Source organism: Motacilla alba, chromosome 3 (genome assembly GCF_015832195.1).
Source record: "Motacilla alba alba isolate MOTALB_02 chromosome 3, Motacilla_alba_V1.0_pri, whole genome shotgun sequence".
In the NCBI taxonomy this organism is placed as follows: domain Eukaryota; kingdom Metazoa; phylum Chordata; class Aves; order Passeriformes; family Motacillidae; genus Motacilla; species Motacilla alba.
This window is the reverse complement of record NC_052018.1, coordinates 61,546,949-61,777,128: the sequence shown is the minus strand read 5'-3', so window position 1 is coordinate 61,777,128 and position 230,180 is coordinate 61,546,949. Positions and strand designations below refer to the sequence as shown.

The 230,180-nt window shown below is 41.4% G+C and overlaps 5 protein-coding genes across 8 annotated transcripts; 3 read left to right on the top strand and 2 right to left on the bottom strand.

Moving 5' to 3' along the window:
* Positions 1–27,419: 27,419 nt before the first annotated feature.
* ADAT2 (adenosine deaminase tRNA specific 2) lies at positions 27,420–37,276 on the bottom strand. The gene is made up of 6 exons (XM_038131905.1): positions 37,105–37,276; positions 36,828–36,932; positions 31,201–31,351; positions 30,577–30,683; positions 28,861–28,933; positions 27,420–28,745 (listed from the first exon to the last, which is right to left on the bottom strand). Exons 1-6 carry the CDS (start codon positions 37,159–37,161, stop codon positions 28,705–28,707), a joined length of 534 nt encoding a protein of 177 aa, XP_037987833.1. The 5' UTR covers positions 37,162–37,276; the 3' UTR covers positions 27,420–28,704.
* PEX3 (peroxisomal biogenesis factor 3) lies at positions 37,200–57,524 on the top strand. The gene is made up of 12 exons (XM_038131904.1): positions 37,200–37,356; positions 45,410–45,541; positions 46,856–46,937; positions 49,554–49,597; positions 50,939–51,063; positions 52,394–52,460; positions 52,559–52,613; positions 52,879–53,035; positions 53,915–53,985; positions 54,763–54,885; positions 56,043–56,139; positions 56,523–57,524. The coding sequence occupies exons 1-12, from the start codon at positions 37,284–37,286 to the stop codon at positions 56,604–56,606; spliced, it is 1,110 nt and encodes a 369-aa protein (XP_037987832.1). The 5' UTR covers positions 37,200–37,283; the 3' UTR covers positions 56,607–57,524.
* Positions 57,525–57,771: 247 nt separating this feature from the next.
* On the bottom strand, positions 57,772–70,433 carry FUCA2 (alpha-L-fucosidase 2). The gene is made up of 7 exons (XM_038131903.1): positions 67,712–70,433; positions 65,025–65,212; positions 62,961–63,300; positions 62,155–62,365; positions 60,604–60,794; positions 59,371–59,479; positions 57,772–58,028 (listed from the first exon to the last, which is right to left on the bottom strand). The coding sequence occupies exons 1-7, from the start codon at positions 67,909–67,911 to the stop codon at positions 57,888–57,890; spliced, it is 1,380 nt and encodes a 459-aa protein (XP_037987831.1). The 5' UTR covers positions 67,912–70,433; the 3' UTR covers positions 57,772–57,887.
* A 467-nt stretch (positions 70,434–70,900) lies between these two features.
* PHACTR2 (phosphatase and actin regulator 2) lies at positions 70,901–199,317 on the top strand. Of its 4 annotated transcripts, none has more exons than XM_038130859.1 (13): positions 70,901–71,215; positions 154,191–154,358; positions 161,350–161,430; positions 164,249–164,407; positions 174,425–174,658; positions 178,265–178,814; positions 180,008–180,213; positions 182,094–182,250; positions 184,338–184,393; positions 190,655–190,716; positions 191,700–191,837; positions 194,157–194,233; positions 197,749–199,317. In XM_038130859.1, the coding sequence occupies exons 1-13, from the start codon at positions 71,071–71,073 to the stop codon at positions 197,762–197,764; spliced, it is 2,049 nt and encodes a 682-aa protein (XP_037986787.1). In that variant the 5' UTR covers positions 70,901–71,070; the 3' UTR covers positions 197,765–199,317. The 4 variants fall into 4 exon arrangements, with proteins under 4 accessions (XP_037986787.1, XP_037986790.1, XP_037986789.1 ...); XM_038130861.1 differs by lacking the exon at positions 70,901–71,215 and adding an exon at positions 97,429–97,857; XM_038130860.1 differs by lacking the exon at positions 70,901–71,215 and adding an exon at positions 126,795–127,032.
* Positions 199,318–207,713: 8,396 nt separating this feature from the next.
* Positions 207,714–217,011, top strand: LTV1 (LTV1 ribosome biogenesis factor). The gene is made up of 11 exons (XM_038133710.1): positions 207,714–207,996; positions 208,664–208,795; positions 209,306–209,494; positions 210,538–210,625; positions 211,517–211,637; positions 212,307–212,556; positions 213,234–213,361; positions 213,845–213,984; positions 214,190–214,242; positions 214,967–215,167; positions 215,777–217,011. Exons 1-11 carry the CDS (start codon positions 207,994–207,996, stop codon positions 215,888–215,890), a joined length of 1,419 nt encoding a protein of 472 aa, XP_037989638.1. The 5' UTR covers positions 207,714–207,993; the 3' UTR covers positions 215,891–217,011.
* The last annotated feature ends 13,169 nt before the right edge of the window (positions 217,012–230,180 follow it).

The following is a 230,180-nucleotide window of genomic DNA, read 5'->3' as shown; positions in this document are numbered from 1 at the left end:
CAAGGATTGGTCAGTCTGCTCTGATTTGCACTTCAGTAGCCTTTGAAGACTCAGATACCATTAGACTGAGCACTGAGAAGATTCATCATCTAAAACGTGAGCTGATGTATAGTCCTGAAGAGACCGTCAGCCTGAGACGAGCATCACCAAGGCAGGTTTGGTGTTCCTGCCCTGGGAGGAAAGGAGCAAGCAATAGCAGAGGTGTAGGTGAGATCACCTCTGAATGCAGACTTAGAGAAGTGCTACTAATCCTCTCTTTTAATGCCCTCTGTTGTCATGTGAGTAGGGTCAAACGCTGGTGACAGGTGTCTTCTGTCTGCAGCAGCATAGAAAAGCTCCTGATCAAAGCCTGGTGCATTCTAGTAGAGGAGGTAATCTTCTCTGTGGTACCCCAGTGCTCTGCTCCTGTGGTTCAGAGCTTCACCTGCTGCTGTGGCCAGCTGGTTAAACTGGGGTCACAGGTGTTGCTGGGAAGGACAGAAACCTGGGAGTTTGCCTACTGCCAAAGTCACAGGGAAGAAAAGAACTGGAAGTTTGGCTGGTCAGCTCTCTACAGTAGCAATGATCTCTCCTCTTTTTAAAGCAAGAACAAAGGGAGAATGAAACTAAACTAGAAAGTAAAAGGATGTGGCTGTTGAGGTCTGTTTAGAAAAGTTCTTGGGCTCATCCTGACCTCACAGCACATGCACTGGTGCTTTTGATTGCAGGGGCTTTGCTGAATGAGGGGGCAAGTGGACTGGCAGGTGGGGCATTTTGTGTAGTGCTTCTAATGATGTAATGACAGGGGTTTGGGCTTAGAGTGAAAATATGCATTTTGAGCATAGCTACTTCCTCTTGCTTGTATTATTTAAGTAACTAGGAAGAACAGAACTGCCCAATTTGCAGACCACAAACGTGAAATATATTTAGCGTACATTCTCCAAAATGAGCAATTTTATTTTTATCAAAATGCACTCTGTTTTGTTCAAGTAACAGATGGAAATCAATGGGTTTTAATGTAACCCAGAAGAGCAAGTTGTAGTCTTATTTCCTTAAGTACCCCTTTGTTGTTCAGACCACAGCTGTAAAGGGATTTGAACCTCATTGCAATAAATGCCAGTACAGAAATTTGAAAGGTAGGCCACAGACTTTGTGGCCCACTGGAGAAGGTATCTACTGTTCCTCAGAGTTGTGTAAAATGAGACAGAAATGAAATAGCATCTTTTTCGTGTTATTAATGTCATAACTAGCCATGGTGTTCAAATTCAGCATTTTATTTATAGCTTGTGTATTAAAAAATAAACATCTACCATTAGGCTGGAGAAGTAGCTCTGCAGTGTGCATTCTGAATGTAGAGATTGCTAGAGTGTAGTCAGTTCTAGGGCTGAAATTCTCTTTGCTTTCTGTTATGCAGATAGGCCCATCTGTATGTGTATTTTGTAGATAGAAGTTCAACACACGCATGGACACATATATATACACACATGTATACACGCAGGATCTTCTGCAGAAACAAATGGTGACAGTTGGATGTTAAATGGCAGTTACTTTAAAGTTACTTACTTTACATGGGAAGAAGTCAGGCACTGTGGAAGGCATCATTCTTGACAGGGGCAGTAATGCCACCATAACTCCAAACTGACAGCCCCTTGTCCTCCTACTTTTCTCCTGGGAATAAGGCTGGTCAGCTGCTAGCCATCCTGCCCGAAGCAACAGGAACAGTCTGTGGCTGCAGGACTCAACAGATCCTGCATTTCTGCAGGCAGAACAGTGCCTGGCTAGCTGGCTTTATATAATTGTCTTAGCTTATTTACCATGTACAATAAAATAAGTTGTTCTTATATGTTAATGGTTCTCAGTTTGGCTCTGAAGTTTACACCTGACAGCTGAAATAGGATAAAAGAGAGGGAGGTCACCCCTCTTCTGTGACTGGTATTAAGCTGAAAAACCATTCTCTAGAGAATGGAGTGGCTTAACAGGAATGCTATTAGTCACAGAGTAGGAAGAGGCAGTTAGTCACACAATACTTAGTGAGGCAGCAAAATTACGATAATGGAGGACCTCAACTACCTGTGCATATTCTGGCCAAGAGTTACCATGGAACAAGTTATGAAGAGGGAATGTCTTGAATCTTCATATCTTGGAATGGAGTACACCAAGGCAAGGGAGGGCTTTCAAACATGGGTGAAGCTCAGGAGATGGCTCACTGGAGATGTAATCCTAGCTGAGCCACTAAGCAATACTGACCACAACATAGTTGCATTCACCCTGCCTGGGGTGTCATGAGGTCTTGGCTCCTTTGGTACCATGTAAGGTACCAAGCTTTGTACAGTAACCCTAAACATTGGGGAAGAATGGTGGAGAGGACAGGAGTGTAGGTGGGGGAAAGATGGAAGAAGCTGTTACCATCCAAAGGTTACCTGCCTCCAGCAGACAGTTGTACAAAGGAGCCCCCTTGGCACAAACAATGGGAGCTTTTGCCATCCAATGGGGATGTTTCGCAGTGAATGCTTATTGGGCAGCTCTGGAGAGTTGTGTAAGAGGACAGCCAAGAGAGGATAAAACAACCTGGTTAGAAAAATTACCTCGCTCAGGTGTAGCCCACAGCAAGGTGCATACAGTCCAGAGAGAGCACTCAGTCAAAATGGGTTTTGGTCTCTTTCTGCCGAGGCCCTAGAGTTATGCAGGATTTTGAGCCCATTCCTTGGAGAAGGAGTGTACTGAGGCCAACCTGTATGCAGAAATGGTGCAATAGGCATCCTGCCAAGGAAGCACAGTGCGTAAAATCCCAGGTCTGAGGAGAAAGTATGCAGGCACATGACAGTATATTGTGGTACTTTTAATGTCAGAACCACTGGTGGGATAGCTGTAGTTAGAGACACACATAAATACAGTGGTTTAATTATATTCCAACTCTTTCTAGCATTACAGAGGTTTTGAAAGGAGCCACAATCCTGACTAGTCAGTAAGCTTAGGAAGAGATCCACTGGAGGGACCTATCATACAATTAAACCAAGAGCACTTTTAAAGTCAAGCACCTGGCTGTCCCTGCTGTCGGGGTTACAGACATGGGTGTCACTGCACAGTGTTGCAGCACCCTGTTTGTAGTGGGCCGCAGCTCAGCCCTCTGTGATGTGTAGTGCTTTTCCTACAGTGGGAAGTCCAAACAGCCAAAGCCATCCCAGAGGTTAGCCCAGACCCTGCCTGCAAACAAGTATTCTGCTCTGCTTGTGAACTCAGCTCCCACACAGGGTGGCATATATACTGGCATGTGCCATAGGAATGGTTGATGTGTGTGTCTGGAGATTTCAGGCTAACTCAAAGCAAAAAAAAAATAAATAAAAAAACAGAAGAAAAGAGATGTAAGGCTTTGCTTAATAGAGCATTAATTATGCAGGTACTGAAAGAATTCTAGTCCCTTTCAGCACTCAGAATTTAGATTCTGCTGGATATACTTAATTTTTTAAAGCCCTCTACATTTTGCAGTTTACACATTTGCATAGCGTAGGACTACTGTCAGGAACATATATCTACAGATCTGGGGCAGGAGCTGTTCTCATCATTTCAGTGGGATGGAAAAGAGAAAACAGTTCAAAGGAGGAGGATGGGGGAAGGGAAGCATTTCCATATATTTTTTAAGGAATCATAAAGACACACAGGCAAGTGTGTCAATCATGAGACACAGTTCTCTCTTTAATATTGTCAGGAACACAAAAGTTCACAGAGCACATGTGTGAGAGGGTGCTGCGCTGCCTTGACTACATGATCTGCATGATACATGTCAGAAGATGGGAATGTTGCTATGGCAATTCTTCTCTCTCCTGAATACTAAGTTGTTGAAGAAGCCAGTTCACAGTCAGGCAGGCTCACTTCTGAACTTGCCTGCTTGAAGATGCTAAATACTATTTATAGCTTCTCTTGCAAGGAGACAACATTGTTTTCTGCCCTGGCCTCTTAAGGCCCTGTGCCCCAGCCCTCCAATATTCCTGATGTTTATGGGATTTGGAAGTTGCTGAGGGCAGAGATTTAACTGAATTTTGTGCTGGAGAATGTTGGAGTTTTCCCTCAGGTTATACAGTGTCCTTCAATTTTAATCTGGCTAAGAAGGCAACAGACAGATGGGTCTTTCTGCATTTCCAAAAGTCATCTTGTTGTTTTTATGAAGTTCTGGACTGGGTAATTCATTTATCTTCACTTTCGGTCTGCAGAGGAGTAGCCTGTTCTCTCTAATGCTTCCCCCTGGCAGGACAGCAGGAGAGGGACTGGCAGCCTGTTGGTGCCCCCTAACAAGTTTTTTACTGGGTGACCCTTAGAGCCATCCTGTCCCTGCTTCTGTTATCAAACCATTCCCACTGTGCTGTGATGGGAAAGGGATGCCTGCACCGACAGCTCTCCTGCTACACCTGTGATTTCCCTAAGAAATAATGCTCTGTTCTGCTTCCTTCCCTAAAAACCTGTATAGCACTGCTTCATGGAAGCAAAGCAGCTTTGTTGTAGAGGTGCCAAACTTCAGTAGATGCAGGGATCCCTGTATTACAGTGTCTCCCAATGTCCATGTTGTATCATACTTTCTGGTAGCAGTCTCTGTTTTCATCTATTTTCCTTTAACCTAAGTTTCTTTTTGTAGGTTGAAATATTCCTCACTAGGAAATTCTGCATGTCTGATTCAGGCTAATTTTTTTAAGATGGCTCAGGCACTCCAAAACTGAAGATAACTGTATTGTTCATACTTAAAAAAAAATCCTTCAAATTAATTGATCATACTGGTTTTATCTTGGGCTTTTTTCTTTTTTTTTCTTCCTTTTTTTTTTATCGGGATGGATACTGCTGTAGGAAACCCTGCAGGGAGGCAGAATGTAAAATCCTAATCTGATGTGCTGTAAATTAATCAGGACATCAGGACAACATAGGAAGAGAAAAACAGTTGCTCTGCTTACGTGGTGTAATGCTGCGTATTTTACTTAGTCTTACCACCTCACAGTTGGGCAGTAACTTCATTTGTAGTTTGAAGTGTTTATTTACCACCTCCCATGGGCTCTAAAAGTACTAAAACAAATGAGCTCTGCAAGAGCAAATGGTCAAGGCAAAGGTGCCATTGAAAACTATGACAATCTGTATACCAAAGTACTCCAATACCCGCCTCAAGCAGGGATTGTACCCAGCACCTGGCTTTGATCCTTCAGTGATCAATTAAAGAATAGCAAAGCCAACAGAAAATACAATAATCTGTTGATTATTGAGACAGAGAGAAATGTGACCAAAAGAACAATAAAAGGTCATTTTAATGTCCAATTCCAATAAGACAACAAAACTCTCAGACAAGTCACAGGTTCATGTACAAGAAAAGACATTTGCAAATACAGGACATCTTTGGAAACTGCAGGAGCAGATGCTCTCCAGAGAAATGTGTCTTCTTGATATAGCATTCATTTGCACCTGTAAGAACAAGAATAAGTGGAAGAATTTCAAATCAAGCCTTGCCTCTGTAACACATATGCAGGCATAATTCAGATTGCCCAAAAATGTCAATGACTTAATGATTTATTTTATGTCTTGTTTCTGCTGTGGTCATCAAGAGAACATTACGTAGTCCAGATGGTCTGAGGATTTTGATACCCATGTGACTCAGAGGCAGGGATTCAAACCACATTGGCCAGTACAGATATGTCAAAAAGTTTCCATAGTGCTAGGGACACAGAAATGAAAAGTATTTGCTGGTTTAGAGGGATTAACACAGAGAGGTTGATTAGCAGCTTGCAGCTACCCAGACCTAGGATTCTTAAACTATGCTCTCTCTTCTTTCTTTTCCATCTGAGCTCATTTTCTTTCCAGAGACTGAAGGAACAAACTTGAGAAGCCACTCCTGCTGCAGGTACTTTCCGTGTTTCTAAGCGAGCAGGCCAAGAAAAACAACAGACCAAGATAATTTTCCTACAGAGTTCCACACCAGCGAGAGAAGGATGATGAAGTGCAGATTTGCTGACAGCACAGCTCTCTCTGTTGAGGGGGACCAGCATGTGCTGCTTTCTTACAGGCAGGATTGCCCCCAGGTCAGAGCGCTGTGCTGCTGCAGCTTGCCCAGAGCAGCTGTAGTTGTCATGTCTGAAAGACTGAAAAGCTTAAAATTCCCTGCTCAAAGAGCAGCTTTTACCTCGTGCTGCCAGAAGCTGTCCATGACCACAAAGCCTCATCTGGGATTCACCATGAGAGCTTCCTAAAACAGCCAATGCTGCTTGCAGGCTGCCTGCCTCTAGTGACCACACTGTGATCCCTTTGCTTTCCCCACTGAAGCCGAGAATCACTTGCCCATCCCTGGAACAGCTCCTCTGCATTCACAGCCATGAAAAACCACAGGAGCTGGAGTAAACCAAGATTTACTCAGAAAGAGGGTCTGAATCCAATTAGAGCAAAATAAACAGTCAACATGACATATTTCCTTCTCACCTCTGCAGAAGCTAATCTAGCTGATCCCTTTGTGTTGTAACAGGAAAATCCCTGATACCTTTTAGCTCCACAGCCAGCACTGGAGGACACAGCACAGGCAGCAAACACCAGCTGGGCCTCCAGCCCACCCAGCTCTGCCTTTGGTACTGCAAGCCAGCAGCTGCCTCTGGTGCCTCCTCAAACTTTCTGCTACGCAGCCTACAGGCAAGTGCTGACTTGGGGCCACATCTCTTTTTTTTTTTCCCAAATAAGCATTCTGCTTTGCTGCTGTGATGCAAGTTTCCTAAATAAGATATTCTGGGAAAGAGATCTTCCTGTGTGTTTTTGAGAGGAGACAGTCCTTTCTTTCAGGAGGCATGGCATTCTCACAGGCTGCACTGACATCCTGTGGCATGACTTCCCCTCCTGGGAAGAGCGTCAAGGGACAGCTTTGTCCTGCCGTGTCCCCTTTCTGCTCACTCTAAGTCACTCTTGCCTCATCCAAACCCTGTGGGAGGGGAAGGGGCACCTTCCCTTGCTGGGTCCAGCACCAGCTCCTGCCCACTGTGCCTGGCACGCACAACTCCTGATGTCACCTCAGCTGCCACTCATCCAGCCACCACCAGCCTGGGAGTGAGGGACTGGCCCCCCTCCCCTTTTTGGCCTCTGAATCACTGCCCACAGCATCAGGGCTGTGCAAGGATGAGCTGTAGTGACACAGCACTGGGTGGGGTGTTGCTGGAAGGGTGGGAGCTTTTTTAAGGGAAAAAATTATGAAAATCCCTCACCCCCATCCCCCCCCCCCCCCCCCCCCCCCCCCCCCACTCCCAACCTCTGCCCACAGGGCACTGAGCCCTGCCATGGGGTGGCCAGGGTCTGCAGCAAGCTGCATCCCTCAGCCCAGGCTAAGGCACTGTGCAAAATAGCACCCAGCCCTTCAGAAGGCGAGTTTAATTTTACTTCCCCTTGGAGAATAGCGTTAATCCGGAACTTTTTAGGCATCACTCGATCAGCTGAATTACAGCTATTAGCTTTGGACTCTAGGCATTTTTATGAGATATTAGTTCCAGGGCTTGTGGTTTGGCATCGAAAGCATATTATTCACACACAAAACAACTGCATTAAAATAACATTAGGAATCTGGCTTAAACTGACAAAACCTAGGAAACTTAGAATTAAGGCTGAAAGTATGTCCTTAACTCACCCGCTGCGTGCCCGTGTGGCCGCTTGGGCGGTGTGTTTGGCCCTACTGCCTCCAGCTGAGCCATACTCCCATCACTGTTCCGGGGAGGAAACAGGCTGCACCTCGACTGAGGTCCCACCACCCCTGAGAGCAACAATCCCACCTTGTGCCTTGGAGCCCTCGTCCAGTCAGACAAGTCTTAGGACTTACGTGTAATGCGACTTTTTTTCTGCGCATCTCTACCTAGAGCCAGGTTTCCTCCCCTGTCACCAGCACCAGTGTGGTCAGAGCAAAAGCTGCACACAGCTGTGGAGGCTGGATGGAGGCAACACCAGCCCCGAGAGAGGCAGATGGGCTTTTCTGCAAGCTGCTGGGGAAAAACCCTTGGCTCAGAAAATGCCTTCTGATGTTCACTTTGTGGATCACCTTACTATGAGGGAGCTGAGGCCAAGAAGGAGTGTGAAGACACAGGTTGCTGTCCCTGGAGCTGGGGAGGGGTGGGGGGAAACGTGAAGGAGTTGTCCCAAATGGCTCCCCTTTTTTGCAGGGTCATGGGAAGCAACACTACGCGCACAGAAATCTGCGTCTTAGTATCCAGTAGCTGAAAAACAAAGGAGCGTCCCTAAAAGGGTCACACAGCAGGTCAAAAAGGAGCAGTGCTGTGTGCACTCCTGGTCTGAACATCTGCTGTGTTCCAGTTTTTCTCCCAGAGCCCTGTCCTTGATCACGGGAAACAAATATCAAAATTCTCGACTGTGCCCTGGCTTTCCAGAGGGTGCCTCTGAGCTGTGGAAAGGGCGATCTCAACTGCAGCATGTTCCCTGCTAGAGCAAACAAACAAAGCAGCAGCCTCAGCGGAATCACAGCTCGCATCATCCAAGAAATGAATTTCCACGGGCCTCCAGGAAGGACTGATCTGCTCGCTCCTGGAGCACAGCTCATTTTTAAGATGTTCTTCCTCCGTGGCCAAATGTTTGCCTCCACATGGCAGCAAAATCAGCTCCTCTAAAGCCCTGTTTGAAATAAGCTTCACTTCTGCCCTACCCATTCCTTTTATTTTGGAGCTCTGCTCTTCTGTAGGAAACAATCCAAGATGCTCATGCATGAGGGATCTTTCAAAAATAAACCACATTAAAAAGAAAAAAATCCAGAAGGCAGCAGCTAAAGAAAAAAATATTGTGTTGAAGTTGCAAGATTGTCACATTGCTCTGTAAAAGGGGGTGCACCTTAACCATATTGGGTGTGATTTTTTTCCTCTCAGTGAGGTGAGAAATACATTTACTCTTCCCATCTTGGAAGCAAAATAAATAGAATAATTATTTCCTTTCCCAGCAAAGGAAAATGAAGCTGAGTTTTAAAGGCTGTGCTTTTTACTTGTGTGCCTTAAACCAACATATTCCCTGGCTGGCTGGCATTTGCAACAGACCACAAACACATTGCTACACGTGGCACCAAATTTGTATTTCAGGTCAGAATTGAGATGTTCTGGTGATAAATGAGAGATGCTTGTTCTATGAACATCTTGTCCCAGAAACACTGTAGCTAAATTTACCATACAGCACTACCAGTTTAATTCTCCCTTACGATGTCTTTTAATAAAATATATTAAAAAAAAAAAAAAGAAAAAAGAAAAAAAAAGTTTTGATTGTTCTGGAACCATTCTCTAAACATAATTTGGGACCATAGTTTGAGGCCACCCCAGTCTTCTTTAAAAGTTGCCAAGTGTCTCCCTGTCTCTCAGAGTACAGACAGCGCCACAGATGTTCACCACTTCTGGAAGATGAGTCTGAAATGAGCAGGTGTTGCACAACATAGAGGTTGAGACAGACCCTCAGAGCTGGGCCAGTGTGCATATATGCAAAACATTTCCAGAAAATGATGGAATATAGGCCAGGATGGGTTTTCAGGTGTCACGGGGAAGGGTCTCTTATCTTGCCCAGGCACATCTGCAATCCCCACAAAAAAAAATTATCAGAAAATAAAAAGTTGAGACTGCAGGTGTGTGCATTTTATTAAGCCCACTGTGTCCCTTGCAGAAAATGGTTGAAATGGGAGGTGATTGTTCCTATATTAAGGAAGCCTTAAGAATGACTGACAAGATCCACTTTTGCAGTTTTTATTTCTGCCAATCAAATCACTGAGGACAAGAGTGAATAGTGCATATTTAGAAAATGTATTTTTAAAGTTGGGCTTTGACTGAACAGTCTCTACTTCATGAGAAACTGAAGCCTTCCCTTCCCAACAAGCTGTGACTTAAAAGTAGCAAGTGAAAGAGGAAAAAAAACCCAAAGGTATAATGAAGAAATAAAACTACAAAAAAAAAGGTGGTCTTGCCAAATGGGCACCAGCACCCTACACCCTCTTTTCAGGCTAGGAGCAAACTAGATGCTTATATATGAGGACACAGATCAAAAGCAATAGGCAAGGAAGAGGAGACAGTGTGTTCACCCTGTATGTTAGGGAGTGTTTTGATTTTCTGAAGCTACTGATGGTGACCATAAGATTGAGTGTTTATGGATAAGAATCTGTGTGAAGGCCAACAAGGCACTGGGTTTTTGAAAGGCAGACATTGACCTGTCTAGGAGACTGGTTGACAGAGTCCCATGGCAGTCAGTCCTCAAGGGCAAAGGGGTCCAGGAAGGCTGGACATTCTTCAAGAAGGAAATCCCAAGGGCATGGGGATAGGCTGAAAAATGAGCCAGTGGGAAAGAAGAGCAGCTTGGCTGAACAGAGAGCTTTGGCTGGAATTTGGGGATGAAAATAGCATTTATAACCTTTAGAAGAAGAGGCAGGCAACTCAGGAGGACTGCAAAGATGTTGTGAGGTTATGCAGGGAGAAAATTAGGACCAAAGCCTAACTAGAACTTAATCTGGCTACTGCAGTAAAAGACAATAAAAAAAAATGTTTCTATAAATATATCATCAACAACAGGAGGGCTAAGGAGAATCTGCATCTTTTATTAGATGTGAGGGGAAGTGACAAAGGGTGAGGAGAAGACTGCGGTGCTTAATGCCTTCTTTGTCTTAGTCTTTAATAAGACAGTGGTTGTTGGGGCACCCAGTGCCCTGAGCTGGAAGGCAGGGGTGGGGAACAGAATGAAGCCCCCATGATCTAAGGGATATTGGTCAGTGATCTGCAACACAATTTAGATACACACAAGTTTATAGGGCTGGATGGGATCCACCCAAGGGTACTGAGGGAGCTGGCAGAAGTGCTCACCAATCCACTTTGCATCATTGACCAGCAGTCCTGGCTAACTGAGGAGGTGCCAGTTACCAAATGTGAAACCCATCTGCAAGAATGGAAGGGATGGGGATCCAGAGAACAGCAGGCCTGTAAGTCTTGGTCCTAGAGAAGGTTATAGAGCAGATCATCATGAGTGCCATCACAGGGTACATATAGGAAAACTGGGAAATCAGGCCCAGCCAGGGTGGGTTTATGAAAGATGGGTCCTGCTTGACCAACCTGATTTAAGTTTACGATAAGGTGACCCCACTTAGTGGATGAGGGGAAAGCCATGAATATAGTCTACCTGGGCTTTAGTAAATCTTTAGACACCATTTCCTACAGCATTCCCCTGGAGAAACTGGCTGCTCATGCCTTGATCGTGTGCACTGGTCACTGGGTTAAAAGCTGGCTGGATGGCAGGGCTCAGGGAGCAGTGGTGAATGGTGCTGCATCCAGCTGGCCATCTATCACTTGTGGTGTTCTCCAGGGATCAGTGTTGGGGCCAGTTTAGTATGTGCATTGATGATCTGGATGAGGGGATTGAGACACCAAGTTGGGTGGGAGTGTTGATCTGCTGGAAGGCAGGAAGGCTCTGCAGAGGGATATGGACAGGCTGGACCAGTGGGCTGAGGCCAGTGGTACGAGGTTCAATAAGGCCAAGGGCCAGGTCCTGTCCTTGGGTCACAACAGCCCCAGGCAGGGCTACAGGCTGGGGGAACAGAAGCTGGAAAGTGGCCTGGCAGAAAAGGACCTGGGGGTGCTGGTCAGCAGCTGAACATGAGCCAGCTGTGCCCAGGTGGCCAAGAAGGCCGATGGCATCCTGGCCTGGATCAGCAATGGTGTGGCCAGCAGGACCAGGGCAGGGATTGTCCCCCTGTACTCGGCACTGGTGAGGCTGCACCTCGAGTGCTGTGATCAGTTCTGGGCCCCTCACTGCAGGAAGGACACTGAGGGGCTGGAGCATGTCCAGGAAAGGGCAGCAGAGCTGGGGAAGGGTCTGGAGCACAAGTCCTGTGAGGAGCAGGTGAGGGAGCTGGGAGTGTTTAGTCTGGAGAAAAGGAGGCTCAGGGGAGACCTTATCACTCTCCGCAACAATGTAAAGGAGGTTGCAGCCAGGTAGGGGTCAGCCTCTTCTCCCAAGTAACAAGAGACAGGATGAGAGGAAATGGCCTCAAATGGCACTAGGAGAGGTTTAGATTAGATAGTAGGAAAAAAATTTCTTCGCTAAAAGGCTTGTTAAGCATTGGAACAGGCTGTCCAGGGAAGCAATTGAGTCCCCTCTCTGGAGGTAATTAAAGAACATGTAGATGTGGTGCTTGTGAGCGTGGCTAGTGGTGGACTTAGCAGTGAACAGCTGAACTTGATAATTTCAGACAACCCTTCTGATAAACAATTCTCTAATTCTAACCCTTTCCTCCAACCTGACTACCACCCACATCTCAACTTCATCAGTCCCCTCCCTTTTCATCTGCTCCTGCTGCCAGGTGGTCTGGCATTCCCTTATCGCAGCCTCAAAGGACTCTGCAGTGCGGGGGATTGGAAAGACAAACCAAATTCTTCTCCTGAGATAGGCAGGTAGGTCCCCAGGTGCCTGTCCTCATTACAGATTGTGCTTTGGGAACTGGATCCAGCTGGCAGAAGTTTCTCATTAAGATGGCAAGGCTGAAAACATGAACCTGGAGGGAAACTATGTAGCTGTGGAGCAGAGGTGGCCTTGAGGTTAGGGTTAAAGAGGCGGTGATAAGACTATTCTATTTTTATTTTAGCTTAGTATTGTGGGATTCTGTTAGTTATGGAAGTGGCAGCATGTTTTGGGTGTGTTCAGGCTTATTTGGATTTCCCACCCTTACCTCCTCTGCTCTAAAAATGTTATGATCTTGCAAGTGTTAAATTTTGATTAGTTTTAGCATAGGCTTGGGACAGGAAAAAGCTTGTTTTAGGACTGCTAAAGTCTGGATCTTGTACAGTGAGTGGGAGTTATGCTCCAGCTATTTTTCTGGTACGTATTTGAGGAAAAGCAGGAAGAGTAGGCAGAGCTCAGGCTCTGCTTATTTTTGTGCTAGCAAACAGCATAGCTGGCAGAGGAAAAAGGGTTTAAAGTGTTGATCTGACATGCTAAAGCCATGGGCAGCTCCTGACAGCATCTTCAGACATGTGAGGTGATCAAGGGCATGTGCTGCTACTGCCCTTTTTTTACTGGAAAGAGTAAATACAAATAGAATATAAACAGGAGAAAGAAATCAGACACAGGGCAACTGTGGAAGCTTTAAGAGTCTCAGGTTTTTGAGGTTTGCCAGCCCTGCAGATTCTCTGTCTCTTTTAGCCAGTCCCCTATATGACAGCTCACCTGCGTGGCTTCTAAGGAGCTTTTACAAAAAGCTTCTAAGGAGCTTTTACAAAAAGCACTTTCCGTGGCCAGCTCTGAGCTCTGCAGTGCTGTGCCAGCAGTGCAGCCCTTGCTGGCTGGAAGTGTTGGGCAGCTGGACCATGGTGTGTACGGCCACACGCCTTCCCAGCAGTGGGTGAGCCGTGTGTTTGCACATCCAAGGAAGCTTTACTTGGAGCACAGCTCCACTGTGATTATTTCAGTGGCTTTTCTCCCCCCGATTTTGTGTGCAGAAGGAGAGGTGTTCTGAACAACTCTGCCAAAATTCGCCAAACTCTGCTCCACACATGTTTCAAAGGATCAGTGGGTCTCACTGCTGCACTTTTTTAGTGATAAATGGTGATAAACACTAGCTGAGGTAGCTATTCTTTGTTAGGAAAACATCCCTGTGCCTGTTGACTCCTGTTGTCTCTTATTCTGCTCTCTGCACTGATGGCATCTGCCACATCCAGTGTTGTCTGGGTGCCAGCTGACCACAGGATCCAGCCCTCCGATTGCTTTTCAGTGATGAATGGCTACAGCTGCTGCTGGCTGCACATGGCAGCTCAGTGGCATTGCCTGGTTACACGTGGGGAATCTGCACTGCAGCTACTGCTTGCTGAAGAATGTACCTGAGGAGAGCTCAGAAAAAAGAGGGGAGGGGGACTGAAAAACATGTGAAATAATATTGGGGAAATCTAGAGAAGTCTTTCAGTCCTTAGCTCTGTAGCCTAGCTCAGCTGAGGGCATAGGAAAGCTGGGCAAACACAAATGGACTGCCAAACTTCAAAATTAGCCCACCTTATCTGTCCCTATTTCCTTCCATTGCAAGGAGGTTCAAAATCTCCATGCAGAAAAATTACAATCATTGAGTCACTGCAATAGCAGTGATCTGGCTGCCTGCCCCTGCCAGCCTGCTACACAACTTGTGTGCTAATGTTTGGATTTTAGTGGTGGGAAACTAATGTCAGGCTGTACTCCCTGCATGCACCATTGGGCTGTGCTTATGGTCGCTCTTGGCAGCACCAAATGATGAAACAGATAAAACCATCAGTCTTGTTATTTCCAAACATTAACCTAAGTGCTAATAAAGCACAGCCCGTGTCTTCCTTATGGACTCTGCAGAGCTGAGTCACACTAAAAACACAAGCTGAATGCTGGAGAAAGCCTCATACTTCTTTCCTGTGCTGAGAGGCAATACCTCTCTGTGAGCAGAGCTTGCCTTGGAGAGCTTTGCTGGGAGAAGAGTGATGGAGCTGGGCTGCCAAGGAAAGCTAGGAGGCTGTGACCCCCACCTTTCAATGTGATAACAGGGTGTGCTGTGATGGATGGATGGATGGATGGATAGGCATGTTCCTGCCCTTCCTCCTCCCTTCCAGTGCTCAACAATGATTTCCTCTCAGCCCCTAGGCTGGGTGGGGAATGTTTCTCAGGCCCCAAGGCAGAGGAAATAAAGTGATTCTCCTTCTCAGTGGACTTTGCCCTCGGTGGCTGAAGATATTTTTCCCAAAACATCCCCAGCAAAACCGGAGGGCTTTGTAAATTCATTATGTCACTGAGGAATCTGTTTAATCAGCTGCCTTTCCCTGGAGGTGCTTTACACTTAATGAGAGACATGATGGAGGGAATCAAAACTGGTTTACAAGAGTTTAGCCTCAAACCCCTCAGATGATGTGTAACTGACTGTGCTGTAATTCAGAGGAGCAAATGAAGACGCTGAGTGTCTCTCACCCTGTCTGAGAGGGATTGTGGCAGAGGCAATGCATGAAAGCCTCAAGCCCTGCATTGCATCATTCCTTTCCTAGGTGTCATCACAATGAATAGCCAAAGTCTCCCTGTTGCCAGGAGCCTGATCTATGCTCCTGGTACTACTTGGCAAGCATGCTTATTACCCAGTTCACTGTGCCAGTTACATGATAAGGCATATCCTAATTTAGCTTATTTATATATGAAGGTACTAATTTAAAATGCAGCCAAATGAGAAACATTGCAAATATGTGAGAAGGAGCTTTGTCAACTAGACAAACAGTGGGACCACAGAGATGGAATATGGAATAGTTTTCAACTTCAGGTTCAAAACTCATTTTGTATGTAATCTTAACATGAAAACAAAAGGCACATACTCGTTTTCTCTGCCTGCTTGCTTTCCCCAGTTGCACATGCTGTGTCTAGTCCTTTCAATTTACTTGTACCCTGCCTTCTTTCTGTGATGGGACACAGATCATGGACCAGCATCTTTCCCACTATAAAGTTATGTGAACACATACAAATCCTCAGGAAATCTTGCTGTGAAGGACTCTCTCAGGACCTGTGTATGATGTTGTGTCCATAGAAACATGCAAGTATTTTGTTCCTGTAAAATAATTCCCCTACTGGTATTTCATCAGCCTTTACCTTCTAGCTTTTTAGTTTTTTCTTCTGAGTAAATAAAGACTAAATTAGTTGGAACAGGATTTTCCTGCAGTATAATTGTGCTGGCAGCAGCCGAGGATATTCCACAGATGAAGAGAGCAGCACTCTCTGCCAGGAGGGAACGGTGATTTCGCACAATCATAGAATGGTTTGGGTTGCAAGGGACCTTTAAAGATCATCTAGTTCTAACCTCCTGCCATGGACAGGGACACGTTTCACTAGACCAGGTTGCTCAGAGCCCCATCCAGCCTGGGATGGGGCATCCACAATTTCTCTGGACAACATGTTCCAGTACTTCACCACTCTCACAGTAAAGAATTGCTTCCTAATAGCTGATCTAAACCTACCCTAAGCCATTCTCTATTGTCCTGTCACTACATGCCCTTGTAAAAAGTCCCTCTCCAGTTGTTGTGTAGCTCCCTTTAGATACTGGAAAAGTGCTCTAAGGTCTCCTCAGAGCCTTCTCTTTTTTCTCTAGGCTGAACAATTTCAGCTTTCTCACCCTGTTTTCACAGGAGAGATGCCTGGCTCTCTGATGACCCTCCTCTTTGTGACCCTCCTCCAGACTTGCTCCAACAGGTCTCATGTCCTTCTTATGCTGGGGGGCCCAGGTGTTGTCTCACCAGACCAGAGGGGCACAATCCCCTCCCTCACCCCGCTGGCCACACAGCTTTTGATGTAGCCCAGGTCAAGGTTGGCTCTCTGGGCTGCAAGTGCACATTGCTGGGTCATGTTGAACATCTCTGTCAACACCCCCAAGTCCTCCTCAGGGCTGCTCTCAATGCATTCTCTGCCCAGGCTGTATCTGTTGGGATTGCCCTGACCCAGGCTGACCTTACTGAACTTCATGAGGCTCACACAGTCCCACCTCTGAAGCCTGCCCAGGTCCATCTGCATGCCATCCCTTCCCTCTGTGTGTCAGCTGCACTGCACGGCTTTGTGTCATCGGCAAACTCGCTGGGGTGCACTCGATCCCACTGTCCATGTCACCTACAAGACGTTACACAGATGTTTGCTCGGTTCTGTCAAGCAGTGGCTGCCAGAGCCAGTGCTGGCTGCAGAGATGGGCTCCTTGTGATTCCACCCTGGGAGCTGGGAAGGACCAGCACCCTTTGGCCCTCATGCACTTATTGAAAAGAGAGCCACAAGTGCGAACCTTTGAACTCTCTGGCTTTTTACCCACTCGGGGTTCCAGTGGTCTTAATGTTGAACTGCCCTAGATTATAAATATACTATCCAAAATCACACCCCAGAGACTCATCTCTATTGAAAGAAGTGCAATTTAGTGTGGATGAATCTATTAATTTATCTGGATAAATCTATTAATTTATCTTAATTTATTATTTTATTAATTAATTTTAATTTATTTAAACATGATAAATAGAATTACACTGAGGAAAGGCCTAAAACTAATGGGTTTTATTAATTTATATATATATAAATAAGCTGTTATGTAATTGTGCATGTTTTGGATGTAGGTATTTAGATTTTGATATTGCTGCTGTGTACAGTTTGTTTGTGATAACTTTATGAGGTATACAGCTTGGAATAACAATACCATTTTCTCAAGATGAGATGTAGTGCGTAGTAAAGTAGATGTACGGTCATGACATTTATTTTACTTTCTGCTGTTATAATTGATGGTCTAAATAATGTACACATATGAGGTTTTTTAATATAAATATGGGTTTGTGAGAGTGCCACTTACCATCAGTCTGTAACAAATTATTTAGAGATTGTCTATGGGCTGTTGGTATCTTTCCCATTTTTTAAAATTAATTTAAAAGGATCAAAGAGGAAAACACAATTTAGCATGGAATTGATTTTTGCATCAGCTGGTTTTACATTAAATAATAATACAGTATTAAAAAATTGCATTGTCATCTCCGCCTGTGAAGTTGCATTATGTTCTGTAGCCTTGGCTCACTTATTAATCCTTCAGTAGCACGCACTTAATTGTTCAGCAAATGACACAACATGTGAAGAAATAATACCAACACCGTGATTTATATCTCTCCAGGCAAAACCACTGAGGACTGGATCATCTGCCTTCGCTTATTATACTGCAACACAGGAACAGCCTGATCTGAAAACTGTGGCCAGGTAGGACACACTGAAAATATGTACCCTGGAAACAAAAGGTATGTCTGTTAGATGAGTCAAGCACAAGTCTGAATTGCCCTTAAAACTAAACACATGCATGCTGGCCAGAACCTTTGAGGCTCTGGGCTGGTCTGTGCAGAGCAAAACAAGCACAGTGGGACCATCAAAGCCCAGCCTGGCTGCTGGACACTCCCTGGAGGGAGCTGGGGATGGAACCGAAGAAATATGTCTGACTCCAGTGGGATATAGATACATTGAGCCTGCAGGACTTCTAGGGGGAGATAGAAGGGAAGGGTGGGGAGAGAAAAGGGATTTTTATAGCTGGTGGGGCTTCCCACTATGAATCCACTTGGAGTAGTGAAGCCACTTTGCCAACACAGGCACCAGCTCACCAGCTTCTAGACAGGGGCTATGAGTGGTGGAGAGCAGAGCCTGCTGGACGTAGTTTTCAACAGCTAGCTCTGCCACAGCAGAAAGATTGCCTCCAGTCCAACCCCAAGCTTTGGCATGCCAGGTTTCAAGTCTTCCAAATGCAGCATGTTTTAAAGATGAAGTAAAAAACCTGGCGTGTGTAGATTGTGTGGCTCATTATGTTTACATCTCCTTGTGTCTTGCTCTGTACTTTGGAGGATAAAGGGTGCAGATCTTCTGGTGCAACCAGCTATGAAGGGAAGAACCAGTTCAGCCCATTTGTTCTCCTTCAGCCTACAGAAATATCTGGAGAGCAGAAACCTGGTGTCCACCGTGTTCTGTAGGTGCGCAGTTCATTTTTTCCAATTGGAATTTATTTTTCCTCCAAATCCCCTGCTCCCATTTCTCTTGCCTTTTCCCAATGTAATTAATTTAAAAACAAATACATTTTAGCAAGAGGAAGTTAGAAAATGAATGTATTGAAAACAAGACTGTTTTATTTCCTTGTGAGTAAAGCAGGCTCCCATGGGTATCCTACACATTCCACAGGATCAAGGCTTCAGGGATATTGCATATTAGCATTTTGCATTGTGACACTCTGACTTGCCCTATCTTTTGCATTTATTTGAATTTTTCTATTGTGTCATTTTTCCTATTCACTTCTATTTCTGATCTTTTTGTTTTGTCAGACAGAAGACAAACACACTCTACAGGCCAAAAAGAAACATCACAGATATTTCGTGGGTTGCATGAAATGCTATCCCTGGAGAGCAGGAACTGAAAAGAGTTAAGGCAATGGTAGCCCAGTTCAGCCACATTGCTAAGAGGCAGAGGTGTCTGTAAGGGGGGGTCTCAAGCTGATTCCTGTTCAAACTCCATGCGCCACCTGCACAGCTCAGGGCACCTGCGCTGCACAGCCGCAGGCTGCGCCCTGGGGATCTCTGAAGGGAGAAGCCCAGGCACACTTGCCAGCTCAGTGTGTGTCCCAGATTGTCTGGATCAGCCAGGCATGACCAGGACAAAGCCCACTAGGAGGGGCAGCAAGGCCTGCTCTTCATCTGTAGAGTGTGGATGGCCCAAAGCACCCAGAAGTTGCACAGTGGAGTTGGAAGATGGTGGTATAGAAGGAAGGTTGGAGGGGTGCGTCACAGGACTTGCTGTGCTTTTCACCTCATGGTGCTTTTGGACTTCATAACACTTAAAAACCTTTCCGGCTTCTTGCTTCCAATTGGGAGACCCTCTGAACCCAACTGAGAATCCCTTATACTGCCAGTTTTGCTGTTCAATCTGCTCAGGTCCTAAATGTTTCTGTTCTGATTTTTCAAACTGTGTGGTTATGCAGAAGCAATAGAGGGAGGGTCTCTTGCTTATTGGGGCTCAAATCATAATTCCAATTCTATAGGAATTAAAAGTGGAGAATTCTTTGCTTAGAAAATAATGGAAAAACAGAAAATAAGAGCCATGAGGAAAGGTCTGTGAACTGATGGCCATACAGTTCAGGAAGGCAAGCAAACACAGGGTGTTATGTGATTTCTGTGATGCTCATCTGTTGTACAAGCTACAAACACTGTGGACCTTAAAGATATCTTTCTTGAATTCTAAAATCCTCTGACTAGTCTGAGTCATTTGTACAGCTGTACAGACTCAAGGTCTCTGAAGTAAATTAGAAATACCTGTAATTCTGCAGAAAATTAGGGAAGAGTTATGTGGTCCCAAAGCAGAGGAAGAAATAAAAAGGAGTCATAAAACCTCTGGTCTCTGGGAAAGCTCTGGGTGAAGATGACTTTCTAATAGAATTTTCTAAACTCTCTCAGTCCCACTTGGCTTCTGACATATGGAAAAATTTTTGAAAGGCCAAAGCATAAAGGGTTCCATTTCAGCATTAATTGCAGTGTTGGGTTTTCTTAACTCTCTCTCCTAGGAAATAATTCACCAATGCACCATTCTCAATAATTAAATTACAGGCCTATTCTTCTGACTAATGTGACTCAGAAGACGCAGGTTAAAACAGCATCTAGAAAATGTCTGAGCAGAGTACCTTATGGACAAGAACTCAGCATATAGCTTGAGGTTGACATTAATCAGAAAGCTGCTAGAGAGGCTTATAGGCCTGTTATTATAATTTGCTATTTTTAAAATTCTCTGAAGTAATCAGAAAATCAACCAGCTCAACATCCCTAAAGAGAGCTGCTTCCCACCCACCAGCAGTGGCTGACTTCACTGTTGACACAAAAACCATGAAGATCTCAGTCTAGTATTCTGCCATGTAATTGTATCCTTAATTTTGGCCTTGTTGAAAGTCTGCTGGAAAACTGATCTTGTGTGTCCTCATTAGAAGCAATTCATATGTAAATCATTTAAGATTTTTTTTAACTAAAAGAAAGAAAACATTCCTGTGACTCAAACATTCTGCAGGCTCTTGCTCCTCTTGTGGCTCCTGTGTGGCTGTGACTCCTAGGAAATCTGTGCCTCCTGGCAAATCAGAGTGAGAAGGTTGCTGGCTAGGCTCTCACCTTCTCTTGCCTTAGCTGCTGGAGAAAGCACCTGTCAAGGGACTTTATCTTTTCCCAGCCTTGCCTCAGTCATTGAAGGGATGTGAGGTGAAGATTTGCTCTCTTCTACACTCTTCTGCCTGGCATACACCCATGGAAGGTGTTTCACTCCCTTCAGCCAATACTAGCCATGTAATTACCAGCTTTTCTGCATATTGGAAGGCTTATTTTTTGCTCTTTTATGTGCAAAAATAAGTTGAAGTGGTATTAGTGGAATGACATGCTAGTGTTAAAATGGAATGACATTGAAAAGACATTAAATAAACATGCCGGATGAATTCTCTGGGCCTTTATCAATAAAACTGATGAAGCAGCATATGAGGTAACAGCCAAGTTCTTGTCTAAAAGTACAACTTTGATAAAGTTTGGGCACCTATTTCTTCCGAGTATTTCTGGAGCTGGAAATGGAAGTCATCATGAAAGTGTTGACAGCAATTTGAAGGTGTAAAGGAATACTGCATCTTTACCATGATTTCTATGTTTTCGAATTGGATGAGCTGAGCCCTTCACACTCTTAACTGTTCCTAAAATACAATGTCTGAGGTATTTGTCTCTAAGAAAGCTGAGTTTTTGTTGCTTAAGAATAAATGGTAAGAATAAGTGTTTGGAATTTCTCTTTGGCACCTTGTTATTATAGGCACATAAAAATGTAGACGAGTGGGACTAGGTAGCAGATGATGAAATTGAAGTTGATTAAAATCTGTTTGTCAAAACCCTGTTTTTCCCTTGTAGAAGGAATTCTACATTAAAAGGTAGGAAGGGAAAAATAAAGGTAGAGCTTGAGGTAATTTGGGGGTATCTTGTTCATGATTTGTCCAGTTCAATACAAAAGAAATCTTACAGCTGCTAGGAATCTGACCTGGTGCCCAGAAATGTGTAAAAGCACAGCTGGCCCTGTCTGGGCTGCAAATCAGCTTTAACACTAATGGCAACGACTTTATTTCAAGAGAGTATTTAGCTTCAAAAAATGAATAGGGGCTGCATGTTCCAAATGTCATCTGTCAATTTAACAAATGGCAACTATATACACATCTTAATGCCAGATTGCTGTTTCATTAGGCTCCTTGTGAGTTATTCCTTCTTGGTAGCTGGCATTATTCTAGCTGGAGCAGCAGAAAGGCAGGAGGAAAGAAGCTCCTCGCCACTGCGATGCAGAGCAGCTCCTGGCTGCTTTTCAGAGGGGTGCAGGAGAGAGATGAGGGCACAAAATGGAAATATGCCAGGGGAGAACAACAGGGGGGCGTGTTCCGCGGTGCAGCCGAGTAAAGCTCATCACAGGAGCAGACACAGAGGTATCTTGGAGTTCAATCTGTGACTGCAGCCTCGGCACACTGGCAAGTGCTGGTGGCTGTGAGCAGCACTGCCCGAGGGTGGTCTGAAAGCAGAAGGGAGCAGGCAGGTGGTTCCAAACGGGAGCACTCTGTAGCTCTGTCCAGAGTATAAAGGCAGATCAAAGGCTTGCTTGAAGGAGCAGATAAACTCCTGGGACAATATTCTGAAGGGAATGAGTGCTGAGGGAACAGCCGTGGCACAGGGTGAAGGTAAAGACGGGCAGGAGTCTGAGCTGTCCCACTTTGCCCAGCTCCAACGCACTGCAGTGCCATTTCTGAACTGTCCTCTGTGGCACAGCAGCACTGCAAGGACTCTGCATCTACAGGTCAATCCATAGGTTGACTCTCCCTGAGCTGCAGTTGCCCACACCAAAGTTGTCAGATTTCCCGTACAGTGGAAATGCTTCTAAAGTGTCCTACCTTGTAAGTAATCAAAGTTTTGTGGCTACCATGGCTGAGAGCCTTCAGCTCTGCCCCTTATTACTGGTAGCTCAAGCATCCTTATGGAGCACCCTAACAGGATAAACCCATTGAAATATTTAAAAATGCACTAAACTTGTATAGTTTTGAATGACTCATTCAAGCTGCTGCCAGTGCGAGTGCTGCACAGCATGACTGGAAAGAGGTTGCAGAGGGCAAGAAAGGACTTATTTTCTGTCTTCAGGGCCAGGTAATAACAGGCTGGTCAATACAGGAACAGCAGGCTCCCTTGCCAAGCAGCTCTGAATGCACAGGTGAGGCAGAGCACAGAAGGGCAGCTAGGTAACTTTATTCACAGGATAAACTGACTTTGTTTGCTCATACCTCAGCATTCAGGGCACTTCATGCTGAGATTCATAAACCATGGGTAATGTGAACCACTCTCCCCCTGTCCCACAACATTCCCACTAGGAACCTGCTTCTCCTCAGAAGAGCCTCACTTGCTCAAGGGTGAGTGGCTCAGCAAATGAGCTGTTGCATTCAGCATCTTGCTGGGAAGCTTTTGAGAAGGGAAAATTGTGTTGGATCCTCACAAAGCGCTGGCACAAGTGCTGACACATCTGTGCATAGGCAGTGGAGGGTTCTGCCGGAGAGTTAGGAAGTTTATCAGGAGTCCAGCCTCTAACCAAACCTCTGCTGCTGGAACTCGCTAATAATCAAATTGTCCCTTTTTTTTTTTCCCTTTCAAGAAAAGCAGGTTTTGCAGGGAGCTGGAACACAGTTACTTGTCTTCATTTCACTTTATATGTGTGGAAAAAGTTGGCAAGCTTTTGAACTCGGTGTCCCTATGGCTGGATGTTGAAAATCTTGCCTGTTTTTTCCGACTGTCATTTGGCTTAATAGAAGATGTTGCCCCTCCCTACAAACCTTGTTTCTCTTTTGCAATGTGACTGCACAGATAATGGCTGTTGTTTATATCCTCCCAAACTAATGTGGCTGTGATGGCTACCTCTAAGCTTGAAAGGAGAGAGCAGGAATCGAGTAATGGGAAGTGTTAATTTTTACTGCACTGCCTCCTTGCGAGCAGAGAAAGCTCTCAGGGTTAAAGTGCCATGGCAAACCTTGCCCCACAGGTAAATGTGAAATGCTGACACCAGAAAAATCAGTGCCCCTCCAGGAACGCTACAATCTCAGTCATAATTTCAGAAGCTGCTCCTGCTTTATCCAGCAAGACAGCACACACAGGCTCCACAGCAACTGAGGACAGTGCATCACTGCTCAGGCAGAAATCAGAGATGAGCCCAAGTTTCTGCCCCTGGCAGAGCCCTTCATTTTATTTTACCCTCCACCCCTCCCCTACCCCCACGTCCCCTGTTTCTTTTTTTAAATCACTTAGATTTTTAAAAGACAAAAGGAAGGCACCATGTGAAAAACATCACTATGGAAACATCACAGGCTCGCTTGCACTTGCCTGCCAAGCAACTACCTAACTGAAGTTTTACATCCTATTGGATCACTGTTGGCCATCTGCTCTCCTTCAAACTTCTCTGAATTCCATATTTTCCTGAAAAGTTCATTTTTAGAAAGGAGGAAGGAGGAGGCAAAGGGAGAATCCAGTATTCTTGGCTAGTGCAGAGCTATTGTGAAAAAGGAAGATAAACTCCCTTTGGAGCAGCCCCTTAAAAAGACAAAAATCCATGTTTTGTGAAGTAATTTCATAGAAAATACCTTGTTTCTAGATGCACTTTAATGATAAGAGTATCTATTGGCACCCACAAGGCAAAACACACCAACAGCTGCTTCTAGTACTCTTGCACTAATCATTGTCCTCTCCCTTTCTCTCATTTAGCCTCAAATGTATTTTCTTCTAAAATGTAACAGTTACTGCCTACACTGGAGTTGTTGGCTGCAGGCTCCACAGCCTTGCTCCAAATAAAACACAGAAACAGATTTCCTGCCAAGCACTGAGGAAGTTTGAAGACTTTAGTTTTTAAAAATATAATCTTTTTATCGGTGCCCTAAGCCTGCCAAAGGTAATTATGGGCCATGGCGCATTTACATTAATGCATAGGACCTACAGACATTTCAAAAGCCTAATGGAGAAACTCCATAAATGTACGTATCGAAAAACAAATTAATTAAATTAAACTGTCATGTAAAGATATCACTTAATTTTGCAGAGCGGAAGGCACTCTTAATGGGAATGGAATGGATCAGTGAGCATTTCAAAACCCAAAGCTATAATTTAAATTCAGGCTCTCCTCTAGTGTGCAAGTCACAAGACATATTTATTATAGCCTTGGATTGTCAATTGTAATCGGTTTAGCAGAGACAAAGCTGTATTGTTTTGCTTCCTGCCCTCCTAGCTGGTTCAATATATTTTGATGTCAGACTATCGACAAGCAAACCAAAGGCTGAAATAAAATCATGTTTACCTGTAATGAACTGGCAAAAATGCAGTCCAAGGTAAATGTAACCCTGAAGCACAAACGCTTATTTATCAAGCAGCAAGGGGAAAATGGTGAAACATTTAAACTTCTTTAAATAAACCAGCTGAATATATTTGCTGCTGCTCTTGAGTCCTGCTATGTGGCAACCTAGAAACAAATAGATAAAAATAAATAAAAGAACTGTGAAAATGAATAGCGCCATTTATATGCTGCTGTTCTTGAGTTTTCCAGGTGTCAGTAACAATTAAAGTTGTTGCTCTTGACACTGCTCTAAAGCTAGAGCCAAAGCCTGACACCAGGTTCCCAGCAAACAGACAGCAATACTTCTTCCAGGATGTGCAACCCAGTTTGCTGCAGGATTTCACCTGGTAGCAGCAGTTCCAAACCTGGCCTATGCTTCTGTAGCCATGAGCAAGCATCTTCTCATTGAATAAGCCTCCAAGAATGGTTTGATTGTTTTCCTAACATTCTTTCTGTATTCTCTAATTCTCTTGTTCACTTTCTGATGTAGAGCACTGAAACCAGCCAGCTTATCAGATTATAATTGTCATGGCTTCCTCTTGCCTTTTTTCCAGCCCCTGTGTTGAGCTTAGTCATGGAGAGGTTTCTTGAGCCTGAACTTCGAACCTTCTACCCAGGATCTCTGTAATTTTTTGTGGCTCTCTCAGGTTTGCCATTCTGACTCTAAAACACGCTGACAAGCTCAGAAGTCGTGGTTAGGAAGAGCTGTGGCACAGCAGGCTGGGACACCTGCTTGAGGCGCACCTCTGAGGGCAGTGGCACAGGACCAGGACCAGCCTTCTGGGCTCCTGCTGCGTGGTGGCACGGCCATTCACAGGGAGGGAGGAGAGCACTGCCTGGGGGAGCAGGGAGGAGCCAGCTGCATGGCTCTGAGGAGCAGCTTGCGTTCACACAGGAGCTGATTTGTTTATTTTATAAAAATATCTACGTATCTGCATTTGTTCTTACTTGACTAAGTAGTAGGATTTTCAGGTGAATGGGTTCCATTTTTGCTTCCAGTGTAATCTTTCAGCAGTTTGTTCCCCAAGCTAATTATTATGCTAAAATAACTCAAACCCAACCAACCAACAAAAAAAAAAGAGCCAAAACAAACCCCTCCTTGTCACTGTCCTATTTTATGAAAATCCCTTTGCCAGGATTTTTCTCCTGAGAAGCTGAGAAGCCTCAGAAAAGAAATGTAAACAATCACCTTTGGATGGCTTTGGAATGTGGTCTGGAGATGTTTACCAACAGGTGCATCTTTGACTGGTCTCATATGAATTGTTTTCACTTAATGACCAGTCACAGCCAGCTGTGTCAGACTCTCTGGTCTGTCATGAGTTTTTATTATTCATTTCCTTTCTAGCTTTCTGATGTATCCTTTCTCTATTTCTTTTAGCATCGTTTTAGTATAGATTTTTTAATATAATATAATATAATAAAATAATAAATCAGCCTTCTGAAACATGGGAGTCAAGTTCCTCAATCTCTTTCCTCGTCCTGGGACCCGCAAACACTGCCACACCTCCCCCCATCCAAATTCACCTCAATACTAGACCATTTTTCTTTTGAGTACACATTACATTAAACAGACGTATCTTTAATAACTTTTCTGAAAAATGACAGTTTTTATCATGCTACACTATTTTTCTTCCATGCCTGTGTTCCAAGATGCACATTGCATGCGTTGCTCACTCTCAAAAGAAATTCTTATTTTTCTTATCCTCTTCAGCCTCTTTTGGCTTTGCACAAGACTTGAACTGTTTACTAAGTGACAGGTTACCACTGACAAAAAAATTATGTTCTAACTTAAGGGTTGAAAAATTGGACAAAGCTTTTAAAATGTGTTTTGTCCTACTACCAGTAATCGTTCTGCTTATTTACATGGCTCCTACTGTCACACATGTTCCAACAACAACATCCTTCTTTGAAAAAAGGCATTGGGAAAGAAAAATGTTCATAGCCCCTCTGAAAAAGAAATGATATTGAGAGATTTAGGTTCTGGTTCAAAACAGTATGAAGGCTCCAATTCCCACTGTCACTGATAAGCCAGATGTCCAACGTCTTTAATTTGGACTTCAGTGATTTCTTCAAGGTGTAGGAAAATTATGGTCCAGCTGAGATGTGAATATATCTATAGTGATAAATTGCCATCTTCTATCACCAGCCAAATACCATAAACACAGGCATGCCTGTTTCTTTCCAATAAAGCCATCCCAGTCATTAAAAATGGTCTTTTCCTGAATAGCTTTTCCAGCTTAGCTGTCTGGTTCACAAGCCCTTCAAGCTCTGAGGCAGATTAAATCTACAAACACAGTCATAACTTTTGTTTATGGAATGGGAAAGACTCAAAGATAGCTCTAAGTAATGGTCAGGAGAATAGGATAGGCAACTGACATCATTTAAAAGCCTTAAGGCAAAGAAATATTATTTCTAAATTCTGAAAATAGCTATTGTGGTAAAAAGGCTTCTTTCCCATGTCATTGTGTAAACATTAAGTAAAAACATAAAATACAAATTCTAAGTTATTAAGAACAATAGTGACAAAGTAATGCTTTTAATATTCTTCTTGAAAACACTTTTGAAAGTATTTATTTGAAATATATAAAAAATTATACTGTATTCAGTTTTTATAGTTATAAAAATTTGAACACTCTTCTGCATAAAATAAAAAGACCTACAGCATTTCTCAAATTTCTGAGTAACAGCCAAATAAACTACCAACAATTTCATCCTTAATGTAAGTATCCACTAAGTGGTATACAATCAAAATTGAACCATACTCGTATTCTTAATTCATTAGTGGAACTTGAAGGCCCTCTTCTGGATTATAAATTACTGCATGGCCAAGCAAAGTACATGGAAATGACAAAGCCAACCAACACTATGAAAGGTAAGTATCTTAAATATATTCTATTCATGTTATTATCAACTTCATTTTTGGGTTTTGACTTGTATCTGCCCATTTTGGTTACTATAATTTAGTATATAATTATATTTATATATACTAATATACATATACATATATATATACATATACATATATATATATATATATATATATATATATAGTATATAATTTTTAATTAGGAGCTCAGAACAACCTCTTAGTGGATTCTTAATAATAAAGTATTTCTTATACTGATATTCACAAGAAGACTGAATTCACAGTCTAAAGAGAGTTGTGGAGAGTTTCTCCACAACTTTGTATGAAGGTGCTGTGCAGCCAAGTGATATTTGCTTATCCTTATTAAGCAACTGCACACACAAATGGACATGTGACTGTGTGTATATCCCTATCTACACAGGTATGTGACTTTCAGAAATTACCTCTGAAAATCTGGCTTGTGCTAAGATAGAACAAAATGAGGAAACATTTGGAATGGTCCTAAGTCTTCAAGGACTGTACAATTCCTTTATATGCCTTTTGAATAAATATACACACACATGACTTAGAAATATAACCTTCCAAGAGAACTACTTGCTTGCCTAAGCAAACATTTGCTATTGAAAAGTGAGATGCTTCTCCACACACAGAAGGAAAAAAATATTCTAGAATGTGCTGTACAAAAGCACCATTTTAATGGATCTGTCTGTAAACAAGTGGACTTGAACCACCAACTTTCCTCTTTCTAAAAACAGCCATTTACTCTTTTGTTTTGTCAGGATAACAAGAAATCATAAATATAGAAATGCAGGAACAGGTACTAAGTATCCCATTAGTAAAACCTCTGTAGAGAAAAGAAAACATAGTTTGATGGAACTGCACATTTTAAAAAAACAGCATGCTGAAGAAACCTTCACACATCATTTTTTGGTAAGTTTCTATGTACCACCAGTGTAGGGCTACTGACGACGATCCTTTTTCCGTACTTTGGATTTTGGTGCTGCCAAGAAACAGGAAAGGAGAAGAATCATCAGAAGTGAATTACAGTAATTCCAGTGCCAACATTCTTTTAAATTAGGTTGAGATCAAAATGGATGCATTAATGTAAAACCTACCATTGGGATTTTCTTGTCTGTAAAAAGCTTTTAACAATTCCACTGCTTCTTCAGCACGATAGCCAGAAGAGCACTGTTCAAATTAGAATGATGTTAGTGAGCACATGTGAGAATAAAGTATTCCATGTTCACAATAATGCCTTGAGTAAAGAATAATTTTAAACTACTGTACTGTCAACTTAGGGGTCAAAAAAATCTCCTTTTCAGGTATAATACCTAATACATTTTAAAAGCACTGTGTCGAGGCTTAATAGAATAAGTAATTTCTCTAATAATATTAGGTAAAACAAACTTTCTTAGTAAATTATGTAAAATTTTTATGCAATCTACATTCTTATTAATGTGTTTCTAACCTCCCATACTCCTCAAGCACATGGAAACATAAAAGACATACACCTAGGTATTTGCAGATAAGATTCCTGACAGAAAACACTCATCCACATATCTATTCTTTATTCCTAACAGTGACCTTTCAGATCTTTTTGGTCCTTCTAAAATACTCTTCTATGCCATGAACACTAATGACAAAGCATTTAAATGTCACTCACACTAAATAAATCTCCACCCATGCTGGAAAATAAGTTTTTACTCCTATACATTTCCACAGAAACAAAGGATTCATAGTATCAAGAACCTTCTCCTTTCTGTCTTCTGAATGCACAAAAAAATGAAATACCACATGCCAATGTTAGCAAATGAACACTCTTCAGTCCCAACTACACCAATTAATTTAGAGGTTAGTCTCACTGACACACTGACAGAAAGATGCCTAATATGTTTACACTCGAGTGCCAAACAGTATTGTTTTCCTGACTGAAATTCTTTGAGCCTTGAGCCTTTAGTGCTTATTTACAATGCTGAAATACATGACTTGTTTTCTACATTCATTAAATCATTAATGTGAAACGTGGAAAAGAACTCCAGGAGTCAGTATCACTGTATAAGACAAGATCATGTACAACTGTGAACAATGTAATAAATAAAATGCTATAAATACTCTCTACAGAATGTATGTTTGGGTACACAGGTAGTATCATGCTATAAAGCACCTAGATTTATTTATACTCTACCTCTCTTGAATGTTTATCCAGCCTTTCTCACATGACAAAGATGCCTAAATCACCCCAGACACTGTTCAGTTCTTCAGTATCCATACTATTCAGGAAGTTTCTTGATACCTAAGCTGAACTTCCTCTGCTACTGTTGCAGGTCAGATTTATTTTGGGATTTGAACTACAAAAAGTCTAAGCCAATACATTTTACCTCATAAACACAGAGACTGAAAACAAAAATACAATCATTTCCAGTGGCTAAGCTAAAACCCAATAATTTTGTAAGTTGCTGTTACTTGATATTTATTGATTATGTGTTTGTACATTCTGCAGGCTTAAAATAATTTTCCCTCATCTCTTCCTGCAGCATACACTTACTGTTCTAGGTATTACACATATTTTAGATATATTTAATTCTTACCTTGTTTCCCTTACCGTTTGATACATCCTTTTAAATAATTTAAGACTGCCATCAGGGTTTTCCTCAGTTTTCTTTTAGGACCTATTTTTTTTACATTATTTTCTGATTAGGCCAAATTTACTTGACTTAGATCATTTTCCATTTGTGTCCTCTTAAAGTGATGCATAAGATTCTAAAAGCCTGGTAGCAAAGCCAGGCACAGTACCCTAGCTGGAAAACAAAGGAAAACATTTTACAGCCTACTTCAAATGGGTCTCCTGAGTCCACCATATCCTCAGATGAGATGCTTAAAACGGAGCCACAGCCTCCAAATCGCTCATTTCGACAGCCGTACACGACCCGTGGAATTTATGGGAGTGAGTCAAGGTATTAGGTGAAAAACAAGCAGGAAGCACAGAGGCCTGACCTAGGCAGTCATCAAATTTCCTAAGATGTGCTAGTACTCTTCAAACTAAATTAGCTTGAGCTACAATTCCTCCCTCATAAAATCAGAACTTATTTTTGAATGATGGAAAATGTATTGCTGAAAAGGGGAAGCACGAGTCCCCAGAGCAGGGGCATACAGAGTCATGGTTTACTGATTGATACAACATTCAAAACTGAACACTGAACTGCACTTAGCTCATTTTACATCCTAACAAACACCTCTACAATGTATTTTTAATCTCTAACAGTTGTTTGTCATAACTGCACCATCTCTCTTTCACTCTTGAGCCCCTCGCTATCCATCATGGAGGTAGGTGCAGACCCTCAAACCACTCCTCACGGCTTTCCCTGACACTGTCCAGCCTTTCTTTGTGGGCTCACTGTGGAAGGAGTACTGGTTTGCCACAGAGTTTCCCAGTGTGAGTCAGCATGGAAGGATACTCATCAAGCGCAGAGCAGCTGCACACATGATACAGGGCTCTACGGTTACGTACAGCACCAGCTGCGGAAACACTTCCCTATAATCCCTCTTGTGTTGCTTGCACCACTCAAGGACCTGGTCGATTGCCACCATTTCTGCATGTCGAGTAGCCTAGAAGATAAAAATAAGTATTTTCTTTAAAGTTTGCATTTATTCACTTTTGTTATAGAAGCAATATAATGCTCTTTGCTGGTTCAAGTTGCAAAAGACATTTTATAGCACCCAGACTGCAGAAAAAATACTCAATCCAAGAAAGAAAATATTCAGCCCTAACCTCTTGTGCGTAGCACACAAGATCTACAAGTGATAGTTTTTTCTTCTACTTTTTCCAAGGCAGAGGAGCATGCTCAGAAGTTCTCCTCTCTCAGTCATGCCAGCACAGTGATGCAAGACATGAAAGCTCTGCTTGAGGCTTAAGGGACACACAAAACTCACTGGCACAACGGATGTAGCCCATAGCCCACTCTACTTCCAAAAGCAAGAAGAGAGGCTGGATTACTTTCTCTGGAAATATTAACAAAGTGCTCCTCGCTGGTACCTTTTCCTCCCTCTGACAATATTCCTGTGCTCACAAGGAATGAATACACTATGAACATGCAACAATTTCAACATGCTTCTACAACTGTCTGGTGTGCTCTATACACACAACATTTCCAGTTTGCCTCAGGTTTAATGCTGCCTGGAAATACATGTACAGTAAGTCCCTCAAGTAATAGGCAGGGATTTCAGAATATGACTGATTACAAAAAGGCAAAGGAGTATTAATTTCTCTTTTTTCATCCAAGATAACTGAATGATTAGTATTTCAGTATCTGTGGCACAAAAACCTGAACAGAAGTGTTGACTTTAATAGCAGAGGGATCAAAATGATCAGTAATGTCCCAGTAGCATTCTGAAACGTCTGCAGCACTGTGTTACGCCAATGAAATGTCACAGCAAAAATTTCAGGAAGTACTAGTTTTGAAAGGACTCTTCAGTTAGAGCCTGATGCTTATTTGAATTAAGACTATTAGTATTTTCCTTCCTTTTCTATCTATTCTGAAAAAAAGGATGCTTTTGACAGAAGCATTAGAGTAAGACTTAATCAATCCATATTATACTTGTACATCTGCTTCGTATGTCCTTATATGACCCCTGAGAGCTTCCTCTCAAAACATGAACTTGGGTTAATGTTTTAGCACTGTGAAGATCTGTGGTGACAACACTGAGATGCTCTGCAATACATGGCAAAGGACTCATAACTTACTGCTATGTTTAATACTGTTCAAAAACATTTAAAAACTCCTAGAAAGGCCATGCAGCTGCTGCAGGAACTACCAGCTTCTGCAGTAATAGAAGACAGCTACACAAAGGAGATTACACTAATATGGAACATTACTACACACCAGTGTACCCATATCTTAAGTAAAACACGCTGTTTTGGTCACGTCATGTCTTGAAGACACAAGAACATCAGGAAAAATTCACCTCAGGGTGAGAAAGGATTATCCAAGTTACAGAACAGTCTCCATTTAGAGACTAATTAGACTGTGGCTCTTAACAGATATAGTCAATAGTTCTCCAAGTTAAGAGGACTACAGTAGAGGTTTCTAAAATAATCAAGAAAAATGTAGAAAAATCACAGTTATAACTGTGATTTATTATTTCTCATAACAAGTGAGCACCCAATGAAATTATCAGGCAGCAGATATAAAACAAAAAAAAGGAAGTACTCTTTCACAAATGACATAATTATATTGTGAAACTCATTGCCACAGGATGCTATAGAAGCCAAAAACATAAATGAGTTCAAAAAAGGTTTAGACAAATTCGTGGAGGATATGTGCACAGATAGCTATCAGAAACAATGATCCAGACATAGTCTTGGACTCTGGCAGTCCCTAAGCTATTCACTTTCAGAAGTGGAAAGGCTGCGCAAGGAGAAGGCTTACACTTGTTTCTTGAGCTCTCTCCTTACACAACCTATTAAAGGTCCATCCTAAAGACAAGATATAAGGGAAAAACTTACATTCTAGGTCTGTCTTAAGATTTTATTTTGTATTAAGCTATGACTAGATAGCCTTTTTTTGACTTGCTGTGTATAAAGTAACATACAAGAGGGATTATTTAAATTTTGGATCACCAACTCAATTTGTAAGCTTAACTTGCCAAATACTACACACTATTTTAAAGCCAAGAAAGCAAAAGCAGGTTAAGAGTAGCAAGGGAAAATGAGAATTGTTACAGAGTGGCAAATGGTGTACCAAGGGAAAAAAGCTGACTCAGTGGGGTAAAAGCCTTGACAGTGCCCCAAACTGTGGCAAATGTTTCACAGACAATAAAGGTATCACCACTTCCCTAAAACGCTTACTTTCTAAATTTTAGACCATAATTAACAAGCAAGAGTAAACAGCTCCAAAGCTCAAATTTCTTGTTTTATTTTGTGGCATCACTACACAATACTTCATTTTCAATTATCCCCTACTGCGCCTGCAACACACTTGCTACAATGACCCAAGAGGACAGAGCAAAGAGGAAATGTCTGGGTGTATCAACAATGCACCTAAGACAGAGAGCATTTTACTGGGAAGTGAATAATTTGATCACATGTTGGAATAAAGATGCCAAAAAAACATTTCTAGATGGGAAGGGTCACATATGCTGTAAGGGAGAAAATTTTCAGGTTGGTCGGAGGCAAGACTGTGAACAAGCAAGTGTGGGAGCTGCAAGAGGGAACATGGCACTGGCACACGCTTGTGAATGAATCACCAGGCTGTCTAAACCCCATATCTTACACAGACATTTGCTGCACTGTTGCCCAAGGAAGACAAGTAGTGTCATGTCTATTTTGAAATGCTGATGCCACAGCCATGCTCCTAAAAAATGAAATAAACCAAACACAGATACACAAACTCCCTTCTCCCAAAAGCAACTTCTCCCAGAAAAATGCAATGATCAGAAATTTTGCAAATAACTTCCACAGAGTAAGCAGCAGTATTTCTGACATTAATGTGTTCTGCTGTGGATATAGCAGGCAAAAAAAAAAAAAAAGCAGAGTGACCAGAGACTGCCTGAAAACACTGGAGTTTTTGGCAACTTATTTTTTTTTTTGCCAAAATGAGCAGATTAGGAACATAATGAAAGAGGGCATAAAGAAGACACTACCTGCTCCCAACTCTGGCCATTACATCAGAGGCTGCAGGGACCTGCTTAAGGAAAAGACAGAATTTATTTGACAAAAGGCTCAGAGGCAAGCTGATTCCTGACCAAAGGCAGAATTGCAGGGAAGGACCGAAGATCCAATTGGATAAATGATCACTTCTTCAAAGTAGGAACAAAGTTTTCACGAAGCTAAAATAGTCAGTATGTTAAAAAGATGCATTTTTGAGGCCAGAAAGCTGCCAGTCTCATAACAATGCTTTAATCCATCAAGGCAGAGTGTTACATGAGTGAAACCTTCAGAGCAAACAGAGTCACTGTAATAAAAACCAGGAAGGATAGGTGTCATACAATCCTGACACCTGTATATCCAGGAGGGTCTCAATAGTAAAGCAGGCAAGATAACAAACCTTTAAAAGTAGTGTTATAAGGGTCCTTATAAAAGGTAAATTAAACAAAAAGCCATTAAGATAGCTGAGACTAAATTAACCTAGTAATTTTCTTTGACAAATGTTTTTTCTAGGCAAGAGAAACATCAGTCTCTCTGGACATATCCAGTGCATCTGGCACAGCACAACCTGTGAAATTACTGTGAGTGGGGAAAACAGCCTAATGCAAGCAATTTAAGGTGAGCAAGAAAAGAAGAGACATTGCATTGACAGGGGAAATATTTGTCCAGAGGGAACTCATTACCACAGACACTCAAAGATCATTTGGCTTAAATGTTTTCAGTTGTATCACTGGCATTAACTGGAAAAACCCCTACAGCTGATGATGCGATATCTTTTGTATGATGAAAGACATCATGAGAAGTGACAGGGTCAGAGTCTCATTCAGGAGGTGGATGGCCTTCAAGATGGGAGTAAAAAAAATTTCAAAATAACAAATTAAGAATAACAAAACAGCATAAAAGACCAAGGAAGCTCTAGAAAACATGGGTGGACTTTCTTACAGGGAGAATGCGAAGTACTATTGTTATCAAACAAAGCACAAGTCCATCTGGAATAAAATTCCAGTTAAGCGTTCTTAAGAGTTCTGGTTAAGTGAGTACAAGAAAAAATGAATCAAAGCTGGAATGGCTATGTAAAAGAATTATTCTAATGAACACAGAAAGTCAGCCTGTCTTCTGAGAGGAAATTAAACAGCTGGCTTGAGAAAAACAAAAGCTGAAGAGGAATAAGACTTTAAATACATTCAAGCTGTGTAAAATAATGGATGGTGCTGGCACAAGAATGGGGAGATATAAACAGAACATAAAAAGTTTGAAACTGGAAATCAGACATTTTTTAGCCATCTGAGGAATGATGTTCTGGAGAAGTCCTTCAGTATAAGGTGGGAAAATAAATTAGTTTTAAAACAGACCTTGACATTTATGACGTCTGCTGGAACTGCCTCAATGGTTCAAGAGGATTGTTTTTTTTCTCCAGGATGGTCCCTAAATAATGCCAGAAATTGTTAGGAGAAAACTGAAAACAATTTCCTACGATCACATTTCATAACAAGTACTGCTTTCAAGATTAGATTTTTTTAGACTACATGGAGCAATTACATTTCTGATAAAAAATTTAGAAGCACTAAGTACCCAGCATTTCCAATCACTGTAATATAAACATGAAAACTGAGCCACAAAAGAACTGAAACTTGAGCTGAGCAGCAATTCAAAAAAACTTGGCTTTCAGAGATATTAACAGATTACTGTTTCCCAAATGCAGCTGATTTTTTTTTTTAAATCAGGCTACTTGCATTTTAGTATGTACCTTCAGACAGCCCTGACACCAAAAATGCCTAAAAACTTCCTTGACATTTTAAAGTTGATTTTGATTTTGTTATCCGTCTTGTTAGTTATGTTCCGTCTATTAACATGTGATTTCTACACAATATTACTATCTCTGGCATGATTTTCTCAAGAAGTGTCTGCTTCCCCACAGTGCTTACAATGGTGTAACATGGGACATCTAACTGCTCTGTCACCTGGCTTTCTTAAAGCTGTATTAGAATCCCCTTAATACATTACAGATTGTCCTGCAGAACAATTTACTATTATGATTCATCTTTACTGTTACATTTTTCAGCTAAGAAGACTAATTTTAACTTTTTATTATGTTTTCAGATTTGACTCATCTGATATAAATTACAGCCAGATTCCGCAGTCAGATTAATTTATACACAACTTCCAGCTGTACAAAATCCCTGTTGGCACCAATGGGTCTCTCACCACCAGACCTTACAGCCATTTGATGGTTAAAGCTGCAACAGGTCTAAAATGTACAGGAAACAGCTCTTTGTTCTAGCCTGCGGACAGAACTTCATCAGGAGAGGCTGCACGGTCATTCCTCACTCCTAACCCCCGCGTGACTTGAGGAGAGCACGTTTGAGACCCAGCAAGGGGACAAGCGCGGCGCAGGGCAGGGGCGGCAAGGTCGCGGCGTCCCCGGGCCGTGCGACTCACGTTCTTCGTCTCGTTGACCTCGTTCCTGCCCCTGCCTATGACCTCGCCGTCGTAGACCAGCAGGCAGCCCACGGGAACCTCGCCTTTCTCCAGCGCCTCCTTAGCCTGCGGGACGGACAGACAGACAGACAGACAGACTCGCGAGAGGCACAGGACAGCGCTACAGCAGCGGGAGGAGCTTCCACCGGCTCCCATTCCCCCGCCCCGCTGCCGTGAGGGGCCCGGAGTTCCCCGAGGTTTCCCCCGCGGGACAGCGGGAGCCCCGGCCCGCACTGACCACGTCGAGCGCCTGGTCCATCCAGGCCAGCACGGCCGCCTCCCCCGCCTCCGCCATCCCGGGCCCGGGCGCTGTTTCCGGGGCACCGCGGGCGGTGCCGGCGCCGCCGCCGCCTCCGCCCCTTCCGCCGCCGCGGGGAGCCGAGGGGCGGCCGGGCCGGGGCGGGCTGGGCTCGCAGGATGCTCCGGTCGCTCTGGAGTTTCCTTAAGCGGCATAAGAAGAAATGCCTCGTCCTTGGCACCTTCCTTGGCGGTGAGTGCCCGGTCGAGGGGCGGGGGCGATGACACGGGGGAAACGCGGCGCTGGCCGCGGGGCCTCCCCGCGGAGCCTCCCCGCGGAGCTCCCGCCGGAGAGGCCCCTCGGAGCCGGCGCTGGGCCCCACGAGCCCCCGCGGCCAGGCGGGCCCACGCGGGCCGGAGAGGCTCTGTGCCCGCCTGCGGACACCGAAGTGCTCCCGCCGGGAGAGCCCGGGCGTGCGGACAGGACTTTCCCCCGAGGCAGAGAGGGAACCTACGCGCCGTCCCTTAAGCCCTGAAAGACAGGAACTCGGGTTGCCCAGGTGCTCTTACGGCGGGTGATGGCGTTACTTTGAAACAACATTGAAGCGCGCATAGCGTGGGTGACACTGTTGTTGTTTTTGGGATGGAGGCTGAAAACCTCCACTTTTCACGTGTGACTTGTGCGTTGAGGTGAATTGTCAAATATCACAGAATCAGTTAGGTTGGAAAAAAGATCAAGGAGTCCAACTTTTGACTGAGCACCACCTTGTCAGTTAGACCATGGCACTCAGTGCCACATCCAGTCTTTCCTTAAACACCTCCAGGGACGGCGACTCCACCACCTCCCTGGGCAGCCCATTCCAATGTCTAGTCCCTAATGACATACCTGAACCTCCCCTGGCACACGTTAAGACTATGTGCTCTTGTTCTGTCACTTGTTACCTGGCAGAAGAGACCGACCCCTCCTGGCTACAATTTCCTTTCAGGTATTTGTACAGAGTGATAAGGCTCCCCCTGAGCCTACTTTTCTCCAGGCTAAACACCCCCAACCAGACACTCTTTATAGGACATGAGCTCCAGACCCTTTTCCAGCTTTGTTGCCCTTCTCTGGACAAATATAGATCAGTTGCAGACACAAAACTTTCACAGAGAGGATTTGCATTAATTATTCAAGCAATTTCTCCCTTAAGGCTCTTGTTGAACCTGTAGGGTGGTTATGGTCTAGTAATCTCCACCTTCCCTTGAAGTTATTTTTCGTTTGTTTTTAGTTGGAAATGGATTTAAAAGAGCACGTTGGATCTGTCTCTCTGTTTAATGATGAAGTGCATAGCTGTGCAGCTGGAGATGAGATACTCCTCAAAAGGCACAGCCATGTCTTTGTGCACTCAGTCTTCAAATATTCTTATATCTGGTATAAATGAACAGAACTGGAACTTGCCCGAAGAGTTGAATGTTCTGAGGGCTACAGGGCTTTTGCAGTATATTTTGTCATATTTTCAGGTGAAGTCCCCAGTGAAGGTGAATTGTACTTACTTCTACCTTGCCGTGGTTCTTGTGTCATCTGCATTCTTTCGTCATTAATTCCTTCTGGGGTTTTTCAAAGAGTGCCAATTAATGCATGATAACAGGCTGGGTGATGGTTGCTGCCATACTGGTCAGACTGCTCCTCCAGTTCACCCTCTCACCTGCAGGTTTTGTGGCTCTGAGTGCAGAGCTGGCATGTTTACTACCACACTTGCAGCCCACCACGTTAAGCAAACAGATTTGCTTTCACACACCTGGAAGATGTTCTCCCTCCCCTTCAACTGTCTGTGTGAGTGGTGGAATAGTGAAAAATAACTTCATCCAGTTTCAACGAGTAAACACGGATCAATTCCCAAATGGGAAAGCAGGTATCTGGGAACTTGTGGCTCTCAAAGCCTGAAATCTTAAATTCCTCACGCATGAACAGCCTGCAAACCAACCTAGCATAACTGAGTTTAGAGTTTTTTCCTTATGATTGGTATTGTTTATATACAGCTCATTGTCCCTTTCACTAAAATGCTGCTGACTGGTGTGCTTAAACTAATAATTATAGACTAAAATAATGTCATTTAAGGAATTATGAAACAAACAAAAAAAACCAAACAAACCCAAAACCAACCAACGAAACAAACAAAACCCCCCCAAAAAACCAACCCAAGATGCTCTTCCTCTAATAAGCATGTCAACTTCTGACTGAAAATATTAAACTATGCTATCATTTTCTGCAGCATGGAGCAATTATGTATTTCTTCAGGCCATGTAGTATTTGAGGACTGTAGAGAATTGCTTTTTATGCATTTGAGACTGAAGTAAATCTGGGCTTCCACAAGCAGGTGAACATCATTAGCTGCCACCAGCAGCAACTTTGCACTGTGGTATTTTAAGGGAGGCAGGGAAATGGAATGAATTACTGCGGAGTGCTGCTTTATAGTTGTTCAGCAGCTGAATCTTGAGTGCTTTGGTCATCTACATAGGTATGGATCAGATCTTAAAAAACCCCATGAGCTACAGTAATGCCACCACCAGTGAATCAGAGCTCTGAGATCCGTGGTGGACTCTCCAAAAAATACTGCTGAATCTTGAAAGGTGGAATGCAACTTTACACACTGCTTTTAAATGAAGACAGAATATTTGGAAGTGGCTGAAGGATTTAAGGGAAGTATCCAAATCTGCTGACTTAGTAGCAGAACCTGGAATCTACATTTCTGTGGTGTTTTTTTAAGAGCTACAGGTGCATATTTCGGGAAGGAGGGTGTAACAAGGAAAATGGGATGTCACAAAATTTAGAGATTTTAAGTCCTTAATTGGCATGTGGTCAGAGATTAATGTGAATATTTAATGATTCATTAGACAGTACAGAGGAGTTTCTACATTATTACTGATGCAGTATTGTATCAGTGTTGTGTTACTGAATTACTGCACCAAAATCAGAGTTGGTTGGTAGCTTTTCCTTTCTTTACTGAAGTGGATTCCATGTGTATTATCAGTGACTGTCATTCTTCGTGCAATTTCTTTCAATTCCAACACTACAACAGATTTTACTGCCTATGAAGATACAAATCTCATTAAGTAAGAGCTCAAATTGAGGGAAAAAGCAACTGAAGAATATGTGTTACTCCTCCTTAACCACAGAGCGTGGTTGAGAAGGCCTTACCTTAGCAAAGACCCTGTACAAACCCTTTCTTAAGAAGTTCTTTCTTTAACAGTATAAAATACATTGCATACTGAAAAGACTTAAATCTCTTCTAGCAAACAAAATCTAGAGGTCTGGGATCAAACCCACTAGAAATATGAAAAGTAGAGAAAGAGAGAGCAGGATGGAGCTGCAGGGACACATGAGGTTCAGGTGCTTATTGGATAGTTTGATTAAAGTAGTTTTTATCTTGGTGCTCAGTATTCAAGGTAGATTTCAGTAGATATTACAAAATGATTCTCCATTGAAATTCTGTTGTTGCAGTGGAAGAACCAGCTCAGGGTGTGTCTGGAATGTATGGTTCTGATTTCAGTGGTGCATTAATTATTGCTGAATTTAGTCTGTTGTAACCTTTGGCCTGCAGAAAAAGCATTTCAGTTTAGAAATCTCTCTGCTTAGCGGAGAAAGTTGGCTTGGTTTGTGAGTAAGCACAGGGGCATTAAAAATGTTCTGGTGAGACTCAGTGTTGCCAAGAGAATAAGGCTTTAGTGCCTGCATGTTTTAAAGATGCTTTTCAACCATAACAGGACAATTGTATGTCCTTTGATGTATGGCTTGCTTGAACATAAGGACAAACCACAACTTATGGAGCTGTTGTGGTTTTGTGTCCAGGAAGGATGCAGGCTTCTGTGTGTCAGCACAATTTCTGCATAATAAAATTCTTAAAACTGAGCTTTTTTTTTTTCCCTGAGGTAAGTATGGCAGTGAGGGCAAAGGTTACTTAGGGTTGTAAAAGAGGTTTCCTGAAAACTTGATGCCTCCTAATTACCTCTCCCATTCTTCTGCTCAGCCCTCCATTCCACCTGTGAAGAAAGGAAAGGGCTGAGGGAGAGGGAAGCCATAACTTACGTGATGTGAGAAATACCCTACCTCTTGGAGGCCACTAGAGTGAACACGGAAGAGCCTGCAGACTTTGTAAACTTCTTGCATTACTTACATTTAGCTGGGAAGAGACTATACAGTGCTACAGATGCTATATATCTATAGCACTATACAGTGCTACAGCTAAAGAAGGATATGGAGACAAATCAGAGCATATTTATCTCAAATCAAAGTGTTGCTTCCACAGGATATGGGTGCTGTAGACCCCAGGGTGCTTCCCAGCTGGCAACTAGAACACCACAGAGCCACGCACACACACACACCCACCTGTTCTCCAGTGGGATGAGGGAGAGAATCAGGCCTGACCAATGCTCAGCTGTCCCTGAACATGCTCCCCTCTCCTCCTGTACTCCCCCCTAATTTTACTGCTCAGATGACATCCTGTGATGTGGCATGTCCCTTTGACCTTCTGGGATCAGCTGTCCTGGCTGTGTCTTCTCCCAACTCCTTCTGATCCCCATCCTCCTTGCTGGTGGGGTGGTGTGATAGGCAGCAAGGGCCTTGTGTTTGTGTAAGCCCTGTTCAGCAACTACAAAGAAATTTCTCTACTACCCACAGTGTTCCCAGCTATTGTGAAGAAAACTAACTGTATCCCAAATCCAAATCCAGCACAGACAGCCAGTGCATATGAAAATATGTTTCACTTTCTAGATCAGTTTTAAAGCAGTATCAATTGCAGTTTGAGATCCTTACTGAGGCTCCTGTTCTTGAAGGATCTGACATCAAGTGATGGGGGTTTTTTCATCACTCATCTGTTTCTGAACCTTCCAAACAGATGTGTTGGGACTATTTTCTATAGTTCATATTTTGATGAAGATAGAAAAAAGTTTCCATAGGAAGTATCTCCTGCACAGCCTCACTATTTCTGAATTTTCTTAATTCCTGTTTTTGTGTAAAACATATGGGAAGATTCAGCATGAAGTTCCATCTATACAACAGTTTAGCTCATTAGATATGAATAAGTCTTGCTGCTGCAACTATTTGCAGACCTCCTATCCTATACTGAGTAGTAAAACTAAGTTATATTAGTTATTATAAAAAGCTTACATTGGCTTTGCATGTTTATAACAAGAGACTTTCAAAATATCAGCTTAGTTTTTTACAGGTTTGTTAGCTGACTTGACATCATGGCAGTTTTTTGGATGTGGCTTTCTCTGGTCCTGCTTCCAACTCCACATGATGATTTTATGTGGTGTATTCATTCCGTACTTCTAAGTCCAGAATTAGTCTGGACTTAGATACTGTATTATTGTCAAGTTCTCTGAATTAATGCAACATATATAGATACACATGGTTGTCCTGAAGAAAAATGCAAACACCCCTGCAAGCCGATCCCCTGGCTGACAGCTCCTTGAAATGTCTCATAAGCCAGAGACTTGCAGAGGTTCCCCTGCTGTTCTCAGGAATGAGTGCAGTGGGCAGAAGTTCACTGTCACAGCTGAGACTTGAGTTTCACAAGTGACTGCCGTGTCCTCCAGGCGACTTAGAGGCACTTACAAGCTGTGTAGTTGGTAACAGAGAGTCTGCTGCTGGCAACCACACCTCCAGCTTACTGCTGTTTGCTGGGTTTGCTTAAGGTGGGCAGGTGGGTGGTGCCCAGCAGCTTTTCCTTTGGTTAACTTCTAATGCATCACATTCCAGAGAAGAGGATAATCCTGGATCAAGCAACATCTGTTAACAGTGGGTCAAAGTTAATACTTTAGTACAGGGAAGGGAGGGAGAAACGATGTTGTATTTTATTGTTGTGTTGTATTGTGTAAACGATGTGTTGCATTGTTTTGGACAAGTGTTTTTATCTGAAGACTTCTGGTTAAACCTGGGTGACAGCTGCTGCAACTTGGTACCCTCCCAGGCCACAGCAGCTCTTAGTACAGAATAGGCACGCAGCCCTAACAAGCAGGTGTTGAGCAATCAGCTGTCTCAGTCTCAAAGTGCTGCTCCTGTGCATCCCTCCAGGGCACACACATAATTCTTCTTGAACTGTTTGCATGTCTGCTATGACATTCATGTCTGTCTACATTCAGGAAGGGTCTTATTTATACTTATGATTTTTCTGCTACAAAACCTAGAGTTAAAAAGATTTGTTTTGGGCTGCAGGGAAAGTAAACAAAAATAGTAATTTGGACAAATGACTGTGTGTTAATGTAATGTGAAAAATGTAGTGGGGTAAAATGATTGGGAAAATCTTGTGTTGAAGAATTGATCAGTAATGCTAAAAAATTGTTTCTATTTCAGTATGTTAGCTGAAAAAAAATTAGTAACCTGACAGTTGTATTCTAAATAGATATCTTTGGCAGGAATCGGTAACATTTTAGATGAAAATAGTCTTGATTGTGAAGTCTCATTTTTGATTAACAATCAGTTGGTGGAATTGCATTTTTTGTATATGGACCCATAATATTAAAGTTTGCATCTAATGAAGTGAATATTTCATATGGCAGATGGGCAGTCTGCCCAAAGGTTGAATTGAGGGAGAGACTTACCCATTTCTATTTTATGAGGCTTTTGGGAAATGGAAGTGGCTGTGGTTGTTCCAGACTGGTCTGGCTTGTAGTTGCCTGTGAGCAAACATAATGCCAGTATAAATAGCTGGATTTTTTTACAGCTATGGACATTGGAGCACAAAGTTGACGAGGCTTTTCAAACACTGATTATAGTTTTGGGGAATATTTTGGAAGGTTTTAATAACCTAAAAAATGTAGCTGAATTCAAAATCTTGGGAAATTTGGGGTTTTTAATAGGGTTTGTGTGTTTGGTTTTGGTTGTTGGTTTTTGTTTTTTTTTTGGCAGGGGGAGGAGATTTTTTGGGGTTTTTTTCCTAGTTTTTTTAGATTTGGTTTATAAAATTAGTTTTGAAACTTTCAGCTTTCAGCAACGGTTAGATGCCTCATTTGTTCCAATATTAGCTTCTAAATTGCACTTTGAAGAAAACTTTGTGCTTACAACTGTAGAAAGTACTTTGAGGAAAAAAAATTTAAAATACTTGATTTGTTACTCACATTTCTTCTGTGTGCTGTTACTGACCTGGCAGATTTGGAGCTGGCTCTCTGTGGAGGAGCTTCAAGTAATCAAAGTATTAGTCCACACAGACAGCAGATGATTAACTTGTACTATAGCCTTTTTTTTGCATGGGTTTGTTCCTCCCTTATCTCTGTGCCCCCTCCAAATCTTTCATGAGAGAACATGGGAAGCACTGGTTACACACCTGAGTAGGAAACTGCTGCTGCCAGTGCATACAGGAGGCAGCAGATGAGCCTGACACGTGGTAGGTGCTGTAAGAAGCCCCGGTGGAGGGGGAGCAATTAATGGAAAGCAGCTTACAGTGGGCAAAGGTGCTGAGGATAAGCCTAGAAGGTGTAGTGGCATCTTGAGGAATGGCTTAGGAAAGGGGGCAGAGATGGGGAAAGATGGGAAGAGGGCTGTGGGCAGCCTGGATTAATATCTGAACCCCTGGTGTGTGGGACAAACAGTTGGGGAAAACTTCAGAGGGGTGGATATTGGAAGAGATGACAATGCAAAACAAAGATTTTTGATATGTCTTAATGGAAATGAAGATTCATAGTGAGAGTGATGAGGGATGGTCAGACCCTCGAGAGAAGAGTGTGGCTGGAAAGTAGGAGCCAGGTGTGGTAAAAATAGAACAGGCACAGTCAAGCCTCATTGAAACTAAGGTTCTTCCTACAGAAGTTTCAGGACCAAATGAAGGAAATGTTGATCTGTAACATTTTTCTTATAGGTGATCTTTAGTACTTGAATTTTATTTCTAACTTCTACTAATTTCAGAAATATATCTTTTTAAAAATTTAAATTTTCATCCGTCTCTAGACCTATGCATTTCTGTTTGTTTTCTCTCCTCTTTTTTTTTTTTTCTTACCCTACATTGCTTCTCTTTTTTGATTCAGTCTCTTCAGTACTAGTTGTTCACATTGCGGTTGTACCAAAAATGTCTTCTATGAATGGGAAGATACCTCTTCTCAGGAAAGTTTCTTCTTCTGGTTCAAGTCATAATCCTTGACATTTTAATTAATTTTGAAAACATTATTTCTGCGTATTGCTTTGCCAATAATTATTAAAATACTCAAGACCCCCATATAAAAAAAAAAAAAGCGCAACACTATGCACCCGTATGCTTTAAAATCAAATAAAGGGCTTAAAGGACCTTTCTCACTTTTTAAAAGCATCTTCTAATGTGGCTATTTCTCTGTAGGAGTCTATTTACTGGGAAAATATGGGCAGAAGAAAATCAGAGAAATCCAGGAGCGAGAAGCAGCTGAGTACATTGCCCAGGCACGAAGGCAGTACCATTTTGAGAGTAATCAGAGGACGTGCAATATGACAGGTAAGATAAGGAAATAGCTACTGCTTCAGATAAGGGGGAGGTATTTGGGGATTTATGCTACATATTGTCAGGATGGAAGAGGAATAAGAAATGTAGGTAAATTCAAAATCTTAATTAAATACTGGTACATAAATAGAGTTGTTTTGCAAATAAAGAGAATCTGAAGAGTAGAGGACTAAAGGGAATTTAGGGGGCATCTGAACCCTTACCATCAATAAATCTACAAGTATACATGCAGGTTACAATTTTTTGTCACTCCAGGCCCCTTTTGCCTCAAACTGCATGTAGTATTGAGGTGTGAAACAGCATTTAGATTCAAACAGTACTGAATTTACAGCAGGATTATTTTATTCATTATATCGTATTATTAGTAAGCTGCATGGAGAACTTCATGGGCAATTTTTAATAAGAAGCACATCAGCCATGTACAGTGTGAAGGTACCTGAGTAGCTGGAGAGCAAAAAGTGAAAGTACTTTTTCTTACAGCACAGTCTTAGGATTTTTGGAAAGGCGATGACAAAGAATTTTAACCAATTCCTTGCCATTGTAAATACAGGCCATTCAAAACTATTTTTATTAAACAAATTGTTTAATAAAAATTTATTTTAAATTTGTAATGACTTCTTGGATGGCTGTAAGTCTAACCTGTTTACCCTAACTAATTGGTATTTTATTTTCATCTTCTCCATTTTGTACTGCTGGGAGTGATCTTACTGCAAGGATTAGGTTTTTCTTTGCCCTTCTTTGTGCAAAGTACCTAATGTTTGGCAACATGCATTCCTGACAAGATTTTTCATACTTTGTTCTTAGTATTTATCATGTTTTCCATTTCCTGTTCCTGTCAAGTAACAGCAGATCAGACATTGTTCTGAAAGTAAAGGAATTTTTCCCACTAGCTTTCTCTCATTTATAACATACCTTTCTCCAGTTCTCTTGCTTGGAAAAACAAACCTCAGATCTTTTTCTTCTCACTGGGAGAAAAGCAGAAGTGTAGGTTTTTGCCAGATTTTCTTCTGGGGAGTTGGAGGCATGCATATGCAGGATGTGAATACACATCTGCAGCTGGAGCCAGTAAAACCACATGGTCATGTAAGGGCAGCATTGTGCCCCAGCTCCTGAGGGGCACACAGGTTATTGCCCTTCTGAGTACTCCCTAGGTTTCCTATTTTGCTTGTCCTCCAGCTTTGCCTGTTGAGCAATGGGATGTACATCCTATAGCAGCTATTGAGTGTGAGCTGAGGATGGGTTTATAATGGGAGTTTTTTTGTTGATGTTAACAGGTTTTGTTGTTTGTTTTTTTCCTTTTAATAACAGTACTGTCGATGCTTCCAACACTGAGGGATGCCTTAATGCATCAGTTAAACTCTGAGAGTCTCACATCTCTTCTTAAAAATAGGTAAGAGTGTCTTAAATGTGTTGAACTCCACTTGTTTTGATGACAAGTTTTTTTCAAATTATATAATGTAGAGAGTATACAGAATTTTGGTTTAGTGTCCCATGGAATCATTAGTCTAAAGGTATTTTGAAATCACTATGTAAATATTTTATCATGTTACATATATTTTTATAGGTATGGCATTTTCCAAAAATTACAGGAAATAATACTTCCATTAAGGTGCTGCAATCAGAGCCATGTTTTTTGTTGAAATGGTTATAAAACAGGTAGATAAAAGTACTTGGAGGACATAATTCTCTCTTAAACAGAACAGAATATTATGACTGAGTGTGACTGAGATGTTGATGTTGTGTTTGTAAAAATGTTTATGTAATCTCACTAAGTTCAGATGTGAGTAGTAGTGGAAAGTATCCAAGATGAGATTGCAAATGCATGTAACTGATGAGAAGTAATTTTTTTAATTTTATTTTTGAAGTAGAATAGGGACATGTCATACTTTAACAGAAATGCTTCCCTGACAGAAAACACCTTGGAATTCCTTACAACTGCAGGGACAAATAGCCTGTTTTTAAATACATAAAGTGCATAATAGCATACCTTAAACCTACATTGCTTGGCATACGGCACAGAGTAAAAGTGATATGTAGGCAATTAACCACAGGATTTCTGACTCACTCTAGACTGGCTTTCTAGTTTACCTCCAGCTAGTTTATTTATACAGCTATAATTTCAGCTGTCCAGCATTTAATAGGTTACTTATTCAGTCACTGCTTTTTTTCAGTCCAAAAACTTCCACAACAGAGCAGCCTGATTTAACGGGGGAATTGCAGCCTGAATTATGTTTTTATAATAAACTCTTTGAGTATTTGCAACTTTTATTGCATATTATTTACCCCAAACAGCAAGAAATTGAATAAAGTTAATTTTAATGAAATAAATGTATTTATCATAATACAAGACCTATTCAATGAAAAAATTAAACTGAATGAACAAAAGTTTGTAGACCACCAGACACATCATCAGAACTGTGCAGCAAATAGCCTGCAACACTTTGTAATCCTTTGTTCAGTGATGAAGACAAATAATACCTTAGTTTGTTCTCTGTAGCAAGCATTCTTTTATCAAGATACACCTGCTGTCTCTAAATTGCTTGACCAGTTGAAACAGTGTAGGGGTACATTGATGCACCTCTGAGTTCCAACAATCCTACTGAAAAAGAGGTGGGCTTTTTTGTTGTTATTGTTATGCACTTAGGAAAAAAAATTTTTTAGTGCTTGCTACATGCAACATTCTGTAAGCATGGATGGCCATTTAGAATGTATCTTACAGTGGAATTCATGTCATAATACTTCTTATTTTACTAACACTGAGGAAGTTTTAACTGGATGCTTGAAAGTTTTGAACTGAAATGTAGGGAAGGGGTTGTGAAGGCACAGATAATGGAATCAGCCATCAAAGCTCACTCCACTTTGAAGTGATTCTTTGAAGAAGCTCTGATATGCGTGGAGGTATAGATTTCTTTGCTTTCCACTTCCATTTGAGAAGATCAACCAAATAGCTCCATACCCTTGAGTGCTGTTGTTGACTATACAAAAGAGCAGATGTGGAGATTTACCTTTCTTTCGTGTCCCTGAAGATGTGTTAGTTTTCTCACATAATCTGTGTTGTGGTTTAACATGTTATGGATCTGTGTTATCACATGTTACACATCATATTATGCCTTAGGTAATCTCCTTTAACTTAAAATCCACCCACTTCCTTAAATTTGAGGTGGCTAGTGGTACACTGGGGGTGTAAGGAGGTTGAAGCCTTCAGACCTCCCGAGAAATTTTTGAAGAGGAAACAGCACCCAAGACCATAGATGTTCTTGCTTGATCTGTCCTCCTCTTTTTAAAGCCCAGTGATTGGATGATATAAGGTGAAGTCCCTGCTTCTGCAAGGATAAATATGCAGTGTACTTCAGGCAGTTCAGGTGTATCTATGCAATCTACAGTCTTGCTTTGTTGACTGCAGAATACAAACTTCTAGGAACTGGTCAGGTCAAAAAAGTAGACATGCCTCAACAAAAGAAAAAAGATCAACATGTATTGGTGTGGATGGTGCAAGACTTCTTTTCCATGGATGGCTGTGATCTCTTTGATTTTGATGATCAAATATGAACTTGAAACACATCAGGCAATGGTAAATCTTGCAAGAAAGTAGGACAATGAAATTCTTATCCTGCATTTATTACACCCAGAAAGTCCTGCTGAACTGAGTCAACGTTTAATATAGAGAGTCAAGGCCCCAGAAAAGACCATTTTTTACCATCAGTGGCTTTTTCTGACTGCATACTGTAGTAACTCAAAACTGATTATGTAAGCATGTAATTGACATCACTAAATGCTACATTTATACATTAATGTTTGAATATCTTTTCTATGCCTTTATAGTGTACTGTTTATATACTGCTTTCTTGAATGAGGCCTTTCTTGAATGAGATATAGACCTGGGTATGATTTGAGTAATTATGGTAGCTAAATAAGTTTGCCTTAGAGCACTACTATGTCATTTAACATACTTATTAATTTCAAAGTAAAATACAATTCTTAATATTTCCATTTATTTTTCCCACAGGCCAGCAAACAAGTTAGAAATCTGGGAGGATTTAAAGATAATAAGTAAGTGGAAAGATTACATCTGCACAATTATTTACTGTAGATTGATGTCTTTCACACCATTTAAAACAAACTTTACACTGGGTTGTTTCAGTAGATATGAAGATAGTGTAACAGACATGGCAAACCTCCTCCCTGTCCCTACAACCCCAAAGGCTTTTCATGAAGGAACTTTTCTTAGTCCCATGGGAAGTTAGAAGCTCAGAGACCAAGATGAAGAATTATGTTGGCCTTCCTGTTACTCTACTCAATAAAACTTTGTGGGACCTTTCTGTGTCATTGCAATGAAATGAAACTAGTTTCAAAAACTGTGTGCTGGATGTAATGGAAATCCAATCAGAAATGTAGATCAGCCTTTACATGGCCAGCAGTTCCCTCTTTTTTGAGCCTATTGGAGAGAACCACTATAGCAGTGGTCATGAAGCCTTTGGATCATCTTATTTATTGGCTGATGGAAGCAATGGAAGGGAAGAAAAATATAAGCTCACATAATTATGTAGTGAAATTCTACCATTACTTCTTTGCTTCCTTTTGGTTTTTTCTCCTTTTCATAACACCTTTACAGATCCTACTTTTGGTCTCTTTCTTCCCTTCTGTATCTATTAATGATGCTTCTTCTACACACCCTCATTTCCTGCTGGCTGGTAGCTGATGCTCATTTTAATTTTTCTTCTTTAGATCTGTCATGGTTTGGCGCTGGCCCAATGCCAGTGCCCCCATGAAAACCTATCTTCCCTGACCTCTCCATCCACCGGAACCAAGAGAGAGCGTTCCCCTGGGAGTTCCTTGCTTTTAACCCCTGTGTTCTCAGAGGCGTATCCATATCCTCAATGGCCAAACCAGGTGCCAATATTCACATCTGAGCACCTATTGGTTTGACCACCACCACCTCCTAAAAACTCACTTCCTCTCAAACCACGACAAGATCTTAGCTGCTTCTGTCTTACGTAACTCTTTTGACAAGCTGCAGTTGTGTCTGAATTGCGTGATGAGGGCTAATATATAAACTGTGTATTTCCTGCCTAATGAAGAAAGATGATTTGACACTAAACATTTTCCTTCTGGAACAACTTGTATGATTTTTATTTTCTCAGAAATAACTTGTGTAATGTGTAAAATGATATTAATACAGGACTTTAAATGGGACGCTTAAAATGTATCCAGCACGTTAGATTCATGACCATCTTGTGTATGTGTTGTGAAAACATGTTATGACAACGAGTGAGAGAAATGTGACTGCATATTTAAAAGTAATCAGCACTTCAGAGTCTTGGAGAGCACTCTCTCTCCTTGCCTCACCCTTATTTCCCAGACTTGGCAGTCCCTCTGTTCTGTCTTCCCAAGGTTTCACACGCAGCATTGTCGCTGTGTACAGCACCTGCATGCTGGTGGTTCTCTTGCGAGTTCAGCTGAACATCATCGGCGGCTACATCTACCTGGATAACGCCGCGCTCGGCAAGAACGGCACAGTAAGTGTCCTGCTTGGTTTCAAAGGTAGCACTTGCACTTCCTGGGAAGGGAAAGGATTATTTGGCGAAATGAGAAGGGCATAGCTTAGGACTATTGGAATGAAACCAAGGGTCCTTATAAGAGTGGGGTACGTGGGAGCATTACTAGCAGTGCAATATATTGATGTCCTTTAATAGCATCTAAATTTGGATGATGTGGTGATACTGTTGCTTACCTGAATGCCAGCAGTATTGGAGAATGCCTTTTATCTGCATTTGTCTTGCCTAAAGAAGACTGCTTTCTATCTAAACACCAATATATTTCTTTGCTTTGATTTTTGGTGAAATGGTAATACCATGTGAATGATTCAAGATATGTAAGCAAACGTATATATAATATTAGGTCTTCCTAGTACATACGTTAATTTCTCCACTTAATTTTTTCTGAGATTAAAGAAAAAAAATGTTGTCTTTGAAATTTTGACTGTTTGGTTTCACTCCGAAAGACCATCTACCTAAATGTCTGTTGGTGGGTTAAAGCAAGGTAGAAGAGCTGGTTTTTGTTGATACAGTGTATCACTGCTCAGTAAAAATAGATCACTCCCACAGTAAGCAAGTACCCATTATAGAGAGTGGGACCTGCAAATTGCTGGGTGGCTCATCTAAAAATAATGGATTCAAGCTGATTAGTTCTCATCTGCCCCCCTGTGATAGCTCCTGCTGAGAGTCAAGGAACAGCATGTCAATGCAGGATGGAGAAGAGCTTTCAATAGGAAGGCCAGAGTTGACTGAGGTAGTGCTTCATTTTGTAAAACCTGAAAAAGCTGTTTTAGAAGGGAAGAATGAGTTTGAACTAGAAAAGTTTCCTCTCTGTTAGTTTCTTATAGAGAAGTGGGTTGACAGGGCCAACTCTGAAGTATTCCATTGGGACTAACTGGAATCTTGTCTTGGTTTCTGAAAGCTTCTTTTCTCTCAGATAAGCTTTTAATAGATTTCAGCATAAATAACTTACTCCAGTAGATCTAATTTCTGGGGTGATGGAGAGTCTAATTTCACCTGCAGTGCAGGCTTTTAAGAGAGTTTCCTCTAGGTGAATGAAAAGTGAAATATTTTTCTGTGCCACTGAAGATGGAAGAGAAATCTGTGTAGGTTTGAAGAAAAGAATGCCAGACGACTTATAATGGATACAGGGGTTGATGGGCAGGAAGAGTCAGTACAAAGTTGAAGAGAGTGAGGCAATCTGTTTGCTGAAGAGTATTACAAAGATTAAGGAAATTATTTTTGAAATTATTTTTGCATTGTTCTCTACTGTTGACATGTTACAGAACTGTTGGATTTTTTTCCCCCACAGACACCACTAGCACCCCCTGAAGTCCAGCAGCAATATTTATCAAGCATTCAGCACCTTTTAGGAGATGGTATGGTGCTTATTAAGAGCTAACTACACTTATAAAATTCTGCTTTTTTTGGGGACTTGCACAAATCATTAGAATAATTTTTACTTTCTTCCTTTTAGGTCTGACTGAGTTAATAACTATTGTTAAACAAGCTGTGCATAAAGTTTTTGGAAGGTAAGAGCCTGTATTTCTCTGTGGTTAGCTTTTAAGTTTTATTGTGATGACTGTTCCCAAAATAAAGAGTTTTATGCGAATTAGGGGGAAACAAAAGCAGGCATATTGACTTTCAATACAATGCTTTTATTATAGCAGGCTGTGTCTGCCAGTGCAAACCCAAGTAGCTGATTGGAATTTTGCTACTTGTAAACATGTTCTTGGTAGAAAGAGAAAGCAGCATTACTCATTTTGCAATCAAAACTGTAGTCTTTTTTCTTTCCAGTATTTCCCTTAAGCAGACCCTGTCTCTTCTGGAACTGGAACAGAAACTTAAAGATATCAGGGAAGTAGTGGAACATAAAGATTCGGATCAGATTGCATCTTGTTCTCCCTTATGTCATTATCTGATGCCAGATGAAGAAAACCCTTTGGCTAGCCAGGTACTTGATTCACTTCCTTTCACCTCTTTTCATTCTACTTTTTTTTTTGGGTTATTTTGGAGAAGGAAGGATGCATAACAGTCCCTTAGTGTACCATGGCATCTGTGTCTTTAATAAATGGCGAAGCCTCTTCCACCATAAATCAAATGTCCTTATCTCTTTAATCTAGGCACAGTTGTATTTTCTTCAGACTTGATAGAAATCAAGTGTCACTGTCAGAATGTCGGCTTTGTGCTCAAAAATGCAGCCCAGTTACTGCCTTTAGCCTGTGAAACAAGCTGTGACACAGCACAGCTTAACTCAGCCCTAAGATAAATTTGTCGTCCGCACTTGTGTACTGGCAATATTCATGGAGTGTTGGAGCATCTTGGCTGGTGCACAAGAGAATGGTGTGCTGGAGTCATTTGTGTTGAAAAATGAACAGGAGTCAAGAGAAAAGTGTATCTAATCTCAGTTGCAACATTAATTTCTTGAATTTTGTGAAGGTGTTTGTTTCCATCCACACCACAGGCTGCAGAAAACTCATTCTTCACTTGGTGTTACACTGGTATTGAGGAAACCTGGGCTTCAGCATGTGGCTACATGCACTTATTGCTTTAACGTTATCTGATACGCTGGTATAATTTCGGTATTGAAGGTCAGAATTGGAAAAATTACTGCCTCAAACAGTCTGGTATTTCCTACTAGTATTGTTTTTAGTTAAAAATCCTACAGTGACCATTTAAAACACAAATTATAAAGAATCTTATTTATAACAATATTTTCTTTTGTATTTGACTTGTACATCTTGACTTAATTCCATGATACTCAACTTTCCTATTTCTGCTCTTACGGTTGCTGATGGCACTTGCTAATGGTGTCTGTCTTTGGTTTTTCTAGGCCTGTGGACTCACAGAAAGAGACATTGCTACAATTAAATTACTAAATGAAACTAGAGATATGCTAGAAAGGTATAGAGAAATATGCTGTATTCACATTAAACTCCTCCTCAAAACTATTGTTTATGCAAGACAATTACTTCCATACAAAAAGCTGACAACTTTGCATTTGAGAAATGTGACCATTCTGCATTGAATTTTTCTATTTATCAGTTGTAGGCTGGGATTTTCAAAATTTGTGAGCTCTGAAACTTTTAAAGAAATAATGCTGCCTTTATGAGCTATCCAGGATGTCCTTGGCAATCAAACCTATTATCTCTTCCTTACCCTCTCTGTAGTAATGTAGGAACAGAGCAGTACTTCTTTTCTGCTAAAGCAGGGTAAATTGAGAGTAATTTTATTGGATTTACTTGCTTTGAGAAAGTGAACACCAATTTTGGCTTATTGGAATTTATTTTTAATGCCTGGTTTTGAGGGTGGTTGTATGTGTCCTTTTACCAGAGAGCTGGTAAAAGTGAGGCTCCTATAATAAGCATAAAATATGAGGGAATTGAGAAATGTCAAATTATTCTTACAGTTTAGCTGCTAGGGATGTGGGGCACTTCAAAGTTAAGACCCTTCTGTGTTATTACTTAGTAAGAAATAGAAGTGAAGAATGCTAAAACCCAGATTTATATGGGTTTTAGTAGTCTTAGGGCAGAGTTCAGGCAATGCTAGTGGCATTTGTCTGGCTCACACATCACCTGTGAGAGGAGGCACACCTGTAGCACTGAACACTTGCAGGGCTTTTTTTTGAAAAAAATTAAACCCAGGAATAAAACCTGTTTTCCTATTATTCTTTCTTTTCAGTCCAGACTTCAGTACAGTTTTGAGCACATGTTTAAATAGAGGATTCAGTCGACTGCTGGACAATATGGCAGAATTTTTTAGACCTACTGAAAAGGACCTTTCTCAAAACAGTTCTGTAAATAGGTAAATGTTTTCTTTTGTTGTGGTTCTCATGTCAGTGATGCTTTGGGTTCATAGTGAATTCCAAAAAGGCTCTTGATTCTCCTTCTTTCTTGGAGTTCTTGTGCTGGAAATATTTTTCTGCATCTTGCTGTTCAAAGATCACTGGGTTCTCCTCACTTTGGCCAAGCAGGCAGCTAGGAGGAGTCATGTTTCCTTCTGCCCATGAAGTCACTAGAATTAGGTGACATTCTTTCCCACCATTACTTGCAGACCTAGAAGTAGAGATCAGATGACCTGTACCCACTTCTTGCCTGGACACTGTACAGGCAGGCTGCCTTTTGGGCTGGGGAGGGTTCACCTCCTGGTGGTGACTCCTGACAGATGTGCCCATGAGGCTGTGAGAAGGAGAGCCCTCCCTTCCCTGCAGCCCATGAGCTCAAAGCAGCCCAGCCTCCATCAGTTCCTGTGGCTCTCAAGGAAGGGGGTGGGCATTGCCCTGATCCTCCAGTGACAGAGAGCCAAAGCTGCCATGGAGCTTTAGGTTTCACTGGTATGCAGATAGAACGCAGTAACATGTAGGATTTTCTACATCCTCCTAGAAGAATGTTTAAAAATAGCTTTTAATTTGAAGTTAACTTGGGTTTTAAGCAGTGTGGTGAGAGCATTACAAATCCATAAGGTGAGTTCAAATCCTTGAAATAATCTTTCTCAAATATTAAAATTAAAACCTGGAATGGTAACTGGGTTTATGTGTGTTTGGCTTTCAGAGAGTTATGTTTTAATTTAAATATATACTATTTACATCACTTAAAATACCCCAAAGTCTGTAGTTTGGCTATCAGCCTAAGTCTGGTTTAGTTTGAAATAGCATGAAATTGTAGACAGACACTTCCATGGCCTGTCTACTTACATACACATGCAATGACTCTGACTAAACCATAGTACTCTTGCATGAGAAACAAATGTGAAACTGCAATAGGAACATGGACTGAAATTGAATTGGTACTTTTCTATATTAGAGGAAAACCTTGATATGGGGAAAAAACCCTGCATCCATACATTTTAGTTTGCAGTCTTTCATTCTTACTTTTTAAGTGGTAATTACTTAGAATTATATAATCACAGTTTAATGGCTTCTTCTGTGTCTGAGCAGGTCAGTATTTTTTGTTCTTTCCTAGTCTTTCCAGTGTCAGTCTTCCTTTAGCCAAGATAATTCCAATAATAAATGGACAGATCCATTCAGTATGCAGTGAAACACCCAGTCACTTTGTTCAGGTAAGAATCTGCCTTATTTACAGTGTCCCATGTAAAATCTTGAAATTAATGTTGTGTATTTATTTTTAATAATTTCAGTTCAATTTCAGTGGCTTTAAAAAAATAAATTGAAAACAGTTGCCATAACAAACTTTTTGTCAATTGGTATCTTCCAAAAAAACCACAGTTTTTCTAAAACTTTCTTCTGCTGAACTGTGCAGAAGCACAAACTTCTGGCCTTGGTTCTGCTTGCAGGTCTGCTCCTAAACCTTTCTAAAGCAAGAAGTTTGAGTTATGGCTGTGGGAGTGCCAGGTGCTTTTCTTAGGAATTCTGTACTGCAGTACAGGCAGAATAGTGGGGAACGTGTTTGGTTAAGGAAGTTTATTTTATACATTTCTTCCAGGACCTTTTGATGATGGAACAAGTGAAAGATTTTGCTGCTAATGTTTATGAAGCTTTTAGTACCCCTCAGCAACTAGAGAAATGACCTGCACATTTTTACAAATGGATGGTGTATTTATAACAAATCCCTGGTGACTACTGATGAGACTTGGGTTAATTTTATAATGGTGTAGGAGTGGCAGACCAGCAGAAAGAGCACTCTGGGGAAAGTGGGAGTGAGCCCATATTTTCTTCTAACGGAATTATACTTCACCCATTAAAAATATTCTTGTTGAAAGAAACACTGTAAGTGAAGACTTTTCTATTTAAAAAGTGGTTAAACTCTTCTGTAATTCATTGGATTATTTTTTATTGCATCTAAAAGGCATCTGGGGGCAGTATTACAGCAAGTTACTAAAAAACCCATTTTTTTGCCTGGGGTGTGTAAGTTTGGGGAAGAACTAATGATAGTGATCTAAGAACAGCGCAGAGTAGCAGAATGAAGTAATGCTTTTTTCTTATTCTTCCCCCAGATTTTTCTTTCTATAAAGTAAATATTTTTCCCCTTAGCTTTACAAATCTCGTTCCAAAGTCTCTCATTCTTCAGAAAGCCTTTGCCAATGGATCCATGTTCCCCTTGCCCAAGCTGGGGGTCTGCTCTCTCTGTTACTTAATACTAAAGGAATGTGGTTTTTTTAGACATACTCTTGTTTATGCTGTTCAAACAGCTACACTGTACACATTACCTTGTAAATATTTTATCTTAATTTGTATTAATTTTGAGCCCAATTGTCTGTATTGTAATAAAATATTTTAATGTACAATTTGTGTGTGTATTAACATGACTAGAGAAGAGAATAACCTGACCTGGCCAATCAACTCAAACTGAGTTCAGCTGAAACTGCCAGCTTCCACTGGCTAAACACACCTGGAAAAAGTATATTCTTTTCTCTAAAACTGTCAGGTTTTACTGTGCAGTTTTGAGGAAGGTAAATTTCTTGCAATAAAGAGGGTGTACAACTGACTTATGTGCATTTGAACATCAGCTTAAGCTTTATTCTTTCTTTTGTCTCTGAAAGTCTAGTGCCTGTTTCCCCCCACCTCATTCTTCACATAACTTGGCCAGAAACTGACTAAACCAGGTGTGGAGGTCAAGGTAGCTGCTCTATTTTTCACACAAGTTAAGAGAACAAACTGTGTCCAGAGGATCAATTATCTAGTGTTAGACTTTGTGATGTTTGTTCCACTCCATCCTTTAATAACAGCCCACCTCTCATAGAAAAAGTGAATTTATTGGTCTTTCTCAGTCAAAACAAGTTTAAAACCAGTGATAAGAAAGAGCAAAGCATCAGCACTCCCTCTAGCCAGGGCTTCAGTAGAATATGGCTCAGTCTACACCAGTCAGTTGTAAGGTCCAGCCCCACTGACATGGCATTTGCTGAGGAGTCAATTGAGGTAGAGCAATAACCATTCCCTTTTCTCCCAGGGCAACCCATTTCAGCAGTTCCCTGTATCCAGCCAGCTTCACCTAAAATAGAAACACACACTAGAGTTAGAACAGCGCCTTTTCAAATTACATGTAAGTGCAATATTGACAAAGTAATTATTGATCCATTGCTCCCTTACTCACCAAGTATCCTAAAAATGCCACTTACTAACCAAATGAGTGATTATTATTAAAGGAAATGGGAAAACATTTGCAAGTAGATATGCAAGTAAAAAAATCTACTCATGTTGGGTCTTGAGAATGACTTAGGGCTGTAGAAAGTGAATGCTTTTGGAAGCATTTGGAGTAGGATTTAGGTCTAAGCAGAGATCTACCAGCCACAGTACAGAGCTTTGCATGCCCTTTTTCCAAACTGCCTGCTTCCCATGGTGAAACTTGTAGTCTTGAATGCGCATGACTGTTTCTTACTGAGGGCAGCCAGGTATCTCAGAGAAAGCTGATTTGAAGAACTAAAAACCACAAATAGGTTGATGCTGTCACTTACACCAGCTGGTGACCTGCTGGAGTGGCTGCAGACCAGTCTCTGCTGCTGAGGAACAGTACTTTCTAGTGCACATAGAATCTACCTACCCCCCAAAAACTTCAGAGACATCTCCATCACTTCTGAAATGACTGTTTCTCCCCTATCAGAGCTGTCTTGGCACCAGTCAGACTACTTCCATATGGAAGTAGACCAGAAAGGGCAGTCCAGAAATAATCCTAATGCATTTCAGAAGCTAATGCACATGCAGTGCATGGGACCAGAGCAGAGCTAAGCCAAAGTGAATCTCCTTAAATGCACAGAGTTGATACCAACTTCGGCTTTCACTGGGTTACTTGCTACTTGCCAGTGTAGGTGTGGCATCACTGTCCTCATCTTCTGACCTCCACTTGGTATAAGATGTACATCTAGGGTGCAACACTGATAGCTTTTCAGCCGCCCTGGGCAACAAAAACCTCTGTGTACATTCCCTTCCTGCAAGGCTCAAACAGCTGCACCACCACAGCAACTCCAGTATCACCAAAGTCATGAGGACAGCTGCTTCTAAAGAAAAATCATGCTGAGTTAGGAGACTACACAGGAAACAGGGGGGGTGGCACAGTTTTTGCCCCTGCTCCTTGGCCTCTTTGTGATTCTTAGTTTGCAAGCTAAAACATAACCCAGCAACATCTCAGTCTAACTTTGTTGGATAAGAAACATCCCACTGAGAGGACTACGATAAGGAGGTCCCAGAAAGAAAACAAACATTTTGCTGAGTCTCTTCCAAAGTACTCTGTCCTAAGAGCTATGCATTCCCAAAGATGCCAAAAATTTAAATAAACAAAATGGAACATGACACATCCTAGAAGGAGGGGAGGGGGGTGTGTGTGCACTCTCTTTTACCTGTGTTTCTCCAAGCTTAGCCCGTGGCTCACCAAGTTCCAGAATCCCAGAGACTGGCCAGTTAAGGAAGATAGCATTGACTTTCCCTTCTTTAGGGGTGAAAGTGTACCTGGTTGGAAATGGGGACCAAAAAGGCATGTCAGCTTTTCCTTGTAAATCTTTAGAAGTGATACATAACAGTGCTTTCAAGACTGGAAAAACTGATTAGAAAAGTCAGGATTAATTACATTTTCACATACATAACCACCTGGTCAGATGAATTATGCCCTTTAATAATGTACTGTTCCTTGAAAATTTGTTTCAACAAACTAGAGGTAATGAAAACTATTAAAGAACTGAATTCAGAGGTAAACATCTGTTGTAACTTTAGCACACTGTATCAACTCAGCCATATAGGAAGGAGATACTTGCATGATGGGGAGTCATTAACAGATAATTGTAGGTTATATTCAGAAAAATATGGTAACTCCCATCTATACACTAAGATGCAGACTAAAAGAATTTAAAAATAGTATGAGCGACAGAGTTTCCACCTTGCATAGCTACTTTTGAAAAATACTATTTTCATCACTATGCCATTGGAAATCTTGTGGCATACCCCTGAAACTTTCCTCCCTCCTTCCTATTTAGTTACAGTCTTTTATTGCTCTTGAAAGGGAGTTTACTCAACAGTCAACAGTTCAGCATCTCCAGGCTAAAGCCAGATGGCCAAATCTTACTGGGAATGGGAGTAAAAACATAAAAACACCCAGTGAGACAAGAGAGCCAAGACCAAAACCCTGATGGATCATGAAGGTGTTAGAGAAGCTTCAAGTAACAAGGGCAGAGGGGAGGCCACAGACTTTAGCAACCAAATAATTGCTGTTATCTTCCCACTTTCTTTCTAATCAAGTGACATTAAGTATTCCTTTGTATTCCCAGATTTTTTTTCATTTCTGTTGCCCACTAGAAGCAAACGGAATTACCTAACAGATTAGCCTACACCAAGAAGCAAAAGATGACCATAGAAATACTTGCAGCTTTCCTTTCAGCCTCAGCATCACCCCAAAACTAGTCTCTACCTACAGCTTTATACACATTTTAGGTGCAGTTACACTAACAAAGGCATTAATTCCTTCACCACATACAAACTAAGACCGTGATTTCTGTAGTATCAAGTCCTTAGGGATTTCAAAGCTTCACATAACATTGGTGCTGCTTTCCAGAGCCTGCATTTTGGCTCAGTAGACTTACCAGACTCCAGGTGTGACTGTGTCGTTCTGGGCTCTCCATGGTTTTGTTCCATAGATGGCCTGTCCATTGACCTTCAGCCAAGAGCCCACCTGCCTCAGGCGCTCCTCAAACACAACAGCGATGCGACCGTCATGGGTGGGCCCGATATTCATCAGGAGATTTCCTCCACAAGACACTGTTTCTACAAGTTGCTGAAGTTTTTGTAAACACACAGAGCACACGGTTATGAGTAGTGAAATCACATATTTGCAGTGCTTTCTAAAGTCTGCTGTACTGCTTCAGAATGATGAACCACATGAGTTATCCTACTGCTGCGTGCTGAGACTTTGGGGTTCATCCCAAAAGTTAATACAAAATTTAAGCTCCCATAAAACTAAGTTCTGCTGTCAATTTTTACATCCAAAACCAGCCCCAAATACCTTCTTGCACCGATATGTCTGCCTGAATCTACATTAGAATCAGATCCTGCAACTCTTTATCATTTCAACCTCTGCAAGAATGTATTGAGGATTTTACCAATAGGACAGATGACTTCTCTGCACCAGAGTAGAATAAGGCAAATAGTTGCTACTTCATCTTTATTGAATCTTAGAAAAGCAACTTCCTCCTTCCTCCTGTTTGATACTTTTTCTATTTTATAGAAACATCTGTAAAACACAAAGAAGCCTCCTACAAAGCCTACAAAATTTGTGTTCACATCCACACTGCCCTCCAGAGATCATGGACTGAGATGCGTAAGTCTGAGAAACAGAGAGCTGCAGACATGCTGCTGAATTAATTCAAACCTTCTGCCTCTGAAAAGAGGTTACTTCAATTTCAAATTGTCTTCTGTGAGGACAGCACTAGAAACAGCAACAATATTAAGCAACAGTAACAATCTTTCCCTTACTAGCTGAATTTTGCAACAGAATGCATTATTCTGGAAGACTGATCAGTCTTCCTTTCATTCAGCTTTCCTAAACTTCAGATCTTTTTTCATACCTCAGCCTAGTAAGAGAATCAATGTTCTAACAACACCAGCTGTCTGCTTCTGGTAGTGTTTACCTGTATGTCTGTAAGGAAAGTTTCTCGCTACAAAGTAAAACTACTGCTGAGTCATAAACTGTTTCTATCTGTAGAAAGGGGAAAAGATGTAGCCTTCCAGCAGGAGTTCCTAAACAGGAGCTGTGAAACTGCAACTGTTTGATTCTCATCGGCTTGCATATGCAGTTACCCGAGAAACTTAGTCGAAAAAGTAATGACGAGACTGTCCAGATCAGTCCTTGGCCAGTTACTCACAAGAAAAACAGCTTCTAAGAAACTGACTGAATTTTTACCGGAAATTCATTCTACAGAAACAACTAGGAGAAAGATAAAGAATTATATGGATTTTCTATCCTGCCAGAATTACGGCTGGAAATTAACAAAATTATTTATTATTTCATGGATTCACTATTGAATTAAAATCATCTTATTCATAAAAATAGATACATAATCAATACGTTAAACAGCACAATATAACAATCAGGAGCGAGAAGGGGGAGTGGCAGCAGCTGCTGTGGCCCGCGGTACCTTCACCAAGTCCTCGATGGGGAGGTAGTCCCGGAGCTGCGCGTCCCGGCGGTAGCCCCAGGAGCTGCTGTCGATGGTCATGCAGTTCTCCCACTTGTGGGGCAGCAGGTGCCCGGGGTTGTAGCGGTCGCTGCACGTGTAGAAGCCACCGTGGGCACAGATGCTGCCAGCTCCCCAGCGGTCATTGGTCACTACTGTGTCCCGGACCGGGCTGGGAACAGAGGAGTTTTATTATTTTTATTCTGTGAAACGAGGTCACAGCCAGCGTAATCCCTTCCCACACACATCCCTCCCAGGAACTAACATTTTGGATGACTTCTCTACTATTAATTTATTACAATAAGATTAAGTGCAATGTCAGGAATTCTATTCTCATGCTTTTCTAATAAAAGGTCCAGATCAGAATTTCTTAGGGAAATAAGCTCCAGACTTTTACATGAGCTCTGCCAGAAATCACTCTGCACTTCATATCCACAGCCAGATGTTCAGACAACAATGTATCCATATTCTCAAACCGTCCTGCTATCCTGTGTTTCTGTGCAACAGCAAATACAAAGGGAAGACTGTGATTAAGAACAATAGTCAATACCATCTTAAATGATTAATTTGCAAATGTGTTTCAAAAATACAAAATAATTCTTTTTCTAAAACCAGCTTTGATAGTTCTAGGAAAGATCTGGATTCTGTATTTCAGGAGAATTAATATTTTGTAAAGTCCTCTTAAGCAGAAGTAGCAGGCCCCAAAAAACCAAACTAGACACAGAGCAGAATTTCAGATAAGGAGCTAAACCAGCATCATTATGTACCTGTCATTATACAGCCAAGCCAAGAAACCAGTGCTGTTCCAGTAAGTATCTGGAGCATTTCCATCCCCATCAGACCAAATTATTTCTGGCTGGTACTTTGTCACAATTTCATAGAGTTCTGGTAATGATTTGCTGGTTGGAAACTTGCTTGTGTTAAAGGCATTGGTGGCATCCTCAAGGAAGAGAGGATTGAACCATTCAAACAGGGAATGGTATAACCCAAAATGCAAGTCAGTCCTGTTTCTAACAGATGTTGCTAGTTCAGCAACAAGATCTCGCTTTGGTCCCACATCAACAGCATTCCAGTTCCAAGAATATTTGGACCCCCACAAAGTAAAGCCTAAAAAGAGAAAAATCAGAGGATAAGAAAGAAAAGAAGAAGAGAGGGCATTACAGTTCTTTCTGGGAAGTGGAAGTGTTGCAAAAAATAAAATAATAAAAATTATATATGTAATTATATTATTGTCATGGTATAATGTGTGCCCATATCCTGTTTATGCACAATGGTAGTAGTTTTAATATCAGAACACCATGTATTTTTTTATACGTATGCATATACATTTATATTTTCCAGTTCTGTACTGCTTAGGATAATTATTCATTCTCTTTAATTATTCAGTCTATTCATATGTGCCAATTAAATTAACTAGATGTCTTTTAAGGCCCCTTCCAACACAAGGCATTCTCTAACTCTACAACTCTGAAATTAACCAAAAACACAGCAGCTTTTGAGGCATCTACATCAAATGTGAACTGTAAATACACAATCAGCAAGTGAAAGATAGAATTGTTTCTCAGCTGCAGAAAGCCCAAGCTATAATTTGCATTCAAGACTGTTCTCTTTTCTGTTTCCATCTTATGCAAATGTTCACTTTTTGTTTGCCTTGATATTTATAACAACTCAATCAACTACTCTGTACATGTATGGGGAGAGAGCAAAACCTCCTGAAACAGCTGTTAAAACATCAAGACAAAATACCAGAAGGTATTTGACCTTTCAGACATCCATCAGTCCAGCACAACCACTTACAAATACTACTGCACTGCAGACTTGGATCACTGCCAGAGGAGCTCCACTCTCACCTTCTAACCCCCTTTTACTCACAGTCTAATTGATCTTGTGCTATTTCTGTGAACTGGATACATGCAATTGTATGGACTAAACAACCTAAAAATTCATGCATAAGGCTATTGGACAGACTAAATGAATCCTGGTTCTTTTGAAGGCACTGGGAATTTCACCACAAGTGAAATTCAAGATCAAGAATTATGTGTGTCAGAGCTGAGATTAAAATTGACACATCACAAGTTGCCAGCAGCCTTGAACCCACATCTCACAAAGACCAACAACATTCATTAGATCTATTGCAGAATATGTTAATATTTTATACTTTTAAAGTATAAATACTTTATACTTTTTCCTCCCAGAAGCTTTCTTTTTCTTTATTTTTCTCTGCAAAGTACCTTACAATTACAGTGCTAAAAAAAAAAAAAAAAAAAAAAAAAGTGCCTGTAAAACTACAGATCTGGTTCAAGGTTTTGGCTTCTGTTCACTACATCAGGAAGAGCTATACCTTCCTAAATCTGAAATTGACTCCTGGAACATGTTCCTAAATTCCTTGGAGAAACCAAGGGAGTTTGTTAACTGCCTGCTCACAGCAGCTCTCCAAACGTTAAACAGTGCAGAATTCACTTTTATGGTTCCTTCAGCAATAAATTGCACAGAAATAAAAAATAAACTGTGGCCACTGCAGGAAGCTCAGAAATAAAAAATAAACTGTGGCCACGGCCACCACCAGTTCAGGCTGTCTTACCTACAGCAAGAGAACAGTGGCACAATCTACTGTTCCTCCTATGCAAACCCCATGGTCACAGCTTTTGTGTAAGAGTCAGGAAAACACCTGCACATTTCTTGGGTGGTTTTTGTTTCCTCTTTGGCTGTGGTGGGGCAGGTAAGCCTGCCTGGCTTTCTCTATGTCTCTTAGAAGGCAGAAAAGTCACATGCTTTCTACATCTGTTGACAGAAATGCAGCAATTACTAACATTCACAAAGCTTCCACTTACCCTCATGATGTTTTGAAGTTAAGACAACATATTTTGCACCCGAAGCCTTCAGAATATCTGCCCACTGGTTGGGATCAAAGAATTCTGCTGTAAACAGAGGACCAAAATCTTCATAGCTGAAGCCAGGTGGGTAATTTGCATCCATAAATTTCACATAGGGCTCTCTCTTTTCCTTCTGCCAGTACCACCTACAAAATGCAGAACAAAGCATGTCTGCTGATGTATTTTTTGACAAAGAAAAGAGAATTGAAGTGATCAGCTCCTATTTAACACTGAGAGCTAGAGTCATTGGAGGTACATGACACTGGCAATAAGACAAAATTGCTCCAGAAGAGTATTGATTAGCAAGATGTAATTTTTTTCTATCTTATTTGTCCATGTTCTACATCTTTGTACTCCACTTTGGAAAGGTCTTAGGATTTCATTTAAAGCAATGAAAAAAGCAGCTACACTTTGAGAATGGAAAAAGTTTTGGTCAATACCCAAATCTCAAAACTGTATTAGAGACCACAGACAGTCTGTGTAAGCAGCTCAGGTGGCAAGAGAAATGCATTTTTCCTGGACTTGCATGTCTCACCTCCTCAAGTCTCACACCTCAGCCATCAGACTCTGCTCCCAACATTGCAATCCCTGCCACCCACAAATATGGGGATCATCAGCTTTACCTCTCTGACAGCCCCAAGCCCTCTACACAACTGCAGCTGAGTGACCCAATGTCCACAGCCCCAGGGCCAGAGACAGCTGTGACCAGGTCGCTGCAGACTCTGCACCCCTGAGGCTTGCAGGCAAAGACACCCTGCTAGAAGAAGGCAGGTCCTCCAACCAAAACCTGCCCCTGCAAGAACACCACACACTTACAAATGCACCTCTGTCACCTTCCTATTAATGAAACCAAGCAGCACAAATCCTCTTGACAAATTTAGACTTATATGAAAATAGATTATAAGTGAAGGAATAAAACAGGCCAGAATTTGAATGTTTGAAATTAATTTCTCTCTCCTGTCCTGAGCTGGACTCTGACCTCAGTTCTCTAAGACCATAGTGGGAACATTGTTGTAACCTTCCCAAAAACACCTCAGCATAAACCAACACAATTTCTGGCAGCCAACAGGGAAAAAAAAACTTAGAAAAAAGAGGCTGAGACAGCTTTCCTCATTGAAAGAGCCAGGGGCAGAGGAAATAACAACAATAAAGCAAAACAAACAAGTTTTAAAAAAATAAAAACAAACAAAACCCCCCTCTGATTTCAAAGTATGTAACTTCTTAAATTAAAAAATAACAACCTTGCTTCTCTCCCATAGTCGCATGGTTTGCTAACATGAACACTTCCATGCTGACAGGATTAGATTCTAGAAACATCCTTACCAAGGCTGTGGAGCTCTGAGGGAAGGCACACAGGATGGGTGATAACAGTTTGTGACCTTCCAATTGATGCTGCTAATACAGGGCCTCAGTCATCTGACTGCACAAGCTGTCAGAAGGCCCTGAAGCAGCTCTAGACCCACATCTGCCATGAAACAGGAGAATACAGGAATATAAAAAGCAATTAGAGTTTTGGGGTCAAAAACCAAATGTTCTATCCTGAGCCTGCGCACCACTACCAGAGTACAGCACTTTGAGTGAGGCTTGAACTCAAACCTAGTTCTGTCCCACCTCTCTAACAGTAATTTATTAGTAAATGTAGTCTGCATTAAAACCTGCTGAAATGCTTGAACTTAATCCTGAAAAGAACAGGTGTCAGAAAACATTGGTTTGACATGTTGGCTTGTTTTGCAAATGTTGTAATCAAGGTTCACCATAGCTCTGCCACAGAGCTATCCTTATCTTCATATTGTAAATAATAATGTGTCTCACTTGAAGTCTCACAACTAGGAAGTACTTGGTAGAGCATGGAAAGGTGACAGCAAAAACATGCTTACAGACAAAGGGCCTGAACCAGTGAACACTCACAGAACAAAGACTTCATTGAGCCTCTGAACTAAACTTATCTGAAGGATCAGAGTTTTAGGTTCTCTTAAGTGCAAAGCACTCTTAAATAATAGTAATAACGGTAAAAAAAAAAAAAAAAAAAAAAAAAAGAAGAAAACCATCAGCAGCACAAAATGTGCACAAGGAAACAGCAAGGCTGCTTGCCAAGTACGGGTAGCGATGGGCTCCTGCGCTCCCCACAGTGCTCCAGCAGGGGCACAAGGCTGCTGCAGAGGCTGGGACATCCCAAACGCCTGTCCCCACAAGGGAGATCCCCTTCACCCACCCCTTCATGGTGGTCCTGGAGAGGTCTCTTTCGGACACTCCACTAAACACCTCTCACCAACACTGTTGTGCTGCAAGGTTCTTCTCTCAGCTCTACCAGCTCTCTGCTTAATGTAGTCACTTCAGCCTAGGTTTTCAGCAGTTTTGGGGCTGGGCAGACAGGTGCTCAGACACACCAGAAGCACTTCAAACTCCACCTCCTCTGCTAACTGCGCCATGGAGTCCTGGGGTGGACACAGAGCTCTTCCCACACACCCGAGCTCCACGGTCAGCCTGCAGAGGGGCTCCAACCCTACCCACCGCTGTACGGGGGGACACCGCCCCATCCCTGCCTGCCCCGAGCGCTGCCTCCCACGCAGAGCCCGGGGGCGGCCGGCACGGCCCGTCCGCCGCAGCAGTTCCGGGGCGACCAGAACGCTCTGGCCGCAGCTCACCAGAACCACTCGCTGCCGAAGCTGGGCACCGAGAACACGCCCCAGTGGATGAAGACGCCGAACTTCGCCTCGTCAAACCAGGCGGGCAGCGGCCGGGCGTCCAGCGAGCCCCAGGTGGGCTCGTAGCGGGGCCGGGCCTGCGGCAGCCCGGCCAGCCCCAGCAGCAGCGCCAGCGCGGCGCGCCCGCCCGGGCCCGACATGGCGGCGGGGCCGGACGTGGCTCCTTGGAACAGGGCTCACGGCGCTGCTCGGCCGGGCTGGGCTGGGCTGGGCTGGGCTGGGCCGGAGAAGGGAAGGGGAAAGAAGCGGGGCACGGGCAGGGCGGGCCCCGCGGCGCCCAGCCGGCACCGCTGCCCCTTCGCTCCTCCCCCGCCCCGCCCGCCTCTCAGGGGCTCTTCCCCATCGGAACCGCTCCGTCTGGCTGCTCGACCACAAACTGCCCCCTGGATTTTAAGAAATTGAAGTAATTGGCTGATGCCTCGGCCGACATCCCGCCGTGCTTTCCCCCGCCCCGCCGGCTCCTCCCCCGGCCGCCCGAGAGCGGCCGGACGGAGTCTGCTGCCTCTGCAGCCGGACCCGCGTCCGAGCCCCGCATCTGCAGCCGCTCCGCTCCAGAGGCGGCCTCAGCAGCCTGCTGCGTTTGCCCTTCCCGCCTGCTTCCGACCACAGGCTCAGCTTCCCTCGCCCTCCCAAGAAGGACAGGGTGTAACATGGCTCTGCAGCTCCTTCCAGCCGACTTGTACGTGGAGGCTTCCCGGGCAGAGAGGCGGCTCAAAGCCTGTCGAGGAAATATTTCTCTCTTCGATCATTAGCATGGCCTGTGCCGAAGCTGCCTCAGTTCACTAGATGACACTTGGCGTTTGTGCTGCGGATCATGGGTGGCAGCACATACTTTAAAAGATACATCTTCCAGCAGTTTGTTGCCAGCGCTGATGCTTCTCCAGTCTTTCCTGATGCCCAAATTTTGTGTTTTTACTCCAGCCCCCAGCTGCCATGGGACAGACTGTGAAATAATTTGGTTTAATCAGCAAATACTAACTTTTCATAGTCAGCACCACAAATAGAAATTTCTTTGGCAATCTCATCAGAACAGTCAAAAATGAATGAGCAGGCAATGGAATTAATCTCTCTCCAACTGGGAAGGACGTATACTTTACTGCTGTTCTATGGAAATAGAGCTTCAGTTTCTAGAGCCATTAACCACAGCTGTTACATCTAATTCAAAAAATATTTAAAGGGCTGTGGAAACAAGATGTACATGCTTTTGTAATTTTTTTTAATTTCTATACCTTGATTAATATAATAAGTTACAGGCAGATTTAAAAAAAAAAAAAAAGTGATTTCCAGCACATTGTTCTTTCTGACTGTTCTCATTACTCTGATTTACCAAAGCACTGTGATATTACAACAGGAGCCTCTTCATATCTCTTTTACATTCACCATTGGCCTACTTTATGTCTTTTTTTTGCTTCAGCCCTTTAGGTGTCACTTTGCTTCTCAAAAGGAATCTTTAGATGCCCTTGACCTCTTGTACGGTATCCTTTCCAGTTTATCTTTCAATTTCTTCATGTTCTCCTTCTTCATCGCACCAAAGGATTTCAGACACTGAGCAGCTCCTTAATGTGGGAACTATGAAGCATACATTCTGTACTGTATGACAAAGTTACAATTGCTCTGTAGCTCGAAATGTTTGGAAAAAAAATGTTAAAAAAAGTCAGGGTCTGACCCAAAGCTCGCTGACCTGCCATAAACCTTGGTGAGGTTTGGAGCAGGGACTGTGTATTTCAATACTGAACTTGAATACACCTCTTAAAGAAAAAGAGGAAGGGGAAAGAAAACTGGCAAACATTTCAGTAAACAGCAGTGATGAGTACACTTCTGATTAAGGCCTAAACAGGTCCAGAAAATGTCACCAGCCCACACACGCCCAGGTACAGAAATCCCTGTTGGGGAAAAAGGTCTTTGGTGTAGAATCACATTAGTAATGATGCAAGCTGCAAAGGGCAAATAATAAAAATAGCACATTGTCAGATTTTGTAAATAACACAGGACTGGTGTGCACAGATGCAAAAAGCCCTCCAAGCATGGGTGCTACGTTTCTGCCTGTTCCTCTTGACCATGGAGCCTCTTGGCCCCCTGAGAGGGGCTGTAAGCATGGAGCTCACTGCCCTGCGAGAAACCCGTGCCTCTCTCTCTCTCAGCGCAGTCCTGCTGGGAAAGCTCTGTGGCTGGGGAAGGAGCAGGCTGGTCTGTCAGCAGAGGGAAGGAGGAGAGGAAATAATGAAGGCAATCCCCTGAGGGAAGCTGAGCAGAAAAGACCTTTCGACCTGACTAATGGCTGACATACGAGACTCCTGTGCCGGATCAATTGCTTCGACAAATGCGGAGGGTGTCTGCTGGGAAGATCGCAAAACCCCTGCGCATGGGGAGCTGCACGGGCTCGGCATTGAGATGAAGGCACTCACTTGCCTGGGTGGAAGCAGAAACTGAACTTCACGTGGACAAATTTCAGACTTGATAGGTTTTGATTCAGACCTGGAGAGCCGTAGTTGTTAAAATGCAGCCTGAATGGAACTTTCACATTGGATAACTAGATAATGCAACTCTGGATGAATTAAAAATACAGGGTGCAATCTTTTCTGTGTTTCTCATTGTGGCTGCATGGCAGCAAGGATTTTATTCGAGGTAGAATGTAATATGACTTGCCTGTAAGAAGCAGTGTGAACATAAAATTTCCTTTTAAAGGTGCATCTTGTTGTTAAAGGGTTTCCGTAAAACACCAGGAAACGAAACCATGAAGCTTGATTTTGCTTCTGCCTTTGTCTGTGTGACTGATCTGAAAGGCAGTACCTTCCTGCCGAAGTTAGTTAAGTCTCTTACATGCAACCCAATCCTTAAGAAAGATGGGGAGGGAGGTGATGGGTTGGGGAGGATATTTGACTCGTCTCTCTCGCGGCTCTTCTGCAGGGATGCGGTGCCTTGTGCAACCTTCCGGCTTTGCGGGGGAGAGGGCACCCTGTTACACAAACCAGAAGTGGCGGTGTGGGTTACTCGGCTCTTTTTAACTGTTTCTCTTTTCCTTTTTTTCCGTTTTTTCCCCCGAGAGACGGCAATGGCGAGAGCATGAAGACACCCTGGGGGATGGGTGCATCCGCGCACTCAACCCCCCCCCCCTTTGCTTTGCTCCTGTGCAAACACAAAATTTATGTTCCCAGAGACCCAAAATCGCCGCCGGCGTCCCGGCGGGGCGGTCGGAGGAGAGGGGCGGCTCTTCCTCTGCAAACTTTCCCTGTCCCCTCCCTCGCCGCCTCTCTCCGTCCTCTTTTCTCCTCCCTGCCCTTCTCGGCTGCCCGTCGACGATGGCTGAGAGGCCAGGGAGCAGCGGGACAGCACCGCTGCCCGTCTGGTCCTTGCCCGGTCCCCGCGGCCGCTCCCAAAGCGACATCTCCTCCTTCTCCTCCTCCCGGAGGACCTGCCTGCTGCGGTCCAACGTGGGCGGCTCAGGTAAGGGGGAGGGAGGGAAGGATCCTTGTGTCCAAGACCTCGGAGCCGAGCTGAATTTGGGAATTTAGGGAAAGACGTCCTCGCCGATACCCTGTCCTGCTCTCCCAGACGTAGGACTTGTCTTCTCTCGGTGGCCAGTGGTGTGGATTTCTGGGGTACATGGTGCTTGATCTTCTCCTTGATAAGATGTTTGGAGAGTTCCAGGCTTTTTACACCCATGTTCACACAAATGAATGAATGAATCCTGGTAGCATCATGGCTGCACATCTGTTTGCCAAAGCATCTCTGAGTGCAAGGGCAGAAAATTCCCACAAAAGCTTCAGTGTGTATTGCCAGGACATCAAAACCCCTCACCTTGCTGCTTCAAACATTACACTTCAACTGCATGTCAGAATTTTACCTCGTGTCCTTGTATCTCCTTCGGGATTTTAATAGGTGAGAAAAGCGAATGTGTCAGTCAGAATCCCACCATCTTCCTTCAGGAATCAATCCCTGCTAGTGCACACAGGATGACGGGGGGTGGAAGCTGGCCCTTTGGGACAGAGTAGGCTTCCTGCAGGATTTGGAGAAGCTTTGCTGTATAAAATGAGAGGAAGTGAGGGTCCTAGTTTACTGTGCAGAGACTTGAAAGTTGCCAAAGTGGCTGGACTGTGCTTTGCACAGTCTATTTCCTGGGGTAGGGCACTAAGGAAAATGAAATTCTGGTCTCTGTAGGGCTGAGCACATTTTGAAAATGTGTGCTTGCCCATTTGCGAATCAGCCCTGCTCTGTTGACTAGAAGAAGTCTGTAGGCACACACACTCTGGTAATGTTGGTATTTTGGATGCACTCACACACTGCTGCACAGAGGTATCCATGAAACACCATTAGGGAAGCTCCAGAGTGCACTGAGGGACCTCCTCTGCTGCAGCACAGGACAGTGAATTGTGTGGTTTGGCCTGCAATGGACCACAATGTTCTCTTATGTTTGTTCCTCAGGGAATCTTAAGATGAAGCAGAACATTTGCTTGGGGAAGATCAAGTATACAGCTATGCCTGCCTGATGAGGAGAGAAGGAATGAAAACTTGCTTAGCCACATAGGAGCAAGTAGATTCAGCTTATGGGGCCAGAGGCTGCTAGCAAAAACAACTCTGTGCCATTTTCTGTATAATTTTCTGTTTTACCTTTTTCTGTGCCTGTTTAAAATTTATGGTGAAGGACATTTGGGACAGGGAGGAGGGAGGAGGTTCTAGTGCTTCAGAAAGGACTACTTTTAGGTGTATTTCAGCACTGCCTGGAGAGTGCTGCATGAACAATGCCCTGTGACTGGATGTGTACACCCCTGGATCTAGAGGGATCACCACAGAGGCATTGCCACAGAGGCTGAAAAGATTGAGACCATGTCAATGTAGACTGTGTTGGTTGGTGGCTTAAGTACAAAGACTACTGACAGCAAGCTGGGTTCATTATGAGAGACTGGCAAATCTAGTGGAGGTAAAATGACAGTGTTTTCAAAGATATGTTATTATTTGTAGTTTCTTACACATGACATTGCAACATCCTTGTTGCCTGACTTGATTTTTTTTATTTTAATTTTGAGGATGTGCTTCCTGCCAGTAAGGAACAAGTGTTGATTTCTTTGTTTTTAATTTTTTTTGGTTATATTTTCTTTAATTGTGTATTTTCTCCCTTGCTGCTTCCTGTATCTTTTTTCCCAGTTGCTCATTGGACACAACAACACTTACATATGGCCACACAACTGTTGATTCTCACTTCAAAAAGAAAAGTATGCATTAAAGATGCAAAGATGTTTAATTTTTAATATGGTGGTTAGAGAATTGGTTTTATATTGAGGTGCCATTAAAATAACCTGCTTTTTCATTCCCCTACTAACCTGGAGAACAACTGTAATGGGGACAGAAATGTGAAGAAACAATATGAGTCATTATTTTTGCTTCTACCTTTTTCTCTAGCCATATCATTTGGTTAAAGTAGGTGCCTCATTTACATCAGATGCTACCTGTGCTCCGACAGCTGTGTGTATAGAAGAACAATTTGCATTTTAAATAACCTGCAAAATGTTTGCTTTATGCCTCTTCCAAGACTGAGTCACTTGCAAATGTTGGCAGCTTCTGTTGCATGCTTGTTTCCATTTTCTAGAACCTGGCATGAGTTGTGCTGTGAAGATGTGGTCTCCTCACACTCCTTCAGTGATGGGCTGGTACCCCTGTAGAGGTTCACACTGTCATTTATATTACCATCTCCTGATCCATGCAGGATCTATTAAAAGGCAATATTTTTAGAGACCCTTCTAGCTAGGGGAAATATAATGGCTTTTTATAAAGCAGCTTTGGCAGTGGTTCATAAAATGCATCTGTTTGTTATTCTAGGTCAGTACTGTATGTATCTTGATAGTGCAGTGAGGCTGGTTGGGTGGTCCCCATGTTTATGCTTGTCTGTGTTCTCTTAGCCCCATCCTCCTCCTGCTGCTCTTACACACTGACAGAAGCAGCCTCCTGGTATCACTTCACAGCATCTCACTTCATTAGCTGCCATCCAGTATGTGAGGACAATATATTTTCAGGATTTTCTTCTTAAAGCTGACCTTTCTTTTAGTGCTAGTGGTAGAAGATGATTTAATTTCTCTTTCTGGGGTATTACCTCCATCCACTGTTTTGTCAGGCCTTTTTATTTGTGGTAAGCTCCTAGGAGGAATAAAGTGATACTCATCACAAGTATGGGTAGCATGATCTAGAATTTTGATTTAGACCCTGAAAAAGTGTAATGTTAGCAAAGTTCAAAACCTCTGTGGCAGGCATAGCTTGTGCATCACTTCAACATTGTGGTATGCCCCAGCTGACAGCTGGCTGGTTTGTCAGAGCATCTGAAGGAGATGAGGGAAGCAAAACATACTCTTCTAAAATTTCAGGCCAACACCAGAGCCACTTGCAGAAAGCTGCTTGAATTACATACCTTTAAGCAGTCTTCCATGCTTAGTGACTAGATTTAAGCCCACCTTAAAGGTGGATCAATTTAGTCGAGTTTCATAAAGTGTCCAACACAGATGGGGACGGAGCTGCAATTGGAATAAAAAGACCCTGTTCAAATGCTTTCCCAGAACTCATCCAAAACCTAGATTTGGTGGTTGTGGGGCTGAAGGTAGCTCTCAGCACAAGCTGTGGGTTCTGGGTTGCAGGGTGGAAGAGGTGCTGTTTCACATCACATCCGACAGCAAAGCAGTGGCAGTGGCTCTCTTTGTGACAGCCCTCAGGCACCAATCTCCTCTGCTACGGAGCCTGCTCTTTATCTGCATTGATCTGCATGTCCGTGCAGTTTCCAGTTTGCTCTCCTTTTAGTGTTGTGGCTTTTATTGTACAGCCTTGCACTTTGTTCCGAAGGTGGTGAGGTCTGTGGTGAGGTACATCTTGGTGAAAAGGGAACCTTACTGCTCAGATCAGAAGTCAGAAAACCACCCATCTCTCTGCTCTGGGATTGATGCTCTCAAAATGTTGCAGTTCCTCTTGAGGTCTCGCTCTTTGGCAGCAAGAAGTTTCAGATAATTTGTTCCATTAGTGAGAAATGCACCTTTCAGGTGGAGGGGTGAGCTCCTCACGCATCTTTCCATTTCTTTCATGAGGTTCTTTGAGCCCTTCTGGCAACAGACAAAAAAAAAAAAAAACCCTAAGAATTCAGACAGCAATTCATTAGTACCTCAGGCTCTAGCCCAGATGTTGGGTTGAAGAAGAAAATGAAAGCCTGAATGCAAATGGCCGTCCTGTATCAAAACTTGTACATCCCAGGATGATTTTGGCTATTTTTCTGGGTTAATTTATTCAAAATGATAATGAGTGACATCTATGATGCCATCTGCTGCTGACTCCAAAGCAGGGTGGGTGAAAAGATTGCTTAAAATCCCCCAGTTAAGTGAAGATCTGGGGAAGCTTTCTTGTAGTGATCAGAGCATCAAAGTGGCTGATGCTATATGAGAAGAAAATTCATGATTTTTGGACTTAAGCTTTTCATGATTAGAGTAACCTACTTTGTTGCAAACCTACATTTTTGACAGCTGAAGGTATCTGAGAATCTAGAAAGGGTGAAACCCAGAATATGCTCTAGACATTGACCTGATTATCTGGGAGTGTGGAATCTAGGGGAAATGGTAAATTTTGGGTGGGTAGATAGGTAGCTGTTAATGTGTGCCTGTATTTCCTTCTGCACTTGTATTTCCCAAAAAAACCTACAGATTCCAGTCCCAAAGAGCCCTACCAAGCTGTCTGGGAGCTAGGAGAATGTTGGTTTTCCGTCCTAAGATGGGGTTGATGAGGGAGAATATTCATGCTGTGGGAGAACATGATAAATAAAGCAGCTGATTTTGATACATTTTATGAAAATACGGGAGTTGTGGGAAAACGTGATTCTTCATCATATTAAACAGGGCTTGTTTACAACATAAATTGAAGTACAGAATTTTGCAAGAAGCCCAAGGCAGACAATTTTTGGTAGAAATCAATAGTACAAGCTAAGACAAATAATAATTTGGAGGGATTTAGAAACTCAACTCAGCATGACTAGGTCATTACCAAGAGTTAGTGTATCCTGTCCTAAGTTCACATTAATATTTTTGCATCAATTTTAAAATTCAAATTATCAGGAAAAGGCAACAAGCATAACCAAATGAAATTTGACTTATGCTTATAGAACTGAAGCAGCTACATTGTAATAATCTATTTAGGCCATCATGTGATAATGTTAAATCCCATCCTGGTCAACCTTACATGTAACTTTTAATTTCAGAATGATGCTGAGGAAAAATTTAGGAAATGTTTGTACTGCATACACTGACAAAGTTCAGGTCTGCCTGAAAAACAGTTCAGTTTATAAAATAGATGGGCATATAGAGAAGAAGCACGTGTCAGAATATAGTCAGCCATTTCTAATGTGAGTTTATACCAAAATATACACAAAATAAGAACCTGCTTGTTTGATATTGGACTAAAAGATTATTCCCCACCAACTCTTGCAGAATAACTGGAGTAGGTTCTTATTATTAGCTCAGCCTGATGAAGCACGAAAGGGGAAACCCTGGGAATACCATGGTTTACAAATATAAACCATGTGTTTTACATGTCATTTACACATGGCATAGTTTCTGAGACAAAAGTTTTATAATAATATATTCACACTTGAGCTCAGGCTTTAAAAAAATTACATGTGATGATAATCTTAATGGTTGACTAAGTAGAAATTTAACTCCAAACACCTGCAGCATAGTATTTAATGCATGTTTTGCAGCAGCTAGACCAGTAGCTGATGGCAAGATCTGCTCCGTGGTTTGCTGCTGCGTATTTTAGTTTCTCAAGGCCTTTTGGCATTTAGCACTTCCTGCTACTCTGTAGCTCCTAGCAAGTAACCACTTAATATCAGACCACATGTCAAGTATGAAGGCTGAAGAAGTGATTCAAAGAGTAGCTGAAGAAAAATTGTTCTTCTTCTCTTACTGAATTTAAGCAACTTGTTCTAAAGAAGCTTTTGTTTTAGTTTTAAAACCTAAATGTTTCATTAGCCAAATCTATCGTAAGCATAAACAGTTTATCTTTCTTTCCCACCCCATTCCTGCATGCCCTTCTCTTTTAGCCATTGTTTCCTGAAAAAGCAGGTACAATTTAGGGTCAAAAGGCTGGGGAGAATTAGCAGGTTTTTTAAAGGTTCGTGAAGAATTTTTTTTTTAATTTATTTAGGCTTTTTGAAATCAGAATTTTTCCTGTGTTAGAAATCCTGTAAGATTTCAGCTTTCACTAACACCAAAACTAGTTATGTTTCTGAATTTTTACTAACTCTCATTGAATATGCTTTATTAAAAAGCAAACATATTTTTAGTGATAATCTTCTATTTTTCTTCCTTTTCCCCTAGCATTTTACCTAGCATATTGCTACTTTTAACAAATGTAGAAATTGGTTTTTCTCAGGTACAAACTGAGTGGCACAAAAGAAAAAATATACAGAAGAAAATAGAAAATCCTGACTTCAGTGTTCTGAGTTCATTCACTTCTCACTTTATCTTTGAAATTGTCAGTTTTAAACCCCACCACAACAAGGGGTACTCTTGCTCTTCATTCACGTGGAAAGCACTGTGATCTTCCTGAAATGCAGGCAGAGTTTGTAGGCATTCAACATTTCCCTTGGTAGTGAGCTGAGAAAACTTGTTCCCCATCGTGAGGTTTTTGCAGAACTGGACTTCTAAGATGGTGTGTCGTACAAAGTCTGTTTGTGCCTTAGATGTTGTCACGATTTTTGGGTTTTGAAACAGTGAAATATTAGTAAAGTTTATCAGTATCAAGGATTATGGGCTTGGAAGTGTTGGCTCGGCTTTAATTCAGCCTGAAGCTGCAAAGCTGCCGTGCTTCGCAAGCCGAGCTCTCAGGTGGAGGGAGCGCTCCACAGAGGAGCTAAAGAGCAGCTTAAACCACTGCATCCTTTGCTGATGAGACACTTTGCTACCCTCTCCCATTTATCTCACATTTCATACACATTTCTGACACGTCCTGCGTTGCCCTTCACATTTCTCACACTTGGCTCTGTTCAGAGAAATACAGGACCTAACAGAGTGGGGCTGGGAGGGAAATGTGGAAGAGGAAGCATTCAACCACAGATGGCAGCGTGGTGACATTTCACATGAGATAAAATATTTTTTAAAATCTTTTCAAAATAATTATAACATTTTTACAATATTTTTTTCAGAAAATGTAGCATTAAACAGTTATTTTGAATTAAATAGGTGCTTTGTATCTTGGCCCACAGTTTCTAACATTTGCACAATTTACAGTATCCAAAAGAAAATTTGTTTAGAGAGAGTGGACTTCCATTAAAAGTAGTTGCTTTTTGTTTCCCTTTAACTTCAGGCATGACTTCAGTCTCACAGTCTCACACACAAATTGTGGTGGCTCCCACTTGGGGAATTTGTCCAGTTGCACAGCACCACACACTATTTCCCCTAGATGGATTCATCAGTCAGCAGCTCAGTTTTGGCACCTTTACCAGGTTGCTCCTATCCAAACTATACTGGAAGTAAGTCTTTCTTCCTTTCTTGCTTTCATCTTTCTTGCTTTCATCTCTTTCTTGCTTTCACCTTCTGCCCTGTCTTTCACTCCCCTCTTCCCCACTAAATTCTTTTCTGCATTTTCCATAGCTTCCAGTTAATGTCATTTATATTGTGTTGATAGCCTACATATCACTTTTGGTGATCTTCTTGGTGATGTTGGGTACATGTGAGGCTGCTGTATCCTGCCCATCTGAGTCTAATGCACTGAGATGTGAAGGGACTAGGAACCTCCAATTAATGACATCAAGTTTATAAAATAATAATGCAATCGCCTGCAATTAATAACAACAAGTAAATGAACAGTAAGTTTGTTTTCTGTCTGTCACAGAGAGATAAAGGTCAGAATTTGTACAGGTCAAGTGGAGATTTCTTCAGTGTTAAGAACTCATTGGGAAAGGTTAGAAGATCTCCTAAAAATTCTAAAAGAAAGGTTGCTGAGTATTAGGAAAGAAGGAGAAGTGCTTCAGAGCCTTTCCAAGATAAAGCTTGGCACAATGGCAAGGATCAGAAAACCTGGACTCAAATCCTTACTTTATTTAAAATTATTACGTTAACTTCAGTTTCTTTGAATACAGTTTTTTCCTGATAAAATAAGAGTTTTGTGAAAATCAACTTTTCCTTTCTTCTGTACAAACAATCCTGATTTCAGGCATATTTCTTAATTTTCAGGAGAAATATCTGACAAAAAAATTGAAAGTGGTAAATTGTCACTTCAAAAAATTAACTGAGGTTTCTGTAACTTTTCATCATATAGATTTTTAGTGTAGGGATTTTTTTTTTTCTTCTGGTTTGGGGATCAGGAAGGGGAATTAAGGCAGCAGAGAAGTGCTAGAATTTCCCCACCACAGAAATGTGATTATCCTGAGGGATCCTGTCCATCAAGTGCACACCCTTCCAAGGCAAGGGTAACCACTGCCAGATTCATTTACAAATTATTGGATATCCAAAGGTGCAAATGCCTTCTTGACAGAGTAAGGATGTTGAATATATCAGAGAACCAGACCGTAAAGAGCATGTTGAGCAAAGCTCTCTCTCCAGAGCATGTGTGTTTGCTTTCCTTGTTTGGGGGGTAGAATCACAGCTTTTAACATATATCTATGACTAATACACACATTACTGAAGAAAATTACAGCCACTAAGTAGAATTGGTATTGAGGTATTGTTTTGCATCCTCTACAAGCACAGTAAAGAGGGGTTGTGGTGCATTTGCAATTGAATGTGCCCTAATTGCAGGCCTTCTTTGTGTTGAAACACAGGCAGCTATATTTAAACTTTATGAGTGAAAGGATAATTAGCAGTCATCTGCTTGCCACTTTTTAATTTAAGTCCTCTCTTGCCCAGTGTCAGGGCTGCCAGTAAATGTTAGTGGTTTAAACCACCAATGAAACTGTGACTTTTTATCTGAAAAAAGATTAGTGATACCAAGGCGCAGCACAAAAAGGCAGAGTCTGCAAGACATAATTCTGATTTTTATTCTGATTTAAAGCAGTTTTGGCAAGCTCAGAAGGGTTGGATTTGAAATATGTTATTTTGCTTACGCAGCCAGAGCCAGAGTAATTGATTGGGGACTAGTGGCCATCCCAAAGCAGGATAAGAACTGCTCCAGTTCCAAGGATGAAGCATGGCAACACTGCCTTTGTTACTTAGGTTTATAGGTACCTCTGCCTGTGTTTCTGACTCTCAACTCTATCTCCTTAGGAGTTACACCTCCCCAGGAGCATGGCATCTTTCTTCCCGCTGTCTGACTTTTGACACCTTAACATTTTTTAAAATATCATGATGCCTTCCTGCAAACAAAACTGAGTGGCAAATTTCACATCATGTTTATTTTCGTGAATAGCAAATTAAAAAAAAATGTCTGCCACCTAGCTATTTAAGTATTTGGAGACAAATCTGCTATGAATTTTGCCTGTCTTTAGAAGTTGAGATAAACAATGGCTTTTGATCTACAAATACCAAAAATTGTTTTGGGAAAAGATTTCCAAAAAGTTGATGCAGTAATTTTCAGAGCTTTCTCATATTTAGCTGGTCATCTTGGGCTTTGCCTGATGGGATCTTCCTGAAGCAAACTGGTGAATGTGTGTGCAATTTTGTAGGCGATTTCAGCTCTCAAGCCACAAGCCTCTCTTGTGGTGCAGATGTTTCTCACTGGCCACATGGTAAATGAGAGCATTGTACACACTCCTGCATTTAGTGGTCTACCTGAAATAAGCTGTGAAAGCTACACCCTTGCGGTGCAGCACTTGCCAGGCCTGGAGGGAATGAGCAGAGTGAATGACTTCCTTTCAGCTACAGGAGTGAAAGACTTCAGGACTTCAGATGCCCTGCCTGCCCCCTTTTTTTGGCTCTGTATCAAATAGCTGTCCTGATGATCACCAGACCCTGGAAGAAAGTTTCCCCCCTTGAAATTTCCATGGGGATTTTTTTTCTTTTTTGCCCTTCACTCAGTGTGTGCCGTGGAGGCAGTGCCAGGCAGCTCCACAGGTTTGCCTATCCTTGGGTGAGGGAAGATGGCACACCATCTCAAATAGCAATTGCCTAACAGCAGCTAAGGCATTACTTTGAAATCACTTCTAATTCAAGCTGGGTTAAGTAAAAAGCAACCGAAGCACTGCTTTTTATAATTTCTAAAATAACTTAGTTGCTGGTCTTTTAAAAAGAGAAAGAAAACGTCACAGACAAAGTAAGTGCTGGCAAGATATCTGTGACTAGTCTGCTGAATACAGAGGGAGAGCAACCCATTAGACTTTACCTTGGTGTCAGCAAAGATTTTCCATGCTTCTTTTCCTACATCTTCTATGAGGTTTGTAATAATATTGTCTGTTTAGAATGGCTCTGCGTTTCAGTAGAAATTTGTAATTTATTGAAATTTTAAATTATGTCTTGCTGGCAACACAGAAGTTGTTATCCCATAAATTTCTGGTGAGTGGAAGTAACTCAGTGGAGTTACACAGCTTTTACAACTTTATCGCATTATTATATAAACTCTGTGGGGAAAAATATATTTGTTCCACTCATGATAGGCCAAGATTGGAAATGTGCTGTAAGCACAGGAGGGGATGTGTGAAATTTCTTGGGAGTGAGATTTATTGGGCTGGGGAATGGCCTCCCAGGAGGAACAGTGAAAGTTGCTCTCCCTTAAGTTCTGGAAGCACTTAAAACCAGAGCTGGAATCATACTAAAAAGTACGTGAAAATAAACTTTTTGCAGCAATGAGGAGGGTCTTTTGCAGTCGTGAGTGTTTCGTTTGGGTTTTTTTGGTTTGATTTTTTATTGCTGTGTTTAGGCCAAGTCAGGAATGACAGCAGAGGGACAGAGGATGCCACCCAGGCTAAGGCAGAGAGGTCCAGCCAAGCCATCACTGTGACTGCATCCCACCCAAGTTTCACCATCAGGTGCTGTGCAGCCCCCTCTGAAATGCAGGAGTGCACTGCCAGTGAGGGCTACTGCCATGGGTCTGGCCTTGTGACTTCATTGTGACTTTCCAGTGCTTAACATTGTTTTGGTTTGGCTCTTACAGTCACATTCTCAGTTGTGGGTTTTTTTCCCTTCAGCGGCTGCTGGACTTCTTTGGTGTTGAAAACTTCTGAAAACAGGCATTCAGAAGTCTGGAGAAAGAGACAGAAAAACTCCTGGTTTTTTTTTTATTCCAAGAGAAGTTATAATATGCTTACTACTGCATCTCCATGTTCCTGGAGGCTTGATTCATGATGTTGGTGTACTTGTGGTTGGCAGTACAGCTATTGACTTTGAAGGATCAAAGAAAAGGTTTGGGATGGAATAGATTGCTGCAGCTTTTATCCCAGGAAGGATTCTTTGCAACACTTTACAAAGATGAGGTGACCTGAAGTTAAATATCACAGTCCTGTAGAAGGCAAAAGTCACTTTGGGAGCAGACTGGCTTTTTTCAGTTCCAGCCTCGTAAGAAAATCCTGATGTAAGCAGGGATGAGATGCATTAACAGCGATGAGATGCATTAACAGGTTTTGTGATTGGCCAGGGTCAATAAGGATCAAAATAAATGTGAGATTGTTTTCCAAAGGAAATTAGACAAAGAGCAAGTACAAAGCATCTACAGCAATTCCACAGTAGGTAAAAATACACAGCAGCCTCTACCTTTATCCTGTGAAAGGGTCCTGTGGACCCTATGAAGGTCCACTTGGTGATGTGGGAGTCTGCAGGCAGCCAGCCTTCAGAAAATAGGATCTCCTCATGGGAGGAGAGCCCTGCTTCGGCTCCTTGTTACTCAGGTAAGGACAGAAAGAGGATGGGATTGCCCATGATTATCTGTGACTCACTTCTTCTGCAGCATGTGAGTGGGAGAGAGGAGTGTACTAGCTCTTCTTCTCTGGTGTGAGCAGTATTAAATCTCTCCACACAACTAGGCCTTTTTTTATAGTACCAAGAGGAGTAGGAAGGGCCAGGAGAAATCAAGATGAAAAAGTACTGACTCATATAGCAAAGAAAATTTGAAATGGTTTAAAATGTAAAAGATCCCTATCAGAAACAGAAGAAATTACTTCACTGAAAATTTTGATACCTTTTTTATGTTTGTCTGCCCTTACATCCACAAACAGAGCAAATGATTTCTTTATCTAGAAAAATCCATTGATTCTGCTCTGCTTCTTTCATTTTATCTCCAACAAATGACCTTTTGGCTCAGCATCTCTGATTCCTGTTCAGTGGAAAATAATTCTTCTCCAGGTCTTTTGTATTATGATGTCCACCAAGTGTGGGAAAAGTAGGGATGCTCTCCATCTAGCAACAGTTACTGTAGGAGTCCATCTGCCTGTGGTAGCCAGCAGAGATGACGTGCTGGACCCTTACCAGCTCCAGTTCTGCTCTGCTATAGATATGAGAATTGTCCATAGATTGAGATTTTCCCACAGGTCTGTGGAGGAATCTGAAAATATTGACAGAAAACAGCAAATGACGAGGTTGGTGGCTTTAAACAATTTTTTCGCATTACAGTAATTGCCTGAAGAAAGCATCACTTACATGAGCAACCTTTTTCATTTTTTCCCTGTGTAACGAAGGTGTAAGGTAATGGAGCTTTCTTTTGCTATTGTTGGTGCTATTTCCTGCCCTACAAGGCCAAACAGCTTCAGTGACCTTCCTGCAGGGGGAGGGAAATGGGAAAAATTTGGAAAAGCCAAGCTTTTTGGGTTTTGTGACTAGGCTTATGTTCATCAATATATGGTCAAAACAGAATATATTGCCCAACAATAAGTTAGAATTAACCCCCTTATGCCTCCTATTTTGTTACATTCCTTACATTCCGTACATTTTGTTACATTCCTACATTGTTGCTTCCTTACTCTAGTCATTTTTGATAGAACTTCGGGGCTAAGAGCACCCCTAATGTAATTACTGCAGCATCTTGCCTTGTCACCACCCAAAGAGCTTCCCCAGAGCCCAGCCACGCACGCTGAACGCCTCACACCGTGTGCTCCCAAACTCAGCCCCGTTTGCTGTGTCTCCCATCGTGTCTCACCTGCACAGCCTGGTTCGGTGCCTTCGCCTCCAGGGGCTGCTGGGGAGCGCTGGGCCGGGAGAGGAGCTGGCTGCCGGGGAGGGCTGCTGTGCGAGGCTGCTGCGCTAGATGGAGCGGTTGTGATGCTGAGCGCAGCCCCTGCCTCTCTGCGCTGGGTTTTTGCCCGGCTCAGGCACCTGCCCGCGGACTGGACCTGAAATATAGGCTTGTTTATAGCGAGTGATCAGCAGCAGATTGCCCTGAGCTGGTTTTTGCCTGGTTTCTGCTCCTTCCCAGAGGAAGTCACAGCAGGGTCTTCATTAGTTTCGGTGCCTTAAGGGTCTTTAAGGGCACAAAGCTGGAGTGAGATGGGATGGCGATGGTGTGTCAGCATTTAAAATATCCTCATGCTCCCTTATCCCCCCCCCCCCTTTTTTTTGTTTTGTTGTGTTTTTTTTTTTTTTTTAAATCCATAAAATGTCTATTTAAACAACACAAAATGTCATTATCAGCCATTGCTCTTCCCTCAGCCAAAGTAATGCTGCAAGCTTGGCATTATCAGTTGTGCCGGTGAAATTGGATCTCCCTGTTGTATTGATTCTGATGTACTCTGGTCAGGGCTTGTGGGTTCTCTATTGATCTGTCAAAGAAACTGCTGAGGGGTGGGGGAGCATGGTCTGTTGTGTGTGTTGTTTGGAAACTAACAGAAGCTCTTATTTTTTGCCAGCAGCCTGTTGCACACTTGGATATTGATTCATTATGAGGGAATCTGGCTTTAATTAGCACCAGGTTTTCCAGTATTTGTGCAGAGTGCTTTGACCCCAGTCCACAGCCAGTTTGCAAAGGCAGACTCTCAGGCTGAGTTGCACCTTTATTACATAGTCTTCTGAGAAAGAAATCATTAAAATAATTGGACTAAAATTTCTGTGTGTGCTGAACATGAAGTACTATTTTCTAAATCAAAATTCAGTTGGAGCTATATAAAACATGTTCAGAAATACATCTAGACCTTGATTACTATTGTGCACTTAAGTACCCTGATGTCTTCCTGGCCTGGTACACATTTAGATTTGGTGCATGCAGATCCAAGGGCAGATGCAGAATCCCTTGACTAGACTGAATGAGGATGAAAATAGTAATTCCTTCTCCCAGCCTGGAAATTCCAACATTGGAAAGATTTTCCTCAGAAGCCTAAAAGAGAGACATCATTCATTCATTCCAACCTCAAAAGAGTTTTATGGCAGGAAAAATCTTTTGTTTTTCTTTTTCCTTGTTTCAATTTCATTTCTTTTATTCTTGGAGGAGGAGGGCTTGGTAGATTTTTGCTTTTAGACTGCATTTAATGAAGAATAACCCCACAGTAAAGTGGTTCATATACAATTGATAAGTATCAAAGATATCATCAAAGTTTTCATGTATACCAGTCCATCTGCAACAGAAATTTTTTTCTATATGAAATAATAAAGATTATAGATAATAGATACAGGACTAAAAGTAAGCTAAAGCAGTTTTTCCATGACATATCACCAAATGAAACATGAAAAGAGCACTCTAACTCACTTACCAAAACATTTCTCTGTTATTTATTCAATACTGCCTGAAATGATCATAAAAAGTGACTCAGTGAAAAATGACTGTGTCATTTGATAGAATGTAATCCATGTCGAGAAAATTACATCTGTAAGTCCTGGCCATCTTCCACATATCTGTGCAGATGAATAAGGAGAAAGAAGGAGAAACTTAAAAAAAAAAAAAAAAAGACCTTAAATGGGTCTTCTTAGCCAGGTCCCAGGTGAGTACAAGTCTTGAGCTGCCACACTCCTCCTGCCATATCTCAGTAACCATTGCAGCATCTGCAAGACTAAGGAGCCAATGCTCCTTCACTCCACAGCATCCATAAGAAATTCTTGGTGTGTTTCGGCTCCAGTGGCTCAAGAATATCTGGGATTGCTGCAGGTTTTCTGAAAGCTTTGGGGCAGGCTCTGTTGCTAGAGCAGAGTGGTAAAAATTCTTCATTCCTGGGCTCTGGGGGAGATAGCATCGTGTAATTCCATGTAAGCCTTGAAATGTGTAATTGATCATATTCTTATGTCAGGATGAAAACCACAGGGGTTTTTTTTATTGGTTTTTTTTTGGGGTTTTTTGTTTGTTTTTTGTTGTTGTTGTTGTTGTTTTTTAAAATTTGTTTTATAATTTTGTGGGGGGTTTTTTGTTGTTGTTTTGTTGTGGGTTTTTTGTTTGTTTGTTTTGCTTAGGCTTTTTTGTTGGTTGGTTGGTTGATTGCTTGATCTGGGTTTTTTAATTAATTTTAAAATTATGCACTAATCTGGTTTGGATTCAGATAAAACATTGACCTAAAGATACAATTAATAGGGTGGTCTACTACATTGCTTGTTGCAGCCTTAGAACAACCTAATACCCAAATTCTTCCTTTTGGATTAACTGTTTGACCTACTTCCAAAGAGATTTCATTGCTGATTTGGGCTTAAAAAACCTGTGGGAGATATATAGCAGAGAATATTCATGGCCTGTCTAAGCACATTAATGTTTATATATTTCAATTGACATTTCCTTTATAAAATAGAAATGTAATTATTAAACTTGTCCTGTATTTGTGGACAGGTCTAGTTCAGAAATCAATGTCATGGAAACATGGCCTAGATGTTACCTTCATGAAGTGTACAACAGTTTGATAAATTGCTCTCAAAAATCTGTATCCGTAGTTTTCTGTCAGTCCAAAAGGGCATCTCCAGCTGGATCTTTCATGGGGCAGTCCCCGGCCCAGCTCTTACTTCAGTTCTGATTTGAATGTAGGATTGCAGAATATCTTTGCGAATTTTGTAGCTATTGTCAAGCCAGGAAAGTTGCGAGCCCTGGAGAGGTTAGCACTGGGAGCCAAAATGTGCTGACAAATTCAAGCAAAGAGGTAAAACAGCTTTCTGTCAATTGATACACTCCTCCTTTAGTTTGATTTTCATACAACTAGGGAGCACAAAGAAAGCATTATCAAAATCCAGGTAAAATTCCAAGCCACTTGAGAGGTTAATCACTGTCAAGTAATTTATGTCCAATACTAAGTTTTTGCAAGGACTTAAAGCTATTTGAAAAACTGCTTTAGAGAAATGCTGAAACTACCACAAGAAATGTACCATTTCAAGGCTTCATCAAAATATAGTTGGAGGGCTTGTCAGACTTGAAGGCTGCAACCTGAGAGAACAAGTAGAGAACAGAAGAGCTGTGAGACCAAGACTACATATGATTGTGCCATTTACTCACACTGCTAAACTGAATGCAAATCGGAGGAAGGATATTGTTGAAAGACAGCACACCTGTGCTTTAAAACCACAATAGAAAATGGGGGCTCAAAGAGGAAACAATCTTCATTGCAATCCCATTGTCCAGGCTGACCTCAGTAACAAAAGAGAAATACAATAGTAGTAAAATAATTAGCTATTTCAGATTCATTACATTTTAATAATTAAACCACTATTAATAAGGTAAATTAAAATATTTCAAATATTTTTTTTTGTCAGCATCCTTCTATAATATTCTCTTTCTTATTGAAGGAAAGAAGCTTAAACTTCTCACCACCCTGCAATGCAAAGAGAAGGGCAACATGGCTCTGAAATACTCAACCACCAGCTTAAGTGAGCTTTTTCTTCTTGCTCTCAAGAGGGCACCTTTCCCTGCAGTATCTAAATATGTTCTCCAGGCAAATTCAAGCATCATGCTCTTGATGAAATGTTGTTATTTTTAGAAATAAATTAGGCAGGATACATAATTTCCCTTCCTACCCCTTTGTTGATGCTTTTATGGAAAGACCTGTGTTTAGAAGTTAATTGCAGCATCCCAGATTGTGCACAAAATAGGCACTGCAACTGCCAGTGGGTGCTATTGTAAGGGGAAAAGAAAAGGAACAATGCCATACAAATGTCACTTTGGAGTTCTTTTTACATCTTATTACCACTCCAGGAGAAGAGTGCTGACTTGCTTGCCATGAAAGGGATTAAATGGCCTTGCATGACACCCTGGGAAGGGATGCCTAGGTGAGAGGCAAGTTACAGTAAACAGGGTGTTTTGGGTAACAGCTAAGGAAGGAGAGAAATTGCAAAAAACAATTTGCCATGTGGATTTGACCCCTTTTTGAACTTTCACACAACTTTATGTGCTGTTTCGCTTAGGATGAAAAACTGATAATAGAAACAGAAAGGTCTTCAATTTCTTCATCAGTCAATACACCAAGTCTGTTTCCCAAAAACAGCAGGAGTCAAACAAAAGGGCATCATTTCACTGTTAGCAGCACAGTCTTTTTCAGCTGGTGTTTGGTCATAGCTTTTCCTCTGGGTGCATGTCCAGAGTTCCCCTGGCTTCCTTGTTGCCTCTTTGGTGAAGTTCTCTGGTCTTTCTGCCTTTCTTCCCCACATATGCACACTTCTGGTGCAAAGCAGCCAAGCAGTCTGAACCAGATTCACAACATGTTGTTAATTTCATTGTAGCGCACCTTTCAGCACTGGAAGTTTTTATGTTGTTATAAAAACAATAGTTTATCCCCTGGCTCCATGCAGCAGTGGAGTACAGTTGGAGTTTTGACGCAGAATAAAAAGGCCTGGGATGCTGAATTACCAGCATTATTACCTGAAACCACTCCAGGGCTTCACTTCTGCTATACTGGCTAGTTGTGGCCTAACAAAAGCACAGCCTATGGTGACACAGTAACATCCTGAAATGGAAAATATTTACCTTGTCTATTCATTCAGCAGAAGCAAACTCTTTCTGATGCATGTTTCCCCAACACCTGCATGTGGCACGTCTCCAGCTTGCCAATTTGCCTGAAGTACTTCGCTGATATCAGCCAGGCTCTGTGTTTGTCACACACGTTTTACAGTAAGTTCTGGCAAGCACATTAGCTACCAAGCAAGATTAAAAAAACTGGTGTTGTTAATGAGCTTCTGCAGGTAAAATATGTGTTTTATAACAACTAAAATATACCCATCCTTTCAGTACCTTTGAGGTGCATCTGGCATCTGTTTCGTTGCTGCTATTAGAATATCATCCAGCTGCACAAGCTAAAGTGGTCCTCCATGTGTCACCTAAAGCAGTTCAGGACAGGAGCTGACCAGAAGTCAAATCGATCAGATATTCCTGTAACTGACCAGAGTGCTGAGAGTTAAATTTCACATACACCAGCAATCAATCCACCACACTTTCTGCACTTGAATAGGTGAAGTCAATCTCTGACTGTTAGTCATTTAAAAGAAATATCCTTTGGTGCAAGTGTGAGGCACCTTGTACAGTATCTGGAGCCGTGATCCAGCTGTGATCCAGCTGGATCCCTTGAGGAGGTTGATCATGCAGACAAACTTCTCAATCATAAATCTGTCCCTTTGAGTTAGGAAAGAGCAGGAGAGATAGATATGGGGGGAAAAGGTGTTTTGTTTCAGGGGACTCTACTGGCAGAACACAGACAGACCCCATTCAGGCATGCTGGGCACTCTTTACAGTTACACAGCCCATTCAGCTTGAGCTCCTGCCAGTGAAGGAGAAAAGCAATCATTGCAACTCCATGGAAACCCAAGGACTGAAGTAACAGTAACCCTGGGCTTGAAGAGATGAGACATAATTCCATCAGACCTTGTACAGGTACCCATTGCTCATGTGCATAACATAGCTTGGGTTATGGGTAGGTAAAGCAAGTCCCTTCTACGTGGAACAAAAGTTGTGATTAATTAGGTGAGAATGCAGTCCCAATATGGCAAAATATAGAGGAAATTAATAGATAAATATAGAAAAAAAGATATTTTTTAAGTCATTGAAGAAAACACGCTCAGGCAGTGTTTTTCACTCTGCTTTAGTTAGGCTCTTCTGCCATTAGTTAGGCTCTTCTGCCATTATCCTTTCCAGCTATTGCAGAATATCTGGCAGCACCTAATACTGGTCCTTTATTTGATGGTCACTTCTGGATGATGGATTTTACTTCAATAATGTGCACGATGGAGTTCAAAAGCAATACAGGTTAGTGGCAAGATTTATATGATAACTAGCAGTACCAGCAGGGAAGAGACAGCAAAGTAACAAGCTGAAGTTATACCACTCTGTAGTGCATCTTGTCAAGTGTGTCCTCTGTTTCCTGTTTCCAGTTTATGTCTGCTTGGATTTGTGTCTCAAAAATCAAGTTACAAAACATAAACCTCCAAAGAGACAGTCAAGTTTGTCTGGCTAAATGTACAGTGTATCATGTACAGCACATGACTGCACACCAGAAGTTGTTTGTCAGCCTTTGGAGTTTGAAAAGCTTTTTCATTCTTGGTATTTATTTGTTCATTTTCCTAAGGGTGGCATTTGACATTTAAGTGATCATTATCTAGCTCTTCCTTGCCTGAATTTTAGTTCAGCTGGGAGACAGGGTTAAGACAAATGCCAATAAATACCTTAAATGCAGTCTTCTATTCCATTGCCTAAAACTTTATTGATGTATTTTCACTCACACTACTTAAAACAAACTGAAACACCTAGAACCTTCCCTCTGCTTAACATAAATGTGGCCACAAGTTTTATGACCAAAGTCCTGGCCTGACTAAGTGGAAGTTTTGCTGTTGGCTTCACTGTAAGTTGGTATCGCTTCAGATCCTCAGACCAGGATATATTGTCTTTCCTTGTTTTTTCTTTGCTGGATTATCTGTTAGCAGATTTTAAGGGAAAATAAAAATAGAGTTATGTTTATCCCTCTCAGTGAGGTTAAATTCCCTCTCTTTTTATTGTACATAAGATTGCAAGAGAAAAATCTGCAGAAGACATAAGAGGAAAAGTGGGGGGCAGAAGGTAAGAATGAGGTCCCGAGATAAGGAGCAGGGTAAAATGTTCTATAAATCTATTGTATGCAGTCATTAAGGCATGATAAAGGTCTGACATTTCACTTCAGCAAGGATAACGAAGACTGACCTTTTTACATGGATTCATGGCACTAATGCCAGAGGGGTTATTAGGTCTGACTTGTGTGATACAAGTCCTTAAATTATGCCCATTAAAACTTTTGTTGAGCTCAGTGATTTGTGTTTCATCCAGAAAGACATCTAGTCCTGATGTGATGACCTCCAGAGAGAGAAAATCCTCTGATAGCCTTGGTAACTTAATCACATTTGCTGTTGCAATAGATACATGTTTTTTCTTGAACACGCTTAGTCCCAGTTTTTGACCAGTTTTTTATTGCAACTTCCACTGACAGAGTCAAAGGCATTTTGTTTCTTCTTGGTGCCCTGGCCCCAATGACTCAAAAGTATGTTCACTTTTCACACTGCAGCAGAAGGCTGAAGTATTTTTGCTTGTGTTACCATCCTGATGAAGCCAAATGCTGAGATGGAGGTGTTGCCACAGCAGCCTCAGCGTGACCAAGACAGAGCCAAAGTGGGACCCAAAAACTGGCTGTCCCTGTGCGCAGAGCTTCAGCTTTGCCTCTTTGTAGCAAATCTGTTCTAAAACAAACAATTGATCTGGTCAAATATCGTAATGGTTTCAGAACATGTAAAGATGTTATTGGATTTCCAACATCAGAACATTTTGTAACAGGCTCTGTAACTGTCTGGCTCAGGTGTGAAAAGCCTCCAGCTCATAAAATGGAGTTTGAGTGTGGAACTATTTCTGTGGACATGTGGAAGCAAATTTTTTATTCCTTGTTATAATCATTTAATACTGAGGATTATAGGAGCCTGACACCTTAAAATTAGACTTAAAAATTCTTATTTTGAATAGATTTTCCCTATTTTCTGTACCTGATTTAGCTTAGCACTCTGGGTAGCAAAGGCCATGCCATGAGGTAAGGTTTTGATTGGAGCTCATCTCTGTTTCCATAGGAATAGTGACTTGTTTCAAAGCATTTGTTTGTGATATTTAAAGAGAAAGGGAGAGAGGTTATTTCAGTTTGCTTGACAGAATTCATTTATGTGAGCAATATGTTATATTAATGCAAGATCACCCACGCCAAGTACTGTAAATGGCTGCCCAGGTCTTGTAGCCTTTCACCTGGAACACTTACCCAGTTTTCTGACAGAGTGGAAAATACATCTTCTGGACCTTCCCAAATCATAGCCCCAACTCCTTTGGTAGCCATTTGCTTTTCAAAGTAATTTCCAATTTTGGGAGACTTTAAAAAGCAAACAGAAGGGCATATTTTGATTCTGACAGCAAATGCTTGGCAGTTCGGTGGGAGACGTGTGGCGGTTTCAGATGTACAGAACTTCCCTCTGTAGCAGCCACCCTTTGCTCTGTACAAGCTGGTACATGGCACAGCCTGAGAGTCTGACTTACAGTAAGGGCAGAACACAGAGGAATAACCACAGCCCAGGTTGTGTGTGGACGTGTGCTCATGAGAGGGCAAGACGAGGGAAGAAGGGCAAGTGATGCAGAAGTAATGGCTGGCTACGAGGAGGATGGAGCGCAGACAAGTCTGAGACTTGAGGCATTTTTACCAGCATGTCAATTGGACCTGACTCTGAGTAGATGAAATTGTTTTCTGAAGACAGACAGCCTGCCAATAATTCTGAGCCGGTTTAATAGTAGTGAAAATGCTTGAAGCCATTAGACATCTTGTTTGTGAGGCCCCCATCACCAGCTATGCAGCCGTGCTCATGGTGACACCAGCACATAGTTAATATATATTTACTTTTGGCCATGCCAGGCACAATTCATTCAAGCATATCCAAATTCAAGAAATCCTCTTAAGATTTCCAGGGCTGGGTAGGTAGCTAGGCACATGCAAAGCTTCCATAAAGGAATCAGTGACAAAGCTATAGAGGAAAAACTTGTGTTTATTTTCCCAGGTATTTCAAACTGAAACACATACCATGCTGCTTTGTAGACATGAATTCACTAAAATCCAGGATTCAGAAAAAAGTTACCATTTTCTTAAATAATGAAGTATTTTGAGATGTTTTTCTTGTCTGTGCTTTTATCTCCTGCTGAGCTCCCCTCTTTACGATATGCTGAAACTAATTTCTTGACCTGTCCCCATGTCCCTGTTTTCCCCTCCTACTTCCTCTGTCTCTCCTCTCACTCAGCTCTGCCACCCTCTCTGCACCGAGCTCAACATACTCCCAGCCCCTTCCTGCTCCCTCTGAAAACCCATCTGTGCTGTGAAACTCCCCACCTACAACGACCCCATATTGCTGTCTGGATCCCACTCTCTACTTGTTTTCTCAGTTTAAATCTGTTGACTTCAGAGGTGTTGCTTCTCCCCTTGCAGCTTTCAGCAAGAGTCAGAACCACTGCATCTGCCCAGGCTGTTCAAGGATAAAGTCTTCCTGGGGAACAAGAGGCTCCTGCTGTTTCCTCAGCAAAACAAAGCACTCTGCACCTACTGCTGGTATTAACAACATTTCCAGGTTGAACTGGAGCTTCTTCCCAGGAAAAGAGCATCCTTGTAAATGTCCTGCTCTCAAACTCGTCTGCCTCTGTAAGGTGGGGAAAAGGCATTTGGCAAAACCTTTTCCCAACAATGCTCAGAAATGTTAGTGAGGCTTAGGGAAGGCTTCTGCTAGAGGTTGCTTCTGCACTTTGCCAAATCCTCAGCCCTTACCCAGGGAAGCCTATTCCATGCATGCTGCCCAGCATATCCTCAAGAGCTTTTCCCTTTTGCCTAGCAATTTTCAAGAACGTGCCAGAGACGGTTTTCATACACATAAAGCCTGAAGAATGTGTATCTAGCAACTTTGTATTTATAGATGTTACTAATTCTGGATTTTGGTGTGGTTCATGAGGACCAAAGCCACTTTATGACAAGCGTCAATCTCGGCTGCTGACTGAAATACTGGGATATGTCTGTAGCAGAGTGCAGATCTTTTGCTGTCATTCCCTTACTTTCTCAAAGTGTCCTTCCTTCTTTCCCAGTGAGACCACCTCACCATTGGTGGATGGACAGGCACTTCAGAGAAGGAAGTACCTTCAGGAGAGCTACAGACCCATTGTACTCAGCACAGCTGTTGCCCTGGGCTTTGGTGGATACTTAGAAGAATTGCATGAAGTTGTCTATTTAGAGTATTGACGAGGACTATTCAAACCCACAGCATCTAAAAACAAGTATAGCTTATCCCAGAGACACCTGCCTGATGATTTCTGTGTGGGAAGAAACAGACACAGTGAAAGGGAAGTGAAACATTTTGCCCGAAATGGCATCTCACAGAATCAGATCTTCGCAGTGACAAATGTGCACTGAACAGAGCCAGATTTCACATTTTCTAAATGTGTTCTTAGGCATCTCTGTCATCATTGGAAATACCACAGCTGAAGCTGTCCATCGATTCTGCAGGTTTGTCAACTCTAAGTGTTTTTGATGGCTGGGCACTGAGGTCTCTGTTTACCCTGATTTCTCTATTTGCTGCTTACCTGGGCAGATTTCTGTGCCTCCATGAATCCTCATTGATTTTTGTGGGAGTGAAATGTCATTGCTGCAGCAGGCTGTGTACATCATGTGTATTGGAGAGCAGGATCGTTAGGGTTCTGTGTAATTAGCAGTGCTACTAATGTACCCTGTAATGCTTTCTTCTCCAGGGGTTGGCCCTAATTATCTGTGTTAGTGACTTCATCGTCTCCTAGCTCTGCACTGGGGTCTCACACAACCTCCAGTGTGTTTATCCTCACACAGCTGAGGTGTGGGAAGCGAGCACAGTACCAGCTGTTCCTAGGTCAGATGTTGGAGGAGCCTGCACAAAGTCAGGATGAACAAGGAATTGAGCCCAGGTCTGCAGGGCCTATGGCTGAAATGGATTGCTAGACAGGAACACCTCACAGGTGAAGAAAGCCAGGATACAGTCTGGTGGAGTATGAGATTTTTGCAAGAAAAGCAGAGAACTTTACACCTGTGCAGATCTGATCTTCTTAGCCCTTACCTAAAATTGTCCTTAAAAAGACTGAGTCATTTGGGTGTCATGCAGCTCTGTATTGTGATGGGATTGCTCTGTACCCACGAATTAGTAAATGTATGCCTGGGATATATGTATATTTTACTTCTAAATAGGAATCACATTCTCCTTGTTGAATTCCTTCTATTATCTGTATCTTTCTTTTCTCCCATGTTCAGTCAGGCCAACATTGCTTTAATCCTGTAACAATGGCATCTGATCATACACATCTGTTGATTTCTATGCAATAATCTAATTACCTATAATTTTTTTAAAATCCACCCCAATTCACATAAAGCTTTCTCTTTTTTGTAGTTTCTCTTTTTTGAAGTTTCCTGGTGAGATACTTTCAGTTCAAATGGAATAGATTTACATCAGGTCATATGAAATTTCCATTTATAGTTAGCTTTCAAGAGTTAGTAAATTCCAATAACAGTTAATTTCATTATCAGTTCTGTCACACAGCCATGATGAAGCACCCAAACTCAGTGATTATCAAGCTGTTGCAGTTGGGACTTCCCATACTCTAGCTAGCACCTTACAATCCTGATCCTCAGCTGACTTGACGCTGTGAATCTGAATTCCATGTCAGGCAGGGACCTGGGTACACATTCTGCTCTTCCAGGGCATCCTTTGAAGGAAACCTGTGCATGTGGGCAGGAAGGGAGCTGTGGTGTGCTCCTGGAGGTCTTCTCATCTGTGTGACTGGGGGACCAGGCCCCTGAAGGACACCATGAAGCCCACCTGCCCTGCAGTTGAGGTTCAGCCAAGGCACCCACACTAGGAGTGCTCTGCACATAGAAATAGTCACTGTCTGGAACTCTTCACTTCCTTGAGGTCCATGTGGGTGCAGCTTTGCATCCTCCTTTGGGGTCTCTGGCAGGGGGAGTTACCCACCTGTATTCCCCAGCCACAAGGGTCAGGACTGGTTTCCTATTGCTGCACCATTGCCTGGTGGCCTCTCAAGTGCAGAGCTCCCCATTTCCAGCTTCCAGTGAAACTCAAAGCAAACTAGTTGGATTCAAAACCAACCTCTCCTAGTTTCAGTCAGCACAAGATATTTGCATACTTGGTGGGATTTAAGATATCTGTCCTTCTGCCCTGCAGTGGCTTTGTCACCATCCCACAGTGCTGTTAGAGCTCAGGCACCTGTAGGAGCTACAGTTCTGCAGAGCTCCATCTCAAAACCAAGCCATCTCCTCTTTTCACACAGGCAGCTTGCCATTCCCTGGGTTGGCTCCATAGTAGAGCAGTAGCACCCTAGCACAAAGGCACAATCCTCTGCCCTTCTCCCCTGAGCAGTCTGCCAGCTCTGCAGTACATCCCCTAGCTCTCTCCAGGACCCATGGGGCTTTGAAGACACACCAAGTGCCTGTGCTTTTTCTTTTTTTCTGCAGGAGCCCAGCACTCTACAGGCAGCTCTTTCCCAGAGAGGAACTGGAGAAAAGTGATTGCCTTTATCAGATGGTCATCACACAGCCTCCAGTTTAGTGCTCATCTGCGACTAGATTTCACCAAATGCACATTAACCAATTACCCAAATTGGCTCATTAATCAATTGTCATTAACTGATACAGGATCTAGCAAATGAATAAGCTCCATCTTTAACCCTTTGTAGTAGTGTGATTGTAGCTATCTGTGACATGTACTAATGCAACATGCTTATGCTAACTTCTATTTTTTTATAAGCTCTTCATAAGCCACTTATAAATAGAAGCTTAATATGAAGTGTGACAGATCTCTAATCTTTAGTCTCTCCTTAGCCCTCCAAGTGTTTCCTTTCTGGAAATACGAAATATATCCAGTATGCCCTAGATAGTCTCCATTCTTGCTGATGACTTTAGCTCTCAGCCATTGATTCTTTCCACTTCTTAATCAGTGCAAATAGATCAAGGCTGCAACAGTCTTTCTATTTAAAATTTTTAAAAGACAGATTACATCAAAGGGACATTTAAGGGGTGATGAATTAAAAATATATTTTGTTGCTCATGTGATGCTGTGAGGCAGAGGGTCAATGTAATGGAGACATAAAAAACCTGTATTTCTTCTCCATTGCAAAAATGAAGATTGAAGTGGATTATCTAATGGAAGGTACAAATACTGAGAAAATATTGTGAAGCATTTATGAAGTGTCAGTACTTTGTGGCATTCTCTTTCACTAAAGGCCATGTGTGTGATGGTGCCCCTGTCACCACTGAGCAAACACTGTGGCACAAAATGCCTGGTTTAGGGTTACACAGCAAATCAGTTCCAAACCAGGAAGCCTAATATCCTGGTACAAGAAAATTTTTATGAGTCTATACTGAGCTTGATTGTTTGTTTGTTTGTTTACTTCTGTGGGGGAAAAGCCTGTTCCTCAGAGTCTCAGGTAATATGGAAAATTTAGAATTCATACTTCTTCATTTCAGCACGTCTCTCAGATTTTGTTGAGCCCAATCCCTCCAGCATCCAATGTTTTTTACTTTGACTTTAAAAGAAGTAAAACCCTGTAGTTACTTTTCAGCCTTTCCTTACTTTCAGCTATGATCACTATAATAATGAATGTTTCCAGGCAATTCATATATTGATAGGCATTCAAAGATAAGCATATCTACAGTGTTTCTCACAAAAAGGAGAAGACCTGATGTAGAGAACATCAGGTGCAGAACTTGCAGGATTTAAAGCACAGACAAAGCTAATGGCTCAGATTGTAGCCTAACCTAACACTTTCTCAGCCACAGATTCCTCCCCCTTTTTTTTTCTCCTTAAAACTTTTGCTGTTGCGTCACTGATAAATAACAGCCCTTTGCTCGGTAATAAATCCCTTTTGTATTTAAGGTTTTGCCTTCCTACCCATTAAACCTCTCCTCGTCAGCATTACTTTTACTTTTCAGAAACAAATATTCAGTATTATAGCCTAGGAGTTCTTTTGTTTTCCCCCCCATGGATGTAAAACCCTGGGGGATTTACGTATCTACTTGATAGGCTCGCACAATCTTAATCAGCCTATAATGGAGCTAATGGCTGTTTGTCATCCTTGGAGATATAAATTTCCTGGTGATGTCTACTGCAGTCAGTACATGAAGTATGCTCTGACTGCCAGCAAGGTCTAATAACCAGGAGAAGGGCAGCCAGCTTCATTAGGGAGCCTGAGACCGTGCCGGCTGCTTTTGTGGGGAACTGTGCTTTTTGAATGCCGAGAGGGAATAATGGACAATACCGGTAAGTGGAATAAAACAGATCTTCATTCTTAGTGGAGCTCCGGGGTTCGTTTGTATCCTCTCTCACTTGCTGCAGGAGATGTGTTTCTTTAGCCTCTGTGGCTTCTTCCTTTTAAATGTCATTTATTAAAGCAAATTTTTATGTCTAAAATGTGACACACTTAAGTTGTTAACCCCTTAACAGTCTGATTTTTTCTGCTCTGTTTCCTGGAAATGTGAACTTAAACTGTAATGTAGGATCTGCCTTTTTAAGGTTATTTTGGAAGCTATATGCAGGGAATGTGGCAGAAAGGGAAAATGCATGTACTTCAGAAAGAAATATCTCTCACAGTTTGAAATAGGTGTGGATAGGTAACTAATACAGCTAACAAAAAGTAGATAATGTTCAGCTCCCATCTGTCTTATTTTAAGCTGGCTCTGTTTTCTCTGAATAATGCCTTACTCTCTTTCATATTTGGTACGTAAAATACTGAATATATTTGCACTTTTTATTTTCTTTGATGTTCCAACTTTAGATCATGCATTTTCATCCCAAATAATGCACTCACGGTTTCTAAGGAGGGGCACACTTCATTACATCGGTGATGAAATGCATTATTTGCATTCCCTTTTTGCATTACCTTGAATCATGAGGCAGAGAAAAAAGAGAGCTTTTTGGGACAGGTATTTTGCATGCTGCTTTGACTGCTGTGAAACTTGAACATGTCAAGATCTCACAGATTTATTGGTACTAGTGCAGTACATATTAGGAGACACAATCTGCAGTAGATTCAGTGCCCTTTGAAACCTGCTCAGCTCATCAGATTTGTCTAATGTTGACCTTAAAAGTGACAATCACCTCTGCAGTGTGTGTCAAAGATTATTCTATGGTAGGTTTCGGTGATTTTTGGGAGGTTGTGGGTGGTTCGGTTTGATCTTTTTTTAATAGTAGAAGCAAAACTCTTGCTTGTGTCTGCTAAGCTGTCCAGGTCATTCTCATCTCACACATATCATTATAAACTTCTGTGACAAACAGATAAGAGGGTCTTGCTGCCTTAATTTCTATAAAGTCCAGGACAAAAAAAAAAATCTAAATTTAAATTTAGAATTTAAAATGCAACATCATGGAAAATTACATTGCCAGCATATAAAAAACCTGGCATGTAAAATGTTCATTTTTGGAAATAAATAAGATTAGCAATACTCTTTGCACTTGGTGCTTTGGCTAGCTTTTAAGAAGTCTTAATATAATAAATGATAATGACTTGTGTTTGATATTGCATGACGAGGCAGAATTTTGTGCTGGAGGAGAAGGATTCCTGCTCTCTGACACAGAATGTCTGTGAGCAAGAGATACCCTGGCAGGCAGAGCTGCTAATTCCCCCAGGTTTTTACACTCTTCAGCATCAACAACTAACACTACTGAACACTTGATGGAGATACCACTTCAATCCAGCTATAAGAATCTGTTCTGGAATGAGTCATATTTATTTAAAGGCCAGTTTTGGGGGGGATGAAGAAGGAAGCTAGTGTCTGAAAACCATAGAAACAGATTTTCCTCTGTGCGGGTTTTTTTGTGAGGTTGTTGGGGTTTTTTGGTTGGTTGGGGTTTTTTGTTTGGTTTTCTGTTGTTTTGGGGGTTTTGTCCTAAGGAAGAATCCAGTTTGGTTACTATCTGCAAAAAAAGTTAAAATAAGTACGATTTGATGTCTGGGCAACTTACCAGCTATTCTCAACATCTTATAACATTGGTTTACTGAATAACCCAAATTTTTTTTTTTTTTCATGTGGAAACAGTGACTGATGCTTTCCACTTTTAGAAAACAACCTATATACCATCGAAATTGGTTAAAATAACCCTTTCAGACAATAACTAAAATCTAGTTCTTAAAAAAAAAAAAAGCCCTAAACCAACCCAACAACAGATGAAACTAAGCCATATTGAAGACATCATGGCAGAGGGTAAGGCTATGATCCAGTTCATTTCATGGTTACCAGTGATCTTCCTGCTGCCTGTGGTCAGCTTGCTCCAAACCCCCAGGGGGCTTCAGCCCCACGTGGGGTATAGACACGCTCCCTTCTCCAGGCAGCTCTTCTAAGAGTCCAGCCCCTTCCATACTTTGAGTGGTATTAGGAATACACCATTTCCAAAGAGCCTGCAGGGTGCTGGGTAAACACAGCTGAGTCTGTAGAGGAATGTTTAGGGCTCATGATCCCTAATTGGGATGCCAGTGTGGGGACTGTGCAGCTGAATACCTCTATATATCTGGCCTGTCCCTCAGACATCTGGAGGGATGGGAGAGCACCTTTGAAAACCCTTGTGGTGTCATGTGGGCACTTAGGAGATCAGAGAGCAGCAGGATTATTTGCATCCCTAAGCCCAACTGCCTGATTAATTTGTTCTTCAGCAGTCTGCCAACTAAAATGTAAACACACTGATGTATATAAACTGGATACCTGCCCGAATTCTTCCTGGAGAGATGCTATTTCTGGCAATACAGAACTGCAGAATATTAGCAAAGCTGCGTGTTTTAGCTACTGAGTGTTAGAAATAACAATTTAGTATCAGTGTCAGTGAATCAGGCCTCTGTTATTAAACTCATCATGCTGCTAAAGAGACTTTCAAAGTCAGACCATGGATAATTGTTGGGCAAAACTCCATCTTCTGCTCCTCATAACAGAACTATCTCTGTAATTCATCACTCTTCTCCTCTGCCATCATCAAAATTATTTTCTGGCCAAAACTGTCATTTAAAAAGATCAGTGTTGGTAATAGGTCACCTGCATACACTTTTAGCTGTTATGGTTGATGCTATTTTGTGGGGTTTAGAAACAATGTTTTGATTTTAAAAGTCCTTTCCTTTAAGTATTAGATTGCTCTTTTTTTTTTTATTCTGTGTACCGAGACAACTCCACATAATTGTTGTCTCGTGTATTCTTTTAAAAGCCTTTCCTGGAATAACAATAAAATATTCATCCATCTGTGTGGGGCACAACAGGACAGTTCCAGTTGTATTTTTTGCCTATTTTGGCATCAGCTGTTTGTGACAGGCTGTCTGCAGGTATTCAGCTGCAAGGCTGCCTGCTGCTCTGGGCAGGGGAGGGCAGCCAGCAGCCCCCACTGGCAGGTCCTGGGCTCCAGCTTTGCTGCACTCATCGACTTTGGGCCAAACACATCCAGCCTGGAGACAGCAGTGATGTAACAAAACTCATTTTTAAAAAATAGGGAGGTTTGGAAATAACTTGTGGGGTGGACCGGGGGGGAGGGGAAGCAAGTATAAAAACAGCAAGAAACTTGGAGTAGCAGGAGGAAAGAAGCTGTGGAAAAAGAAGCGCTCCCTAATGATGCATTTTGGGGGGGATTTCCTTTAGGGAGTGAGATCAGCAACATCCCTTCCCCCAGAGCTCCTAGTCAGCTGTGTCCTGGCATCTCACCTTAAAACAGACAAGTCTTGTACACTCATTCTTACCAAGAAGAATGCCAGTGTGATGTGCCAAAGGCCTGGGGGAAAAAATCTCATGGGGGTGAATGGCACCATAGTGAGGTCCTGTGTCATGCATACCATACCAGTAGTGAACAAAACCAGGAGGCCTTGTTTCATGTTTCTTGGGGATTTATATGACTTCTTTGCACTTGAAATATTATTTTAGCAGTAATGAGCTTGCTGTGGTTAATTGTTACCCTGAATTATGTAGGTTCTGCAGCTGTGGCTGCAGGCTATACCTTCAAGTAAAAAATGTGTTTTAAGGGGACTGGAGGTCTTGTCTGTTGTATAGCCTGTCTCTGAGGAATATCCAGTAGCAACATCAAACTTTATATTTGACCTATAGTGAAACTTAGAGCTTTCCATTGGGGTGAGACTTTAACTTGAAGCCTGAAATGCTGTGGGATGGGGAGGATAGCAAGTGATCAGTTTAGCCTTCTGCACAGCATCATGTGTTCACAGGAAGGGTAGGAGACACAGGAAACCATTTGTGGATGGAAATTCCCTTGCTTTTGAAGTAAGTGGTCATTTTTGTCTTTCCTTAAGTCAATAGGACTTATTTAGCACTCTTTAAATGTAAGACTGCTGGGATTGAACGCTGGATGAGGATTTGACCTTAGAGACACTTTGTTATGTCTTACCTGTTATTTCGAGGCAAACAGGATGCATCTTTCTAAAACACAGAGGAGAAAAAGAATCAGGCAGAAGAACAAAACTGGGAGGAGGATTTCAGTTTATGATCCTGATTTCTCATCAATTCATAGTGTTCAAAAACCTCTGATGTAGCTGAGCTGATCTGTGCACAGAATTAGGCTAGATAACAATCTCAGTGAGTTGTAAAGTTCATTTGTTACCCATAAAGGGCTCTGAAATCCTTTGGCCATCTAAGGCTTAAGCTGTCTGAATTGTCCCTGTGAATTAGGAAACCCATTAACACAAAACCACTTGCAATGGAGAGGCAGCAGTGTCACCACAGGTTTGTGAGCCCTTGAGACAAATCCCAACTCCAGCTGCAAAATCAGTCACATCCTTTGGCAGCTCCTGTTTTGATCTTTGATGGTACTTTGTCCATGTTCTCCCTAAGTGTGAAAGTGTTTTTGGAGGGGACAACAGCAGGTCCTTTCCCTGTCCAACTCTTATGTAAATGGGGATATCCATGCCATGTTTCTTTTATTGGGTCCATTTGGCATGTTCTATAGATCACAAAATTGTTTGCTCATGAACAATAAAATAAAAAGCAATAAGCAACTCCTTTATACTACATTGTGTATCCTAACTTGCCTCCTATTTTCACCCATGCCCCCGGCTGAAATGAGCACTCTAGTGTATCACAGTTCAGTGTCAGCTAGAAAGTTGAATTTCTTCTTGTAATTTTAGAATACTATTCATGGCTTATTGCCCCTTTACCCAGGAGTTGGCACAGTGTGCTTATAAATCCATGACCTTGGAAAACATTTCTGTGAGGACTGAACTTCCTTGTGATGCTGCTGCTCCCTGTGTTATTTTCAAGTCTCTATACACACAGCACATAGAATGGCTATGTAGGAACTTGCACTAGAGGTAACCAAACACCATGTAGCACTAAAATGATGGAGCATCTTCTAATGTGGAGATAGTCCACCCACCCTCCTCCAAATGGCTCTCTTTAGCTAGAAATGCTGTGGTTCCACTGTGCTGACACACACTCATGATATTTAAAGCAATGATTCCAGTTGCTGCTGTGCTTCTTATGGAGAAGCAGCATGAACTCCAGCTGGTTTGGAGAGATGGTAAAACACTGATTTTACTTGCAAATAATTTATGATTCTTTTTTCTGGTAAAAGCTGGCAAGCATCAAACCATCTGGTTCTGAGTTCATGCCTCATGTTTACATCTGCTGGTTGTGTGGCATTTTTGGCCTGCTGCCTTCAGACCTCTGTTCTGCACTCTGGATCATCACTGCCACCTATGGTGAAGAAGCAAGTGCTGTGCTACAGAAGTAGTAATCCATGATTGAGAGGCAACACTTCTCCATATGTTTCTAGCAAGCATGAAACCAAAATTGCAGGAGCCAATTATTTTCACAGCACAAGAAATCAGTCCAGACAAGGAAAGGTTGTGTTAAGACGTGCTGGCACAAATCGTTCCAAGAAAACCAGCCTTTGTTCCAGGGACTTTGAACCCCAAAACTGAGGGCTGGAAGTGAGTGACAAGGGGGAAAGCAAGATTGCATGACCAAAGAGCTGGTGGCTAATAATAAGGATCTAGTCTGCTGCTGTTTCACCATCATTCATTGTCTCTAACAGTGAGTCTTTTATGAAATGTGGTACTTAATTGTGGGGTGACTTGCAGGGGTATTTCTCTGGGCTCAAAAAGTAGACTAGATGGAATTTTACCAAAAAAATCCTCACTTTCTCTATTTTTTCCCCCTTTGTCTCACTCTTTAAGCCTTTTTTATATTTTCACATAAAACGTTTACGAGGCTTCTTCCTGAAGTGTAATTGGAAAATGTAAGTAGCTTAGGACTATAAGAATACTTAGCAACCTTCTCCCAGCAGACAGGAGCAAATCCTGAATAAAACTGCTGAGTTTGTGTCCAATCATTCTTGCTGGCAAGTGGGGCCCAGCCATGAAGGTCCCCAGGCCAAAGTGAGTGTCCCTAGCCGGTGCCCCATGGAGAGGCAGGGTGCTGGAGAAGACTGGGCAACTGGAATTGTTATCCTACAAGCTATGTGTGCCTGACTCTGGGCACAGCTCCACACCAGAAGGGATGTCTCATTTGTTGCTGGAGATGCAGGAAGAAGGAAGTAGCCACATCCATTTGAACAGATCTATCACCTTGACTGCAGATACTGGGAGACTGAGGCTGCTGGGGTTTGCATTGATACATGTACAGAAGCATCCTCTCCAAGCACCCTGGGGGCCAGTGGTACCAGCATAAGAACTTCCTGCAAAGAATACAAGAAGGGGTGATTTGTCTGCCTTCCTCCCAGAGGAGACAAACTTAACCCAGGCTTGTCAGCAATGAGGTATTGAGTTGCTGGAAATATATGAGTCAAATAGTGGACTTGAGTGAAGAATAAGTTCCCTCTTAACATCCAGTTTTCAAAGAAAGCAAAAGTCTTGGAGAAAATGAATTGGCCAGGGCCAAATATTTGCTTAATCTTAGCTTTCTCTGCAGTACCTTTCTTGTAATGTAACTACCAGGAATTGCTTATTTTACAATTTATTGTATGGGAATTCCCCTTTAAATATACTTCTGAAAAGCAGCAGAATATTTCATGACAATGATAAAGGCAACCCCTACATCTCTGTAGAGAGGCAGGCATAGTGGGAGACAATCCCAGAAGCAATTTTTTCACCCATGGCTTGACCATTGCTAGAAGGCATGCACAATGTAGTTCCAACACAAATATGACAGCAGCTGGTATTTCCACAGGAGACAAAGTTGTGATCAATTCCTCCTAGCTCCAGCTCCTGCTGACTCACAAGTCCCTTCTGTCTTTCTCACTGGGACTTGAGTCAGTCCAAAAAACAAGGGGTATTTCATTATGGAGGCTCGCCTGGAAACCATGTGGAGAGATGAACTGAAAATATGGCGATCTCAGACATACAATTTGTGCTGCTGGGAGCTGTTTATTGACATTTAAATCATCGTTCAGCAAGACTTTGTTATAGCCTTACTGTCAGGGAAAATGGTTTGTTGATGGAAGAAGCCTATGGAGTTCATGATTGTGATTTTATCACAGAAACAGGCAATATATTTTAGCTGCTTTTTTTGCAGCTGCAGTTGTTGTATGTCTCCTTTTTCTTATCTTTTCTGTTTCTGTTTTTATTGTTTAATATTATTAAAATAACTAACATGACTCATTATTCTGGTTTAATTTCAAGTGAAATTTGGCAACTTCTACTGGTGAGATTAGGTTTAATTGCTCTTGGCATTTTAAAAAGAAATGCAAATGACAAAGATATTAAACTGACAAATTATGACAGCTCACATAACAATTTTTACAATGGTTTTTTTCCATGCATTTTTAATACCCAGAATAGTCACCCTTAATACCACCATATTTACAATAAATCATTATTCTAATGGACACATTTTGCTTTGTCAGGCAATACACAATCAGCAGTTTTCAATAAAGAATCTGAAAACTGTTCAACATTAATTCTGTGACACAAACTCATAAAAGCCAGACAATTTATAAATGGGGCCAATATGCTGCCCTTAAATTGGGATATTAAGGAATAATTAGAGCACAGTAAGGGCAGGTTGCCAAATGTAACTTTAAAATCCCCCAGTTTGTATCACTTAGCACAGTGATTGTAATGTATTATATGCCTTCTGTAGGGCATAAACATGCATTTCCTACAAAACAGCTTAAGGCGCCCGCAAGAGGTTGAAGTAGCTGTTTACTTTGGCATGAGTGGCTTCAAGAGGCATAAAGCACCACAGAATTTAGGAACAACGATGGCTTTGGGGTTAGAAAGGGAAATGGGAAGCCATGGTAGAGTCTGCTTTTCTCAGTGTTTCTGCAAAACTCAGCAATGGAGTGTTTTGTTTGTTTGTTCTCTCCTTTGGTAACCCGTGAAGGCCATGTCTGCTGGGGGTGACCGGAGCTCCTTGAGGCAGCTCTGAGCACGTTGGTATGGTGTGGTGCCTTTTGCCCAGCAGACATTAATCTGAGCCCCTAAACAGCACAGTCACATCAGCCCTGGGGGCTGGACCCCAACTGGCAATCCAGCTGGGGTGAGATGGGATGCAGGGTCTTACACCTGCACAGCATCCTGCTCAGGACACAGCTGCTCTACTTCCAGTTCTAGTTCTAATTCTAGTTCTAGTTCTAGTTCTAGTGGAGGATCTTTCACCACTGTGCTGTTAACTGATGCAGACCGTCCTCAGAGCCTACCCCTGCCCATGATTTTGGAGGTGCTATCCACCCTGATGAATTACCTGTCTTATTTAGAAGCTGAGGAAGGTTACACAGTGCCATGTGAGGGCATCTTGGCAACTCCTAACGTTAGATAGTCTAGGTACTGGGGAATAAAATAAATTTTTTACCTGAAACTGGGAAGTTCTAGGGCAAAAGTAAAGGTGATGAAGCCTTGAGCAAGATTTTGAGGTCCCTGAAGATGAACAATTTACTTTGCAATATCTAAGGGTGACAAGCAGTACATTATATTATTATATTGTCCCCAAAATAATGTAATGTCTATCAATGTTCCTTGTTTTAGCTGTGGGTGTTGTCACCCCAAGACAATTCTTTAACTCAAACACTAGAGGAGATGCAGTAGCTCTACACAAAGCTCTTCATTTTCACACAAGTTTCTGTCATGTTTGTAAACCCTCAAGTTCTCTAAGTGTTGTGTAGATTCTCTTATACTATATCTCAGGAAGCCTGACTGCAAAGAAGAGCAAGGAGGTATAAAACTGGCAAAGTAGAGGTACTGCTCAGCACCATTAGAGTCTTATTTTGAGCTGCTGGAGGAGAAAGAGTAGAGCCAGTGTTATTTCCCGGGATGTTATCTTCTCCCAGGGAGGAATAAGAAGGATGATTGTGGGATCCCCTTCCTCTCTCAGGTGGTGGCCTGCCTACTGCTTTACTCTGCACTGCAGGTGAAGAAGCCAGTGATATGCCACTTAAGCCAAGGGGGCAGTTTGTGCAGCTATGGTTTAAGAACACTTTTCTGAGGGTAGTGTTTTTGCACTGCACCAGTAATGCTGTGTGTGCATCAGAGAAGTCTTGAAGTCTGCTTCTCCCTACAGTCCCACTGCAGTCCCACTGCCTGTTGTGATAGAAATGTTGTTAGCTGCTTTTTGGAGTGGCTTGCAAATGTGGGGACAAGACTGCCCTAAGTTCCCTCATCACTGCTTGCAACTGCAGCTAGACTCTTTGGGATTTTAAGCAAAATTTTAAATTCTGAAGGCAAATTCCGCTTTTTTTCCCCCTGGTAGAGCAGATGGCTCCCAAGTGTTAGAGTTTGTGTATATCTTTCAGGTGCAGATAGGATGTGCATCAATTTCAAAGGAGCACTCTCAGGGTGAGCAAGGTGAAGGCAGAAGTCAAAATCCTTCCCAGATCAGCATTTAACTACACTTTAGTGTCATTGTTGCCTCTTGCCACGATCTCCTTTACCTCTGCTCTGCCTTTAAGCTTTTCCCCCAGAGCAATAAGTGCAACCTCATGCAGTTGATCAGACTGCTAATGGAGAAGGGGGTTTGCCACCATGACAGCTGATAAGTGCTTGCCTGAAAAAGCACCAAAAATAAACTTCTCAGCACAGGGGGGATGGAGTTGTGTGACCTCAGGCTTTCCTTTTCTCTACTTTGGCACACCACACCAGTCTTTTACACCTTTGCCTTTTACACCTTTGCCTTTTACAGCTTCTCAAGAAAGCACCCAAGTGTCCACAGATGCAAAAGTGGTGCTTCCCACAGCAAAGAACCCATTGCCTGCTACTGTGTTGGATTGGTCCCCATAGCTACTGTGGTCCCCTTCACTTTCACATTTTCATGCTGGCCTGCATGGTCTGTGTGAATCTACATGACTGGGGATTTTATTTTATTTTATTTTATTTTATTTTATTGTATTGTATTGTATTGTATTGTATTTTACTGTATTTTATTTTAACTTCAAAAAATTTTTTTTCCTTCTCCCCATTTTCACAGTCATAGTGTATTACCGGCAGGATGAAAAAGGAAAGAAAGCATTTTGACAATATTAGTAGCTTGGCAACCAGAAAGCTTTCCCGTGGCTTTGCAGAGGAATTTGGAGTGCTTATGTTCTGTACTTCCCTTTATCTTGCTATGCACTGTGCACCAGAGCTCCAGTTCTGCAGCTGATGCCATGAAAGTAGGTTGCTGTGCTCAAATCCAGGGTTTTTCTGAGTCTTCTGAGTCAGTTCAGTGTATGCATTGCTGATTTAGATTGCTTCCAACAGGGATCACCCATTGGCTGTCTCATGCTATTTGGAAGGGGGAGTAGGGGAGATATTACCTTGGTTTCTAGGAACAGAAACAAAATTATAAAAAAACACTTACCTGTATCAAACTGGGCTTCTTCTCAGCTAAGGAAAAAGGCAAAGAAAATTTTCACATGCTCCATGATTTGTCTGCTTGCCAACTCCCTGGTCACATTGGCTCGACCCAAATGTGAGAAATTAGAGATCCTTTACACAGGTATGGAAGGACTTCCCATAGCTGAGAAGTGGCCCTTAACCCGTTTCAGCTTTTGCTCTGTCAAAAGTGACTAGTCCAAGATATTTACCATTCTTAAGCATATGAACATTTCCACTTTGCTCCCAATATTTTTCTCCTATTTCATGATACTAAATCAAATTCCATTATGTGTTCATTTATAGAACAAGCTGTGTTCTCATGATATTTATGGATGGCTGCATCACGTGCTTTATGCAGGTCAAGAGACATTGCAAACACAAAGGAACAAAGATGATTCCCAAGCACACCAATGCACTCCTCAGCACGTGGAGGACTGACTTGCATAGCTGAAGCCTCTGCATGGACCCTGTAGAGAGTTTGCAGTGCTTAGAGACCCTCAGAAATGAAATGCTGGGCTAGGTGAACCTTTTCTGTGTGTATAGGAGGGATGAAGTATGGTGGGGAGGCAGGGAGGTCCCAGCCTGCTGCAATATGTGTTAGTCTGTAGTAGTGGTAAGTAGGGAGAGTACTGCAAAAGAGCTGCAAACAGCTGGCCACACGAAGGCACAGAGCTGACATTTACTTTGTAGCCTAGAGATGGAGCTGACACAGCTTTCTGGCATTGTGTTTGTGGTCTGGGAAGCCAATGAGCTGTCTGGGCCCAGGAACAATCTGAAGTCAACCAGGTAAGGTTCACACTGTATCCCCTTGGTCTCCCTGTGAGAGAACTGCATGTTCTTGAAGAAATGATAATTAATTTGCCTTACAACAATTTTTAAGGAGAGTAAATGAGGTAGACTCATAAGCATTAGCTAGTGAGTTTGACATCAGTCCCAGGCAAAAATGCGAAACAGATGATGCAGAGACTGAGCCAGAAAGAATTAAGAGATTGAATACAAATAATTTCAATTAACACGGGTTGGGGGAACCTAAAATGCAAAACCTATACACTATGTATCAAATGGGTTCTTCTGTGCCCAAATGCCAGGTTTCAAAATACAAGTGCATTTTGGGAACTGTTTTCACTCATCAGGTGTGATTCAGGAGGTATCCAGCAAGAGCTGGTCCTTTGCTCCAGCTGTGTGGTGCTACTGGCACCGACTGGCAAGAAAATACAAACTTATATTTAGGTAAGAAATGAATGCATTCATTATGGGCAAAGGAAAGGCCATATAATCAGGGACAAGACTAATTAGATCATAGTTACATATTGGGAGGCTCAATGTTGAGAGGCAGTGGTTTTCAAAAATACTTGCATAATAGCATTATGCTGGAGGCACATGTCAACTGATGAGCTCTGTCTCAGAGAGCTGAGACACTCCTCGCATGTATTTGCAACCTTGCAAGGAGCTGTCTTGCTCTGGTTGGAGCACTGGAGTGGCTGCTTCTGGGATACTAAGTAAACTTTGGTGTCCCATGTCTTCCTTGAAACACAATAATCTGAGGAGGGTTCAGGAAGCCTTGCAACAATGCAATCTGAGCTACTGTGAAAGAAATTTTTAAAATTCTGAATCTCCTTTGCACCTAGTGCTAAAATCCCTTTGCAGCTTTCTAACTGTAATAATCCAACACATTGTTCCCTGAGTACTTACTGGACAATACTAATTTGGACCTCTTAGCTCCCATTTATGAATACAGACCACAAAGATCTCTCTGTAGAGGTATATTGTTGGCAACAACAATAAATTGCTACTTTAACATGTCTGTGTGTATCTATATAAGATTAAAATAGTGGTCACTGGTGATGCTGAATCTATTTCAAATTTGAAAAAGGAAGGTGACTAATAAGTAGCACAAGTAAAAAACAATACTGCACAACTTACATCAGACAGACTGCTAAGAAGGCTGGAAATGAGGGGTCCCAGGTGTTAAAAAGCCTCCAGCAGGATGCTTCCTAATCAACACTCAGAATTTCTCCTTTCAGTTTTAATAAAGGCTTTGTTTCCCCTGGATCTTGCTGCTTCTGCCTTAATTGCCACCTGTCAGACACAACAGAATGGCATCTCTGGCACACCCGAGCCTTGGCTATCCTGCCTTCTCAGCACCAGAAAAGCTTGCTGAAATGATCCCCTCATACTGCTTTTCAGTGCACAGGTAGTTAAATGAAAGAAGTTTAATTCTTTCCCATCACCCCAGAGTCAGCACCAGCCAGAGATCCTGTACAAAGCATTCACTCATGCTCCTTTCAGGTGGTAACTGCTCGCGAGAGGGGCAGGTGGGGGTAAGCCAGAACCAATTAAGGCCTTTATATCCACTCACACCAATGCAGGGGCAGTTTCTGGCATTATTCCAGCATCTCTGAAATCAGGCACCGTCCTTGTTTCTCAGTGTTGCTGTCAGCCTGGCAATGGAGCTGGAACTCTTACACAGTTGCAGAGAAACCATGGTTAAACACTGCCTGGGTGTTACAACTAGCAGGAAGGTTTCACTGGCTAAATCTGACTTCTAGGTTACTGGTGCTGCTCTTCAAACTGCAAGGCAACACTTTCCAGTCAATACCATTGCTTTGTGCAAGAGCTGTGGCTCTCTTCTGTGTACTCCAGAGACAGATTGTTTTCTTAATTTTTTTTTTTTAAATCAAGTAATTTAAATCCTCAGTTTTTGATGTCATTCTTTGTGTGGCAGCTAAGAATCCTACACCACAGGGCACCCCTGCCAGAAGAGGCCTCCTGGGACAAAAGAGCTGGAAGCAGTAGAGTGGGTTGTGGCGAGGGTGAACGCTGTCGTTGAAGCATGCAGACAGTGTCTCCAAACTGCACAGTGCCTAAAATAACAAGCAGTTCATTTTGCCTTAAATAGACTATGTATATGATAATCCAGCCTGCTGATGAGGGCCCTCTGTCCTTCTCTGCACTTACTTAAAATGCAGAAGTTTTGTCGTCATTGTTGGTGTTTTGTTGGGGTTTTTTTGTTTTGGTTTTTTGTTGTTGTTTTTTGTTTTGGTTTGTTTTGGTGGTTTTTTTTCTGTTTTGTTGGTTTTTTGGTGGTTTGTTGGTGTTTTTTTTTTTTTTTTTTTTTTTTGGAAGAAGAACTAGAAACAAGAGCCTAGCCTATGCCACTATGCTAACAGTACTTTATTCTCCCTGCAGAAACACGACCAGCATTTCCCCCTAATCCCAGCTGGGAGGATAAAAGTCCTGAAACATTGGTACTATACCAGCAAAAAGATCAGGTTATTTCTGTCACTGGAAAGTCAGAGAAGAAGGAATTAATCCCTTCAAGCAGAAAACAGTATTGAGTCAAGAACCACCCCCTTAACTGTTCTGTGTCCTGCCCAATCTATTGCATGGATAGTCAGAAAGGGTCTTTCCATCTAAATGCTGGTGTTGTGTGGGATTTAGGCTGGGAATAGAGTCCCTGTAACACAGATGACAGACAGCCTCTATGATATCTAAGCTCATCTCTTGGGAATGGGGACCCTAGGAGAGAGGAAAAGCTTTTCCCCAAAACATGCCTTCTTTGGACAGACCCATGTCACTTGAAAAGGCTCCTCAACAAGCAGAGTCTTCAGGATTCTCTGGGGCTCCTCAAAAGGGACTGGGCACTATTTCTCCACCAGTGTGAGTGCTAGCAGGGCACTGCTGTGGTGGTACTCCCAGGGGGATGTTTAGCTACCAAGGAGGAAAGCTCCAGTGTACATTCTGGTGCCTGTGTGGCCGAGCAGAAATGAAGGAGGGGCTTGAGGACTGTGGAACTGAGAGATACATGCAAATTTCAGTTAAAGGAAATAATTCCTCACAAAGCTGTGCCTATATTATGCCTGTTGCAGATCTATTTGCTGGGTACTGTGGGGTACTCAAATATTGCAGTGAGGAGGAGCCTGAGGTTTGCTTTATGCCACAGTCACCTCTCACTGAGCACACTGGTCCAGCTACTCTGTGCTTTCAGGATAAATGTGCTCTTGCTGGACCTTCTTCTTTCCTGGGATGCAGAAGAGACTGACCATGACAGAGACAGCCACCACACACATCATGTGCATTCTTCATGGCAAAGGGGATGGGAGTCAAGGAGTCAGCCCTGGGTGCAGGCTTTCCTCGTAACCTTTTGCTTACATTCACAAACAATGCCCTATTGTGGTGTTTCCTGCAGATTACTCTAATAACCACTGAGCAGTGAAGCATGAGCATGTGTTCAGATTTCTTACATTGAATTCTAATGTGATAAAACATGCCAGCTTTCTGATAAAAAAGGGTTGATAAAAATGCACAAGAAAGAGAATTGGATAAAATGGAGCACATGGAACTTTGCTATAACTCTCGAAACTTGGAAACTTTCTGTAAGAAATTGATTTTACACCTAAGGGCACACAATGTTGGCTTTCCTTTCTGCTATTTTATAACTTGTCAGTTATAAAGACACATCTCTTCTCTGAAAACGCATAGCCTGGTTTAGGTAGTAGAGTTTTCATAAAGGCTTGATTGCAGTTATACTGGGGGTAGGGGTTTTCGTGTGTGTGAAAAATACATAACCCTTGCCTTGCATGGTATTTGAGGCTGCAAATGTTGATTGAGTGCCTTGCCAGGGAAAAACAAGGAGTTCCAGAGCTCCTATGTGGCTGCTGCACTGCACATGTGCTTGAGCATTAGAAGTCTTTACTGAACCAGCAAATTTGTAGTATATCAGGTATAAAACTTATTGTCAGTGAAATACATTGTAGGCAGCTGAGCGAAACAGCACCAAAGAGGAGCAGAATGGTGACTGTGTTTGGCAGTTCAGTACCAGGCTATTGGCAGCAGGCTCCTGACATGTGCACAGAAATGTTCTGTCCATGGAGAAGGTCACCCTCCCCCATATTCTGGGTTGTCTTTTGTCCTTTAGACTGACTCAGCTTCTAGCAAGCAATAACCTGAGAGCTATGTAATGTCATGTCGTTTGGAACAATTTGCAGTCAGACAAATTATGTTCAGTGTAAAAATTAACACACAAGCCCAAAAAAACTTCAGAAAATGTAGGGATTTTTCTTATTAAGGTGTTATGGTCCATCTGTTAACCAATGTTGCTAGACAACTTATACAAACAAAAAATGCCTTGCACGAATTGTGAATCAATTTGTCTCATATTAGTTAATTTGATGGGCCAAATTATTTATAAAACACCTAATACTTATCATTTCATAAGGAAATACCATATTTGAATAGGTTACTAGCACCATACTACTTTAATAACACTACTAGTTTTATTAAAGTTTTTCATCTACTAGTTTAATAATGAAACACCTTAAAAAGCAGATTTTTTTTCTATTAGACTGATAAATAGACATCTTTAATATGTCTTCCTTTCTATACTTCTTACAGTTCATAAATTTGAACTGCAGTAAGTCTCGCTGCTGGAACTCCTATTCAGACTTCTAAGAATTTTGTAGGATTAATGGGATGGTTTAACACAAATGTTTATGCACTGAGAAGGTTTTCAGTGATGCTGGCCACACAGGAAAATTTGCAGTTTTTTACCTGAGAGTGCATGCAACTGACTTGCATTCGTTTCACATATCTGAACATGGATATATTTGTAATTACATAACTGTAAATACATTCACTTAATGAATTATTTTACTAAAACACAACCTGTCTTGTGAGGCCAGGAGTGCTGAACAAGGGTTAAGTCCCTGTACCTTTAAAAAAAAAATTGACTTTTATTAGCTTGAACTGCAAGGATTTGACCCCTGACAATGTAATGTTATTTTAACCACACTTTGTCTTGAATTGAATGGGTGCCTGCCTGTATCCCCATACCGGGACATTGAGCTTTTGTGAAATTCAACTGCACAAAATGAAGGTGGCCCTATTTTGTCCCTTAACCAAAAGGTGATCTCTCTTAAGTGCTACTCTAGAAAGGAAGATGTTTTTTCTCTGTATACAATATATAAAAAAACTAAAAAGTGCTCTGTGCTTTCCTCAAATGTTAGTCTGCATACTGCACTCTGATTTATGTTCAACATGTCAGGATAATGGGGATGGAAAGCACAGGGCACCCTTCTTGGTCGCATAAAAACATTGTAAAACATTCTGAAAGTCCTCAGTCTGTCTCCAGCAATGGACCATTAAATAAGAGGAATAAACACAGAAGGGACCATTGACCTGAGCTCTGCATAATTTACTTTATGACTGCCAGCTACATTCACAGATTTACAGGCACTGTGTTTTATCACCATGTGTGAGTCAAGGTTGTGGTTCATAATTACTGTGCAGTTCATGGGAAAACCCTAAAGACATCTTGTGTTGTATTTTAGTAATTTAAGTGAGTGGGATCTGTGCTTGAGAATGCTTTGGGTGCCCCTTGTCCTGCTCCATCACCTATGTAGGTGAGACTCTATATAGAATCCTGCTTAATGATTTTGGGCAAAACAACTATTTACTGTGCCACACAGCTAATATACAAGGAAATGCCTCAGGTATTCTGGAAAGGGTAACTGTTTAAAAAGAGAAGTGGAGTGCTTGTGAGCGTCTTATGTAGGGTACCTTTTCTTTTGTCACCAGCTAGCACAGTTCTCCAAGTGACTTTACAGAAAATAATGCCAAGCTGGATTTTGTGGGTCATACCCCACAACCAAAGGCATTTGTCTTCCATCCAGAGAGCCAAGTACAAGCTACCTGCAGTGCATATGAAGGCATTTTTGCATGGTGTGGGGCTGCACCTTGCACCCACATGAGGTTCTAGAGGGAGTTTGGCATTGCCACCTGGTTCCCAGTGCTACCAGGGACTGTGGAAGGGGCCACAAGAGCTCCCCAAGTAGGTGATGTTTTCAGAAATGTGTGTTTTCTTCCTTTCACAAGGGGTCTTCTTGGGTTAATGTTTTCTGCAGTTAAATACTTGCAAAAAGCAAGTATTGTGAAATTAAGTCCTTTTTCTCCCAGGAGGTGACATTCCAGTGAAGGTCTTATTACTGGCTCTCCCACATCAGCTTTGCTGTATCTATACTGGAATGTAATTCAGTGAGCCATAGCACCATGAAAACATCTGATGTACTATTTTTTTAAATGGAATTTCCTCACAGAGAAGCTATCTTCCTGGGTATTTCTTCTATCAGCCCAATTTAATTGGATTGTAGCTGAAAACAATAATATTACATTTACATTAGCTTTAAAAGCCTCCTCATTTTTGCCCCTGCAGCTCATCTGGCTCCGATGTTTCTGCATTTCAATTTAAAGAATTTTTTTCATTTGAACTGACTAAATGCGCTGCATTAACAATCTGCTGTATTAAAAAGTAGTGAGAAAAAAAAAAGTGTAATATTGATGTTTAGTCTTGCTAAAAGCACTTTTCCCAAGAACCACTCCTGGCTTATTTGATACAATTGTTTCTGTTTCCTTATGTGTGGGTTTGGAACTGAATGAACCCAAAATAAATCAGGACAAAAAAGACCCCCAGGACTAACGTGGTTAAAGCATGCTGGTTCCTCTGGCCACCAGCAGGTCAATGAATGACACACAAGGATTATTTAAATAGCAAAATGAGACTCACAGATTGACACTCAATTTATACAATCACCATGTAAAGACCAAATGCCACGCATATAGGAAGAGCTGGAGACAAAGCTCACCAGGCTTTCTGCCCTGTTAAAAGCAGCCCTCAGCAGGGGGATGCTAGCAGGTTACCAGATCAGAATTCTGCTACATCACACTGGCAAGGGTGCAAAACCCGACCCTTTTGAGCCCTCCCTGTGCATAGCCATGCACACTTGGCCATACAGAAGTTAAAAAGGGATGATATGCTTCCCAACATCAAGGCTGGCTTTAGAAACAAGTGGTGTGTAAAACCTACTGCAAAGGCAGCTACCTCCAGCTAGGAGAAGGAAAGTGGCTGATTCTGAAGGTTCAAAACAGCACCCCAAACAAGTGCTTGGGAGGGGAGAGAGGTGCATGGTGTGCATGCTAGCATGACATTGGATCTGATGGTATCTTTGAGCCAGTCACACCTTTCTGACATTGCTGCTCAAAGTACAGGGCCCAGCCAGCAAGGCCAATGCCCCCAGAACACATTCCTGCTCCGGAGGTGCTGTGAATCCCTGGCAGAGCAGGCTGTGAGCTTTGCCAGCCCCACCTGCTTGCCTCTGACTGCTCTTTGTGAACCCTGTGGATCCTGTTAATGAAGAGCCTTGTGGGGAGCTGGGGCCAGACAGGCAGAGGAGAAACAGCCCCAGTCAGTGCTCTGCTAGTGCTGGTGTGCCTCTGCAGCCATCCAGACCATGACAGAGTCAGCAGGGAGGGAACATCACTTCCCTGTTAAACCTCTGGGGAATACAAGTGGAAAGGGGGATGCTCCACCAGCCCTACTCCTGGGAAAAATAACAATTGGTGTTTGCATTTCATTGAGAGGCAAGAATTGAGAGCAAAAGCCTCAAATTTGCAGGAAAGACAGTCTGCACAAAAGCAGGAGATTCATTTTACGCCTTTGTTTTGGACATTTGTAACTGGTTGTGGGCTTTCTTACAGATCAGCAAAGATGTAGACCAAGCACCACAGCTGCAATCATGGTAGGTGCAAAAATAACCATGGAATGGGTTGAACTGGAAAGGACCTCTGAAAAGTAATTTAGTCCAACACCCCTGCAATGAGCAGGGCCATCTTCAGCTAGATCAGGTCGCTCAGAGCTCTGTCCAGCCTTAAATATTTCCAGGGATGGGACATGGACCAGCTCTCCAGGCTATCTGTTCCAGTGACTCACCACCCTTACAGTGAAGGATTTCTTCCCAATATGGAATCAAAACCTACTACCTTTCACATTCAAGCCATTCCTCCCTTGTCCCATCTCCACATACTCTTGTGAAAAGTCCCTCTCAGCTCTTTTGTAGGCCCCCTTTAATGTACTGGAAGGTGCTATAAGGTGTCCCTGAACTTTCTCTTTTCCAAGTTGAATAACCCCAACTTTCTCAGACTGTATTCATAGGAGGGGGCTCCATTCCTCTAATCTTCTGCATGGCCCTCCTCTGGACTTATTTGAACAGGTTCATGTCTTCCATGTATTGAGTGAGTCACAGTAATCCAGGTGGGGTCTCACCAGAGCAGACAAAGAGGATTTTCCATGATAGAAAACTGTCCAGGGCCAGGACAACTGCTTTATAGCATCTGAAAGAAGCAGACAAAAGACAGGAGAGAGAGTCTGCCAATGAGGAGTGCAGCTGAGCAGGATGCCCTCACACCTTTTGTAGTGAACTCACTCCTGCCATCACCCCAAATGAAACATGGTAATGGTACCTTGGGGACAATAACACTTCCCAAGGACCAGCAAGAGTTGCTCACATGCTATAATAATAGATGCTGTGTAAGTGCTGCAGATGGAAAGAGGATATTGGCTCAATATTTGCAAAATGGGAATAATAGGCCCAAGTCTTCCAGAAGACTGTTCGGCAAGTGTGGTGCAGGAAAGAATGTCCACCACCAGCTCTTTATTCTGCTGCTCTGCAGCCACTGATGAATTAAGTGCACGGTGTCTTGCTGTGAAGAATAAGTGGAACAGACACAGGGAGATGTCTGACATATATTTTGAGGTGTATTTAATATTGTAGTGTTTCCGGATTCCACAAGCATGCTAGGGGTTTTGGCTTCAAACCAATGTTTGCATCAGTACCATGTGTCTCTGGAACAGCAGTGCTTACTTTAGAGCTGGCTATGAAAATAGTTTCCACTATAACCCCTTGTTTTCACATGCTTCTTTTATTTTATTTTGAAAATCCTCTTTTGAGTCAAAAATTTCCATCTGTATCTTTGCCAAAAGGTGAAGTTTTTCCCCCTTCTTTTTCTTCAGCTTGGAGGGAGAATCTTTCAGATGTTTTTGAGTCATGGGAGAGTGGAAAAAATGCATTTTCCCAGTAGGATAAAAAAAAAGTCCACATTTTCACAGTAGTAGAAACACACAGGGAAAGGAAACTGAAGGCTGAAACTTGCATTTTGGTCCAGACATTTATGTAGTAAACCAGCTTCATAGGGAAGGACTTTGATTTGCCAAAGGCAGAGATGATTCTGATTTTTGGCAGTTAATCAGGCAGGGGTCCAGGTTTGAAACTTTGCTGACATTCAGGATATTGTTCAAGCTATTGTCTTTACAGCTGGCCATTTAAAAAGAAAAGAACCAGTCCCCAGTGGACTTCTGCCCTTCAGAGCTAATTATAGTCTAGCAATACATTTGCATTCATTCTAAAATCTAATTGAATGGAGTGGAACTAGAAGAACACTGGTGCCAAACAGTTTCAAAACTTTTTCTCAATTCTCACACAAGTCAGCAAGAGCAAATGAATGTTGTTGAAATCATGGGCAGGCTGATGCAGTTCAAAAGGGCCAAAGTACACGACCAGGTGCGTACACACGACTGGCTTGAGCAAATGAGAAACTTCATTCAGTACGGCTGCCAATTTTTTTTGTTGGATGTCTTTTCCCCTTCACATAGGATAGGAGGCATCAGTGCAAAACTCTGCTGTGCTGTGTGTAGTTACACTGAATCAGTTAAAAAGCAAAAAAAGAAAAATGGAAAGGGGAAGGGAAATGGAAAGAGGTAGGCATCTAACCATCATGCTGATGAGGGATCCTGCACCCCTGTGCTGCTTTCTATTACTGTTTTCTCCCATTGAGAGTTGTAGTGGATACATTACTAGTAAGTCCCCTCCATGGGTTCCAGAAAATCCACAAGATCTAAACAACTCGGGGGCTGATGATACTGTTGTGACCCTCAGTTTCATATTTTCTGGCTCTTTTGAAACTTTAACTACGCAGCCTGCACATTTCATTAAACCTTTTGCTTTCTATCATTCCAAACCTGCTCCAAGTGTACATACGTTTGGCAAAGGCATCCAAAACGATGTGTTTATTTTGCTTCAGTGCCAAAAAGCAGTGATTCATTAAGGAGCTTGGAAACACAGAGGAAAAGCCACAGCCAGCAACCGCCACACTTGCCCTGAAGAGCAGAAAGCTGTGTTTTTCCAAGGAAAATGGTTAGTGCAGCTGAATCAGTATCATGGCCGCTTCTCTCTCAGCTGGACAGGCTGGAGAGCACAGGAATACTCCTGGATAGCTGGGCTTTGCTGCAGCAGCCGCAGCCAGAAGGCAGCCAGAAGCTGCTGTTAGGCCCAGAGGGGAGAGAGAAAAAATGCAAAATGGCCAAGGGGAGTTGGTCCAGCTGGTAGGAGACTTTCCTTGAATGATGAATTAGGGACCTCCAGTACCATGCCACTGCTATGGTGAACACAATGAAAAGTGCAACAGGCCTTGAGAGAAGAGGTGGAAGAGGAAAGGTGGTGACCTGGAGAAAGAATAGGCCTCCAGCTGCCTTTAGCTGCCCTACTTCATTTTCTCAGCTGGGGACATGCCAGCTTGTATCAGTAAAGGGGCCTGTTCATTCTGTTTATTGTAGCTACTGATATAAACTTTATCAGCAGCTCAAGCCTTTGAAAATCTGGCAGAAACCCGACTATTGAGGAACTCTACACTCCAACGTGTCATTGTTACACCACTGTTTTCTTCTTCCCCAGTGGCTTGAACTAGGACAGGCAGAATGCTATTTATAATTTCTAATGTAGTCCTTTTTTGTCTTTCATCATAAATCTGGAACCCTGAACAAAATTGAAATCTGGTGACAAACACACTGTTGATTAGAAAATGTCTGATGGTTATTTTCTGCCTGGAAAGGAAATTCTGTCCTGTGCTGTCACAGTGCTGCCACACAACAGGAGGCACTGGGATCCAGGAGCCAGAATGAGGCATAAAGGAAATGATCATGTATGAAGTACATTAATATCAAGAGTTCTTGCAACTAACAGTCAACAACATGTAGAAGAGTTTTGGAAAATTCAAGGTTTAAAATTTAAACCAGGACTGTGGCACTGACATTATTAAGTATTAGGATGTGACCTTACAGACTTTGGGTAATATGTCATATCACCTACTGGGGGGTTCCTCACCTGTTTTTCAGGAATATCTGATTTAGGCTTAGGGACATCACATGATCCAGTATGCCAGTTCCCCTTGATGCTTTAAACAAAGACAGAAGGTAGCTTTTTCCAGCATCAAGTGAACACTACTTAGCCCTTCTTAAAAGAAGGCAAGAGTCTTATCCTGAAGAGCACACAATTCTTATAACATATTAGTTTTCAGTAAATTCAAATTTAACAACTCCAGATGGGTCTGATTAATCTCTCATTTTTTCACTTTCATAATATTACACAAGTAGTTCTCCAAAATCTGCATGACACCACTTCTGCTACTCATATCAGAAATCTTTAGGCTGCTGATAATTTTTAAAAGAATAGATGTGAATGTAATAGTACTCCAAACAATTGGTGCAATACCCTGAGTCTGTGAGAAAATGAAGGTTCCTGCATAGGCCAGGCTTAATGAAGTGAAGCAAGGGAACTGACTCCAGATCATCACAAGCACAGTAAACAAACATTAGCAACAAGTGTGGGATGGAGGGAGAGGTCTAAAATCTCAGAGGGATTTAAAGTTTTAGAATATTCCTTTAAAGAACATTAGGGAAAGAAAGCACCATTGAAAGATATTGTGGAACAGAACTGGCTGGGGATGAAGCATGTAGAAATGGAAACGTAGGAAGAAAGCACAGCGGGGGTGTAGGGCAGTTTCTGAAGCTGAGGAATATGCACAGGAGAGGAGTAGGTCTGCTCTTCACAACTCACTGAATATTTGTGTTGGGATCATTTTCTTTCTATTTTCTGCCTTTCAACCACACACCGTATGTAAATTACTTTAAAAGTCCAGTGTGTACAATACTGCAATCTGTTATTAACATAACAATAGAGATTTTTCAACATACTTGCATTCTTCAAGTCTGTAGAAGTCATTCCTAGAACAACTTGCTAAGCAGCTACTTAATATGGGAAAGAGCAAAGTTAAGTTAAAGGGAGCAACATAAGAAAGCCACAGATCAGATGATAAAACCGCACAAGTAGATCCATAAACATTCATCACTAACAATTTAAAACCATATTGATGTGTTTTTTATGCAAGTTTCCTCCAGGCACAGGTAAAACCCCTGAGTCAGAGAGCACAAAGAGATGCCCATGGCTGAGGGTACCTAGCACACAGCCTGGGTGATAAATTATTGAACTCCTGTTGCCATGAATTGTTTACCTGTTTCCCAGTATTCAAAACTGGCTTGCAAACCATTATGGTGAATAATTTAGAGTAGCAAACAGGTTTGCAAGCACAGAACCTATTTGGAGATAATTTGTGAGCAGAAAGAAAACCTGTCTGTGCCAAATCACCAGGAATGGGTTTGCCCAGCTGTGCTATTTTTCCTGCCTCTGATGGCAAAGATCTAGTAAGGATAAATAAGAACAGACATTGAAACAGGAGCTGAGATCATCTGAATACTAAACAAGTCTGAGCCCCTCAGATCTTCCATAGGTGACGGCCTTGCTACCCATCACCCAGTGCAATCTTAATGTGAACAGGCAAATCTCAGCCAAAAACTTCTGCTGTATGTTTTGATCAGAATAACCCATATTTGCATAATAACCCCTGTGATCTAAAGTTCTGAACCCTTAGCTTCCAAATTTAGAGAGTGAACTACAGAAGCTCCTCTCAGCTCTGTATAGCTGCCTTCCATTCTACTATGTGGACAGTATGCAACGGGGATTTTTGTGGGAGGAAGACTAGTGATGATCACTCACAAATACAACAGCCTCTTTTCTAAGGAAGACTTCAAGTTCTTTTTTTTTCCTTACACTTGGGCACTGAAAATGGTAGGTGACACTGGTGAAGGCACAGCATTGCTAAGACATTAAAAGTAAAAAAAGGACACATAAAATTATCTTAAAATATTTTCAAAAGAGAGAACATTTTGGGGTTGTTGAAAAAGTCTCTGGTTATTACAAGGAAATGGCCTAAACGCCCAATACACTGCCTGTATAATCCATGAATATGGCCTGTGACTTTGTTTTGATGGTGCCTGTTTAAGAACTGCATTTGGTTTCACAGAAAACAGAACTAGCTTTTTGCTCAACCACAGCTGACATTTCAGTCTCAAGCAAAGAGACTGTGGTGGTATCCTCCCCAAATTCTTCCCCTAATGACTGCAGGTCCTCTACAGACAGGTACAAATTCAATGCCATTGTTACAAACCTTACTGCGACCATGGCTAAAAAAGTGACCTAGCTTCTTGCTTGTGTTTGCTCCATGCCATGACCTTTGCTTTGTTTGTTGTATCATTCAGCTCTGCAGCCTGCCAGACACTGTGCTGATCATCTTCCAGCAGTTCTGCACACTGGCAGGAGTTGTGAGTGGGTGGAACACATAAGAAATTACCTGTTCGGATAATTTCTGCTCTGGACTCAGTGCCATCCTCTTGGTTTTTCTTAATAAGCACATGGAAAATAGTCTTTTCCTGTTACATTTGCCAGTCCTGCATCACAAATCCTGGGATGAAATGTGATAGACCCTCCTCAATAGATTCTGTTAGATTTAGGGCCATACCTTAATCTTGGTAACTGAGAGAATAGTAATACAATTTCACCTTTCTAAAATGCCTCTTTACATGAGCCTACAGAACTGCAAAGACCAGCCAACAACATACTACAAGTTGTAAGTCATCTATTGCCATCCATCATCCCAGTACAGTAAACACACTGAAATAGACCTGGTTTGATGTTTTATTGAGGGGAAAGAATTTACCCTTTCATACATGAGATAGATTATATGTGTATTATCTCACTCTGACTTTGGAAAAAATTGGAAGTTTTACATCATCTTCCACGAAGAGATCTCATGCCAGCCATTTCAACAAGTGAGACATTCTAGTTTTACAAACAAACACTTCTGAAATTCGGGGAGAAGTTAATAACCTATTTTTTTCCCTTTTGGTGGAATATTTCCCTTCCTGAGGGTCAGCAGAGTGTCTCTTTAAGAGTACTCTCCATAGTACTTAATGCAGTAACTTTGAGCAAGAAGAGAAGAGCTGTGTGTGTAGCATGAAGCAATCAGACATTATTACTCACACTGGAATCCCGAATCTAACTGGGACACAGGTTCCAGGAACCCCATTGATGCTGCTGTGTCAGAACAGTCTGGCATGACTTACTGGCATCTCTTGTACCCATCAGAATTTCCTTCAGTACAAGACTAATCCTGGATAAAATGGAGATGCAAATTTTAATCCCGAAATTCTCACTTTAATTTTCCCCTGCCCGTTTTTGCTTTGCTTGCAATTGTGGATTTCCAGAAACCTCAGAAGACTAAAATACTGCAAAATGCTTAGAAGTCCATTTGTGCGTCTTATCCTCTTAGATGTTTAGGTGCAAAGTGGAATATACAGCTTAAGATATCATAGGATCATCTACACCCTAAAAAAACAAGTATACCAAATAAAAGTGTATTTTATCTACATAATTGTAATCTTAAATTTCTGCTAGAATAATTTGTTATATCCTTAAACTTTCAACGGTTCTACATGCCAGCTATCAACTCGGCAAGAAACCTAATGCACAGATGAGAGCACCTCTATCATGCTGCAGAATTAAAGTCTACAGACAAGCAAATATTAAATCTGTGTATTTTGTGTGGATGCTCACATGTGAATGTCAGTAGGACATTAGAATCCCTTCTGTATGGAGGCAATTACATAAATATAGCTGTGCATATGAGAAATGTAATATATCTTTCAACAGCCCAGTTTCCCTTACCATTCATAGAAAAGAAAGTCGTCACCATCAGTTAACTCAGGAAGAAAAAAACAGAAACAAACACAACAACTAAACCAAAATAAATTGGCAACTACTTCAATTACATGAAGGATGTGGTAACTAAATTTCATTTATTTAGCTCACAAATTGACTTTGAGGGCTTTATGACGTCACGTGAATCATTGCAGACAGATGGTATACACTTTTGCATTGTAAACTGGGCTTTTACGCAGGAGGGGAACACAATTTCCTTTGATAAAATTAATGAGATTCACCAGAGGCAGACAGGAAAACTTTTATGTTCCTGTTTACAAGTGACTCCAAAGAGGTAACTCGAGTTTCTCAAAACAAACCTTTTAAAAATAACTTTTCAAGGTAAGAAAAATGAATGTGCCAAATTGCATGCAAAAAAAATCCTGAGAAATTAGTGACAGAAGTCATCTAATACAATAAGCTGCCCTTCTGGAAGCCTTTCCTTGGGTTGACAAAGGGACCATTAGGCCATCTACCTTGCCTTTGACTCCCATTGCACAATTCAGCCTGGCTCTCTGCATAAGCCCCACTCAGCTGTCTTCAACACCGTGCTTTGTATGGAACCTGGATTTGGGAGTGTCAGACAAAGAGTCCTTCCTTCAGTGCTTGAACATCCAGGAGTGTTGCAATGCTGTTATTTCCTTGCAAGGGCACTCTTAAGATGCAACACGTCTGTCTTTCCAAAGTGCATTGGCTTTTTCCTCACCTTTTGTTGGAGACCGCTTTCTGTGATTTCCATCTTATCTTGTGGATCTCTTTCCAGCTCTCTCACGCCACACAGCATCTTTTTAAAGGAGAGACAACAACGCTAGATATGGGACAGTACTTTTTGACTGATAAAAAGCACAATGATGCAATGGCATTTTTACCTACCCTTTTCTACTTGCACAGCTGTATGTACACAGCAATCCCTTTTCCATCAGCACTAGCTCACAAGGAGCTCATGTTGAATTTCTCCTAGCTCCTGTATGGAGTGACTTTCAAAGATACATTCCTTGGCCATGTAGGTTGTGTTGTTCCATCCTCCAAGTCTGACTTTTTTCTCATTTTGACCCTATTAAAACTTGTTTGAAAGACCTGAGTTTGTTAAATAATCCAGATAACTCTGTGACTGCCTTGTTCTCATTGTCATTCCATTAATATTTACTGTCTAAAATTGCTGCCAGTGGTAATCTATTTAGGCTTTTTAAAGCTATTTTAAAAAATATTTCTCTAGATTCCTGATCAAAACTCTGAAGAGCCTCTCTGCAGCTCACCAACATCTTCCTTAAATGCTAGTGCTGCTTGGACAATTGATCTGCTTTTCATTTAGCTCTTCATCTGTTTGTGCTTTATTAATTTTGTGCTGTACTCACTTTTTTCCTCTTACTAAATCAAGTACCTAGCAGAAGTGTATTACACTCAAGCCTCTGGCAATTTAATGCATAATCATATAAAATGAGGAAATCAAAGAGCTGTTTACCAGGACCTATTTTCTGTAAAAAACCATGAAGACTAGCATTAGTTGTATTCTCCATGTATTAGCTGACAATCATAATTCTTCTGCCTACCACACAGGCAGCAGAAACTTCTTGAGCTCCTTTTGTGTCCTTGGCATGTACACAAACACACTAACACACTTCTCCATCCTTGAAACACCACCACAGTGCCAACACATGCAAAGATCAGCTAGCCAGACATCACTTCAACCCTTCTAGGATTTTCCTCTAGGATTTCCAGACCACTAGGAAATTGTAATTTCACCATGTCTTGCTAATAGATGTTCTTTAGGTGAGCCTTAAGGGTCCTCCTGTGATATATATGCATCTCCCTGCTTATTTCTAGATGCCGCATAGTAACAGCTATTAGGCGCTCAAGTTTTTGGGGGCTTTTATTTTTATTTTATTTTTGGTTAACAGTTACTTGTTTACTCAAGCATTGAGCTTGTATCACTGCTTGGGTGACGTTTATGCTTGAAGGAAGACAAATTAATAATTTGTTCGTTTTGCCCTAGAGCTATATGCACAATGTCTGTTTCCCCCCATCTTCCTCATAAGTTTATCCCTTTGATTCTGTCCCTTCTCGTCACCTGTTACGGCAGAGAGCTGTCTGGATGCAGCTGTCTTTGACTATCTTCTTTCTCCCAAAACTAAAAGTAGTCCTGTCTTCGATTGTGTACCTGTGCGTGTGGCGAGCGCCGGGCACTTTTCCAGACCTCAGCCACAGCCAAACGAGCCTGGTCAGGATGCCGTGCCCTGCCCGGGCGCTCCTTTTCCACTCGTGACGGCAGCGCAGCCTGAAAACTGCTCCCAACAGCAAAGCACCTCAGGCAGGGCTGTGGGATCGCTCCCTGAGGCTGTCTCAAGTTTCCCCTGTACCTTCAGGGAGGGATGAGAAGAGGAGGGAATAACTCTGTGCCTGGAGTAAGGCTTTGGAGAGGGCAGGGGTAGGCAGGGACAGGGACGCCAGCAGCGCGGGAAGCCCCGCCAGCTGCGCACCGTCCTTCCCAAACTCCGTGTAGCTAAAGGGAGGGTTTCTGTCTTTGATTTCTTTTTTATTATTATTATTTTTTAGTTTTAAATTTTTTAAGACCTCTGCGATCGCGGCGCTGCCCCGCTCGGGGCCGGTGCGGGAGCGGCGCGCAGCCCCCGGGCCGGGCGGGGCCGAGGCGGTGCCGGGGCGGAGCGGGGCGGGGGCGAGGGGCCGGGGCCGCGGCGGTGGCCGGGCAGCTCGGCGGGATGACGGGCAGCAGCCGCCGGCCCGCAGCCGGAGCGGCCGCCCCCCGCCAGCCGGCGGGGAGCGCGGGCCCGGCCAGCACCGGGATGTCCCCTCGGGAGCAGCCGCGGCGGAGGCTGCGCGCCCCGCGGGCGGCGTGAGCGCCTCCCGGCCGAGCCATGGGCCAGACCTCGGTCTCCACGCTGCCCGAGCCTGCCGGCGGTGAGTAGCGGAGGCGGCGCGGCCGGGGCGGGGCGGGGGGCTCCCGCCGGGGGTCGGTGGTGGCGGCGGGGGAGCCGCGGTGCCCGGGCGGGCGGAGCGGTGCCCGCTGTCCCGGGGCCGCCGCCGCCGCCGCTGCCCCGCTCCTGCGGAGCGCAGGGCGGCCGCTGCCGGCGCTGCGCTGCCCGGATCGGCCGCCCCCGGGGGGCGAGGGCTCCGCCGTGCCTCCCGCCTTCCCCGGGGCTCGGGGCTCCTTCTTTCCCCGTTATTAAACAAATAAGTACGAAGGCTTCCCCTTCGTAGGGAAAGGGAAGGAGCTCTGGCACCTCGCCCAGGAGCGCGGCTAGTAACCCGCCCAGCTGGTTGCTTTTAGCTCCAGGACATTTTATGTGTAAGCAGACTGTTGAAAATAAATAAATAGCGTGTGAGTGGAACTGTTTCGGGTCGTTTTCCCCGCCACCTCCATCCCCCCACTCCCATCCCCCCAGTAAAGCAGTCCTGGCTGTTCGAAACCTTTTGAAGGTAGTACGAGCTTCTTGGGAATGTTGTTCAGATAACCCGGTGTGTTTTAGTTACTGAAAACCAGAGTGGGTCTCTTCCCACAATAATAGGATGTAGAATCTAAATTAACTTCAGCGAGATTTGAAGTTTCCTGCGAAATTCCTGCATGCCTGTTTTTCCTCAACGCCTGTTTCCTTTACATCCACTAAAAAAACCCCAAAAAACAACAAAACAATAAAAAAAAACCCAACCAACAAAATCCTGTTGTAGACTTTAATGCTGAAGACTGAACTTTATCCATACTTTACTTGCTGTTAATGTGGGAATGTTTTGTCAAATAGGAGACAGTGCAACAAACTTTCTCTTTTCCCCTTTTATTTTTTCTTCATTGCTGTTTCAGAGAATAGTTTTAGTATTAACACATAATTTTCAGACAAACTTGGTTATATTCCTAGTCACACCATCCCAGTCAAAACCTTGGATGATTTTCTCACCTGTCAAACGTTGCATGAAAGAAAAATTGGACCATTTCCAATAAATGTTACCATCCCGTTGAAGGTTTCACCCAGCAGCCAGTGTGTTAGGATTGTTTCAAGGTAGTCATCGGAAAGCAGCTGTAAGGAAACAGATGGACCGGTTAAAAATTTTTGTTAAGCTTCCTGTACAAAAGAAGTGTAAAACTTTTTTTGAACAACTCTTAAGTGCAAAAGTCTATTGTGAGAACATTTTGCCTGGGGGGGGGGGGGGGGGAGCTATATCTTGACTAAGGGTAACTGTGGTGCCTATGTTTGCTTGGCTGGATGATAATGGACAATAATTGGGCTGAATTCTTAGCTTTATCTCAAAGAAAAAAAATTCACTGTTGAATTCTTTCCTGATTGAAAGCAAAATTTTCGATCAGGAGTGTTGAGAGACAAGTATCTGAACATGTAAGTTACAATGATGCTGCCTCAATATTGCCAAGTAAACTTTAGTTATCTTCATTTTAAGAGCCCTGCAGTTTGTGATGAGACAGTGGTAGATCCTCTGGGAGGTTTCTGGAAGAGCAATTCCACTGCACTTTTATCAGTGTTAAAATTGTTGGGAGGGTATATCCTCAACAAGGAACGATAGGGGCAAGTGGGTTTCTGGGTGGCATGGATTCTTGGGGGTGCCCTCATTTGTTTTCTCTAGTCTGTTTTACTGACATCATGTGGACACTTAATCCATTGTGAAGTTTGGGAGGCCCTATCCATCTGTGATGAGGGCGGGAGAATGACTTTCCCTGATTCCTGTTCCATGGGTTGCCCTTTAGGCAAGCAAGCCTAAAATCTTCGTTGGTTGTGGCGTACCAGGCAGCTCCAAGCCATTTAAGTCATTGACAGCTGCTAGAGATTAGAGTTGAAGGAGATATCTGTCTTGCACACGCAGGGGCTACAAATCTGTTTTAGTGCTAGGGAATCAATAGTGCATTCAGATCCCCAGTGAGCCACACAAAAGCAGCTGTGAGGAGTTGCTTGCCTCTTTGCTTCCTTTTCCTCCAGCTCTGCAAGCTTGGAGGGCTCAGACTCTACCCTACGAGCCCTGCTGTGCTCCTGCAGGGCTCAGAGGGGCTGTTGGCTCTGTGCAGGGAAGGTACCACTAGTAAATCACCATGAGGCCTTTGGGTAGACTGGTAAAGTGGACATGGTTTGGTGTAGCAAAATAAAGTAAAAGATTTTTCCTGAAATTCACAGAGTGACCTGGAAGAGATAGAATAAATACATAATGCAATACTCAGGATGGACCTCAGCCAGTGTCCTGAAGGGTTGGGTTTTTAAGATTTGCTTTAAGTTAAAGGTTTTACTCTCAGAATATGTTGAAGTACTTAAACAGATCAAGGTCCTAGTGTCACTTTCCCATTAAGGGCAGGACTGAGGCTTAATCATAAAATTCAAAGTCCTTCTCGACTGGGCAGATGTAGACTCATACCAGATGGATTAGCATGCCCATAAAGAGAGGAAGAACTTCAATTTTCATATGCCATTGGAACTTTCTTTAGCAATACCGTTGTGCTAGAGTTTGCCATCAGCTGCATGTGAGTGGGTGTTGAAGTGTTGTGGACAGGAGGATCTGGACTTTAATCATCTCTCATAACTATGAGTGGTAGATGGGCAGCAAAGCAGGTCTTGGATTGCCTGGTTGGTGTCCATCGGCAGCTTTTGCTCCTTCTCCCAGGTTACAACTTTCCAGTCCTTTAGATAGTTTTTTAAAACTTTGTTATTTGCCATGGCTAGAAAATGTGAACAAACATCAGTCACAACAGGAGCTTGGGAAGACAGTATGGACAGTATAGATATGTGGATAACGAGGAGCACATATCCTTGTTCATTTTCTTTCCTCTTCTCTGATTTTCCCACGCCTAGGAGGACTTGATTAGTATGATCTCTCCCCATTTACTGGCTGGAGCTGAGTGCTTTTGGGGTTATCAGCCACTGTGTGCAAAAGCTATCTCTTCTACTTTCTGATCTACAGCTTATCAAAGGGCAGCAGAGCTGTGCACTTTTTTCAGTTAGTTTTTTTTTCTCCCTTTTGGATTTCTTCTTTGGTAGTTCAGTACCAGCCACAGCACAGAGAAACAGACAGTGGAGACATGATCAGTATATTGGGAAGGAGCATTTCAAAGCAGAGCTAGTTAGGTGGGAAAAGATTTTTGTTCTTTCTTGAGTAGCAATGCCTTTTCAATAATGAAATTTCCAGTAAAAACAGACCTTGTTAGTGTTCCTAGGAATAGGTCAGGCAGCTCAGCATGGAATGTGGAGCACGAGCAGAGGGTATGGGAAGGGGTAGGACAAGTTGCAAAGGGTAGGTCCCGGGAAACTCTTGCCCCACTGGTCAGGGTGCTCATTGGGGCCAGCTGAAGATCGGGGTCAGAGCCCTGTGCTGACCTGCTGTGCCAAGGATGAGGTCTGCAGGGCTGTTTACTCTGGGCTGGGGGGGAGTTCCTCTCCTCGCATGCGTTTTGCAGAAACCGAGCACAAACTGTCTGGCTTGCATTTCATCCTTTTACAGACACACAGGTTTTTTTTTTTCAAGGGCATGAAAATGTACTTCAACAGCACAGGAAAACCATTTCCCACCCAGCTCCCCCCATGAGATGAAAGCAGTCACTGGTAGGATCCTGTTGTTTGTTGACCTTGGCACTCGGTGAAATGATTGTCATAGGTCAGAAGTGAACATGTTTCTCAGACTGCTGCTTTTCATCTCTCTTGGCTTTCTGGGATTTCCTGTTCATGGATGAGGAAACATCAGCTTCACCTGTGTCTGTGCAGAGGAATTGTAATTGTGTTAACTGTCATAATCCTGAAATGAAATGGAAAACTAATATTTGCTTCAGCACTTCTAGGTGCCGGTAAACAACCTAATTGGTTATCCATGGAGAAATTCCAAGACTTGTCTAGTAGAAGTTGTTACTCCATTAGTGCTCTGCATTAGTAGCTGCTTGTGAGCCTTACTGAGGGCACTGTTGTGGAGCAAGCCCTCCTGTTCCTGAGGAACTGGACATGGAGATGCTCAGCCGTAGACCTAAATTCTCATCCTGACTCAGTCCACTATGACTCTGAATGTGCAGAAAAGACCTCAGAGTAATAATTCTTACAGGGTTTAAAAAGGAAATTGGTTTTTCTGCTCTGGCTGTTTTTCCTTTCTAAAGTGGAAGAACTTTGAAACTCCTTGCACTTTACAGGAAGGCATTTCAAAGCACTTACAGGTGCAGTGAGCTACTCCCAGCACACCTGTCAGCTGGTCATTTCAGGTTTTGCTGCACTTGAAAGAGTTGAAAGTAGAGCTATTGAGATGAAATGGTAAGTTTCATTTGATGTGAAGCCCCAAATGACTTGTCCACAGCCATAAATGACATTAGCAGAGAGCCTCATCTTCCTTATTTTTTTCCTGAGATTTAAATTGGTTGGGGACTTTGAGGCTGAACTCTCATAAGACTACGTTGGGAATCCTATTCATTTCTCCCTGTTTTTTTATGCTTTTTTGAGTTATGCAAGAGTTTTAAATATAATGTAAAGGTGTACTGTTTTCATTTGCTGCTGAATTTCTACCAAAGCTATTCAGCTATTTTTGGGAAACTCTTCACCCTGCTAGTGTTGTCAGATGGGACTACAGTTGTGACAGCTTCAGAATTTGGGTTAATTAAGTATGTAATCTGCCTTGGACTTTGGGCTGATTGAGTGGATATTTTGGATGCCTGGTCAAAGGTATAAAAAGCCCATGTTTTCAGACAGAATGGGTAGCCATGAAGTTGCCTGCTACTAATGAGAATTGCAGGAGCTCTTTTTAAAAGTTGATGCTTGTGTTTATTGAGCTGAAATATGAAAAGCAATGGCAGCTGCTGGAAGCATAGGTCTCATCATGCTCCCAACACCATGATTCTGATTTGTGCTGTTGGTGAGGGTCTGAATGTAAGTGTGTGGAATGAATCACTATTTATAGAGAAAAAATTGTGCACCCTATTAAGTGCAGTATGTTTATGGAATATGAAGTGTACGTGCTGCTGCGTGCTTTGGGATCCGCCCGAGCAGAGCGGTGCCCCCGCGGCTCCTCAGCTGCAGCAGCTCCTCACTGCAGAGGAGCCTGCAACCTGAGCCTGCACCCTGGGGCACGGCCCAGAACACGGGTCTCATAAGGACACGGGGCACCAGCCACACCACGGGGACCACATGTGTGTGAAAACAAAGGGGTAGTGCTCAACAGGTTGGTGTCTCACCTCTTCTCCCTCTGAGGCTGCTTCAGGGATGACCAGAATTTCTCCTCGTTTAGCTGCCAGGGTACGTGACCTTTCGTGTCAGGCATGCTGGCTGAGATATCTTCATGTGCTGATGTTTGGTAGCCACTAATCACCTGTTCGCAGCGTTAATCATCAGCTTCCTCATCTGCCATGAGGAGAACCAGAGTTCCCAGGCAGGGGCAGAGCCTTTGCTGGCTGCCTGTGTTTGTGTGGGGGTTGTCTTCTCAGATGACCACCCTGATACTTCCCCCAGATGAAAAGCTCCTGGAAGATCTTGTTTCCTGCTGAGCCCCCTGTGCTAAGCCCCACTGACAACTGATCCCACGCCGCTGGATCCCAGCCACCCCTTGGATCAGTTGTCCTTCCTTCCTAGATCCTCCTCCTTGGCTTTCTGACTCCTGAGGAATTTCTCCTGAGTAATATGGCCTCATCCTTAGGTGGTGTTTTCTGTTATAGATTTCAAAATGCTTTCCAGTCCTTTTTATTTAATTCCTTTGTTTAAATGGGAAAACTTACCAGAAGTAAGCCGGACGGCACCTAAGATAGCCAGGAGGACAGCAAAGAGCTCTCAAATCCTCATCAGTGTTTGCACCATATCAAATAGTCCAGCCTATTAAAAACAGAAAGGACTTACATCTTTATATCTTTCTTGGTATGTTTTTTCCTTAAAGTTGTCCTTTATTCATTTTTTGGATGCTGATGCTTTTTTGAGGTTTAAAAAAACGTAATGTTGCAGAAAAATACTTCTGAATTGATGCTGGTATGATTTTGTTTTTCTCTGAATTAATTGTTTTAAAACACAATGCTGAGTGCTCTTAGTGCCTTGGGTCAATCACTGATGGATTTTCAAAAATTCTTCAGCAAACAGCCTACTCCCAGAATTTATTTCTACCTATTGTATTAAAATTGTAACAGTGGCTAGATAAATATTTCTGATATGCAGAAATACCCCAACTAGTTGCCACTCAGTCCCATGTGGAAAAATAATTTCTGAGCCGTCCATGCATTGTCTTCTCTAGCTGGCAAAAAGCAGGTTCCTGATCCTGTTCTTTTTCTGATAAGAAAGGATTGACTTTTGAGTAGGGCCAGTTCTAGGCATAGGAAAAAGAAAGGAGATGATTAGCTGGTGATGATAAAATTAATAACAGGCAGTGGTAGCTCTGGTCTGTTTTGCCCCCAGCAGATCCCAGAGAGTGAGGCTGGTTGCTGGTACCCCTTCTGAGCCAGGAGAAACTGTGACTTGACTACAAGCCATGGGCAGGGAAAGTAGGCAAATAATGAGGAGTGCTTTTTGTTAGTTTTTTCATGCCCCAAAGCCAAATCAAAGAGTGACACTGAGTAATTTGTATCCCCCGCTCTGTACATGAACTCTACAAGCCCTACACTCTCAAGTGTAGTTTTGGACAAATGTAAAATTACAGTGGGGTCTGGAGTGTGCCATTTCCTGTAGCGTCTTATGAAATGGTTCAGTAGGAACTAGGTAGGATGATCACCATGGATATCCAGGTGGTGCAGGGTATTAAGATGAACTGTTTCTTCTTCTCACTCTGTTTGACCAGAGTCACATGGGTAACAGCGCTGGGGTGTCCTCTCTTCTGGGTTTGGAGGTTTTTTCCTGGGTTTAAATATTACAATATGTGAATCAATTTAACCTTGCCTTTTTGTAGTCCATATAGTGGTTTGGACTAGCAATCAGCAGAGACCTTGAAATCACCTCTGTTAATCTTATGACTGCTCATTATTACGAAATTTGATTTAAGACTTGAGTTTCTTGCAAGGCTTGATACAAGGTCGCTGCAAAGGAATATGAATTTCTTCTGTCCCTGACTTGGTTTATGGGAAGTCCAGAAAAGTCTCTGTCCAGAGGGAAAGTTTTATTTAACTTTTTGTTCTCTCACTGCTTTGTACAGCTGTGATAATCAGTATAAATGGGAAGGATCTATGGATCCATCAGGATCTATGTCTGCTCCATCATTCTATGGAGGTATAGGGTATGCTGTCAGGTTGCATGTCAGTAGAATGAGAATGACAGATCATCATAGGGTTAATACCAAATCTGTGACAATGATAGCTTTATGAAAATGAAGTTTCATATGAAAAGATAAGGGCTGTGTTGCTTTTTTCTTCTCTGATTCCTTCATTGATTTCACATGTATTAGAATGATGTTTTGCCTAGCAGAGTTAGGCTGTGATGCAGCTGTCCTAACATTTGAAACTGCATGACCAAAGCCTGTTCTATTCCCAAAGATCAGCCTGCATTCCTCACCCCTGAGAATGTGCTTTTTTTTATTAGTGTTTTAAGATGTCTTCATTCTGACCATCTGCCCAAACTGTTAGCAAATCCTCATCAGGTAGATGCATCATAGTCATTTCAGTGTTATTTAATCCTTTTTGTATTTTCTAAATCTGAACATTTTAATGTGTTGCCCAGTAAAAGCCCAAGAATGGTGCAGAGGCCTTAGATACTGGTTGGGCTTTAGAGCCTGGGCTATTGCATGATCTATGAAAACAGATCATGTAGTTTATGATCTAGAGATAATTTGCAAAAAATACAGACAATCTCTAATATTTATTGATTTTAGCCAATGTAGTGATTTGCACAGTTAGAATAACTGTGATATATGATGAAATTTGATGTTTTCACTGCTATTGTAATTTACACATTCACCTTAAAACATTGCTGACAAGACGTAGAGACACACACAGGGACTCTTTTTCAAGCTTAAGAGCTTTTCTTTATTACTGGAAGCTTCAGCTCAGAAAGTGAAACTCTTGACTGAGGATTTGTCACCGCTGGTTTTATTTCTGGGGTTTGGAGCACTGTTGATGCACACTTAAATGATTGTTGTTTCACGTGATCCTTTCTGCTGAGGAGGAAGACGGGGCTGGCTCTTTGTGCCCTCTGCCTGCATGGCCGTGGAGCAAGTGTAGAGCAAGGCAACAGAAGGGAAGTGATTTGGATCCCAATTTCTGTTTGGTAGTCAGATCAGCTAAGTAAAATAGCATTTGTTATGAGTGAAATTTGGTATGAATGCCCAGGAAAACTCAGCCTGTCAGGGAAGAGGATGGTGTGTTGAAGAAACAAACTACCGCAATGGGAGCCTGGAAGCCAGGATGTGGAAGGCTCCCTGCCCGTGGTAGAGGAGCTTGAACTATATAATCTCTAAGGTCCCTTCCAGCCCCAAACATTCTGTGATTCTAGGAGCCAGGCTTTGTGTTCAGCTCAGCCTGCTGCAGTCAGGTGCAGCAGCGATCCTCCCTCTCCAAACAGGAGCTGCGAAGCCAGCGCTGTGTGCCAGTGTCCATGTCTGCCCCCTCAGCAGACTGCAGCCTCTGCTGCATAGCCCAGTGTAAATACTGTTGGGAGGATGTCTGGAGCAGTAGGAGCTCATGGAGGAGCCCCAGCTGCAATTCCTGTCGGGAGTGAGTTGCCCAGGATCCATGTTCCTAGGCAGTGTTTGCCCCTGAGGCTGTGGAAAGCCGCAGCGTGGCTTGTACATCTTTCACCTCTACTGTCGAAGGAATTTCAGTGCTTGGGCACCAAACAAGTGAATTCCACTCAGCAGCAGCATCCTGAGTTAAAAACATGGTGTGATGTGGGTAGTGAGAGAGGGTACAGTTTGTGACTCTTCTCCCAATTGCTCTCCTTGTTTATCTCCCAGAGATCAACTTACCTGAAACATTTATGTCATAACAAGCAATGTAAAGTCACCCAGGCTGAAAGCTAATCTCTGTGGGCTTCTTTTCCCTCCCTTTTGCCCCCCAAGATCCTGGATGAATCAACAAAGAAATGACACTTCCATTGCATGCTTATGAAAGAGATTTAGTAGGATACAGTCAAGTAATTTGAATCACGTTACAACCTAAAGTCCCCCTAAGCTGGTGGTAAATGATTCTTAGATGCTATCTGTCTTTATAGGGAGGAAAAAACCCAAACAGATCATTGCCAAGAAATTAGATGTATTTAAATTATGCATTTATAATGTGTTATAATTTATTTCATTGTTAATAATTCAGAACTGGCTGTGCATTTCCTTCCCTGTAAATTCATTCAATGTGTCTGAAGATTACTGGTTTCTTTCTTGGAGTTTTATAGATTTATTGCGTTTCAGAGTGGAAGGAAGTGTTGTTTTTGGCACAGATGCTAAGAATATTCTTGTTCTGAAAATGTGAAGCAGTGTTCTAGTGCACTGCAAATCTGGCCTCCTTTTTGTTGATACAAGGGAGGGTGTAGTGGTTTTCCTGCCTTACACATTTTACCACCATGCTTGATTCTCCTGTTCTCATGAATTGTTCAAGTGATTGATAAAAAAGGAGACTATTAGTATTAATAATTAGAGCTAAAAATCCCTACAAGGTTTAAAACAATTGCAGTAATTGCAGGGTAGTTCCTGTGCTTAAATTCCTGAAGGAAAGTTTTGGAAAGCTGGTCTGACTCTTATGAGAGCACACTAGATTTGATTTCTTTGAAAAACAATGCTGTTGTTTATTCTTTCTTGAATAATGCTGCTTTTGACACACAGAAGTAGTGTATGGAAGAAATAAATGAGACGTAATAGAGTCTGTGTCTGTGCAAGGGAATGAACAACTAAGACTGGGGATAAAGCCAGTTTGTGGAGAGCTGGACAAAGACCAAGCAGAAATAGTATATACTTTAGTTGGAGGAGAAAGTAATAAGAGAATAGCAAAACATGAGCCAGCAAGGAAAAGAAAGAGATATTAACTACAAAGCGTTGCAGAAATTACCTGACTGTCACTCTGCTTTAAAAGCTTTTTGTTGGGCAGCATTGTCATGTAACTGTGTCATGTTACAGAGAGAACACGATTCTGAAAAGAGGAAGAAAGTTTGTGTTGGAAAAGCCTAGGGGAATGCTCAGAAACCTGAAACTGTAAAAAAAAAAAAAAAAAAAAAGTATCTTGGACACTTACAACAACACCTCTCTCTTAACTCCCCCCTGCACTTCTCCTCTGGCTGATTTAATTTTCCCATTGCTACCGGAGGCAAGGGTGGGAGAAGAGGAGGAGAGCATGTTTTAGCCAGTTCCAGCAAGATGAATAGGGTGTTTCTGAAACGTTTAATGCACCTGGAAACTCTGTAGCTTAGTTTGAAGTGCGTAGCAAAAAACGCGTTGAAGGAAAAAAAGCATTTAATGTCACTATTAGATCTCAAGGATTATGTATTTTTAAAGAGAAAAAGAGGGAAAAGAATTTACCTTTCTAGCTGACACCCATGAATGATGAAAACCCTTGAGAAGACAAGTTTAGGCCACTAGAAAGTATACAAAAGCTAAGCATTATTTTCAATACATTTTAAACCATTAATAAAAGGCTGGGACTTTGCAGGTTTCTCTAGTTAGTAGGAGAAGCTGAACACAAAATTTGATGTCTGTCATTGCACACTGTCTCTGTTGCACAGACCAGTTTTTACTTTGGCAATGGCTGCAGCTCAGCCCTGTTCAGGTACAAGCCTTTCCCAGTTGCTTCAGTGCAAAATCAGCAAGATCTGATAGCATGAAAGAATAAAGGCCACAGAAAATTATCCTGGCATGATCTGGAAGGGTTCACGTCGCCCAGCTCTGAAATCTTCCATGACTATTAATCAGTCCTGAAGATGGGTTTTGTGTAATAATTAAATGTTGTTCCCCCCCCCCCCCCCCCCCCCCCCCCTTAGCTACAGATGGATCATGTGGATCATGTCAGGCCTGAAAGTCATAGACCGTGGATGTAAGTGATTCAACAAATGGTTGAAGTCATGCCATGGATCTTGGTGGTTTTACCTTTCCACCAGCTGTCCTTAGGGATCTGCTTGTAGAGAAAACATCTCTCTCTGTCTGTAGCTCATCCTACGCTCCAGAGTTTCCTCAACCACAGAAGAGAAACACTGCAAGAAACATCACCCGAAGGTGAGATGAACAAAACACCATTGCTATATGAAATCCTTTGTTAGGTGAGTTCACCATGATGAAGAAATCAGCTGAAGACAGCTAGTGAATTATCCCACTGCTGTGGTTAATTCTTTCTTTAGCTTTTGCAGGGGAACAGGCTCCTCAGCCCCTGCCTGCCTGTGGTTTAGCAGATAACATCATTATACCCTGACAGTCCCTGGATGGGAATGCTACTGGTTAGCATATTTGGCAACCTGTTTTTTTTCCCTGAGGGCCTGTAAAGAGCAGCAGGGCAGGAGTGAGACCAGTGTCCTTATGTCAGCAAGGAGGTGTCTCCTGGCACAGACAAGTTTTTCTTAATCCCCTAAGAATTGATACATCCTCTGTCTATAAGGGCCCAGAGGTTTCTTTCTTTCAGTTTAGATTTTTTCTTGTTTGTGCAGTAAATTACATGTAAGACTGAGTGGAGAGTAAAGGAAGAACAGATGCTGCTAATTAAATTAACTATTTCCTAAAAACAAATAGCAGGCATTTCAATCTCATTAAAAAAAAATACCAGCATGAAGCCCATTCTTTCTGGTTTAAGTGATTACTTACATGTCCAGATGCCAATTCAGGGAGAACTTGCAAATGTAGAGAGGTTTATTTTGTCTTACTGTGTATATTTCCTTATAATTCGGTCTTTGCACCTACCATATTTGGTGCCTTTTTCGGTTTTTTTTAATGCATTTTTTTAATGTATGAAGTGGTTGCAAAAGTTTTGAGACAAAAAATGTCCTTCTTGTGGGGTAAAAAAACCCCAAGGACTGTGTTTGAGGTGAGAGAGAAGGGAGGGAAACTGGGATAATGCTGAGGTGGTGCAAGAGATGACACTTCAAGGAGATGGGTAGGAAGTCTTTTATGAGGGCTTCCAGAAGTGCAACAGGGCATCTTAGTGCAACAGTTAGGTGAGAAAGACAGCCATTAGTTTATCTCAATGCATTTATTGTTGGTACCATATTGATGGCTCTTCTTCTGACACATTGGCAGGAACATTTTTCTTCTAACCCGAGAGTTGGGAGTGAAGTCTCACTGAGTGATGCACATGTGTGGAGTCACATATACTCACTGAAGTTTTTGCCATCAGACTAGGATTGATGTTATATTTTGCTGTAAATGTCTGTAGCACAATTTTCAAGAGAACTGACAATTTTTCAAAATAGTCGTCGTGTCCATGAAAATAGAGATGCCAGAGGTCTGGTGGTAGCAATTGTTTGTGGCTGTAGGAAGGGTACCTGAGAGAAGGTGAGAGAGAGAGCAGTGCTCCCCAGAGCTCCCCAGTAGTAGAATAAGGCAGATTTAGGACATGTGGTAGGTTAGGAGTCCCTTCAATAACAGAGATTTGCTCTGGGCCTCCCCGGTTCTGAGTAGGTGCCATAAGAAGTAAATTGGATTCCTCAGTTTTATGGATACAGCCCTGCATTTCCTTCACTCTGTCTGTATTTGCCTGGAAAAAGAGCCCCTTGCATTAAACTGCATGTCAGTGAAAATAGTGATGAGAACTTTTCCTTGCACAAAAACCTACATGTTTTTAAATTATAGTCCTTGCAGTATTTTCACCAATTACTCGCCTGTTCCTACCAGCAGAGTTTTGTACTTATAAAAACAACATCCAGATGCACCCCAGACAAGTACTATGACTTCATATAAAATTGAGATTACATTCAACAGCTTGACCAAAGCACATCAAGGGCAGTATTCTAGCACATTTAGCCCTGGCTTTACACTCTGGCTTGTTTTAGTTGTGAAATTGGTGGGTTTATTAAAATATTATATAAAATATATGGAGTCAAATGTCCTTTCTGAAAGCCAGCATGCAGGGCCATGGATTCCAGAGTGTTTAGAAATGAGGCACTTCCCTCTGTGTGAATAACAAGAGTCACTTCATATTTTGTGTTTTTCTGTGCTCAGTTGCCTCCCTGGGGAGCAGGTGCTGAGCCTGGAGTGCTGCCACTGCTGGGGAAGGGAACTGTGCATCCCTGTGAGCTCCACACTCCAGCCAGGGAGCATTCCCAGCCTGTATGCTGCCCCTTTTATTGCATGAAATTGTGCAGTAGCAGATAAACCTATGGTATTCCTAGCACATGAGCAAATTGGGCAGATAGTGTTTTGTCTTGCTCTGAGTGTGAAGAAAATGTGTGTGCTGTAGTAATCTTTCTGGTTTTGTTTTTTTTTTTTTGTCTTGTTATTCTTTTTTTTTTCTCCTTAACTTTTCTCAAAGCTAAACTTCCCACAAAATTCAATTATACTCTGAAAGTCTGTGTTGGCATAAAAGATAATTAAAAGTCCACTCAAACCTTTTATTCCCACGTGGTTTAGAAGACAGAAGTTTAAAGTTAGCAGAGAAGCTGACTGAAGTGGGAAGGCAATGTTTGTGATAGTGCTGTTTGCATTGGAAGCTTTGAGGACACATCTGAAGGTTTTTCATCCTCCTCAGAGAAGGTGTTATCCAAAACAGGTTCATGTTTTCCCTGGTATCTTGACACAATCCATGGATCCTTGCCATTAGTTGGCTGCTCCAGCATTGCTGAGCTGATTTGGCGAGGGCTGCTTTACGTGGGTCACTGGCTGGATGCTTGGCCAGGCTGCTCCTCCTGTGCTGACATCTGACCAAAAACTAAAGGCAGCCTTTCAAATGCAAGGCTGTGCACAGCCCTGTTGTATGGGCCATGCACATGTTCACAAACATGAAACTAAAGTGTTCTGGTTTAAGTGAAACTTAAATATCCTTTATTTATTATTTATTTATGCACTGAATACTTATGGACCTGGTTCTCAGTGACCACTATTCACAAATGAATGAAATGTCATAACGTTTGTCAAAAAGCTTCTGAGTGGGACACATCTTGCATTTCTGTGCTTTCCAGTTTGGCATGTTATTCATGATCCTATACAGGAATAAAATTAAAAAAAAAAAGAGGAAAAGAGCCAGTTAACACTTGATTTAGTTTAATTGCATTCCTTCTACTGCAAGAAAATATTCCCTGAAGGTTAGTGGTGCTTTTCTAGCACTTTTTTTAAACCTGAGTCAGGTGCTGCTGTGCTTACCTATATTCCTTCATTTGTATTGATATACAGAAAATTTCCTACTAGATACAGAAATCTTGTGGTTTGCTTATCGTGACTTATAAATGTTTCATCACAATTCCACGTTTTTCTCTGATTTACCGTAGCTCTTGTGAGCACGGCATGTGAAAGAAATGCTTGCCCACAGCAAGGAGTTGCATGGTGTAATGCACCAGTCCCTTTTTGGGTCTCTCCTGGCGTTAAAATTACCACTCTCTCCCAAAGTTCAGTATCCAGCTAGGGTGAAAAGTGAGTACAGGTTCTAAAAATGTTGAATATGTGTGTGAATATGTGCCAAGTACTTGAATGTTAGCAAGAGTGGGAGGGAGGTTTAAGGGTAATTGTAAACCTTTTTCAAGGCAAGCAAAATGACTGAACTCTTTATCACTTCTGTTCATTTCCAAAATGTCACAGCTTCTTGCTAAGCTCAACAGAGTTGCCATCATTTATTTGTAAGCTGCTTGAAGGTGCTCTTTTAAAGAATAGTTATTAACCTTTCTATTTCAAAACCTGTTCTTATATAAAGCATTTTTCACTGGAGATGGAGTTACAAGGCAGTTTTTTTCAGTATGGCATAGAATTTTTTGGGGAGTTATTTCCCGAGGGAGGTAAATTTCCAGGGCTTGCTCCTTCAGTTGAGGTTGGAGCTCAAAAGGTTCCAAACCACACAGTGCAAGTAACGCTGGGGAGTGGCTGTGAAGACATTGTGCCTTGCAGAGGGGCTCAGGGACTGGGTTTGACTCCTGCTTGCCATTCCAGGGCTCTCCAGCGTTCCCTCTGTGCCCCTTGAGCATGGAGAGAAGATCATCTATCTGTGGGACCTCTGCTTTCCTTTCCCTCCTTGGATCCCTGCAGTGATGTTATTTTGGGGTCTGCTGGCTGGGAAGAACAGAAACCCAAGCAAGCCCTGCTTGCCAGGACGGGCTGCTCACCTCTGGGCAAAGCCTGGAAGTACCACCAGTGGAAACAGTGATTGCTCCTTCCTTTGTGAGACACTTTGTCCATGTGTTCATTCATTGTTAACCAAGCTGATAATTAACCCTTTCTCTCCCATGTTGGGTCCATCAGCTGCTGGATGAGTTGCAGAAAGCCCGGGATGAGAAACAGTCGGGTCAGGCAGAAATTGCAAGCAGGAATTTCTGAAGTATTCCTGTGGGCTTTCCTAAGAAACGGCTCGCTTTCCCAGGGACCGATGGAAACAGGCGAGCACTCTGTCACACGCTGTTCCCTCTCTAGGAAAACATTTGGTAGGGGTTTAAAAAAGAAAGCTTTATAGAGCTTAAATAATGCCAAAGATGAATTTGGTGAAGACTGATGCTGTACATACTTTATTTGCAAGTATTTGGAATTTCCAGTGCTGCTGGGAGTTGCCAGCAGTAGGTCCAGGGCTTGCTAGTCATATTCGGGTTTTTTTGCACCACCTCTTTTATTTTAATCAAGCTCTTATTATGGCACTCATAAGCACATGGCTAAATAGTAAAGCTTTTGTGCTCAATTCATCTGTATCAACAAGGTCATGGCACTCGTAATCATCAAACTAAAGAAACTTGGTAATTGTGAGAACAACTTCTGTTTCATTTGGGTTTTTAAGTAATTCATGTCAGTGTTTTGTATTCTGGCTTGTAATTACTCAAGGGTCATGTAGCCTGGTTTACCTCTAAATAAATAAGGAATATTTTAAAAATTTTTAATGAAAGCTGATTTTTTTAAAGGCTTAAGGACAGTCTTAAAGAAAATACAAAATACAGTGAAGTGTGTCATTCCATACTGTTTGGAGTGACCTTTGTCAACCTAATTCTCGCTAAAATAGGCTGAATTATTCTTCTTGTCTGTATTGAGTTTTGTACAAAGTAAAAAAATCAATATATTATCAGAGTCACAATCAGCCTGAATGCATCTTAATGGTAATTGGAAGGCTTAAAATGTTTCTTTGGGCTATGGTGACTGCTAACTCCTAATTCCACTTAGAAAAATGAATGGTTTTCTTGCGCAGCAACGTATTGACACATGGTGGAGTAGCTGGGTGGGCTCAGGTGCCCCTGACAGACAAACAGGCATTTCCTCTGGTGCCCTTTGAAGCTCTGTGTGCTGAAGTTAAGTACTGAATGAATATATTAGGCCATAGGGTAGTATTGTGCTGGAAGGCACTGGTGGGGAGGAGATGGGGTCTGGTATTTTTTCTGTTGGTCCTTGCTTTCCAGCTCAGGGGATGCTCATCCAACTCCAGCTAAAGCAGTTCAGTTCAAGCTGGCATATAAAAGTTGAAGTTGGCGTTCTGTTTTAGCCTACAGACAGCAAAGATGTATTTTATGATTGCTTAAAATGCCAGTGTCTGAATGAGAAAGTTACAGAGGGACATGCTGGCAAACAAACTCATAGGGGCTTGTGGATAGCTATTTTTTTATTTAAATGCAACAGCTGAGCAGGTGTCAATGAAAATCAGAAATCTGTTGTTCAAGCTATTGTCTCTCATGTTATATTTGGAGCTGAAACAAGAATGGTCTTTCAGGTGTTTGTCCATACCGCTCTTTAAACAAAGAGGTTCTGATCTATGGCCAGCCCTCTTTAAGCACTGCGATAATGCAGTCATTCATTATTAACAGAGAGCAGAGGAGAAGCGGAGGCCCCAAATACATCAGGAACAGCCAAGTGAGGAAATGAAGGTATCAATTATGTATCTGCCATGTTGATGATGCTCTTACAGAGTAGTTGTTTTCCCCTAAGGGAAGAATCCGCTGGGAGAGCAAAGCATGTTCTCAATGCCTTCTCTGACAACAAGATGACATCTCCCCAACTGAAGCTTCAACAAGCCCCTTTCTTTAGCCCCTTTCCCTCCCAGGAGTACTTGATGCTCTGCTTAGCCCTGGACTGGTGCCTGGATCTAAAAGGAGAGTGCTGCTGGCTCTCCCACAGGGAAGTGGGATCCTGTTTTCCAGCCCTACCTCCACAAGTGACAGGCACCTGTGCCCCCAGGGTGAGCTGTGAGCAGGGCAGGCTCCAGCCCAGCATCCCAGTGCAATGAGCTGGAGGGTAGCAGCTTTCTCATTTGTAATTTTTTCCAACTAAAGGTTTTTTATTGCCAGCACCTCACTTCCATAAACACTGATTCCATTGAAAAACTGAAGTAAAAAAATATGTATGAATGCAGCCTCAAACCTTCATGAAGATGGTACTACAATTCCACTGGGTTTTACTACAGTGATTTACAGTGCCATCACCTTGCTTGATGGAATTATTGTTTCTTGATTGTGTAGGAAAGGAAGCATAATGGTTCTTAAAGTAAAACTGAATCCCATCACAGTTGCACAGTCTTGTCCTGTGACAAGGACATGAACATGCCCTGCTGAGAAGGGCAGCTGAGCTGACAAATATATCAGCTTGTGCCTGATTTTCCCCACCTTGGCCCTAGTAAAGAAAGTTACAGGGAATAAAACAGCTGTTTGCTGTGTGGCTAGGGATGAAGAGGGTAATGAAACATGACGCAGAATAAAAGTCAGCTGCAACTTGGCAACTCCCTTTTCCTCATAGCAAAGAAGAGATCTTGGACTGTATTAAGAATTATGATATTATACATACAGAATTATATGAATGATTTTTACAGGCTGTGGTTTTAGAGTTGGCAAATTAGTATTTTGACTAAGAAGGCTGTGTTTCATTATTAATAGGTTGTTCTGAGTATTTTGAAGTTTCACTATTATTGTTTATTCAAGCTAGTATCTAGCAACAAATACAAGCATTTTAAAGGCAGCTAAAAACTGAACTTAAAAATAAACACAGTACTTTCTACAAAGACAGCAGAGCTAAAAGCCTGTACAAATATTTGCAATGACAGCAACAATCAGAAATTTGTTGGTTGGATTTAAAAGTGTTCTTGACCTCCCTGGCAGGGTTCTGAAGCCAGCAAGGTCACGTAAAGAGACTATTTGCTTTGAGGTTGACTTGCACACATTTGGACAAGTGCAGTATGCTGTTTCCTGTACTAGAAAAAAAGGTGTTGAAGTGGTGCCAGTATAGAAGAAAATGGTGCTCTTGAAAGGCAGCACCTTTCAAGAATGAGCTCTGGGCTGTCCTGTCCCAGGACATGACTAATTACATGACTGATCAAATTGCTCCTGAGGTTTTGGGTATGTTAATGTTCTGTTATTCGTAGATCAGGAACTCCTTGTCACAGTACTTAGGAGTGGGGAAGCATTGGGATGGGAGCCCACAAAACCAAACCTGCTTTCGGATATATAAACATGTTAATTGTGAATGATTTGGTTAAAGGTAGTAATAATAAAGGGAAAACCACATGTAATATTCATACATAATTGTGTTTGGCAAGGGCACTGGATGGTCTGGAATGAGTTGGAGTGGGTTCCCCACCTTTTTCATGCTGAAGAGGAAAACAGCTGATGATGTGAGCACTTCAGGTGGTCATTGCTTCAGCACTGGATGTGCTGAAGGCATCAGAGCATCTCTCGCACCTGTTGGCAATGAGCTCAGGTGATCACTTCCTGGCAGAAGTCTTCCCTCTCTTCACAAACTTCCCTTCACTCCTGTTTTGTTCCTGTCCCAGCTCAATGGTACATTCTCCAGCTCAGAAGTAGGAGCTGACTCTGTTTTAGAAGCCCAGACAAAAGGCTGTTTTGTCTCAGTGCAGCAATAATGTGCAGCTTTACAAATGGTCACCAGCAGGGCTGGTGGTTCATCCAAGGTTTCTGTTGTGCTGGTGCAAAAACACAGGCTGAAATGTGACTGGAAGCCCACTTGTGTGGGCAGCATCTCTGTAAAGCTGTACCTGCATGCTGCCCCTGCCTGCAGTGGTGATGCCTTCTGGGGACACAGCCAGAGATGTGCAGGAAAATGCCTCTATCTTTCCAGGTGTATCTGAGGCATGGCTGAAAGGCATAGGAGAGGGATCAGTCCTTTAGCCAGTGATGCAGAGTGGGGGAGTTAGCAGAATAATCTCCTAACATCCTGCATCATCTCCTTTGGGATGATATACACCTCTAGAGGAGCCAGCCAGCTGAGACCTGTGACAGCCTCAGGCTTGCTTAAGGAGAGGAGAGGAGAGATAGACAGCCCAGAGTAACTTTAGCTATGCTTTTACTCTTTTGCTACGTTTTTGACCTGGCCTGTTTGGGGCAGATGGAGAGTAATTTGCTGCTAACTGGGGTGGTGGAAACCAGGGCCAAAGGCTGTGACTCTCCTCACCCAATTTTATCTCAGCATTGGTATAATGCACCTATTAACTACTGCAAAGGTGGTTGCTTTTAATTCCTCTTTATCACCACACGGGAGAGGGGCCACAGGTGCTTCAGTTTATTTTCACACTTCTAGCCAGTATCTGCTGGGGAGATTTACCACTTGCCTGCAGCTAAAAAGATTCATTGTGGATTTATTACAGTTATATTTCTCCCCCATAATAAGGCTATGCCAAGAAAAGTCAGTAAAGAAGTATTTCCAGTTTTGCAGTTCTGGTTTGCAGATGTGATGTTTGAAAATATCAATACAGAATTTAATAAGATGAGTACATGCAGCTTACTTTTAGGTGAAATTACAAAATCATTCAAAAAATATTTGAACTATAAATAGAACTATATACCATTATGCTCCAAAGAGATTTATTCCTTAATATTCAGACACAAGAAGCATTAATTTTCAATTAGCAGCTCAGTTGTTAGGTTGTTAGGTTGCTCTTTTATGTACAATGCTTTTAGTTGTTGTTTTTTTCTGTACCCCCACATGTCTGTTATTGTGCCTGGATTTTTTTTCCCCCCCTGTTTTTGTGGAGGAGTTGCTTTGACCTTTGATATGATGTTTCATATATCTGGAAAATGTAACTGTCTGGAAACTTTCCATTTGCTGATTTTTTTCAAGTATTAGGATTGAAGAAAAAAGAGTAAGCAGCCTGCATTAAACCTATGATCGCTCTCCTTCTGGTTGGAGCCAGCTGTGTCCAGGGTGAGAAAGGAGGTAGCAAGATTTTTGGCCAGATTGCTTTCAAACCTGTATAACAGGATGGCTGAGCATTTGCTTTTTCCTTCTTCAGGAATCTGGAAGTGTGGAGGTTAAGCATTTTATTGAAGGGGAGGAAGAATTTGTGTAGCTCTTCCAATAAGGACTGCATGTTGCCAAAATGTCAATAATTTATTTACAAACACATGTTTGTGGGCATATTGCAAACATAGGTCAGATTTCTTTTTTTTTTCAGACCTTAAGAGAATCCCTGATGTGTTTTGACATAAGAAACAGTTAAGAAGAGAGGTTGTGTGATTGTAGAGGTCTGACTGCAGTGCTCAATGCGCTGTAGAGCACGCTCAGCTCAGATGCCAGTGTAGATAGAGCATATGAGCTCTGAACCATGAAGTTCCTGCATGAGAAGGGTAATCAAGTGAGGCTGGGTAGCCCTGACTGGCTGTGATGCCTTTGATATTTTTAGTGTCTCTACAGAGTGTCCTACAGTCATAACTTTGCTTTTTTGTCCTGTAGAATTAACCCCGTGGGAGTAAAAGCTATACTGTGAAGTAACACTGAAGCTGAAGGTTACAAGTGTGTTATCTGCATTTGGGATGCACTAGCAAGACACAATTTGTGGTAGTGATAGTCTGTAACCTGACAAACCAACCAACAGCACTTTAGTTGAGGTGGTTATTGTGACCAGGAAAGAGAAGAAGCAACATTTTTTGCACTGTACCCCAGTGATGCAGCAAGCATGTCAAGCCCTAAAGTTAACCCTGATTTATGTCCTGTTTCCTGTGTAATTAGTAGGAAGCCCAGGTCAGGTCTCCTGCTTGCTTGCTGGGGATCATAGTCTTGTAGGACTAGGGCTTCCAGGCTTTCAGCCAGTTAATCCCAGGTCTACAGCTAAGAAAGTGAGAACTAGAATAAATACATCATTGTTTGTTACTCTGATCGTATTTCTTCTCTGCACACCGCAGAAGAGAACAGTGTGGCTGAGCATCCCTCTGAGCCACGCAGCTCTTTGAAACGTGGAGCCCTGAGCACCCGTGCTTTGACTTTCAGGGAAGCACAGGCTTCCCTCTTTTCCTGTGATGTACCTGTGTAGCAGTACCTGAGCTTTTTGCAGAGCTTAGCTAGGGGGCTCATCGCAGGCAGAGCAGATTGTGGTCTTTTGAGCTGAACTTTCCACTCTTGCCAGGTTTGGCTTTCTGCAGCACGGTAACATTTTGCCTGTGGAAGCAGTGGGAGTTGCAAGGTTCGGACTTGAAGCCGTTTCTGGACTTTGGCACTGCTGATCCAATTGTGATTCCAACAACCCCAGGGGCATTTGTGTGTGTATCCGTGTAGAAACCTGGAGGTGTTCAGGCCATCGTCTTCTCTGTGGTTATCCTAGGAGGATTCCCTCTGGCTCTTCCAGGGCAGCAGCCAGCCTCCCTATGAAGTAGCCGCTACCCAGCCTGTTCAGCTGATTGCCAGCGGGAGGTTCAATTAACAATTGGCAACATTGGCAGTTCCATGTGGAAACTACCACTCTGCCTCCCACATTTGAACTTCAGCTTTTTCCTTTCATTTAATTAAAACACAATCAAGTCAATTAACTCATAACAGAGTTTCTCCGAAGCTAAACTCTAGATGTATGGTGAGGCAAAAGCATGCAGATGCCGATTCATTGTGCTGCCTGTTTGAATTAGATTATATCTCTCCCATTTACCACCATGGATTAGCTGTTTTTTTTTCCCCTCCAAGTAGGTTTAAAAAAAAACAACAGCAGCAAAAAACAAAACAAAATAAAAACCCCCACAAAACAAAAATGTGAGAAAGAAAAAATTTCCATCTGGTTCAGGTCAGGAAAAATAATAATTTAAGATACTTATTAAAAATGACATTTATAATGTCAGAATGACTTCATATTTTTAATGACTACGTCAAACCTTTTATCATGCAGTGTCTTGAAGTTTGCCAGTAAGCTCAAGGAATAAGCAGCTTATATTCTATAGTAAGTTGATGACTTACTGCTAATTGGGGATAATGGGCAGCTGCAAAAAACATGTTCATTTTGCTTTCATAAAAACCATGATTTTCAACTGTGTGCCCTCTGGCAAGGCAGTATAGAAAATATATTGTTGTCAGAAGAGGTTTTGAAGTCTCAATAAACCAAGATGACTTTTGCAGCATATCCTTGCGAGGCAGCAGGGTGCAGTGGGAGGAAGAGAAAAAAAAATAACTGTGATAGTTAACTGATAGTTAATAAGCACAGAAATTGTATCCAAATCCACATGTTAGGTAACTCTGAACTGGGGCCAAGACATCTTCTGCCGTATTTCTCAATTCATTCATGGTTAGATGAGGCAATACCCTGAGTCAGGGTGTTCTGACAGGATGAAAAGGTTTTCCTCACATGCTTTAAGAGTGATGTGGTGATACCACGGCAATACTGCAAGAGAACTATTGCTAGTGAAAGTATTAGGCACCAGTGCCGCCTCAGTGCCTTGATTTCAGTGGGGCACTTGATTCTGTGCCTTTTTCCCTCTTGGTTATGTTGTCCAGCTATAGGAGGAGGAGTTTTCCTTCATCTTGCCACTCTTGGCCTTGCTGTATGACAAGGATCCAGAGCAGTCTTGCAGTACAGGTGGGTATGCCTTGGTTGATGTGGGTAAGAGAAGGGATTGAAGCATGGAAGATGCAGCATGGTGGGGAAAAGGAGAGAACTTCATGTTCTGCTGGCATCTTCTTGTACTTAACAGCCCTGATGTGAGAAAGAATCCCTTAAATATATACCAGTACTCCAGCAGGATTGGATTAGATCAGTTGTGTAGAAAGGTGCTGGTGAGGGGAATGCAGGTTAGGTTCTTCTGCTGGCTTTTCATTTGCACTGCCAAGAGAAAAAATATACAGAAGCAAAAAATTCAGAACATCTAAAGTCATAAATATAGTACTCTTTTGATTGTGAATTTCTTTAAGTTAAAGTTTTTTTAAAAGTGGTCTTGCTGCATTCTGATCACAAGGCCTGGAACCAGCAGGAACACACTGTTTAGTTCACAATAATTGATATTAGACTTGCTTGAAATGATCTGGTGGGTCATTTTTCTGTTGCATTTTGCTCTCATAAAGTAAGTTGTAAGTACTTATCTGAAAAAAGTGTTAACCTGTGCCGGTGCTGACATCTTAGTGTTGAAGTTTACCATGCCCCGGGAAAGCTGTGACGGTTTCACACACCTGTCTCAGCCACACAGCATCTCTGCAGATCAGTCAGAGCAGTAAAATGTTTCCTCAGCAGCTACAGAGATCAGCGCTGCTTCTTGCAAGTTGCCTTCCTGGGATCAGACATGTTCAGTCATCTCTCAGCATTTGTAGGAAAGTCAGGGTCATCCACAGGCTGATCTAATCTTCTCTGGCTGCCCACAAGCTTGAGGAGAGGCTGTCCTTTTTGTACATTTCATCTGATTGGCAGCCCATGTGGCACGATTCAGCTTTGCGGTGTAGCCTTGTTGTTGGCCTTTTTCAGCAAGATCTCCTCATCGTGGGACATCAACATGCAGGATTCATATCGTCACTTCTTGTCCTTCTTGTGCACCCAGCTGATCCTGCAGCTGGAAAATCTTCACCTAGGGCAAAGGACTGGAATATGGTCATGTAAACTATGCAGGTACTATAGCCAGAAGTCCTAGTGTCAAACTTATTAATAATGTTAATTGAAGGCAATGAAGTGACTTACTGGCTTTTTGAAGAAGGCAGGACTTCAAGATGCTATAAATACAAATAATAGAGTGACACAAGTCAGCAAGCTCCTCTAAACCTCAGAGAGCTAAGATGTTTCTTTTCCCCTCAGTGAATATGTATCATGTTTATAATGATTAATAGAAGGTAGATAAGTTCTCTGAGGTGAAAAAGACGCTGCTTTATTCATAAGTAGTACATGGCCTATAAAGCAAATTGTGTGCTACTGAACCATCAGTTTCCTGTGGAGTGTTTCAAACAAGAGGAGTAATAGCTTTTGTTAAGATCTTTCTATAAATGCTCTGAAATGTCTTTGCTGAAATTGTGGGGTTTTTCTAAATAGTTTATTAATTGATAAAATGTGCTAGCTTGTGAATATGTATGTATACACATAATATATGCACTTTTGAATATAAATAAGTTCCTTTTTCTAGACGTATTACTTTAGCTTAGATTATTTCTTAAGTTAGTCTGTGAATCTGGCTATGCTTATTCCTTCTTTTCAAATATGTATTTCAAATGAGGGAATTGGTACAAGGTCCATGGATTAGTAAATTCCCAATTTTGAACACTTGTTGAACTCACTAGATAAATCAACTCTTTGCCTTTTATTGTCAGAAGGAATTAATGTTGACATCTGTTTTCAAAAGTTTCAATCTCCCTGAACAGAATTATTTTCCATGAATTTCATGTATTTGCTCAGTTTGAAGCAGACAGATTTCTGTAGCTAGGATGAATATGATTATTTTGGAGTTACCAGTTTTCAGCAGAGGGCAGAACAGGGACCAATGCAAATCTGTACTTCTCTGTGAGAAGCTATTGGAACCCTATTCTCCTCCATTTCTGCTGCTAGGCACAGGGCAAAAAAATCTAGATGAGGTTTTTGTGAAAGGGGTCTCCTACAATGGGCTGTACTCCATGACTCAGGAGCATTTGAAAAGATCAGCGTTCCAGTGCTTACAAGCCCATGCTGTCTGTCAGCAGGATGCAGGCCCTTCACACCAGTAGCACAGCCTTTCTGAGCCACTGGAGAGAAGAACATGGGTTTTGTCCTGCTGCCTCAAGGGTGGGTAGCCTCTCACTCCACTGAGCTGATATCTCCCCGCTTCTGCCAGTGAGATACTGCCTGGCTCCTGCCCCAGGACAGCACTCTACAGCCAACAGATCCTGGTCTCTTTTCTTCACGGCTTCACTTCTGAGTATTTGAATTTACTAGTGCTGATTTCACAGAGAAACCGTGTGTTTCTGCATCCCATAGCACCATGGGAATCTTGACTGAGAGGGACTCAGGAGGTTACTTGGAGCAGGACTGTTCCTTCACAGTAGGTGAGGTCAGCCCCAGAAGGAGCTTTGGAGGTTTGCCTGGCTGAGCCTCCACACCCTCCCAAGACCTGTTCCAGGGCTGCACTACCCAACTCCTGGTGGTGTTTTCCTTACCTCTTACATGGCTTTTCCTGGCTGCAAACTGTGGCACTCATTTCTTCTTATGTCAGCTGGAATTGCAAAGATAAATTTTGCTCTCTTGTCTTTGTACATACACTCCAAATAACTGCAATTCTCCCTTAGAGCCACAGTTTCCAGCAAAGGCTTCTGCATTCCATAGGGGGCTGCTCTCCACAGGGAATGCCTGTAAGCCTGGACAAAAGTGCAATCCCTAATTTCAGGCCAGGCACCCCTGCAGGGCTCCTTGTGCTGCCCTGTGCCTCTCTGCAGGGCTGCTCACTGCATTTGGTGATCTTGCCATCTCTCACCTGGCTTCTCAGGGTGTGTTGGGGTGTGTGAATAACTGCTTCATTTTAAGGCAGTCTCATTTTAAATCGCTCTAAGGTTCACCTTGTTCTCCAGGGCACACAGGTGAGGAAGTTTATCACTAGTTTTAACTTCACAGACTTCAATGAAGTTAAACAATGAATCTTTCTTGCCAGTACTTCATTTCAAAACATTGGAAATAAGGTTTCTTGGACTCTGTTTGCATTACATCAGCTTTCTCACAGAAAAGATTTTTTTTTAGCATCCTGGATCAATCTGAAGCCTAGGACAAATATAGGATTCATTACATGTCATTTGTCTGACAAACAGAATAATAAGATTGCACCATGATATTATGTGGCTGAATATGTATCTTTTTAGCAGCTAGGTCACAAGACCAGGATTCAGGAAGCTATTTGGCAAACATAAAATTAAGCACTTTACAATTCTGTGCCTCATATTTTCCATCTGTAAAATGGAGACCTTGGCATTTCTTTCTTTGAATAGCATTTCTGATTCAATGATCTATGATTATCATTACTATTGTTCAGAGTGGCATCAACTCGGTTCCGAATTGCTTATAATTAGAATTTTTAGATGAATGAAAGCAATTATAGAGTCTATATGCCACAAACAGTTAAGCCCATGATTAATTTTGTGTCTCTAAGTAATGGCAGTTACTTCGTTGCTCATAGGAGTAAAATTCAACATATTGGAAGTGTTTGCAGGACTGGAAGGCTTTAAAAAATTTTGCCTTTAAAAAGGCAAATGGAAGGCTTTAAAAAATGTTAATTCTTCAATAGAAATAAATACTAGTAGATTTCTCAGGGTAGTTTATTTTAACTGTATGCTACAGGATGTTGTGTGATGAGTCTTAATTGGTTCATGAAACTCAAAGTTTGCTAAGTATTGGCTTTTCTATCATTCAATATGTTCTTGCAGTAAAGAAATCCTTCTTTAAGTTTTGGCTCCAGTTCAAAAGCTTATTGTTAAATACGATTTGTTAGTAAGAAGTCTGACTCATGGCAGGCTGTGCTGGGAAGGACTGATTACCAGGGATATCAAAGAGACCTGTTCCCATTCCACTGCCAGAACAGTTATCTTTAGAGTTTGTTTAAGAAAGGATTAATTTTACCCAAAAGAAACAGTTTATGTTTTCACATTGCAAGGGTTTTGTGTTCTATGTGATGATAGCTAGTTATTCAGCTTCACCAAGGATTGGGAAAAACTCACCCAAATATATGTTGGAAGAAATTCTCCTGTAGTGACAGAAAACCACTGGACTGTGCAAATAGACCAGATGAGCATCATGAGATGCAAGTTCTGGACAGCTGCAGTTGCAGTGCTGAGAAGCACTGAAGCCCAGGGCTGCCTTCTGGAACAGGAAAAATCCATGTTGATGCACACACAGCCTGTTGCATTCTGGTAGTGGAGGAGTTTAGCTATTGGATATAATTTAGTTTTCCATCCTTCAGTCATTTTTATTTCTTTTCTTTGTGCAGTTGATGGTTTGGACAAGGCTTCAATTGCTAACTCAGATGGACCAGCCCCAGGATCCCAGACTCCCCCCTTCAAGAGGAAGGGCAAACTCTCCAACATTGGCAAAATCTTTAAACCTTGGAAATGGCGGAAGAAGAAGACCAGTGACAAATTCAGAGAAACATCAGCAGGTATGTCTGTGGTCCTTTGGTGAAAAATAGTAGAAAACACTGTGATAGTTTTGCAGGGTAACATTTGAAAAGCTCTTTGAACTTATTACATGGCAAGGATTATTTAGGCATTGTATTTGACATAGAGAAAAACAGTTTGATCCTTGGCAAGGAAAAACTGAAGCTTGTTCAGCTTCTGTCTTGAACTATCCCCAAAAATACACAGCTGATTTGTTTACTATACATGTCCTCAAATATATTGGAAAATCTCTCTGTCCTCCTGGTAGTCAGTGAGTTGAATTATGAAACAAGCCTTGCCTTCGTGGGGACAGAAGTCTGGGGGAGAAGCAGATGTAACCATGCCGAGCAGAAGAACAAGGATCAGCTCTGCAGCCCCTGCCTTCATAGAGGCTGCTGTGGCCCTGCACTTCCCCACTGACAAGGCTGGAGGATGGTCTGAAATCAAATGCTGTGATTGAATTATATTCAGTCTGAAAAAGAGGGGTATTAAAGGCTGGGATTTAGTTAGCCAAATACAGTTGTTTGGGGCCACCTGAGATGCTCTGGGGTGTCCTGGCTGCTCTCCCAGAAGGTTTGACATCCTATTTGTCATCCCAGTGCAGACAGCTCTGAAAGCCTGGGGCATCTGAAGTGGCTGTAGATATCCATGTTTAGAAAACTGAATACCACCCTGCATATATGTGTGTGTGTGTCTGTGTCACTGCTCTAGCCAAACTTTCTCTACAAAAATCCCAAACTTCTGGTTTGGGATTCAAACATTTGATGTTGTGGTTTCCTAAACTTGAATCTAATTAGAGTCCAGTGAGCTTCTGTGAGCTCTTTAGCTTCACTGTCACAGTGCATGCCCTCTGTCTACTGTCTTCCAAGGCTGTAGGCAATAAAAACCAACACAAGTCTCCTGAAGTGTTTTCAGTAGGCTCCCCTGAACTCTTAAAGGTACGCTGCTTGACATTTTAAACCTGACAGGTTTAAAACCCTGACAACCCCTCACAGTTACAGCAAGGAGCTCTATGGTTTGACAGTGAAACTTCTAAAACAAACTTTTTTTTTACACAAGAAGGAAAAATAAACCATTTTCTCTGGTGTCTTCATAACTCCAGATGCAGCTGATGTTTTGAATAGATTTCTGTGATCTTCAAATCCTTCTTTCTCTCCTTTCCCCCCCTTTTTTTTTCTTTTTCCCACATACCCTGCAACAAACCCCCCCCCAATTTCTTCTGCTACTGCAATCAAAGAAAAAAAATTCTCCTCACTCTGATATCTCCTCATTTCTTCCCGTTTCCTTCAGCTTTCCCAGTACTTTTATCATATTGCTAAAGCAAACTTATTTCTGGTTAATGACTCCTGAATGTTCTGCAGCTTCTCCTGGACAGGTATGTGATTTCATATGCAACGAGTTCTTCAGTTCTTCTTCTTTATATGCAACTCAGTTCTTCAGAGTAATGACCATTCATAAGCTGTGTATACAGAGATTCCCTAAACTTTCACAACGTATTACCATGTGTTAAGCTGTTATGCCATTAAATACTAACGCATGTATCATTTTTCAATGATTTTATTAAAAAACTAGTATCTGGTAAGTTAGTGTTAAAGGTTATATTTCTTATGTTGTACTGTCTTTCTTCGGAGGACCTGAATCCAGTCTTGTAAGCCTGACACTTATAATACCAAGGCAAAGCACGTCTTCTTATTTCTTTTACAAAAGCAGGAAATGAAGCAGAAAGAAATTAAGGCCAACAATTTCAAAAGCGCCTCCTTAGATACTCACTTCTACTTAATTTGCTGGTCTTGTTCATGATGTTGAGGTCCCTCAAGACACTTATTTGCTTTTAAACTGTTCGTGGATCGCTTGTGTTTGTGTATGTGCTTCATGTGAGGCTGAAACTTGAATTGAGAAGTAGTTTGAATTGCATTTATCCTGCCTTAGATGGTAATTTCAGGATGAATAAAAATAGTATTCCCTGTATTTCTTGAGGAAATAGACCCAGAACCAGTGGAGACTGGGAAGAGGCATTGACGTGGTAAGCTGCCCCTTGTTGCTTGCTTAGTGACACGGCAGAAGAAACTTGCTTATCTAACTTGAGAAGGAAATGGGAAGAGGTCCATTCAAAATAAAAATCCTACAGGATATCCTCTTCCTCACACTACTCAATCAGAGGTGTATTTTCATTACCAAGTGGGGGCTGTCTGTGTGCCTGCCTGTTACATGCAGGAAGCCCATTTCCTGGCCTGGGACCATGGGAGAGAGCACGATGATCCTCATTTATTGCCAATTCCCTTAGCAGGGCTTCAGCATGGTAAATCCACATGCAGCTGAAGAAAGGGTTTCTTCTAAGACAGAATGGGAACTATTGGAAGAAACTCTCACTACTTTCTCTGGTTTTTCAATAGGCTTTTTAAAATAGGTTCTTGCTATGGCCTTGCCCAGGACACGTTCCATGGAGCTCTTTTTTGTCTTAGGAGAAACTGGAAGATGTTTGTAAACAGCAAATACCACAAGCATCAAAAAAGGAGGGATGTTTAGATGTTAGATGTTAGTATCTATGCCAGTGTGGGAATGATGGTTGGAATTTTTCCCTTTAGCAATGTGTTTTCCACGCTCAATCTCAGAAAGTCTGTTCTTTGGGCAGTGGCTGTATGCTTTTTGCCTAGAGGGCTTTCAGAATCAAGGAAAAACAAACATAAAATGCCATCATCTCAAGGGTTTCTCTCCTCTGCAATGTTTTGCTGCAAAGGAAAAGACAGCAGTTTGTGTCTTGGCACAAAGTAGATGCCACTTCAAAGCTTCACTGCAAAAGTATATACAGAGAGGGATCAGAAGGCAATTTTAGTTCTTACTAGGTCAGAGAAAAATTAATAATTGGAATGCTCTCAAGCTTCTCTTAGAAGAACAAAACTAAGTACTGGAGAATATCCAGAATCTCACAGCAGTCTTGGAGTCAAAGAATAGGTTTTAAGACTGCCTGAGATTTGCAGCTGCTGACCATCACTAAGCAGTCTTTTTTGTGAGGATGAAGAAGGAGAGAGAGAGAAGCTGCTTTTTGAGGTAAACTGTTCCCATTGCGAGTGTTAACATTATTTGTGCAAAAAAGCAGATATTTGTGAAGGGGAGTAAGATTTACTGGAGTAAATAAGGGCTGCATACAATACAGTAAATTTACATCCTTACTGATGGTTTCACCTGAGGTCAGGGCAAATTCTGTTTCTGACTGCAGCAGGGGAAGGATGGATTTTTACCTGGAATTTTCTGATTCTTCTGAATCCTGAGACTGGAGACTGCCTACCTGCCTCACCTCAGCCTTCTTCAGTAGGCAAGGACTCAAAACCAGTTACTCTCACAGTCAGGACTGATCTCTTTGTAAAAAAATCTCAATACATACATATACACAGACAGTGAAATTGTTCTTTACATTTTATTATTGCCTAAAGTTAGAAACAGTATATTGGTGTTTATGTTGAAATTTTATATCTTTTTTGATACCTTTATATATACACATATATGTATCTACATATCATATATATGACAGACATGTTGAGATATATATTCACATGGATAGATAAATATACATTCTTATATACACATATTGCAGAAAAGATTTGTGCTGATAGCATCAGCTGGTCACTCAGCCTAATTGCACAGAGTTTTAAGAATCTCAAACCAGTCTGCTCAGCTAATTAGTTTTGACTACTGTTACGTTTCAGTAAGCTCTCCTAAAATGATGGAGTTACAAAGTCAAGCTTTCAGAAGTCAGGAAATGTTTGAATGATGGTGCTGGGTGACAGGATGGAACAGAATACTTTTGGTATTTTAAATTACACATTTACTGTGTAAATGTGAAATACATTGCATAATCTAAAATAAACCAAATATATTGCATAATCTGCAGTAAACTATAAATTATTATGATGAGTCCAGGCTAACTAAATAATGCCCAGCATAAGTTCCTAAATTGACAGGCTAATCATTCCTCTTATACAAGGGGACATATTTTTGCCACTTTGATTCAAATTAAGATTCTGCCTTTTTCTTTGTATGAATTGAAATTATGGTACTAGTAGTGAACACTAGCTTGATTTTTTATGTTCTTTCTATGGGCCAAATAATGTTTAAAATAAATTAGCTTTTCAAGCAGAATTAATTGAGCTTAATCAGTTTAAATAAAACCACCAATCATGGCCAGCATTTTAGAAGATGGAGGACTGGGACTTAAGCTTCTTATCTGTTCACAAATTTTCTAATATGTAAAATGGAGATAGTTATGTCTCAGGGTTGTTATGAAACTGGTGTAATTTATGAAATGCTTTGAGGTTTTTAAGTTGAATGTGAGAGGTTCATGCCTTTTAATGACAATTGGCATTTCCCATGATAATTAATTCAGTACAGTTGTTAATTCAGTATTGTAGAACTGAAAAAAAATATCATCCTGAAAACTAGAGAGACACTGTTGGGGGAAGATCTGATTCGATGTTCTTAACTTCATGGAAAAAGCATTGTTGTTTTCAGGTGGCATTGAATTATCCCACAGATATGTAAGAGATCATCTCATTTCCCTGTCCCCAAGAAAAGAGATGTAAAAAAAGGCAGAGAGAAAAAAAGAGTGGGAATTAAATAATATTTGTAATGCTGAAATACTAATAAAATAATATTTAGAGTGCCAGCAATGAAACAAGTATAAAGTGCATGTGTATGGTGCTCATCCTTCAGGGCTGTGCCAAAGGAGATTTCACCCTGCTTTTGAATGCACCTGCTCTCTAGAAAGACAAGACACAAGACATCCATGCCTGTCCACATAGTCCTCTGTCTTCATGACCCCCCATCTCTTTTAAAACAATCTTTGTGGGACTGCTCCCCTGCATGAAAAACTCCTTTGCAAGCCTAGGGTGTGTTCCTCTGACAATGCTTTAAAAAATGCTGGGGAGAAACTGGAAGAGCTTGTGAGTAATTTTTGTGTGGGACCCAAGGCAGCCTAACTCGATCAGAGTTCAGGCTACCACGCTCTCCCTGAGGAGGCTGGCTGGTACTGAGAGTCTGCAGCCACACTCATGGGCTCCTTTATGCTGTCACATGTGACTTGAATGCTGCAGAGGTCTGACCTTTAATGGACAGATCCCTCAAAGTACCAGAGTATATAGACACAGACTTAATGCCAGCTTACATTCTTGAGCCAGTAATGCTTGCATTTGTGAGCTCTTGATCTCACAGGCATGAGTAGCTGGAGCTGGACTGGTTAAAATGTTTACTCCCTCCAGCTCTTCTGCCAGGAGTTGGTGCTATTCTGATGGGAAAATGCATCCTATGTTGAGGAGTTGCTGAATCCCTGCACTTTGCAGTGTGAGAAATAAACCTGGTACTGTAACTTTGGGGAGCACAGAATCTGGGGACTTTTTGCATGAGCGTGTAACGATAGAATAAGGGAAATGGCTTTAAACTGTAAAAGGATGGGTTTAGATTAGATGTTAGGAAGAAATTCTTTACTTTGAGGATGGTAAGGCACTGAACAGGTGGCCCAGAGTTGTTGTGGATGTCCCATTGCTGTAGGCATTCAAGACCAGGTTGGATGTGTCTTTAAGCAACCTGGGTTAGTGGAAGGTGTCCCTGCCCATTGCAGAGGGGTTGGAATGAGATGATTTAAGTTCCCTTCCAGCTGAAACCCAAATTCTAGCATTCTTTCAACCATCCCCTTCACTGATGGAGAAGGGGAGTGGAAAGCTGTAAGCAGTGATGCCTTCAGGCACCTGAGGTCAGCCAGTCTGGCTGTGCCAGCAGCTGAGTACCTGCTGCTGGGAAAGGTGTTTTGCTAGGCATGAAGGGCAGCTTTTTCCAAAGAGTCAAACTGCCTTTCTCCATGCCTTCACTGGAGCCTGTTACTCCACTGTACGGCTGAGTCACTGCAGCTGGGCTGGCACAAGTGAGATTAAACACTGCACAAGGTATTATCACTGCATACAGCAATTGGACTGACCCTAGAGAGTGTTTGAATTGGTTAATGAGACGAATAGCCCTATCCCATAGCATTAATAGGATGAAGTCCAGCACAGCTGAAGCTTCACCACATGCCCTCAGCTTGAGGTCCAAATGTCACATGGATTTTGATGTCTGTATGTAAACAGAATCAGGATGGGAGACTGTGAGACTACCTTTTCCTAACAGGGCAGTCAGGACAAAAGGGATGCTCACATTTTGTGAACATTATGCACCATGGTCCCATGATCATTACAATAATCTCCCAGATCACTGCATCAGTTTGGGGATGGGATGCAATGTGGAACTATTCTATTCTAGCATCTATAAATGCTTTTCCCTATAAAACTATTCAGCATTTTTTCCATGGGAAATAAACATAATAATTAGAATGCTTCATGCCACAGTCTTGGGGTTTTTCTGTGTGAGGTTTTGTTGGTTTTTTTTTGATCTGAAAACAGGATGGTGTATTTTTTTCCATCGAAAGCATCGATCGATGAGGATGTTATTTCCTTTTAGAACACAACTTTCTGGCTTCTGGTAAAGGTTGTTTTTGTTGCTTTTTTTTCCTTTAAACAGCTTGCATGTCACAAGGGCTACTCTGTGAGTTGCTTTCTCTGAGCAGGATTTGTGTCTCGCTACTCAAAACCTATACAAACCAGGTGAAGGTATCTCCAGCTGAGCTACTCAGTCTAGTCAGTGGGAAAAATGTACTTTTACATGTTAAATGCCTATGCTAGGATGAGTTCAATTTCACCCTGAAAGTAACTTTTTCCATTGACCATAAAAGAAGCCTCAAGGAGACTTGCTGAGCTGAAGATATTGGATCATGAGGGTTCCCACTTTCTGTGCCGGAAATTGCACGGCAATATTTTCAGAGGCTGTCCAAGAAAACCCAGACCTCTTCTTCTGCAGAACCAAAGGAAACAAGAGTTCTCTTTCTGTAAAATAAAAATAGTTCTCTACATTTTTTTCACAATCATCAGCAGTATGAGAATAAATCTGTTCTTAACTGTGCTTTTTCTTTAGTGTTGGAAAGGAAGATTTCGACAAGACAAAGCAGAGAGGAGCTGATAAGAAGGGGAGTGCTGAAGGAAATGCCTGAGCAAGGTGATAACACATTAACTAGAATTTAGCTACTAAGCACTAAACGTGGATGATAAAGCTAGTGTTGCATTGTTTCCATGTAGTATAAATAGGTATGAGGAGACCAGCTGAGAAGTGTGAGAGGTAATTTGGGCCAGCTGACAACTGAATTCAAGTCAAGGGATTTGTGTTCTGTAACTGCTTCTGCCATAGGTGCCCCAGCTGACTTCTGGTCATATTCTGAATTTAATGCTCCCTGTAAATAATGTGACATCTGTGGCTCCTGCCTATTGTTTGCCAGAATTTTTTCTAATTTGTGATAAATCTATTTTTGAGTCAAGGTCTGCTGTCTAGAGCCACTAGAGTAAAAATGAGAAATTTTGGCTGAAAAACTAGAGGCTTTGGAACCCAGAAAAACCAATATAATGCATTTCAGGTATCAAAAAGTACCAGTGCCAGGATCATATGGATCCAGCCACTATCACACAGGCCACAATCACAAATGGCACCAGCATAAAACAGTGGGCAAGAAATCACATGTTTCAAAATGTTCTAAGGTTTAGTAACTGGCATTAGCCAGAATCTACATTTTGAAAAGCATGAGTAAGCCAAGGAAGATACCTCCATGCTATGTTCAATTATGTTTCTAGTGGTATTCTCTCTAATATTCTTCATCTTTTATAAATATAGATCAAATAAAAGTCAAGTGAATAAAATAGTTTTCTGTAGCTTAAATTAAACCATTTGTCGTTTTATCAAGGAGTCTAAGAACTCCACATTTTTTTAAAAATCATTTTCTCCTAGAAATTGTATTTTTCTGTGTGATCTGAAGAGTCAGTAAAGTATCAGTGTGTATGGGTTGTATCATACCCATAGATACTTAGAAGTGAAGGGTCTGTTTGTTGATGTGTGACACCCCTTGTCCGTACAGAGTTTGGCTAATTATCAGACTATGACGTTCAGCATAGCTGGCTTCTGCACTTGTCTCTGCTACTGTCATTGTCTTAAAACAGACTTGTAAATTGTCCATACCTCAGTTTGTCCATCTGTGGATTTGTTGTGGGTTTTGCCATGTGCTTTACTGGGGACCTGTGTGACCTTGTCCTTTGAAGGTTGTAAATTGTATTTACAGTTGGGACAGTTAATGAAATGTGGTAACTTCTCTGGTTGGTTACAGTCTGAACATAAATACTATCATTTGTGATAAAATTATGAATACTTTGGTCATCAGTGCCCTTGACTCTCTCTTCCATCCTTAAAAGGGGATGGGACCTTGGATTCCTTACAGGGATTGAGCAAAGTGAGAAGAGGATATAAATATGAACAATTTTCTCTTCTTCTTCCCGTATCAATCTGGTCTGTGTTATGTTCATCACATTGTGCTTCATGTTTGATGAAAATCGTAATTTTAAGGACATTTTGAAAGAATATGGGGTTGGTTTGAAGGTGCTAAAAATGGAGAGGTAGGAAAGACAGTTGAGGAGTGTGAAGGTAGTTAGAAGGAGTGACTATGGGGATGAAAGCTAAAAGAGGAAACTACACAGAGACTTGGAATGTGAGAGGTAAGAAATGTGAAGAAGTGAGCGTTTCACATGGAGTGAAGAAGAATGAAATGGAAAGTGGCAAGTGCCACTTGGAGGCAGGAGGTGTTTGCAGAAGCAAGACGTGAATAAGAGGTGGCAGTGTCATATATGTGGAGGCGGAGAGGAGAGAGTGGATTTGAGAAGCTGAAGAAACTGAATGTTGCAGTTGAGGTAAGTGCAAGTGTCAGCTGTAGTAAATTAGACAAGGTTAGGAAGGCAGAACTCATTTTCTGCAAATCAAGTTGATGTTAGTGTGCAGAAGGTGATGAAACAATCACCTGAGTGGGAGCACCCAAGGTGGTAGGACAGAGGCTGCATAATTGTGTTGAAATAGGGGAAGTGCCAAACATCCAGGTCTGATAACACACAGCAAGGAAGAGAAGTGGAATTGCCACAGTTAGTGAAGAAGCAATGGGAGGAATCAGAAGAGAAGCCATGTAGATTTGCTTACTTTTTGGATTGACAGCAAGAGAATCATGCAGAAAGAAATTACCAGAGAAGAAAATCAGCAGCATCTCTAAAGCGCATGGAGCAGAGAAAGATGTAAGCCACCAAGAGTAGCACTTTTCATCAATATAGAGACAAATAAGGAAATAAGTTTTTTTCAGAATCAGAAGAACTCTGAAGTTGAGCTAGTCTGGGTAAGTGAGTAAAGTATCATCAAAGCTGAGAAAGAATTTGACTTGCAGAATTTAATTGTGATATGATGTATGATACAGGAAGACTTCACCTTGGTTCTTAAGACTGGATTATGTCTTTGTGGCATATTTTTATGAAGTAAATGTGCACATACATTCTGAGAACTTCTGTCAGAATTCCTGACTCATTTACATGCTGGGAGTGCACCACAGTAACTCTGCAACTCTGTACCCCTGTTCTGCAACTCTGCCCCCCTGCAACTTGCCCATTTTTGGAACATGTTACAGCTTTGTTGTGGTCCATGCACACATTTCTTTGCTGTGTAAACCAAGCTGCAGTGATAAGAGAACAGGATGCTCATGAACAGACATGAAGAAGGAAACCAGCATGAACTTCCAAGCCTACTACTGCAGAGGTGTCTACCCAAAGAACATGAAAGCCTGTAGAGTTTCTTTACTGAATTACTTTCCAGAGCAGATCTACAGCCTGATGTTTCACATTTCAGTAAGTCTTTCTGCTTTTCTTCCACAGAAGCTTGAAAGCAGAGGGATGTTGTGTGTTGTAAGTAGGCGCTAAGTAAGTAGTTAAACTAGGCAAAGACTTTTTGATTTTCATTTCAGATGGTGATGTAACAGTAAATTTTGAAACTTCAAATGGACACACCGTAGCCATTGGTGAAGAAACTATACAGGAAGAAAATATGGTAAAAGCCAGTGGAAATAATGGCACTTTATCAGAGAAAGCATCAGCGTCAGAAGGAAAAAAAGAAGATCAGAAAGGTAAATGAACGTATTCTTCACAGATTGTTTTTTGCCTACTTTAAATATTAACATGTTCTTCCACTAGCACCTATACATGCTGTGAGTTCTGTCCTGCCACAAGGATGCCAGCAGAAGCTGCTGAGAAGATAAGACTTGTGAAACACCAGTATTCCCTCACTGGTAGGCATGCCTTTTCCCGTGCATGTGGTAAGGCAGTAAAGAGAAGCATGATCTGAACATCACAGTGCATGCAGGGAGGTTCAGTTTCTCAATTCACTGTGAGCCTTTCCTTGTAGCCATGGCCAAGGTTTGATGTCAGGTTTTCCACTTATGAAAGAACACACTGAGTACATATGCATCACCTTGCAGCATCATTGTAGAAGTGGCTTGTGGGTTGAATGTTCAAAAGTGTTTAAGTCACTTGAAAACCATCTGTCATTTTGAAAGTAAGTTCAGTTACTTGTTCCAATTGGTTTTCATGGAATCTTAAACACTTGCAGTCCAGCACTTCACACACATTCAAGGGGCTGTGTCACTTGTGCAAACAGAAATGAGGCCATTTATGGAAAATGCACTTTATAGGGTTTTCTATAGATGAATTGTAGTAAATACTGGTAAATATTTAGGAGTCCCAGCATCCATCTTAATTTTGCTACCTTTACTCAGATCTACCTGAGTTTGACTCATAAATGAAATGTAAATATTAGTGTGATGTCCCAGGATTTGAATCAGTTTTATTTTCCTTCTCTACCATCTTGAATAATGCACCGCTTCTTTCCCCTGTCTAAAAGCGTTCTTAAATAGTATTTCATTTATTGGATTTTCCTAGCAGAAAGAGCAAAGATACAAAAGATCAAGACCTTCATGGCTGGCTGAAGCCATGGAGGCAAGACAGAACAGCCTTTCCAATGTCTTCTATTAAACTCTACCTAGTGATGAATGATCCTCTGGAGGTTGAGAGGGTCAGTTCAGCTAACAGAAAAATTTGAATTCTTCTCAGAGCTACGTAAATCACTTGACTATTTAAAAAGTGGATCGATGTCCAAGGAGAATCTTATGAGATTTCTAGTACTTCCTGTCTCCCAACAAGGCAGAAATACAAGATTAGCCTTTGTCATGACATTTAAATACATCCTTCTTTTGGTGCCAACTAGAACCAGATGTGTATTGGTCAGGGGAAAAGAGTTATAAAAGCCATGGAAAACTCCTTTAAAATGGTTCAGTTTAACTTTGGGGTTAGATCAGACCACTTATTATTTTGTACATCACTGAATACAGCGTTTTGGAACCGTCAGGACTTGGAAGTTTTCCTAAGATACAGTTTATTATTTTAGAAATACACATTTCTAACTGTGTTGAAATCCCCTCTAGCTGACTTTGCAGAACATAGAACTCCAGTGAAGCAGGAGAGGTTCAATATCTATTTCAACATCTTATTAGACTCTGCACTCTCTATATATTGTTTTGACCTTATGGGGAGAAATTAAAAGTGATTGCTGTACAGGAGTAGACTCAGTACAAAAGAAAGTATAGCTATCACTCCAGTGCCTTTTAGAAAATTAAGACTATATGGAGGAAGGAGAAGAAAAACAAAAAATGAGCAAAATTGGTATTCTAGGCTTCACTGAATCTCAATATGAGCATCCAGAAGATGCAAACCCCTGGAAGTATACTTTCCTCTTGCACTTAAACATGAAGTTCTCCTACAAGTTAACATCTTGAGTCCCCTGAAACAAAAGGAGAGGGATTTATTGCAGAGCATGCTCTCCCCACAAAAGGTGTTAGGGATCAATTCCATGCATCAGAAAGTGTTATGCTGTAAACCCAGTACAGGCCACCCCACAGTCATTGTGAACACACTTCAGTTATTCTTCATTTATAGCGCACTAAGCAGAAGGTGAGCCAGCCTTCTGAGCTCAGTGGAAGAGTAAGGCCCACAGCATCTCACCTGACAGATTAATCCTGGGTGATTTTTTCTATGGCAGATGCAGTAGGTCTGCATTACACCCACACCCACTGGCAGAGCGAGAAATCCACAGCTGCAGAGTGGAGGTTTGCTATTGCTCACAGAGCATCAAAATCAGAGCTGAAGCAGGAATACTCAGCTCACTGTCTTCTGCTAAGACCAAAAAATGTGTTGGTGCTTCAGATCACACCCCTCCATCATGAGAACTGATCCACTAGGTGGATTGAACACTAGCTGACAGTCAGGAGTAGTGGCTGCAAGAAGTTCATCTTCAGCAAGGCTAATGTGAGGCTTCTAAGGCCATGAACTCTTAGGGGCAAATATTGAAGGAAGATATGTACACCTGCCATGTTTGTAAGACCCAAAGACAGGATTAATTCCTGCTGCTTAGTAGCATGGTGGTGTGCTGCATTTCAAACTCCCACCGAATCAAAGTTTGCCAAAAAATGCATCTCAGTAAAGTTGTAAGGTTATTTTTCTTAAGAAATGGTGGTGGTCTTAATTTGCTCTCTTGTTCAACTGGGTCTTGAAAGTGGCCTTCTCATATAATTGTGATGACGGCAGGAGCCAGAAGCTTAAAAAGAGCACATGGTGCAGGCACATTGTGATAGTATGGTGAGAACTGGCAGCAGCAGGTTGTGGAATGTGGAATATATTAGGAGTTAAAACAAGTTAAAGGAGGAGAGCTTTTTCAGTATGAGTTATGGAAATACAGTATCCACAGGGCAAACAATAGGCTCAGCCATGCATATTAAAATGAGTAAAGCAGAAGCAAGTGAAGAAGACAGCCCCTGAATGCTGCTCCCCTTGCTGCCAGGCAGTTCCATAAGCTGTGTACCCATTTGCTGCCTATCAGCTCTCACAGGTGCCTTTTATATGTGGTGAAAAGTTCTCTTGAGCAATTAAATAGTATAACTGTTACTCTTTGTAGTAGTGATGACAGTCATACAAGCAGGGTGTTTAAAAGAAAATTTCTCCTTTATGGCAGGATGATAAGAAACAAGTGACAGTTTAACATAAAGCAGCTAATTGATGGATAAAATTTTTCTGCTATTGAAAAATCAGATAAATCTTTTGCTGAGATCATTTATTCATGTTGTGCTTGCGCTGGGTTGACTTCTGAATTCTATTGTTTTGACTAAGGAAAGTCACTAGCATCTTTTGCATAAAATAAAGAGCTAAACTATAGCTATTTTATCTGTGAGCCTTGCAAGGGATACAGAGCAGCAAGTGGACAGGCAGCAATGTCAACGAATACCCTGGGTGTCTGGGCAGCAGACTGAAATCTCCTGCTGTGCCTGGGTCCTGAGCCATTGCACTGGGCTGCAGGATCCCCAGCAGTGCCCAGAGCTCCATGTTCCTGGTGGGGTCTGAGCATTGCAAAGGGGTTCCAACGAGGGGGATCTCTGCCTCCTGCCCCCTGTAGCAGTGCTGGAGAAGATCAAAAGCTACATCAGTAGAATAGGTGTAAAAATTGTTGCTGTTTGCCTCCCTGGATATCAGGGCATAGCATGGTGATGCAGCATGCATGCTGCACATGGTAAAGCCTCCAGGTGCTGTGTCAGAGATGCTTTTCTCCTTTCAATCCTCCCAAGATGTCTCTGGAACAGAGGTGCATGAGAGAACCGCTTATTTGTATCTGAGTTCAGTTTGTAAACTTCAGTCTTACTCATTTTTGTCAAAGCAAGCTAAATCTTTCAATGATTCTTGCAGATGGTTCCAGATTTCATAGTTAGCTTGGGCTTGAAGAAGTGAAAGGCTCAGGTAACCATCAGCAAGGTACTGCCTGGAAAAAAACAGTAAGAAGCTCTGTTTTGCATACCATCAGTCAGGTGTGTTAGGTGCTGCTTTGATAAATACCTGCATTGCAGAAAGCCAGATCTCTGTTACAGGTGCTTCTGGAATGTTCCTGGGACATTTGCAGGAGATCAATCTTCTCAGGTTTCCTCATGTCTGAAGTAAACATGGGTAAAGGAAACAGTTTTTAGTCCTGTTTCCAAATGAATTGTTGGGCTACATGTGCATATTTTTTCCCCAAGAGGTTAAGTCTCATATGAGAGCTGGAAAAGGTTCCAGGCCTTAGTATGTTGGGTTTACAGGTTCTTTTCTCTATATTTTGTCTGCTCTCTTTAAATTTGCCATTAAATTTAATCTTCTCTTTTTCATATGGGTTACCAAAAAAAGAAGATTGGAGGCACAAACTCTGGTCTTATAACCATACAAAGTAGTTTGTCTGCCGAGGAATGTTCTTCAAAGTCTACTTTTCTAGGTTCCTTTTCTCAGAGATCTTTTCTTTATTTCCCCAAAGCAGAACAAAACCTTGTTTGAATATAAGGTAGAAACCCTCATCTTCCAGGGTCTCAGACAAGAGCCTGCTTTGTCTCAGAAGATTGAACCTGCAAACCAGTCACTGTGAGAAACTAGGCAGACTTTGATCCCTCTTGTGTGCTTAGCTGGCTTCCTACACTCCTGAGCTCTGTAGATCATTGATATGAGCAGCATACATAAAAGGTTATGGGCTTTTTTGCCTGACTCCCTAAGAATCTCTCACTCCAGCTGAGCTATTTGCTGGCTAAAACCAGTTCTTCTAAGAATAGTATATCTTCGATTCATCACCTGAACTATGTAAATGAGGCTGAATCCAAGTATTCTTATAAGGAAAGCTCCTCTGGATAAAGCTGTGTTTGGCCAGAGCCTGTCCACTAAGTCAGCAGGGCTGGCTCATGCTGGTAGAGTGATGAGAGAGGCACAGGCTTTCACCACAAAAATTGAGTGCCTGAAGAAAGCTCAGGACTTGTAAAGCTGCTTTGTTTGTTCCAGTTTTTTTCTTTTACAGGAAACATCCTGTAAAATGTACCCTAATGTGGCTCCAGAATTAAGATTGTGTACATTTTTTTTAGGAACTAACTATTCAATTATTTGTGTATATCTTTACAGAAAGCATAGGAGAATGTAGAAGCCTACATGCCTTCCACCTTCCAAGATTCTCACAGATCAGCTGAATCTGTCTTAGGCATTCTCTTCTTTTTAGCATCTTACTTCTTCCACAAAGATTGAGCAGTTAAAAATGTAGAATGATAGTCAGGGTTTTTTTTTACCTTTTTATCTTGAAACTAATGCAAAATACCTGAATGTGGTTGCTTCAGGTGAGATGTTACACCTGTCCCTTTCTCCCCTCTCCTGTTTTCTACCCTGTCCCTGTTATAAGGCCTCTTGCGCTTGGTGCTGTTGAAATTATGGAGTCAGTAAGATCTAGAAGTCTGCAGATGTGCAGATCTGCTTATCCATCTTCAAGAAAGATGAATTCAAAACTGCAGAGAGAGCTGCAAACAGCATTGTGAGACAGCTGTCCTGGTTCAGTGTAGCAAAACAGAGCCTGAGAGGGCCTGAGTGCATTAGATGAATGTTGCAAGTTGGTGAACAGCCAGGAGAGAGCATGGCTAAAGGACAATGCTGGCACAGGTAGAAAGGAATAAACAGTGGCTTGAAATACAGTTAGAGTGGAAATTAAAGGAAGCTTTCTAACAATTAGAATGGGTCTTTTCTTGAACAGAATTTTATTAGCAATAGCAGGAACAAAAAATGGAGCTGGTTAAATCTGAAGTTTATGAAAGGATTTGTCTGAGTTGACCACCTGCATCAGCACAATCAATTAGTCAAAAAAAGTGACAAAAGATATCTTGTCTTGTCCTGTGTCCCATGTTCCTGACTGACAGCTTCCTGGATTTTGATTAATTAAAACACAGCTCTCTGCCTAGTCTGGAAAGGAAACTCATGATCTGCAAAACTCTAACAGAGTTTTATTGTGCAGGGAGTCATCCTGGAGAAGACAACAAACATATATTATTTCTGACTTTCATTTTACATAGTGTTTCGCCAATGTGTTGTGTTTATCCTTCAGGAGGGAAGGTGCTTTGCAGTTGATGGAGACCATACACTGGTGCTGCAGCACTGCTGCTTTTCTGTGAGGTAGCTCCATGACACTGCTTGAACTGTACAAACAAAAATACCAGTGCTGTAGGACAAAACCCTCGGGTAGAAAAGCTCTGGCCTTCTGTTCCTTGGAAGTTCACAGAAGTAAAGAAAAAAATGTTGTATTTTAAAACCTATCCTCTGAAAGTATGCCCAGCATTTTCATAGGTTCATTTGGTCCAGAATTTGCAAAAGGTCCCACTTTTAGTTTGCAAAATAAGTAATCTGATTTTCTAGTGCATGTGGCACACTGGCATCTCTCTGAAAGTCTTTCAGATTTGACGAGTCCCCACAAGAGCGGTTGTATACTGCGTACTTTGTAAATCTGACCATCATTTAGCTGTTCACCTGAGAATAGAGCTTTGTTAAGAGTCTGGCCCCAATCACAATTTCTGGAAACAAGAAAATCTGGTTTGAAAGTGAGGTTTGTTGAAAATCTGGCCTTTGGAAAATTTATTCTAAACATAAACAAATCATCGATCCAAATACTTAACGAGATATTAACATTTGCTTCCCTGTTAAAGAGGTCATTTATAAGCAAGTTGCTTTTACAGCAGTATTTCCACCAAGGCAGCAGGGGATAAAAGATATTCCTATCTGATGTGTTTTGGAGACCTTTTGTTAAAAGGTCAGTTCTTGAAGAACAGATGTCTAAATAAAGGAAAACAATAACAATAAAAGTGTGTTGCAGCTGGTACTGAGGTACCTGGGGGATTGGTTTGAACAAATAAATGGGTCTGAACTGATTCAGATGCCTCCTTGTTTTGGCAAAAGAAAGAGCAGGCATGAAGACCAAGGGTCCATGTTCAAGCAGAATCATGTTAGGGAGGTACAATTACAACATAATTGTATCTGTAGCCATTTACAGACATCAGGCCATCTCTGTCACTGTTCAAGATCAAGCCCCTGTTGCAGTTATTAGTTATTTGTATTACTGCAGTGTTACTGTATATACCAGACATTTATTATAGCATCTTACATAGATGCGGAAAACCACAAGAATTTTCCAATGGACTTGTAGTAAAAGAAAGGACGGTATGATTAGACACTGGAAAACAAGAGGACACCAGACCAGGATAAAAAGCACAGTAATGGCAGCCTAAATATTGTCAGCTTTGGTACCACAGCAGAGGGGAGTCTAAGGCAGAACAGTCAGTGAATAATCACAAAGTCTAAGGGTCAGCAGAGGAAAAGCAATGAAAAGCATCTGCTTCAAACTAGGCTTGTCACTGTCAAAAGCTGATAAAATGGACTGGTCAGGTAGGAACTGGAAATCTCTGTCTCAAGTAAATGGGAAACCCGACCATGGGCAAAATCAGACTGACAGCGAGATTTAAAAAATGGAGCTTACAAAGATAAAAGCCAATAAGATGCCAGGAGGAACAATATGGTCAAAGACAATAATCTTCATCACAAATTTCCTCCTGGCTGTGAGTAAGAAGAAGGTTTGCTGGTGATCAACGGGGCAGTCAAGACTGGATGAGAGGTGTAACTATCTGAGCAAGTAGGACGCAGCTGTGCAGGAGCCTGCCAGTCTTTCGAATGAGGTACATAACACCATGAAAAGAACTGTCTTAGACAAAGATAGTGTTCCAGTTATGGCAAGGCATTTCTGTTAAAATAAATGCTATATAAACTGACAGTTTTAGTCACAGTTGAAGTCTGCAGGCAAGAACTTTGATGTGAATTAACTGCTACGGTTTTGGTTTTTATTTATAGTTTTTAGTTATTTGTCTAAAGAAAAATTGAAAATTATAGGTTGTCACTAGGATGTGTTTATTTGCAACTAAATAAAGCTTTAGCCTTATATTTTATTGTGTACCTTTTTTCCTGATTCAGAAGATACATTCTGATATACATTATTTAATCAGTTATATAGTTTAGTATAGATTGCCTGTATTACTTTAGAACATGGTGAATGCTTTATTACTTTTTCTAGGTTATCATTCTTTTTTTAACATTTTTTCTACTAATGACCTGAAATAAAACACAGTTATGGTATATAAGTTAACAAGTTTTAAATTACTAGTAAATAAAATTTTAGCATTATGGATTTTTAATACATATAGCAAAGAATTGCTTACACTTATGATTATTTCTGGTCATCATGTCCTTCAGGATCTTCAAAATATAAAATCATATCTTCTCTTGCAATGTTTATTATTAATGGACTTCAAATTTTAAAATGTCCTGCTTTTTCAGAATTATATCACCATTTCAACTTGGAATGAAGGTAGGTAGAGTTTCACAAGGACACCCTTTAGCTGTAAAAGAGGAGGTCAAAATGTAACAAATAAGGATGTTTCTTTCTCCATCCAAAGTCTTTCTGTTGAAAACAAAGAGATGGTACAAGAATCTGTGCTCAAAAAAATCTGTTTGAAAGTTGTAAAAGGTTTCTATGAGACAGTCCTTTCAAAGCTTTAGCAAAAGCATATTATTTTATAATAGGCTGGAAATAAAGGAGGAAGACAGACACTGGACAGTTAATTCCTTCAGCTCATGAAGACACGTGTGCATGTTGCTCATAATAACTGCAGGTGATGCATTAGGTTCATGCTAACAAGCCTTAAGCTAGAAGTTGGAAAGGCTTTGTTTCTGAGAGGAAGAATGTCTTTGTTGAATGTCTACCACATTATTTGTTTTTCCACCTACTAATCTTAAAATTAAAATGTGTTGCTTATCTCTTGGGAATTTTTAACATGGGAAAGAATAGAGATGAGAATGCCCATTTAATGTGTGTTAAGAGTGAGGCTCTAATAGGAACATAATGCAAGAAATGAAATGGTTTTCTCTTGGGTGATAGAAGAGACTGTTAAAAGTCTTTTCAGTATTAGCTTGTCTTCTTTCTTCCCCAGTCACAGTTTTCAGTAACATGCAAACAAAACCTATATGATTCTGATGGAATTCTCTTGCTTCTATAATATCCATTTTCAGAAAGGTTTGGGAAGGCTATCTTGAGACAAAATGGGCATGGAATTGGTTTAGTTGAATAGATAAAGATTCCCATCCGGGAACTTCAGCTCTTCCACCTGGGAACACCAAGTTTTACAGCCGTACTGATTATGTTGCAAAATCATACGTTGACTGTAAATGGCTCACCTACCTTAACATTACAGCTGGCATTAGGCATGCACTTTTAAAATTAATTTCCTGGTCATCCCCACTTACTCTTCTTTGGTTTGCAGGCTACAAACAAACCAGGGGGTTTTTTGGATTAAACTAAGCAAAAAAATGCACTCAGGAACTTGTACGCCCTCCACCACTAGTCATGCAATCTACAGAACTAGCCTGAAGAAAGTCCAAAGTCAAGTCTCCTGAAATGCAGATTGTGGCTATTGGGTCCTCTTTCATTCTGCAGAGCCATTCCTACTGCACAGCACAATGTAGATAAAGACCAAATTCCTGCTGACTAATGAACTCTAGACTCTTGAAAGTGCAGTTGTGTAACAGTACCCGAAGAACCTGCAGGAGGGGAGAGCATTTCCATGCCAAATGATAACCTATCTTAGTTAGCTTCATTTGTTTCTGAAGAGTAAAAATACTCTGAGGAAGTTACCCAAAATAAAGCTGCTAAGAGCAAACAATATGCAGCTCAGAAGAATGAATTGCTGAAGAAGAATGAATTGCTTCAGGGGAAAACTGGGAAAATTTCTGCATAGCCATGTCCAAGCCTGTGGCTGGGAGAATGGCCCTGTTCACATTCAGGTTCACGTGAATCTGAGTTTTACAGCCTGTTGATCTTCAGGTGGGTAGGGTTGAAAAGAAGCTGAGGAGATTTGTTAGAGATGTAAATAGCATTCTCTCATTTAGTTTGTAGCCAGCACTCTAGTTTGGGATACTGAATGTAAAGGCTGATCCTGGGAGGTCTAGAATAGATGAGCTGAGAGAAGTTCCAGGTAAATATTTTCCATGAGAAGATCCTGGATTGAGGTGAGCGGTAATTTTCTTCTGAGGTAATACTGCATTAAGAGGCAGAAAATGATTCCTGATTCCCAAGAGCTCAAGCAGCAGAAGTAGCCACTGTTGTGAGTCTTGCTGTTGGATTTACGTGGTGTATGTCTGTGTCAGTTGGCTTCTGTTCACTTTCTTACCTATAGAGAGCACTGGTCACTGCCCAGAAATACCGACATCCCATGCTCCACCACCGCCTAAGCCTAAGCCTAAACCTAAAAAAGCTCCGCTACCACCAAAAAATGCCATTGCCGCTTCCACCGCCACCAGCCATAAGGGCAACGAAGCACCTCATGCTAAAAAAAAGGGAAAGGTTCCTGCTAAGCAGCCTCCTCTCCCGCCGCCCAAGCCAACAGGTGCCAGTGCAAATCGAGAAGCTGGTGAGTACTGCCCGTGCAGTGCAGCTGTGGTGGGTGCATGTGCATGGGGCTGCTTGGCTTGCTCTTACAGTGACTTGTGCCTTCGGATGTAGCAGTGGTACTGAGGAGAATGCCGTAGGTGGTTGTAGAGAGCTTCCTGCTGGGCTCTGGTTCTGCTGGCCACAAACACCCCAGACAACACACAGACCCCCTCGCTGCTGAATGAACCTATGTACAACACCAGCACATCAGAGACAGCACTGAATTCCCAGTCCAAGTGACACTGAATTCCAGTCAAGTGTGAAAGCTGGCAAAAAAAAGACCCAGAGAATCAGCTCAAGAATAAGCAGGATAGAAGCTGACTTCTGAAACCAAGGACAAGTTACCCCTAAGTAAAACTAATTTGGTATTGCTGTAACTTTCTACTGGAAGTATCAACTATTCCAGTTAATTTGACAATATGACAAGATCACAGAGAAGTTAAGAATAAAACCATGAAGGCATCTTAAAAGACTGTTAAATAGCTGTTGGTTTAGCTGACAAAAAAAATGACAACCATTAGAAATGACCAGGCTTCCCTCAGGTGCTGTGATTCTAAGTAGATACTGGAAATTGAAAATATCAGTCATCCAGCACATAGCACATGTATTTATCACCACACTATTACATCAAAATTCAGCGGTGATGCAAGATTAAAGATTATAGGAGGATGCTCTTAAGGTACTGATTGTGAATTTGAACGGTTGCAGTGTAGACAATGATCAAAATTAAAACATCCACACATAATTTGAACACAAGCAGTATTGTGATGAATGGGCTCCATATATGTATTGGCAAACTTATACAAGCCCCGTGTTTTCAATAGCTGTCTGTCTTTCAAAGCCCTCCAGTCCCTCCAGTTTTCTCTGCAAGTATTTCTCTTCACAGCTTGTACATTTTGGCACATTTTGTATTTGAAGCATACAGAAGAGGACTGTTTGAAAACATTGCAAGACTTCTAGAATTACAATAACTTTGCCATAAAATATCCATTAACTTGGTATTAACTGTCCCTACTGCATCAGATGACTACAAGAATAAACATTTTGAAAATCCAGAATTTGCTGCTTGTATTTCACATGCAGCTGGGAAACTCAGCTCTTCTAGGTGAAGCAGCCTTGTAATAGCAGACCTTTCAGAAATAAAGCAATCCATCACATAAAGAACTGTTTGTACCAGTGGCTGGTAACAAGCTGTCAGGTATCTGACTTTTTAGACTGAAATACATTCAGGTTCCAGATTTGTCTTCTATTAGCCTTGCTGAAATGTCAGCCAGTGCTTGCAAACCATACAGATGTAAAATATATCCATGTATATCCCTTATTCTACTGGTGATTTCTTCCAACATTAAAAACGTATTGTATTCATTCAATACTTAAAAAGTACTTAATAAGTAGAGCTAGTTTGAAATAGTGTTAGTGCAAGAGTTTTGTCAGATCCCCATGAAAGTGAACACATGATGCAGCCAGTGATCAAGTCCCATGAAGGAGGAGAGGAATATGAGTAACAACTGAGCCGTGGCTCTCCTGAGGGCAACCCAGCAGGTTCCCATACTGAAATAGTGGAACTGGGAGAATGGCACTTAAATGTAGGCATGGATGTATGCCAAAAGGCAAACAACAGCCATTAAATATTTCATTTAATCAGAATTCAAATCTTCTACTGAAAAAGAGGCATGACAGAAAATTGTCAGCCAGCCCAGTCAAAAACAACAACAGCAATAGCACTTCTGACCCGTGTGGACGCTTAGGGGGGTTTTCTGTGGGAGAAATCTTTTAAGTTGCTGTATCTAATTGCAGGTTCTGAAAATAATGTAAGGATTTTTACAGTGGAAACATGTTTTGACATTTTCCCAGCCACAATTGTGTGGCTGTATATTTGTACTGTGCTGCAGTTCTTAAGTGCAAGCATGTAACTGGTTCTGTTGACCTCCAGCCTGCACTGAAGGGGATCAGAACCAGAGCCTTTTCTTTCTACCATCCATCTACTCATTAAGATTTCTGTTAAATAATATGCAGGTTGGAACCACCATCTATTTCTACTGTAATTATGAACTTTTGCCAATGCCATTTTTCTGCTTCATTTTGTTTTGCATGTCAATTGAGTGATTTCTACCTGATGTGGGAAGATGAGTGCAGTATCGGTTGTTTCAGGACAGTGCCTTTTACACCTGGGAGCACAGAGAGGAACAGGGATTTGCCTAAAGTTTCTATAATTGTTTTCAGATATACTGAAAGCTTCACAGCTCTCTAAATATTTTTAGACCCTAACAGCTACAGAACAGTAAAATGTCTTTTGAATTCGTTTCCATCTCCTTTGAGAACAGTCTCACTGTGAAAACTGTTTTTATATCATGAACTTATTATGGCCAGTATCTACACTTTGATTTTCTCCCAGTCTGCTGGGGGGTTGTTTTTATTTAAATGCTTCTAAGTAAAGTTGGCCTTTCAGCAGATTTCTATTACAGCTTTCTGTTTTACTCAGTAAGCTTAGCCAGAAGGCTGCTATGTAACTTTATAATGCTTTCATTTGTTCTCTGGAAGTTAATGAATTTTTAGAATTACATCAGAAGTATTTGAGTCGGATGCATTTTGATGAAAAGGACTGAACCATTAGATGGTTGTCATTTTAATTGCTTTTAAATGGAAGTCAGAAGTTTGAAGCTCCCATCTCAGGTGATGACACAGCATGACACTGACACAGCAATTGGAAATGTGGCTAGAATGCACATGGAAATGCAGGCTAGCTGAAATCTCTAGTGAGATTCATTATGCATATATGCTTCAGTATGGTGAGTGTCACAGGATTAAACAGCCAGCTTGGCCAGCTTGTACAGCTGCTGTCAAAACCTTGTTTCACTACATTTTCAAGACTTCCCAAGTTGGTCACTGGTAAGATGAAAGCCTCCAGTACAGACAGGAGGCCTTCAGTGCCTCCTCTCTCCTGAAGGTCATCTGTGCAGAGTGACAGCAGTGGTTTCTGCCTCTCTTTTGTGGACAGACCCAGCTGGACTTGAAAGCACACCTTGTTTTGTTGCCCCTCTGCTATCTGTCATTACATAGGAGGACCCCAGTTGCAATAATTGTGAAAGGCAATAGACTGATACTCAGTAACAATCCTCAGATGTTCATTGAAAAATATAAGGAAAATCACAAGGTTTTCACAATAATCAGGCCAAAAATTCATGTAGTAGAAAACGTCAGGCAGCTTTCTCTTCCAGGGAGTTTTTTTTTGGTTTTTTTTTTAAGCTAAGTCACTACACATATTTTTAGAATAAGTAGTGGACTTCTTAGATGATGTCCAGGCTAGTTGTAACAAGCCAATTCAGAATGCTCAAAACACTCCTATCCATTTTTAAGGTTGGTCCTCTCTGCTGTTCTTGGGCGAGTATTCATCATTTCAGTGTCTCCCACACAAAGGTGAAATTGGCACTGCGACATTTAATAATCTCAAGCATTTACATGAAGTATTGTAGAAGTATCAATGTAGTTTTTTTTAAGACCAGCACAAGTCAATTCATGCAGAAAATACAGTGCAAAAATCATATAATTGCAAGACTGTAAAATGCCTTTTATTTTCTTGTTTTAGCTGGTTCCTCTCATGCAAAAAAACTTCCAGTCTCCAAGTCTTCTTCATCACCATCTCCTTCGTCCACATCATCTCATCCCAAAGCCTCTAAGGAGACTTCCAGCAAATCTGGCACATCAGGGACTCCCAGGGGCAAGAAAAAACCTGGGAAGCAGTCAGCCCCACGAACAGCACCAGACGGGGCTGCTTCTTCCCCCTCAGGTGCGACAGCCGACAGTTTGGAAGCGAAGGCAGAAAAACCCAAGCCCGAGCAAACTTCCATAGTAATTTTTGAAATGGAGAACGCAGACCAGTCGAGCAAGCTTGTTGTGCCCCCTCCTCCCACCGCTGCCCCTCCTCCACCTCCACTTCCACCTCCTTTTCCTGCTGCAGCTAGTCAGCCTGCTGGCTCCTCAGATGCCCAGGATGTGTCAGACAGCTGTGTGGCAGGGCCACGCAGCCCTGGCTCGGACACAAAGCCTCTTCCCCCGACTGAGCGTGGCGCAGAGCAGAGTCTGAGCAGTGCAGCCCCAGGCAGCGCTCCAGAGGCCAGAGGAGAAGACACGGAAAGGTGAGACAGTGCTGCTGTCCTGGGGAAGCGGTAGGACCACAGCCAGGGAAGCCACATTTGTTTGCACTGTGGGCACGTGGGGATCTCTTCTGCTTCTTCTGCTGACTGGGAACAGTTTGTGTGGCAGCCCAGCACAGTTTGTTCCTTCCCAGTGCCTTTGAGCCTTTCACCTGCAGTACCTCATGTTTCCCCAGAAGGTCATTGATCATGACCTGTCTCTTACTTCATTGTGTGGCTGGCACTGGGGTCAGCAGTTCAGCTCAAAGCTGATGACACTTCTATTTATCTCTCATAAGGCAAAGAAGAAATTATGCCAAATTATAAGGGGGCTCTTTTCTGTAGATGTCTTTTTTTTCTGTAGATATCATTAAATATCTCACTGCTAAAGTTCTCAATTCAATAGCTGAATTTACTTGAACACTTGAAAACGGGGGTTCTTTCAGGCTTCAGTTAGTAGGTGTTTGGTTTTTTACTGCCTAATAACTTGTCTAAATCTCAGGTATTGTAAAAACTGGTCAAGAGAAAAGTCATAATTACATTTTTTAGGCAAAATAGTTGGCAGAAAAATGAAACTGGCTTATTAATTTGTCTTTTCCCTGCCACAAAAATCAGCATCTTTTATATAAATCCAAGAGGGTTTAGTCTAGATGCCAGTAGCCCAGAGACCTTTGTTTAAATGCTTGCTGGTACATCTGTTGCCAGCTCTACATTCTAGTGCAGCATCTCCACCTGCTCTACCCTTCCTTTACGTAAAGATTTTCTCAAGGCAAAGGCCAATCTGCTGTTGATGGCCAAGTTCATTAGTAATGAGCATGAACATTTTGAACTCAACTGCAATGAGACTGTATCTACAATAAATAGGGTTAAGCTTCCAGAACAAGAAACTTTGCATTCCCATCTGCTCTCCAGCTTGCTCCTCTCACCCCCAGCTTTGTGAACTGTTCTCTCTCTCGATCCCACCCCACAAAAAATAAAAGCCAATTAAGATTTGTCTTATTTTTCCTAAAACGCATACATAGATACATATACATATCTGCATATGTTAAAAATGTCTCATATATGTACGTTTTTTAGAAAGTAATTACTTTGATTAACAGAACTTTTATTTTCATCCTTGCTTATTCAATTGCTTCTCATTGGTGTTTTGTTCTGCTTGCATTGATGTGTCACTCTATCTGCTCATGAATAAACAGCTTGGCTACCAAAGAAGACCAGGAAGGGGAGGCTCCAGATCAACCATTCTCTGAGCTAGTGGAGGAGGCTTCTGATGCTGCTGCCCCTCCTGAGAGTGAAAGCAGCAGAGAGAGCCATGGCAGTGACTCGGACTCAGACGGGCCAATCCTGTACACAGATGATGACGATGATGATGATGATGATGATGAGAATGCAAGTACTGAAAGTAAGCATCCTGCCAGAAACCTGCAGATTGCCATTCGCAGATTGCATTTTGTGAGCATGCCTGACCCATGCCAGTGTGAGGCAGAGAAAGGAATGGCTGCAGGGAATGCTTTTAGGGGATTTAGTGTTTTGTCACTCCTGAGAAATAAATGAGTGTCCTGCTTCTCCCAGACAATGACGATCAGAAACCTGCTGGGGCCTGTGCATGGGTGAGAGCAGATCAATCATTGCAGGGAGGAGAGCGGAGGTGGGTGGAACAGGCTCAGAAGGACATGAGGGTGGGACAAGGGGAGACCTCAGGGCATCTCAAGCCATTCATTTGGCTTGCCCACATCATAAATTCCTTATGGGAGTTCCAGGTGTGGTGGATGACAGAGGAGACCCATCAGTCAGCAGCTTCACTGAAAGTCACTTGTTCCTCTTTGATCAGGATGTTTTAAGCATTGGAGCAATGTTAGCAGACAGAGCAGATCACAGTAGATTACATCTAAGTTTTACAGCTTTGAAATTTCATCTGGGGTCATGACTCTATCATCACCTTAACTGGGCAGAAGCCCTGCAGTGCTGAAGGGGTTGTCCTGCCCCCATTCTGCCTAATCCCTGCTCCCAGCTGTTCTTTCCTTAGGCTAGAGTTCATATTTGTTTTTGTAGGAGCAGCTGTTGTTGAGCTGATTTTCAATAGAATTTGTGGTTCCCTGATCCCGCTCACCCAAAGGCTTCTCCTTTGGTTGGGCAAAGAAGGTGGCAGCAGCAGGGTGTCAGGAGCACGAAGGAGGGCAGCCCTCCCTCTACCCCCTCCAGAGTGGCTTTATGTCAGTATGAAATCACCATCAAACCATAGTTTGAGAGCCTTGCTCACAGCTTTTTTGGAGGAGGTGCTTCCCTGTGCTCAACAAAGAAGGTTTGAGCACCGAGGTCCAGTGTACCAAAGTGGCATGAGGCAAAATTAACATGTTTTTGGTTGGTTTTTTTGGTTTGGTTTTTTTTTTAGCCACTGGTGCAGGAGAAGGTAAAGTGCTAGGTAGCTCAAGAGGCTGAAGTCTTCTGCAGTTCTTTGTTGGGTTTGAATACAACCCAAAGTGATAGAAACCAAAAGTTCATGTGTTCATGCAGCAGCACAGTGTCTTATGAAAAGTGAGCTGGGAGCCTGTGGTCTTACCAAACTGCCTTACACAGTGAAAATCTGCCAACCTAAGGCATAGTAGCCCACCTTGGTCAGAATGTCAAGACACAAGGGAAATACTATAAAGGCTGTGAAAAATGCCCTTCCTTCCACAGCTGGCCATGCAGCAAAGCCCTTGTCCCTACAGTGTCAGTTTTATGGAGAACAGACTGCTTCAGTGTCTGGGGGTTCCTGCCTAGGTTACTTTACAGGCACTTAGAACATTTTTCTAAGCTGTATTTTTTGGTTTAGTTTACAAATAACTTAGAGATGGAAAGCACTATAAAAGAACTAAGTGGTAATTGATTGCAAAAAAAAATTGAAAGAATGAGGGAAATGATGATAGAATGAGACTAAGCCATTTAAGGTTGAAGAAAAAGAGCAGCAGGTTGCTAAATATACTAAGTAGATAAATAAGCTAACCTATAATGTATTAGACTTCAAAGACATTTTAGTGTAGATTTGTCATTTTTATCCTATCACTTCACATATGACAAGTGATGTTTGTATCAATTTGGTTGGTAGCTTTTCCCTCCAAGCCTTTTAGCTTTTTATTTTCATGAACTGAGCTAAAATTTTTCTTTTGATGTTAATTAAAATTCCTCTCCTGCATGTGGGAACAAGGTTGTTTTGGGGAGGTATTAAAGCTCTTACTCAGAGTTTGTGTCTGTAACCTGAGCATGAATGAACTAAATCTACCCTACTCCTCCTTTCCTCAGGCTCTTTGGCAAGTAAAATTCGTCGTAGGGATACTCTTGCTATCAAACTTGGCAACAGACCATCTAAGAAAGAGTTAGAAGACAAAAACATCTTGCAGCGTACATCCGAAGAGGAGAGGCAGGAAATCAGACATCAGATTGGAACAAAGCTTGTGAGGTATCAGTCACAGGGTCAATGTGGTTTCACTGGGTGGAGATGGAGGAAGAGAATTGAGAACACTGGGTTCATGTTTTAAATGCAGCCCAGTGTGCACTGCAGGATCTTTGTGGTACAACTGTCTGGAAAATGGTGGTTTTATTTCTCACAAAACTTTAAACTGTCAATAATAGATTTTTTTGTCCTGCAAGAAACAAAACCTGAGAGCTTTTGGGGTTTTGGGTACTTTGGTTAAAAAAGGATAGAAGAGGAAGAGGGTAAGAATGAGTCCACAACAATCAATGTCATGGTTCTTGTTCTTTCTCGGATTTGTTAGCAGAACTTCCACTTGTATACCCATCTCAAACAGAGCACTGGTTCCTGACCCACAGAGCATGCCTGTGCATGTTGTCCCTTCTGAACCTTCTCCTCCTCCTCTGGCTCTCCAAGTTCTTCATTTTCATGTCCTGATTCCACCAAAAGAAGTTGAGCCAGTCAGTGTTTAGTGTTACTGTACCCACCTCTGAGGCACATCTTTCTCAAGCTGTTAAACTGCCAAGGGATGTATGTTACTTTCTCCTTCTGGACTTGAGAACATTGCATAAAAAATTCACTTGCGTTTTACAGGTTTAAAAAAAAAAAAAACCTTCATGTTTATTTTGTTTTTTGTGGTCTCTGAGAATAGACAGCATGCCTGTATTTTGCTGGACCTGTCCCTATTTCTGTTTGGCTCAGGAATGTTGTCCAGGTTTGGAGGATGCCCTGTGTTTTTTGGAGATTCCCAGATACAGGGTAGTCCTGTTGGTACTGCTCCAGTACAGAGTACAGCCCTGCATCAACACCCAGAAGATGAGCTGAGTTGCTCTGTGAACTGGGTGTCTGGCCAAGGCAGCTGTTTCATTAGTGAACTGTAAGAGTGATACATCTACTGTGCAGAGCCCAAGGGTCATTTTTCTTCTGCCAATAAAGAAGTGTGGTTGTTATCGTCGCTTTCCTGAGCAAATCCCAGCTCTGGTGATCACATCCTGCTTGTCAGTGCTCCCTTGGGGGCTGGAACTGCAGAAGCTGCTCTGTGGGTTCTGTTGGAGAGCTGAAAGGCAATGCACACAGCTCTGCTTTGGTGGCAGGAGACAATATCTGTGTACATCAGGGTCTCTGCTCACACCCAAAATCACATCCAAGTTTGATGCCAGTTTCTTAAAAATTCCTGGCCTGCTGGTCAGCACCTGGCAGCATTGAGGTCTGGTGGAAAATCTGTCCGTACAGCTCAGTCAAGGTTGAGTCAGGTCCCCACCTGGGACTTCCTACAGCTGGGACTGGTCACCTGTGGTAAGCCTGCCACTCCTTTGGGACAAATCTGTAAATCCAAGAGTGATTTGAATTGGGTGAGTATCATGAGGCTAAAGACAGCTTGTAGTGAACTGCATGAGTGTTGATGAACAAAGAGACGTCTATCTTGTACACATCTGCAAAATAAGTTTTACTGGTGAAATTTTTCCTGCTCCTTTCCTCAAGTGAACAAGTGGACTTGTTTAGTAAACACAGAGACAACATCAACCATGTACAAATCAGAAAATTAGTATCTCAGTTTGGGGTTTTTGTAATGGCAGTTGCTATATTTAGGTAACTAAATAAAATTAGGTTTCAGGTAAAGCTCCCAATTGTATTGTACATACAAATTAATGAGGAATGAACAGCTTATGGGTTTTGTTGGTTTTGGTTTTTTAAAAAACTTTAGTAAGACTTCAAAATATCAAAAATATCAAAATTCATTCAAAATACCTGAGAATAATCTAACAATTGTGCAACTTATTATAATGATAGTGCTTGGGAACAAAGAAGGTATATGGATTTATTCATAAAATTATACCTGTGAGGACTTTAAATTTGCTGCTACAAATTCTGTAATATTATTCAAGTATCAGTTATTCATGTGTTCAAGTGGCAACACTACATCTTTTAAAACAAATGGCCACTCTGGTTACATGAGCAGTTATTGTAACTGCCTGGAAATTATTTCCAGAAATTACATTTTTTAAGCTGTATTACAAATCCTAATTTTTCATTTAGATCTGGTTTTAAATCAGTCACTTACTTTGTTCTCACAGGAGACTTAGCCAGAGGCCCACAACAGAAGAGCTGGAGCAAAGAAATATCCTGAAGCGTAAGTATTTCATTCTGGTTTCATCTAGTGTTTGCTTAGAAAGGGAGCATGTGTTGGATTCATATGAAAGCCCATCATTGTTGCTCCAGTATTAGAACCATAACTAGAGAGAAATGATGTTCTAGAAAATAATGTGTCAACACTTGATTTATACACTAACCTGTAATTGTAGCTTTGAAAATTCCATTTACTGACTATGCCAAATTTTACTTGTCACAATCTCACTTCTTGAAGCTGGTGCCAAAGACCAGGAATGACTTGGATACCCTTTAGAAATAGTTCTAGGCTGGTTAACCTTCCACCTGATTTTTATGAGGAGGAGGAGAAAGGAATATCAGTTGAAGGTGCAAGTGGGATGGAAGGGCAGAGGTTGGAAAGAGGAGTGGAATGAAGAAAGGCAGAGTGTTCAGGAGGAAGTCAGTAGGCACATGCCAACGACTTCAGCATGCTGGCCTTCATATTCACTTCTGACATGTCTTCTGTACTGAAACCTGCATGAGATTCTCACTGAGTATCTTCCCATTGATTAAATCCTTCCTCATATCCCTGCTGAAAAAAAGGCTGTAATTCAAATAGTCAAGGGTGGAGGAAGTGCATTACATGTTTACCCTTTATACCTATTCTGCCATTCACTTACGTTGCTTCTGTTCTTTGGCTGGCAAACTCTTGAGAACAAGCATTGTTTTGTCTTCTTTTATGAATCTTTCCATAATAAAGATGTTACCTAAACACACAGTGCAACAGTTGCCATTACCAGCTCCACCTAGTCCTGTGTTCATCTTGCAGAGGTGGCTAGTACTTGATGGTTAAGTAGAAGAAATAAACGAAGAAAAGACACTTTATAGCAATAAATCAAAAATCACACAAATAGCAAACAAAAAAACTGTCAAGGTACGAGAACTTCTCACACCTGATCAAAGAGTTGGTATGATGCTGTTATGTTGTTTCCAGCAATTGTTCAGTAAAGCTGGAGCTCATCTGTGCAACCCTGGTGTCAGCCCTGATGTGTAGCGTTCTAATGGGAAGGGAAGGAAGGAAAATGGGATGTTTACCTGACAGCATCTATGGACTGATGATTCTGTCACTTGCTCAGGCTAGCAAATCAGGGAGAGGACAATTATTGGCTTTCAGGCAAACCATCCTGTTAATAAAAATGCTAATAAAATCTTACTGCTGTTATTTGAGCTCTCAAATGCCAGTGCCACATCTTAACTGAAAATGGAAGCTACAGTTCATGCTTGCACAGGAGAGGGATCAGGGGACTCCCCTCTGGCACATAATGTGCATAGACTTTCTAAAACTGTAATTTCCAAACCTATAAATTTCATAGATAAATAAAAATAAAATTGGAAATATTAACTTTTTTTATATATGACAAACTGCTCATGCTGGACTGTGTGAGAAAGGTGAATCCAAAGCATCTTTGGTGGGTCAGGATACGCCGCTGAGCTGGGAGCACCAGCTGGGTTCCCTTATTGCCCTTTCTCGCTTATCTCAAGGTGACCAATCCAGGAGCAAACCTGTGATGTATTTAATATCCCCTTTTGCCAGTGTTTATTCCATTCACTGCTCTTGCAATAAGTAGCTCAAGACTGGAAAGCAGTTAATAGATTTCCTCTCCTGTTTCAGCTTGTTTACTTTAAGCTTTTGGCAGCGCACCAGGCTTTGCACTCAGTGCCTCCTGCCATTCTCCCCTGCTGCTGCTGGGGGGTGTCTTAAAGAGGCCAGGGAGAGTGAAAAATAAAGGCTGGGAAGCAGAATTGTAAATCACAAAAAAGTCACACTACCCTTGTGAGCGCATAGAGGAACTGCTTTTTGCTCATCACTGAGATATAAAATATTTCAAGTTGAAAATGATCTATTAAAACCAAAGCAAACCAAAAGCAAGACAGGGTTTGTGATGGGAGTCTGACTCAGAGTCCTTTCAGGGTGCAAGATTTCTCTAAGCCATAAGGCACTTGTATTTTACATCACAATTATTGCCATTCCTTCCTGTGGATCATTTGAAAATGTTTACACATCTTAAATGCCTTTGTTGGTGTAGTGAGCTTTTGTGAGTAAGTTGGGATTTCTTTCATAAAGTTTCCTTCCTCATATTTTTTAAGCAGTAGATGAGGAGAAAGAGTTATATTATTGTGTGTATGTAAACTGCAGCTGAGGGGATGTATTGTTTTGAGTAATATTTATGAGACTTTGAGGTTACATTAAGTGGTAAAGGTCCAAATACTTACTTCAGGATAAAGTTCAGCCCAAATCTTCTAAGAGGTTCAGAAAAAAAAACCCTAATTTTTTTCTTTTTTTGTATTTCCAGTTAGTGAGCAAGTTTGTTTTGCAAGAAGCTTTGTTTTGATAATATTTCCAGATAAACCAGTTACTGAAAATCCTGTTTCCAAGTACAATCGCAAGACATTGCAGGCGGATTTGTTTTAAAACTGATTAGATGAAACTATCCAGACTTCTGAGACTTCCCACACTAAAACAAAGTTACAACAACTTAAGAGTCCACTTGGAGGAATACATAAAGCTCTGTGTTTTTATAAAGGCAGGCTTCTTGTACACTGGCTTTGAACCAATGGTATTTATAGTATTGCATTATGGCAAAAGAAGCTTTTTAGTCTTCCAAGAATTTCAGATTAAGACAACTGTATTTTTTTCCTGTATTTGTAAGGGACAGTGAATTTCTTGTACAGTGCACCTGCATGCCTGCCAGTAATGGCTTTGTAGAAAATGGGGTTTAGCTCTCAAAGCTTGTTAAGAAATATTAATGGTTATCTTTGCTTGTAAAACCAGGAGAGAAACAGCTTTGTGCATTTCAGAGCACTGCAAGAAGCAAGTGCTTTGTTTGTCTTTTCTTTCTCTTTCCTGAGCAAGCCCACAGAGAACTCTAAACATAGCTAATCCCATAGGGACACAATGGAAAGTTCGGTTATATGCTCCAGGAGTACTTTTTGGTCAAGAATGGAGGAGTCCTCAGGCAGGACAGTTTGTCTCTTTTCTTCTCCCCTTCTGCTACAAACCAAATGTCCCACAGAACAGAGGGTGACCAGATGTAATGTGGTGAAAGTTGCAGGAGCAATAATATATAGATGACAGGGGAGCTGCTTGTTTGGCTTTGACTGGGGGATTATTTAACTTGATGGCCACAATAACTGATGCTAAACAAAATTGTTTCAATTAGGAGTCAAACCCCAGTTTGACCTCCTAGGAATTGCTGGGAGGGAAGGAGGGAAGCCATAATTTTGCTGGGATCTAATCAGAGACTTCTGCAAGCAAAGGGCACTCACTGGGCTGGTTCTTTGCCAGTAGGGCAGCAGCAGGACATCTGAGGAGGGGACTTGCAGCTGAGAACGCTGTGTTTATATTTTCTCTCTCCACATCACACAGATTAGATCTGCTTTTAAGGTGGAAAGCAGTGATAAGTGTGTTCCTGTGCATTAATGTGTTCCTGTTTGGCCAAGTGAGTCACTTCATACCTGCAGACAAATCTTGGCCCTCTGGCTGGAATTTTCCACAACACCTACAGGAACCAGGATCACCAGACTCATTATTTTTAGCACCACACATCTTCTTAACTCCCTACAGCAACTTTCAAAACTTTTACCTTAAAAGACCAAAAACACACTGTAGTTTTTACTGTTTGTAGGAATTTGTATCCAGGCAGCGTTTCTGTAGCACCAGGCTTAAAGCAAGACTCTGCCCAGCAGGCTGGAGATGGGAAATTGGTGCTTTAGGTACAGGTCAGTGCCAGAGACAGGGGCCCATGTGCCAAACAGCAGATTCAGTATATTACTAGCAGCCACAAGATTTCAGTTCATTTCCTTTAGCTCTTGAGTTTTATTCCTAGCTGTAAACCAGTTTGAATGTATAAAATCCTGTCCCTGACCTCTCATGCAGAAGACTGTCTGTTCCCCATGGGTTTGATCCTCTCCTGCTTTTCCCAGGATTTAAGGAAGCTCATGGTGCCTCTTCTTGGAATTATCCTCCAGAAGATGGCCTGCTCCAAGGGGTACCTAGACCCTCTGCCCAGTCACTAAGATGCTTGCCCTTTTTCGAGGGTTTTCCCTTGTCTAGCCATCCTGCTGTGCAGTCATCTGCTCTCCACAGGAATCTGGCTTGGGATAGGCAGCTGACCTTCAGCCTTCCTAAATGTCTAGAGAAAGATTTTTAAGGTATTTTATCCTCCCCCAAAATACAGAGAAACACTATTTCAGGTGGCCATGCTGTTGGTAGTTCTTCCTTAAGGTATACATTAAGCAGCATGAGCCCCTGTTTCTTACATGAAGCATCTTATTGCTGCTTCTTAGGAAACCCTGTGGTTTAGATAGCAAAAAAAGGCCAAGATATGAATTATGCACAGCATATTTTACAGTAAGGAAAGGGCAGTACAGTGATGTGTACATTCAGTTGTCTTTTTCCTGTTATGTCTGCTACTGGAGATTGTCCGAGGTAGGACTTAAGCAATTCCATTCATGAGGGGACAGAATGTTTTATGTTACATGATTCCCAAGTGAATGGAACCCCAGAGTAATAGTTTGTGTTTAATTACCTCAGCTACTGTGCCTATTGATTGCAAAAACAGGATGTTTAAACAAAAGCCTACAGATGATTTATCTGTCCCAAAATAGCTAGAGACCTTTTGACTTTTTTTAGGTGAGGATATTATGAGATTAGTTATCCTTTTAAGTTATAAGTCCTTAAATATACCAAATTTATTTATTGATAGATACATTAATTAAAAAAATTTAAATGTAGATTATTCTATAACTCTCCAGTTACAGTTATTCTTCAGTTTGAGTCCATTTACAGTTCCTCTATGGAAACAGGCTATCCATTTCTTTTCCATTTAACATAAAAGCAATTAATAAACCATAAATTACATCCATATTTCAGTATCTCAGTAACATCACCATCAACCTGAAATCCAACCTAATCCTGGCAGCAAGCCTGTGCGATTGCACCTTGCTCTTGGAAACCTGATGTTGGTGTTGGAGTCTTCTCACAGAGCAGATCATGGGCAAGCATTGCCTTTTTCCTACCTTTTCCCTTCTTACTTTTTTATTTTTAAAATTTGTTCTCTCCTTCTTTCCCTGATATTCTTCTTCTATGAAAGCATTTGAGTAAGCAAAGGATATCTGCAAGTACCATGAGGTGTCCTGTCATAGCATTTTCTCCAGTGTGAAAGTCATTACACAGAAATTCTCCTCAAGCCAGGTCACCTCTACTAACACAGCAGGCTGGCCATAGGAAACAGGGCAAATACAACTATACCAGGTTTTAAAACTCCCTTTTCATCTATACAGGTTGGCTGTATCCAGAACAAATGAATTTCTTTAAATTTATAGTTAGCCTTGAACTGTAATGCAGAGTCTGTAATTCCCAACCATGAATAAAACAGGATCAGAATTTCATGTATTTCTCTAGGTGGGATATTTCAGCCACAAAACTTTGCATATAACCATCAGAGTGGGACTGAAAGGTTAAATCCTGTCCTTCGAACCATACATCAATTTAAAAATATGCTGAGCCCACATGAACATGTCTTTCTAAGTGTGCTTTTCACTAGCAGTTAAGAAATCAAGTTTGGTTAGAACAGAAATTTGTTAAAAGGAAATTGTTTCATTCATATGCCCTAATACAGTGTAAAAATTGGACATCATTTTCTGCTGCACTGGTTCATTTGGTCCAGCCAGTGGCCCTTAACCAAGAGGGCTTGAGTGTTGGATCATATTCCCCCATTATAAAACCAGAAAAAAAATTATGTAATAAAACAAATTTGCTATCAAATGACAGTGAAACAAATGTCATTGATTCATGTCTGTAGCAGTAGAAGAAACTTAGGTAATTCAAATACTCAGCAAAATTTTCACTTGGCATTTATAAATTAGACTCTTATTTTAAAATCAATGTTGGAAGTAAAAGCAACAGTGATTGTAATGCTAAAATAAGTAATTGAAATATCAGGCAACTCTTTCAGGGTACTTGCTTGCTGATACATGGAAAGGAAATGACAGGCACCTTCTCTTTGCTGTGCTCGTGACCCACAGTTGACTTGAGATGTCTGCAGAATCAGGGGAAATGCGGATAGGGAAAAGAATGAGAGCATACAAAAGCCAAAAAGCAGACAACACATGCGGCATCATCCAGAAATATGTGGAAACATGAGCCAGGACTTGGAGTTCTGAAGCTTTCAACCAAGAAAAATACAGTATGTGCAGTTATAATACTTAAATATTCACTCCTTTTTATCTCTTCTGAAAACAGAGAAGAATGAAGAAGAGGAACAGGAAGCCAAAAGAGAAATAAAACGTAGACTCAGTAGAAAGGTGATGATGTGCTTTTTTGTATTGTATAATTTGTACATAGAATTACGTTTCGTAAGAATCTAAAAATCAGTGTATAGACATTGCTGCAAATGTCCATCAGTTATTTTCCCAGATTAGAAATCTGCTTAAAAAGCAGTACAAACCAAGCCCGTGTTGGGGGAAACCCCATCCTGTCCCGTTCCCCTCACCTGGAAAAGCATACCAAGTCTGGCCATATTGCTGTTTCTAAGCAGGGGACGTAAGTGACAGTTTTCCTCTGTAGCAGGACCACCCCGTCACATATGATCAAGAGCAGCCACACCTGTAGATTCACTCTTCCCTAGAGGGCAGCAAAACAATGTGACCCCTATGATATCCCTTCAGTGCTTTTCTAACCACGTCAGTGGTCTTAGCTTCTGCAGGTGGGATCATGCTCATTGTCCCTGGAAATGGAGCAGTTACAGGTCTGTTCTAGGAGAGGATGGGAGGAGTTTTCATAAGGATCCCTGGTCTGCCTGTCTCTGCAAAAATACAGTTTCCTTAATATGATCATCCTTAGTTAATTAAAGTGAATATTGTTTGAAGTGACTGAAACAATTTGGCATAATAATGACCCCTAGATGGTCAAAACCAGGGTTTTTTTGTTAGGCAGATACTTCCAAATGTCACGTATTTTTGGTATTAGATTTTTAACACGGTATAACCATTAATGCAGATGGCCTAGTGAGGTAGTGTCAGTTGCAAAGTCACAATTAACATTCCAGGGATAACTGTCATGATTCTCTGTGACCTGCCCAACAAAGACTATTTTTATAATTGAAGAAATCAGGTTAGGCTGCCTCCCCATTCCTGCGCAACACTCCCAGGATGGTGCCTTTTTTTAGACACCTGAAAGTGACCCTATTTAGAAATACCATTAAAGTTCTCTTGAGATTACATCATACCCTCCTCTTTTATTTCATTTCATCTTATTAAGCATACTATTTTCTGCCTCCCACTTGCAGCTCAGTCTCAGGCCTACAGTGGCTGAACTTCAAGCAAGAAGAATCCTTCGATTTAACGAGTACGTGGAGGTCACGGAATCTCCGGATTACGACCGTCGTGCTGACAAGCCTTGGGCCAGGTTAACTCCTGCAGACAAGGCAAGGCACAAATGTAGATTATAAGAAAATGCTTTCATCTGTCATTTTTGGGGAGCTTTCCTCTGGTTTACATTCTCTTGATTGCCAGCATCACGAATGACATCTGCTGGTGACAGCAAGATTGTCATGGTGCTACTGTGCATCTATTGCCTAAGAAAACCTGCTCAAGTGCCTATTATGAGTATATTTACACCTCCATTTTGACAGTTTGGACCAGAATTTCTAATTTTTGGTTTCTATTTTTTAAAACCTCGCTAAGACAGATAAAAGTTTACCAAAGGTGGCCCTGATCTGAAGAAATTCATGCAGGGGTTTGCAGGCAGAATCTGTAGCACTGCTACCAGGAGTTGCTTTTGCCACACATTTGAGTGAATAAAAGGTAGAAGCTGCTCCATCTTCCTCAAAGTTCTCGGTCATGATGACCAGTGCAGGGAATGACCATGTGCATGCAGCACACCTTCTTGGGAAGTTTGCCCCTAACATCCTACAGTTAATGCAGCCCTGCTGCCTGACTACAAAGGATGAGACAAATGATCCTGTGATTCTCATTTTAAAAAAAATATTAGTCAAAGATTACCATAAGGTACTCTTCCATTTCCCTCCTATACTACTTAATGAAAGGAGAGCTGTAAGATTCAGGTAGCCCAAAGTGCTGGGTTTAAAACACTGGGTCTGAGCCAAGACCTATAGACTTTATGGAACTCCTGTGAGATGTTCTTGACATGAAAAGTGGTGTGTGCAAGAACCCACTCTATTTTAGGTAAGGGTAGTGAAGCACTGATTTTATTTCAGCTTGTATTTTAATGTTAATATTTAAAAATTGACAGCTCATCTGACAGTTTTTTCAGGTCAAGGTGAAATAGTTAAAAATGTAGTCAGAAGTGTTTGTAGATGTTGGTTATGGGAGATGCTGAGCCCTGTCTAGTCCTCCCATAGTCTGTGGGAGGATAGAGGACACAGCACCTCCACTTTGACAGAGGTTCAACCAGGGTGAACTGCACTAGAAAAAAACAATGGAGTTTCATACCTACTTCAGGGCAGAAGTTTTTAGTCTCAATTCATTTTGTAATTAACAGGTGCCCAAGGCTGATCCTGTCAGCCCCAAGTTTGTTGACCTTAGCAGAAAAGCAGACTTGGGGTTACCTGGAAACTCCCTTGTCCTTTTTTTTCCCAGAGAAATCTTTATTCTAATTCCAGTAAGAGCAGAAAATTGTGCTGCAGCTGTATTACAGAGCTGGAGCTCTGCTGTCTTGTTGCTGGTTTGGGGCTCAGAAATCACTGTCTCTTCACTAGCTCTGCAGCAGCCTCATGTAGGCATGCTGTTGTGGCTAAACATGACCACCCCTGCTAAAAGCAAAGTTTATCATTTTTAAGACTGGAGCCTGCTGATGCCATAATTTTATCATGCTGCTTGTCTGTTCTGCACTGAAAGGCATGGACACTAGATGATGTTTCTTTAGGGATTAATGAATTATACTGTGTTTATTTAAAGTGGTGAAAGAAAAGAATGAGTAAGAATAAATTGTCATTTCCTTTAACAGTGAAGGTAGGAAGGTGTGTGGCATAGAAACAAAACCTCTTGTAGTATATATTAGAATATTTCAGAAACTGTATTTATTTGATGAAGTAAACTGTACTTACTTGATGAAGAAAATTGCTTATCAGTCTCTGTAACATAAGCAACAAGGCATTTACAAACTGTACTGAATTTCTGCTGTTGTTTAGTATCTGCCAACTAAAAATCCAAGCCTGAAATGTCCAAGTAATTCTTGTTATTTTACATAAAACTAATCAAACCAAGTGACTAATTCCACTTAAAAAAAAGGCTGTTCATCTTGCATTCCTAAAGTCCTGTCTCCAGAGGGGAGATACAAGGACCCTGCTGTGCACCCAGTGCCTGTGCTGGCAGAGTGACTCACCAGCTCTCAGGCTGTGCCTGGAGGTAGAATCCCCTCCTGTCTGCCTCCTCAGCAAGTGATTGTCAGGGTAATCCAACCCCTTGCCCATTTTTGTCAGTAGAAGTGCTCTGTTTCAGTGAGGGCTTTGTTCACCCATTGCAGCTGATTTGGTGTTTCTTGATTTACTTTTGGTGCTTGATGCTTTTCATTTCTTTGTAGTGGATGAGTACTTTGAACAGCTGTAATTGAAAAGTCATTCATGTTGATGATCAGAAATGTGTTAGAGCTGTGGATTACAGTAAGGGAAAATTGAAATGGGAACTGTAAGGCACCTGCAATAGTAGGGCCACATTTCTTTCAGACTCTATTTTCCTGAAAATTCGTATTTCTTACGGTTGAATATATCATTATTGTTTATTAGGCAGCAATAAGGAAAGAACTGAATGAGTTCAAAAGCACAGAAATGGAAGTACACGAGGAAAGTCGGCAATTTACCAGGTGGGTGAATCCCTCTTCTTGTGTGTGAGAAATGAGTATGAGAGCAAGCCTCTGCTTTTCTGCAAGTTCTCTGCAGTTGTGTCATGATTTGTGTGGATTCTATAATGAGTCCCCTTGAATCCCACCACTGATTCTGTTGGAATTCCCAGTGAAAAATAATCTTGTGCAAGAACCTGTCAGTTCTTACAGATGAAGTTAGTAATCTTCAAGCACACAAAATAAAAGGAGTTTCCTTCTCTGGCAGCACTCCCTTGATCGTTAAAGTATACATTTGTGTAGATGCATTTCCTAAGTGAAAATTAGTTGATGTTTTGAACTTCAGGAAAGCTCACCAGCATCTTGGCAAACTTTCTAAGGGTCATTTAGGCTCCTAGCAGCAGTTTCTGGGGAACAAGATAGATTCCCTTGTTGCCACTTCTAATGTATTAAAGTGGATTTGTTTTGTTCTCTGCTTTGGATAACACCAAGATGTTGTCTGAAGCATTGTTATTTTAAGGAGCTCTGAAGTGTCCACAGTATTTTAGCAGGCTTTCAGACTGGCAGAATTATTCCTAGGGGGAGGGACACACTTTCTGAAATCTTCATGGCATGTGTTCATTTTTCTTGGAAGTTACAAAGGCTGAAAATTGCCACCAGCAATCAAAACTTGATGTTAGGGCTGGCCAACTATGTATGTGTACATAGTATTAATGTCTTTGCTTCCACAGAAAATTAAGTCGAACAAAACCAGTTGTCTAAGACTGGGTCCCTTCTGTTTCCTGCTACTGATTCAACCAAACTCAGGATCTGAGCTAGTAGAATTAAAGAATGCATCACAAGGAAAATTCATTATGGTTCTTTCATGTATCTGCTACTTCACTATTTGATTTCACAACTTCAGTGATTTCTTTCTCACCAAAACATGCAGTTTTTAAAAATAATAACTTATCACTTCAGTGTAGATACAAGATAAACAAATTCATTTTTTAAAATTCAAACCAGTTTCACAGACAGCAAACTTGAGCCAGAAGATGAACCAGGATGCAGGGCTTTAATGTAGTATTGCATTCTGACCACTAGAAAATGTATTTTTCAAACATGGAGATGTGTCTTTTCATTTGGCTTCTGATGTCATTTTCTCTTTAGGTAGTACTATTTTCTCTTTAGTACCTTTTTCAGAATGTATAAAAATACTACTTTTTAAAAAAAGAGCATCCCAAGGGAGAGAATGAAAATAGCAGGTATAGAAACCAACCTGCTTACATTGCTGTGTTTCTTGAGTTGCTTTGCAATATTGAAGCCTAAGTACAGACAGGCATGATTCATACAAAAAGAATTGGATATTTTTTCATGACCTTTGAGAACAGTTGAGGCTGATTACAACTGGATTCTTGAAAGCTGAACCAGGAATCACCTGCAGTGACAAACCAGTAATAAAGTGAATTATTTTCTTCAAGGAGGGCCTTTGAAAATGGAGTAAAAAACAAGCACAGCCAAATTGTGATAAATACAGGCAATGATTCTATAGGGTGCTGAAAGAATTTCAACCTGAGGAAAATCAGTTTTTTTCTGTTCCTTATCCGTGCTTTTTCATTTCACTGGTCATATTGTGGAGTTACTACACAGAAGTCAGAAGAGTAACACTAGAAAAAGCTAATTAAGAGCAGAATAACATGCAGATGTTTTAAGTCAATTGCAATTTTGAAAATAAAAATAAAAACGTCTCATTTTCCCTGGGACGTCTCATTAAAATTATGTTTTCTGCTACGTAATATTGGATTGATACAACAAAAGTGATTTAAGAAAACCATAGACAGAAGTCTTGAGCCAGATAATTAATTTATCATACTTTAATTATTTTCAGGATCACTGAGATAATGCAAACCAAAAGGCACTTTCATTGGCACCTGATTAGCAAAGGCTATTCTGTGATAGACTGACACAACAAGGAAGCTGCTTACTAAACAAAAATAGTTTATAGTATATGGTTTCCTATATTCTTGCAGATTAAATATAGATTATTTAATATTATAATCAGTACTTACAATATATTTGAAATGTTAAAAATTTTTATCAAACTTGGAAAAGAAAGAACAATCGGTTTCATTGTTCATCATTTACTGTAATGACTGTCAATTGACTGGTTTTCTAGTCCTAGTAATTTAGACTGATTCTTTCTGTTATTTCATAACAAAATCCAAGAAAATTATTTTCTAAAGAGAGAAATCAATACAAGTTTGGGAGGAGCATATTAGCAGGTGTTCATGAAGTGTTTCTAATGAAAATGCTATATATAGTCCAGTATATTGTTTTTCCACAAAATACAAAACCCCTGTGTCTTTTAGCAATCCTCTGTACCATCATTTAGCAGATCAGCTGCATAGTTGTGAATGTCAGGCTTTGTGCACACCTCCTTCATTTGAGAAATGCATCCCTGTATTGTATCGAATCAACTCACAGGGATAATGTGTGGAACCATTAAGAGAAAATTAGTCAAACGAAAACTTAGGTAAATCTATTGTGTAGATGTATCATTTTCTATGACTTTTTCAAGCTGCTGCATCTTTTACTACTTCATGGACAGATAAATTTTTAAAGCCATTTAAACAGAGATATATGTCTATACACTGAGAACCTGATACTGGTGCCCTCCTTACCCTTTTGCTTGGATTCATTACATTTAACATGATTTAGAATTTCAATTGCTGTAGGTTCCTAACTTTTTATAGAAAGGGTTGGTGACACCTTTTAGAGTAACCCACTTCTCTAGCCATCATACAGGCAATCTGGAGTGATGCACATGCCCTACCTAAAAGCCTAAAAAAAAAGTGAGGTATATTTGGGTCTTGGGTCTTCATGTACCTCTGTTCACTGCTGTTAATAAGAAGAAAGCATCTGAAATGCTATAAAATTTGCCGTTTACTTAAAAGAAAATACAAAATTTTTGTTAGCCTCATTTTACACAAGAATAAAAACCCCAGAATTTTAATTTTTATGGTTTAGCAAAGCTTTTCTGATAATACTTACTGACAGCATCTCCAAATAATGGATGCAATTGTAGCTAAATCTGTATTGGCAAACAGACTGGAGACTCTTCTCTGGCCCTGAGGCCAGCAAGCTTGGCACAGCCTGAATCCATGCAGTTAACCTGTTCCTCTCACCTCAAAACAGGGTGATGTCCCCTCCTTCCCAGCCTGCCTGCTGTCCTGTGCTAACCCCAACCATGCCCAGGCAGTACCTGAAAGCACTGGCTGACCCTAGCAAGACTCTGCCAGGGACCACACTGGCAGGTAATGGACAGACAGTGACACACCAGTGCTTGAGCCACACCAAATCTCTGTTTGGTTTTCTAAGCAGAGAGAGATGGACAGCAGGAAATAACAGGTCTGACTCTAAACCAACACAGATCAGGAAAATCAGCAATAACTGACAGACAAACGGAAATAGCTGCGAGAATGGGATGATGATCAGTGTCATTGTCAGTGTCATTGTCAGTTGAAATAACATAATTCTAAGATTTTAATTTATCTTTTCAGGTTTCATCGTCCCTAACTGTTTGACCAGATCCCATATTTCAAGTAACAATTTTCTTTGGGGAAATCATTGCGTCCTGAAGACCTGAAATTGCACTGGAACGTGATTGAGTATGAGTGTGTGCTACAGCTTACCCTGAGGCTAAAGAAGAAAGTGGCCCTTGTCTTTGTCAATGGACAAATGATTAGTCTAGGAGGAGAAGCCACAGGAAGCGTTTGTCCATGTCCAGACAAACCACGGTTCTGTGGCCAGCCCTCACGGACAAGCCAGGGGACTTCTTTGTCAGAGCTCCACGAGTCAGGAAGTGCTGAAGACAATCGCTGGAGAGCCTGCTGCCAGGATCTCATCAGGCTTCATGGGGCTGGGACTGAGGGTAACAGCGAGGGAGGGGGGGTGGCAAAAGAACTGAGAGCTGGGGGAAAAGAGACTTTGTCTGTCAGTCCACAGAGCGAAGTGGAATGGATGGGACTGCTCAACAATGCATTTGGCCAGTGGGAAGAATTATTTTTTAAAAGAAATGGAGTGTAAGCAACTGTGCATGTAGGTTTTTTTAGTGGCTGCAGCGTGTCTTAAAAAGATAGCAAGCCATAAGTCCTCGTGTCATCAGTACTTTAGGAAGAACTATCATTTTCTTTGGTGCCAGTAAATACAATTGCCAGAAATTAGTCCTAGTATAACTCAACAGTCTTTTTTTAAATCCCAGTGCACATGCTTCAGGAAAACACATGGAACATTCATACAGAAGTAGTAATATATTTTTTGGTTTTTTAATGTTGACATACTCTGGATCCTCAGAGATACATAAACGGGATTTGAAGGACAAATAATGTGACACTATGAATGCAATGAAATGCTTTGTGTTTAGAAACACTCCTTGCTGTCTGTCACTTGCTATTCAAAGCAGATTGATCATTATCTTTGTCATCTATGGTAGGCAGTGGTGACAACTTTGACATCATGCTAGTGTGAATCCAAAGTCAGAATTGAAATTAGGCACAGAAGTCTTTATTAATAGGCCTGAGCAGTGATAACTAATGTAACTTTTTACATTTAAGGACTCTTGCACTGCTTTGAGGAAGAACTCCCAGACGAATCAGTATGTCTTCAGCTAGTGGTCCTTGGAGTGTCTCCAGCCTGTTTTTGCTGAGTGTGAAGAATGCTTCTTAGATTCCTAATTTTTTATACTATCTTGAAATTGTACATGTGAATAGAGTACTATTAAAATTAAGTGGTATGGAGTGTGAAAGGCAATACATGGTTTTTCTAAGTTGGCCCAGAGGCCTATTAAAAAGCCTGTGGCATTGTTTACACTAAGAAATTCTCTGTCCTATATTAGCACTTATTTATCCTTTGAATTAGTGTACACGACATTGGGGGGGTGGGGTCTGGAATTCACATATGCATACATTTAATGCAGTATTACAATATATTTGCTATTTATCCTTTCTAATGTGTGTACATATTACAATTTATTTTTGTCTTTTATGTGTCCTGTTCCATTTTTAATTATGAAGTGTAAGTATTTCTTTTTCTGGCAATAAAAGATCTGTGTAGATGTGATTTTTACCTCAGAACCTGTGACAGATTCTTGTGGAATGTGTTTAGTTTATAAAATTGAAGGTTGTTGTTAGAGATGTCAGCCTGAAGGCAGGAAGGCAATTTGGTGGCTAAAATTAGATATCCCTCTTTAGAGCTATTGACAACAAGACCAGGTTTGCATAAATGAGGTGGATTATTTTAATGAAGAACACCTCTAGTAACAGAAGAGTGCTTTCCAACAGCTGTCACTCTATTATTTTTAAAGACATTGGGAAAGCTTTTTTAAAAAAGGTAAGATTTAAATGACTGTTAGGATCCATTACACTTTGGTAAAAACTTAATGATGTACAAGCCACAAAATAGCAATAACCGAATTTAAAAAACCATCTATATGCTTGCAGCAAAGAAAAGGAAGCAGCACCTTCCTTTTTTAATGGAATCAATAAGAGCCATTAGGATTCCATTTGCAGAAAATAAGCTTCTGGAAAGTCCATCATTTTATAAATATAGAAACACCACTTTGACATCAAGGAAGCAGTGAAAATGTATTCTTTGGCACTAAATCATACAGGAATTATCAGGGCATTAGGTTTGTCAGCAATTCTGGTAGAATGCTAATTTTTATTTTTAGAATTTGAAGAGTAAACTCAAAAGTTACACTAGAATAGTTCTGATTAAACTTTTTTTTGCTGATGTTGCCAAATTTAGGAATGTGTGTCCAAAATCATATAAAGGTCTACTATGTTGACTTTGAAGTATAAAAAACAGTATTTCACTTCAAAGGAAATGAGTGGAGCAATTAAATAGATCTCAGTGTTGCATTAATCATGTTGAAACATCTGAAAGAAGCCAAGATACTGAAGACAGAAAAACAGCTGCTACACAGGCAGAATAACTCGGACAAAGGTAAGGTCAGACTATAAATATTTTATATAAGACAGCAGCTCCACCACCATGCCAAGGTACACACAGGTTACACAAGCAAACTAAAACTTGTTAAACTCTTAGGATGAAGTAAAAAATGGACTTTGCAAGAAGATATTCCTCTATACTGGGCCTGGACCATGGATGGAAAGTCATGTGCCAACCTTACTGTTTTAAGAGTAATAACACAAAGATGAGGATACAACTTCTGGCTCAGACTTCTTCAAGCTGAATTTATGTCATAAGAAATAAGGATGTGTAGGTGAGGTATCACTTAGGCTTTTCCTATTTTCCTTCTGGGGTTGGAGGGGTTTTTTTAAAGTATTCCCTCCAAGCCATTTCTAGTTGCAGGACTCTAGCCTTGGTAGAGATGCTGAGTTAATTTTTAATTATCTTACTATTTTGACAACAGTTAGATGCATTGTGTGGCCCACAGTTCAGCAAACTAATTAAGCACATTTATGTAACTGGACAAAAAGAGTTACCTTTATGGGAACTTATGTAAAATCTTGTGTAGTATACTACATAAGATTATTATAAGATGTAGCAGAATTAGAACTACAAACTATCCATAGTGTATTGTATCCACACAGAGATATAGAATTGTATATACTATTTTTGTATTCTAAATATCACCTGGCAGAAAAACAACAGCTGTAAAGTGTTGTACATGCAATAAAAAATAACGAGAATTTGGTACGTCACCATGTGCAGTGAAGCAAGTTTGCTTTAAGAAGCCTGAAGTCAATTTCTGCTGCCTTTCCTAGTCGTCTGTATTGATAAGTTCAAATGTTTTCCAGTTGCATCAAAAACCCATTCAAAATATTACACCATATACCTGCTTTGGTGCTGCATGCCTTCTAGAAGGGAAAAATGAGGGTAAGTCCTGAGAAATTAATGTGTTAATAATCCTAGAGTTAAGAATAAAAGATGTTTAACAGGCAAAGAAAAAATAGCATTTTTCATGCAAATTATGGTACAGTCCAGTTGGCTAAGAGTATGATATTTTTTCAAGTTAGAGAAATAATTTAAATGTCATGCACAAGATATGACAAACCTTACACACATGATACCTATGTTCCCACAGAGTCAGGTATGTCTACATCCACAGAAAGAGAAAATGAGCAGCTTGAAGTAGTGGCTTCTGAAATTATCTCACATATAACATTTACCAGTATAATCACACATCACACCCTTTTGCACAGGGTGCAAAAGAATGGATGCTTAATCAAATCCTTATTCCTTCACATAAAAATTGAAATGGTTCTAGAGTGTCTTGTTTCTTCTTTCAGGTAATACATACTGGTCTTTATAACTCAGATACAGTCTATCTGGATTTTTTTAAATTATGCTATATATGTTGACTCAACAAGTCCAAAAAAATTAAAAATTAAATGTTAATGATTATTTAAGCTAATACCATTTCAACTGGCAATTTGAAACATCTTAGGACCAGAAGCAACAACTCTTCAAAGTCACTGTAAGTATTCATGGCCATTTGTAGTTCTACAAGACTGCATTTATTTGTTGGGTTTATCATTTACCTACAGTTGTGCATGTCCCTTGCTGTGGTGGACTTCACTGACTTCATGTGGTGTGGGGCAGCACAGCCCTACCATCTGCTTTGGCCAACCTGAGCACCTCTCAGAAAAGCACCTCAACCTCAGTGCTGACATGGAAAAAGCACATCAGATAAGCACCCATTTTTTAACTTGAAAGCCAAATGAAAGCTGTGAAACAAAGGTAAGAAGTATCCCTGATATTACAGAAATTAGACCCCTCCTTCCAGGTGAAGTGAGTGCTTGGTTTCCTGCAGAGATGCTTGAAACTCAGACCTGTAACTAATAATACTACAACTACATGAGAGAAACTGTTTCAAATTAACAGTTGCTTAACCTGACTATAAACTCAGTCTGAGCCCCAGTTTTGTATCATCATAAAGTGCAAAAAGATCCAGCCAGCAACAGACTAAAAGCATCTAATCCAGTCTGGCAGCCTGGGAATCAAGCAAAACTCCCTGTGTGCAGCTGGCAGGGCTTGGAGTCAGGGTAGGGAGAGCCTCACTGTCACCTGGCACCACAGGCCTGTGTGAGCACTGCTGACATTTTAAGCAGAGACCAGAATGTTGGCCCATGTTTTAATGTCTGTTAATGCTTTAATGACAAAGCAAACCAAGCTGAAAGCCCACAGTTGCATGAGACTGTCAGGTGCACATGAACCATGTGTTTAATACTTTCATGTCCTCTGGTTTTAATGATCTTCAGGAGTAAAGACCTGTGCCATTGTTGTAAACTAAACTGAAAATATACTCAGGGTGAAAAAAACAAGTATGGATAAACTTGCCTCCTGCCTTTAGGATCTTCCACATTTCATTCCATTATTGTTGCTAGCTGTAGTCTTATACCAAGATCAGTGCAATATTCACTGATGGGGCATAGATAATGATGAAAATAAAAAAATATATTCTGAAATATTTTATAAGGATGATACAAAAATATTTTGAAGGTCAAATTAAAAAAAAAAAAAAAGAAAAAAAAAAAAGCAGTTCCCAGAATAGCTTAAAACTTCTATTTAACAGAAATCTGAAAAAAACCCACCAAAACTTTTGAAACTGTATCTATACAGAGAAAGGGAGAAATGGAGTGAAATTAACATATATTTGCTGTAATGTTCAAACAGTTTATATTTATAAACTCTAATAATTAATAAGGTCTTGTCTTACTTTGTGTTCCCATTTCGTTTCAAGATTTAATGGAAATAAAGCTCATATGAACTAGATACAGCATTTCACCAATATTTTATAGAAGCTACATATTGCATTAGATAGAAACAAAGAAAGCAATGGTATTATCTGTATCATCTTGTTCAAGCATAAATTCTATATATTAAAAAGAATCTTACAATACTATGTCAAATTTAACAATATTTGAACATTGTTATGATATAGTAAAACGTTAAAACATTGCTAAACATATCTTCCTTTCACTACTTTGTGTGGTGGTATATTGATTTGTAAACCTGTACAAATTTTGGAATTAAAGAACTACTGTGTTTTGGATTATAATTAATTTAGCTGGTGAGATTTGAAACAAAAATATCAATGTATTGTTTGAATGGGCATTCGACTGTATTGGCAGTAGGGGACGGGTGTGGAGATGGCACATACTTAATTGCCTGCAACTGTTTAAATAGGTCTTAATTTTGGGGGGGAAGAGGGGGTTTCCTTAAAAAAAACCAAAAAAAAACCCAAAAAAACCAGAATTCCATTTACCACCAAACTGCAAATGTGGGAGAGGCACAAGAAGACTGCAGAGCACAGACACTGTTGTGCACACAGGAGCTGATAAAGCTGGTAAGTTTGTGTCCCTTCCCGGCATTCTGCGGCACAATAGCTCAAACAGTAAATCATGGCAACGCTTGTGTGCTGTGCTTTGGACCCAGTTGCACCTTAAACACCAGGAGATCACAAACCTGTGTTTCTCTGGCAGAGCTGCAGCACACCAGGACAGGTTCAGCAACAGGAATCATTCCACTGCTGCCTCTTCCAAGCAAGCCCGCACGGACACTGCGGAGCGATGACCCCAGTAAGGAGGGCTCGATCACACATCCACACCACTGCAGGTTGCTGAGCTCCAGTACGGGTTGCTGAGCTCCAGTGCAGTCTTCTGAGGGTCCAGTAAAGCCAGGAGATTCTTACTTGCTGAATAGACTCTAATGCAGCCACAATCACCTGAAATGGAATTGGCACGTGAATTCATCGCAATTAAAATTTTGCATACAGAGTGTCACTCATTCATACACATTGGGCCAGTTCTTAGACTTTCTTTTTTCTGATAATTTGATGAAAAATAGTGAAAAATTATTCTTTAAGTAACTTCCTTTGATTTTATTAAATGTTCCCATTTTCAAGTCAAGTAAGGCAAATAAAATTCAAACCTTGGTTCTCCCTTGCCTGTCATGCTAAATAGTTACTGGTAACTACAAAAAATGTATCTGAAACACTATCAGTTTAGAATTGCTGTCCCTCTAAAATATACTTTCCACATGTTTCATAACTTTCAAAAGATGGAAGGCTGTGGAGAATCAACTTTTCAGTTTACACACGGCAGATTTTATGTAACAATTATAGAATTAATGCATCTATTTGGCTCAGTGTGATTGAATATGGTAACTCTAAAGAAAGTGGCAGATCTGATACTGCATTTTACACAGGTGTGTGATATCTGTGAATGCCAGGAACTGTTACAAATTAATGACAGCTGCTTCTTGAGGTTTCATCTGTAATGTAGTGTATATATATATATATATATATATATATATATATATATATATATATATATATATATATATATATATATACACATACACACAAATATAGTCCAGTATCATCACCTGAAAAACATAAAGAATGTTTTGGGGGGTATATACAGTACATATGTTATGCTTGTTTTATGGTGTTTGTATTAAACAAGGAAACTGAAAGTGTGCTGCCTAGTTGCACAGTACTGTCGGATCCTCTGCTGTGCATAGTTCCAAGCACCTAAGACAATTGTGTAGCTCTTTGAATTATAGATATATATGAATTAATATATATAAATAGATAATTTAAAAAATCACCTCTAGAAAATTGTTCAGAAAATCTTTACTGAAAATATGTTGTTCCTGAATCTCTAGCAGTACACAAGCACACATAGTAGAGTTAAATTCAGGGAGCCTCCAGGGGCCAAATTAAATTCCTTCCTCATGGAAATGAAATGAAAAGACGTTCCTGAAACCTTCCTTTGAATTCTGGCAGTCCTTCAAACTCATCTAGTAAATTCCCCGTGTGTGGTCTACTCATGGAGAGGTGTGTTCAAAGAGGTGATACTTGGTTTAAAAAAACAAAGTGGAGGCTGTAGCTCAATGGTTTGGAGACTTAATCTATGCTGACAGTTTCCCCTATTTTATTAGCAAGAAGTGTTTCTTACCAGTTTCATTGACAGCAGATTTACAGTGGAAATACACCCTCTGCACAGGAAGAAAACTGATCTGCACAGCTGAGGGTTTAGCCTAGTCAGCAGTGCATCTGCCAATGTTTTAACTTTCAAAGTGACTGACAATAACTTTTGTTTTTAATTACTTTGAAATAATTTTTCTTTGCAAGAACTAAGAGAAAAAATGAACATAAATTTCCTCACACAGAAGGCAAGTTGATGATTATGTTAAGGATGTGCTTCCAGCATATTATCTTTTAAGTGGCTGCCTTGACAGTGAGACTGTTTCAATACAGACCATTTTTCTTATGCAAGCATAAAAGGAGGGGTTAGTGACCTGAGCACTTACCCCTTCAGTCTCAGTAGATGCTCTTTGCTGAGTTCTGTTTGTAGTCTCTGCAAAGAACCCAGTGAGAGAGTGCAGTGGGACGGATGGCCTTGTAAGGCTTGGGGGAAATGAGAAGCTTAAGCAGAGTCTCCAAGACACTCTCTCATACACAGTTCACATACATATAATACTAAATATTGAATTTTGATATAAATCAGGAGATGACTCACCCTCAGGTATCAACAAAGGAGGCAATGTGGTGCCCATTGCTGCTAATCTGCAATTCAAACTCATCCCCAGATGTATTACTGTTGTATACAGCTGTATTACTGTTAGTATAAATTAGCAATCTTCTGTGATATGGGAAGGAACCTGTTTTAATCTCTCTGTGAACATATAATACATATCCTTCCCCCTAAATACTTAGAATCTAACCAGGAAATTCAGGGGAAGGATGTAAATTATATTAAGACAGAAAACACTGAGATTTAACAGGTAAACTTATACTTAGGAAACAGCTGACTAACAACAGAACTGAGAGCAAAAGTTAATTTTTTCCCACATCCAAACTCAAACGGATACAACGCTCCTAGACCAGATTTGGGGTGTGTGGAATGACAGTACTGCCACCACCAGATATGGAGGTGCCAGGTTTAGGGGACTGCGAAGTGTAATCCTGTCACCAAGTCTATGTACATGCACTTCTGTGGATGCCAGAGAGGCACGTCAGGAACTTGGAAGCAATAAGGAGTAATCTAATCTACATCATTACCCCACAAATAAATGCTAAGTACTGTGTTTTCAACAGCTGAGTGACTCTGCTCTCAATTACCCTGGGAAAATCCAGCTCTGCTATTCCAGCTGTCGCTGGGTTGGCAGCACAGACATACTGCAGGGAGGGAGTTGTTGCTCTTGGGTGCAGTCATGAAAAATCCATTCGCAGGCTGCGGGCCAGGAGGGGTCATTGCTGATCTCCTTGTGCCGCGGGGTGTGCACCCCACCGGCACACGGCCGCCAACAACGAGACACTCACCGGGCACTTGTTGCAAGGAAGAGCAAAGTCCAGCCTTTGCACAGATATATGCAGAGATAACCTGAATCCTCAGAGTACAGGAGTTATTTCAACTGATGGAGTGGATCAGATTAGATTGTGCACTTCTGCAGGAGCGGTGAGATGAAACTGGGTAAAGATTCAAGACTTCAGAGAACAGCCAGAAGAGTGAAAATCTGGGTTCTTTCAGAGCTTTAGTGACACCTACTGAAAACCAATGAAATCCACCCAAATAGTACTAAAGCTAATACTTTGAGGTACACGCATGCAGATATATTTAGCTGCATCCATACACACATAGTGTGGATAACTTCTGAATTTTCAGTGAAAACCTCTTCTTAGGTTGTTACTGTTTTATTCGCCAGCAAACACATGGGAAAAAACTGGTCCCCTCTGTATTTTACACTTTCTTTTGAAAAGAAGCAAAGCAGGTTTTGAAATACCAAGCATACTTTTTTTCTTAGCAAGGAGCCTGTACGTGAGTGCCCTCGTTTCTGCACAGCCCTGATACATGGTACAGGTAAAATCAATACAGCTAAAGTCATACTGCACAATGGTTCAGCTTGGAAAGCACCGCAGCGGATCATCTGTTCCAACCTCCCTGCTCACACAGGGCTATCCTAAGGCACACGGCACTCATAGATTGTGTCCGGACGGTTCTTGAGTATTTCGAGTGAGGGCGACTCCACAGCTTCTCTGGACAATCTGTTCCACTGTGTGATCACCTGCACAGCAGAGATTCGTCCTTATACTTAGGTGGAACTTCCCGTGCATCAGCTTCTGCCTGTTGCCTCTTCTCCTGTTGCTGGGCACCATCAAGCCCACCTGGATCCGAACTCTTGACACCCTCCCTTCATATACTCATAGACATTGATGAGGGCGGCCCCTCCTTAGTCGTCTCTCCTCCGAACAGGCCCAGCTCCTCCAGGCATTCCTCGTCAGAATTACGAACTCAAACATGGCAAAACACGGTTAATACCAACACGTTTTATTTACTCCCTGTCCTTCAGACTCAGCCCCCACAACCCGCCCGGCCCCTCAGCCCCGCCCGGCCCGGCTGCTGCGCACGCGCGCTGCCCCATGGCCGCCTGCGCCGCGCTCCGCCACTGGAGCGCTGGTGGCCCGAACCATCCCTCACTATTTTGAGGGGAGAACTGAGAAAAATGTGTATCCGGCGAGCATCCTGCTTGGGTCCACTGGGCCTCTCTTTTATCAAAGTATTGTTTCAATCTCAGAAAAGGCTCGTTGTTTTTTGTTCTTTTAACTGGGAAGCAAAAACTTACAAAGCTGGCCGGACTGGCCGCTTATCTGGCTCCCCCCGTTGGTCACTGGTGTATCCCAAGATGGAGGGCACAGGCCGGGTGCCCTGACGCCTGGCCCGCGTGGGAGCGAGTGGGCTTGGGGACACCGGGAGCGGCCGGGGGACAGTGCCATGGTGAGTGTGCCGTGCCCTGTGTTCGCAATTGCCAGGGGAACAAGGCAGGTTAGAGCAATAGAGTCGCCCCCAGGTATCCTTTATCGGCTGGAACGCGGTTTGTTAGGTGGGTAAAGCCGGAAACCTTGCTGGAAGTGTTTTTCCAGGTCAGATGTGGTAACTCGTAGGAAAGGCTTTCGGCCAGTTGGGAATACTTGCTGGGTTTGTTGATCCAGACCGCATTCGTATGTCGATGGTAGAGCTGTGCCTGCCTAGTGGTGCTGCCGGTGGTCCTCATGACTGATGCTGAATTGCTGCTCTAGCAGTAGTCGTCTGAAGCACGAGGCAAGATGTGTCTAGATGAATTTCCTTATCAATTTCCTGTGTTTCATGGATGAAGTGTGTTTGCAGAATTCCTTTCTAGGGCTGTATGTTAAACTGTATGTGCTGTTATCAGATATTTTTGCCATTTTGCAGCTGAATAAGCTGCTTTTGCTGTTCGAAAATATGAAATGTCTGTTGTGCGTGTGGGGAGATGTGTTAAGCTCCCACTGGTCTCTTTATGCTTTGTCTCCGAGCATACGTTTATAAGGCATTGCCTTAAAATGAAGCAGCACACTACAGGTTCTCTTAAGGTGTATTTAATATTTAAGTTTTTGTTAACAGCTGACCAAATTTCCTTTTTCAGCCTCACAAGAAGAAAAAGCCCTTCATAGAGAAGAAGAAAGCAGTAACATTTCACTTAGTGCACCGAAGCCAGAGGGATCCTCTTGCTGCTGATGATACTGCACCCCAGAGAGTTCTGCTGCCCACACAGAAAGTAAATACTCACTTTTAATACTCAGATTCATTCAGATAAGAAATACCATGGAGAAAAAAAAAGTTGGTATGCAATTATACAGTTCAAAAACAGCCTGAGAGAAGGTAGTTTTTAGTTCAGCTTATTAAAAAAAGGATGTTGTAGGGAATTTCATAGTTGTGAGTTACTGCCTGATGGTTGAAGGATGACTTAAGTGGCATTAGAGGTGTAAATGTATTAAAAAGCCAACAACAAAACTTGCTTGACTCACTGTGATAAAACAGGCATTGTTGGGTATGTTGCTGATGGGAAGGTCCTGCTCAGACAGCACCCAGACATGGAACCAGCTGATTACAACATTCTAATTAGCTGTGAATTAGGGTAAGGAGTGGAGAGAGGACTACAAGGACTTCAACATTTAGGCACTCTCAGTAGATGTGTTGCTTTTCTTTTTTCTAGTAAGTTTTAAATGGACTTGAGTAACTAAATGTATTCCTTTTGATTTTTTTTTCTTCTCCCCCCTCTTCCTAGGGGCATGAGGAGCAAAGAAGGGAAGAGCAGCGCAAGTATGGTGTCTTCTTTGATGATGACTATGACTATTTGCAGCACCTCAAAGAAGCCTCTGGTCCCTCTGAGCTTGTCCCGTCTGTGCATGGACAGCAAAGCAGAATTGTCATCACAAATGAGGGGCACATAGAGGATGAAATTCAGAGAATTTCAGTAAGTAGTGTTTTTGCTGATGGTAATGCTGTTCTTTGGAGCATTAACATTCTCTAGATACATTAATTGTGTGTGTATATTTATATTTATGTGTAAGGATCCTTTTGACCCACAACCAACTTGACTTTCCCACAAGTAAACCCAAAAGCTGGCAAGCCGGAGTTTACTGATGAACATTGTTTTGCTAGCACAGTGAAAACACTTCAGGTACCCATGACAAACTTTTTTTCTATAGAGATGGCTTGCAAAGGTATTTGTTTGAACAAGTTGTGTGTTTTTCTGGGGTGGGCACTTGTTTCTAAGGTTTTCTAGAACTTTTGAATGCTCAGGGAGTTACTGAATGCTCAGGTTGTATTATCCACGATGTTTTTAAAGGGGAATGCAATAGAAGCCAGACAGAATAAAACCAAACTTTTCAATTGCAGGCATAACTTGTAGAAGTTCACAATGCTGGATCACATTTGAGTGGAAAAGCAGTAAATACTTTGAAGCAGTGAAGCATGCCATTGCCAGTCACTTACAGCTGAGGGTGTTTGATTTAATCAAATATTGTCATTTTAGTCAAAACCAGTTGTCTTAGTCAGAAGTACCTTTCAGGTACAGTTTGGTGATACTATGTGGGGTTTAAAGTTAGGTTAGATGTGCATGTTGTGAAGCTTTTAACAAGCCTTTCAGTAAAGGGGTGAATTCAAATGCGTGCTAGTGTTCTCCAAAACAAACAAAAAAATTAAAAAATTTTCAGTGTGCCTGCTGTACACTTATTCTCTAGAAAGCTTTGGAGATGCAAAAAATATTGATTCTGTACCTGGAGAATATTGACAACATGAGAATTGATGCTGCCAGCACTTTACACAGTTATCGTTGTATAACTCTGAAAATTTGCTGCAGATAATGTAGCACTTGTTGTAGCATTTAAGTAACGCTAACAGAGTTTCTTTTGGTCGCAGGAGTGTCTGCATGATTTTGTTAATGTGAGCTCAAATAAGAAGCTGAGAATAAATACATTGTGATCCTGTTTTTCTGTTGTTTTTTTTTTTTTTAAGGCTCCATCCATTAAGTTGCCTTCCTCGGTATTTGCCACAGAGTTTGAAGAGGATGTGGGCTTGTTAAATAAAGCTGCTCCTGTTTCAGGTATTTTTCACCTTTCTGTGATGTGAGTTGCCATCTAGGAAGTAGCTGGTAATTAGGGCTTCTATTGTGCTGCCATATTTTTTTGGCTTAGAATAGGCTCAGTAGCAGACATAAGGAATGATCTGTGAGAGACCCATTTTTCAGTTGGAGACTTACTTCTGTGATTGACTAGTGAGAGTTCTTTAGCTTTGCTTGGAGAGGGTGAATCCATGATCTCTTACTATTGCATAGCAAAGACAAACTAATAACAGGGGGAAACAGTAGATAATACTATTGATTTATTATTCTACCTCTTTGAATCTGAGTCTGGAACTGGATTTTCACTCAATTTCAAATGCTGAGTAGTGTTTACATCCCTTCATTAGTGTTATTTCAGTGTTACAGGCTCTGAGTAGGTTTTTGTTGTGTATCCATATTTGCATTGGACATTGACTCCACAGCTATCTCCATATTTCTTAACAGTAAGGAATTGTAGCAGTTCTCTCTGTCCTGACAGAAGGATGCTAAAGACAATTCTGTTAATTGCAGCAGAGAAAAAATTTTTAACCTTTTGTAATGTAGGAAATTTTAGGGTTGGAGGTAATGCTGGTAGCTGATCATGTGGTGTTTTAACCTGGATATTTTTCTTACACAATATTCTATATTAAAATGCATTTATGGAAGACCTCTGGGAAATGTTTTTTTCTGAGTGATGAAAATTGACAAGAGATTGGTGGCATGCCCTGGCTTCTATCACATCTACAAATATTCTTGAGGAATTTTGTGATTCTTTGGTTTAAGCTTTCCTTACTGCAAAATCAACAGTCTAGCTGGATTGTTTTTTATCCAGGAAAGTAGCTTTGTAATGTCAGAGAAATATAAATATATATGTTTCATTTTTTAACTTTCTAGGACCACGGCTAGATTTTGACCCAGATATTGTTGCAGCTCTTGATGATGATTTTGACTTTGACAATCCAGAAAATATCCTGGAAGATGATTTTGTTCTGCAAGCAAATAAACCACAGAAGCGGTAGATAGAGCTTTGTTGAAATATTTGTCATATGTGAATAGGAGAGATGCTATTTGCTATTGCATGTGGTGGTGTAGGAAGCCACAATGGTTTCAGATTTCAAATTAAATTTTTTGGTGTGTTACTTGGATGGCAGCTTGCAAAATGAAATTTCTTACATTATCAAAGAAGTTTGTTAAAAGAAGAAGGTTTCATTAGTTACTTTGAGCTTACAGATTATATGCAGTGTTTGGAATAAAAGTGTTCTTGAACTGTTTAAAACATTGTCATCTATTGCATGTGAGATACGTCAGTAATAGTATTGGTGAAGGCTACTGGGTGTTTCTGAAACCTTTACAAATGCTTTGTGTGATCCCCCACTGCATTTTATCTACTTAGGTTTTGGTATCATTCTCATAATTTCATGAACAGTAAGAATTTTTGCTTGTTTTAATAGTCAAGAGTGCAGCTGATATTTTTCTGCTTCGACATGTACAGCTGGATATAAAAATAACTTCAGTCTCAGTGCACAGATGCATGATCCAGCTAGCAATGCTTTCAGCTCTCAGACAAGTGTCTCACTCAAGATTTTAATCTGTTTTTGCCAAATTGTTTCAGATAACCCAGCATAGGTCAGAGCTATCTAAAGGTCCGTGTATTATTCTAAAACTATTTTGTGCTTCTGTTCAGGGGACCAGATGCTGAGGATGAAGATGAATGGGAAGATATGGAAGATGATAGTGATGAGAAGGATAGCTGCAGTACTGATAAAGACTATGATTCAGATGGTCCTTTGTCAGATGGTGAGGTTAATGGACACACAAAAGAATTCCTTTTTATGCAAGAAGAAACCAGGAGTCGTTTCACGGAATATTCTATGACATCTTCAGTGATAAGACGGAATGAGCAGTTAACCCTGTTGGATGACAGATTTGAGAAGGTGAGGCTGCTCAAGAGTGTAACTGTGAAGGGTGTTAAATGCTTCTTTGTCTATTGATTCATTTCATCAGGCAGTGTTCTGTGTACCCGTGCAGATTTTGCTGCTTTTAGCAGTCAGGGCATCAAGCCACTGCTCTTTGCTTGTATTCTGAATTTAATTCTGGGTCCATTTAGAGGCTTGTGTCACTAGGCTCTAGTGTTAATTGCTATTGCAAGGCCTAGCACTGATGGAGGTAAACAAAATTACTCCAATGACTGTATGAGCATTCATAATTAGTGTTGCACTTTTGTCTGAGAGGCTCACTTCAACAGCAAGCCATTTACAGGCCCCTGGTAAAGTATACATTCATGAACAGAGCATGGAAGTAGGGTGTAACTTTTGTTCTGAGCAGTGACAGGCTTCTTAAGGCATAGATTGAAATAATGCATCAGAATAAAAAACGGTTTTTTTGATGCTGGTTTATATATTATTATACGATTACTTTGTGAGTCCTCTGTGGAAAGAATACTGACAGTAAGGAGGAAATCCTACTGCAGATGTGTTTGGCAGTTGTTCAGCAAATAAGAGGGAAGAGGAAAAAGAGGCAAATAAAGAGAAATGTGTGGCTCTTCCTTAAGCTATCAAGAACTTGCATGACAAATGTGGTCTAATTACAGGTATCCACTTCTTTATTTTAGTTTTATGAACAATTTGATGAAGATGAGATTGGAGCCTTAGATAATGTGGAGTTAGAAGGTTACATTAATACAGACAATGCTCGGCTGCAGGAAGTCCTGGATGATTACTACAAAGAGAAAGCAAAGAAGTATGTATTCTCAGAAGTACTGCTTCACAGAAGTAGTTCTGTAATCCCCTGTTTATAGGGGAGTTTTGGGTGTGTTGTTTCAGGTTCATGTACTCAAAAGATTGCATCCCACAGTAAAAGCAGCTGCAGATGAGTGTTATCCATTTGTATGATGAAATTAAGTGGAGAAGTTTTGTTGGTTTGAGTAGGTTATGCTCCTTTTGTATAATTGTGTTGAACTTAATATAAGCAGTATTTTGTTATATAGAGACATTCATCCTCTTGAAAAGCAGAAATACCTCTTTTGTTGACTGTGTCTTTGTCCTAATGTTTTTAGTTTATTTTGAGGAGGCTTACTTAAGGAAATTTCATTTTTGCCGCAAATTTCATTGGAAGTAGCTTTATTGGGTCTGGGGCTTGACTTGAGGGAGTCTGGGCTTACATAATTACACATTTTCAATAAGAGATAAACGGTATTTTTTTGTTCTCTGAACTTTGAAAAAGTTGTGTGAAATTGGATGCTCTTGAACCTGATGATGATTTGGACTCTCCTGCAAATGAAGAAAGTGAGGAGGAAAAGGAAGAAATAGTAACTGTAGTTATTGAGGAGCCAAAAGAAAAGTGGGATTGTGAATCCATTTTGAGTAAGTATTTTGGAGTTTGCTTATTTGTTCTTAGGATTTCAAAGTAAATGATTGGTGATTTCAAAACCTCCCTGGCAGTGCTTCAGGTAAAATGGTTTATTCTCTGAGCACACAGGAGAAATTCCCAAAACCTACGTAGCAGTACAATTCATAATTGCTGTTTGCAAGCCTTTCTTAACTACTTTCTTTTTTCTTTGTGACTTAGGTACCTATTCAAACTTATATAATCACCCAACACTTATTAAGGAGCCATCAAAGGTAAAATTGTTAAACTTACTCTGATGAATGACAGTGGGAAAACTTGAAATAAATGTGTTTGCTTTCTCAATGGGTATCTGTTTTAAAAGACAGCAGAAATGAGGGTTGGGGAGGGCTCTGGTATTATTTCTTCACTAAAGAAGAGTTTGGATTTATTTTTTCTTACTAGAAGGAAAACTGAGTCCATTAAAAGTTTCTGTAATAGCTCAGCAGAAACAGAGCAAGGAATTTCCTTTATTGTTATCTGTGAGACACCTGTGAGATTTGTGTAATCTGTGTCTGTCTCACAGCCACATACTTGCTCAGGTTTATTTTCCTATGGTCTGAAACAATTTATTCTAGTTCTTTGGTCTTCTGTATGTTCCCCATCATTAGAGCACCTCTTGATATCCCCAAATTTGAAATGAAGGCTTTTTCTTGTAAGCTTATAAAGAAATATTAATATTAAGGAATATAAATATTAATATCATTTTTTCATTAATATTTAAATAGAAGGGAAAAATGTTTTTCTTGTTCTGTAAGGCCAGATTTTGTCGCAGATGTTTTGATTTCTTACTTTGGGATTAATGTGTGTTTTTGTGGGGGAGTTAAATAGTATGAGGAGACTTAACATTTACTACTGTTAAATCTGGATTTGGAGTTTTTACACTGATAAAGCAGTGCCATGTGCACTTCTTGGAGATAAAGCTAGGGGCCACTAATTCGTATGCACTCTCTATTTTAGCCCAAACCAATAAAAATTTCTCAGAAGACTGGAATTCCCCTACACGTCCTGCCTCAGAAAGGTCTCACTGCTAAGCAGGTGGAGCGCATGCAAATGATAAATGGCAGTGACCTGCCAAAAGCATCAACACAGCCTCGTTCCAAAGCCGAGAGCAAAGAGGATCGCAGAGCCAGAAAACAGGCAATAAAAGAGGAGCGAAAGGTACGCCTGACTGCAAATAAAACCCTGCAAAGCATTTTATGTTACCTGAATTCTGTCTTACAAACTGTTTAAAACTGACTTGTCATGTGTGAAGGTAATGGGAAAATTCTTGCTGGTCTCAAAGGACTAATTATTGCTTCTTAAAAAAAAAAAAATCTACTGGAATGAAAGTTAACATCACACTTTTGTCTTCCTGATTTCCAGTATCAAAACCTTGGACCTGTTACTATGGTCACTACGGCAGATACAACTGCTGAAGGAACACCAGGTTTCCTTACAATCTAGCGTAGCAAAGGAAATAGTTACTTTTCACTTTGTGTGACTGAAACATCATATCTGAAAAAAATGTGGAAAATCCTAATTGGCTACAGTGAAATCCTAGCTGCCTTATTTAGGAACAGAAATTGCCAGCAGATTAGAAGCTCTGGCTAACTAAAGATGTTTATCGTGGTCATAAACGTATTAATTTGACTACTAATAATTATTGTCATAAATAATACTATTGTCCAGATTGCTCTTACTTTCATGATCTAGAAGAGTTAATTGGAATTGTTTGATTTTGCATGTTAATTCCTATTTTGTACATTTCTCATTTATTCCTATTTACAGGAACGCAGAATGGAGAAGAAAGCCAACAAGCTGGCCTTCAAACAGGAGAAAACAAGACAAGAGAAAGAGTTGCTCAATCTGAAACAAAATGTGCAAGGTCTGAAGCTGTCCTGATGAAACTGAGAAACTTACTGTGGAAATATCCCTAATTTTTCATTTCTGTTGAGAAGGGAACTGTTAACGCACACCTTTGCCAGTCCTGCTCAAAGGGGGTTGTTCAAATCTCACTGTAACAAGACCCAGTAACTTGTCATCTTTTCTGAAGTGAAATTCTATATAAAATAATGTATTGGTGATATCTATTCTGTCATGAGTGACACAGCAATTGGTGCAAAGTTTCATTACAGTAGAAATGTATTAAAATTACAAATATTTTTCTTACAAGTTATCACTGAATAGCTATATATATTTGTTGAATGTATTCAACAAATCAGCAGAATCCTACAGATTTGATCTGATTAGATTCTTCTATTAAATTATTTCAGTTTACAAAACAGTATTTTCATTTATGTCTCTTCTCTCTTATAATGATGGTTGAATATAGTTCCTTGCTGTGATACAATTTTGTAAGTCAGGGAGTTTACACCCACTCCTCCTTGGGTTTTTTTTTTGGGGGGAGTGGATTATTTGTTGTTTTGGTACTGTGATGGGAGCCTTTTGTAAACAAAGGCATCTGAAAAGCTGTTCTGCAGCTAGACATTGCTGTTACCTAACCCGAGTTTTACATTTCCTGGCAAATAAATCTGTCACAAGGAGTGTTGCAGGTACAGTAGTCAGGGATCCTTAATATTGCCATTGGAATTGGCTTTGCTGGAAGTACTCAGTCCGAGTAGGATGGCAAACAAACAGCAGGTACTTGGATAAAAAATGTGTGTTGCAGATAGTCACTGTCTTGGTGTTTCTAGAATACTCTTCCTCAGGTCTTGTGTTTAACTTGGTTTAATTGGAATACAAACTTAATACCCACTACAATTGTTGTAAAAACTTCCTAAAGATGAGCTGAGGGCCAAAATCTGTAGGTTTGGTGTGAACTTAAATGTTTATAGTGTGAACATGAATTATTTTGATAGTGACTGGTTCATAATGTGAGTGAAATGAATAGGATTTGTAGTCAGCCTTGAATCCACCTGTATTCATAAAAAAAAACCCCTCAGGTTTATGTCTGTATGTTACAGACAATCTTCTGAATTGTCTGTTAACAGAATCAATAGAAATAATCTGTAAGATTAGAAAAAGTCTCAGCATTTTCCTTTAGCTGATGCCTGTACTAGTTTTCATGTGTTTGATAAGCTTAAGTGGCATCTGCCTGTGTCTTAATTGCTAATTGTGTAATCACTGACTCTCTGGTAACTGGAACACTGACCACCCAGTACTCATGACTCCCGACAACAAAACAGAAAAGGAAATCTGAGAAGCAAGTCTGTTGAGGTGAGTCAGATACCAGGAAATAAGTTCAATGGAACAAGTAAGTAACAGATGCTGTTCAGTGCTTTGGGGTGGAATATGATTTTGTGGTTTACCAAAAAGGACAGTCTTACTAAAGCCAGGGCACATGTTCTTTGCTAGGTTTCTGTCAGATTTAGGTACTGTGCTTATACCTAAAGTCCTTTAAAACAAAAACAAAGGGAAAAACAAACATCTAGAGGGGATGAGAACAGAATAAAGCGGGGGAGGCAGAGGAAGGCACTTGAAGAGTGTAGTCTGGACTAAGGAGAGACACAGCTGTTGCTTGGAAACAAAAGAGGAAAGACATTTAAACAGAGGCAATAGGAAAGGAGTCAAAAAGATTTCAGAATTGCTTTGTTCCTCTTCACTTGTAATCAGTGGAACACTGCAGTAACCTTAAAAGTGCTTTGGAGTGTGGTAAAATCCCAAGGAAAACGTAAAACACAAAGTAATTTATCTGCTTAGCGAGACAGGGATTTCTTTTGTTTTAGCAAGAGGAGGTAAAGAACACTACATGAGAAGTCCTTACAGAAGTTAATTTAATGAAGTACCCCTGTAGGTTGCAAGTCAAATGAAAAGGACTCTCTTTTCCCTGAAGTTTTTCTAAAGGCTGTTTTTGTTTAATAGAAGTTATATCCCTGCTCTGAAATGAGTGTGATTGTCTTTGGAGTTAGAATGGCCTGAAACTACTTTCCATGTAACTTTAACACCTACTTTTTCCAAAACAAAAAAAGTGATTTAAATGCAAATCTCAACAAATTTAACATCTACAAAGTAAGATCATCTTGGAAAGCTGTTTCGGTATCATGGAAGCATTCCACCTTAATAATGAAGATCGTGCCACACTTTGCATGACACTTTCTACCTTAGCCATTACTGGGTATCCACTAGCTGACATCCAAACCATAAATCTGGGTGGGTGCAGGTCACCTGCCCTGAATTTAGGCAGTGGTGAACTTAAGTACTGTTCCATCATCTCCTCAGCTAACTGTGACATCATTGTGAAAGCACGTACCTGAGCAGTCATGTGGAAAACAGAATGCTGCCTTGTCATAGCAAAGGAGAGCTTGTGCTTTGTTGGAACAGGGTAAATGAGGCAGGAGTTCAGCAAAAGGGAGCGCTGGTATGCAATGGAAGATTTGGATTTGATATTTCTTGGGTCCTTTCCAGTTCAGAATATTCTGTAATCCTATGGAGATTTCACTGTCCCTTTCTGACAGTGAGATACTGTTCCAGCAAGAGCCCTGTCCAAGTGCCGACTCTGCCGCAGTCATGACATCCTGTACTGTGTAACTGAGGCTCTTGCATGCTTTACATTTTGCACAGCAGCCTGAAGCCAAGGTCTGGCTCCTTCTACAACCCTTGGAAAACACTTTGCATAGTTTATGGTAAGAACTCCTTCTTTTTAATGAGAATTTCAATGCATTTAGCTGAAATGGGTAATGAGCACTCAGGAAGGAGGAGGTGACTGCTGGTAGAGAAGTGGGTTGAACAAGTTTAAACAGCAAATTATCTAGTAACTGCTTTCATTAGTGAACTTAATTAGAGAACTTATGTTGCACAGACACACTGATTCATCTTCAGTCTTGCACTGTCATTTACCTGCTTGTCTAAAACCACCTTTACTATACACTGAATTTAAAATAATGTATTTTTGTATTTTTTCTTGGTGAGGCATAAATTACTAACATGCAGCTTCCGTTTCTGTTCCAGGGGTTTAGGCTGAATTTGTTATTTCAGTCTTCTTGGAAAAAATAAACTAATAAACCATCTGATAAGTAGTCCCTTTGACAGCATAATGTGAGCACCAGGCTCTGTTCCAAAGCCTGCTGAAGTGAATGAAAAGATTCCCCTTGACCTCCCTGATCCCTGGATTACAAACTGAATGCGTGACTGCACAGTTTGCCTGGCACAACCCAAATGCAGGGGTTTTCTGCAAGGGGTGGGGCTCTACACGTACCCCTCCGCTCTTCAGTTTGTGTTACTGATCCTGTGTCTCTGTGGCAGATCAGATCAGCCCTGCAATAGTGCTAAAACCTGATTTGGCAAGGAAAAAACCCAAACAAAACAAAACAAAAAATATACTGAAATTGGAGTGACTGCAAGAGCCAAGACAAAGGTGCAACTACTTTGCATGAGCAGTCCCATGTTTGGTATTGCAAGATTCATGAAGAGCATAATAGTTTTATCTAGCAAAAGAGGTTGAAAAGAGAGGGATGTGTGTTATGAGAGGGATGAGAAGTTTTGTGTCACCATGACTAGTGTGAGATCCAACTACTACGGTGGCTCTCCGTGCCCTGGTGATGCAGAACTGGTTCGCTCCTCAGTGAGCAAGGCACAGGTGTCTGCTGCTCTTCCTGTACTGCAGAGGAATATTCCTCTCAAATTTGCTGTCAAAAATGTCAAGAAACAGAAAGTAAGGACCTGAGTCATAGGAGTAGAAGGTTCAAAGGGAAATGAGGATTGGGAAGTGTGTGGTTTTGTAGAATGAAGTGTGTTTTATTCCAGCTGAGCTGTAACCAAAATGCCTTGCTTAAGCATCTGCTTAATTCCTATGGAAAGAAAGTGGACAGCATGGAGAAATTATTAAGAAGGTCAAGAGAATAACAGAGAACTAGAAAGGGAGAGTAAGCAAAATAAGATAGGAACAGGGTCTTTAATTTACCAGCTGTGGATGGCCTCATGCAATTCACAGTGCAGGAAAGAGGCTTTAATTTGATCCTTGCTTTCATGGTGTTCCTCACAAAGGGAACTGCCCATTCTGTTGCAGAAGAGCGAGAGTGATGCTAAAATCTGAGACATTTCTGAACCTTACAACCTCATTTGTTGTGAGGCGTGGCCCTCATACAAATTTGGCACTGGATATCGTATCTACCTAAAATTTCCAGTGCTTCCAGGTGCCATCCCTAGTTTTCCTTCTGTGTTGTCAGCTTACAGGTGCTGGTAAGCAGCTGCTCCCATTCAGCATGGTGGGATGGGCACCACTGCTGTTTGTCAGGGGAGACTCCACTCTGGATTACATCTAAGCTCAGAGAACTAATAATGAAAATATTGGCTCCTTAAACAGGATCAGACTGTTCTCTGTCTTAATTAAGAAAGAAGGAAAACCAGGAGTGTGTGAGGGACAGCTCCTGTTCACAGACCCAGTCTGTCCTTCTCTGCATGTCATCTTTTGGACTGCTCTCCAGTCTGTTCCCGAGCAGAACAAACTGGAAATGGCTTCTGTTATTTGTATTGAACTGCAGCTTTATTTGGACAGCTTTTGGAAGTTTTGATGAAGTCCTTCAGGAGTTAAACTGAACCCAAAATAAATACTGCTGCAGCTCTCTGCTCCTGGATATCAGTCATTTTAAAGCCTGGGTAAGAAAGCATCCTTAACAAAGCATTGCTCCAACCCATAAGCAACAGTTTTTCTTTGCATCCCAGCTGATCCAGTGTTCCAAGGAAGCCTTCAGCAGGAAGTGCAAGCAAGCCCTTCAGCATTTTGAGACAGAGACTATAGGCAAGAGAAATCACCACTGTGAAGAAGCAGCCCCTGCAAAGGGTATAGTTAAAACTGAAGTGTGTGTGTGTTATCTCCATAGGAAGTCTTTCATCCAGTAACACTATTGTTTCCTCCAAGGACAAAACCTGGATGTTGTGGATGAGTGTCACATATGTGCTTGACTGGGTGCCAAATTCTTTCCTCCCCCTCCCTGTGCTGCTAGTGTTTGGGAATATGAAAAGCCAAATCAGTAGATGTCATGCCTGCCCTGGGCACATAAGTGTCTCTGCTCTTTGAGTAAATGTTCAAATATATTTTTTTAAAGAAAATGTGAATCTCTAATAGATTTCTCTTCACCTAAATCTAAAAGAGAGTGTGATTCAATGATGCATGAATGCCCAAGGTTGAACCTGAGAGCTGCCCTTTCACAGATGAAGTTGCAGAGATTCACTGCCATCTTAGTGAAGGGTTTAAAAATGTGTTTGAGCTGAACTTATTTACCAGAGACGGAGGAAAAAGATGCTTAAGCTCTTACTAGAACAAGTCATTTTGCTAGGGAGGAGGTGAGTACACATGGACATGCATGGATCTTATTTCATCCAGAGATGCCAATTCACTACTGATTTGGTCAACTCCTGTTGTAAAATGTCCTTTAAAATAAGTTGTGGAAAGAAAGAGAAGTGCACAAAGGTTTAAAGTTAAAAGAATGTGACAGAGGGAGAAGAGAAGGTGTCTTTTCTAATAACGTCTTTTCTAATTCTTTCTAAGTGCTCTTAAGTCTGCCATGACCGTGGTATTTTGTTGGAGTGCATTGGGTTTTTTTATCCTTCTTCTGGTGATGTCAATTGACAGTGAAGGGCTGAAACAGCTTCCTTGTGCCTCTCGAAAAATGCAAATTTCTTTTGTCTCTAAAGTTTTCTTTTCCCCTCAGAAAAAAAAAAAAAACAACAAAACAAACCCTTGCTCTAAGATATTTCTGTCCCTTGCAAGAGGGAAGTGTAGTTTGTGCCTTCTCCTATTTCCATTACAGAAGCAGCCAGGGAAGAAATCTAACTGGAAGCAGCCTTATGAGTATTTTCTTAATTCTATTCAATCAGGTCACTATTCAAGCAGGTCACAAATGCTGTGAAGGAGGGCCACCTTCTTCCACCTTCTCCCCCACCAAGCACCAATCCAGATTTGTTGGTCTGGTTTCTTATTGTGATTCTTGTACTCATCTTTGATAGGGCAGTGACATCTTATTAACCACAGACGGGATTCAGTTTTGCACTCCTGGCACAACAGAATGTGAACATTAATTACCTCCACAGACTCTAAATTTCAGCTCTATTTTTTGGCTTGAATTAGGAATGCGAGGCAGAGGTGATGGAAGAGGCAGAGGAAGAAAAAACTAACCACACATTTTAAACTTAAAGGCAGCAGATCAGGGGTCTGGTATTAACACTTCAGGAGGAGAGTCAGGATAGCTGTACTATCCTATAACAGAGGGTGAAATACATCCTCTCTCCATTCAAAACAAGTAGTATACAGAGGCTTCCCCACTGCCCAGGGTGTCTTTTCCACCGTCCCCTTCTCCAGCCAGCTTTGCAGACAGGGAAAGGCATTTAGAACAGGACAGGTCTGGTTTACTACTTAATACCAAGTTCAGCCTCTGCACAGAACTCCCTGTGTTAAAAGTTACAGCTCCAAAAAGATGCACACGCAGACAATATCTCATGATGGTGTGATTTATAAAATGTGGGAGCAATCTTGAGAAGGGTGTCAGTGGAGTCCTGCCTGCCTTAGGAAGACAGAGGGCAGAAGGGAGAAGGGGGCTCTTTGGGCTCCCTTCCAGAGCAGGAATTCATGACTGATAGCAAAAGCAGCTGCCTTGATTCCTCTCTCCTCTCCTAGATGACAGCAATGCAATATAAGCAGCAGGACACATCTTCCTTCCTTGATTGGGGTCAAGCTCTTCTCTGAATTTCCCCTGCTGAGTTCTTTAATGACTCTGTTATTTCTGGTCTTACTTTACCAAGTCTAAGAGCAGACCCTCCCTTTCCTTCTCCCTCTTGGAGGAAACCAAGTTGTGCAAGAGCAGCAGTAGTTGTGGAGAAAGGAATTGGAGAATTGCTTTTTAGGAAGGACAAATTGCTTAGTGGTCTGGTGGGGGTGTATATCCTATACTGCAGAACTGTATATCCTGTTCTACAGGACTGGTGAGAAAATACATGGATTGTGGGAAGGAGAGAAAGGTTTAGTTTTTGTCTCATCCTCCTCCAAATAGAGCTCAAAAATCCCCATTCTCCCCTGAAGTTCCAGGTGTCCCTGCTGCACCCCTGAAGCCAGGTATCTGCCCTGTCTCATCCTCTCCTCCCCTGAGCTCAGAACTATTTTCCCCATGCTGTTGGTCTGGAGCAGGCTTTTGGTGGCTGCTTGGGCCATATTTTCAGTATTGTTACTGAGAGAAATAATTTGTAAGCATGCTGTATCTTTAGTATTAAGGTAAGGACACTTGGGCGGCTTTTGTAAAAGGCACTGGACACAGAGGAAGGGTCTGAGAACATCAAGGGCAGTGTGATGGCTGAATGTGACTGCATTGACCCTGAACACTGATTGTTCATTGCAATGGATTGAATTGTACCTGCCATGGCAGTTGCTGAAGAGCTTTTAGCAGAATCAGAACAGTAATACTGTCAAAAGATATTTTAGAAAGCACCACTTCATGTTCTTCACAATGCTGCTTCACACCCAGAAACCTGGCTCTTGGACGTGCCTCAGCTGATGGGGCACAACTGCTTCAGCAGTGTTTTGCTAAATCACAGAATCAATTAGACTGGAAAAAACCTCTGAGTTCGTTGATGCCAACCTGTGACTGAATGTCCTTGTCACTGCCCACCTGGACAGTCACTGGTGTGTAGTAATCTGTGTGCTGAATTAGTCCAGAGAGTCTCCTGGTAATATCCCTTACCCAGGCTCCAGCAAGGAGCTGTGGTATGAGCTGGCTGACATACAGGACACTCAGTTCTCCTCAGGAGCAAGGCACCCACAACAACCACCCTTCTTTTATTCCCTGTAGTTGTTATCCCTCTGGCTGACTGCACTGATCTGGGACACCCCCAGACAGAGCTGCTTCTCCACTGTTGTCTGCCTGACCCTCGGGATCCAAGGCTTCACACCTATTCTGTAAGGGCCCCTGGGAAGACAAGGGAAGCCAACAGGGAATTCTTCTGCCTCCCTGAGCAGGGACCTGTTTCCATTTCCCTGCTTTCAAGTCTCCTTCTTCAGCTTGATGGCAAGAGAGGCGGAGCTCCTCAGACTCCTGCTGATCTTCCATCCACTGCATTTTTCTCAGGGATGGAAGGGTGCAATTCTACAAGTCTACTTCTCTTTTGCACTCTCTGATACTTCTCAGCCTCCCCACCTCCTTTATAAGCTCTGCCACAGGCTGAGCAGATCATCCACCCATTCACAGTTCATGCAGGAGTCTTTCCCACTATCCCTCAGACACTCCCTGAAGCCAGAGGCCTGGATGCTCACATGCTTCTTGAGGAGCTCTGTTCAGACTAGGTAGTTGTGAGGTTGGGAAGGGGTAGGACTAGGACAAAGATAATAAAATCTGCTTTTCTTAATCCCCAGGATTTATTGCTGAAAGCAATTACTGTTTGCAGGGTTACTACCATATGCATGCATTTTAGAGTCCCAAGTGTTTTTCTAGAGGAAGGTTTTGTAGTTCTGCTCAGTTTGTACTTTGGAAGCTGATGGGAATTCATCATGGGCACCTACTGGTGTGGCCAGGTGTTGAACTGCCTCTTGAGTGCTCCAGAAAAGCAGGGGAATTCTTCTCCTGTAGTGTATAAACTGTGACACAAGCTGTTCCTTTCTTTCTGTCAGACTATATTCAATGTTCATTATGCTCTCAAAGGTTTGCTGAGGCTCCACGACAGAGGGACATGGAGTTTTGTGGAAAGCAAGCTGCTGGCCATGCTGCAAACTCCACCAGGCAGGCTTTGGTAAGCAAACATAGTCACACTTGTCTTGTCCTGGAAGCAGATTTGCTAAACTGTAATTTGTGGTCAGTAAAGATCTATATTAATATAAGAATTGAAATTCCAGGGAAGTTTATAAACTCGTACAATGAAACACATGCTGAATATCATCTGCGAGTTGCCCATAACTGGAGCTCTTTTTCTGATTAAAAAAGCAACAGAATAGGACAGTACAAAAAACTTGGGACTCTTCTGCAGTTATATTCCAGGGTAACAGCTGAAGAGAATCAGAAACCTGTCAGCTTTTGCAGTACATTGAGAAAGCTCTTTCTGTTCTTTAGGGCTCCTTGCTGTTGGAAGGTTTGCTCTTCCCTGGTCACTAGACACGAGGCCAAAGGGCAGAGCACCTTGGGGTAATCAGAAAAGTAGAGCTAACCATCAGTGTCTTGAAGTGAGATCCTGTTTTGTTATAGAAAAGAGGATAATATAAACAGTTCCTTTAGGAGAGTACTGCTAGTTAGGGGCGATTTTTCTTTTTTCAAAAGATGTTAAAAAATCTTATTACTCTTTCACCTATTTGGAGCAGGAAAAATGGCTTGCAAATGTGAGAGGGTGGACCTTTGGCCTGTTCCTTCCTAGCACTGCTTCAACAGCAATTTGGAGAATTTTCACTAGGGTCTATAAGCTTGTTGCTAGAGTTGAGTGATGATTGTCCATCTTGTTTTACTAGGACAAGCAACCATTGACTGAGAGAAAAACTCCAACATTAACACCCGCTGTATTAGCACTTCTGGAGAGAGTACAAAAAGAGAAACATAAGCCAGGCAAAGAGTTCATTTACTCCTATTTATGTGTTTCTTATAACAAGCCCTGAGGTATTTGAGGTGGGGGAGGCATTTTTTAAAGCAGATCCTAGGCTTTGGAATCCTGTTTTCTGATAGAATAATGTAGAATTATAAAGTTTGACTTTTTTTGCTGGGCCTTTTTTTTTTTTGCAAGTCTTGACATGAAATCCTGAACTTATTTCCACACAACACTTGCTATAAATGAGAAAGAACAAAAATTTTCAAGGGGATGTTGTTGGTAGTGAATGGCTTTCCTGGTTATTATCTTTCCTGGTTATTCTCTGGACTGTATGCACAGAGATTTTTATTTGGGTCATTTTCATTCAGGAGGGACCCAAATGTATTTTCAGTTAGAGGTCCTCAAACAAAAGTATTTATATAGACCTAAAATATAGAGTCTGGGTTTGAGGTTCTTTTTGCCCATAAAGAACTCCATAACCTTTACTCTTCCACTTTGAGATTTATTCCATCCTTTGAAGTCCATTTGGATGAGGACACACACAACACACAAAGCTTTGTGTGCTGTTTTTTTCAAATGCCCCTGATGATTCAGCTTTAAAATTAACATCACTACTCCCCTAAAATAGTTACCTCTAAGCAGGATGCCACATAATATGTTTTCTAGGAACCATTGCCACTGGTAATCATGACCTGTATCAGTGTATGCTTAGAAGATTTTTAAAAGCTATTTTAAAGGTTATTGGTAGTATAACCTGTGAATTATAATACACACTTCTCCTTGTATCAGTATCTTTGATCCCTACATTTCTAAGGTTTGAGAATTTATGTAGATTATCATGTTTTATGGCAAGTAAATTTCAAAAATAATGATCTGCAGAGACCTCTTCAGAAACACCGAAGAAAACAGGAAAATCTACACGTGTGTCTGCTGGGAAAAGTTCCTCAGGAAAGTCTGGGTAAGAAATTATTATTACTTTTTATTTCAATATTATAATGTAAAAAGAACTTGTTTGCTTTGGTTATATAGAATATCCTGTTACAGTGTTTGCAGTATGAGCTCCTTTGTATTAATTGAAGTAATCACTTTCACTTAAACCCGAAGAAAACAGGAAAATCTACGCGTGTATCTGCTGGGAAAAGTTCCTCAGGAAAGTGTGGGTAAGAAATTATTATTATTTTTTATTTCAATATTATAATGTAAAAAGAACGTGTTTGCTTTGGTTATATAGAATATCCTGTTGCCGTGTTTGCAGTAGGAGCTCCTTTGTATTAATTGAAGTAATCAATTTCACTGAAACCTGTTGCAGAGCTCCTCAAGGCCCCAGTATAGGCAGCTGAGAATACTAATTTTGGTGTTGAATGTTCTTGGATTTGGAACAGCCCCATTCCAAGTAGGCAGTGACTGTGCTCTGCTGTACCAGACACCTCGAGAGGATTTGCTACTCAATAGTGCAAACCTCTCCAGCAGATCTCGTGCACTTACAAGGTGCTTCCATTGTCCAAGTGTGGAAGATGCAAGCATTTATTTCAGTAACTATGTCAGGATGGCAGTGTGGAGGTTCTTCCTTCTCCTTAATGTTTTGTTTCCCAGACCATGATGTTTGGTGGTCCTGCTCCTCAGACCATGCAGTCAGTGGGGTTCCCACTGGACTGGACATGCCAAGCCATGTCAGAACAGCAAGAAGCCCTTCCAGCCCTTGTTTAAGGTGGTTGTGGTGCTGTTGCTCAAGAGGATGGCTCAGATGGTCAGCATTTTGCACCCCTCTGAAATGTATACAACTGCAGAACATGAGTCCTTTGCAGGAAGTATGGCCAAGAATGATTCCCTGTACCTGGCAAGGTATTTTGAGCCTGGGAGAGACGTTTGTGAGAGTCCTTGGAGTGTGGGATGAAAGGAATGTGCACAAAACAATCAGTTGCAGAGACTCACAGTCAGAGTTGTTGCAGGTTCCTCTGTGTGCAGTTTTACTGTCCTTGGATGCTGCTGGTCAGTGGCTGGATCCCTCAGCTGTGGGGAAGACTGCAATGGGCAGGGAAGTTTCAAGTCCATAGTGCCATTATCAGCTCTACCCACCTCCTTGACTGTGCCAGCTACAGGAAAACTGCTGTCAGTACCCAGAGGTGTCATTCGTGTTACCTGGGACCATGTTAACAGCATAGTACTGTTAACAACAGTAACTCCTCTGGTTATCACAGGGTCTTGCAGACCACCAACAGGGATTTATTGATACCATCACCATTCTCTAGGTTTAGTCACTGAATTCTGAAACCTGGGGCTTGACACTTCCTTTCCCTAGGGATACTGGCTAGTCCGGGTATCACTGGGGTTGGAGTTGCAGCCAGTTTGCAGAGGCTTGGGACAGCCACTGCCCCCACTGGGTCCCTGGGACAGCCATCCACACTCACATCTGAAATAGAGGGCTGTGGAACTGTGAAAAAGACTGGTCTAGGTGAGCTTGCAGGTGCTGGGTGTTGGCAACTGCTGCTGCATTTTCTATAAAACTTGAGCTTTACCAAGTGCTTTACAGAGCACTGAGCAGGTGAAATCAGTTTCAGAGAAATCAGTTTCAGAGCTACCCACGAGCCTTTTTTTAGCTGAGAAAGGAGATGTGAGAAACTGGCTTTGAGTGGTGCAAATAAATGGTTTCATCTCTAATGTGCCTGGAAATGGTTTCCAAGATGAGCTGCTCCATCACCTTCCCACAAATACAGATTTAATCTTCTTGGAGAAAATAGAGTAAAATATAAAAGCTTTTTCTATAATAAGAAATAGCAAGTACATGGCTTGTTGCTGCTTCTAGACCACAAGTGGACAACAGAAGATAAGAGTGACGGGTCGGCAAGGATGTGTTAAAGCTTTCTGCTGACACATTATGGAAGGTCTCAAGCAATGCAATTTTTCAGCACCCCTTCCCCCTGAAATGCTACAGCTACCAATAAAATAAGCAAACTGCAATTCATTGGCTCAGGTTTGGCTGGGGCTTTTTCTCTCTAGTCTACAAATCTTATTATGCTATCCTGTTTAAAGTTGTGAGATTGTTTGTATCTGCAGCCAAGATTTAATTAAATGATTGCCTAGAGGGGTGGACATTACCAGGAGTTCATTCCATGGTTTTAACAAAATGTAAGAAGATGGCAGTAGCAGGTGCTTTTCTTTTTCTTTCCCCTAATGCTTTGATATATTGAACAAGACAAGTGGACATTGTGGAACTTCATGTGAATATTTAATAGAATATTCCAGTAAACAAAAAATGATAGTGATTGATACATGATAAATGGCCATGTATGCTGTGCATCTCTTCAAAGCACTTTGAGTTCAGACTAAAACCATTCTCATTCTTGCATTAAACACTTTAATTGCTTTTAAAAATTAATCAACAAGACAGAAATGTTGTAGAGGTATATCCCTTCTTATTTTTTTGGTCACTTGATCCACTGTCAGCCTTAAAGATCACCTTCCATAAACTTTCACTGACACAACAAGTAGGGGCTTTTTAGCCCAATAATTTTCAGTAAGGCTTTCAATTAAAATCCATAAGGAATTTTTTTACCTATTAAATGCTCATTAAGTAAATGAAGATGAAAAGTAGTTGGACATAGCAGTAATAAATAGCGTATTTTAAACAGTTCAATGGAACTGTTAAGTCTAAGTAAACTAGAGTTCAGTTAGACTCTAGCTAATAATGATTAGATGGATACAAAAAGGATGACACTGGAGCAACTGTAACTCCTAGAGCTAGAAAAAGCAGCATGACAGTAGCCCTAATATATTAAAGCAGTGCTGCTTAGCCTTTCTTTCAGTCCGGGAAGAAGAGGGAAAAAACCCCAAACCCATTCCAAACTATATTGTGCAATGTTACCACAGTTGCTTTCTTTAACAACCAAATAAATGAATCCTCAAATTTAGAGCAAGTTTTACTGTATTTGTTGTGTGTGTGTCCCCATTATTTTAGTTTCCAGTATCTTTTATATATATATATATATATATATATATATATATATATATATATATATATATAATCATTAACATATGGAATGTACCACCCCAGTTCAGACTGGCTATGAAAAATTTTCTGAAACTAACAGCAGCCCATTTACTAAGAAAATGGAAAGTTCCAACAGGAAAAGTTAAAGGTAAATAAAGGGAAGGAGAAAGAAATGAACTTGGTTTCTGATAGAGGATGGGAACTTAGCAATAGATCTACTTGTGATTACATAGAGAATGCAGTCTTTTGTTCCATGTAGTATAATTTTAGCTTCTTGACATTACTGCAGCAGGTTCAGGTCTTTTTTCTTCTTTCATAAAAAGAATACTTTTTTTATGAGACCGAATGTTTACTAACTTTTGTTCTTTTACAGTATGATTTGATTATAGTAATTCTGTTGTTTATTCACCACATACTGCTCTGCTTCTACAGATTTTCAAGCAGAGTTCAGATAAAAGAGTCTTTTTATCTCTGTTTGAATGTGAGGTGAAATATCCTAAGATCTCCCAGATCTCTTACCTGCTGTGCCATGGCCATGGCAGTTCTCTGCCCTTACATCCACTTGTCACATTTGGAGGAGGGATGGGCTGTGCCAGAGAGGGAGGACTGGCCAGTGCTTGTGCTGCTGCCTTCCTCCACCGTACCCACAGTGGATGTAGGGCTGCCTCTCCCCACACTGCTGCTGTCACAGCCCTGCATGAGCCAAAGGCGGTG

Excerpts from the sequence above, each read along its gene's own strand:
- LTV1 (XM_038133710.1), top strand. Across the intron at positions 212,557-213,233 it reads TGGATGACAGATTTGAGAAG|TTTTATGAACAATTTGATGA; the intron begins GTGAGGCTGCTC and ends TCTTTATTTTAG. Across the intron at positions 214,243-214,966 it reads TTATTAAGGAGCCATCAAAG|CCCAAACCAATAAAAATTTC; the intron begins GTAAAATTGTTA and ends TCTCTATTTTAG.
- PEX3 (XM_038131904.1), top strand. The coding sequence starts at position 37,284 with ATGCTCCGGTCGCTCTGGAGTTTCCTTAAGCGGCATAAGAAGAAATGC. Across the intron at positions 49,598-50,938 it reads GGAGGATTTAAAGATAATAA|GTTTCACACGCAGCATTGTC; the intron begins GTAAGTGGAAAG and ends TGTCTTCCCAAG. Across the intron at positions 52,614-52,878 it reads GTGCATAAAGTTTTTGGAAG|TATTTCCCTTAAGCAGACCC; the intron begins GTAAGAGCCTGT and ends TTTTCTTTCCAG.
- PHACTR2 (XM_038130859.1), top strand. The coding sequence starts at position 71,071 with ATGGCTGAGAGGCCAGGGAGCAGCGGGACAGCACCGCTGCCCGTCTGG. Across the intron at positions 184,394-190,654 it reads GCAAAGAAATATCCTGAAGC|AGAAGAATGAAGAAGAGGAA; the intron begins GTAAGTATTTCA and ends TTCTGAAAACAG. Across the intron at positions 190,717-191,699 it reads AACGTAGACTCAGTAGAAAG|CTCAGTCTCAGGCCTACAGT; the intron begins GTGATGATGTGC and ends TCCCACTTGCAG.
- ADAT2 (XM_038131905.1), bottom strand. The coding sequence starts at position 37,161 with ATGGCGGAGGCGGGGGAGGCGGCCGTGCTGGCCTGGATGGACCAGGCG. Across the intron at positions 36,933-37,104 it reads TGGACCAGGCGCTCGACGTG|GCTAAGGAGGCGCTGGAGAA; the intron begins GTCAGTGCGGGC and ends TCCGTCCCGCAG. Across the intron at positions 30,684-31,200 it reads AGCTGCTCTGCGCTTGATGA|AAATTCCACGGGTCGTGTAC; the intron begins GTATCCTTCCAT and ends ACTCACTCCCAT.
- FUCA2 (XM_038131903.1), bottom strand. The coding sequence starts at position 67,911 with ATGTCGGGCCCGGGCGGGCGCGCCGCGCTGGCGCTGCTGCTGGGGCTG. Across the intron at positions 65,213-67,711 it reads TTCGGCAGCGAGTGGTTCTG|GTGGTACTGGCAGAAGGAAA; the intron begins GTGAGCTGCGGC and ends TGCATTTTGTAG. Across the intron at positions 62,366-62,960 it reads GCTTGGCTGTATAATGACAG|CCCGGTCCGGGACACAGTAG; the intron begins GTACATAATGAT and ends CTCTGTTCCCAG.